Raw genomic sequence first — 288358 nt, forward strand, 5'->3', positions numbered from 1 at the left:
GACGTTACTTGGATCCTGGAAAGCAGGAAATACAACCAACTTCTAAGACTGAACTTTTGAGGTGTGAAAAAATATCCCTGCAGATTCCTTGAAAACTGAAAGCAAGTCCTCTGAAAAGAACGGAAACAGAAAGACTGAAAAATTTAATATTATATTTATTTGTTTCTTTGGTGTTATTTTCTGTTAAATATACATTTCTGCAGTTTTCTTGATGCTGAAAAATGAACAGCTTGGCCACTTTGACTGGAAATCAAATTGCACAGTGCTGTATACTCACAAACACACACAAGAAATGGCACAATACAGCTGAAAGTAGTTGTTAAGAAGGCCATAGCCAGGAGACACTTGCATCACTGTTTGTCATGTCTTTTTCATTTTGTTTTCACATGCAGCTAGTGCATACCCAGCTGTTTTCCTGTGGACAAAGTGTTAGTTTAGTTTAGCCTGTAAGTATGTATGCAGGAGTGGCACTTTACTCAAGCATCCAGAATTTGCCCAACATTACACTTTTAATTCATTACAGCCAGTTAAGCTAATGACTCTTTAAGCAGGTTTGCATGTGAACCATCTCATTTTCTTGTCCTCTAATGAAGTATGGCCAAATGTGGTGAATTTCCTTGTTACTTTGGTCCTTTTGCAGAGAAAATGTTTTCATTTTTTTGGTCAGCCAGTCCTGTGGTGCACTTTGTATTTAGACAAGCTTGTTTTCATTTGGGCCCGGCAACACTCTCGATGATGGTTTGATGTCAAGGAACCGGCTATGTTTCAAAATTGGTGATTTATGGATGAAGACGTGGCTGGCTAAATATTTGTGATTAGAATAGCTGGCCTAAATTCCTGTCCATTTTACTGGGATGCTTTTTTTTCTTTCATGGACTGGAATGGAAATGCAAGCGTGTGGGGGCTTTTCAAAGAGAACCGTTGGGTTAAAGAGCAGCACATTACACCGAACAGCTCCAGTAATTAGTGCTTAGCGCCCACCCTCACAGCCCCCAGCCGAAAATAATACAGAGCCTGGACTAAATCGCAACCGGGTGTGTGTGACAGAGCAGACTGAATTGCACTGAAAGTACAAGGGGAGCTAGCTAGCCTGTATGCTGCAGATCACATTCTGTTTACGCTAAATAAATAAATAAATAAACAGGCCCAACATTCGACAGTTACTTTCAACAGCAGCAACAACAACAACAAAAAAAAATAGCAATGTAATTTGTCTTTCTATGTCTCAAACAAGCTGGATGCCCTAAAGGCATGCCACTCCACCCCCTACCGTCTAACAATCAAAATGTTTGTTACCTATTTGAAGTGGAATTCCACTGATTACCTTCAAATGTCCTTATAATTCAAAAGTTGAGATGTAAATAAAGTCATTTGGAGTGGTTTGATGTGAAATGGTGTATAAATGGTGATATTTGCCAGTTTGTCCTATCCACTGAGAGGTCCTACTGTGCATTGCATATCATTAGCGGCCTGCTCGATCAATTGGGGAAAGAATATTTATAACAGTAAATATTTTAGATAATAAGTGTGGTCATTGTATTATGGCTAAACTAAATCTCCATCAGGCTTCCCCACCCTCCAGTCACAGCTTAGCAACTGTTGCCATTCACCATTGTCTCAAGCCTTCAGTTAGTTGTGTGTCATCTTTTGAAGCTGAAGGTCCTGTAGTGGTTATAAGAGGTAACTATGTGTGTTTCAAAGTAAGACACTGTCCCATAGGGTATGTCTTTTTCTATCCAAACCCAAAAACAAATCTCAAAAAAAATCACCTTTCTTACATGAGCTTTGTGACAATGTCAAAGCAAACAACCAATATGTCGTGCATAGAGTCATCAAAAGTAATATATAAATGGATCATAATCATGCCCACTGTGGCAATATGCTGTTGTATGCTGTCTGTTTTTTTACTCAGTCATGTCATCTTCTTTGAGTCTGCTCACAGTCTCAGTAAACTATAGTGTAGGATGGTTTGGTTTAGGTTTTTTAAGTTTCTTGTGTTGTCCCTCATCTTTCTACATCTCAGCTGTCTGAGTGTTGCAGTGTTTGATTTATGTGAATCCAGCATTCTGGTTGATTGTTATTGTTTTGTATCACCACAAGGGCAGAAGTGTTGAAATAATGTAGGGTAATGACGGTCAGGCTGTCAAAACTGTGGAACATTAACATATTTGGAAATGTGTCTACCAAAATGGCCTACCCAGTTTTCACAGGCCTACCCATAAATTATTGCTGCATATGCCACTGGTATAGTACTTTAGTTGTTTCTGACCTTTTATTGTGATCTCGCTGTTCATTCAGCCTTACCACACGTGTATATCAACTTAATATTATCAGTTACCCTTTTATAAAGGGATTTTAGTCCTTCAGCCCATACCCTGCCACTATATTTTTAAAAAAGCCCCCTACAACCAGCAATCTGGAAAAATATAATGGTGCAGGAATAATAAGCTATTGGATATTAACTGAGAATTCATATTTTTTTTTACATTACATTTTTAGGTCTAGCTTTTTTTTTTTTTTTGCTTTATGTCAGAGTTTAAGGGTGAGACGGCCTTCAAAGACCATGTGCATAGGGGCCTGATGAGACATGGAATTGTCCCTGGACTCTCTAGAACTCTCTAGATTTCTCTAGAACAGAGAATTTCATATCAACTCTTTCTGCACGACCTGGTTTACATCTTAAAGGTTTAATTAATCAGAAATTTGACAAGCAGAAAAATGATGAATATGATTTTGCAGGTGTCCTTACACTTCAATAGCAAGTAAATGTTGTTGGAAGAAAATCTTGTATTTCCAAAATCATAACTTTACAGGACAAGCAAAAAATATATACTTTGCTTTCAATGTGAGTCAATGTAACCAGACTTTTTTCCCAGTATTTTTCAGCCATTTCTTTTGTTCGGTTATCATGAAATTTACTCACAGTGGAAAAAAGCAACAGATACTTTCAAATTATGTGAAAAGCAGCAATACATTAGCTTTGTAGTTATAACCATTTGACTACAACACTGACACATTTCACAAGTCTGAGTCAAAACCAAGACTATATAGTAATCAAATCCAAGTCACAAATGGAACCAGATTTATTTCAGAATATAAAAATAATAATAATGTAAAATAAAATTAGTTTATAGTGTATTATACATTTGTTATCACTATTTATATGATATTTATAAATAAATAAAATTATATTTTATGACAGATATTATACAATCTAATATTTAATACTTAACAGTAAAAAAGGTTTTAGTAGCCCAAAGTATTATTATTATTAGTAGTAATAGTAGTAGTAGTAGTGGTAGTAGTGGTGGTAGTGGTGGTAGTAGTGGTGGTAGTAGTGGTGGTAGTTGTAGTAGTATTTATCATCATTATTAGTCAAACGTAGCAACTTAGAGAGCAAATGATAGTGGAGTTATTCTCAGTTCTTTCTTCTCTAAAACTTCACCACCATCTAAAGTCTACTAAATATAATCCAGACATCATACATCCACTTTTAATATTAAATGAAAACATAGTAATAATAATATTCCAATCTACTCTTGGGAGATGTTTGAATTTTGGTACCAGTGAAAATCAACAAACAAATGATACCCAGTAAAACCGTAATGGAAAAGATCGTTTGGATCCTCAAATGGCAGCGAACTCATTTATTAAACTTGTAGATAAAGGACTGTTTTACTCCATTTGAAGCCAAGAACCTTTTAAGAACCTTCATCTCTAAGACTGTAGGATAGCCGAAGCACAATGGTAGTGATGGACTGATCAACTGTATTGGTGTGCATTAATCTGTTCATACACTTTTCCATTTCATTAAAATTGAACCAAATGAAGCATCTCATGGGTTTGTTTTGTGTGCATTTTGAAAAACCTATTACTGTATTTGTCTATATTCTCTCTCTCTTGCTCTGACATACACGCCCCCTCTCTGTATGTGTTTGTAATATCTAAAAGCCTGCTTGGCAATCTGCCTAAAGACTACAATAAAAAGGGGTAGAGAGGCACTAAAAGCTCGCTTGAGTACAGCTCCTGCAGAGGAGGCACCCAAATGACAATGCCGGCTAGAGCAAAGGTGCTGCTAAAGAGGTGGATTAATGACTGACAACATGTGTGAGAGCCCAAGCGTGTGTATGTATATACAGTGGGCTCCGAAAGGCTGAGACCACTTGTGGAAATGCTTCTATTTTGAATTCTTTTCTAGTGTAATACATTTTCTTTGCTACAAAATCTATTGTCAGCCTAACAAATTGAGTGAAAAGTGAAATATTTACATACATTTCAGAGTCTCTTGGTAGTTGGAATGTCTACCTTTTGCTGTAGTAAAAGTGTGTGCTCCATTTGGACTCTACAGGTTTGTGCAAAAGGCTCTGATGAGTAGATCAAATCCTCCTGAAAGTCAGGGGTGTAGCTAGAACCTTTACAAATGGGGTGGCCAGATTAGATGCAGTATTTTTCATGGGGTGGCTGACTATTTGAAAAAAATTCAGTTAAACAGGAGGTAATAGTTTTTCTGTGTTTATATTATGCCTACATTATCCAAATGACTTATGAATTAACTGAGTAATCACACATTGAAATGTTGAAAGATATTGTACATTTATGTTACCTTTATCATTTCTAATGCTGAATTGGTTAGAATTATGAAATCCACAGCGCAATATATGACGAAGCAAAAAGACTGTACTAGGTTGATGTAGAACTTTTAGGTGCCTTACGTCTCCTTAAAATAAAAGTCCATTGTTAGCTGCTTGTTTCAGCAAAATGAACACTGTCATGGTGATGCCTTATTGATAAAAGCTGACTGTCTCACTTTGCATAAATGGAGTGTCCAGAGGCCTGGCTAGGCCCCTGCTGTAAGTTGTCTGAACCCAAGCTTCAGCTGGAAAGAGAAGACACAAAAAAACAATTCTGACCATAACAACATAAAGGCCTTAACATGGTCAGTGTTACACACCTGCCTGAATTTGAATAGTGACATAGAAATAGTGCAGAATCTGAATGTTTCTTTTTGATTTTACTTGTCATAACTTTGTTGTTTTAACGTTTCGTTTTTCACTGTGAGCTTGTGGACCCCACTGTATGCGGACAAATTATATATATATATATATATATACACACACATATATACACACACATATATACACACACACACACACACACACAGTATACAGTACTGAGAGGTACCCTTGAGGGAACTACTCCAGTGACAAGAGGGGTACTGTCCCAGTGATAACTTTGTGTCTTTTTTCTGAGAGTGTAGTTTGAATTTAATGGAATATTGATTAGATAAATTGTATTAAATGGTAACTGTACATACTGGACTTCGTCAAAGACAACTTGGGAAATGCTTAAATGGACACACTGACACACATCAAATCTCTGTATTGTTAATTCGTATCTGAGTGGTCTTTTTTGAACAAGTAAATGCTTATAGCCCAGATAATTCTCTTGTTCTGTCTAAGAATGTTTATTATAAATGCTTGAATATGGTGATTCCATACTTTTGAATGGTACCACGCATGTGTGAATAGCTTATTGTGCAGGTTTGATTTATTTCAGCACAGATAACATGGCTAACTGTGGGGTTGTGTAAAAGGAATAGATTTACACAGCACCAACAGAGCAGCAGTAGAGAAACCCTACAGACCAATAACCACCCAGTTCCTCTCATATATATCCAGTTACTCTCCAGCCAAGTCCAGCCCAGCCTCCTGCTGCGATCTGTTCAAAATCTACACCCCTCACACACACACAGAGACACACACACTCGAACCGACCACCCCGAAGCACACCGACCTCCAGTCTCCTCGGAGACCCCGAATTGCCGGCCAAGTTCCAGCCATGTTGTGACAGGACACAGGAAGCGCTTGCTGTCTCGGGAGGAAGTATCAAATCAAACGCCATCTTTTTCTACTTTGGGGCGAGATTCCGCTCTGGTCAGAGGCGCTTTTTTTTCTTTGCTCTTGACGTTTAAAACGATCCTGTCGGAAGGAGGGATAAGCAAGGGCCTCGGAAAACAAAAGGCCGCATTCATCTGGCCTACATGGGGAAACATAATGTTATTGCACTGGCTCACTTCTTCCCCCAGAGAGAAAGAGAGAAAGACATAGAGAGAGACACAGGAGGGAAAGAGTGGTCTTAAAGAAGAGCAATGTCATCATGTAAAGAACATTAACTAGACAACAAAATTCTTAGGCAACAGCAACAACAACAGAAACCCGTTGCCTCAGGATCATTCTGAAGCTGTGTGCAGAGTTGGTTGTAAGATTTTGGAAGACCCATCAAATGAAGTTTTAAGTTCTTCTCGTCATGACGGTGATTCGGAGCACCCCTAAGCAGAAAAGGATGTTAGAGGAATTATTTTGAACCAGTCACCTCAATAAGGCTTTATAAGGATAATGTTACAATTTTACAATGTAACTGTACTATAATTGGGGCGCTTTCTGGAACTTCAGAGAAGGCTTAATTTATTTAATATAATCAGAATGTTTACTGTATTTAAAACTCTACAAATATTGTAGTAATACTCAGATTTAATTATTAAATATTTATTAACACAAACACATTTTCTAAACCGCTTATCCTTCTGGGTCAAGGGGGTTCTGGAGCCTATCCCAGCTGTCAGGATAGGCAGGATACACTTTGGACAGGTCACCAGTCCATCACAGTACAGACAAACTGTTTGAACAGTCAATGAAAAATACCCTATCAGACGTTACAGCATCTAAGTATATACAGCAAAGATAGCTGTCCCATTGATTTGGCCATCAGCAGTGGAACTGAAGGCGTTAGATGTTAGATTAACTATTAATCGAGAGTGGAATCAATCATGTTTAGATTTACAGTGGGTGGACCCGATTTGTGAGAAAAAAAGTCAAACCAGGCCTTCTGGAAGTCCAAAATATGTCACTGACTGTACGTTTGAGTGGGGCTGACCAGTGCATTTGAGTTAGATGTTAGAAATAGAAAAGCTCTATGCCAGGAATCTTTACTGAAAGTACAGCATTTTAGTACAAACTAAACCTTGGAATGTTTTTACAAGCTTCAAATATCACGGTTTAATCTAAAAGAGCCAAAAAAATTGTGAATCACCATTTGCTTAGTGCAAGCATCCTACTAGAATCACATAGATTTGACATTCATGGCCCAAACTGAAGGCTCTAATAACCTAGCTCTAATGGCCACGGTTCTGCATTGTGTAACTGTAATGTTTGCAATGTTAAATTATTGTAGTGAGTTTGAATTCATATGAAATATTCTTGTTTTATCGTTTGTATTGGATGCTACTGTATTGTGTTATCCTTGCAGTTGAGTTGTTTGGAGACCAATAGGAGAACTTCAATCCTTTTGATGGACAATAAAGTGAATCAGTGTCATTTAAGAAAAGTAGGGAGATTTCATTCCTGTTTGATTTCATTTTCATTCAGTGAAAAATTGGTGGGTCAAAGAGAGGAAGGAGAAGCAAGAGGGATGATTCTGGTTTCAGAAACTCTGGGAAAATAACAGGGCTACAGTAACGATTGGTTATTGCAGAGAGATGAGGAGGAGTGGTGTGCGACCTGATTGGATCAGCTGGTCACAAGGAGACACAGCCACACACGATGCAGAGTGGAACTGTCCCAACACACACACACACACACACACACACACACACACACACACACAGAGGAAAACACAAAATTACAACGCTCTAGGCAAGTGAGTCAGCCTCTGACAATTCCACCTCGCTTGCTTTTTTTTATTACTGTGAATGAATCAGACTTGGCTGAATGAATGTGCTCACAGTTTGCAGCTGGATTCATCCCTCTTTTATTTTCACTCCTGACACAGTGGCCAAATTGGGTGGAACAATAAGAAATAAGAAGTCTACTTCTAGACTAAACACAACTTGACAGTACAAGCAAGTCCAAAACAAACCTTGATTTGTGTTCTGAAAACCAGTCACAGGTCTTTTAAATCAGATATTATATCAGTTCATGCTTTTTGGGTTTTCTTCTTCCTCCTTGCAAGCCAGCTGAAAAGCACGGATCAAAATGTTAGAAATCCCAGTGTCCCAATGTGGTTGATGACTGCAGATCTGGAATGTATTTTGCATCATGTTGGCGTCACCCAAAATCAGGTTTACTTATACTCTTCCAGCCTTAAATAAATGCCAATAGAAATCTACCACAAATTTATATTATGTACAAGCCTCCTAACTGAAACGTAAAGATATGGTTTATCTTCACAGTAAATGAGTATTCTTCTTAAGGGGGACATATGTCCTCATTTTCCCTTTATTATATGTTCTCATTTTATAGCCATGGGGCTTACGGGCTACTGTAAATGCAAAATTGTATGGTAAATAAGAACACATTAGTGAATTCTGTAACACAGTCAATGTTTCAATAGATCACTGTATTTAGTATACAACTTTTACATAATGTGCAAGTTCTACATATATTTTTAATGTTCTTCACATCTCATTTACAAAAAAAGGTTCTTTGATAAAAATAATATCCGTTGAAAAGTTCTTTAAGGAACCAAAAGTTGTTCTTCTAAGGGCATTATAAACTCATTAGCACCACCTTGTGGAAAACCAAGCAACATGCTAAATATGTGTGAGTGAGTGATTTATAAGCCAGGTCTGTAAGGTGCTTTGCATCCTTGATGGTTCTTGGCTTGATTTTAATTGGTGTAACACCTTAAGATTATGTACAGTTTTCTTCCACTTTCATCACTATTATACATCTCATTTACAATTGTTTTACAGGACCATCCACTGAAAGAGTCCTGAAGGAACCATAAGTGGTTCTTCTGTGGCATCATGTCAAAGAATCCTTTATGGCACCTTAACTTTTAGAGTGTATATCATCTATAGACCATCAGCGCTGTGCTCTGAGTTGCTCCCCCTCACCTCGAGCCATGCAACACCCTGAGAGTTCCTCGTTCCCTCAGCCCTGGAGTCTCATACGTACCCTGTGGCTTTTTATCACTTATCTTGCAGACTATCAAAGCCCTCAACTTCCAATGTGTTCCAGAGCCTGGTAGAGGTTTCCTTAGATGTGGCTGTCTTTCTGATGGGAGGGGGGATGAGAAGAGCTGAATGGAGCAAAGTGTGGAGCAGATGGGGCTCATGAGAATGGCCGCTGGTCTGGGACAGCGTGAATAAGGGATGAGGTTTCCGGGACTATGAAAAGAAGGGGTGCGAGAGGAGGACTCTAGCTTCTGGTTAGGCATCACCTTTCATGCCAAATGACTGTCAGGCTGAAATGAGTACGTCATGGCCATTTGGAGAGGCAAGGGGAGAAGGGGATTGAGGGAGAGAGAGAGAGAGAGAGAGAGAGAGAGAGAGAGAGAGCGAGAGCAGCAGCAGCAGAGACTGCCTATGTTCTGTTTGGGTTTTGCTGAATGACTGACAGGGGCGTCATGCAAATGCAAAGTTCTGAGAGTATAGACAGGAACTCTAAATGGCTGCTTTCCGTGGCCACCCACACACATGCAGACCACCACTCCAATCCTCCTGCCAAAAATACACTTATTCTTCTACAGATCTTTTTGTTGATGTTTATGTTGCTTATGTACCAAAAGCAGTCGTCATCAATTTTTACATGAGCATTTTTCAGCCTCTCTATATTCATTAGATTAGATAAACAGCATGTGCCTTTAAGACTGATATATGTTTTATATGCTGCCCTGTATTTTGCCTCATTTAGCAGTCCAGGCTGAAATATTCTTTTAAACATCAGCATGAATGGGCAAAGCTAAACTGCTGTAGACTGAATAGGGTGTATATACATATGTATGCATTTGTTTTTGTGACATCATGAAAACGGTGAATTCAAAATGGGCGATGTTTGCATGATACATTTTGAAGCTTGCACAGTGTTTATACACAACAATAATGTCTTTTATTTCAGAAATACACAGAAAATTTGGTTTTCCATGACCCAAGCTCTTTCCATGTGGTAGTACAGACAAGGCCTTATTATCAAAACTGTGCTGCCAATGCTGATTGTGGTGAAAGATGTCTCAGTAGTAGTCAAGCAGTCCAGAGATTTGTTGCCTGAAGTTTGTTTCTTCAGTTTGGTTTTCTTCAGTTTTGAGGTTCAGGGCTAATGTAGCTAAAAAGTAAAGCCTAAATATTCAGAAACATGTTTCAAACTAAACCTGTTTCAAACTACGTTGATTCGTCAAGTAATCTCAAATACACTTGCTTATGTAGTTGCTGACACATTGTTATCTACAAAAATGGACCAAAATATGTTGCATAGCTAAAAACAGTAGTAACAGCTGCTTTAAAGACTGTATTTTGCATTTTGTCTCTTTTTCTAATTAATTAAAAGGTTTGCTAACTAATGAGTATAAGCCTCCAAAGTTCTACAAACTTCAGATACTAAACAGCTGCAATTGCAGTAAGGGGAAAATTGTGTGAATTAGATTTTTTTCACCAAACTATCCCTCTAAACAGTTCAACATTGATGTGGTAATGAAAACACAGAGGGTTGCTTCTGTATATATTAGGTTTTCATACAATTTTCACACATTATGAAGAGAAGACATCAGTGGGTGCACACTGGGTGTGCAGGTAAAGCTGCAGGGTATTGTGGGTCCACAGCTTTAGTGTCTGTTTAACGTCCTGCGTGGCCTGTGGTGTGGATTACCAGCGGTGTCAGCATGATGAACGGGCCGGCTGGCTGTGCTGAAATGTTTATGCGCCGGTGGCGTTATTGCGTGTAACTGGCGTCCACAATCAAAGCTGTTTGGAGAAACCAGACTAGGTCAGCTGAGTAGTGCATGACAACAAAAGGCAGGGCCTGGGCTCACTGCTCATTATCCACTCAAATGAGGAATTTCTTTTAAAGTGATAGGTCAACAAATTTGCTTCTTACCCCAACTGTAGTCAATCAGCCAAGACATTTGGTGTTTCTTTAGCTTTGCACTGGAGCTACGAGGCTAATGTAGATAACAAGAAATGAGAAATGCAATACCCATATATTGGCAGCAAACATCAGACACTGAACATGCCTTGACCAATCTAATATATTTAGGCACTTAGTGGAACGTTGTGAAAGTTTGTTTGCTCACTGCACTATCACTTTAAGATCAGGTTATCATTGTCTCATCTGACTTGCTTATCACTCACTTTGGTTTGGAAGACATTAAGTGTAGAAACATGTTGTTGTCTTTGCGTGTGGTAGGACAAGATGATCTATATTGACCAATTCTGATGAAAACAAAAACAATTCCTTTAAAAATTTTAAATCAAGCATTTCACTTATGATTTCCCTTCATTTATTTGATTTCCAGTCAAAAGAGCTATTAAGTGCAGGTTTTTGTAAGAGATATTTCTGAAAGGATATTTCTGAAGGGGAAAGTGAAAGAATAAATTAAAAACATTTTTTCTCTTTCATCTTTGAGAGAGAGAAAATCAAGCTTCACTCTTGATTCAGATATGTGGAAATAATCCACAAGTGTTTCTGTCTGTCCTTCCACTGTGAGAAGACAACTCAGAGTCTAAAAGGATGTGCAGCAGTCAAGTCAAATTTATCTAGAAGAGTAGAAACTATAATGAAGGCAAAGGGTGGACATGCTAAATACCTTATACTTTGAAACCTCATATCTGTTTTTTGCCATTTGTCATTTTTATATATATATAATATATTAATATATTATATAATAAATATAATATATTTTACTATATATATATATATAAATTATATTATAAAAAATATATATATAATCATGGAAGAAAACCTTGTATCTCCATTTTTGACATTTCTTAGTTTTTGACATAATTTGAATTTGCCTGTTGCTCTTTAAATTGTGTGTAAATTTCACGACGAATGGACTAAAAGAAATGAACCAAAATCTCTTGGAAAAAAGTTTAGTTCCATTGACTTACATTAACAGTAAAGCATGTTTTCTCCTTGTTCTGTAAAGTTACCATTTTGGAGATATGAGTAAAACTCCACTTCTTTCCCAGTGGCTCCTGGCATCATCTTATTGCATATATATATATATATATATATATATATATATATATATATATTGTTTTACTTGTTTTACTCACTTCCATGAGTTCCTGAGTTGTCAATCCCCCAGCCTACCTTCCATTGTGTATGCATCCTTCTTATACTCCATGGTTAACTAACTAGCCACATTGTTGTTGGTTGTAAGTGTATTAGTACAGTAATGACTTGGTGAAACTGAACTTACAAATATTACCTTTATGCTCTATTTCCACTTTAATTAATGGAACATAATTGTATTCAATTGCATATTTTAGTAATACATAAAAATGACCAGCCGAGTTAAATAGAACTCATGTCTTTGCAATTTACTTGAATTCACTGAGTACATGTTACTCAGTCAAATTATCTTAGAAGGTATTTACAGTTACAGTTGTGTGGAACAACTTGACACTTGTCTTCATAAGTGGCTTAGAGTCAATGTAGAGCCTCACGAAACAGCAGTGTATGGGTGTGTGTGTGTGATCAAACTTTAACAGAGGACAGAAAAGCTCACACCGCTGTATTGGCTGGGATTAAGTGTGTAAATATGTGCTTACACCTCATTACTGATGCTATTTAGACTTTTTCTGTGCAGTATTGACAGGCTTTGAAAATGAGCATCAAATAGGCCTGTAGCAGAGCAGACCTGCTTGTCATATTTTCATAACCTCTCCAGAGGAATCCCCTTGGTACGCCCACCCTCAGCCACAGCCAGGCGCAGTCCTTTAGAGGGGACGCCATGATAAAAAAGGCACAGCGTTTCAGCATGGGAGTGAAATGAAGAAAGCTGAAAAGAGACAGAAAAGGAGGCAAAGACACCACCGTCCGAGGAAAACAGGAAAGAGACAAGAAAAAAGAGAAACGGAGAGAGGATAAAAGAGTGAAAGAAAGAGAAAGAGAAAAGAAGGAGCATGAAAGGAGAGAGAAGTAATTGACTGAAGTTGGGTGGTAGAGAGTGGTGTGCTAGTGGGCTCTCTAACTCTCTCTAATTGGTGCTGTATTCAGACCTGGCTTTAGTTCTGAAACTCGCTAATGGAGCGTAAAACACACACACACACACACACGCACACACACACACACACACACACACACACACAAAATTCATCAGTATACAGCGAGCTGCAGAGGATAAGTGTTGCTGGGCTACAATGTGAATAGATCAGAAAAGGATTCAGCACCCCCCATGGAGAGCATTCACTGCCTTTTTACTCTTCTTTTTCTTGTCGTTCCTCTGTCTTCCTCACATACGCCGTGACAGCTATCAAAGAGTTCTGTGAACGTACACCAAATGCAGAATCTAATCAGAGTACTAGTGCATGTGTGTATGTTCTACTGAATGCAGTTAGCTGCTGTTTGTTTATATGTTGACAGTCTCAGTATCAGCATAGTAATCATTGTCAGTGGTGCGTTCACTAACACCTGTTGGCCGAATGGTGTTTGGCATGGTCGAGTGGCAGGTTAGAAACTGGTTAGCCTTTGTGAAACCCAGTAAGTTCATTGTTTAAAAATAACGCTACCCATTTGAAGCTTAGCAAATCTGTCCGTGCCACAATATGGCAGTTTAACTTTTAATATATTTGAGACATTTCTTTTGTGTAATGACTTAAAATTGTGCCATTTACTGGTGACAAAGTATGTATTTACCACACAAATGTACTGAGACATGGTACAAATCACATCTTATTTTTTTAACAGATTTGTGATGCAAAACAAACTCTGCAGGTTCCTTTTTTATTCATCCAGGTATAAACAGTGTTAATATGCCGTCAAAGGCACAACAGTCGTTTTAAGGCCTAACTGTGCACCTTAAAGAAGTTTCTCAGGATAGGGTACGTATTTACACATTTTCATGACTTTATAACTGTTTTATAACTGAAGAATAAAATAAAAAGACAGAGTACTTGGAATCAATGCAACTTACAAAATAAATTTGCAATGGATTATGGTACATTTATGTTCTCTAACTAAAAGTACTATGGATGTACGTTTGATGGTACCACCCCGGTGGTGATAAAGGTTCTGTTTAGTACCTTTTTTGTCTGAGTGTGCATTCAATTCCTGACTAGGTGCTGTTTTGCTGTGTTTGTGAGTGTTTTAATTTGGTCTGTGTTTCATACCACTGTGCAAGAGGGGAAGATCGACAAATAGTCAGAAATGTGCCAAAACAGTTAATAGCCAACAACACCCATGGGATCAGGTGTATAACATGCAGTGCAGTTAACGTTGATGGATTAGCATTTTAGCTTGGAAAGTAAACATGCATCCAAAGATTCTATTATTCTGTGTAAGATATGAATACATTTTTAAACACATTAAACATTAATACATTTAAAATTTTACATTTGTATTATATATATATATATATATATATATATATGTGTGTGTGTATGTGTGTGTGTGAGAGAGAGAGAGAGAGAGAGAGAGAGAGAGGAAAAAAAAAAAAAAAAATATATATATATATATATATATATATATATATATATATATATATATATATACATATGATAAAAGATTACCGTAGCTCATCCTTTTGCCCCTTTATTAGTAGGATCTGGGATAGGGTAAATAAACTTCAGTACGCAGCTGGTCGGCTTTGTTCATTTCAAAATTGAAGCTGTAAAATTTACTTTTAAAATGCTTTGCTTTGCTCTTAATTTGTGGGAGAAACAAGCGTAACACATTAGTAGAAGTGGGTTTATTAGTTAATGTAGCCTTTCCCAGAATTTGCATGTCATGAAGTTAAAATATTTTTACCTTTACTGAGGTACAATTTCAGTTGAATTTGAATTGACTTATCAAAGTGTATCACCTACTAGTTGGAGCTCCAACAGTCCTCTCTGGGTCGACGGGGTTATATCAGTCACCATACATGCCTTAACTTCACGTCCCAGCTGTTGCACTTTGCAGTCAGTCTCCCAGACGTTCTTTCAGATTTAGGCTGTGTTTGCTGATCAGTAAGTGAACTCCAGTCATGTTCATAGCCAGTCATTCCAGTGTACCACAAAAAGTAGGCAAGCTTTTGGAGCTATGAAACTGAAGGAGTAACTGAAGGTGTCAATAAAGAGAGCTTTGTGTGCAGATAGTCTTGTAGGCAGTCAGTCAACCTGAAGAAAGTGTGTTTTTTAATGGCAACTGTTTGCTGTTAACAAGTAATTGATTTATAAAAATTAAAAAGTAGATTTTTGAATTTACTAATTCTCAAAATGTAGAAATTTCCATGAATTTAACTTAAGTTTGACTTAGGGTTTTTCCCTTTGGAGGATTATTTTCACTTCTAAATCACAAAAATTGCAGCTTGACCAGGGGTGTGCAAACCTTTGCCTGTGTGTGTGTGTGTGTGTGTGTGTGTGTGTGTGTGTGTGTGTGTGTGTGTGTGTGTGTGTGTGTGTGTGCGCTTGTTTGTATCTTTAAACAAATACACTGAAAAAAAATGTTCTTTGTAAAAGAAATCAACTTTCACTTGAGCAATTACCCAGAGCAGCTTTGCCTTCAGAGCTTGCAGGCAGCCACAGCCCGTCTGCCTGAGTGTATTTTTTACTCTTCTCTCCACAACTTTTGTGATCCGTATTGCCTAAGATCGCCTGGGAACTCTCCAACAATAGCTTCTGATTACATTAGCTTATTTTGTCTAGCATGGCCTTTAAAGTGTTCTTGTGTTCTTATCTCACATGCCATAATTACCCTCTTTGACTTATAGCATTTAGCCTTTAGCCACAATATTATGGATTTAGCCCTTATCCCAGTGAACTCTGACCCACAGCCTACTGGATAAACTAACTGGGGATTGTGGGTCACGCTGAGCCAGAAGGAGGCGAGGAACTTAAAGCAAAGGGGAAAAAAATATGTTTGACCACTTTTGGCAAACCCCAACCAGCCTGCCACTGAACTCTGTATTTAGACTGCTGCAGCATCATGAAAGTACCAACATGAGTTATGAGCCCCACTGTTTGGATGTTATTCTTTGGTGTGGAGAGTAGAGGCAGCTCGGTCCACTACTTCCTGAGCTGCACTGGGTGCATGGTGGGGACTGCGTGTGATATGTGGCCACTCAGATGTGCAGTTAAACAGGGATGGAGTGTGTGGACTGCAGGATTATGCACACTCAAACAGTTACAGCTGAAAAACAGGGTTTTAAATCAACATGGACTTCATTACAAATGAAAAGCAGCTTGGGGTGCAACTGCTGTACAGTGGTGCAACAACAACAACGATAATAATCATCATCATCATCATCATCATCATCATCATCATCATCATCATCATTTTAAAACGATCACTTGTCAGTGTAAATATTGTAAGACAAACATATTCAGCGCAGTACCAGCGCTGTTCATCACAATGTGTGAAAAACTAATGCGTGAATGTTTCAGCCTGAATTTTTTAGCATAAACTTCTTTAGCGTTTTATACTCCCCACTTATTCCGCCAGCGCGTCTGTCGTTTGTTTCAATTCTCAGCCTTCTTTAAACATCTGAAAGTTTTTGACTGTGAAGAAAAAACTACATTATTTGATTTTTAGATTGTTCATTATTTTGACACGAAGGATGATCGTTTTGTCTTATTTGGGAGGTGTATATATATTTAATATATTTATTTTTTATTCCATCTATTTAGATTACATTTAATATATTTTAAACACGTGACATGTTTTTTTTAATGGATGTATTTATTTATTTATTTATTTATTTATTTATTTGCATGCACATATTAAATTATGTTCCCCACAATTTACAGTTTTTGCTGGGAAAATGGGGGGAAAAAAACACCTATTCGTGATAACGGGGTACGTAATATTTCTTTCCATAGCATCTTATTATTAGAGCTTCTGTTTCCTTTTCACTGTTTTTTGCCCAGGATCTCTGGGCTGTTTCTGAACTACCTAGTTTTATGGCTAGAAAAGAATAAACTACATTTGCACGAGTTTTAATTTCATGTAGGGAAAAAGGTCCATTAAAAGTTTATTAAACGAGGCCAGTTTTGTGTCGTGTCTGTGCTCAGCTGTGGTTTATTAGACGCTCACGACCGCTTTAAATCAGCGAGGAGCGATTCTAAGTGAAATGAGAAAGCAGGCGGTGTGAGCGGAGCCCGGTCGCTCTGAGTGCATCGCCTTTCTATTAAACTACTGGATCGAAAGCCGAGTTATTACAGTGAAGCGCGCTGCCAGACTTTAAGGGCCCGGATCAGAAACTCTACACGCGGCTGTAGCTTGTATCTGCTGATGGTCGGAGGGGAATAAGGAACATGTAGAGTTGACCATTTTAATAGAGCAGTCAGACGAACACCATTAAACAGCCTAAACCCCCAAATAAAATACAAATAAAAAATTGTGCACAGGCATTGACCTAAAAATGACCACCAAGCCTCACCAGTCTATTTATACCTGCTGACCACGCTGTAAAAACAGATTAGACCTTAGATTAGTTGTTTTCACCTTAAGAACCATCATTTGAAAACCCACAAGTTTCAAAACACTCTGTCCACCCAGTCCGTTCAGTCCATAAACGGCAAAAGCCTGTTTATTATTATTATTATTGTTATTGTTATTGTTATTATTATTATTAATTGCTTTTGTGATGTTATGAAAACTTAAGCTTTTACATATATTCAGCCTAAAGCTGTTTAGCCCCGCCCACCCATACTGAGGTTATAAGGAGTGTTTCAGCCTGGACTCATATTTAAATGATACGTCACAATGAAGAGCAGCCAATCGAATGACTTTAAATTCACAGCTTCTAAGGGACTTAGAAGACTGGAAACAGCCATATAAGTGTAGATCATGTTTATGGTACATTAAAGGAGCTGAAAACGACATAACTTACACATTAGCGTCATAGCAGTTACTGAATTATTGTGTAGATACCAAATTATATTAGCTATATTAGTTACTGAATCTGAATAAAAGGGCTTAAGACTAAAAACTGAACAAAAATGGGTTAACTACTATAATAATAATAATAATAATAATAATAATAATAATAATAATAGCTTGTTGTGTTGTATTATGTTCGTTTTTTATTTGAAGTTCAGTCCATAGTTTACACTGAATATTGATTTCATTTCGTAGGCTGGACGGGGCAGGGTTATGTCGGGCTATAGCGTCCATGTTTGCTCTGTGTTGGCTCTGACTGGCTGGACGGAGGACGGGTCAAAATGGAGAGTTATGTTAAATGAATGAGGGAGTGTAGAGGATTGGTGCTGGGTGACTACAGTGTGACCCTATTCTCGTCCTCTCTATAGCAGCACTGCGGTTACATCATCACTATTACAGCCGCCGTGTGTGCGCGCGCGTGTGTGCGCGCGCACTGGCCTACTGAACTGTCTCCACTACTCTCCGCATTCTCTCCGCATCCACAGAGGCACGCGAGGTGCGCATCACTGCGCCTGCGCGCACTTACACACATACACGCACAGAGAGAGAGAGAGAGAGAGAGAGAGAGAGAGAGAGAGAGAGAGAGAGAGAGAGAGAGAGAGAGAGAGAGAGAGAGAGAGAGAGAGATACACGCACACAAAACTCGCAATTATTTATTCGTCCTTCATATTGCACGAGCCTGTCAGGGCGGTTTATTTTTTTGCATCTACGCGCTAAAAATGGTGCGTTTACGCTTTTTGTGCTGATGCTAGATCCTACGTTTCTCTTCTGTTTGTTTTCTCCTGAGAGTTTTTACCAAAACCCTTTTTATTCTTTTTTACGTGACCATTTTCCAACCTCTATTTTAGTCCCTTAGACGAAGCCCGTCGATACAACACTCCTTGTAACCTAGTGTGAGTGGGCGGGGCTAAACTGAACAGGCAGTTGTGTGAAAGTGCGCTGATTTCGCGACGCTGTAAAAAGGCTTAATGAGCTGCGCCGGTGTTTGCAGTTTAATTATGTGCTTTCAGTTCATTTAAAGTGTGGAAATTAGACGGACAGATCTGTGTCCACCCAAATCTCTGACAGGAGGTCGGGTGATTACATTTAGTGCTAAAAGCCTGCCTGGGTTGAGTAAGACGGCGCTGGGTGTGTTCAAAAGCGCTGTTTTCTTAACTCTGCACATTGTTCAGAAATGGCGCATCTACACAACGAACGTTCACAGGGCTATTTTCTTGGACACACGCCTCTGCCAACAACCTAGAACCTTTACCTGGAGGTTCTCTAAACTGTAAAAAGGTGCTGCACACTAACACAAGAACACGTCTTTAGGAACTGAAGGCGGCTGCGCTCTAAAAGAGCCCTTTTGGGTGCCTTTTATTTTTAAGGACGCAGATGCTGTTGTGTGTTTTTTACACATCTGTTTTGAGTGCGCACGTTTTGTCCGGATATTTTCAGTATTTCTGTGTCTTTGGCTTTTATAAGAACGTGTTTGTGAGGCGAGTAATGTGTCTGCATTTTCCACTACGAGTCCCAAATAAGTCGCTCACCCACAGACACCTGGAGACATGGCGCGATGGTCAACCCTCTGCCCAGCAGAGCAGCTGTTGGCTCTTTCCATCTACACAAAAGCAAAGATGCCAAAAAGGGCTCTTTGGAGCGATGCCGTAACCACTTTTGGTTCCTTGAAGAACCTCTCAGAGCGAAGTGCAATGAGAAATGCTCGTGTGAGGAACCTTTTTAGAGTTTAAGGAACCCCTGCACATCATGAGATTTCTGTAGAAATCAAATCTGTCCAAGAAGCCGAGATCAACGGCGGAATGTTTCATTTTACAGAGTTTCCACTGCAGTTAACGACAGTGGAGTCTCAGTGAGACCTTGAGGAAGCTCAGTTGGATCTCCGTCAGCCGTTTGTTGGGGGGTGTAAGAGGGGGGTCTCTCACCCCATCCTGACTCAGGGTTATGGGGATGGATGTGGGAAAGGCCACAGCAGTCTGCAGGACACGGCGAGATGGTGACCGAGCAGATCTCCTTATCTGCCGGGCTAAAGGGTCGGCATAGATCTTCTCGGAAAGTAAAAGTGCTTCAGCTCAGGCCAGCTCAGTGCGGATAAAAGCTTTTTCTGCGCCTTATTCTGAGGCTGTTGAGAAAAAGTAATGCCTGGATCCACTTGATTCAAAGCTAAACTTTAACACATTGTTTTCTCCCAGTTTCCTTCCTTTTACAGCAATACGTGTTTTGAATACGTACGTAGAATACACTGTACGATACGTTTTAGTCACGTAGAAATGAAGTAAATATCTCATTCATGCAAATTCAAGGTGTGGTCTTTTTCAGTGTAAGCGTCGCTGATCTCACTGGGCTGCTTTAGACATTTTGCTAGTTTAGGCCTTTTGCTGAAACGCTAATACAGCGTCAGCTCTAGTACCCGCACGTTGTAATAATGGCTTTGTGAGCCCATTATGACGTCGACAACGTCCGATCATCTGTAAACATTTGTTTATCTTCTGTTTTCAACCATTTACACGTCAACAGGGTCAACCAACGTGCCTTGCGTTAGCTTTCTTGCAGAAATAAAATAAAAGCGTTGGTCATCCTGATGGATTTCAGACCCCGGATGTTTCTTATATGCCTTCGACAATATAACTGATACAAAACTATAAAGCCATATGACGTTCAAACGTGCTTAAGCGTCGTTCTGTTCTATTACACGCACGAGGCTCAGAAAGCACAAATACACACCCTCGGACTCGTATAATGTCCTTGGAAAAACAAACCAGATGGCGTGAAATACTACTTGACCTCCTCAGTCTGAAAAAAAGAAACCGATGCTGTCACTGCAAAGTAGGCCTACATCATAGAGCATTATCTCACAACAGCATTAGAGTTCAACTGATGGTCCAGCAGCTTCTCCTCCTCACATACACACATACTAACACTCTCACACACATCCACAGACACACACACACTCTCTCTCTTTCCTCAAGCAATGCGTGACACTATGTGCCCTCACCAAATGCTACTGAAGCGAAAAGTGCAAACATCCACAGGCACTAACAGTAAAACATTATCCAGACCTATTTATGAGTGCATGGCAAACCACACTACTGTTATTGTTATTATTATTATTATTATTAATAATTATTATTATTATTGTTGTTGTTGTTGTTGTTGTTAACAGACACTTAGAGGCTTATGTAAACAAATCATACACACACGGCTCAGTAAAGGCAACGGTTACATATAGAACCGTGGCAACTCAAATAACCACCCGAATGGTTTAAATAGTTCTGCTCTGCAATGGAGAACCTGAAAAGAATATTTTGATGGTCCTGTGGTGCACCAAAAGGGTTCTGCTATTGTTACAGGCCCAACATTTTGGTACTATATAAAACCCTTCTATAGTATGATTTGAGAAAGATTATAATAGGTATTTTTATTGAGGATTGTAAGATGGCAAGTATTGACGTTTTGCAGTGGAATTCAAGCAAGTTAGCGCCGCTATTAATGAGTCGATTTCCACGCCACTTCTTTTTATCTGTAAAACAATATTTATTCTTGTTGTAAAACAAACCGTGTAAAAATATCACACTCCGAGTATACAACGTACCAAATAATGTACATTTTTTATTACTGATATAAGCACACATTGCATCAAAATTCTCGATGAAATGTTCTTTGTGAATTATCATTACAAAGCACAAATTAAAACAGAGAGAAAGAGAGAGGTGGGGCTGGGGGGTGGGGGGTACTTTAACTTCGCCAAGAGCAGAAAACAGCCGAGCTTCCTGCACACAAATCAGAGACTTCTTGAGAGAATTTGGACAGTTTTAACTTCGACTTTGTTTGAGAAACAGAGAGAGAGAGAGAGAGAGAGAGAGAGAGAGAGAACCCTCGCAGTTATCCTGAGATGCCCTGCACTTTATTAGAATCAAACTGGGGATGAAAAGTAGCTCGAACTAAAGTGTTAAAAACATAAATATATATCTTATATTTTCACAGCTTGAATATAGGCACGAGGCTTGTTAATGTCCATCATTCAGCTGCGTTTAACAAAACAAAATAATAAAAAACAAACAAAAGAAAATAAACAAAAACGATACAAAAATAATCCTACCTTAAACACATGGAGCGTTTGTGTGTGTCTCTGTCTCTGTTTGTTTCGTCTTTTTGTTTTTTGTAATAAAGAGTTTGCAATTTTAACAGCCGCTCGTGCCGCTGATCATCCGGCCGGCGAAGGCGTCCAGCACGGCGGCAGCACGGCTCGCGCCTCCGGGAGAATGCTGCGGAATAAGCGGCACTGGCGGTGCCGTGACCCCAGGGGAAGTCCGTTGTTGTTGCGGCTGCAAGCTGCTCCCTATCAGGCTCTCGATGGAGAACGGGGAAGACTTGGGGGCGGTGTGCACTGGCGGAACGGGCGACGAGAGACCCGGGCTCAAAGGCGGGTAGAAGCGGGAGCGCGCGAGCTCAGCCGTGGCGGGCATGAGGGAAGGCGCGGGGATGAGGGTGCCTCCGTGTCGTGTGGGCGCGGGATGCGGCGGGGCCTGCGCGGGATGCGGCGGCTGCTGTTGCTGCTGCTGCTGAAAGGCGAAGAGCGCGGAGTGCGCGTGGTACGGCGGCAGTGCGAGGCCGTAGCCGCCGCAAGCGCCGTAAGGTCCGTAGGCATAGGGCCCGTGCGCGTGGCCCGGGAGGAAGGCGGCAGCAGCGGCGGCGGCAGCTGCGGCGGCGGCGGCGTGCTCGCGCAGCAGCTCGGGCGGGTGCTGCCGTTTAAAGCGCTTGCGTCGCCGCAGGAAGCTGCCGTTGTCGAACATGTCGGCCGACTCCGGGTCCAGCGTCCAGTAGTTGCCCTTGCCCGGGTTGCCCGGTTCGCGCGGGATCTTCACGAAGCAGTCGTTAAGCGACAGGTTGTGGCGGATGGAGTTCTGCCACGCGGGGAACTTCTCGCGGTAGTACGGGAAGCGGCCGCTGATGAAGTCGCAGATCTCGCTGAGCGTGAGCCTCTTCTTGGGGCTCTGCAGGATGGCCATAGTGATGAGCGCGATGTACGAGTAGGGCGGCTTGACCAGCGCGCTCTTGCCCGTCGGTCGGCACGCCGATGAGGCTGACGCCACGGACGCCGCCGAGATGTCCGCGCACGGCGGCGAGCCGGTAAGCAGCGCGTGCTCGTCGTCGTCGTCCCCGCCGCTGCCGGCGCGCATGCGCGCCACCTCGCTGGCGTAGGCGCGCGCGCGCCCCTCGCACTCATCGCCCTCGCCCACCACGTCGATGTCCGTGTCCTCCGAGAGCGCGGACGCCTCCGACATGCCGGAGCTCAGAGTCATGGCCCCGGGACTGCGGGGCTGCGGGCGGGCGCGCGCTCCCAGCCCGCGACGATCACGGCTCACCTGCGGGGGGAGGAGCGCTCATACGACAAGGAGGATGAAGAGGAGGAGGAGGAGGAGGAGGAGGAAGAGGAAGAGGCGACGGGGCGCTCCCACGGGTCACCGCAGCCATAGACTTCAAATGGAGCGCCGAACGGCAGAACGGACGGCGCTGCGTCCCCGCGCCGATCTCCGAGCACAGAAAGCCTCCGACAGGTCCGAGCGGGAGTCCAAAGAGGGCGGACCTCACCGGGGACTTTATACGGGGCCGCTCGTCACGTGACGATCAAGCGTCACCATCGCGCTGAAGAGGGGGAGAAAAATAACACCGGGGAGAAAAGCCGCTCTGGAGGAAATAACTAAGAACCGGCGGTTGGCTGAAGTGCCTCTGTCCATATGGTGGTCATTCATTCGGCCGCGGAAAACCGTCCACGTCCATCTGAGTCGATTAGAAAGCGTTGCTCGCCGCCTGACCCTCCTGAGTGGAAGAGTGAAGAAGCCCGAGCACATGGTGACCGGTAGGACCCTCCCTCGCGCGCTCTCGCTCTGTTTACACCACAACGCAGCCTGCAGCCTCCACTGCGAGACTCACGACCCGCGTGTGCGTTAAGGTGGGCGTCAGAGACGGCGGCTCTGGTCTGATCGCTTACCGGAGCCCCTCACTGAAGGGGTTGCGCTTTTACACGCGAACTTTGCGTGACACGGAGGAGCAGATCAAGCTGCTGCTCAACTGTTCAGTCGCATCAGTCACGCGGAGGAGCGCGCGCGAGACAGAGAGGACCAGAATCACAGGCCTATTTATCTTCAGCAGTATTTATAGGACTTAACTGTGCAGAAACAGGATATATTCAGTTATATATCAAAATATGTAATGTACTATATATGTATATGTATATATATATATATATATATATATATATATATATATATATTTATATAATTATTGTTTATGCAATTAAATGTAGCCTTATGTTGAAGGTAATTAAACAAATTTTTATTATAAATATAAATCTTTATATATTTATCTTTATATAAATCTTTATATATATATATATATAATATAACTATTATATATATATATATATATATATATATATATATATATAACTATTATATATAACTACTAGCATATAACTATTAATGAATTAATATTCATTAATATTATTAGTACAAATATTTTAATCAATAAGATCACCATGTTATTATTATTATTATTATTATTATTATGCAATAGTTACTTGCAATAATATATATGTATGTGTGTGTGTGTGTGTGTGTGTATATACACACACACACACACACACACACACACACACACACATATATATATATAAAACTATAACGTCCAAGACGCTGAATGTGAGAAAGTCAAAACCTATTTTTTTAATAATAATCTAATAATGGCTTTCTTTGCATTTTAAATCAGAATGTTTGTAATGTCTTTTGTTCGTTTAGAAAAAAACACTTTTGCTACCATCGTCCCTCAGAACGGGTATAAAGACCGAACACCCCGGATCAGATTATTATCCTGTCTCAGTGAGTGATTTATCTCTCTGCTGTGTGCGCGAGGAGCTCTATCAGCTCTATCAGCGTGGTTTAGATGTGAAAGCATATGCGTGCAGACTAAACACCATTCGGCGCGTGCGATCACATGGCAAATGTAGTTCCTGAGTTTAATGTATAGACTGTTAGCATCTGGACTCGCAACTGCGGCACGACCTGCACTCTTTCTTTCTGTCTCTCTTTCTGTCTTTCTTTCTTTCTTTCTTTCTTTCTTTCTTTCTTTCTTTCTGTCTGTCTGTCTTTCTTTCTGTCTCTCTTTCTGTCTTTCTTTCTTTCTGTCTTTCTTTCTTTCTTTCTTTCTTTCTTTCTGTCTTTCTTTCTTTCTGTCTCTGTATCTTTCTTTTTCTTTCTTTCTTTCGTCCTTGCTATATTTACAAATGTTATATATATAGTGCGTGTGTGTGTGTAGAGAGAGAGAGACTACAGTATACTATACATACTGCATATTATATTTAAATATTAACTGACAGAAATTGAATGTTTATTAATTAACATGAATTTATATACTTTATTCTTGAGGCCTTAAATATAGAGGACTCTCTCTCTCTCTCTCCTTCTCTCTCTCTCTCCCTCTCTCTCTCTCTCTCTCTCTCTTATCTATTCTATTCCCATTTGTCTGAGAGCGCAGAATGAAACTGTTTGCGCGTTTATTTGAGCTGTTAAAGCTCCTAACCGATCATGTGCGGCTCCTGCTGCTGGTGTAAGAAGCGCTAAGGAGGCAGTGAAGAGATGAAGAGCCGCTCCAGTAAAGCAGATTATTAAGGACGGTTTGCGGCCGAAGTGATGAGCGGACAGTGGGCCGACAGACACAGCGCAGCTCCGTACAGCCGGACTGAGGGCGGACGGAGGGCAGAGAGAGAGAGAGAGAGAGAGAGGGAGAGAGAGAGAGGGAGAGAGAGAGAGAGAGAGAGAGAGAGAGAGAGAGAGAGATGAGTATAATTAGACCTTTTACTGCAGCGCTGTGTTAGTTCTGGAGGGAGCAGCAGGGATGAGAGGGCATTTCTGCAGGATGGAAAAAACATCTGGACGGTTTTATGGCACCTCGTGCGGTCAGACTTGTGTGTTTAGGCTCGGCTCGTTTTGTTCAGTGTTTGTTTCTCTGCTGCGTCTCTGAGGCGCAGATCGCCATCTAGCGGCCGGACTGCTACACCTTCACCCTCACTGCGCTCCTCTTCATTACGAGGGAGAGAGAGAGAGAGAGAGAGAGAGAGGGAGAGAGGGGGGGGGGGGGGGGGGGGGGGGAGAGAAAGCTCAGAGCTCAGCTCATTCTCTTAGTTGTCTTTTTGTTTGTTTGTTTTATTACGTATGTGTTTATTATGCTTTAACATTTATTATTTATTTATTTTACAATTCTGTTCGGTTTTCTTGCTTTCATATTTCTTTAATTTTCATTGGTCTTTAATGCATTTTAGCAATAATAATAATAATAATAATAATAATAATAATAATAATAATAACTTTCCTTTGATTGTTCATATATTTTGATTGCTTGTATATTTAACATTTCCTTAAGTTTATATTTATTTCAATATTTTCTTATTTATTTTATTTGTTTACTTTCTTGTTTATTTATTCATATTTATTTGCATATTTGTCTATTTCCATTTTTATGCTTATTTATTTATTTGTCTATAATTAATTTGCTTATTTATCATATTACTGCTTATTTATATATTTGTTGGTCTGCGTCCTTATTCGTACCTAGCCTATTTCTCTATTTCCTATTTATTTGCTTATTGGACTGTTTTATTTGTATTCATTGATTGATAATACCTTCCTTTTATACTTTAGTAAGGCTGTGTGTGACACACACACACACACACACACACACACACACACACACACACACACACACACACACACACACACACACACACAGAGAGCTCAGCAGTTTCGCTGCTTCCTATTTCAGTTTAAATCAGACGCTTCTCTGTCTGATCTGCTCCGCAGTTCACAGCACGTCTGATTACAGCGGTGCTTCACTATTGATTGACATACTTAGAGTTTTTATGCACTCAAGATACTTAAATCATTTCAACAACACCTTTCCATGGAATCAGACAGAGCAGAGTCAGATTACGACTTTATTACCTCACCATAATATTCCACTGAGACCCAATTAAAACATTTCAGTTGTCTCAGTTTCTCTGGAGGGGAATTCTCTTCGGCTCAACATCAAACATATTCATTCACTCAAATGCACTTTCATTGGTTTTTGTACATTTTATGCAAAAAAAACCTTAAATACAGCACAGTTTATATATTACTGTTAACATATTCTGAGTTTGTCAGTCGAGCAGCACTGCTGGCTTTTTAATTAAGAAACTTGAATAAAAAATAAATAATCTTTTGAATATGTCCACAGAAAAAAGATCTAATTACAGAAAAATAAGTGAACGTTTTTAATCAGGAGGCTTCACAGCTGTGGCGAGAACGTTTGCTTCAAAGAAAACAAAACAAAGAAAACAGCTGTTTTCTGCGCGCGACTAAACGGATCTATACACGCGCGTCAGGATACATAACACAGTGCAAATGCATAATTAACTTCAGTAATTAAATGATCTTCTAATCTATCAGATCACTGAAGGGAAGCGGGCGGCGCTGGAAGTGTGTCGGGTTCTCTGAATCGCTCCGTGGAGGAGGTGTTAGAAGTTTGGAGAACGTGAGACTTTGCGCTGGAGCTGATGATTAAACTGAGCCAGAACAGCTCGAGGAGCTCATTACACTTCGTCTGCTTTTTGCTGTGTTTTGTAGCGTTTAAGTTCTGTGTTTCGTTCTCAGCGGCTGGTGAGCTCGCTGTGGCCTGCTGTGTGTGAGGAGTGCGTGTCCGGCAAAGCTGAGTAACTCAAACCCCTAAACGGAGAGAGCTGAATATTCCAGACAGACAGTGTGTGATAGTGTAGCCTCCTAACGGTGTCTGGATTCTGACTGATCCTCTATGGGTGTAGAAACCGTTGCTAGGTAGTTTTTATAGTGGGAGCTTGAGAACTTGAGAGCTGCTGACTAAAGACGAAGATCATCCACTTTTCTAAATATCTGCATGATTCAACATTTGAGATGTAAACAAAGTGGTTTGAGGTGAAATGCTATGTTCTAGATAAACTTGCTGAGTCAGAATTGTTCACAGTGGTGGTGATGGGAACCAAATTTTATTCACTATCCAAAACAACCAGTGAACCTGCACTCCTAAAAAGATGGTTCTTCAAGGGTTCTTAAGTAAGATTAAAAAAATGTTATCTTGAGATCACAAGATAATTAACTTGTTATCTCAAGATAACAATGCAGACAATTATAGCAACAGCTCCTGGCCTCTCTGGACTTCCGTACTGTTGAGTGTGTGTAGATTCTGTTCTTACCTAAGAACATATCCTTGTATCAGTAGCAGAACCCTTTTGGTGTTGTATAGAGCCATTTTCAAAAAGGTTCAATATAGAACCATACACATTCTGTTTCTGAAGAAGAGTTTCACCATGCAAAGAACCATGCAGACCATTGTCTTTACTAAAGAACCCTTGGAGAGCCATCTTGTTTAAGAGTGTACATGTCTTCTAGATTTTTGTGTGTACTGTTGACGATGGAAACATTGAGGCACATCTTTTTCTTGGAGGACTGTTTTGCCCCACAGTGCTCTGCACGTGCCTCTGCTAAATGGATTTTAATAATGATGTTTAGGCCAAAACATCCTCTAAAAATCAGACGCCTGGTTCCGATCACCACCACTGTGAACAGTTCTGTCTCTAAGTTGCTCTAGAATTAAGCATTTCACATTGAACGACTATCAATGACTTAGTTTACATTTTAGAGTTTGAATCACACAGACATTTTGAAAATTTGGTGGAATTCCCCTTCAATCTGTGTCTCCACAGCCTGTGTGGGAGGAAACCACATCCAGGAGGTGAGCTGGAGCTTTCTGTGCCACATGGTACCAAGAAAGCATTGATTATTGCTCAGCACACTGGCACTGACTGAGAAACAGGCCACAACTCAAAGAGTTTGAATGGCAGAAGGCTTACAGGCAGGTAGAGCATGGCATGGGCATGCATTATGGGCATGGCCAATGGTGCCTTATGGGTGGGACATGAAGAGTATGGAAGAATTTAAAGGGAAATTCTACCAATTATTCAACATTTCTGCATCATTCAAACATTGAGGTGTAAACTAAGTCATTCAGAGTGGTTTGATGTGAAATGGTTCACTGTAAAGAAATTTACTGACTCTTTACAGTTACAGTGAGGAACCAGAGGTGCAAGCATAGCCAATTATTTACTATCCAAATACAGCAGTTAACCTACATGTGTCATCTGAGTTTTATAGACAACACTGATGGTTAAATAGTTGTCTTTGGGTGCCACCTTGCCATAAGTATCACTCCAGCATTAATGACTTTATAACACATTTTAGGCCAAATTCTCTTAAAACTATTAAAAATTATGTTTCCGATAGCAGGCTGTATTTTCATAACCATTTTGTGCAACATCATCCTGTGAGGTAGATCTCAGAGTTTTTAGAGGCACGTCTGGTTCTAATCACCACTGCTGTGAACAATTCAGACTAAGTGTTTTGGATTGGATGGTCACATCAAACCACACTGAATGAATAGATTAACTATTAAATTATGCAGAAAGTTTGGAAAAAATCACAAGTATTGAAAAATTCCTTAACGCTACGCAAATCTTAAGCAATATGACTACAAGTTGGGATGAACACTGTTCCACATTCACAAGACAAAGCTAGTTATTAAAACATATTTACGAGGGTTTTGTGCCTCCCTACAGAAAAGGTCCACCAAAATGGACATAATTTCCAAAATCATTCAGTTACTTATGGACAAATTGCAACCTTCAAGTCTTCTTTAATACTACTGTTGTTATTATTATTATTATTATTATTAATGTATTTTATTCCATACACATTTTTCATTATGGTTGTATATGAGCCAAAACATTCTGAACATCTGCCTAATATGTTGTTGGTCCTCTGTATGCCACTAAAACAACTGTGAACTGCCGAGGCCTGGACTCTACAAAACCTATGAGGGCAGCCCTGTGTTATCCGATACTAGAAGATCCTTTAAGCATCATAAGTTGTGAGGAAGAGCCGTTGCGGATCAGACTTGTTGTTCCGGCTCATCCCACAGATGCTCAATCAGATTGCGATCTGGAGGCCAGAGCAACGTCTTGCACTCTTCATCATGTTCTTCAAACCATTTCCGAACAATGTATGCAGTGTGGCAGGATGCATTATCCTGCTGAAAGAGCCCTCTGCCATTGGGGAACACAATTGCCATGAATTGCCCTCCCACAGTGCATTTGGGTGCCATCACCTCCCCAGGTAAACAGCTCATGTATCCAACCATCCACATGATGTAAAAATTTCTATGACGTGTGCCAATCGGCCTTCGTTGCCTTGCACATTGATGAGTCATGGGTGCCCAACACCCTGTTGCCGGTTCATGGTCCCTCCTTGGACCACTGTTGGTAGGTATTCACTGTTCCTGAGTGGGAGCGCCCAACAGGCTTACTGTTTCAGAGACCCAGTCATCTAGCCATAACAACTTGGCCTTTGTCAAAGTAGCTCAGGTTTTCATGGGGGCCCATCTCTCCCATTTCCAAGACATTGGCTACAAGAACTAAAGCTAATGACTTCATTAACCCTGCTATCTGGCTAGTTAGCGTGCTAAAGGCTACACAGCTAACGATAACAAAGGCACTTCACAGTTTTACACCAAGTCTACAGTCAGACAAAGCTGTTATTTTATGTACATTATGCAAAAACTTTTCAAAAACAGTTTTGCATTGCAGTGATTGCATGGCTAGCTGATTAGCACACTATGGCTAACTTGCTGAGGCTGTGCATGTTCTATCTCAACAATCTGCTCCTCTTCTGCCGCGAGTGGCTACTTGTGTAACCTGGATATGACAAACACCCGAAGGGTGAGTCAAATTGGCTGATGGCTTAAAAGTTAATAATATTGAAACAGGGCTCTTTAGAAGAGAGTGCTGTAGCAGATACCACATAGCAGTATAGCCCTGGCTACTCACACTGAAGTTATAAGGAGTGAAAGGAGGAGGATGAAAGCTAGCCCAAGTTACATTTATCTTTTTTTACTTTTCACTATTAATACAGTTTCACAGGACAGGTTAGCGCGATCGGACGAGAACACTAACTTCCAATTTTGTTATATCCTCTAACAGACATTTGCTAGCCTAGCATTGTGCTGAATGACAGGGAAGTTTTCATCCAGCCACGAATGGCAGTGACATCAGTGATCGCAGTGCTAACGGGAAGGTATAGTAATATAACAGAGGTTTTATGTCTGTGCATTCAACCTTTCTCATGCAGCATTGCTGACATGCTGTTGTGTGATGTAGCGTGTTTGGCGTAGCAGCACGCCTCACTGATCACATCATGCCGAATTAAATGAGATTGTTATCCTCTTATTTGTCTCACACATGAACCAACCCATATGCTGATTATCCAGACTCACTCATCACGTTATCTTTTAAAAGCTTACAAGCTTATATTTAACTCATTTGTGGCTTAGGGTCATTAGGGTCTTCTGTGGCTTCTCTGAATGATTTCTGGAAACTACAATATCAAGTCATCTGTTGCATTCCAGCTGTGCAAGTGTAGTAGTAGTTTCATTTAATTTTTAAGTTGTGATTGTAAATAAAAGGAATTAAATCTTGGAAAGCCCAATGGAAAACAATGTAATCAGGATTTGTTTCCTGTGGTATCTAAGCAGATATAGCCAAGCAGTCTCTCCCATTGGTTAGAACTTCAGGATCTGAACTTGTGCTTTAGATTAACTGTAACCATAACGAGGGAGTGACAGGAAACAACCAAGAACATTTTGCATTCTAATGAGTCATTTTTAGAGAAAAAAGTCGTTCTAGTCTAGGCCCTCTGGAAGCCTCGTCCAAGACCACATACAGGTGATGTCGTCAACATTAAAATTACACAACATGCATTTGGAAGAGGCTAGTGTGACAAGCAAGCTCTACAAATGTGCGAGATTATGTCGCTTACAATGTCACAATTCAGATTATAAACATAATGCAGCCTCATGTCAACACATCCACTCTGATTGGTACAGGCCTCTATCTTAAAGAATTTTATGTAAGAAGTTGCTGCCAATATAATCTAGAACGTCTAAAAAATGTTCAGGTGCATCAGCGCTAGCTTAACGATAACATACTGTTAGAAAGTTTGCATAAATTAGCATTTTGTAAAGGTATTGTCTATTTGGTTGTTTGTTTTAATTGAGCTTTGACATGTATTCACCGCTGAACAACCAGTTGAACCAACTGAAGGCATTAATAGTAACATAGTTTATGTTCAACCTGTAGGCCACATAAAATAAAATACCTGTTGTTGAATTAAATGGGAATTCCACTGAATTTATCAAAGATTCTGCATAATTAAATAGTTAAGTGTAAAATTATGTCAAAAGCTCCGTTTCAGAGAAGAGAGCCATAATCATTTGCAGTGGTGATGATGGGAACTGATTTTGAAAACTGGGTGAAATTCTCCTTTAACTCTCAACCCAGCTGGACTTACATGAACACTGTTGGTGTTATAAGTTTCGATGTAACAGTGTTGATCGTCTGTTTTTCACCACATTCGCTTCTCTTTCCCCAAGCAGGTCATGTGTTCACACAGGTACTCAGACCGAGTTGGACCCAGTCAGAGTTCTAAACTTTCTAATCTTTCTGATGACTCAGTGGAGTGATGATTCATGTGGGGTGATTACTTTTAGTCCTGGACACAATCAAGCCATTAATGGTGGTCCTCCTTGGGAAAGTTACGCTGCATACAACTGGAACAAAGTACCAAACCTTAAAGGCGCCCCAAATGTAGTGAATTTTAAATCCAGATTAAATACATTTCTCTTTTCATGTGCCTTTTATGTTTCATTAGTTTGCTTTTATGCACTTTGTGCATTATTTGAATTATTTTGTTTTATTTATTTAAGCTATTTGTTTCTTCTTAGCATTTCATTATTCCATTCCTTTTACATGGTATTTATATTGTTTTCCCTCTCTTTCCACATTGTCTTTATTTTTCTTTTTGCTTTATGTGTAAAGCAGATTGAACTGCCTTGGTACATAAAATGTGCTACATATATAAACTCGCAATGCCTTGTTTTAGTAATTGCTCCATTAATCACTCAATCAACCAATTAACCAACGTTAATTGATCATTTGGATCAATTAAACTAAACACACCCAGACTAGTGCCAGCCCTGTTGAATCTAAACATAACAAAACCTTTTCAGCCATGTGAAGTAAGCTAGCAGATCTCAATAAACAGCACACTGAGAAGAGATGAGATAGAAATGATTAAAATATATCAATCTGGAATGGGTTACGACCTGTGCAGGGTGTATCCTGCCTTCCGCCCGATGACAGCTAGGATAGGCCCCAGCACCCCCTGCAACCCTGAGGGAGAAGCAGCTTAGAAGACTCCTCTAAGAGCACAGCAATGATTCATTAGGGATGTCAGGGATTTCATAAATAAAGGAATCAGTATTTTCTTGATATAAAAACAGAACACCACAAACCAGCACTACATAAAAGCGGCTCTTCTATCTGTTTTTGAGGTTATACTTTCATTTATTTGTTATTGAGGCTCATTGCAGACATTTTCCACTGGCAGGCGAAGGTTCATCATTGAAGGTACTGAATTCTTAACCAGAGATAAGCAACACATGTTTCAATGTTTTAGTCAGAAATAACAAGTAGGTATTTTTTATAGAAAGTAAAGTAAAAGGAACTCATCACTAGAAGTATTTCAGAAACTGTCCTCAATGCTTATGTTCAGAAATGTCATATTAACAACACAAGGCACCCTCTGAAACTCGGATCTGTAGAAAACACTGATTACCAGTCTTAAAGGCACAGAAACAAGAAATAGTCTGTTCGATTCGATTCGAAGAAAATAAATGATGATCGTTTTGGTTCACAAATGTGTAAGTGGACCTCAAAAAACTACTAAAACAACACAAAAGTAATGTCAGCCCTTTATATGCGAGCCTGTGCGTCCTTTTTTCACACCGCCTTCTCTCCATACTGTTTTTATATGTTTTATAAGTTTTGTAAATTAATTATTAGAAAGTTTATTTTTTATTGCAACTGGCTGCATCACATTTCAACCCCCGCGTCACTTCCGTCCCCCTCTCTCGCGTCCATCTTGCTCTCCGCGTGTGTTCGCTGCTAGCGTGCAGGTCAGTGAGGAGCCTCTAAAACACTCTCTTTCCTGCACTGACACTCCAAACTCGGCGGCTCAAGGTAAATTAAGTGACCGGTGTGCTGGACCGGTGGTTATTTCTTACGGACCGTCCGCGGGAGCTCGCTGAGTTGAGGTCTCGGTCTTGGCGGAGCGGGCTAACGGCTAGCCTGCCGCCGCTGGGCGAGGCTGGAGCCAGGCTCCCCAGTGCTGCTTAACTCACTTTCTTTTACGAACATTAAAGTCGTAGAAGTGACATTAAACGCTGTCATCACCGCGAATGTGGGAGCGTTTCTCATAACCGTGGTCAACTTCAGTCCCAGGTAGCGTTAGCATTAGCGCAGCGCTGCGTCTCAGGCCAGGTTCACGCCGCGTCTGTCTTCTGTGGAAAGAACAATTACAGGCTTTGTCCCGCTAATTGTAGCCTTATCGACTTTACTGACCAACCAGATATGATATTGTGGCCGCGGTTTCGATCTTTTGCTGCAAAAATGCTCATTTGCTGTCATTCCCGGCAGAATGGCGAGGCGCCTCGGCCTGTAACGCTGCTCCCTGTTCAGTCAGATAAACATCGACCGCAAGGCAGCCGGGCTTGGTTTGCTGCTCTGAACGTTTTATGTCTACCGTTATTAGTTAAGAATCTCGCTGTTTCAAACATGATTAAGCCACACTAGCCGGTGCAGTCACTCCAGACCGCACCCCTGCGAGCTATTGAGCTGCAGCTAGTCGTTGGCTGTCTGTCCTGCGGACTCAGTGGCTCTGCGCGCCCCTCACATGTGCTCCGTTTCTTACAGATGAAAGAAACAATAATGAACCAGGAGAAATTAGCCAAGCTGCAGGCGCAAGTCCGCATCGGTGGGAAGGTAAGAAGAGATTTTTTAGACCACGTAGTTATGTAACGGACTACCTTTAATGTTTTCATGTCTGATTTCTGATGATTTGTATGTCTGTCGAACAGGGAACCGCACGCAGAAAGAAGAAGGTCGTACACAGAACGGCCACCGCCGATGACAAGAAACTTCAGTTCTCCCTGAAAAAGTTAGGCGTCAATAACATCTCCGGGATCGAGGAGGTGATGTCGCGTCTCGCTTGACTGTTTTATTAGATGTGGTCATGAGGGATAACGGCTGCTTTGAGCCGAACATTTATTCAGAGTGTCTGGCCTGATAGACGTAGGGTCAGTCATGTGGAAGGTTTGACATTCAGTGTAAATTCAATTCTTTCCCTTGGTTTTGGCTGATCAGTTCGCAACAGTCAGTTACTTGTGTCTCTACAATTGGATAACACCGTACTAAATAAAACCCAGTTAAATTATGTGTATAACTAACAAAGGTTGTGACCAAAACAGTCTGTAAATTCTGGTAGAGTCAGCAGTTGAGGTCTAAAATCAGTTTATCTGCTGCTGTATCAAAAAAGTAATTAACACTTGTCCGAAAAGCTTGTTTAATAGGGAACAGGATGACAGTGTGTAAAAGTCAATTAAAGTAAAAACTTTATCATCCATCTTGTTAGCTAATATGCTAACTTGACCCTTCCTTCCGTTTATAGAGTGCTTTGAAACAGCATGGACAAAAATGGCCTAAGGACCAAGTTCACTTTGGAAATGTAAACTGTTCTTGGCAGTTTAGCACTTTGTGTTTATAGACAAACATTGAATGTGATGTGTTGAGGCCTTATTGGCCTGCTGACCAAATTTTTTAGCACATAATGTTACTCTCTTGCGTTATAAGCCTGCCCTGAAATTTTATCATATATGAATGATTTGGCACACATCGGCATAAATGTGGCCCAGCCTGCTAAAGAATTTGGCCTGTCACACAACTTGCAGTGCACTGTATGACGAAGCCGTCACATTCACACAGACAAAAATATGAAAGGCCCAAATTAGAAATTAAATGTGTTGCACACAAACAAGTGGTCACTTTGCGAATATATAAACATTTCTTAGAAGTTTTGTCGCTTTAGTTCTTTTTGACAAAGTGGTTCAAATAACTTGGTGTTAGCATTACTAGTAAGTAGCCTAAAGTTAGTTTCACTCTTTACATTGTCCCTTTTAAAGGGGGGTGGGTGGGGGATCCTCTGATTTAGACCAGTCCAACCAGAAGCTGTGTCGCTGCAGTCTATTAACCCTTAAGTGTTTTGTGACACTGCAGGTGAACATGTTCACAAACCAGGGAACAGTGATCCACTTCAACAACCCCAAAGTGCAGGCTTCGCTGGCAGCCAACACCTTCACCATCACAGGCCATGCCGAGACCAAGCAGCTTACAGAGATGCTGCCCTCAATTCTCAATCAGCTCGGCGCGGACAGCTTGACCAGTCTGCGAAAACTCGCTGAGGCCCTGCCCAAACAAGGTATGCTAAGTTATTAGCTGCTTTTTTGCCCTCCATTTTATTCAGTTTGCTACATTGAAACAAGGAAAAGAACTGATCAGATAGAAAAAAGTGTACCCAGTGTTTGAACAGTAGCAGTTTCATTTTATAATCTAATTTGGATGACGATTCCATACACAGAGATGCTCGGGCGGTTGAGGGTGATATGTTTTTTGGCTGACTATAAACATTTTTCCTTGATAATTAAAAAAAAAAAAAAAAAAGCTGCATTTGTAATTGTGGCTGATGTAGTTGTTGTAAAGCATTGCAGGGATTTTTATTTCCCACATGGTGTTTGACATACTGATTTGTCAAATACAGTGAGTGTGCTGTCTTCAGAGGGAATTGTGAACAGGTGTGTGTGTGTGTGTGTAAGGGTTGGGGGCAGGGTGTGACATTTGTCAGAGTGCAGCTGATCTTCCGAATTTAATTCTAGACTAAAGAAGTCTAGATTCCCTTTTTTCTTTTCTCTGCATATTCTACATGCAAACTATCTTACTTCAGGCGCTTGATTAATCAGCATCCTTTTTAATCAGGTGCACCGTGGAGTGATTGTTTTGAGGGGTGTGATTCTTATAGCCATTTTACATTAACATGCATTAAAATAACATTTCATAAAATGTGCAATAATATTCCACCTAAATAAAGTTTAATTGGGTCTGAGGAGAAGGAAGATATGATTGGATATTGGGAGTGATTGAGTAAGCAGATCGCTATGCTATGGGATTGAGTTGATGGAGCTAGAGAGAACGGTTTAAAGGATGCTAAATAATATTGAACATCTGATGTTCAAATGTAAAGATGCAAAAAAACTAGGTGTTAAGTGACGCAAAGTCATGCGTCATTCTATAATCGATTTGATCGCACAGAAAAATGATCAGTCTTCAAAAATTGCCACCGAAATGTCCTGTGATCTAAATATGAATATTGCTACATACACGCTACAAGCAAGCTTGCTCTCTTGCTTATAGAAATGACATCCCATGTGAGTAATACTGTTAAACAGTAGTACTGCTAAAGCAATTTTACTACCACCCTGGACAAAGCATGATTATTTTGTGGGGTCTTTTGGTAAGGTTGCCAATCTTATATGAATTCAGTGCACAGTGGTGTTAGCTTTCATGTTACAATATTCATAGTTTGACTTAACTGGAAATTCAAGGGATCCAGAAACATTTGGAGGAATAATTTACATACAGCAGAATATTGACTTTGCACCATTTCAGTTTGCCAATGTGCATGACAACGGCATTCATTTATCTCTGAGAAAACCAGCACAGAAGCAGGCTTTCTAATATGGGCAAAATACTGACTTGGCCAGGTACAGAATAGGCACAAGCTTTAGAGGTATATAGATTCTCTACTTGCAGTTCAATACCGTCCTAAAGTAATTGGTGTGTTCATGGCGTATTTAAAGTAATTGTACCAAAACATCTAATTGTTACAATACTTGGACATTCTCACAATACGTGTAACTTTTTTTTTTTACCCATACAATGTCACTTAAACACCATCAAAGATAATGAATACAGTAATTCAACGTTCCATACAGTGCTACACTAAATCCAATTAAACAGGACTAATTAATTATACTCTCTTTGCAATAAAAGATAGGGTTGTTCAGTGTCCTTTACTCACTGTATCTACGGTATGCCCAGAAATTTAAATTGGTTATCACCAAATCTGTCGATGACAAGAAAAAGTGGTCATATTGTCCACCTCTGGTCATTAAATAACAAGAAATAACGAAACACTGCTTGACCGAGAATGGGAGTGATGTCAGGAAGCTGAGTTCTCTATATAGTTAAAAGTACACAATATTGTCGGATGGCAAACTGATGCATGTTGTGTAATAATTCTCATCAGAACAAAAACAAGTGTTGTGCGAAATCATTTGTTTGGAATCTAGACTAGGCTTTTGCTGTTCTTGTTTGAGTGGATGACTTGTGTTGCAGTTGGTACTAATCAGACATGGTAAGCATCATAACTGCTGCTAACTCTGCTCTGTCATTTATTGCAGCAGGAGAGGGAAAGGCACCAGTGGCAGGAGGAGAGGAAGATGATGATGAAGTTCCAGGTTAGTAGGGCCTTTTGACTTTCCCCTTGTTGAGCTTTATTACCCATCTCTTGGTCTTTGTAATCGCTCTCAAAGTCCTTACTCACAAGCTTCTCCCCCACACTATTCATCCACCTGTCTGTTTACCCACCCACTAACTCATAGTATATACTGTGTACATTTTATATTATTCCCTGTAGGTTGCATAGCTACAGAATGATTGCCATATGTGGTTTTCATGCAGTAACGTAAGCGCAGCGCAGCTTGCTTGCTTTCTTCAGCGCAGTCAGTTGGGTCATGACTTCAAAACGGTTTCTGGAGGCCGGGTTTAAGATTCATCTGACAGAGTGCAGTTTCAAACTCCGTATTGTTTATGAGCCCTGAAAGCAGGCTTTGCTTTCTTTTTGAAGAAAATGAAGTCAACACACAAGGTTGCCATTACGATTACCCTCTTGCTCTCACCTAGTCAGCTCCTTCCTGCAACCCAAACTCAGTCAACGTAACAAACGATTACATCTCCTGCTCTACCAAATGAACTTGCCGCACATGATGACAAGGGGTTAACGGCTCTTGCCGTCTCGCCGTTACTAAGCTTCGTCCTTTATATTTTTTTCCAGTCCCTTCTGAAAACAATCAGATCAGGGGGCCCCTTCTGTAAGTGATTTGAGTCTGACACCCTGGAGCAGAACAGTGGAAGTCTCATTTATCAGATTTCATCTCATAAAAGGCAACCTGCTTTTGATCCGCTGCACTTCCATTTTTACAGCTGCGGACTTTCCAGTCCCCCTGTGCTCGTTTTTAGGTCGCCCGGGAGCACGTTTGTGTGTGCGTGCAAGCTCGAGACAGTTGAGGTCCTCAAACAGACGGTGCAAAATAACCCGAATCATGTTTCATATAAACACTAGCAGTTCCAGCAAAGATTAGATGTAATTCCTGGCACACTTGATTGGATGGTCATGTAATGCTTCAAAGCTTCATGTCCATGGTCCCACAGTTCGCACCTTCTTTCGTCTTTCACTCAGATCTATTAATCCAACGAAGCTGAGTGTAACAAATGTTATTTGTAAATTAGGGCTATAACTATTCAGAAATGATAATATATGGTTTTATGCAAATGTTTGATACAGAAGTTTTAAATGTTTTGTGTTCTTTTTATATTTATATATTTGGACCAGAGTCCAATTTACAAACTATGACTGATTGGTAAAAGCAAATCATTTTAAATTTAGAAACAGTGTCATAATGAATGAACCAGCACAAGTGAAGACTGCTTCCACACCCTGTCAATGGAACTGTTGGAAATGGAAATCTGGGTTACTGCACCATGAGGATTCCAAATGAGCTTTTGTGGTACATTGCCAAGGTCGGCTACATTAATATTAGCAAGAGTGGTCATTTGTTGGAGTCGTGGTTAGGCTGGTTCGGTTTACCAAATCAGCTTGTATGATTCCATGTTCATTGCATGATTATTTTGGTTGGGGGGTGTAAACATGAGTTCTAGGTTTATATAGGTGTCCAGAGTACAAAGACTTTCAGTTAAAACTATCTTGTTTAGAAATAAGTTTACACCATTGTACAGGCTATGAAACCAAAGCATTGAATAAATTCTTGCTGATATAAAAAATGATCCTTTTATAATTTTAATGTTTAATTTAGTTTCTAAAATAGTTTTGCAACCCACCACTTAATATTAAACTATAAAGACCATTTCCCAGTGCCAGTGTTGTTTTTGTACTGTAAAAACTGTTTGGCTGACAGCATCTTGTCTCTAAATCTCCCATCAACTATATCATAACATCCTTGTTGTAAATTCTATCCTTTGCAGATCTTGTGGAGAATTTCGATGAGGCTTCAAAGGATGAGGCTAACTAACTTGAAGGGAGGGTCAGACGTTTGGAAGCTCCTGTCTCAGCTGGGTCATGTGGGACTCTTCTCTACCCCACCACTCCCCCAAACCTCTTTTTGGGCAATTGTTTTTTTTCTTTTATAAATATATTTCAACCCCATTCGTCCTGTTTGTCCTCTTGTGCACTGCTGTGTCCCCGTTGTGTCCAGGCTGAGGGTGTGAGATTGTGTTTACCGTGCAAAGCTTCACACAGTGAGGGGTGCGTGTGCGCGGTCTGTGGGGCGTCCTGCCCGTCTATCTCCCTGTTACTGAGGCTCAATCCTTTGTGGCCTAGCTCAAGCCAACATCTGGAAATAAACATTTGCTATTAAATGCTTATTAAATACATCACTGCCTTCTCTGCACTTTTGTTTTTATTATTTGGCTTATTTTTACTTCTTACAGCTAGCTGATATGTGGTGCTTTTATCCCACTGGAAAAAGGTTTAGTCACAATGGTTTCCATTTGAATGCTTTGAAAAGTTTGTAGTGTGTAGACTATGGAAACAAATCGGTGGTAATGTTCTCTAAATGTCAACAAAACTTGGTCCTTTTGAGGGGGAAAAAAGGTTAGATGTGTAGCTTCATTTATGGTACTTTGTCAAAAGTTTGTGTAAAACTGCTTAGTTTAGAAAAAAGTTGCGTTGCAGTAATTGTACTGATCGGTTTAACAGGTGCTTGGTTTTCTTTTTCTTAAATCAAGCATACACAGTGCAACTCAATTAGAGGAAGAAGTCATGCTTTTGAAAATAAAGTTTAGTTCCAGCTAGAATGTATGCATTTGTTACTTTGTTGTGAATTACGGTTGGGTTTAATACCTTTAGAATCTTTTAAGCATCAAGTCAAAACTCTTATTAGTTGGTATGTTTAGGATCAGTGAGCCAGTAAGTGGTGGTGTTCCAAACTTCAGCCTCCTGATTAGCTGTCTAGATAGTATTCCGTAAGTGTGTTAGTCAATGCTTCCTGAATATTTTTTTTTTATTTTGTTCGAACTATATAAAATTGCTCTTAATGTATGACAGAACAATGAATAAGGCTTTTGCCATTTGGACAAATATTGAACTTTTTAAAAATATATAAAATATAATGTGTAGATTAACGTATATGGATTTATTCTAATCTGTTGCCCAACAACAGTGAAAATGTGTGATATTGCCACAGTCAAAAAATCTTATACACCTGAAATTGTAACTTGCTCATGAAACACTTATTCCAGGTCATGTTAGACCATTTCTTTTTGCCAAGATAACATTTTCAAATGGAGTAAAGATTAAAAATAAAAGGTTACGGTTTTGATCTGATAGGGAGCAGTGACTTCCAAGCTATGTGTTATTTAGTTTTGTTGATTTATTTTTAGTTACCTTATTAGATATAATATTGCTTATTTTGCTCATGCATTAATTTAATTCAATTAAACAAATAGATCAGTGGATTGGCCAAGTGGTAAAAGAAACATATCTTTACTGTCTTTATTCTGAACAAACGGTTCATCAGGGCATTATTTTCCACAAACTAACTGCGTTATTGTCAGTATTTCAAAATGAGGCTTGCATATTTGCCTTTTCATCCTTTAGAAATCCTTGAAGAATCATTTCTAAAAAGACCTAATTAATTGAAATGAGGTACTGCTCTGTTATGTAATTTTATTGCAAAATTCAGTTAGCAGGTTCAAGTACGTAATGCAAATAGTTTTTTTTTATTATTTCATTTAAAAAAAAACCTATATGGAGTTCACACAGAACAGCTTCACAAAATCATAGTCCACAAATCTAAATAAATAGACACAATACATAAAACTTCATGGATGCCTTCACATTTTTTGCACACTGTCGTAAGAATTACCAAAAAAAAACAAAAAACATAACGGATGTAGAAACCACAGCCGAAGTGGCTTCCACATGAGTACTGTAAACATGCAAAGTGAATTGTCCAGTTCATCTGTTATGTCTAACAGACCTCCTCAGTGATTCAGTCATATTCATTTTCTTTCTCTCCTGTTCTTCTTCCTCAGTAACAGTTACTCTTTGATTCCTTGTAGCAGCTTCAGTAGATGTGCTTCCATGACCTGTTGAACTGGAAGGGAACATCACAAATGAAAACGGTACCATGTCTAAACAGGATGATCTGCAATTATGTTTTTAGATTAATTAAAGTGTTGCTATACTGGTGGGATATTTAATGCATTTGTCTGAACTGGTGAAATTGTAGTTACCATGTCTATGGCCCATTGCCACAGCCATGTCCATAGCATTGAAGCCTGAGTCAGACTCCATGGTTGGGTCAGCTCCATTCTCTGTTCAAAGAGTTCAATGTTATGTATTGCACAGTTAGAAATTTTATTATAGTGCACAAATCATTGTAAAACATTGTTTAATTTAGCACTCTTACCCAAGAGGATTTCCACACAACGGACATGATTACCATGGACAGCATAAAGTATAGGGGCTCCTCCGTTCTGTAAGCGCAAAAACATGCCTGTAGGTAGGACTCTACAAAACAAAGCAAGCTGTTTCACAAGTTCTAAATTTACGATATCTCAGTTGTCTGTGGGATACTTTAGTGAAATAAGTTACAGAGCACCGAATATTTGACTGTAAAATTATACTTTTAGGAATGAATAATAATATCAGAATCATATCGGCAGGTGACTGCTTTAAAAATGGTCATGACAGATGTTTAGATTTGGCCAATATGTGAAACTGATATCTGATCATCTGAATCTGTAACCCTACAGAAGTTATAGGGCTGTAAAGCTTATTCTGGCCATGTATTGGGAGTTATTGTATATGTGATTCTCAAAAAGTTGATTCTTACCCAGTCATACTCATTGACGTCCACGCCACAATCAATAAGCATTCTGACTATGTCTGTATAGCCTTTACTGCAGGCTAACGACAATGCACTTTCTCTTCCTTTTGCCAAGATGTGAGGGTCCGCACCCTAGAAAAAAAAGGGAGTGCACGTTGGGTGCTGTAAGTATACTAATTTGTACTTGGTTCTGTTTTATATTTCTATGTCTGTTAGAATCAATGTAGCTAGCAGTATGTGACTAAAAGCTTCTACAGTAGCAACAGTTCACACATTACAGTTCTCATGTTCAGAGTGAGGTTTTTGGTGTTTGTAGATTGTGTGTGTTGTACTCACACTCTGTAACAGGAATTCCACAACTGCGATCTGACCATGAGCTGCCGCCCACATGAGTGGAGTAAAGCCCTCTTCGTCCTGCAGGTTTATGACTGACTCTGATTGGTGGGAAAACAATTGGATGTCATTACAGGATTATGAAGAGGTAACTATCAATGAAAACTCATTTTTGTACATATAATTACATAAGCTTTACCTTGCTCTATTCGACTGGCTAGGAACACCATTTCACCTTGTGCTGCAAGTTGGTGAATTGAAAGAGCTGTAAAAAAAAAATCACAAGATGAAAGAATTATGAGAATTTTTAGTATGTACGGTATGAATAGAAAAGACTACAGTGGTGAAAGAAAAAAAAACTTCAGCTATATTTTGTATTTGAATTACAGAACTACAGAATTACAGTCTCCTGCTTATTATAGCAGTTGTAATACATGGATGGTAACATAGGAGACAAAATGGAAGGTGTTTGGCTTACAGTGAACAAGAAGTGGGGTTGACGAGACCTCATTGCCGCGATGTTTGTTGGTTAGCGTTGTTGACTGTTTTATTGGAGAGAAGTGCTTGGTGGTGGACGGTGTGTAAACATGCCTAACTTGAATTCCGGGAGAAGGAGAAGTCTGGATATTGCATTCCGCTGGAGATTTGGGGAAAAAGGAAAGAAAGATTCGACCTGTAAACAAAACAAAGTGACAGTATTATTTCCCAAACTGCTGCAATCAGCAGATTCTTTTTGCCTTACCTTTCGACAAGACTGAGGCCACTTCCAAGTCAGAGTTAACTTGGTCTTGGATGTTCTTGCTGTCTTCTTCATTCAGTGACTTCACGAAGCGGGAGCACACGTTCATGTCAAAGCGGTTGGGCAAGATGAATTTTATGCCCATGGCCACATTCTGTGAGCCAGCATCCTCCGTCGTGCCAATGCTTACGGAGGGCTCCACCTTGATGTTGTTCATCTCGGGCAGAGGACACATGCCTTCCATTTCTTCTGATGCCATTTGATTTTGAAAATTCAGAACGGCCACAGATAGGTGGCTTACAGCAGAGGTAGATCAGTCCTTCACGTATGCACTTACAATGTTTAACCCCCCATGAATAGTACAGATGTGCACCCTGAAAAAAGAAGAGAGAGGACTGTGAATACACATGATACATTATGCATTAGTATACACTCACTGGCCACTTTATTAGGTTCAGTTGCTTGTTAACAAAAATAGATACTCAGCCAATTACATGGCCACAACTCAATGAACTTAGGCATGTAGAGGTGGTGAAGACAACTTGCTGAAGTGCAAACTGAGCATCATAATGGGGAAGAAAGGTGATTTAAGTGACTTTGAACGTGGCGTGGTTGTTGGTGCCAGACGGGCTGGTCTGAGTATTTCAGAAACTGCTGATCTACTGGCATTTTCATGCACAACCATCTCTAGGCTTTACAGAGAATGGTCCGAAAAAGAGAAAATATCCAGTGAGCAGCAGTTGTGTGGACGAAAATGCCTTGTTGATGTGAGAGGTCAAGTGCTACAGGTGTAAACAGAAGACAGATAGCAGCTCTTAGACGATGAGATGTGCAGTTATCCAATGTATCGGCCATATAAAGATTTTCATGTTTTGGGAAATGAAGAGGAGCAGCAGGATGAACCTTGTAAGAATATTTTAGCATATAGGCTAAACTTGTAGCTAGCTTTAAGAAGCTAAGAGGGATTTGGTGTTTCAAACATCTTAATTACTCTGAAACCAAAAAGTTCAACATAAAAACGTGAACATATCGAGCATATAGCCAGTAAATGTTTTCCCTGCGTATCTGTAAGGAGGCTGAATTTGGCTTCTGAAGCGCCATCCACTTATTTGAATTTGCCTCTGCCGTTTCATTCTGGTGCACTATTTAAGGTGGTACAGGAAAATTCAAATAAGAAGCTGAATTCAGCTTCGGATATCTGTGAGTGTCTGGTTAGCTTGTTAGCTAAGTAAGCAAAGAAGCTAGCTATCTTACATACACATCAAGGTCTGTGTCAGTTAAAGTGGGTGTCTAAAATAATGAAAAGCGTTCGCCAAGACAATTGACTGGTTCATATCTAAACGACTGACACTCAGATTTCCAGGCATAACGTTACTGTACTTTTGTTTGCAACGTTAATGTTAGCTTACCACACCAAGAAAGCTAGCTAGCTAGCCTAGCTGGCTAGCTAACCTGACAGGTATCTGTGGTGGATCATTCTCGGCCGAAGATCACCACATTAAAGTTGCTTGCGCCTTGTATACTATGCTATAGTCACGACAATTCATATCTACTAAGAATACCAGAATTATAGTCCTATAATTCCACATAATAACAACAAGATAATATACCCGGTTAACGGGCGACGGTCAGCGAGCAGAGACGGTGGCGTTGTTTTGAAAGGACGGGTTGTTCCCTGAATTCAGACGGAATAAAGTTTTTCAAATGCTCATTGTCCCAGGGCTGTTTTGACCGCAGTACGGTCGGATAATTTGTCTGTTTATCCGTCTATTTGATATTTTATTTAAATAAACATGAATTAAATATGTATATTCAGAGATTTGCACCCGATGGCATGTATTCAGAATAGGATACATTTAATTGGAACAAGAAAAAAGTTAAAATTAGTCCTAGTAAAAAAAGCGATTAGTACCAGTATAAAAAGCTATTAGTACTAGTATAAAAAGCTATTAGTACCACTATAAAAGCTGTTAGTACTAGTATAAAGAGCTATTAGTACCACTATAAAAGCTGTTAGTACTAGTATAAAGAGCTATTAGTACCACTATAAAAAGCTTTTAGTACTAGTATAAAAAGCTATTAGTACTAGTACAAAAAGGTATTAGTACCAGTATAAAAAGCAATTAGTACTAGTATAAAAAGGTATTAGTACTAGTATAAAATGATATTAGTACTAGTATAAAGAGCTATTAGTACTAGTATAAAATGCTATTAGTACTAGTATAAAAAGCTATTAGCACTAGTATGTATAACTATTAGCACTAGTTCAAAAAGCTATTAGCACTAATATAAAAACTATTAGTACTAGTATAAACAGCTATTAGCACTAGTATAAAAAGCTATAAGTACTAGTATAAAGTGCTGTTAGTATTAGTATAAATTCTATTAGTACCATTGTAAGAAGCTGTTAGTACTAGTATAAAAAGCTATTAGTACTAGTATAAACAGCTATTAGCACTAGTATAAAAAGCTATAAGTACTAGTATAAAGTGCTGTTAGTATTAGTATAAATTCTATTAGTACCATTGTAAGAAGCTGTTAGTACTAGTATAAAAAGCTATTAGTACTAGTATAAATTCTATTAGTACTATTGTAAGAAGCTGTTAGTACTAGTATAAAAAGCTATTAGTACTAATATAAATTCTATTAGTACTATTGTAAGAAGCTGTTAGTACTAGTATAAAAAGCTATTAGTACCAGTACAAAAAGCTATTAGTACTAGTATAAAAAGCTATTAGTACCAGTATAAAATGATATTAGTACCAGTATAATGTGCTATTAGTACTACTATAAAGAGCTGTTAGTACTAGTATAAAAAGCTATTAGTACCAGTATAAAGTGCTATTAGTACCAGTATACAAAGCTATTAGTACTAGTATAAAAAGCTATTAGTAGTAGTATAAAAAGCTATTAGCACTAATATAAAAAGCTATTAGTACTAGTATAAAAAGCTATTACTACTGGTATGAAATGCTATTGGTACTGGTATAAAATGCTATTAGTACTAGTATAAAACCTGTTGGTACTAGTATAAAATGCTATTAGTACTAGTATAAAAAGCTATAAGTACTAGTATAAAGTACTATTAGTACTAGTATAAAGAGCTATTAGTACTGGTATAAAATGCTATTAGTACTAGCATAAAATGCTATTAGTACTAGTATAAAATGCTATTAGTACTAGTATAAAAGCTATTAGTACTAGTAAAATGTGGTATTGGTACTAGTATAAAGAGCTATTAGTACTAGTATAAAAAGCTATTAGTACTAGTATAAAAAGCTATTAGTCCTGGAATAAAAAGCTATTGGCAGAAGTCTAAATAGCTATTAGTACTAGTACAAAAAGCTATTAGCACTAATATAAAAAGCTATTAGTACTAGTATAAAAAGCTATTAGTACTGGTATAAAATGCTATTAGTATTGGTATAAAATGCTATTAGTACTAGTATAAGAAGCTATAAGTACTAGTATAAAGTATTATTAGTACTAGTATAAAGAGCTATTAGTACTAGTATAAATAGCTATTAGCACTAGTATAAATAGTTATTAGCACTAGTACAAAAAGCTATTAGCATAATAGCTATTAACATAGCTTAGTATAATTATTAGCATAATTATACTAGGATAAAAAGCTATAAGTACTAGTATAAAGTGCTGTTAGTACTAGTATAAAAAGCTATTAGTGCTGGTATAAAATGCTATTAGTACTAGTATAAAAAGCTTTTAGTACTAGTATGAATTCTATTAGTACTATTGTAAGAATCTGTTAGCACTAGTATAAAATGCTATTAGTGCTAGTATAAAATGCTATGAGTACTAGTATGACTACTTCTGAAAAGAATACAATGTTTACTCAAATCAAACACTGTTTCCTCTGTCAATTTGCCCTATTTGACTCTTCTGCTCATATATTTTGGAATGCTAGAAGTTTGATTGCCTTTTTTTGCTACTGCATAAATCATTATGGCAGCTGAATGACATCTCTGAGAGATCTGAAAATGAGGGTATAAAGGCATAGGCTACTGTCAAGTCACTGAAGCTTACACCTATTAAAATAATAATAAAAATAAAGTAAAATGATAATAACAATAATAGTACATTACAATTCATCTTGACATGTTGTTACAGGTTTAAAGTGATTTCTTACTAGTAAAAACTAGAAAACTCCACCATTTTTTTCATTAAGAAATCTATATAATATGCCATTCAGAGGGGTTTGGCATGTAATGTTCTGTTCTAGAGAAACTTTGATGAAGTTTTGGCTTAAAATGAATCTGTTCATTTTAATCCATTCATGGTTGGGGGTACACAAAGGGCATTATAGAGCAAAACAGTCCCCCAAAAACGTATTTATTCAGATCATTTTACCATCATCAACATTATATATAAAAATTTAGAAAGTACATGTAGGTTTACTGGTTTTGAATTGTGAATATAATTACTGTATCTGTGTTGTAGACATCATGACCCTTGGTTCCTATCACCACCACTGCAAAGAAATCTGAGTCTATACGTTTCTCTACAGTGAACCACTTCACATCAAACCACTCTGGATGACTGACTCTGTTTGTATCTCAAGTAGTGAATTATGCAGACATTTAGAAAAAATGGTGGAATTTCAATAAAAGGTAAATATTTTGAAAATTATTTTTCACATTTAAGAATAGAAATTGTACATGTTAGAACTGCACATGCTAGAACTAAAATTGTACAACCTAAAAAAACGATAAAACAGACAAAATTTCTACATTGGCTTTGTGGACCTTGTTACTCCTGGTTCCTGTTGCCACTGCTGAAAAAGTCTGTCATTTGCTCTACAAGGCACCACTTTACAAGATGATTAACTTGTGCAGAAATTCTGAAATATCAGTGGTATTGAAAACAACTTTGCCTGAGAACACATTACCCAGCGTACACTGATATGTGAAATTGTTCACTCTTTTGCCTCAAAAAGAGGTACAAAAGTATCCAGACACCCTTTTCCAGTCAGTAAACTGAACCACTTTAAGGTCCACGCTTTGCTGCCACAGGCATTCACAGTAGAACCAATAGTATGGGAGCGCCCATACATGCAATTCCCAGCATCAGCTGTAGGGATATAAAGCCCCCCACCATTGAGATGATACAACTGGGACGAGTTGGAATGTAGGTTATGATCCAAAACTATCCATCCATCCATCCATCCATCCATTTTCTAAGCCGCTTCTCCGTCAGGGTCGCGGGGGGTGCTGGAGCCTATCCCAGCAGTCATCGGGCGGAAGGCAGGATACACCCTGGATGGGTCGCCAGTCCATCGCAGGGCATGATCCAAAACTAGTAATCCAATATCAAGATCTGACCTCTCTAGTGCTTTTGTAGCTGAATGCAATCAAACCCCAACAACATTGCTATAACATCTAGTGTAAAGCCTTCCAGGTAGAGCAGAGGCTGTTACTGCCATAAAGGGGGTTAATAATAACCTTAGTTTGAGAAGAAATATTGGTCAAGCAGGTGTTCACAAAGCTTTTAGACATCCCATCCATCCATCCATTATCTTCCGCTTCTCCGGGGTTCGGGTCGCAGGGGCAGCATCCTAAGCAATGAGGCCCAGACCTCCCTTTCCCCAGCCACTTCCACTAGATCTCCAAGGGGGATTCCGAGGCGCTCCCTGGCCAGCTGGGCGATATAGTCACGCCAGCGTGTCCTGGGTCTTCCCCGGGGTCTCCTCCGAGGTGGACTTGCCTGTGCCACCTCCCGAGGGAGGCGTCCAGGAGGCATCCTAACCAGATGCCCGAACCACCTCAGCTGGCTCCTCTCAACATGAAGAAGCAGCGTCTCTACTCCTCCTGGATCCGAGGTTCGACTATAAGTCGGACTCTCTTCTCCAGTACCCCTGCATAGACCTTACCAGGGAGGCTGAGGAGTGTGATTCCCCTGTAGTTGGAACACACCCTCCGGTCCCCTTTTTTAAAAAGAGGCACCACCACCCCAATCCAGTGGCACCACCCCCGATGTCCACGCAATGTTTAAAAGGCGTGTCAGCCAAGACAGCTCCAAAACATCCAGAGCCTTGAGGAACTCAGGGCGGATCTCATCCAACCCTGGAGCCTTGCCACCAACGAGCTTCTTAACTACCTTAGCGACTTCGGCCTCAGTAATGGACAAGCCTATTCCCATGTCCCCAGACTCTGCCTCATCACTGGAGAACGTGTCGGTGGGATTGAGAAGGTCCTCAAAGTATTCCTTCCACTGCCCAATGACGTCTTCAGTCAAAGTCAGCAGCACACCATCTCCACTATATACAGTGCTAGTGGCACACTGCTTTCCCCTTCTGAGTCGCCTGACAGTTTGCCAGAATCTTTTCAGAGCCGAGTTAAAGTCACTTTCCAAGGCCTCACCAAACTCCTCCCACACATGGGTTTACCTGCCAGCTGCCTCTGGTGTCCCACAGGCCAACCATGCCCGGTAGGACTCCTTCTTCAGCTTGACGGCATCTCTCACCTGGGGTGTCCACCACCGGGTTCGAGGATTACCGCCCCGACAGGTACCAACTACCTTACGGCCACAGCTACAGTCAGCCGCTTCAACAATAGAGGAGCGGAACATCGCCCATTCTGAGTCAATGTCCCCCACCTCCCCCGATATCTGGTCAAAGTTCTGACGGAGGTGTGAGTTGAAGATCAATCTGACAGGTTCTTGTTGTATTTGTAGGTAGCGAATGTAATAAGAATGAAAATAAGCACGCAACACACTGTAGTACTGGCGCGGTTCTTTACTTCACTTCTTCTACTCTGAACATTGAGCTCTCTTTTTACTCACACAGCGACACCTGCAGGCAGGAGTGTACTACACAACAGTTCTTCTGCCAGACGTTCCCAGCAAACCTTCACTATACGTTTGGGCTTGCCTGGTCTGACCGGCATCTTCCCCCACCACCTGATCCAACTCACCATCAGGTGGTGATCAGTTGACAGCTCAGCTCCTCTCTTTACCCGAGTGTCCAAAACACATGGCCGCAAGTCCGATGACACGACTACAAAGTCAATCATTGAACTGCGGCGTAGGGTGTCCTGGTGCCATGCGCACTTATGGACATCCTTGTGTTCAAACATGTTGTTCGTGATGGACAAACTGTGGTTTGCACAGAAGTCCAAAAACTGAACACCACTCGGGTTCAGATCAGAGAGGCCATTCCTCCCAATCACACCCCTCCAGGTCTCACTGTCATTGACCAAGTGAGCGTTAAAGTTGGACAATAGAGTCTCCAGGAGGAGCACTTTCAAGCACCCCTCCCAAGGACTCTAAGAAGGCTGGGTACTCTGAACTGCTGTTCGCTGCATAAGCACAGACAGCAGTCAGGACCCATTCCCCAACCCGAAGGCGTAGGGAAGCTACCCTCTCGTCCACCGGAGAAAACCCCAACATACAGGCACCAAGTCGAGGGGCTATGAGAAAGCCCACACATGCCCGCCGCCTCTCACCATGGGCAACTCCAGAAAAGAAGTCCAGCCCCTCTCAAGGAGATTGGACCCAGAGCCCAAGCTGTGTGTTGCGGTGAGCCCAACTATATCTAGCCGGTATCTTTCAACCTCGCGCACCAACTCAGGCTCCTTCCCCTCCAGTGAGGTAACGTTCCAAGTTCCAAAAGCCAGTTTCAGCAACCGAGGATCAGAACGCCAAGGCCCACGCCTTCGGACACTGCCCGATCCACAAAGCACCGAATCCCTACTACTGCCCCTCCCATTGGTGGTGGGTCGATGGGAGGGGGGACTCATGTAACTCCTTCGGGCTGGGCCCGGCCGGGCACCATGAGTAAATGCCCTGTTTTCGTCTTTTCATAGGGGTTACTATGGATCACACTTTGTCTGACCTGTCACCTAGGACCAGTTTGCCATGGGAGACCCTACCAGGAGCTTTTGCTCCAGACAACATAGCTCCTAGGATCATTCAAGCATGCAATCCCCTCCAACACGATAAGGTGGTGATCCATGGAGAGGAGCTTTTAGACATAATTCTGTATAATTACACAACTGAATATTATTCCTTCATATCAAGAATAGGTTCTTTTTTTTAAACGCTGCTTTATTCTTGAGTAAAGGAAGAAATGGGCAACACGTAGTTCTGTAATTATACAGATTTCATTGTGTTAATACAAACAATGTCACCCTCACAAAAACAGAGGATTATAGGTTCAAGGGGTCGCTAAAATATCCTGCAAGATGAAGTCGTAGGGACGCTTGCCAGTCTTTAACTCGGAGAAAGGGCTTATGGTATTTTTCCCGCTGCATGACCATTCCGTGGCTGCTTCTTCTGCTTGACTGAATGTGTAATCATGAATCCATCCAGTTTGCAGTTTTACCCCTTCATGGTCAAAGTTGCACCATGCTAATCTGATTAGCAGGGATATGCCAAATATTTCTACATAAGTCTTGCTTTGGGGTCTAAGCACCTCTATTCACTTTTGTGTTCTCTGCCTGCTTCCTTGTGAACTGTTTTCACAGACCCCTGTCTAGATTAGGAATTTGTGGCAGTCCTTGAAACAGCCAATCTGCCCTGCTGAATCCTGTTACTGTCACAGCTTCCAACCCCCCCAGTCCCACCCCTTCCAGTGAAAAGAAGTCACGCAACAGTGTCAGTGGTTGTCAAAATCTCCAACATGGCATAGTAATTTAATACAGATATAGTGTGTACAGGCTAGTGTGTAGTGGGTGTTATGTTTTATTTGTTATATCAGTGCTGTGCTAATAAACTCCTTCAACCCCTTCATCAAGTATTATTACTCAGTAAGAACTATGAGTTCTTCAGTAATTTTAAGGACACTGGCATGTATGTAGTTGTCTGTGCGATGAATCAAATTGTGGGTCCATTTTTGGATCCTTGCTGTTTAACCCTTTAAACCATAGGATCATAAATCAGTTATTAACCTCAGGGCTAACTATCCAGTTTCCTTTTTTTACTGTGTGCACTCTTTGCCTTTATTACAGCTTCTGATCTATTCTTGCTTAAAGATTTTCAAAGAAATCTGCAGGAATATTTTTCCATACCTCCAAAGTTCAGTCTTGGAGGTCGGTTGCATTGTTAAATTACAAATTTAATTTAAAGTGAACAGTGATAAGGAATCAGTCCATATAACCTCCACATCTGATATTTCAGTTTCTGTGTTTTACTGCAAACTCTCTTCTATTTCGTCGATTTTTTCTCAGTAACAGCATCTTGACGGCTATGCATCCTTTTCAGAACTGTCGTTCTTATCAGATGTGGACAATAATTACTTACATGTAATCTTTTTACAGTAGTTGAGTACATTTATAGTAGAATTAAATCATAGGACTTTCACTTTGTATTTGACTTTTGATAAGCTTTACACAGTCAAAATAAATGTGTGTTGTAGCTCATAAGTCAATTAGAAGAAAAAAGGTCATTTTGAAGGATTCAGTTCTGAAAGCCAATCAAAACAGAACTTCTCCCAAAAACACTTTAGCCAAGTGTAGAGGAAAAAAAATCTCCTCACGTTAGAAAAGAACCAAGACATTAGAGGGTCGCTTGCCAGAATTGGGAAAAAAATTAATCAGATCATTGTTCAGTCGGATTATCGTTCAATCCAAAAAAATAGCAACTTCACTTAAAAATGCATTAACAAAGATTAATTTACTCCGCAGTCTCACCTTACAGATAACAATAGATCATCAGAGACTTTTTGTTTTGTCAGTTCATCATAGAGGACAGCCTGATTCTTCTCACTCACTCACTCACTCACTCACTCACTCACTCACTCACTCTCATTCTGTCTCTCTAGGACTGTCTTTCTGGTTTTATATGTCTTATATATATGTCTAATTACATGAAGGGGAACATAGGTGTAGGCACAAAGTGGATAAATTATGCTGAAAGAATAGATATACCCAGTGTGGGAGGATTGTGTGTTACTTGATAAATATGTTCCCTTTTGTCTGACTTTCTTGAATTACTTGTGGCAGTTTCGGCTAAAATTTGAAAGATACGTGTGCTCTATGGCTGATTACCTCAAACAGTAATTCTATTGTACTTTAAGAACATAAGCGCATGCTGTCCTTGAAGCACAAGAGTTCATCAAGATTCTCATTTTCAATCAAGCTGTTATGCTGATAGTGTATTTCATAATGAAATACTGAATTAAATCTGAAAAGATATCAAATGGAAGTAGTTTCACCAATGTTCTCAGAACTTTGGTCCCCATTATAACATGTAGTAACTAGATGTAGTTAAGTTTGAAAAAGGTATGAAGTAGTTAGAACACTTGAGTGAGCAGCGACTCTCTATGGTCAGAAATAGCATTACACTGCTTAGCAGCATTTCCTCTTTCTCTCTAGAAGATTACCACTGTTGAGGCCTGCACATCTAATTCATTCAAACAAATACAGATTAGAGTAATGAGAAGAGTTTTATAAACAGACAATTGAAAACTGATCAATTCATTTCTAGAGCAAGGATCTGTGTGAGTGGCTGTTTTGGTCAGTAGCCTCTGGCCACTCGTGTTCCTTGGCATTAGGTGTTTGTTTGTTTAGAGGTGACTGTGCAAGGCTAATCAACACACATGCTTCCAAAAGCTGCAAAGTGGAGATTTCCTAACTCTCTGCTTATAGACTTTGCAGGATGAGAAAGTGTTTCAAGCCTTTGTTTTGTATTTAGCCAGCTCATAAATCCAATAATCTCTGTCTTTGGCAGCAAGAGGCCTGCCTTAGCCAAAAGGACCTTTCCCTCCCTCCATGCTTGAACCAACACATGAACATCATAATGAATCACATCATCTTTCAAATTAAAGTCCAACTTTGTAACACTGCATTAAGTTGACATGGTAAAAAAAGCACTCGGCGATCTCTACTTTGAAGTTGCCTCCTTCCATTTGAGTTTCATACAAAGTGACCTAAAGTGTAACCATAAAAGGAAACTTTACCCAGCTGTAAAGGAACTGAGACTGTGCTGCTAGATAAAGAATTTATATAAATGCATATAATAACTAATCTGAGCCAATCAGTCATTTACTCTACAAACTCCAAGACAATCCCAAAGGTTATGAATTTGGAGAAGTGAGCTTGCACTGCTTGAGAATAATCAGTGCCAGGAGGAATTAGTGGAGATTCAAGGAACTGGATTTACCCAAGTAAAAATAACAGTTAATAATCTGCTCCAGTCAGACTTGAATTCAGCATTTTATTCCTGATATTTTGTTTTTTTTTCCTCAATAATTTGTCTATAAAGAAATAAATAAAATGGCCAACTTCAACACCAAAATGTTATGATAGTATGTCAAATACTAAATAAATAAATAGACAAAAATATAAAGCAGTCATTTGTAAATCCACTTTCATAGGTATTTAAACTGAAATAGAAGACATTTAGTGTTGCATGTTATGAGTTGCCTTACATGCAAATTGACAGGTATCTGAAGCAAATGAAACAGTTGCTTGCAACACCTTCACTTACTCCAATATAGAATCCAAGCCAAATTTGCAGCTTGCGTTTATCACTACATAAAGTCATCTGCTAGGTGTAATTTGAATATTTGCAGAATTTAATCTATTTTGCCTATTTTTCCAGCTGCCATTGCCCATTTTGTTCTATACCTATATATACATTTAGGGTTCTTTACTACATATTTCAGTATATTTTTCACATTATGTGTTGTGTCTATGCTAAGCCAATGAAAATGATTGTTAAGTAGGTATTACGGTTAGTACATCATGGACCTTGTCTCTGATTCTTCTTCTGTCATGCTTCTAAACAGCTGCTTGTTAGCACAGCTGGTTACAGAAACATTACCTTTAAGGAACTCAGATTTGTTGTCATGACTCAAGCTATGTATTAATGGCTATGTATTATTATGTTATTATTATTATTAACCCCAAAATATTAACTGTGGCAAGTGCCACCTTCTTTTGCAGACACCACAGCTTGCAAACAAATATTCTAGCCAGCTTAGAGTCTTTGTGTTCTGTTTTAAAGAATTTTCACAATCTTCCTTGCAGGACGCTTCTATCTCTGCAACATCCGTCTGGGATGCCATTGCAAAAGCTTTGGCCTACATTTCTTCAAGTAGTTCATGGTGGATTTTCAGGTATGTTTTGGCTCATTGTCCTGTTGAAGAAGCCAGCCTCTTTTCAGCTTGTTTTCAACCTTTAGAGCTTGGTTGCTTTTGATATTTGCAGATAAATAGTGGAATCAATTTTTCCACCAACTTGTGCATTGTTTCTTGTATCACTGGGTGCCACACTGCACCTTACCTACACTGTACTGCTGCTGTTAGAACAATGCTGTTTACACCTATTACTTGCACAGAACAATATTGTTTACATCTGTTACTTGATGTACTTTATGAACAGCTGCTCTACATATTTGCACATACGCACGTGTAACTTTAATTTTATTTCAACTTTTTTGATTTTTACTTGTACTTTTACTTTTTTACTACTGTTTTTAGAGTTATTCTTATGTTCTTTTTTTTAATCTCTTAAGATTATATTCGGTGAATGGAGGAACAGCAAAGTAAGAATTTCATTGTACAGTTCTGCTGTGCACATGACAATAAAACTCTTGAAAAGCATACTAAAAGCGTAATAGATCCACTCCCATACTTAACAGTTGGCATATATTTGTGTGTGTGTGTGTGTGTGTGTGTGTGTGTGTGTGTGTGTATATATATATCACTGACTTCCACATATTGGCTGAAATAGTCATAACATGCAAACATCTACTTTTTTCATTCACATGTTTTTCATTGTGAATGGTAATGGCTACTAAAATAGTCATCATTTCTCATTAGAAATGTTGCCCTGACAAGCAGTACCATGGCAACTCTCCTGTTTGAAAACTTTGTGGCTGTCCTTTTGTATGTCCTGCCAGTGCAGCTCTGTAGGAAGTTACACCCTTGGGAGTGAATCAAACAATGCAGAGACACACTGACTCACTGCTTTTTACTAAAGAAATTGCACCAGATCCATTCAATTCATGTAGATCTCACTATTGCTAGGACTTGTTGTGTAGCTGCTGCAGTAGCATCATATATTGCATCAGAGCAGACTTAAATAGGCCACACGCTGTGTGGTTTGGTGTCTGTGTCAACAGCATTTACTGTTGTTTGTTCTTGAGGAAACCAATGTTACACACTCGTTAAGTAAGGAGTGACACTCTACATTTGGAGAAAATTATCATTTATAAACAGTAGCAGTTTATGCCTTGTACTTTATACTTTACGGATTGTAGCAAAGGAAGCTAGATAGATAGCCATAGCAGGTCATAAGAGTTAACTGCCCTCTGATCTGAGCAGTAGGTTGATTTCATCCATGGTGTCACAATACCATAGTGCTATGTGGCCAGCAAATTCACCAAGAACAGAACATCGTTCAAACTTCCATTTTGCAGGAAGAAATAAACAAAATAAAATCTCAGCAAGAAAAATGCTCATATTTGGTTTCCCCAGATTGTTCTTGAAAAGGTTTGAGACTGTATTAGTGTCATAAAATGAGCTCTAAAACAAAAATGAACTTATGTCTTTTGCTAAGATGGAAACTGCTTTGTACTTTGTTACTGTGCTTAAGCATTTTTTGGAAGATTTGTATTTTCCTTCAGTATTACTGAAATGTAATGCTTGTGCTCTTACACAATTATATTTCCAAAAAGAAAAATATATGCTATATCGCCGAAAGTATTTGCTCGTCTGGCTTCACACACATATAGACTTGAGCGACATCCCATTCTTAATACATAGGGTTTAATATGATGTCAGCCCACCCTTTGCATCTATAACAGCTTCAACTCTTCTGGGTAGGCTTTCCACAAGGTTAGGAGTGTGTTTATGGGAATTTTTGACCATTCTTGCAGAAGTGCATTTGTGAGGTCAGACACTGATGTTGAACGAGAAGGCCTGGCTCCCATCCCCAAACTGTTCCCACAAAGTTGGGAGCATGAAATTTTCCAAAATCTTTTGGTCTGCTGAAGCATTAAGGGTTCCTTTCACTTGAACTAAGGGGCCAAGTCCAACTCCTGAAAAACAACCCCACACCATAATCCCCCCTCCACCAAACTTTGCACTTGGCACAGTGCAGTCATACAAGTACCGTTCTCCTGGCAACCGCCAAACCCAGAGTCATCCATCGGATTGCAATACGAAGAAACAGGATTTGTCATTCCAGAGAACACATCTCCACAGCTCTAGAGTCCAGTGGGGGCGCGCTTTACAATCTGAAGGCCACATGAAGTTTGGAGGTCTGTAGTGACTGACTCTGCAGAAAGTCGGCAACCTCTGCGCACAGTGCTGCTCAGCATCTGCTGACCCTGCTCTGTCATTTATGTGGCCTGCCACTTGGTGGCTGAGTTGCTGTCATTCCCAATCGCTTCCACTTTGTTAGAATACCACTGATAGTTGACTGTGGAATATTTAGCAGTGAGGAAATTTCATGACTGGACTTGCTGCACATGTGGCATCCTATAATGGTACCACGCTGTAATTCACTGAGCTCCTAAGAGCGACCCATTCTTTCAATAATGTTTGTAAAAGCAGTCTGCAGGCCTAGGCACTTGTTTTTATACACATGTGGCCATGGAAGTGATTGGAACACCTGAATTCAATGATTCAGATGGGTGAGTGAATAAATTTGGAAATATAGTGTACTTTTCACTCCTCATTTTCATTGAGACACTTTAGATCATTTGTTACAAATTGTTTGATTATCATTCTAGGCTTCCTAAAAGCTTTAATATTGCTCCTGCCATAAAAACACACTTGAAAAAAAACTGTTATCTTGTTCTTTAATGTAAGTTAATGTAACAAGATTTTATTCCAAGTAATTTTATCATTTCTATTGGTCAGTTTGTCAGTATTCCCAAGGACAACAGTTTTCAAATTATCTAAAAAAAAAAAAAAAATTCCCCTTCCTGGATCGGGGCCTTGTCGTGGCGGAAGGGCTTGTGTGGTCTAGGGATCTTCAGAGCTAAGTCGTCGGGGGCAATATGCTCCTGGTAGGGTCTCCCAGGGCGAACAGGTCTGGAGTGAAGACCCAGACTAACACGATCCAAAGTTCTCCATGCACATCGGGCACAAGAAATCGTGTACCCTGCCGGGAAAGGGTCACCGGGACCTACCCCTGGAGCCAGGCCTGGGGGTAGTGTTCCACGGCGCCTGGTGGTCGGACAGCCCACGTAATCCGGCCGGGCTCAGCCCGAAGAGGCAACGTGGGGAGGCCATGTGGGCCCACCACCCGCAAGGTCCAGCATGGGGGAGCGGTGCAGTATCATATTGGCAGTGGGAGATTGCGGGGAGGCCCTAGTTGGCCTAGGCCCCTGCAGCAGAAACTAGCTCTTGGTACATGGAATATAACCTCACTGGGGGGGCAAGGAGCCAGAACTTGTGCAGGAGGTTGAGAGGTACCAACTAGATATAGTTGGGCTCACCTCCACCCACAGTGTCGGCTCTGGAACCAAACTCCTGAATAGGGGTTGGTCTCTCTCCTACTCAGGGGTTGCACAGGGTGAGAGGCGCCGGGCGGTGGGGATACTCACAAGTGGGGATACTCACAAGTCCCCGGCTGGTGACCAGGCAGTTGGAATTTGTCCCGGTGGACGAGAGGGTCGCCTCAATGCGAATTAAAATTGCAGAGAGGAAAACTTTGACTGTTGTCTGTGCGTATGCACCAAACAACAGGTCAGAGTATTCGGCCTTCCTGGAGCTAGTGGGCGGGGTTCTGGAAAGGGTCCCGCAAACAGACTCCATAGTCCTACTGGGAGACTTCAATGCTCACGTTGGCAATGACTGGGAGACCTGGGGAGGCGTGATTGGGAAGAACGGCCTGCCCGATCTAAACCCGAATGGTGAGTTGTTATTGGACTTCTGTGCCAGGCATGGATTGTCCATAACGAACACCAAGCTCGAACACAAGGATGTTCATAAGTGTACATGGTACCAGAGCTCCTTGGGTCAAAGGTCAATGATCGACTTTGTTGTCGTTTCATCTGACTTGGGACCATATGTTCTGGACACTAGGGTGAAGAGAGGTGCTGAGCTGTCAACTGATCACCATCTGGTGGTGAGTTGGATCAGATGGCAGGGAAGACTGATGGTCAGACCCGGTAGGCCCAAGCGAATAGTGAGGGTGTGCTGGGAACGACTTTCAGAGGCCCCTGTTCGGAATGATTTCAACTCCCACCTCCGGGAGAGCTTTTCTCACGTCCCGGAGGAGGTAGGGGGCATGGAGTCTGAATGGACCCTGTTCAAAACCTCCATTGTGGAAGCTGCCAGGCGTAGCTGTGGCCAAAAGCTTGTGGGTGCCTGTCGGGGCGGTAACCCAAGAACCTCCTGGTGGACACCGGTGGTGAGGGAAGCCGTCAAGCTGAAGAAAGAGGCCTTTAGGGACTGGTTGGCCCGAAGGACTCCCGATTCAGCAGATAGGTACCAACAGGCAAAAAAGGTGGCAGCTGCAACGGTGGCAGAAGCAAAATCCAGGGCATGGGAGGAGTTTGGTGAGGCCTTGGAAAAAGACTTTCGTTCGGCCTCAAAGAGGTTCTGGACAACTGTACGGCGACTCAGGAGGGGTCGGGGTGGCTGCGCCCAAGCTGTATTCAGCAAGGGTGGAGAAACTCTGACTTCGAATGAGGATATTTTCGGTCGGTGGAAGGAGCACTTTGAGGAACTTCTTAATTAAGACATGCCTCCCTCACGGGAGAGGGCCAGAGGCTTCTGGGGTGTCAAGTTCCATTTCCCTGGTGGAGGTCACTGAGGTAGTTGGTAAGCTCCTCAGTGGTAAGGCACCGGGGGAGGATGAGATTCGTCCAGAAATGCTTAAGGCTCTGGATATTGTGGGGCTGTCGTGGCTAACACGCCTTTGCAATATTGCATGGACCTGGAAGGAGACTCCGACCGATAGTTGAACCTCAGATTGAGGAGGAACAATGTGGATTCCGTCCCAGCCGTGGAACAATGGATCAGCTTTTCACCCTCTCACAGATTGTTGAGGGGGCATGGGAGTTTGCCAACCCAGTCTACATGTGTTTTGTGGACTTGGAGAAGACTTATGACCGTGTTCCTCGAGATATCTTGTGGGAGGTCCTCTGGGAGTATGGGGTGCCGGGGCTACTACTCCGGGCTATCCAATCTCTGTACTCCTGGAGTGAGAGCTGTGTCCGTATACTCGGCATTAAGTCAGACTCCTTCAGGGTTAGCGTTGGACTTCGCCAGGGTTGTGCTCTGTCTCCACTCTTGTTCGTGATATTCATGGACAGAGTGTCAGGGTGTAGCCGGGGTCAGGAGGGCATTATGTGTGGAGGCCGGAGGGTGGCGTCTCTGCTATTTGCAGATGATGTTGTTCTTTTGGCGGAATCACATGGATGCCTCCAACGCTGGAGCGGTTGGCAGCTGAGTGTGAAGCGGTTGGTATGCGGATCAGCACCTCCAAGTCTGAGTCCATGGTCTTGGCACGGAAAAGGATGGCATGCCCACTCCAGGTAAGGGGAAAGGACCTGCCCCAGGTGGAGGAGTTTAAGTATCTTGGGGTCTTGTTCACGAGTGATGGGAAGAGGGATCGTGAGATCGGCCGTAGGCTGGGACAAGCGGCAGCAGTAATGCGGTCACTGTACCGGACTGTAGTGGTGAAGAGGGAGTTGAGCCAAAAGGCGAAGCTCTCTGTTTACCGGTCGATCTACATCCCAACCCTCACCTATGGTCATGAGCTGTGGGTAATGACCGAAAGAACGAGATTGCGAATACAAGCGGTGGAAATGAGCTTTCTTCGTCGGGTGGCGGGCTACACGCTCTGCGATAGAGTGAGGAGCTCGGTCATCCAGAAGGAGCTCAGAGTAGAGCCGCTACTCCTCCGCATTGAGAGGAGCCAGCTGAGGTGGTTTGGGCATCTGATCCGGATGCCCCCTGGACACCTCCCAGTGGGGGTGTTCCAGGCACGGCCTACCGGGACAAGACCCCGGGGTCACCCTAGGACCCGTTGGAGGGATTATGTCTCCAAGTTGGCCTGGGAGCGGCTTGGGGTCCCCGGGAATGAGCTGGAGGAAGTTGCGGGGGACAGGGTCATCTGGGATTCTCTGCTCTCCCAACTGCTACCGCGACCCTGTTTGGACTAGCAGGCAAACGACGATGATGATGATGATAAAAAAATATTCACTGTTGTCACAATTGGCCCCTCCCAGTCCTGTCCATGTCCGTTTGTTTTGTTTTTGTAACTCCGCCCCTGAATGTTTGCACTCATTTTCCCGGTGTATTTAAGACCTGTGTTTGCCCCTTGTGTTTGCCGGTCTTTATTTGAATCTGTGTTGTTTGCTCTCTCTGTGTTTATTCTGGTTTATGTTATGTCTGCCCCTCGATCCATCCGTGTTGGCTCTATGACCCTGGACTGTCTCGACCCTGATGTTGGATTTGCCCTTAATAAATCTCGCTTATCTCAGCACATGCGTCCACTACTTCCCTCCCCGTTACAGAAAGACCGGCCACCACAGGACGCAGCAGGTAAGCATGCAACTGGCATGTGGTTGTTCTGTTGGGACGAAACTCCGGCTGTTTCTAAACAGCCCGAGTTCGACGTGTCCCAATGCCACCAAGCCGGAGACAGCAGATCCCCTGGCGCTGAGGGAACATGAGCATCTCGTCGGGCTCGTAAGAAGGCGAAGGACCTTCCCGCCTTGTGTCCGAGTGACGAGACCTCAGGTAAGCACCTTGGGTCTGCCTGTCTTGAGCGCCGCTTGCAGGGAGGAGTGACCTGCAGTGCAAGACATGGTCAGACGGTTGTAACATACAGAAAACCCGTATGTAGGTACTCGGCTCGTTCGCAAGCGCCACTGCGAGCTGCGTATAGCTCGAGTGAGCCTTGGGAACGGCCGAGTGGGTCCCGTGTCTGTGTGTTCCTCCAGGTTGGAGCCGCTGTACCCAGCCGGAGTTCCAGATCCCGTGGCCGCACCCCGCGGCAAGCCTGATCCCGTGGCCGCGCCTCCGGACCCGCCGCCAGTAGCCGCGCCTCCGGACCCTCCGCCAGTCTCTATGGACGTCGTAGCAGGACTTTACAGCTCCTTTGCTCCCGCCCATCCCACCCTCGCCTGTCTCTGTTCCGCGTGGGCCTCCCGTTCCCCCTGTCTCTGTTCCCCATGGTTCTTCTGTGCCTCCTGTGTCTGCTGTTCCCTGTGGTCCTTCTGTTCCTCCTTTTGTGCCTACTGTTTCTGTTCCTGTGTTTTTGCCTTCCGCTGTTCCTGGTGTTGTCTTGTTTCCTACTGTTGTGTCTGTGTCGGTTCCTGTTCCTGTCATTGTTCCTGTTTCTGTTCCCGTTTCTGTTCCTGTGTCTGTTTTGGTGCCTGTTCCCCTGTCTTTTGCGTGGTCTGTCATTCGTTCCTGTTCCTTGTCCTGTTTCTCCTGTCGTCTCTCGTTTGGCGTCGTTTTGTGTCGTGATTCCTCGTCCTCCCTCCGTTTTTCGTCCTCGTTTTGTTTCGTCTGTTCCTGTGTCTGGTGTTGTGTCTCCATCTGTTCCTGTTTCGCGTTCTCCGTCTGTGCCCATTTCTGCCTCTGTGCCCGTTTCTGCCTCTGTTTCTGTGCCTGTGGTTCCTGCTCCGGCTTCTGTTTGTGTGCCTGTTCATGTTCCGTGTTCTCCTGTTTCTGCTTCTGTGTCTGTGCCTGGCTCTGTCTAGTTTGGTTCTGTCCTTGTTTTTGGTCCCTTGTGTCTGTTTGTTTTGTTCTGTTTTTGGTTGGCGCGCCTCGGTGTGCGCGCCTTTGGGGGGGGGGGTACTGTCACGATTGGCCCCTCCCAGTCCTGTCCATGTGCGCTTGTTTTTGTAACTCCGCCCCTGATTGTTTGCACCTGTCCCTCGTTTTCCCGGTGTATTTAAGCCCTGTGTTTGCCCCTTGTGTTTGCCGGTCTTTGTTTGAATCTGTGTTGTTTGATGTCTTGGTGTTTATTCTGGTTTGTTATGTCTGCCCCTCAATCTATCCGTGTTGGCTGTATGACCCTGGACTGTCTCGACTCTGATGTTGGATTTGCCCTCAATAAATCTCGCTTATCTCACCACATACATCCGCTACTTCACTCCTTACAGTTACAACTGTTTAGATATGACAATATGGCTGTATTACGTATGGCAGAGCAGGTCAGAGCAAGACCTTTCACTCTTCATCATGTTCCTCAAATGATACCCTACCAATGCATGCAGTTTAGCAAAGTGCATTATCCCGCTAAAGAGGCCATTATATGAAGGGGTGTACCTCGTCTGCAAAAATCTTGTGAAGTATCAAATTGACACCAGTCTGAATGCCCAGACCCAAGGTTTCTCTGCAGAACATTGCCCAGAGCATCACATCTCCCCCACTGGCTTGGCGCGAGTGAAGCACTGAAGACATCGGATAAATGTGTAATGGAAAAGATGGGACCCCTCAGACCAGGTAACCTTCCATTGCTCCAAGGACAAAGCATAGCCTTTGTTGCCCTTGAGCATTGGTAAGGCCTGAGGACTCGACATCCTGTTGATGTTTTATGGTTTGTCCCTCCTTAGACCACTTTCGATGCTAATGGGAACACCTCACAAGCCTTGATGCAGTGTTGCTCAGGTTTTACCTGCCCATTTCCACCAAAGCCAACACATCAACTTTGAGAATCAACTGTTCAATTACAATCTAATATATCCCAGACTTTGACATGTGTTGTTGTTGTTGTTGCAAGATAATCAATGTTATTCATTTCATCTTTGATAATATTTTGGCTCAGTGGTGTAAGACATCCATCACAAAATTCCTTAAATGATAGTTTTGTCATGCAAATAAGCAATAGGCTGATGCAAGATTCGGGAACTGTTAATTAGGTCAGTGAAAGAGGGGAACTGACTAGCACAGGCTGCACAGGCCAGTGTTTGGCGGTCAGGGCTGAAGGTTGGTGGGCATAATGTGAGACTCCACTGGATGCTGCTACCAGTTCTTCCGGTCGATGAGATCTCCTCAAGAGCAGACCGGCCATTCGTGTCGGAGCTTTTGTGCTGAGTACGTGTCTGCTTGGCCTCCCTGCTGTTCCACCCCACAGAGACCTGAACCATGACGTGATTTCATCTCACAAGCATAAACTCTCACCAAGAGACAGAAAGACATTGTAGTAGTCAGAGAGAGGAAAGAAAAAAGATAAAGGAAATGAGAAGATGGGAATTTGATGCATGGGAATGTGCGAATGGATGAATTTGGCAGGGAAGAAAATAGGTGAGAGCAAGCAGGGTGGTGGAATTAGTATTTGCACTGAAAGGGAGGGGCGGGGTTTCACTCAGTGCCTGCTTTGTTATTCTCTTGTGTTTGTTTGTTTGTTAATTTTGCTTGTTTGATTGTTGGGCTTAATGAGAGCGGTCAGAGGGTTAAAGACAGTTTTTGGGTCACAGACAACTCCCACTTCATTACAAGAGCTCAAGTTAACTCAGGAGTCCCTCCCGCGCACCTCACGCAAAACGTCACCCGTATATGTGATGATAAATGAATTTCTGTATAGATTTCTGTATATAAGATAAGTCCACCATCATTTCCCTTTCCCCAAAGATTTACATTCTTTATTTTTATTTTTCCTGTCTGTCCTTTTCTGAAAAAAAGCCGTAGTAAATCTCTGAGGACTTGTTGTCATTTTGTAGTACATCATTAGCATCCTGAAAAGCCCTGGCTCTAAGCCATTTCAGTCTATGGGAAAAATGAATGGCATTTTTGAAAATTCTCTCATATTGCAGGCATACGTGAAAAGCATACGTTTTGTCCTACATATGTCCACCCCAAGAATATCACTGTTATTTGAATTATGAGGTCACTGAGTAGTTGAAAATAGGAATTTTGTTTGTTGATATCATATGCTATTGGCATTGTAAGACTTGAAAACTTACTGCAATGCCACATAGCAAGCTTTGTCAAGGGTGGTATCAAGTCACAAGCAGTAGAATGTCCAATTTGACTCCCTAGCATTGTTATTTAAATCTGTTGAAATAGCGTGTAGTTTTAGTAGTAATGTATTTTAACATTGTGATGTTAGTTACATGTTCAGAAGTTTTAAAGTTATCCCGTTTGTGCTATAGCTCAGTCTAAACAGCTGCATGTGATTCTAATATTCTTGCACTTCATGAACTGCACTGTGTCTGCGATGTAAGTATTTAGTGGACAGTGCAAGCTCTCATTCACAGCCTTGGTCCACTGTGACCAAACAGCAGGGCCAGAACACAGTGCTGTCTGCTCTTTTGAAAGGTTTCATTCAAATCTTGTTAAAATGCAATGACATGGAAACTTTTGACTCTTGGCTGCAGGAGAAAATATGTTCTCTGTTTAATGTGGCAGGAAGGACAGATATAATAGGGCAGCTGCTGTTTATAGGCTGTTACCCATTGAAACTGAGAATACTGGGGTGTTGAAATGTCAGGAGAAAGAGAAAACACTGCGATATGAACAGTTACATTTTACGGTTACAAATCTGATGAGGGTCATACTCAGGTTTGTTTAGTTTCAGCTTGCAGATTGTTGCTCTGAGGAGCTTTTCATTTATTAAGGGAGTGCATAATAAACATAGCTATAAAGTGTTGTTAATTGGTTATAAATTTATTAATTATGAATGCATTATAACAGGTTATGAATATGTGTATAGATGCTCATAGACATGGTATAGAAAGAGTTACAAAAAATATATTTACTCGTTGAAGTGCTTGTGTAATTTTCTGTATATTATGTCTGATTTCTGCTTTTGTCTGGCACTGAAAAAGTGAATAACGTTTACTTAATAGCCTTTATGACTGAAAATTAAATAAATGGAAACAGAACTGTATATTATACATACCTAGTTTCCAAGCCTCAATGACCGTAGTTTGGCTTCAGCCTCCACTACTATAAACGGTTCAAAAAGTCAAACGGGAAAAATACGTTAATGTCATTTATATTTTGTATGTTATTAATTCATTAACATGGACAGTTATATTCTGTATATAGGGTCTTCTCTTTAAAACCAACTTTCATTGAACACTGAATTTGCATGATTGAAATGTGAATGTCATTTTTAACATTGATCACCTGTTTAATATATATATTACACAAGCACAGTTATAGCCAAAATTCAGGAAACTGAAGGCCACAACACATAAATGGATTCATGTAGTACAGTTTATTAATATGGGAATGTTGCTTCACGTTTGATTTGGCTAAATTTAATGCTTAACTCTTTTCAGCATATAATTTCTCTTCTCTTTAGACTAGTGGCATCCTAACACAAACACAGTGGCCAGTAGATGGAGACTGTGCACCTTTCTCTTGTGAACATGAAGAACCGGAGCTGGCTACTGTCTAAAATGAAAGTTAGGTAGGCTCCTTAATGTCATCCATATAATAATACAAAACACAGAGATGATGGTTCTTCAAGGGTTATTAAGTAAAGAAAATGGTTCTATATAGAGCCATGAACACTCAAAGAACCCTTTGCATGATTAAAGGGTTCTTGTATCATGAAAGAGTTCTTCAGAATGCTATAACAACAAAAAGGCATTCTTCTATTATTACAAGCTTGACACTGTAACAGTAGAAGAACCCTTTTTGGTGCCATATATATGGAACCATCAACAGCACATTCTCTATCAATCTGAAGACCACTTTCACGATGCAAAGAGCCTGTTAATCATGTAAATGGTTTTGAGTGTCCATGGTTCTATATAGAGCCATTTTCTTTACAAAAGAATCCTTGCAGAACCATCATTTTAGGAGTGTAGTTTCATAGTTGGTACTCACATGCATTTGTTCAGAGCATGTCCAGTGTGAATTTATTTTTGACTTATGTTCAACCTATCCTTTCTAGTGTTCTGGTGAAGTTTTGAAATAAGGATCCAATGTTTTTTTTTGTTTTCTGGCCAAAAGTATGTGGACACCTGGCCATCACACTTATATGAGCTTATTGGACATCATATTCCAAAACCATGGGCATTAATATGGAATTTTCAGAGGCTGTTTGGGACTCCATGGCTGAGCTGTGGCTTCTAGACCAGGGGTGCCCAATTCTTGTCCTGGAGCTCCACCATCCTGGAGAGTTCTGATCCAAAACACCTGGCTCTAATGTTGACACACTTGTTCTGAACTCAATAATTAGAAGAGTGTCCTGATACCATATAATGTATAATTGAAAGATTCTAAGCTTTCAAACAGTATACCACAAGAAAATTAGATTTAAATTATTTTTTTAAATACTGCATTTCTCTCTAGTTATAGTGCCCCCTGTGGTTGCGGGCCTTTCAGACTCTTAGGCATGAAAGGGTGTGGTGTCACCAGAATTCATACTCATGAGCTCCTGTTGACTATACAGTTAGAATGCTGTGCCACTCAATGTTACTTATGTTTTTGTCTCCAAGAAAGACTGAAAATGTAAATTGCACTTTCAGGGCTCCTGAGTGGAGCAGCTGTCTAACTACATGATCATCTAGAGCAGTGGTTCCCAACACTGGTCCTTTTAGTGTTTTCTCTTCTCCCAGCACACCTGATCCTACTAATCAGTTCATTAGCAAGCCATTCCTGAGCAGAAGTGGGTGGAAAACACAAAAAACTGTACTCCAGCACCAGGGCGACGAGCCTATGACCTCGAGATCATGAGGTCAAATCCCAGTGATATCACATCCCTCTGTGGTTGGAAGCCTTAGAAGAGGAAGCACTGACCCATCTCTGACACATGTGATTGCAGGAGTTCTACAACCCCAATTCCAATGAAGTTGGGATGTTGCGTAAAACATAAATAAAAACAGAATATGATGATTTGCAAATCCTTTTCAACCTATATTCAATTGAATACACTACAAAGACAATATATTTAATGTTCAAACGGATAAACTTTATTGTTTTTTGCAAATATTCACTCATTTTGAAATCATTGGAAAGTTGAGGAATGCTCAAAAAACACCTGTTTGGAACATTCCACAGGTGAACAGGTTAATTGGAAACAGGTGAGTGTCATGATTGGGTATTAAGGGAGGATCCCTGAAAGCCTCAGTCATTCACAAGCAAGGATGAGGCAAGGTTCACCACTTTATGAACAACTGTGTGAGCAAATAGTCCAACAGTTTAAGAACATTTCTCAATGTGCAATTGCAAGGAATTTAGGGATTTCATCATCTACAGTCCATAATATCATCAAAAGATTCAGAGAATCTGGAGAAATCTGTGCAAGTAAGCGGCAAAGGCAGAAAATCAACATTGAATGCCCACGACCTTTGATCCCTCAGGCGGCAGTGCATTAAAAACGACATCATTCTGTAACAGATGTTACCACATGGGCTCAGGAACACTTCAGAAAACCACTGTCAGTGAACACAGTTCATCGCTCCATCTACAAGTGCAAGTTAAAACTCTGCCATGCAAAGCGAAAGCCATATATCAACAACACCCAGAAACGCTGCCGGCTTCTCTGGGCCCGAGCTCATCTGAGATGGACTGACGCAAAGTGGAAAAGTGTCCTGTGTGTAGATTATTTGGCTATTTGGCTGGTTCATCTTGTTTGTTCACTATGGGCCACCGTACATGTGTGTTTTGTGTCTAGGCCAATCAGTGTGCTTGGGTCCCTTCTGTGAAGTTTAGTCACGGTAGTAGAGCTGTGGGATGTCAGCCTCGGTAACTGGACTCCACATGTTTCTCGCTTTCTGAATAAACCTACAGGTTGTTCCAAGTCTGCGTGATGCTTGACTCACACGAATGAACCAGTTTCTACACTGTGGTCTGACGAGTCCACATTTCAAATTGTTTTTGGAAATCATGGACGTCGTGTCCTCCGGGCCAAAGAGGAAAAGGATTGTCCAGATTGATATCAGTGCAAAGTTCAAAAGCCAGCATCTCTGATGGTATGGGGGTGTGTTAGTGCCTATGGCACGGGTAACTTGCATATCTGTGAAGGCGCCATTAATGCTGAAAGGTACATACAGGTTTTGGAGCAACATATGCTGCCATCCAAGCAACGTCTTTTTCAGGGATGTCCCTGCTTATTTCAGCAAGACAATGCCAAGCCACATTCTGCACGTGTTACAACAGCGTGGTTTCGTAGTAAAAGAGTGCAGGTACTAGACTGGCTGTCCTGTCTCTCATTGAAAATGTGTGGCACATTATGAAGTGCAAAATAGGACAACGGAGACCCCGGACTGTTGAGCAACTGAAGTTGTACATCAAGCAAGAATGGGAAAGAATTCCACCTACAAAGTTTCAACAATTAGTGTCCTCAGTTCCGAAACGCTTATTGAGTGAGGCGGACGCATATGCGGAGATAAGCAAGATTTATTAAGGGCAAATCCAGGATCATAACGGTCAAACGGTCCAGGTTCAAGTAACCAGTACGGAGAGATCGGGGGGCAGATATGACACAAACCAGACTACAACAGAACAAACAAAACTTCCAACATGGCATATAACAGCAAACAAAGATTCAAACAACAGAGACAAAGATCAGCACAAAGACCAGCGAACACTAAGGACAAACACAGGGCTTAAATACACACCAGAAAGACGATGGAATGACCCAAGACACATGGAAGACCAAAACAAAAAAGCACATGGAGCCAATCGTGACACATATGACTAAATTGAGGGAGCGGAATAAAAATCTCACAAAGATCGAAGCAATTTCAGCTCATAAAACTACATTCATTCTATTGTTTTTATTTTATAGAAAGATCAACTTTGAGCACACTCTTTTAAAAAGTTCCATGAATGTGTCCTTGAGCATTCCCATAGAATAACCACTTTTGTTATATATAATATAAATAATATGTACCAATTTAAGGGTGCTTCCTAGAGCCTTTCCATTATGCTTTGATTCTTTAAATTTCAAAAGGTTCCTCATACACAACTTATTTACAAAGAACTGTTTGTACAAAAAATATCCATTGAAAGATTCTCCACACACACACACACACACACATACATTTTCTAAGTCACTTGTACTTCTGAGTCATGGAGCTGGAGCCTATCCCAGCAGTCATTGGGCAGAAGGCAAGATGCACCCTGGACAGGTCACTCATCCATTGCAGGGCAGTCTTCTTCACACATATCTGGATATTTTTAAAAATACCTTTTTCCCCCTCCATTTCCAAATAAATCTTCATCCACACCAAAAACACTTTTTTAAAAATCTCTGTCCGAACAATAAAGCAAAAATTATTCAAAATGCTCACATTAGCATTCTAGCCCAGTGGAGGTGATAAAACCTCAAGTTGATGCTGTACAGCAACCCCCTATTCTCAGTGACTGAAAACACCATTTTCATGTAGAAAGGAGGCCAAAATGCAGTAAAACTATCTGGATATGTGTGCACAGGGCCTAAGACTGAAAAGTAAGTCTGCATGAAGTTGCAAATTGCTCAGCACTCAAACAGTCTAATATCTAATCCAAATACCCTGCCTTATGTATGTAGAGCACCATTTGAACTTTGGCCTTTAATGAAGATCATAAACCTTGTGTTACAATGCTCAACAAGAATCACATATTATAGTCCAGCTTCAGGGCTGTAGACCTGATTTTAAAATGTTCCAGCATATGTTTTCCAGCGAAAGTCCAGCGAAAATGTCCATCCCTCTCTTCCCTGATGTCAGTTGCATTCCCTCATTTCAGTGGCATCTTAACACATACCTCTTCATCATTAGATTAAAACTGTGCACCCTTCCCTGTGCTGTCAATACACAAAAAAACAGACATGGATACAGCCCCAAGAAACCTGATGAGACTTCCATGGAAATGTTTTGTAATAATATTGAATAGATCTCGACTGACCTGTTTTATTGATGCTGTTCAAAAAATTCCAACCACTGTAATCTGATCATGCACTCCATTATACTCTGGGTTGCTAAAGAGTCACTGCCACTCAAGATAGGGAAGGGATTGCTTCTTTAATGCTATGATGGTGAAAAGGTAGGAAAGAACATCTATTTCTAAATGTATGATTGTATTAAGGTACACTATATTTGTACTCAGTCATATAGTTTTTTTACAGTATCTGTTTTGGTTTGTCACACCTGAGAGTGAAACTAAAAACAGCATAGTCAGCTTTGTTAGGAAACCCTACCGTGTGAACAAGGAAGATTTCTGCGGTTTTATGCTGTTTTACAACACATCCTTATCTCTCATTATGAGTTAGTATCAGAGCACTTCTGTTTCTGGATGTGCTAGAATTCAAGTAGCACAAACTGTGAAATGCAAGCAGCATTTTATCAGCGCACGATTCAAACTTGAGTTCCGATTTGAGGAAAACTGAAAGATTGAGGATCTTCTTAGAAAGTATGAACAGATAATCAGTTTCAAACAACAGCAGTTTCGTAAACAATGTCCATTCCTTCTGACCACCCCAAACTTTTGGGTTCTCCTTTGACCACTTGCTGTTTTTTCAGTTAAACAGAAAATATGCAATGGTATAAAAAAACAAAAAACAAACAAACAAACAAAAAAACTTGGACTTGCATCCAGTGATAGCGTTCATGGGGAAAATGAAGCAGAATAAATCAATTCATTTAATTTTCACAATAGTTAGCATTTCACTGAGCTCTGTTTGCCAAGTTTGGACCCTTGTACAGCAAATTAGGGGATGTGCTGACAATATAATAAAACAAAACATCTCCCTAACACAAGAGATGCAACCTCTTGTAAAAGAAGTTAGGGTAAGCACTGTTAAGACTGAAACACAAGCGCCTCCTAAATAACCAGTGCAAAAAAAAACAGTAGCTAAACAGTAACAGTACTCCTGCCTTCCGCCCGAAGACTGCTGGGATAGGCTCCAGCACCCCCCCCCCGCAACCCTTGCGGAGAAGCGGCTTAGAAAATGGATGGATGGAGTAACAGTACTCAGTCATTAGGTTCAGCCATCTTGTCTTTGAAGGATGTAAGCTCCTCCCATGATTACACCAGCAGGATCTCGATTGGTCAGACAGGTACACCAGTGAAGGGTGAGACAGGGAGAGAGAAACAGAGACGCACACAAACAAAACAGACTACAAGCCTGCATGTTATAATATTTGACCTGCAGCCTGTTCAGGTTCTGAAGAACTCAAATTCCCAACCTTTTGTTGCCCCTAAGGTTTCTCAGCAGGTGTTGCAGCAGAACAACAAAACAAACTGGAATTAGCCAGAAACGAACTGAACACAATTCAGCAACAGACGGACTATGAATGGCTTAACTGACTGGTTGGAACAAAACCGCATTCAGCTTAATTAGGCAAGTATTGGATTGATTTTATTTGCTATAGCACACTCTTGTGTAACATTTGTGTTCTATTTCTAATCAAAGAGATAAGCAATTGCTTCCCAACTGCTTACTAAATGATTTAAGCTGACATGAATCAAATATTTAGCTCAATTTGAAAGATTAATATTTCTTGTCACTTGCAAAAAGACTAATTCCCTTTGAAATACACAGTCTGTCAGGACTGCTTACTAGCTAGTAGTTCTAGTTGTCTACGCTTGTATGTCCTTTAATCCTAAGAATGTCACCTTTGGATTCGTCTATGAAGTATACTTCATTATCAGCTGGCCACTCACAGCCTTAAGTACACACCTATATGATATGACTTGATATGACTATTAAGTTGTTTGACGACAATGTTTTTAACACGATTTTAGTACAATAATGGGAGCTGTCGGGTAGAAGGAGAAGAGGTAGACCTCAGAGAAGGTTTATGGATGTAGTGAAGGTGGACATGGAGATGGTTGGTGTGAAAGTAGAGGAGGCAGTAGATAGGGCAAGATGGAGGCAGATGATCCACTGTGGCGACCCCTAAAGGGAGCAGCCAAAAGAAGAAGTAGAAGAAGAAGTCTACTAGGGAAAAATATATGTACATGCAAGTACATGAACTGTCATTTTCAAAGATTTACATATATACCAATATACCATCTCTGTAATATACCATCTAAAAACATGTATCTACAGTTTTTCCAATTTCTATTTTCCTACTTAATTTGAACAAAGTTACTGTCTTTTACACTATGTGAAAAAGAAAATGTTCCAAAATCACTTTTTTTATTTTTAAATGTTCTTTTTTTATTTATTTATTATTTATTTATTTTTTTTGTTTGTTTGTTTTGTTCTGTTTGGGATTTTATGGACAGCAATGATATGCGCAAATAGGCCAATATGTTTGAGTACACTATATGGACATTTATCAATCATTTAATTTGAGTGTTTAATTCAGTCCCATTGCCACAGGTGAATAAAATCAAGCACTAGCCATGCAGTCTACCTTTACAAAAATTTGTGAAAGAACGAGTCATTGAAAGAGACTGTGGTGCTCAACTCAACCCCATGGATCACCTTTGAGATGAACTAGAACAAAGATTGCAAACAAGACCCTCTCATCCAAAATCAGTATCTGACCTCACACATTCTCTTCTGGATGAATGGGCAATAATTCACACAGATACGCTCCAAAATCGTGTAGAAATCTTCCCAGAAGAGTGGAAGCTGTTACAGCTGCAAAGGGGGTATCAACCCCATTGTAATGTCTATGGATTTAGAAAGGGAACATCATAAAAGTTGCTGCGTGTGTAATGTATAAGTGGCCTAATACTTTTTGTCCATATAGTATGTATATTGAAATATTTACATATTCATTTAAAAACATGCAAATATGTTACGAACTTGACACACATTTAAAAAAAATATATGTAAATTTATTTAGTACGTTGTACTTCTTTTATGAAAAAAGAAAACTTACTATATAGACCAGGAGCATAGCCACAGGATTGATAACAGGCCCACCGAGTCAAATGGGGGAAGAACATTTGATGTTTTATGATAATTAAATTTGTTTTCTGTCATTGTTTTATGACCAATCAAATAATTATGCTATCTTCGGCTCTCTAATCATTGCTTAGCAACTGTTGCTATCCACCATTGCCTTAAGCCTTTAGTTCATTATAGGCATGCCAGTATTTGAGGCTGAAGCACCTTTTGTGGTTGAAAGATTGACTTTTTTTGTCTTGCGGTGTTAATGATCTGATGTAATGTGCATTTTTTAGAGTGTTTTTTGAGCACTGTATTTTTGCACACAAAAAATGGGACACTTTACAGAAAGCAAATATCAGTACAGAAATCCACAAATGTGAATTTTGGGACAGGCTGATAGCTCTTTATACTACTGGACCCCACTCTATTTTAGCCATGAACACTCAACTCAAACAAATGAGACAACAGCTAGTTAGTTATCACACACACACACACACACACACACACACACACACACACACACACACACACACACACACACACACACTTTAAACACAGTGTTGCTGGCCATAAACAAACAAACAATGGCTTTTTTCAACATCTGATAGTTCTTTTCCAGCTCGATCATTATGACAAAGCAAAATGTATACTTTTTTATGCACAGTTTGGCATACTTAGGTAATAATCAGATATTAGTGAATTACAAAAGTTAGTGATGGTGATTGTATACTGATAGCCATCCATGCTGGTGAGAGACTGTTTTTTGTTTGTTTCATACATAGGCATGTGCACTTAAACAGAAAGAAATCAATCCTCCTGAGACCCAGGGAAAAAAAAGTTTTAATTTATTATTTTTTTTAATATAAATTAAGTGTTGTGGTGATAAAAAATACATTGCAAAGAAAAAAATGTTAAAACTTATTTTTATTAAAATTTTACAACATGTCCACTGTAGTGGACAATGGGATTTCATGGTTCTCAAGTGTTAAACTTTTAAAAGCCGAGTATGTATATGGAAATATCTACTGAAATCATCTAGGAAAATAGAATACCATGTACAAAAACAATAGCAAATGTAATTAACCCAGAATAATGGAACATCTACAACATTTCACCTAAAATTCTTTATAATTTGATTAGATATTTGACTCTAGATGGTATTTCATGAAACAATCTGACTGTTTGGAGACACAGAGGAACATGCAGCATTTTATGCATCTCACAAAGGTTTTGCGTTTGCATCCAGGCATTCTGCATCTGGAAGCATTTGGGACAAATGAATTGCACCATATTTCCTTATTCTTGTATCTGGATGGGGCTTCCTTTTCTTGATTTCCAGAAAGAATTCTTGATCACTTGAGTCAGTGTCATCTCGTTGACCTACTTGGGCCTGGGATATCAGTTCTTCAGCCAAGAGAAGTTTGAACTCCAGGTACTGGGAGGTTTTCTTTGCAGGTCGTTGCAAGGTCTGACTGTCTTGTCTGTATTGAATCCAGGAGTTGGTGATGGCCAAATCAGTGAAGTGCCCAGTACATTTTCTTTCTTGGATATCCGAGGCATGCCATGTACACTGAGATTCCTAAAAAGGTGTTGATCTCTTCTGGTGTTGTGTTCAAGCTACAGCCTGAATCCTGTACCACGTGCTGGTTGGTGAAGAAAGACAGATCCCGAATTAACTGATCATCAATGTACTGCTGGAAGTACTGCAGTGGGCTCCAGTCTCTTCGGTATAGGGAATAATCAGCTGATGTAATTCCACATTCCTCCAACATGGGCATGAACCTTAGAAGAAAGACAAAACATGCTTGATAATTTAGCATAATTAACATGCCGTAAAAATGTTAAAGGGATAGTTCACTTGAACACTTTTGTGTTTTCAACACATTCATTCATCCTTATGTATTGGGATATATATCATGACATAACCCTAACCCTGCAGATTATCCTCTCATTTTTGCATTGATTAAAAACCTCAGATCCCTACGTGCTGGTTTTTGCCCATAGAGGACGACGGGATGCTTCATCCAGCTTGGTCCACCTAATCTGGGTCCTCCTCATCTGTGTCATCTGAGCGTTCACTCTCTCCTGTCTCATGCTCTCTCAATGGACTGTCATCCTCAGAAAGATCTATGCCTGAATCTCCCTCAATGATTCTGTTAAGAATCCTCTCTGCCTCTGTCATTGAGCTGTCTACTAAAAATTGTGAAACAAATATAAGCACGAGGTCCTGGCGTCCACTACAGAGTACATTTATAAATTAGCTGTTTTTCCTATGAAAATACTTAAGCTCAGCTCTGAAAACTCACTCAAATATTCCTGAGATGTTTACATCCTTGAAACAATCAACTTAGTAGAGTAAAAAAACTCGTTAATTATGAAAATCATGCTTATCTTTCTTTTTTCCATAAAATCTGCTTGTTGTGATGGCAGCCATTTTGAAAAGACAGCAACAAGAACCTGGCAAAGTCACACCCCTGAAATGTGATATCATTTTAAAGCCACAGTGGTCCTCTTTAATGAACAACAGGACTAAGTAGAGTGAAAAGTATAGTATGGAAGATATGAGAAAAAACATAATGTCCACTACAGTGGACAAAATTGAATTGCTGGGTCTCAGCTTCACAGGTTAAAGGAATTGTTCAAAGCTAATATTCAAGGGTAATGCTAATGTAATATGGTAAACCTAACTGGTGTTCATATTTCATAATAAAATTTACTTTGCAACAAGACGACAGTATGACCACAACAAACAAACCAACAGTGCACTGAAAAAGGAAAATGGGAGACTGAACACCAGTGACAGATAACAAGGGGGTGGAGCTAGGGATACAAGGAGATGATATGGTTGGACACTGTAAGGGGTGGAGTCCAATAAGAGAAACTGACACAGCACCAGTTTTAACAAATTAATCTGAATCAAAAATAATAAAAAAACAAAAGGCTGCTTCTTGGCCTTTTGGCTAAGACCAAGTGTAGTATCTGTTCTTATCAGTTTAATATCTGATACGTCCTCTATATGAGGACCACATATTAAATTGATTTTTAGAACAGGGAGACGGAAGAGGGGCTTGCTCCATCCGCTCCACACATCAATCCTGGTATTGCAGTACCTCCGGGAATGGTGCACCTCCTTTTCTGTACTGAATCAGTGCCCCCACTATATCATCCCTACACATGTCACTTTATACATTACCAGTGTTAAGATGTACACCTTCTACCTCGTACTCATGCTGCTGTGGTCCATGCTGCTGTTATTTGCACCTTCTATTTATTGTTTATGTTACTTTGGGAGTTGACTGGACCGTGAGTACAATGTTTTGTTCCACCTCATGTACCACATGTGATGTGAATGACAATAAAGCCTTATCTTATCTTAAAACTCCCACACAGTTGCATGACAGCAGCTATGATGGAATAAAGCAGTTGATGTCTCAGGGTGGCAAAGGCTGGCCAGCAGATAAACTCATCTAACAAATCATCATGTGGTCAAGTTCTTTTCTCAAACTGAGAGATGAAAACATAACATATTTTCTACTTTCCCAAACTCTTTAGTAAACTTAAATTGATCTTTTTTCTTCAATTTCAGCAACACAATATGGCATACATAAAAGAAGAGTTGCTGCATACTCTTGAAAACTTGGTGGAGGAGGACTTGAAACTTTTCCAGTGGCATCTAATCAACACTATAGAAGGTTCCACTCAGATTCCAAAAGTTCACCTCAAGAATGCAAAGAGACATGAGACTGTGGACAAGATGGTGGCGAGACTGGGTGACCATGAAGCTGTGGAGGTCACACTGGATGTCCTGAAAAAGATCAACCAGAACCAACTGGCTGAGGAACTGAGGACCAAATACAGAGCAGGTAATGCTGTTGATACCTTATTCACTTTTTTGAGCTCATAATTAATAAAAGTGGTGGTCATATATACTTTCTCATATATATATATATATATATATATATATATATATATATATATATATATATATATATATATATATATATTACTATGTGGAAGGAAATCAGGAAGAAATTTTGTATCATGGGATTTATTTATTTTCTTATCATTGTTTTTCCAACAGCTATTATCTGGGCAAATCCAAGGTTAAAGGAAAACTTAAAAAAGTATTTTCTGGACAAATTTGCATGGTTGTCTGACAGAACTTCACTAGAAGATGACTCTTTGCTTTTAAAAGACATCTACACTGAAATCTATGTGACTGAAGGCTGCACAGGAGGAGTGAACACTGAGCATGAAATAAGACAAATAGAGGCCATTTACCCCAAATCAAAAGAAACGCCAGTCAGATTCAGTGACCTTTTCAAAGTACAGTCTGATCAAAGCATTCATGGTACAAAGGTACTTACAGTGGGAATAGGTGGAGTTGGAAAAACAGCCACTGTACATAAGTTTATTCTTGATTGGGCTGAGAACAAATCCAACCAGGATTTAGATTTAGTTTTTTTCCTTCCTTTTCGAGAACTGAATGTGATTAAAGGTGAAGAATACAGCCTTTTGGATCTTCTGAATTACTTCCATTGTGAACTCTGTGACGAAGACGAAATGAAGATGCTGAAATTTAATGCTAATATGATTATTATATTAGATGGATTGGATGAAAATAAAATTCAACTAGATTTTAATCAGAAGAAAGTATCTAGTGTCACACAGAAGACCACTCCTGATAAGCTAATAACAAACCTCATTAAAGGAGAGCTGCTTCCCTCTGCTCTTATCTGGATAACCTCTCGACCAGCAGCAGCCAGTCAGATCCCGTGCGGGTACTTTCATTTTATTACAGAAATACGTGGATTTGATGATTCACAGAAGGAGGAGTACTTCAAGAAGAGAATGAATAATGACCATCAAGCCAGCAGAATCATTTCACACATTAAGTCAGTGAGAAGTCTTTACATCTTGTGTGACATTCCTGTCTTCTGTAAAATTGCAGCCACTGTGCTTCAGAAAGGGTTGGATGGCACAGCCATGGAAAATGCTCCTACAACTATGACAGAAATGTATACTCATTTCTTGCTGTTTCAGACAAGGCAGAAGAGTGAGAAATACAGCAGAAAGGAAAATGAGGACAGTCCAGTTCCACCAGTTGAGAGAGGCAGTCTAAAAGAGTCAGATATACTGAAGCTTGGAAAACTAGCCTTTCTTCAGTTACAAAAGGGGAAACAAATTTTTTTTGAGAGTGATCTGAAAAAATGTGGCATTGATGTCAATGAGGCTGCAGTGTACTCTGGAGTTTGCACACCGTTTTTCAAGAGGGAGGGGAAGTTATTCAGCTTTGTGCATTTGAGTTTCCAGGAGTTTCTTGCAGCCGTATTTGTATTCCTTACGTTTGCCAGTTGTACACACAACAAACTTCTTCAAACCATACTGGAGAAAATCAAATGGATGTTTAGACATAAACTGGATGATCTCCTGAAGACAGCCGTAAAAAAAGCCATGGAGAGTAGAAAAGGACACCTGGACCTTTTTGTCCGCTTCCTTCTTGGGCTCTCACTGCAGTCCAATCAAAGGCTTCTCAAGGCTCTACATCCAGAACTGGAAATCAAAGAGGAGAGTTTAAAGGACACCACAGATTACATTAAGAAAAAGATCAAGAAGACTAAATCTTCTGAAAAGATCATCAATCTGTTCCACTGCCTGAGTGAACTGAAAGACAGCTCCCTGACAAGTGAAATCCAGGATTACTTGAACTCTGTAGATTTCACAGCAGAGGAATTCTCACCTACACAGTGGTCAGCTCTGGTGTTTGTGTTGCTGATGTCAGAGGACGCTCAACAGAGATTTGAACTAAAGATATACAGACCGTCAGATGAAGGACTAAGGAGACTACTGCCAGTGGTGAAAAACACAAGACAAGCGCTGCAAGTATCATTTTCATTAATATTACAAACTTTTAATATTTCAAAAGGTTGTTGGTATCTTATAGAAACTCGTATAGAAGAACTAGGCCTTTCCTTGATGCTTCTTTTATATTTATTGTCAATACAAAAGCACGATATAAGCCCCAACTTGTTCCAGGCATAAATGTCAGAATGAATGTATATTTACAAAAGAAATGAAGTTGACAAAATGTCTTTGTGCTGTTTTAATTCAAACATAGGTCAGTGCAGGTCACATTTATAAATCACTGCTTTCTGTTCTTGTATGCTTTTCACCCACTGTCCCAACCTTTTTGAATTTGGGTTGGTAAGTTTAGAGACTAATTCCCTTTGTGCTTTTGAAAGAAGATTTACAAGAATTTTAATATTTATTGTCAAGGTTGGATCATTGTAACCTCACTGAGGATAGCTGTAAAACCCTGGCATCAGGTTTCAGCTCAACACTGAAAGAGTTGGACCTGAGTAATAACAACATGTGGGATTCAGGCGTGAAGGAGCTCTGTGTAGGACTGAAGGGTGCAGACTGTAAACTGGAGAAGCTCAGGTCAGTATCTCTGATTGACCACAATATTTCTAAATGTAACCCTGATACAAGTACTTGGTGTTACTAGCAGTTTTGCCCAGTTTTGCATGCAGTTTTAAATTGTGGTTTAAGTTGTTGTACTTTTACATATATTCTAATATGAGCCTTGCTTATGATCTAGTTTCCTAGTTTTCCCTATTTTCCCTTGTTGTTGTGTTTGATGCATTTTGCTTTGTCTTACATTAGCATGCCTAGCTGTTTAATCCATGATTATACTAATTACTAGTATATATACTATAGTATATATAGATCATACTAATATACTAGTATAACTCTTTAGTAAATGAAGAGCTGTGCACATATAGCCTGCGTACTTCTTGTTGTTTTCCGTGTTTCACTTTTCAAATGATCCTGTTTGTTATATATGTTTAGGGCCCAACAGATATGATTTTAAGAGCTTACTATTTCCAATAACCCATAATATTCGCTAGTATTCTTTCATAATTACAATTTATATTTTAATTTTATGCTCCAATAGTTTAGTTAAACAGTGCTTTACTGTAATATGATTGACAGTTATCTATTGTTATACATCTTAAAACAGCTGACATACATATCATAACATAAATATCATAACACTGTGGAGTGAGGATAAACATAACTTTTTATGGTTTTGGTGTCTGTAAATTACTTTTTTTTCCTTGGTTTCCATTAGTTTTCTTCATTCAAACATTCAAAGACTTGGGCAAAGTCATTAAGCTTGTTAACTCACTAACTTGGCATTGGGCTTTGCACTGTCCACTTTGGCCACAGTTAAATGTATCAAGGTGTGGAAGTGTAGATTTCTATGTTTTAGTATGTTTCTATTATTATATAAAAGCATATTGCTGCCTTTATTGTCTGATGCACTGTGATAGTTTCTTAGTAAGTATGCACACGTTCAGAATAGAGTTCTGCTATGGATGTATTATTGATTTGTTTGAAATCATATCCTTTATATATCAAAACATACAAAATAGCATTAAAAAGTCACATTATTAAAGGAGAAGAGTAGACTAAAATGTGGAACTCCCTCTTTTAATGGCCGGGGCTACAGAGTTAATGCCAATCGTAGCTTTCTTGCTTCCAGAAATGACAGATGGTGGTAAACATAAAATTGCATCAAAGCTCAGGTTCTACTGTTCTTAGAAATGCCATGTGAGCAGGCACATGATTCATTAAGCCTATTTCTTTCTGTATATAGAATCTCATAGATGATGAAGATGAGCATTGTTGTGCAAATCTCTTCCTTTTACCCAGTGGAAGATGATGATTTGATCTACAGAGAGAATCAAAGTAAACTACTTACTTGCATACTCAGTGACGTCTGATCTAGATGTTGTTTTCTAACATACTTTTTGCATTAAGTAAAAAGCAAGCCTCCAGAATAAAGTGGATACAAATTGTATGCCTTTATTGAAGATTGATAACTTTGAAAACTTGCTGCAGACCAGGAATAAATCTGAATAACTACATATTTGTTGAGCACAACAAATACATAAGGGGCCTACAAGCAAAAACATATTGGCAATACATTATGGTGGGGACAGGGATAAATAGTACTTATATATTTTAGAATGCAACTCAAGATTGCTTTGTGGAGCTTGTTTCGGAGTGCTTATACATGAGTGCATTCTAGTAATGAAATTGATCATCATATCACACATTATGTAAGTTCCAGGCCATAAATTATGTATTAAGTGACCCTTATTAGTCCCACAATGGGGAATTGTCATCTCCACATTTAACCCATCCGTGAAGTGAAACACCACATACACACTAGTAAGCACACACACACTAGGGGGCAGTGAGCACACTTGCCCGGTGCAGTGGGCAGCCCAATCCGCAGCGCCAAGGGAGCAGTTGGGGGTTAGGTGTCTTGCTCAAGGACACCTCAGTCATGTGCTGTTGGCTCTGGGGATCGAACCGGTGACCTTCCGGTCACAAGGCTGGATCCCTAACCTCCAGCCCACGACTGCCCCACACAATAACTTTTTATTTTCTTCACTTACTGTTTTCAGCTCTCATTTGTGCTCCCTCTCTGCAGATTGTCTGGCTGTTTGATAACAGAAAAAGGCTGTTGTTTCCTTGCTTCAGTACTGGCATCAGTTTTCAGTTCAACGCTGAAAGAGTTGGACCTCAGTAACAATGACCTGAAAGATTCAGGTGTGCAAGAACTCTGCAAAGGATTGGAGAATTCCCACTGCAAACTGGAGATACTCAGGTCAGTTTTTCTTCGTGACTCAATATGTCCACAGTTTTGACACAGCGCTACTAGTCTTTACTTGTTATGGTGTTTAAGTCTTCCTCATCTACTTGTGTTACCTTTGAGTAATTCTACAGAATCTTACAATTATGAGCCTAGATATCTCCTAGGTTTACCTGTTTTGCTTTTCACATGGCCAGGTTTTAGGGAGGAACCCTGCTCTGTTTGATGATAAAATCATTTGCCTTATGATGGCTAGATTAAACTACAAAGGAAACTTTTGCTTAAGTCTCCTGCTACTTAGATATTTCTCCTGAGAAAAAAGAGCCCAATAATCTCACGTCCTCTCTTGAATTTTAGTAGAGAAGTCACTCATTCTGCTCAAATTTTCCAAGGTATTAACAATCATCTCTCAGGTCTTTTTATTCTAATGACATTTCTCCTAAGGAGTTTTAGGAGAATAACCATTTTGTCTCCTGAGCCATTAAATAGCAGCACTTGAATACAATTTTCCTCTGGGGCATCACATAATGTTATTAAATATGATGGCTAAAATTATGTTAATTTCGTTTTGGTAATCAGATTAAATCATTCATTGAGTGTTGTTAAAAGGAACGGTGATGTAACACAGTGGTAAACATGCCCCTGTCCCAACTTCTTTGGAACATATTGCAGGCATCAAATTCAAAATGAGTGAATATTTGCAAAAAACAATAAAGTTTATCCGTTTGAACATTAAATATCTTGTCTTGTAGTGTATTCAATTGAATATAGGTTGAAAAGGATTTGCAAATCATCGTATTCTGTTTTTATTTATGTTTTACACAACGTCCCAACTTCTTTGGAATTGGGATTGTAAATCAGGTGATTGTTTTGCATCAATTCTATTTTATTTAACCCCTCTCTCTGTCTAATTGCTGTAAAAGAAAGATAGATATTCTAAAAGTCTGTCTTAAACCTCAGGTAACAGGCCAACTCCTACAGTTAATGAGATATAATACAGCCATATGTACAGTCATTTCTTAATTATATCACATAACACTTTGCCATCAATATGCTAGTTATAAGTGAACTTTCTCTTACTCATTGTAGTATGAATAGGTAACACAAAACAATATAATTACTTGGCTATTCGCTAGTATTTTCAACTAAGAAGCTTGTAGCCTAAACAGAAACTAAACCTGATCTAAGCATCTTTTCACCTCACTTTTGTCTTGCCACTCTGCAGATTGTCTGGTTGTTTGGTCACAGAGAAAGGCTGTTCTTATTTGGCTTCAGCTCTAAGTTCAAACCCCTCACACTTGAAAGAACTAGATCTGACCTACAATCACCCAGGAGATTCAGGAATGGAGCTGCTCTCTGCTAGGCAGAAGGATCCGCATTGCAGACTGGAGACATTCGGGTAGGTAGAAATCTGGCTGTGTGAATTTGTGTTACAGAAATTCTTTAGTGTTATGGTAGAGTTCCATCTGTACTTCAGACAAAGCTCTCAGGTCAACTTACTTTATACTGTATGTGTGCAGAAAAGCACTTCAAAAGTACGAACTGTGTTACTTGAAAAAGAAATCGGTTAAAGAATGACTAATTATGATTTTCATTGTCATGTTAGCTCCAAGGTAACAGTGGTGTACATTCATTTTCCTACATTGCGTTTAACACTATACAGCTCTAAATTTAACACTGTTTTTTTTGGAGCTTGTAAGACGTGTATATCATTATTCCTTTGTATATTGCAGTTTTTCAGTAAATAATTTAATAAATACTTCAGCTTAAAGCCTAACTGAGTATTATTAGATGGTACTGCTAGCCTTTTAGCTTTTGAAAGAATGGTTGTTTCAATTTTTGAAAAACTGAAATTAAACAATTGATTCTTTTGTTAGGATTTTTTAATATTAAGATGCCAAATTATTGTTATTATTATTAAGATACTAAATTATTGTGCACTAAAATTCATTTTAATTAATTATTATTGTGTGTGTGTGTGTGTGTGTGTGTGTGTGTGTGTGTGTGTGTGTGTGTGTGTGTGTGTGTTTTCTTTAGGGTGGAACATGCTGGAGAGAACAGAATTAAACCAGGCCTAAGAAAGTGTAAGTTAAGTGTAGTGTTCAGTGTAGTGTTCTCAAAAATGTTCTCCCATAATTTTCAGGCATGCCCACCAAAAAACATTACCCACCAACCCAAATAATATTTACAATATTTTTTTTATATTTCATATTTTAGCATTTTTATATTTCTTCATATGAAAGTGGACTTTATCAGCTTAATAACATATGAAGCTGTTATTGGTCATGGAGCTAGTCAAAAGTGTGGTGTCCGTTCTAGCTGCATGAAAGTCATACAATGTGCGCTGGCCCAATACAGTGGTAATAGACTCATACTTGTAAAAAATGCATTGATCCCTATGTAAGATTTCACTTGATACCATGAGGCTAAAGAACTGCATAAATTAACAGACAACTCAAGCTGTGAGCAATCAAGGGTCTGTTTGCATAGTGAAGTGTTGCTGACACTGTGACAGTTGGACACAAAGCTTTTGGCCTATCTAGACTTAACTTTGGTAATGCAGCAACAAACTTTTTTCTTTCCTCTGTCTTTCACCATGTCCTAACAACAAGCTATGCCATTGAGCGACAACAACAAAACGAAAACTCTCACAATATAGCTGAAAAAATTAAGCTGTATACCAGCTGTGAGCAGCATAACACAATATATATATATATATAAAAAAGAACATTTCTAAAATCGCACAGTGTATGTCTGGCCTTAGAGGACATTCAACTACAGCTTAACTAACCAATCAAACAAAAGACTCAAACAAGATGTAAAACTAGATGATCGAGCTGTTAGGATGCATTAGCCTCAGATATGATTCCTGCAGTCATTTTGCTACAGAGACTGTTATTTAAAGAGACAAATGAGGAGGGGGGATCAAAACTGTGTAATGTACTTCACTTAAACCTGTACAGAAGTACTTTTTTGGTGTGGAACAAAACCTGCTCATCTCCACTGCAGCAATACTCAATCCAAGGTAAATAACATAGTGTAGCTAGCTAATGCATGCCATTAAAAATCAGCTTGATTTATATTATTTAACTGTTAATGTACAATAAGCAACAGCTACTTACTTCTAAGTAGGTTGCTCAGTATGGTATCGTATTCAGTGTCAGCAAGTACCAAAGAACATACACACATGCTGCTACATGGTCTGGAAAAAATAGTACCAATGCATTCCTAGTGTGCACAACACAGGTGCAAATCAGAAAGGAAAGAACATGGAAATGAGACAAAAAATGGAATGAATGAATAATAAAAATATTATTGGTATTTTTTGGTCATGTAAAATATCTGAAAAAGACAGTAAGTAAGGAAAGTAAGTTTTCAGACTATTTTTTTTATTTGATATACTTTCAGTGCATATATATTCACATAAAATACACACCTTTGTACTTATAAATATACAACAAATAGTAAAACTGTTAATACAAAAACATTGTTTTGAGAATTATAGATCTGAATAGCAAGAAATGAAAACATTACCTCTCAAAAATGGATGTAGACTTTTCTGGAGCAGTATAAGGATTATTTTGGAAATCCAGTGCTTTTCTATTTGCAGTTTTACTGTTTCATTTTTACTGTGCCTCTTTAAAAGTCCTTAAATAATGAACATAGCATGTCTGTATTTTATTATGTTAATCAGACATAACTGTCCACATGCTGGAAAGAGGTTTGAAGTACGTAAGATTAATCCTTTTTGATAACATAAAGGGTCAAAAAGGCCTTAAAATTTTTATGTAGGTTTAAGTAAAATTAATCATTCAATAGTTTGATAGAATTTTATCAGAGCTTCATCAAAACTAGCTGGCTAACAGCAAATCTGACAGAGTACTTTGTTAATGTTAAGCAAAATAAAATCATTTGCGGTAAGCTCTCTAATTAATAATTTACTTTATCAAATTCAAGACCCCTCCTCCAAAAATAGTACTGATCCATGCCACGCCACCACAGTGAGAAAATAACAGTCATTAAGTGTTGTCCCCTGTTGTAATGTTTCTTTTTGTATGCAGATGCCTTCAAAATCACACTGGACCCAAACACATCACACACACAGCTCACTGTGTCTGAGGGTAACAGAAAGGTGGTGTATGTGCGAGAGCATCAATCTTATCCTGACCATCCAGACAGATTTGATGACCTTGAGCAGGTGCTGTCTAAAGAGAGTCTGAATGGACGGTGTTACTGGGAGGCAGACTGGAGTAATGAGGCTGAAATAGCAGTGACATATAAAGGAATTCACAGGAAAGGCAGTAGTGACGACTGCATGTTCGGGCTGAATGAACAATCCTGGAGTCTGATCTTCTCTAATAACAGTTACTCTGTCTGGCACAATCAGAAAAGAACGAACATACCTAACCCCACCTCTCCCTCCAGTAGAGCAGGAGTGTATGTGGACTGGCCAGCCGGCACTCTGTCCTTCTACAGTGTCTCCTCTGACACACAGGCCCTGACCCACTTATACACATTCCACTCCAAATTCACTGAGCCCCTCTATGCAGGGTTCAGAATTGGTCCTGACTCCTCAGTATGTGTGTGTGAGATATAATTGCCTCCTGTGTCCTAGAAGAAAGCCTGAATCACTCACTGCCTCACACATAACTACGAAGCCTTGGTGACATGCCATATACACTCACCGGCCACTTTATTAGGTTCAGTTGCTTGTTAACACAAATAGCTAATCAGCCAATCACATGGCCGCAACTCAGTGCATTTAGGCATGGTTGTTGGTGCCAGACGGGCTGGTCTGAGTATTTCAGAAACTGCTGATCTACTGGGATTTTCATGCGCAACCACCTCTAGGGTTTACAGAGAATGGTCAGAAAAAGAGAAAATATCCAGTGAGCGGTCAGTTGTGTGGACAAAAATGCCTTTTGATCTGAGAGGTCAGAGGAGAATGGGCAGACTGGTTTGAGATGATAGAAAGGCAACAGTAACTCAAATAACCAACCAAAATCTGAGGAATGTTTCCAACACCTTGTTGAAAGTATGGCACAAAGAACTAAGGCAGTTCTGAAGGCAAAAGGGGCTCCAACCTTTTACTAGCATGTACCTAATAAAGTGGCCGGTGAGTGTAAATAAAAATAATGCGTGGCCACGCCTTATTAACGCATGGAAACAAGATCCTAATGTGTGGGGACACATTATTTTTATTTATATAGGATGTCACCAGCAGGGATCCGTACAAAACTAAAGGTAAGCAATATGTGAAAAAACAAGATATAGTACAGTGCAAAAGTTAGAGACCACCCTTTGTTTATTTCCCATGTATCAAACACAAGATCAGGCCCGCCGAACAATCCTGTCCGGCCCGCAAAAGTATTATAATTTCCTGTTAATATTAGCGCGCTTCATAATGTGCTGTACTACTGTCCCCAGCATGCACTGCAACGTAATGTGCGCTGACTCTACATGCCAACAGCAATCTATGAGACAGCAGTTACGCATTAATTCTACACATTTCATATTTCTACACATTAATTCTACGCATTAATTCCACACCATTTATGTCACCGAAATGCATTTCAGCTGCAGTTGAATAGAAACACTTAACACTTGGGCTCAGCAGCTTGGAAACTGAGCCCAAGTCATAATGAACTTGCAGCAAATAAAAGATGCCAGGTGTCTAGTTCATGCAAATAGGTAGGTTTAAAAGACTGAGAACCTGGGGACATTTAAATTTTGAAAAATGTAATATTTCAAGGTCTGTTACAAGTGTCTGTATTTTACTGTTGAATTTTTTGTATAGCACAACATTAATTAAAAATCTAAAAATTAAAAGTTTTCTCTGGCCCACAGATTTGATGAGATTTTTTTAATATGGCCCTTTTATTGGTTGGGTTTGACAACCTTTGTTTATTTCATTTCTAGTCAAAATGGCCAATAAGTACAAGTTGTTTCCTTTTCAACCACCTTAAGCAAAAAACATGTTTGACAAAATGTTACACAAGTCTCAACTTGACATGTAACATCAAATGTTCTAGTATGTAGTGTGTTTGCTCTCAGTTTCTCAAAGAAATCTGCAGGGATATTTTTGCATATACCAAGTTCAGTCTTACAAGTTGGTTGCATTTCCTGCTTCTCACAACCTAAGCAATCCCAAACATATAATGTTGAGGTGTGGACTTGAGATAGTGCTGTTACCTTCAGTGTAAGACAAATATAGGACACCCAGTTGCCATCCATCCAATGAATTCATATGGCCTAATTCTACCTAATTACTTTATTAATGGTTCTCTATCCTACCACTTAAAAATATTCAGGAAAGCATTCATAATTCAATCAAATATCTAATTAGAATATCACATAACTTAAAACATTGCTTAAACAACAATGTACCATACCTGCCTCAGAGGAAGTCTGGGCTTAAAAGAAAAGAGTTAATCCATTCTGTATCTTCTGCTTTGTAGCAATTTTTTTTTCTTTTCTATTTTCCCATCTTCAATAGCAGGCATATTTGCTATTAGTAGAATTAATCCCCGAATCTTCTGTCTTTGGTAACACGCAGCCAAAGCTAACATCTATCTATCTCTCTGTCTGTCTGTCTGTTTGTCCGTCCATCCATGCAACTGTCTATTGTTCTCCAAGTTGTGTTATTTCCTCAGGAGGCTTCATTGAACATATGCTTATAAAATCTAATAATGTGTCATAATAATGCCTGGTTAGTTATTTTTTTAAAAATCCAGGTGTTGTTTATGCAGTTCTAAACTTTCTTTTAGTGGGAGAATTGTTGAAAAACTGTTGCTGTGTTTTACTGCTGTTCACTCAAAATTAAAATGATGTGAGACTCTAAATTAAAAGAAGTACCTGCCGTGTCGGGTTTAAGAAAACTCAGACACACATTTGCATTGTTTTTGAATACAAACACAAAAAGAAATATTGAGTTCAAATCGAATAGGGTGGGTTCGGTGTCTTACACAGTGAAACCCACTTCTGAGACCGAGCACACAGAGCTACAACATGTGTGAGTTTAAATGCAGACTTTAAGTGCTTCACAGATCATCTAGTTCATCTACAAACTGATACGCTGTGTCATGTCTCTGTCTGTGCATTTTGCATTTGTGCTTTTGTTGCATGCAGCATTATTGTACATGCTTAGCATTGCAGCATATTTGTTATTAATGTTAGCATCTTTCACATGCTGTTTTATGTTTCATTTCAACATTTCAGTTATCAAAAAAAATCCCATGCCAATGGGAGCCACCCCATAGCAAAAATTACAGCACCCCAGAATAGGTACTCAGCTCAGATGATATAAAAAATTGAATAGATAGGAGAATATTCAGTTGAGGATGCTCTAGACGCTGTGCGGCCAGATAAATGCTTGTTCACCATTGACCTCACTCACTTGTAGTTACTGGCAAGAAAAAAGATTGTTTTCAGCAGTCCTAAGGGGTTGTATGAGGCAAATCGCATGCCAGTTGGACGGCAAAATGCACAATCTTTTAAAGGCTGATGACATTATTTTGGTGATCTAAACTTTGTGATCTTGCTCATCTATCTAGGGTTTGCAAGTAGTCTTCAATGTGCTATGTGAGTATGGCCTAAAGGCAAAGCCACGGAAACGTCAGTCGTAGTTTCTCTGGGCATTATCACTTGTTCACAGATGGATATGCCTCTATTGCAGCACCCCTGTACCATTTTACAGCTGGAGGTATAAGGAGGAAAAAAACAAGGAGATCATCTTATGGTTGTTGTGCTTGTCCAGCAGACTAATAACTGTCAAACTGCTTTCCAAACCCAGAATAACAAACTCATCACAGCTCCTGTACGAGGATATCCTGATTACAATTGATCTTTCTTGCTACAGGTTGATGCCTCAGGAGGAAGACTGTGGGCTGTGTTATTCAAGTCATATCTTATGCAAATAGCCTCTTGCCTCAGCTGACTCATGCTATCCAACCCACAAATTAGAGTTCTAGTGCTGACATGGACAATCAAGAATGAGCTTTTTGTATACTTATACAGCAATTAGTGCACCTACTGACAGGGTTGGGGTGTAACAGAGAACAAGTATTGAGAATACATATTCAGGATACAGAAATATCCTGAACTATATGTATTCAGTCCAAGTTGCATTTTGTAAAATCAGTACACAGTTGCTTTTTATGTTTTAGAAAATAATTATAGAACACTTACCCACTACATTAAGCAAAATATACAATTTTACAAAGGAAACACCATCAATGCTTGTTTATTACCTATTTTAGAATTAGTGCATGGCATGTAGCACATGTATCTGTTACATGAATTCTAAAGAGGACCTCATTTAATGTTTTCTTTACACCAAAGTTAGTACTAAAGCTTCAGTAGACTGATAAATCAAAGTGATGGCCTGCGTAGACTGATAAATCAACATGATGATCAGTTATTAATCTCAGTGTTACTGAGCTCTGCTAAAGCCTGAGTAGACTGATAAATCAATGTGATGATCAGTTATTAATCTCAGTGTTACTGAACTCTGCTAAAGCCTGAGTAGACTGATAAATCAATGTGATGATCAGTTATTAATCTCAGTGTTACTGAGCTCTGCTAAAGCCTGAGTAGACTGATAAATCAATGTGATGATTAGTTATTAATCTCAGTGTTACTGAGCTCTGCTAAAGCCTGAGTAGACTAATAAATCAATGTGATGATCAGTTATTAATCTCAGTGTTACTGAGCTCTGCTAAAGCCTGAGTAGACTGATAAATCAATGTGATGATCAGTTATTAATCTCAGTGTTACTGAGCTCTGCTAAAGCCTGAGTAGACTGATAAATCAACATGATGATCAGTTATTAATCTCAGTGTTACTGAGCTCTGCTAAAGCCTGAGTGGACTGATAAATCAATGTGATGATCAGTTATTAATCTCAGTGTTACTGAGCTCTGCTAAAGCCTGAGTGGACTGATAAATCAATGTGATGATCAGTTATTAATCTCAGTGTTACTGAGCTCTGCTAAAGCCTGAGTGGACTGATAAATCAGTGTGATGATCAGTTATTAATCTCAGTGTTACTGAGCTCTGCTAAAGTCTGAGTAGACTGATAAATCAATGTCATGATCAGTTATTAATCTCAGTGTTACTGAGCTCTGCTAAAGCCTGAGTAGACTGATAAATCAATGTGATGATCAGTTATTAATCTCAGTGTTACTGAGCTCTGCTAAAGCCTGAGTAGACTGATAAATCAATGTGATGATCAGTTATTAATCTCAGTGTTACTGAGCTCTGCTAAAGCCTGAGTAGACTGATAAATCAACGTGATGATCAGTTATTAATCTCAGTGTTACTGAGCTCTGCTAAAGCCTGAGTGGACTGATAAATCAATGTGATGATCAGTTATTAATCTCAGTGTTACTGAGCTCTGCTAAAGTCTGAGTAGACTGATAAATCAATGTGATGATCAGTTATTAATCTCAGTGTTACTGAACTCTGCTAAAGCCTGAGTAGACTGATAAATCAATGTGATGATCAGTTATTAATCTCAGTGTTACTGAGCTCTGCTAAAGTCTGGGTGGACTGATAAATCAATGTGATGATCAGTTATTAATCTCAGTGTTACTGAGCTCTGCTAAAGCCTGAGTAGACTGATAAATCAATGTGATGATCAGTTATTAATCTCAGTGTTACTGAGCTCTGCTAAAGCCTGAGTAGACTGATAAATCAATGTGATGATCAGTTATTAATCTCAGTGTTACTGAACTCTGCTAAAGTCTGAGTAGACTGATAAATCAACATGATGATCAGTTATTAATCTCAGTGTTACTGAGCTCTGCTAAAGCCTGAGTAGACTGATAAATCAACATGATGATCAGTTATTAATCTGTGTTACTGAGCTCTGCTAAAGCCTGAGTAGACTGATAAATCAATGTGATGATCAGTTATTAATCTCAGTGTTACTGAGCTCTGCTAAAGCCTGAGTAGACTGATAAATCAAGATGATGATTAGTTATTAATCTCAGTGTTACTGAGCTCTGCTAAAGCCTGAGTAGACTGATAAATCAATGTGATGATTAGTTATTAATCTCAGTGTTACTGAACTTTGCTAAAGCCTGAATAGACTGATAAATCAATGTGATGATCAGTTATTAATCTCAGTGTTACTGAGCTCTGCTAAAGCCTGAGTAGACTGATAAATCAATGTGATGATCAGTTATTAATCTCAGTGTTACTGAGCTCTGCTAAAGCCTGAGTAGACTGATAAATCAATGTGATGATCAGTTATTAATCTCAGTGTTACTGAGCTCTGCTAAAGCCTGAGTAGACTGATAAATCAACGTGATGATCAGTTATTAATCTCAGTGTTACTGAGCTCTGCTAAAGCCTGAGTAGACTGATAAACCAATGTGATCAGTTAGTAATCTCAGTGTTGCTGAGCTCTGCTAAAGCCTGAGTAGACTGATAAATCAATGTGATGATCAGTTATTAATCTCAGTGTTACTGAGCTCTGCTAAAGCCTGAGTAGACTGATAAATCAATGTGATGATCAGTTATTAATCTCAGTGTTACTGAGCTCTGCTAAAGCCTGAATAGACTGATAAATCAGCAGGATGATCAACTATTAATTTCAGTGCTCCAAATCTCTGCTAAAGAGTATTCTGATAAATCAAGGTAATGAGGCAGTTATTAATCTCAGTGTTACTGAACTATTTTGGCAGTCAATTAAACAAATAATTTCCTCAGTAGTGGGCATGTGAGTAATAAGTTTAGCATTGGTGTCATACTGGACTCCTGCTTGGAAGACTGTGGGAGCAGCAATGAAGCAGGCGATAAAAGAGAAAAAAGTTGAGTTTACTTAAGTTAAATGATAAGCAATTTTTTATGAAACATATTAACAGAATAATTTGTGGTGCCTGGCGATGAGTTCTTAGAGTGAGGACTACACTGCAGAAAAAGCTTTTTTTTAAGGTGTGGAGGTCAGTAACATAATTAGTAACATAATTCTCTGAAATGTACAATATATATATACTGTATGTTTCTAGGGGTGAATTGTTGTGCACATTCAAATGCATATTTAATTTAAAAAAATACTGCATGCTTTCTTAATATGAAAATTAGGGTGATTTACCCCCCAATCACTCTCTTTCACCTTTTCTCTTACAGATTAATCTCTCCAGCTGAGTGTAAATCTTATTGCACACCTAGGCATCATTATACACATATGTATGTATATATGTATTGTGATGCATAGTCTGCTCTGTGATAACATTATTTCTAGAGTCACACAAGGCTGTGTTCGTAAAGAGACTTTAAAAAAGATGAAGAGCTTCTGGCTCTCTGATAATCACTGAGTGCAATTTGCATCACTGCCCACAAAGGGGCAGCATAGACTTTCAATTCAATGTGAGCACTAACAATAAGACTAATAAGAAATCAAAAATACAAATGACCGGATTTTAAAATTGTCTCACTGATATGACAGGCAGCTGTGTGCCTCTGAAATGATGCTGCCCTTGCATTGCCAGCTTCACCCTAAAAGATCACTGTATAATGTGAATTCACTTTACATGCAAGATTTCAACACAGTTTGCATAATTTACATTACAAAATACTTTTTTCAAAATAATTGTGCACTAGGAAAAATAAAGCTTGCTTAGTCATGATGTCATTCAAACAATTATTATAATGTCATTTTGAAAAAGACATCTAATACATAGTGCTACAACTCGGTCTGTCACTATTGATTATATTAGTAATCAAATAATTATGTTTTATTTTTGAGGGCAAACTATAAAATGGCTTTTTTAGAGCATTTAAAAGAAACTAAAACAATTTCCTGACAAAAAGATATAAAGGAAGCCCTTGTTATGAAGAAAAGCACTGTGACAAATATGAACAACATCCAGAAACACTGCCGCTTTCTCTGGGTTAAAGCTCATCGGAAATGGACTGACGCAGAATGGTAGCATGTGCTGGGCCCCACTTTTTGAATTGTTTTTGGAAATAATGGACAATGTGTTCTTGCACCAAAGAGGAAAAGGACCATCCTGATTGTTACTAATGTATGTTAGTGCCATTGGCATGGGGAACTTGCATATCTGTGAAGACACCGTTAATGCTGAGGGGTACATGTGCATTTTGCAACAACATATGCCATCTAGACAATATCTTATTTTCAAAGACATCCCTGCTTCTTTCCAATGGAATATAAAGACATAAACTAAACAAATCTCTTCACATTGACTTACTATTTACTTTAAAAAAGTAAATACTGTTGTTGTCTTTCCTTCAAGTTAACATTTTGATGATCATTGTTTAAAGAACAATCATTGTTTGAGCACCTGGTGAACCCAGTAACCTAGCACTGAACTCAGTGTATTATTATACTCCTTACACAGGATAAGGGAGAACCTTTACTTACATCATAATAAATGCTTCATTACCAAATATTATGGACCTGTCACTTTGCAAAGCAGTTACAATGTGACCGTCAGAACACACTTTACGGTCATTCCCAGAGTGACCTACGTCATTAATGATCTAACATATCATTCTTAATCATGTCTCTTCTTCACTAGCTGGGCTTCCAGTAGATTCTTGCTTGTGATCCAGACTCTTTGGAATTGGCCCAGGCCTCTCAGGAGCAGACAGGAAGGGTGGGCACTCTGATTGCCTTCTCTACAGTTTCCTGTTCATTTGGCCAGGGGCCGTTTCAGCAGCCTGACCCTGGGTGACTTCAGGTGTGCTTCTGCTTTGTAACAGTGTAAACCGGCCACCACACCAGCCTTTTGTAGACAGCGTTGAGTTGAGTTGATTTGTAGGGCTAGGGTTAGTGATTTAGGGAGATATCAGTTCATTTTTAGATTTGGTGGAATGTTTGGTACAGAGAGGATTCATACGTGCAGTATGTCTAGGCAACACTTTCAACCAGATGCTTTTTTGGATAATAGCGCACTATATCACGTTGTCTGCTTCATTGTGCTTGATGTAGATGCATGGATCTTTTCTTTGCAGCAAGTTATTTCGTTCTTGGCATCAATATCTGAGCTGCTGAGCATTTATAGTGTTCATAAGGGTTGAACTGTGGCTGAAACGCAGCTATTGTGTTTGGTAATATCACTGGCGTGGAATTGTGATGTAACTGCTGTACTACAGATTGTTTTTGGGGGAGGGGGGTGGTAGCGCACATTACGTTGCAGTGCATGTTGGGGATTGTAGTGAATTTAATTGTGAAACAGGCTATAATAATAGAAAATCAGATTAATCTTGTGGATTGGGTAGGATTGTACCCGTGGGCCATTTGTAATATGAGAGACTTAAGATCATGTAACATTTAATGGAATCTCTGTACAAAGAATTGATTATTATGACATATAAACAGTAAAACACCCCAAAACAGACAAACAAACAAAGAAAAAAAAACCTGAAAATCCAATATTTACAAATCTGGTTCAAAAAGCAAATGTAAAAATTGGAATCTTTGTTTAGTCTGAACAGATTATAAACTTTATTTATTTACTTATTTATTTAGCTTTTTTTGTCACTATTTGACAGCCCAGTCTAATGGCTTATAGTGAAGGTCACACTTGTGAATTTGTGTTCTTGTTTCTAAAATATGAAGAGAAACTCTGGGGACATCCAGGACATTTTGGACTGAATGTGGGTGGGAATGTAGGCTTACTAGCATGTGAACAAACTGAGAGTGAATTTTTTAAACCAGTGGTGGTGCTTAACATAGGGTTAAGAATAAATGAATGTGGTGCTCAAAACAGGAGGCGATATTGTGCTAATCAATATTGTCCAATGGACAACACGACTGTATTGATGTAGCAAATGATGTAACATGGCTACCTCCAACTAAGAGCATAGATGTGTATTGCAAAACATCACCTCTTGCAAGGAAAAGCAGTTCTGTTAGCTAAAGATTGCGTTTCTCTAGCTAGTGCCTTTTGCTTGCGGTATTGATTGTTCTCTGGATGGTGAAAGAGGACAGACTAGAGGGCTGGGTTATAAAGGGGTCCACCCTTGTGTGCAGCAGATTTTGTTGCAAATGCAGCGTCTGACAACAAAGTGCGCCTGTTTGGTAAATGGAGTTGATCAAATGTACAATGAGTGTAAATACAAGGGGGTGGTTCCAATGTTTTGGTTGATCTGTGTATATCCTGCATTTTAACAAGTTAGTGATGTTCTAAGTTGTTACAGAAGCATTGGGAAATTGCATTTACATCCGAAAACTGTCTGTCCCACAAGGATATGATAAATTACAATGCACTTGCGTTCTTAACAACTGCACAGACTTAATAAATACACATCACTCTATTGTGCACTTTAGCACAATCACAGACTGGTATTGTGAGCTTGGAACAGGGTCTATCTCTCTGGCCTTCTTCAGACTGGCAGGCATGTGGACTTAATGTGCTGCATTACCAAGAAAGTCCACAGGCCTGGAGGGGGCTAGTTTTTGCTGACTTTTAGAGGGTCTGCTTGGGATGCGGACTTTAGCAGGAATTGTGTTTGTAAGCACTCATAATGAAAAGAACGTGACAACAAACAAAGGCAAAGCATTAAAAAATAAATAAATACATTTTACAGACAGACATAAGTTCTTTCAGAGGACATAAACTGATTACATCAATATACAGTTGCAGCCATTGACTCGATGTGAAGATGCTCAACTGAGCAGCAGCTGTACCCCACCTGTAGGCCAGCACTTGAGTGTTGGAGACAGAAGCTTTAATGACAGCATCAATGTCCATCAGGAACAGGACTGCTTGCATAAAACATCTTAACTTTTTGTCTTAAGTTAAATGTATAACATGTTAAAAATGCAAATTTGAGTGCAGTTTTTGCAACTGCCAGTAACTGAAATTTAGGGCCTAAACCATTTTTTAACTTTTCATTTAGAGGGAAGTTCAACCAGTTCAGAATAAAATTGGTTGAATTTCTCTTTAAACATTTCAGTTAAGAGATTCTACGCAGCTCATTTAAGGTGGAGGGGAAATTTTAATCTACCAGTGGTGAAGGTGCAGGTCTTTAATCACGTGACTCGGTGTCCTTGTTTGTTGTTGGTCTCCGCTCTCCGCAGCGCGGCCGTTGCTGGGGGCGTGGCCATCACACCCGGCGTCGAAACGGAGACGCTGGCTGGCTACGTCCGACTCGTGAACCTTTCATATGAACCGATTCTTTTCAATAACTCAATCGAAATGATTCCCGGTTGATACAGATCAAAACCTTTTTAATAATCTACGTGATTTTTCAAAATTTATCCTCGAGTATATCATAAAACTGCAGACTGCAACACATAAAAACATATTTTTATTCATTTTCGGAGCTGGTTTCTTTTATCAGTGGTGCATCGCGACCCCGTTCGTGAGTAGACGCCGTGGACATCAGACTCGATCGCAAAATCCAACGTTATCCAATGAAACAGACGAGATAATGACTTCTGAATCAATGAACCGTTGCTCGATTTACTGAATCAGTCAGTCTGGAAGAACCGGCTCTGTGAACCGAACTGAACGTCTCATCATTAGACGCTGCCAGTCGCCCGCAGTTTCACATCCACGACGCGGCGCCGTGAACACCGGCCGGCAGGGTGTGAGAGCAGAAACTGTGGCGGACAGAACAGACTGCTGGTTCAACGTTTTTCAACAACAGCCCGGCCCACTCTCTTTTACTGAAGCTGGATTTTCCACAACGGCTAATTTCACTGGTGCAGGTTTGAAAACTTTCCCGGCGTGTGTGTTGAGGTGAGTGACTTCTCTGTCTGCTCCGCTCCTCTGACGAGCTGTGCTCAGGTGCTCTCACGGTAGGCTAGCTCCGTGAAGTAGCATCTTCTCATATTACTGCTAAAGTGTCCTAAAACTCTTCGAGGCTGATGCTGTATGCCGAGTGTTGAACGTGGTCGGCTAACGTGATGCAGAAGCGCGGTTGTAGGTAATGAAATGAAGCCGTTCACTCAAACGCCACTGAAAGCTGCTTGGTGGCTGACAAGTGGCAGCCATGGGAACTGTGGTACTCGTGTTTACCTTTCTCCTTGTTTGTGTTTTTTGCCTTTCATTCATGTTCAGTCAGTTGTTACAGAATAATTTAAACATTTGTCCCCTGTCATTGTAACTTTACAAGCCTATTTTTACTCGTTTGTTTAGCTGAGTTGAATTTCAAACCGTATTGTTGGAAGATAAGATCGGTTGGTTAACGTTACCGTAACCCGTTAACGTCTGTATTTGAAATGTTAAAGGGTCAATATCTTACATTTTTTTCTTGTATTTTATTTGCTTCCCATTTAGATCCACTTCTAACGTTATTGGTATTTTTATGTACCGAAACCAGCACAGTTCATTTTTTACATGGCCATTTTCCGCCTCTCTTTGTCTCTTAATAACTAAACAGGCTGTTTTTGTTACTGTAACTTTAAGACTGCGGTATAATATATAAATATAAATATAAATGATCTGTTCTGTTTGGCTTCTGTCTCATTCAGACAGCAGCCAGGGCTGTAACACCCCTTATAACTTCAGTGTGAGTAGGCGGGGCTAAACTGCTGTAGACTGAAAAGGTGGATTTATATAAATGTATTGATTTTGAAATGGCAGAAATGATGCATTCAAAATTGGCTACTTTGCAGCTTAGTTTCCATTTCAGGGCAGAGGGATTAAGTGCTACATTTCGAAGCTTCAGCAGTTTTTATGTCGAATAAATGAAACACTTTCATAAAAAAGGTTGGAAAATGACCTTTTGCGTGATGTAGGCCCTTTAAATTTCCTTTGGTCTATAGGCCTATGTTGTCAGCAATTGTCTGAGCACGAATCAGAAATTTTAAAGGGTGGGCAAGATAACAATATTGATAAATTACAACACTGTTTGCTTTCCTGAGGATAGAGGTCAGTAAAGAATGCTGACCAATTACATGTTTCATTACAAAGAGAGCATAATCAGTTCTTTTTAATTGGATTTGGTGTAGCTCAGTATCTAAAGCACAATCAAAATCATTGCGCTCATTGTTTTGGACAGTGTATTTTAAATGCGGCACAGCTTGTGAATTCTGTCTGTTCCAGCATATCAAACCTCAGAAACGATTTCTTTAAGTATTGTGATACTGCATTTTGTCCGTCTCACCAACCTTTCAGATTGATCAAAGCATATCGTATGGCTAAACATATGACTGTTATGTGATTTTAATATGATTTTTTTCACCTCTCATATTAAATGTAGTTTTCCATTACATAGGGCTACTGATTTTTAAGCAAGGTCAGCTCATATATAATGTTTGGGTTTATGTGCCAGAAATAGTAATAAGTAATTTATACATGACCATTTCTCCAACATTTCATTTCTCCATTATGTTGCTGTATCTTTAAGACTGATGTATGTAAATGCTCTGTTCTGATTGGCTGCCCTTTATTGTGTCCCATTCTAAAAGCAGTGTGGGCTTAAGCACTCCTTATAACATCAGTATGAATAGCTGGGACTTAACAGCTGTAGACTGAATAGGAGGATGTATGTCAATGAGTTGGTTTTCATAACATCACGAAAAGACTAAATTCAAACTATCAGCCATCAAATGTCCAGATTTAAAAACCTCTGATATAAATTACATCACTGTAGACCCATCAGAACAAGTTCAGTGACTTTTCTTTGTTCTTAACATACTAAATGTAACTGTTGGAAAAGAATGGGCTTAGGACCAATACCAGCCAGTGCCACTGTTATATGGTCAGGAGAGTCATATGTTTTGAAACCTTCCGTTTTCTTAACACCTCTCTCTGAATGGGTTCAGTGGAATTTCAGCTAATCAGTGACATTATTACAGGAACCCCACATGTTATGGAGGCTGATATTCATTCTTTACTAGCGAATAGAGATGCAGTGCCTGGTGATATTCTTTTGATGAGTTTAAGAGGATTTTCTCTGAAGCTCAGCTCACTTGGACTCACTGTTCATCTGGCAAATCTCACTTTGATGTGAGTGATATTAAGAAAAAGGATTATATCAGATGCTATGGATTGCAGAATTAGATCATTGCTTGGTTACTCTAGTTTGCAAAAGGCCATGCATGACTCGCCTTTCAGATTCTTTGAATTATATTTTAAGCTAGAGCTCTTAGGGGCACATTTACTAGGAGAGGCGGTATTTACTGACTCTCTACCAACACTTTGCCTTGGTGCAGGTGGCCAGTTTAGTGCGCCATCTACTAAGAATGTCCATAGAAACAAACATGGGTGCGACTTCATAATTAACATGTGACCAGTGCAATACAACCATGTGTTCAACTCGCATGCTTTTTGTGTGAAAGCCTGTTTCTACCGTATATGAGGGAGAAAAGTTGTTTCAGGTTCAAACGTTGACTCATTAGGTGAAAATAATGATTTCCTCAATAATAGTGGTTACTACAACATTGTGTGTAATTATTCTGAGAAAATAAGACATTAGTTTATTAGAAATTTGAGCTATTGTTTTTCTTTCTGTTATGGAAGGAATACATTTTTGCCAGGAGTGATGAGCTAAACTTGTTCTGTTTGAAAACTGTGTGAAATTGTAAAATGCCTCATGAATTTCACTCAGGTTTTTTGGGAATTGTATAGTTTTAAATGTAACATCGTAGCTTTGTGCTGTACCTAAAACATATACACAAAATATTAGGAAATAGTCTTTTTAAAACTATTTGGCTTGTTTTTTTTTTATTTCCTTCATCAAATTAAGAATATTGTGCCATGCATTTGTAAGGTTTTTGACTCAAAAATAAGTAAATGTTTTAGAAGAGGTCTCTGCTTTCTCTCTGAACGCAAACAGTAGCAGCCGTGTCAGTGGAAAAAGTAACACAAGCTTTTCTCAGACGTCAAACAGTGCCCCGTCAGTATCTTCTACCAGTCTTGATAAATTGGAGTATGTGCTGTATTATAATAAACTCCTCCCAGTATCCTGCGCTTTTGAGAGGGAAACTACAAATACATATGCAGTGGAACAAAAGACCAGTGACCACCTCTTAGTCTCATTATAGGCGCTAAAGTGCCATAAGCAAGGAACAGTATGTAAAAGAAAAATAAGAAAAAAATCAATCGGAATGAATTTGCCTTTGAATCGGGTCAGTTTCTGTATTGCAGACTAACTGGAGCGTGCCAGAGAAGGAGACGAGGGCAAAACACAGGGCACTGTGTCCTGATTATCAGGAGAGATTTCACTTCCTCCTTCCTTGTGGCTGTATCCCATACAGCCTGTGTGGCCTGAGGAAAGGTCCAGAAGCTTGGGAGTATGCCGTTTTCTTTCCTTACTCAGTTTAGTGAAGATAGAGATTGAAGTTAGGTCTGTGTCCAGTGACAGTTTCTGAACCAACAGTCCACCCAGTGACCATAAAAGCATTTACATATCAAGACACCACTATTGCCTTGCATGAACATAGTTATTTAAAACACAGTTACTTTTAAACGTTGTTGGATTGATGTCCTACATTAATAGCACATTTATTCATATAGTCATACATCAAAATGTGTTCTGAAGTTCTAAGTGAAAACAGGTACATACCTGCTACAGAGAACATACCTCTGCACATTTTAATGCACCATTGCTGTTATAGGTTTTGCTGAATTTACCACACGAGAAAAAAGAGAGCATAAAATATGTCCAGTACAAAAGCTGTGGCACAGTTTATATTGTATGTTTTTATGCGCTGTCATTTCGCAATGATTAAGCTTTAACTTCCATTTCTCCTGTGTCTTTTGTTGTTATGGAAGCTTTCAAAATTGCCAGCTGAAAGTGTTGCTGTTATTTATGTCACAATTATTTATTTGGATGTTGTTCTTTTTATTGCTTTGCATGTAAAATAACACTTGCAGAAATAAAAGATAAAACAAAGGAAGAAATCAAGTTCTCCGCGCCACACGATTTAACTGTTTACCATGGGTTTTTTCCACATAGTAGCATGAATAAGAGGACTCTTAAAGGTGTAGCCCGATTTCCGACCTAATCTTTGTCTGCTGCGTGAGTAGTAGGGGCTGGAATCACTAGAGGCACTACATGATGAAATTGCAATACTAGAGCCACAACACAATTCTGTTCTATTTTAAAGACTCATGATATCCTGCAGTATGTCATACGCTTAGCATATCCCAGTTTATTACTTTTGACTTATTTTTATAAATGTAGCTTTTACTTTGTTCATCAGATTATAATTATTGTGAGCAAGTCTTTTATGTGGAAGGTTGTCCATTTTAAATGACTGTGCTCAAGTTTGGCAATATTCCTGTTGAAAATGGACCACTGATGTATCTTGTATATTTATAATGCTATTTTAAATAGAAATTAACAGCCTAATATTATCAATATTACTGATAGCCGTATTACTGATAATGATGGAGTACTTCAGTCAGTATCAGTACATGACCGCACAGTAATAAATGACTAAAGGGGGAAAAGGTTAGGTCTGTAAAGCATCTTCCTTGTTTGCATGGTTTCGTTTATCAGTGAAACCGTAACCGTAAACGGTCTAGACTTTGTCTTCTGTCATCTGTCATCTGAGGAAATTTGGTCAGAACGCAGTGTGATTTCACTGAACATACCTTGTTCGTAGAATGAGGAGGCAGTGCTGTTAGTACTTAGCAAGTCAAATTCAAAGTGACTGCTAGGTATTTCAAAGTCTGGTTGGAATGGCTTTGTTTGTGTATGTGTTGTACCTATTTGACATTTTCTTGGCAAGTGTGTTGCTTTTTTATTTTCTCTTTTCCCTGTTATATCACATGGACATACTCACCCACACTCAAACGGCCTTTTAGTTGTAGATGAAAGACATGTGGAGAGAAGACCCACTGAGGAAGACTGGACAAGGATATAATTGTCAGCATGTATTTTGTAACCTCAAATGCAAAATAAACTAATTATAGTCAGAGATGGCCACTGAAATATTAATCGTTTCTGTCTTAAAATCACAATTTGAAAGAGTGCATTGTCAAATCACAAGAGCTGCAATTTTAATTAAAGCCTATGTTATCAACAATGTTGTCCTTGGTCGTAATTGAACCTCATTAAATAGCTTGTGGACTGCCTGTAGATGAGTTGGACCAATCAAAAGCAACCAAATTCCCACATGATGTATACAGGACAACACACGCAGACAGTTTGACCGTGCCATCTCTAGTCATGATCCATTATGTTTGACCATAACGTGAAAGATATAGTCACAAATATCAATGCATTATGTCTTCATATATTCTGGTATGCATCTTAATATCAAACTTGCAATTTTGAGTATCCTTGTTTTATATTGTAATAGTAGTAATTATTGCAATATGACGTTTCTGTGATTGACGCTTCATTTACTTGTCTGATTACCTCGACTATCGAAAACCACCAGTGAACCTACCCATGCCTTCTGAGTTCATCCATGCATTCATTCATTTATTCATTCATTCATCATCTTAACCCACTTATCCTCCTGGTTGCAGGGGGTGCTGAAGCCTATCCCAGCAGTCATATGCTAGAAGCACCCTGGACAAGTCACCAGTCCGTCATAGCACATCTTCTGAGTTTGTAATTGTAATGTTGATGATGATAAAATAGCCGTAAATCTGAAAAGAAAAAAAAAGTTTTCCTTTCACAGCACCCTGCATGTACCCCTCTGCCATGAATGGATTCAAATAAATGGATTAAAATACATAAGCCAAAACTTTATCATAAAACAGTGTGTCAGACATCAGGCATTATATATATGTGTATATATATATATATATATATATATATATATATATACATACACACACACACACACACACACACACACACATATATGTGTGTGTGTGTATATATATATATATATATATATATATATATATACGTGTGTGTGTGTGTGTGTGTGTGTATATATATATATATACACACACACACACACACACACACACACACAGACGATATAACTTCAGGTAGTAACTTTATGTGTGTCAATTTAGAACCAGTATTTCCTGTATTCTGTATTTTAATGAATCAGTAATTTTCTTTGGTCATTATTGTCTCCCCTGTAGAGGAGAATGAGTGGTATGCACTGGTTTAAGTAGACCAGTGGAGGATATTTAAGGGCTCATTCCAGTTAAAGGAGGAGACTGCTTGGTAGTTGAGCCAATGTGCACTGGTGGAAAAAAATGTTGTTTTCCTGGAGTTGTAAATAGATTTTGTTTGTTTGTTTGTTAATTTGTTGTTTTCTAACTTTTTTGGACTTTTCCTCACCTTCACCGAATAAACACCCTTGCACTGAATGTGCTATTGTGGTTTTGCCATCATTTTTATTTTAACTCACAACCTTCGCGGAGCACATCTACCCTCACCTGCAAGCGAGGTGTGACAGATGGTGGCAGTTTTGGCAGTTTTCTATAGAAGAGCATTTCACACCAAACCACCCTGAATGACTCTGTGTACATCTCAACCGTTTAATTATTTAGATTTTTTTCTTTGAAAATCTGTTTTCCCCTTATAGTTCATTGTAAGTGTTTTATAAAGGCTTTCATTACCTGGATCAGGTAAGTTTGATTAGGGTTGGACCTGTGCAGAGTGGTAAAAATAAGCACTCAAATGAGCAATCAAAACGGTCTTTTTCTGCTTTCTTAGTTATTGTCCTTAAACACAATCCATTTTGTCCTGTTGTTCAAAAGACAAAATTCTTGTTTCTCTTGTATTCCTTGTTCTTGTTAACACGAGTGAGTTAGTTCAAATATCTGACATTATTTGTGTTGATAATGGCGTGATATGTACAGACACACACGCACACAGTCCATCTGGGTCTCACATAGTTATACTCATGTAGTTACATTCTTTCACAGGTTTATTATAGCAATAATCTGATATTTGATTCCTGAAGTCTTTTCTCTTGCTTTTAATGTGAAAGTGTAAGATGTTTTGAGGATGTTTGCAGGTTCTACATATGCAGATCACAGTATGCTTAATTTTCGACAAAATCTCTATTTTTTTTCCTACTAACTTTTTCTTTTGGAATGCTTGCTTTTCACAGTCCTGCCAAATCCTAAAGAATAAAATATTGTCCTCACATGAAATATGTTACATTAAAGAAGAATGATGTGTTTGGGTTTCCAATTCATTCAGACTTTAAGGTTAAGGCTTAACTGTAGTCATACTGCATTATATATGATATAATATTAAACTATGGTATACCTAGACACATACAGTACTACATTAGGACAGGAATTATTCGTGTAGCCTAATGTAATAAGACAGTCTGGTCAGTTTTTCTGTTCTGTTCTTTTGTACCCAATGTCCGTGTGCCATTATGTTTTAATAGCATGTGGAATTTGAAAGTCTGGCCAAAGTCAGGTCAGTTTCATTGAAGTCAGCATGGATTCCTCAGTTTGCCCCTTTCTTTGTGTCAGCTTTTTGCCTCTTTCCTCTCTGTCTCTCTGTCTCTCTGTCTCTCTGTCTCTCTCTCTCTCTCTCTCTCTCTCTCTCTCTCTCTCTCTCTCATGCATTATACCTACACCAGATTTAACCTAACCTCTCTCTGCTACATCTGTTAACAAATGACTGAATACCAAGGACAGTAGTTTTGCTTTGAATACCTCTTGACTTAAAACCAGTGGTGGTCAGTACCAAAGTAAATGTAATTCATTACTGTACTTAAGTAGATTTTTGTGTATCTGTACTTTACTGAAGTCTTTCCATTTTGGGCGACTTTTTACTTTCCCTCCACTACATTTCAAAGTCAGATATCTTACTTTTACTCCACTTTATGCTAAATCTGTTGTTCCTTTTGGCTTATGTGTGTATAAAAAAGCAACATTTCAGAAACTAAAGAAACGTGAAGTAAGAACATCAATCGAGGATCAGCACGCACTTTGTTTTGAGCTTGTTTTGACCTGTTGGACAAACCTACCCAGTGCAAGCGCACGGTTCAACGTCAGCGCAGCAGCGTAAAATTTTGGGAGTGTCTATTCCAACATAAATGATGGACCTAACCTAACTTTGTGTAAATACACCACAATATAGAAATATATTCATGTGCAGTTGTGACTGTCATGTGTCTTTTTTCTGAATATATACAAACACTTTCATTTTATAGTAAATTTGCTTTGGCTAGTTTATGTTTATGAACAGAGACCTAAAGATGTAATATAGTAAAGAAAACTCATCTGTGAACCTGTTAAAGCAAGTTTTTATTAAACTTAAACTTGTAGCTAAGTTGCAAATAATCTTAAACTGAAACTTGGCTTATTCACAAAAAGTTATTTCAAGGCCAGTTGGTTCTACCTAATGAACATTTTTTGCCTTCAGTGTTTTATGCTTATGATAGACATCAGTGTCAGACTAATTAATGACATTCTATTACAAGATTGATTTACCAAGAGTGACACTGAATATTTTCACCTAAAAATAGTTTATGAAGCAAAAGTCTTGTTACAAAAATGATAACAGGACATTAAAGTCATAATTTATCTTTTAGTACCTTTACTTTCGATACTTACATTTGAAGGCAAATACTTTTGTACTTTTACTCAACTGGATGTCTAAAGGGAGGAACTTCTACTTTTACCTTGAGTATCTCGACTTTAACTCAAGTACATGATTTGTGTATTTCATCCACCACTGCTTAAAACACACTGTAGAAGCCAATGGGCAGGTGCTATGATAGGTTTCTGTTCTTTTATTAAGTATAAGGAAATGTGTTGAGACTGTCTATGGTAATTTGTTGTATTACAAATAATTACAGAGGCAGCAGATACAGATTAAGCTAAAAAGTATTGACGTCTGAGTTGCCGGGATGGTGAAAACTCTGGGACCTGGCCTGTTTTCATTTTGAAACAGAAGTGTAGCATTGGATTTATGGCAGGTACATCGTAAAAGCTCCTATAACAACCCCTAAATCATTCTAATACCATCCAGGTGAGACAGAATTTGTGTGCAGATTGTGTTTGCGTGCCATATAATGTTGTATTGACTCTCAGAACTGTGAGAAAGACTGACAAAGCCTCAGCAAGTCCCTCATATTCTCACATACTTCTTGAGCAGTTCTTGGAATATCAGTGTAGGTTATCCTCTAGATCCTTGAGCTGAAAGCACAGCATATTTTCTTTTTCTTTTTTTTTTTGACAGATGATTTGAAGTGGTTTTCATTTAATTGTTTTGACTCTATAGCAGTGCTCAACCGTCTTATCTGAAGATATATTTAAGTATTTTTTCCGCTAAGCTTTATCCTAAATGTTGTACTAAAGAGGCACAGGTGCTTTCTTTCACTCTCAGTGTGTTAGATTTCTCCACCTGTGGTGTTGATATCTGTCTCAGTTGGCATCACCATGCAGTAATAATGAGATGGTTGGGTGATGGCGCGTGTGTTAGTGTGGATGGTCACGTGACTGGTCGAGTTACAGGTGTCAAGAGAATGTCACAAAGTAACAATACAAGTTAAAATAAAAGGAAATTGCATTGTTGGGCGATTCCATAATTGGATGCCATTTACCCTTAAACTCTTAAACCTAAGATTACACTCTTAAAAATGAAACTTTATTTTTAATTTTACTTTGATCATTAAATTATTAAATTAGTGATACACCAATCTAACAATACCAATACTGATTGATACGGATCAGCCAGACTTAATAGACCCACTATCACTTTTCTTAGATACACACACACACACACACACACACACACACACACACACACACACACACACACACACACCTATATATATCTGAGATCCTTGGAGATTCTTTGGCCACTATACCATCCCCTTCACAGTGCATTGGGTCAATATAGTTCTCTTCCTGGCATATTGTCATATAACATTTGCTGTATTCTGTAGTATTTCTCATTGTAAAGGTTGACTTGGGGAATTTGGCCTGTGTGTCACCTCATAGGTCTACCTCAGTGAAACAGGAAGTCATGGCTGACCGTTTGTTCCTAGTTGCTCAACTGAACTTTACATAAGCATAAAATATGAACATCAATATACTTAGTTAAATTTCACTCATTAGCATCTCCAGGGGTGTCAATGATTTTGACACACATAGACACTTTGTATTTCAGAAAAGGTTAGTATTTTGAATTAAAGACAAAAGGATGAGCTGTAAAGGCAAATGTTTTTACAGTCCAGTTGGCTCATGTTTACCAAAGATGCCAGTGTAGACAAAGTTTGCCTGCAGTCATAAAAAGAAACTGGATTGATATTGGATTGGATTGCGTTCAATCATAAATAAACTGTCAGTTTGATACCGGTAACCATATGGTTGGTGTTTCTCTAGAATATCTTATCTTATGTTTGGATCTTCAGGCTGAATGTCGAGTTTATGATTCCTGTAATTGTATTTATCCATCTCGTAGCTGGTCATCCACTTCTTCTTTTACCTTCAGCTCATCTAAGTATAATGGTCTTTTCCAAAGAATTGGTTCTATTCAAAACATGTCCAAAATAAGATTCAGTTTGATTGTCTTGTCTTTGAGTGAGTTGCTAGGCTTGATTTTTGCAAGGATCAATTCATGTGTTTTCTTTGCTGTTCACATTGCTATTTAAAGTCTTTGCCCAACTTCAAAACATCACCATTTTTTCCATCTTGCTTGTTTATTGTCCAACTTTCATTTCTTTGAAGAGTCACAGAGAAAATCATTGCATGGACCTTGGGTCTTCAAGCTCCAGTCTTCGCTTATAGAGCTATTTTTCTTTGTTCTGCTGAGTGCCAGTCTGTGTCGTATTTCTTGAATGCTGTGAACTTTGATTTTATTGTTTAGACCATATGTAAATACAGCTTTCCCCCTGTTTATTATTTTCATTATTTAATGATTTGTTTGCTTAGCCAGCTGGTACAGAACTCAATAATAATCTCAAATGAACAGAAATCTGTGTGTGTATTAATTTGTCCTGAACGCTGCGCGTAGTTGTATAAGCTTGCAGTTTGTATGAAGCATTATGTATCATCAAACACTCTGCGACACTTTACATAATGCGTTGTTCCTCTGGATTTGACTTCATAATGTTTTAGGCTTAATGGCACATTCAGGTGAGTTTCTATTGCATATGCTTTAGATGCTGGATGATTCTGCTTAGCATCCGTTTTGATGGGCTGTTTAAATTAGTACTTTGGTGTAATGTAAAGTGGCTGTATTGGTCAATAATGCTGGACGGTGTAATGCAACAAAAAAAGGATGAGTCTCATTTGAGGTGTTATTGCAGTGACTTTAGTTTTTTACGCAAATTATTCTGAGAATGTGAAAACTTGTGCGATTTGCATCCATGGTTGCGAGACTGTGGCAAAAATATGTCTCGTGGGTAAAACTTCACCCTTACAAGTAGTTAGAAAACATTGGACAAACTCAGCTGTGCTCTGCTTGGAATGAGAGCACTGACTTGGATAAAAATACAATGGACAAAATAAATCATGACGTTACATGTTGCTATCAGGACATTTTATCAGATGGTCAGTGATTATGGCTAGCCTGCTCAATTATGTGACGCAAATAATATTAGTTTTCGTTCTACCACTGGCAAGCTTGAAACTAATTCTCCTAACTGCATTTTTGTTTGTTTTGGCAACCATTTTAGTTACGCCGCGCTTCGCTGTCTGACAGTGAATCCGCACTGGGGATTTGGCCTAATTAAAGGGAATGCCAGATGACCCTATGAGTCAGCAAATAATATTGAAAGAGAGCAAAGTTGTAGTGTTGTATTAGATTCTTAATTGCAAATGCCGTTTGTCTGGAACTGGGCTTAAAGTAGACAAAACGTGTTTTGTGAGTTTTCTTTCCAGTGCGCCTATGACAAATTAAAGGCCTGCTGTCTGCTGTGGCCTTTTTGTTCTTTTGTGTACTATTTGCATTCTCTCTCTCTCTCTCTCTCTCTCTCTCTCTCTCTCTCTCTCTCTCTCTCTCTCTCTCTCTCTCTCTCTCTCTGTGTGTGTGCCCAGTTGAATGTCACATTATGTTTTAAGTGAATAGACGTTTGTCCTCGCTGTGTTTTCCTACCCAGCCTCCATCTTTGGTTCATGTGGCTAAGCTTTGTGTATGTGGCGTAGGCCGAGTTTAACTAACACTGTTTTTCTGCAGATGCATCTGGTTGAGCAGGGGTGTGTGTGTGTGTGTGTGTCTGTGTGTGTGCACATGATGGCTGTTCTGATTACTCAATCACACTGTATTACTTGGTTATGAAGCATTGATTCAAATCTTATCGTCCTGCTGAATCAGCAGGGATTAGTTGGCAGTTGTTATGATGATGCATGTTTTCAGTTCTCTGACTACTCTAGAAACAGAGCCTGATGGACACACCCACTCATATAGATTGTCTTTCACATAGCTTTTCTGTTCATTTAACATTACTTCATTAGAAAAAAATCTTTTAAATATCTCATTTAAATATGCGTTTGAAAGGCTCTACATGGGTTGTTATTGTTCAGATAAGTCCATTTGTGTTGTTTGTTGTCTAAACAAGGTCTCTTGGTTGATTCGTGAGACAGGGACAACTTTAGTACATGTATAATTCCAACCCCGGTCATGGCCTAGACTGAGCTGAGAGTGTGTTGTCTTTGCAGATGACTGTATGATGATCTGATGGAGCTGAACAGAGAAGAGGTGCCTCTTTATGTAAGTATCAGGAACTTCTTTACTCTCACTTCAATTCCATTTAAACTTAGGGCTTGATGGAAGGCTAATAAGATATATATATATATATATATATATATAAAAATGAAAACAGTGAAAATCAGTAAATAAATTCACGTGACTTCATTAATTTCACCATTCATGGATTTGTACAACTGTTTACTTATATATTTTCTGGATGTTTATTCTCTCATGCTCTCTCTTCTTCTCTCTCTGTGTCTCGCTCTCTCGCTCTCTAATGTGAAATTCTACCCTTTTCAGTCTTTTGTTTCTTTGTTCTCCTGGGATCTGTCCTTTCATTCCGTCTGCTTGCCAAATGACAGCACTCATTTATTTGAGGCTTTTACCTGTGTGTGTGTGTGTGTGTGTGTGTGTGTGTGTGTGTGTGTGTGTGTGTGTGTGTGTGTTATAAGGACAGAAAGGCAAATTTTGATGAATAATATAATTGTTGTTTCATAAATTAATGAAGTAGAAAAGTGATAGATGTATACTGACAGTACACCCTTGAAATTGCACTGGAACAGGCTAATATGTCACAATACCAGGTCTTTAATTTTGAAATAGTGCTGGGCAATATTTTGTCTGTACCAGTAGACTGTGATTTTGCTTTTCAGTTTTGTTTTGCAGTATATTGAACATATAATTATAATTACATCAATGATATAATGGCCATTATAAGTGGCGTCCCTGTTGCTAAGCAGGTTATTTTTAATCGTTTCATTTTATTTTGTGAACTATGCTCATGTTATCCATGATCTCACTGCCACTGAGTGTTTCAGATTGGTTTGAAAGAATGAAATCTAAGGCTGGCCTAAGTAATATGAGTAATCTAAGTAATTTGAAAACTCAAGTATCCATTTGTTACATTGGGGTTTGTTGCCTTGTTTGGAGTTTGGAGCTCTGTCTTTAATGTCAGAATTCTGAACACATGTGAAATAATAACAATTCAGAGTTAGAGGGTTCAGCAGTAGAGGCTTATTTATTTTAAATGAAACATTTTATGATAAATCTGAAGAAAACGGCACTTACATACTCACATATACGTCACATATTACGCTATAAAAGTCATGTCATACTCAGTTAAAGCTTAGCCACAGTTTCAGCCACAGCCATACTCCCCCTACAGTTTTATAGTGTCACCCTTCTTCTTTGAAAGAATGAAGCAAGTTAGTGAAAGATGTTAGAATGGTGATGTTTAAAGAGTGAGAAATAGCCAAATACATGTAAATTTAATAAAGCTTGGTTATATATGACTGATGAATGAATGACATTCAACTGAAGAAGCATCCTCAGTGACTAGCTTATCCACTGTGAAGCTGGGAGTTAGAGTCTAGCTAATCAGTTATGGTGATTTCTGTAATAAACAGACAGTTTTAAATCAACAAATTTAGTAAAAAACACTGTGCACTTGGTGAGTTATCTCATTTCTGAATGAGATTTATGTCTGCCTATCAATGTTGTTTCACTCGCGAGTGAACTAGCCTTGCATCTCTAAGTTAGCAGTCAAATATGAATTCAGTAAGTCAGCTAAAATAACTATGAATATATGTCACTAAACAATGATTTAAAAAGATTTATCTATTGAACTTCTGCATTGTTGCTGCCATCAAGGTAATGGAAAATCCAGTCAGATTTATCTGACATGTTACAGCACCTCTGTCTGTTGGCCTCTTTGGGATGTCCATTGCAAATATGGATGTTTAAATGTGTTACAGTTTGTTATAAATAAAAAAACTGGAATATTTTCATAAAAAAAATAATGAACATGCTTCAAATTATGGTTAATTAATAAATAGAAATATTGGTTTAATAGTAGTACTCAGGTCCTCGTTCAGAAGCACCAATGAGTATTTAAAGATTGCAAAATGCTGTGCAGGCCAGCCCTAACCAAATATATTAAAAAGTAAGTTTTCTTTCTGGAAATGCATAATGAGAGATTAAGATAGTCCAAAAATATCATCCACAGATGTATAAGCCTCCATACCTGTATCTAGAGAAGTGTTGAATAGATTAACAATAAGAAGAACCCTGATGAAACACATGCTAGGGTCAACAGGAATAGAAGCTGTCTAAAGTACAAAACTAGAAGTTTCTAGAAACTTAGTGGACAAGCCTGAACAGTTCTGCATGTCTTCTGGTTGGATGAGTCCAAAAACCCTTTGGGCACAGCAAGAGCACCAATGTTTGGTGTAGAGCTAACACAGTCTACCACCAGCAAAGCCCAATTCTTGCTGTAAAGAATGGTGGTGGCAGTGTCCTAGATTGGGGCTGTTGTTTTTAACTCTGGCCCTATACAATATGACATCTGGAAATGTGCTTTTAGCCTGGTTACCATTTACAGTACTCTGTAAGCTTCCATTTGTAATTTTAAGAGAAGAAAATAGAGCAAAATTGTCTGTTGTGGTTTCTTTTAACATTCAGTAGCAGCGCTCAGGAAGCACTCCTTCATCCCACAACACCCAGCTGTATTAACAGTTCATTGTACCAAAATAATACTATGGCACAGAAAAATATTTTTAGCTAACTTACTCAGCTAATAGTTGATAGTTGACTTTTTCAGCTCTTTGTAGAACGGAAAAGTTCAAGATGATGTCAGCAAAGTTGGTGTTGCCTGCTTTGTAGTGGTGGAACTTTTTACATGCTGCTTTTATTGTATAATTTGGCTGCCATGCCATTACAGCTGGATATGTTGTTCAGTAATACCCAGGCATTTAGGCTTGAACTAAAAGTTCTACATCAGATACCAGGTATGATGTGGAGAAACTTTTTAACATCTTTACCATGCTTCCACATCTCATTTACCTAATGGGTTTTAAAGAATCATGCATTGGAAGACTGTTTAGAGAACTGAAAGTGCTTTTTTTTGCATCAAAGAACCCTTTTATGTACTTTTAAGAGTCATATCAGGACTTATTCAGTTACATACTGTAAATGATAAATGTTTATGTATCTACATTTATAAAAGTGGTGAATATAGACATTGCAGACCCTTTCCATTGTGTTCTATATATTAGCTTAATAGGAGGCTTTCTTAAGCGATTTAAATTGATTGTTTGCTCAATCCTTGAAAACTCCCATCTGTAATCAGCCGATAGCTGAACAATAGAAAGCTTCAGTCCAGCTTTGTGGGCTCGGTGCAGAAGAACAGCAGTGGGCAAGGTGTCTGGTTGGTCTATTAGTCTGTGTGGAAGAATGTGTTATTGCAACTGGATATGTTCAGAGTTTATGGCAGACACGCGTAATGTCAACTCACAACTCATGGCTCAATAGACAAATAACCTCATTCACTGGAGTACTTTGTGTGTGTGAGGGTATGTGTGTGCATGTCAGTGTGAAAAATGGTCAGTCTATGCTGCTTTAAATGCTTTCAGGTGTCCTTGAGTTTTCAGTAGGTCAAGTGTTTCCTTCTTTTTTTCCCTTATGCATTAAGCCTGTGTGGTAAGGTTGAGCTGTTCTGTGTTCATTGAAGGGAAGGACTTGTTCTTTAGTTGGAGTATCTACCTGTTAAATTTGCATAGGTTAATGATTGCTGGATGGCTTACCTCATACATGTTGTGGGCCAACTGGTCTACATCCTTATGTGACTCAATTTTTGGCTGGGTATCATAATTAAAAGTTTATTTTTGCTGGAAGCCTCAGACTTTTGACTCCCATGTAGGACTGAATGATTTGAGGAGAGCATCTAATTTGCGATTTTTGTCTGTGCTTTAAATAGTGATTATTTTTAATTGTTATTTTGGCCAAGAGCACCAGCAGGTCACAATGAGAATAATAAGAGATGAGAGGTAGTCCAACAATAATCTACAGATCTACAAGCCTCTGTAGCTGTATCTAGAGTAGTGTTGCATAGTTCAACAATAACTCTAATGAAGCACATGCAAGGGTCACCAGGAAGAGAAGCTGTCAAAAGTACACCACTTGTCTGAGGTTTTCCAGAAATGTTCTGGACAAGCCTTGGATGAGTCCAAAAGCTCTTTGGGCACAACAAGAACACCCATGTTTGGTGAAGAGCTAACACAGCCTACCACCAACAAAGCCTGATTCTTGCTGTCAAGCGTGGTGGTGGCAGTGTCCTGGATTGGTGCTGTTGTTCTTACTCTGACCCTGGATGACATGACATGACACTGAAAGTATCATGACTTCTGAGCGATTGAGAAATGTCAGGTCATCAGTTTGGAAACTCAGGACAGGCAAAGAGTGAGCGTTTCAACAGGACCGTGATCCTAACTCGCCTAACATTAGAGAATGGCTTTGGAAGGTTCTATGTAATGGATTGTCAAGCCAGAGCCCTGACCTGAATCCTGTTGAGATTTCAGTGGCAAGAGCTGAAGAGGGCTTTTCACGCAAGACAACCTTAAAACCTCAGAGAAGAGTGGGAGAAAATCCCTCCAGAAAGGCGCCGTACTGATTTGGGGTACTGGTTATAAGAGGAAATGTGTGAAGTTGTTGCTGCTGGAAGTGATAATCATATGTTACTGAATATAAAGGGTTCAAGTATTTTTGCACAGTCTGGTTAAATATCACAGTGTAAAAACCTACTACAAATCACTTTTTATGTATTGGGACATCCTTGTTTAGGATATTCCTTCTATCATTAAGATTTCAAGTTCACGTTGAAAACTTCAAACCCTCCACAAATCAGGAGGCTGAACATCGGGCCATCCCATCTGTATAGGCTGGCTGATGCCAAAATGAATGGCCACGTTGAAGTGTAGTGATAACAGTATATGGAACAATCGATGGCTATGAGAAAAATCACCTATACATGAGGGGTTTGCATTCTGACTAATTTTGTTATTTGTGTGTACCTAAGAGTCAAGTATTTTATATTTAGTTACTGCAGAAATAAACAGTGCGAAAAAAAAACTGATCTTTTATTCTCTGTAGACGATGTGCCAACATGGTAGTTTGGCAGAGAAATAACAAAAAGTGAACAAAAATAAAAATGCAGTGCTTGAGCAGTTTGCTTAAAAAATACAGGATGTGATGAAAATCCTGGTTGGATAAGCTTTACAAGATGTTTTTTAAAAATTGTAAATTGTATCACCCGATTTTAGCGTTTTTGTGAAAATACCTACATTTTGAGAGCATTATTCATTTAAAATTGTATTTATTTTATATTGAGGTAAAATTTAAATGTAGGCATTCTGTGCTCCAATTTCTTTTTGTGTTTAACAGGATTTTTGCCAATGCTTAGTAAAGCTTACCTAGCAACAGTTGCTGCACAAGGAAGCAGACTGTGGACAGATGAGTTAAGGTTCACCTCACAGCAAAAAGAATAGATTTTTAGATTTAAATTTTTAAAATTTTGTTGTGCAGTGAACATTAACTGGTCTCATGGAGTTGCATTTGTTTCCTCAGGATCTATGCAACACTACTCTAGATACAGCTACAGAGGCTTATAGATCTCTTTGTAGATCAGAGGCTTGTAAAACATTTCATTTCTGGAGTTCTTCTTATCTCGTTATTATTCTCCTTGTGACCCTATGCTGGTGTTCTTGGCCAAAAAAAAAAAATAGATAATTGCAATTCAAATCACAGACTAAACCTCAATCAGATATTTTACTCAAGTTATTCAGGAGTCAAAAGTCTAAGCCTTCCAGCAAACTTTTAATTGTGCTTCCCTGCCAAAAATCGAGTCACATAAGGATGTAGACCGGTTGGCTCACAACTGTATGAGGTAAGCCATCCAGCACTCATTAAACTATGCAAATTTAATAGGTAGATAAAAATAGAGACATTTCAACTAAACAAGTCCTTCGCTACAATGAACACAGAGAACAGCTCAGCATTACCACACAGGCTTAAAGCATAAGGAAAAGGAAACACTAGACTTACTGCAAACTCAAGGACACCGGAAAGCATTTAATGTTGCACAGACTGACCATTAGCTTTGCCTAGATGAGTAACTCTGAACTAGTAATTTGTAACTAACAAACAACCTAGGACAATTTTATATTATATGTTGATCATTTCTTTGAAATTGCAATTCACATTCTATACAATCTATACATTATATATATATATATATATATATATATATATATATATATATATATATATTGTATTTGCAATGTTCCAGAGTAGTGGGAGACAATATTAGGGTTGGACTGGCTTGAAGATGCGACTAAACATACGAAAATGTAGAGTTGTTCGCCTTAAAAGAAATTTGAGTTGAGGTACTGCTGTAAAGCAGTCCACAGTGCACTGTGTAAATGTCTTTGACTGTGAATGCAGGAAGTGTTAAACAGTAGTCATGATAAGGGCAAATGGACTTTGCATGTAAGCATTTGGAGATTTGGACAGATAAGAATTTAAAAGTTCTAGTGCTTTTAAGTGCGTGAGATGGCTGATACAGAAGTCTAATGTCTTTTGGAGTCTTTTATTTCATTGAACCATCCATTATTTGCCTGGTGCTAGATTACAAACTGGTACAGTGCCTTTCCTGTTTCAATATTGGATAAATATCCCTTATGCCAGCAATCAGTCACTGTAGTGAGTCATACTTGCTCTGAGAAAAAGTTGTTTATAAATGCAATACTTAATGTACTTCAGAACAGGGTTTCCCAACCGCTTCACCACGGACCACAAGTGGGCTGCAAAGCACCCTTTGGTTGTCCTTAGGGCTGCAGATGGTGCTTCGTAATCAGAAATAATAAAAAAAATGTATTGACAATGTTTTATGTATTTTTATTGTCATCACATGTCAAACAATATTGTTATAATCCCTGCAACACCCGTACACAAAGGCAGCTTCATCACTTTTGTGCCCTTTTCCTCTAGAAACAAAACTGACACTCTCTAGATGTAACGCGGAGTGAGGAGGCGGACGCATATGCTGAGATAAGCGAGATTTATCAGGGGCAAATCCAGGGTCATAGTCAAAACGGTCCAGGTGCACATAGCCAACACGGATAGATAGGGGTTCAGACATGACACAAACCGGGGACTAAGAACAAACAGAGTTCAATGACAAACCAAAACAAAAAGGCACATGGAGTGGGAGGGGCCAATCGTGACAGTGACACGGGCACAGAATATATATATATATATATATATATATATATATATATATAAGAAGACTGATCTAACTGCACTTAACACCATGACTGTAAATTTAGCCTTGTTTCACAGATAGTATTTTTTTTTTAATACCAGCCAGTCTGTGTGATTCCTAGAAACAGTATGTCCTGAAGTGCACTGCGATCAAAGAAATTTAATGAGCCATTTTCTCTAATAAGGGACATTGATGGCAGCTCTGTTTCAGATTCTTAAGAAGATTATGCCTCAGTCCTACAATCTCAAAGATTTAATTTGGCTCTGGAAGGCAGCAGTTGCTCTTTTTCTGCTCTCACTTTACCTTGAGATTGTGCTGCTGAGTCATGTGGCTTATTCTTTGAACAACATGAAATCCAAATGTGAAAATCAATTTATTTTAAAATTAAAATTTTAAAAGTAGTTCTCAAAGTCAAACAGCACTTGTGAACAGCAAATCCTAAAATAATAGAAAGTTGTACTTGAATTTAGACAAATAAATTAACTTGAACCTCTGGCAAGTTAATGAGATTTAGATTGTATGCTTTTGTATGGAGCCCTTTGGTAGATCTGCCCAAAACTGAGGCCCAGAGACCAAAGTTGTCCAGCACTGAATGACCTAGGAATAGAGAAGGCACAGAACTACTTCCAGGATTTGTATTGGGCTGATATCATCAGAAAATGCTGAATCTGATATTGGAGTCTGATCTAATCTCGCCTTAAATAGCACTGACTTATATTTTGTGATGTGATGTTAGTTGTGTTTTTCTTGTGTGGGGTAGTAAAGTGTTTGAGCATAATTTGAAACTCCTAAGTGAAGTGCTTCAATTAAAACTTAAAAAAAAAAATTATAAAGTTTAATAGCTTAGGAATTTCCTTTAGCTTGTAAATGGGAATTCCTATGTAATGTAATATAACATACAGCTGACTTCATCGTGTTCTACCTTAACCCTTAGAAACCTAAATATTTGTGAAACTGTTTTGGTATTTTCTGGGGCAATTACAATTACAATTGCTATTATAAAGTACTTACATATGACAGTGACACATGCCATACGTTATTATTTTCAGTAGACCCTGCGGTACTCAGATATGCTGTTGTTTGACATGTAAATATTAAAAGAAAATTGATATCTTTATGAATTTGGGCCATTTCTGATCAAAAAATGACCTAGCGCCAGCTACATTTTAGTATTTTTAAATTATTTAGATCTTGAAAACAAGTGCAAAAGTAGTTAATCTTTTCAGAAATTGTTAGTCTGGAGTGTTTGTGCGCTGAAAGTGCAATAATTTTGATGGTGATTGATTCTATTTGTTATTATGAGCAAAAAATAAACAATTAGCATAAGGAGGACATTTTTTTTATTGATTTATTTTTTATTTTTTATTTTCTGTTCTCTTGGATTAATGCTCAGTACCAAAATTCTGATACACAGCAAGAAGACAGGCTTTATTTTTAATTACAAATTGAGTTATATACATATTTAATATCAGATATTTTTAATACTCAGAATCAATGTAAACCGAAAGCCCTCTGTTTATAATATGAAGGCTAATAGCAGAGATTTAATATAACAGTGGAGAGTGGAGTTTGGGTGATTTTGGAGCTGGATTGCTGGCTGATGGATGATCAGAGGTGGATGAATTCACTCGGGATGGTGAGGGCAGAGTCTGCTGAATGATCTGATGTTTAAATCATGTTGCTGTTTTGATCCTTTGTTGGAATATGAAGGTCAAACAACAGAGCAATAATATCAGGAATTTAGGTGATTTTCCAAGCCAAATTACTCACTGATGCTGACATCACAGCTAGTTAGGGGTGGGTCTGCTGAATGTCCTGATATGTGGATCATGTTTGTATCTTGTACCGTTTTGAAGTTATGATGGCTAGAAGTGTCCTACTGTTTTTCCAGCAATATGTCTCTGGGTCCTAAGGGTTAAACATGGACAATTTATTTTTTTTTGGTTTTACTATATTCCAGTACTTGCTGTCCATAGTGACTAGCCAATGATGTCAGATAGTGCCCAAGCCCAGATTATGTTTTAGGACACAAAAATTTGATCTTGCTCTAGCCGCAAATCAAACATTAATATTTATTGTTCCTAGCTACTACCTGAACACAAGATACATGCTAAGTAATTAGTTTTGCATTTCAGGAATCTCTGAATATTGTGATGCTTTAGAACATGACGCATTTAACCCCAGTGCTTTTGATGCACATCCTCTCATATATGTCGCTGCTGTCTCTCCAAAATAGTAACTTTACAGGAAAAGGAAGAAACATACTTCACTCTTAAAGTCATTTTGGGCCTTTTCTTTTGGTTCATTCATCATGAAGTTTATACACAATGTTAAGGACAACAGGTATTTTCAAATTATGTCAAAAACTGATAAACGACAAAAATGGTGAGGTTTTGTTCCGACTGCAGCGATATATGCACGTAAGTGGCAATCCAAATTCAATGATAAATGTAATGTAAACAAAATGGTCCTATGTATTGTATGTATTGTTTTCACCTTGGGTGGCCTGGAGCCTTCCTGCCTAAGAAGATGGAGTGCGTCTCACATATTTTCCTTTCTCATAGTAAAAGAAGTGACATTTGTGTGAGAGGATGCCACTATATGTTGACAAGTGGTGTAATCAATATGTGAATACGTCTGAAAGTTTTGTTTCAGTGCACTATAAGGGTTATCTCTTTGTTCATATTCTCTCATCTCCCTGTAACGCATAGAAATGTTTGGAATAAATTTTCCTGTCAATGAGTGTTGGCTAATCAGAAAACTAAAGCAAGCAGAGCATTTGCCACTGGTGATGAATTAAAGGAATAGTTTGATGGGAAAAAATGTAGTCAAGACATGTTTGAAGTGTGCTTTTTTAGATTCGCACTGGAGCTACAAAGCTAATGAGTAACTAGCTACCAAGTAATAGAAGCTGCCAATTAGCATTGTTTCAAGCAAGTTGCATGAATTAGAATATTTTTAAGGTAAATGTGATGTTAATAAATTGCAGATAGACCAACTAATGTGGTTTCTGGCACTGGCTTCTTTAGATAAGGAACTATGAGGCAAAAGAAACAATTAGGAATATATCAGTATTTTGGCCTATCAATATTTAGGTGGATAGGAAGGTAGGGAGGTAGGTGGATAGGAAGGTAGGGAGGTAGGTGGTTAGGTAGGTAGGTGGATAGGAAGGTAGGGAGGTTGCTGGATAGGGAGGTAGGCGGATAGGTATGTGGATAGGAAGGTAGGGAAGTACATGGATGGGTAGGGAGGTAGGTGGATATGAAGGTAGGGAGGTAGGTGGATAGCTAAGTAGTTAGGTAGGTGGATAGGAAGGTAGGGAGGTAGATGGATAGGTAAGTAGGTAGGTGCATAGGAAGGAAGGGAGGTAGGTGGATAGATAGGTAGGTAGAGCGGTGGATAGGAAGGCAGGAAGGTAGTTGGATAGTTAGGTTGATTAGGTGGATAGGAAGGTAGGGAGGTAGGTGGATAGGTAAGTAGGGAGGTAGGTGGATAGGAAGGTAGGGAGTTAGGTGGATAGGTAAGTAGGTAGGTAGGTGGATAGGAAGGTAGGGAGGTAGGTGGATATGAAGGTAGGGAGGTAGGTGGATAGCTAAGTAGTTAGGTAGGTGGATAGGAAGGTAGGGAGGTAGATGGATAGGTAAGTAGGTAGGTGCATAGGAAGGCAGGGAGGTAGGTGGATAGATAGGTAGGTAGAGCGGTGGATAGGAAGGCAGGAAGGTAGTTGGATAGTTAGGTTGATTAGGTGGATAGGAAGGTAGGGAGGTAGGTGGATAGGTAAGTAGGGAGGTAGGTGGATAGGAAGGTAGGGAGTTAGGTGGATAGGTAAGTAGGTAGGTAGGTGGATAGGAAGGTAGGGAGGTAGATGGATAGGTAAGTAGGTAGGTAGGTAGGTAGGTGGGTAGGAAGATAGGGAGGTAGGTGGATAGGAAGGTAGGGATGTAGGTGGTTAGATAGGTAGGTGGACAGGTGGATAGGAAGGCAGGGAGGTAGGTGGATAGTTAGGTTGGTTAGGTAGATAGGGAGGTAGGTGGATAGGTAGGTGGAGCAATAGGTAGGGTGATGGATAAGTGGATAGGTAGGTAGGTAGGTAGATGGATAGATGACGAAGTGTCAAATTCTAAGACTTTACAAGTTACTCTAATGGTAATGAAAATGAGAAACTAGAGATTGACAGTGAGATAGAAAATGCTGTTTCAGCATTTATCAGCAGTGATAAAAACAGTCAGCCACGTGAAACTATTTCAGTTTGTACAAGGAATATTAGACAAGCTACTCATCTCTGCTCATCTGTTCCGTAATGTCTGTTGTCAAGACGCATACGCATATGGCAGACTGCATACTGTAATCATTTTAGTAAGCTTATTTAATGTACCTTTTTTTGTTGTCAGCTCAACTTTTGGTCTATTGAAAGTAGATTATATCTGTAATAAAAATATATTTTTTATGTATGATTTGTTTAAAAGCAAAAATAAAATGTTTGCTAACACTTTATTGTGGGGTACTGTTCATAAGGCTACATGACACCTACATAAGCTTGTCATGACAACTGACATACTCCTCTATAAATGTTCATACATGCATATTCCAATAGTCGTCATCTGTCATAAGGCTATTTTAGCTAACTTTGATCAAAATTGGCAAATGTAAACTTCATAGCACATGATGCCTATTGGAATAAGTACTTATGAACATTTATATAAGGTTATGTTAATTGTCATGAAAAGCTTATGTAGGTAGACATGAACAATATCCTACACTAAAGTGTTACCACATGCTCTTTTAGTTTTGCTAAGTCTGTCTTGAATTCCAGTTTTGGTTTTGGCTAGGACTTTTCATTTTGGTGCATCACTTGAAGTAATGTAATGAAGTGTTGAACTTACATTTGTAACATAATATATCATCAATCTGAAATCACATAAGCATGTCTATGAGCTTTCTTAACAGTTTGACTTTGTTTGAGGTGTGTAATGATTTAGGTTAATTAATCAGATATCATTTAATATTACTTGTAAGCTATATTAGCCTAATAGCTGCTCAGGCTGTGCACAGTTCTTGACACTAATGAAACTCCATCAGTTGCACATATCCCTTTTTCTTAATCTTTGTCTAATGGTTCCAGCTTCCCTGCTGTTTACCCTCTGCTGTTCAAACATTCAAGTCATTTTCTATTCCATTTTATTTTGCGACAAAAATAATGACACATTTATAACACACTTCTATAACCTGCAGAACATAGCAGTCCATGGCAGTTAATGAATAATAAGCTTTATGGTGTAATAAACTTGGAACTTTTAAGATTTTAAACTTCAAAAATGTTCTTCACACTCCTAGATTTACAAGAGTGTTTATTTAAAGAACCATCTGCTGGAAAGTTCTGTTGAGAACCAAAAGTGGCTCTACTATGACCACTCCAGGGAACATTTTTTGGCACCTTTGCTTTTAAATTTTGAAGGCATGTTTTAGCCAGTATGTCTGGAAAAGAAAGCATTGATATTTTGATGACTGACTGGCTGCAAATGTGTGGAAAACCTTACGGAGGCATAAGGTGACAGCAGGAGAAAAAGAGCAGGAAACTTGAGGAACGTTATGAATGAAGTGGGTGAAAAACGACAGCAGTGAGAAGCAGTGAGCAAAGAAGAATCCCAGGCTTGTCATTCGTCTTCATGTGAAGCACTGAGCTGCAGAAAGAGAAGAGTCCTCACTTTTCATCCATTCCCATACCTAACAAGGTTCTTTACCCTGTCTACTCACCATTCACCATTATAACACAAGGGCCCCTTCAACAGGAAGTGAGGGAGACGGCTGGAGAAGTAGTTAAAAAAAATCAAAAGAGGGTTTTATGTAGGACCTGGGGAAAGTGAAAAGAACCTTGTCTTGCAGAAGCCCCTACTAGACTGCAGTAATGTTCACCTCCCTCTTTTACAAGGTGTGTCTTTTGAACCAAGGCACTAATAAATGAAATCAGAGGTCTGTATTATGTGTTATTTTCCACTTTGTGCATGTTTAGAATGCCTGCATTGATGAGTGTTCTGTATGTTAAGCCTACCCACCAGCCTGTATTTATTATATTAGTGTGTTCATTGAACCTACAATGTGCAAGCTTTGGGTAAAGAGCAAAGAAGCAATGGTATTTTCTTTTTTTGTCCATGGCTGGTTTAAGTGAACATCGGCCAAAAGAACATATTGTCTAACTTGGTTGTAAAGAAATCTGTATAAGAATCAGTCGTAAAAAGTAAGCAAGGGCCAAATTTCAGTCTTGGAAACAATTCTGCTGAAAATAGTTAAAAAAAAAACTGTAAGCAACTGTAATCTGAATATAAAACACATGTTAATGCAAGATGGAAACAGCCTTATGGAGATCACAGAGATTTTTTTTCCTTCCAAATAAGAACTTGACAATATGAATCCCATTGATAAAAGCAATATGCCTCTGAGAAATTTTTAGTCATTTTCACTCAGATAGCTGATCTTTCTCTTAAAGGTATTTTCCAGTTTTCTGTTTTTACTCAATGCAGGCAAGCATTAAAATCATTGCCTGTGTTACAAATATACCATAGGCAACTAATGTTGTAGAAATCGTTCTTAAAGGATCATTCATTGAAAAGTTCTTTGGGGAACCAAAAGTGTTTCCTCAGTGGCAAAGAATGCTTTTTGGCAGTTTTTAAGACTGCAGTAAAAGAAGACGGATGCACTCCTTTCCGTCAGCTGTTTCAGAAGTTCAAAATGTATTGCATCATTCTTACTGTATGTGGTCCTGGTGGGCATTTTAATTTTTCTCAAAACGGTTAGAATTTTAGAAAGTGAAATTTCCTCATTTTCCTCAAATTTCCTCATTTCTGGACGTAGGATTGACCTTAATTGTAGCTTTTACTCTTACTCCTAACATAACCAGTCCAACTGATGAAGACCGTCAACCTGACAGTAAAACTGATCATTTTTCACTGTAATATTGTCTCTGGTCATTTTCCGTACTGTTCATCATTTGCTTTTGTGTAGCATACACATTTACATGTTATGCCAGTGTTATTGAGGAAAGAAGTGGGCCTGTGAGCCTCCAAAACAGCTGACAGTTGCATTTTATGGTTACTGTTGGGGGAAAAAAAAGTAAAAAAGGCACAATACAATTGTATTACACACTTGTAAATGTGCGTCATGGTATGAAGGAATTTATGCTGACTTACGCTATATTGCCGAAAGCATTCACTCGTCTGCCATCACACTCATATGAACTTGAATGACATCCTGTTCATCCTGACGAGAAGACCGGGCTCATAGTTTCCGCTGTAATTCATCCCAAATGTGTTCTATCAGGTTGAGGTCAATACTCTGTATTCTTCCACACCAAACTCGCTAATACATGTCTGTATGGACCTTGTTTTGTGCACTGGTGGTCAACAAAGTTGAGAGCATGAAATTGTCCAAAATCTCTTGGTCTGCTGAAGCATTAAGAGTTCCTTTCACTGGAACTAGGGGGCTGAGCCCAACTCCTGAAAAACAAGCCCAGACCATAATCCCCCCTCCACCAAACTTTACACTTGGCATAATGCATTCAGACAAGTGCTGTTCTCCTGGCAACCGCCAAACCCAGACCATCGGAGTGCCAGATCACTCCAGAGAACACGTGTCCACTGCTCTAGAGTCCATTGGCGCTTTACACCACTGCATTCCACGCTTTGCATTGCACTTGGTGTTGTAAGGCTTGGATGCATCTGCTCGGCCATATAAACCCATTCCATGAAGTTCTCTATGCACTGTCCTTGAGCTAATCTGAAGACCACATGAAGTTTGGAGGTCTGTAGTGATTGATCAGCATCCGCTAACCCCGCTCTGTCATTTTACGTGGCCTACAACTTCGTGGCTGAGCTTCTGTCATTCCCAATCGCTTCCACTTTGTTATAATACCACTAACAGTTGACTGTGAAATATTTAATAGCAAGGAAATTTCACAACTGGACTTGTTGCACAGGTGCCATCCTATCACAGTACCACGCTGGAATTCACAGAGCTCCTGAGAGCGACGTATTCTTTCACAAATATTTGTAGAACATGCTTAAGTGCTTGGTTTTATACAACTGTGGCCATGGAGGTGACAGGAACACCTGAATTCAGTGATTTGGATGAGTGAGTGAATACTTTAGGTCTGTTAGAGTTGGCAAACACTGACCTATTAATGCTTTTTAAAAAAGAGATATAAAGTTAAAAGTCAATGAGAGGTAAAGGAAGTTTTAGGAAAATAGAGGACTGGATTAATTAATGATGTTTATTGCTAATATGCAGTTTGTCTTAAATATATAGACACCTGACTTTCACACCTAAATAAGCTTATTGGACATTCCTATTCCAAAACCAGGGGCATTTAAATGGAAATGCTGCCTCAAAGTAAGAAGTATATTGTCCAAAATGTCTCTGTATGGTGTAGAATTAATAACATTACCCATCATTTTAACTAAGCTCCTGAGCCCAATCATTGAAAAACAGCCGCAGACCATTATCTGTCCTCCACCAAACGTTACTGTTGGCACTATGCATTCTGGTAGGTGGCACACTCCTGGCATTCCCCAAACCATGAATCCCCAAGATTCATCCATCAGACTGCCATGTAGGGAAGTCTAATTCACCACTCCAGAGAACATGTTTCCGTTACTGTAGAGTCTGTTGGTGCTATGCTTTACTCCAGCCAATGGTAAAATGCATGAAGCTCCAGATCTAGTAGGGCAGAAATTTCACAAACTGACTTATGGGGCAAAGGTGGCATCCTATGACATGCTGAGTTTAAAGGCATTGAGCTGTTCAGTAAGAGCCATTCTACTCTGGCTATGTGCTTGGTTTTATACAACTGTTAGCAATCAGTGTGGCTGAAACACTTGAACTCAGTAATTAGGACGGACATATACTGTATTTACTGGCTTCATTTGTTTCCTTTATGTGATCAGCTGATATCCTCTATTTTCAGTGTCTCATAATTTTTTCCTCCCTCTCGCTCACTCTTAGGGTCAGGTGGAAGCCTGTGTGATGCTGCAGGTTTCTCAGTCTGCTCAGGAGAACACTGAATACTATGTGTTGTTAGAAGGCTCATCTTACTACCATGTCACCACAGCTCAGAAGAAACACAATGGCCGTTTACTGAGCTTTACTGTACCCGGTGAGTCTTACAGATCAATCAGATGTATGCATGCCTTATAGACAGTCCATTGCTCATTCTATCTGCAAGATTCTTATTGACATTTTATTGAGTGACCTGTACCTTTACTTGTATCTCTTGAGACTCAGAATCTAGGGCAAGGTAAGTTTGGAACCTTATCAAGAAGCAAAAAAAATAATAATACATTTCAGCTACTTCTCGTGGCTGCTTTATGAATTCTAAATGCACAATGAAGTATTGTAAGCAAATCAAAATTATTGGTGCTGAATACTCAGCCTTTTTAGACATGAAAATGAAACAAACGCTTGTGATTGTTATTTTTTTCCTGACTTTTGTCATTCTTAGTTGCCTTCGTAGTCCCTCTGCCAGTTTTGCATGCCGTTTTATTTTGCAGAAATCATTTTATAGTAAACAGGCATATGGTTTGGCTTCCCTCCAACCAGTCCAGGCTTTGGTAGATGAGGTAGTATGCTTTTTCTGTAGCAATGTAAAGCTGGTGCTTTATCATGATATAAAAATGTATAGCAAATTTGTCTGCTAAACATGCAGTGGTTCACTCCTTTCATGGTTTTATTCTATCTTCAGTTTCTTTGCCACATTTTTTAAACATATGTTTGGTGAAAGATGTGCAAGTATAAACCAGACATCTTTTCATACAGAGAATTAAATAAATTACTTTTCAGATTTTCTATTTTACAAAATTGTTGCAAAGCAAAGTGCAAAAGCAGGTAAAATAATATAAACAGCAAGTAGAACAAAACATCAGCTGAAATAAAACATTAAGAGGTAGAGCAATGACACCAATCAGTGATAAAAACTAAAGTAGGCAAATTACATATAACAATCAGATGAAAAATCTAACCACGACTCTATTTTTGAGCTCTCGTTTTATCACGAAAGTAGCTAATTTAATTTCTTAATGTCCAGCTATCTGTAATAATTGCAATGAATTGTGCCTCAACCAGCTCTTCACGCAATTCTTCATTTGTTTCTGTGTACATCTTTGGCACCACTTGTGTGCTGAAAAGTGCCTGCTTGGAATTTCATATTAGGGCTCAAGCACATTTAACAGTGATCGGAATCCCTCTTCTGCTAATTTCAAAAAAGGAACGTAGAGTCTGCTGAATTTCCTGAATTAGTTCAAACTGCAGTCCCACAGAAAAAGTATTCACACTTTAGAAATGTACAAGTTATGATCTGTTTAATCCCAAGTCATTAATTTAAATTCTAATGAGATAAATATGTAGAATTTATAGGGTACTTTCAGTTGAGAGGTAGCTGTCCTGTAGTTCCCAAATCCTGTTTTGTTTTTGATTTCCTTTTAAAGTGTAGCGGAAAGTTACACTTTTGGAAAAATTGAATAAATAAATTGAAAAATTCTCTCCCGCATTTTAATGTCACTGCTGAAACAGTTTTAGTCCATAAGAAGAGCCTCATGGCTACATGTTGAGCAGTTAAATTTCATTGTTTTGAAGTAAATGTGTCCCAAAGTCTGAAAAACAGAGTGTAACATCTAAGACTGGTCACTACTGAGACACATTGTCTGCATTCAAATGAACTTTTTTGTTTTATTGAGAAATGTGTTGACAATATATATGTACAATGTTCAAAGCTGTGTTTACCACTTCTGTGTCAGCTAAACCTTCCTGCAGGGCCTTTGTCATCATATAAAGTACATTAATCGTTAATCAAAATTATTTGAGTACTGTCACAGTCCAGTTCTGTACAAAGAATGTAACATAATACAAAATACAAAATAATAGACATGCACAGTTGTTTAACTTGTATGTACAATTTCCTATTGTAGATTGATCTTGCGTCCTTTTTTATCTCCAAGGTCACAATGCCCCAGAGAAAGTCTTGCTGCAGGTGTATCGCTGGGAGGACAGCAGCAACCAGGTGACCCCTCTGTCCGAGGCACAGGAGCTCTCTCTAGATTACAAACGAGACAATGTACAGGAGGTGGCTGATTTGCTCATTTCCAACCCTGACCTCCTGACCTCCATCAATTACCAGGATATCCAGAGGAAGTTTTGCCTTGGAGAGAGTTTCCGATCTGGGCAGAAAAGTTCAGATATAACTACTCAGCCTGCGTCGTCCAGCCAAGAGCAGCTGGAGGAAACTTTAGGATTTGACAAAAGCCTAGATGAGCCCAAAGAAAGGCTACCTGGTGAGGAGAAGGACGACAGCCCAAGTGACAGGTCTGCATGCTGGGAGCTTGGTCCAGAGCATGGATGCACACCTGAACCATGCAGTACTGTCGATGTGAAAATCACACAGGCACTTGCAAATTGTCAATCTTATTTAGAGTGGACAGGCCAAAAGACACAAGAGTCTCAAGGTAAGAACATAACACTAAGCTTGGCTTTATTTACTTTTTACTATGTAAACATATATTAGATAATATTATCATTTATATTATGTAATTTATAGAAACATTTCATGTAGTTATACTGCAGTTTATTGTGTGAATATTAAGCAGTATAGCTTAATGGAGTTGCCCTATAAAAGTAGTTAGACGACTGAGGGTCTGAGGGTGAGTTACATAGACAAGCAACTTCAAAAGGCGTGATCAGGTTTACTCCCTGTTTAGCTTCATTTGATAAGAGATTTTGATTAGCTGGGTTTAATGTCTGTTCAGTTCAGTACTATACTGAATAATGTATTAAGTAGTTATTAGTAAGTGCAGTGTACCTTAGCAGAAAAATGTTTACAAGTAAGTAAAGAATGTTTCATAGTTTTGATCACTGCACTTATTTCTTGTGGTGACAGTCTCAGTAGCATAGTGAAAGCAGGAATCCCTGGCTAATCTGAGGAGCTCACTTGTCGAGTTTTGTTTAGTTGGAATCTTTTGTTTGGCTGTTTAAGCTATAGTGCAATGTCCTCTAAAGCCTGGCATACACTGTGTGATTTTAGAAATCTTGTTCTTTGGTGAGTCACACTGTACATTTGAATAGACCATAGTGTAAGGTCTATTCAAGGAGCCTATGATTTAAGTCCTCTTCATGAAACGCAGCTCCTACAGACAGCCCTGTCTACAGACAGTAATCAATAAAGCTGTTTTATTTCAAAATAACATGCCTCAGAGTACTGAACAAACAAGCAGAGAAACAGCAGCTTTTAGCTTACAGCATTTCTACAGCATATCTGCAAAGACTATTTTTAAAAATTAGTGTACTAATGTTTACCTTGCACTTCAGTTTGGTCAAACAGGCTTTGGTCACAAAAACTTTTTGCCTCCACTTGTATTGAGGAAGTGGTTGTGATTGCGTTTGTGTGTTTAAAAATAGGTTTAAAGTAGTCACATTGTATTCCTCGCAGAAATATTCCAAAACATCTGACTGCTGCAAATTCAATAACTTATTGCTAGCAGACTCGTTCACTGCCAGCTTGAGTCATTGTTCGTTAGCATGGCAGCGTAAATTAGGTTTCCTCACATGGTATCAGGTGCTATCAGATGTTGGTATTGGTGCCTCTTATGAGGTCAAGTACGAGTAACTAGTATTGGGCTGATACAGGATACCAGTGTGTTTGCTATTTTTAGTCATTTTATTATTCAGTGATGTATGGGGTGGGCAAATTTAGGTTTTGCACTAGGGCCCTACAGGTTCTAATCATGCCACTGTGTCTGCTATTTAACAATGAATTAATTATGTAAATAAACTTATAATTTGCAATTAAGCAAATGATAAATATGTTGCATACATCTTTAAATTTGATGTTTTAATATGGTTTTCCATAAATTTGCAATGAACTGTTGGACTACTGTTAATTGTAATGTTTCAGTTGCAAGCGTACTTGCAATGCCCTCATATAATATGTTAATCAGGGAGTATGAACAGGTAATAATTATTGGACCAAATATGTTACATTTTCACAAATATATAAGATCACAAGTGCTATGCATGTGTTTATCTCCCTTTAACCAGTACTCATAAAACATGTAATAACTAATTTCACTATGATTAGTATACCACTGCATTTGATGGTGAAATTACTATTATAAATGCTTGTACACTGTAATTTTAACATAATTTCTGATAACATTCATATCTTAATATTACCATATCATTACCTACTTATTACGAATCTGCAATGTAAAGGTTCTTCTGTTTCCTGCATGGGACATTATTGGATGTCTAAAGAGTGATCTGAGGGAAAGGATTTAAAGAATGTCTCTAGTCGTGGCTGTGGAGTTCACATGGGACCTCTTACATAATGCCAGTGATTGTTAGTTCTAAATTGTGTGACAGAATTAGTGCTCGTCTCTTTAATTTGTCTGTGCAGTGGAGCGTCAGCTCGGATTAATGGCTAGACTTTTCACAGAATTCTCACTTTTGAGAGGGGAGAGAAAAACATTCCCGCTGAATAACTACCACTGTTTTTGTAACACACACTATGCTGTGGCTACTGTGGAAAGGGCTCACCCAGGGAAACAGCCACTTTACCTCAGTTTGACCCTGGAAATCGAAGACTATCAGTCTTTCTAACATTGTTTTAAGTGATTGTACTCCACGGTCAGGGGTGGATGCCTGACCATATGCAGGGTACATGTTTGTCTATGTTTTACCTGTAATAAAGATGGTTTATATTTTTAGACTGATTTTATAGTTTTGTTATTTGTTTGTTTTCCTTGTAAGCTGTCTGACTTTAGGCTGTTACACACTGAACATGGTATAAGTAGAGTTTATGCTAGGAATGTGCACAGGTACACAGGTAATCAAGCTGTAAAATGTGGCGAGTTCACTCATATCTTTGAGTAAGTTAGTATGTTTAGTCACGCTTTAATCACGCTACTATCAAACAAAAAGGTCTTAACATGAGCGCCTTGCCAAGGACGTGTTATTAAGGGCGTGAAAGAGAAGTCTGGGTGCAGGTTTTCTCTAACTAGGCCAGGGATCAGTGTTGGCAACTCTTCAGTAAGGAAAGTCGCTATTGGCTGTCCGAAAAGTCGCTAGAAGTCGCTAAATGACGCCATCGCCTAATTTGCATAAAATATGTTTTTGAAGCTGTAAAGGAAAAAACGATGTGGGAGAGAAAAAAACACCCGAGATATGTTAGAACTACAAATGAACTCAGAACAAATTAACAACTTCTGTTGCCTTTGAAATAGGCAGCCACTTCTCAAAACACGCTCATGACTTTAATGCTGTGTATAAATCATTTTTATGTAAATTACATAAATCAGTTTTTTACTGTGTTGTTAAATGTTAGCATAAGAGTAGCAGTTAGCAGAACTGCTGTTCTACGTTCAACCCTCCTCCTTTATCCGTGCTTGGGACCGGCAAAGTGACCTTAAAAGAGACACATTGGCAGAGTTACTTAGTTTTTTAATTTATTTTTAGTTTTTTATTTATTTATTTTATTTTTTAAAAGTTTTCTTAAGTTTTCTTTAGTTTCAAACCTATTATTCACAAACTGTTCTGGCTCACTGAAAGAGTAGGTCATCTTCATTTTGGTCTCCTACGCCAGGTTTAGCTGAGGGAGCCGACTTATATGAATAAGCAGCTGATGTGCCAAAAAGCTGCAAAACATCATCAGGCAGCTTGAGCTCATAGCAAGCCTCACCAGACAACCTGAGACCATGTCGGGTATACAGGATTGAGTTAAGGGTCTCCAAGGACATTCGATTTCTATGTACATCTCGCTCTGTAAATACGGGGCGGGGTCAGTCAGCGGCGGCGCATGCGCAGTGTGGACGTGGACTGCACTGTGAATGCTGTGGGACGGCGACAGTAACTGAAGTGCATGAGGGTTCATCTCAGAGTCTCCAAAAGTCTCCAACAACACCACAAAAAGTCGCTAGATTTGTCGCTAGTCGCTTTTAAAAAAAATAAAGTTCTGAAAAGTCGCTAAATCTAGCGACAAAGTCGCTAAGTTGGCAACAGTGCCAGGGATCGGCATCACAAATGTTAGGCGGAGCCATTTTGTATTTTCAACAAAAAATTAAACCACCTTGGGAGCCCCAGTGTTTTATGTCCACTTTAACATCTTGGCTGTGAACTTGACTCTGTGTGTGCTAATGTGCTAGTGTAGGTTAAATAATATAACCAAAAATGCAGACTTAATTTTCTCTGCTTTAAGCTTTTCTTGGATCTCAAGCAGGAAACTTTTCCCTAAAACTTAGAATAATTTCTTGTAAAATGTCTTTTAACATTGGACTTTTCATCGGGCTGAAGTCAGCTTCTTGTTCTCCAGCTTCTTTTTTCCATTCCACCTCTAATGACGCCTGGTGCACCAGAATGTAACTGCTTTGCAACTTTTTATTGTTTGACAGTGTCTCTCTGCAGATTGAACGTATCAGGAAACCAGCTGGAGTGCTTATAAATGCAAAAAAGTCCATTTGCCTCCAAATTATCGATGCTCATCTTAAATCTTTCTCTTTGCCTTTTTATTAGCTATTAGCTAGGTTAGCGTTGCTTTGTGTCCCGCAGTCTGTGCGCCAGCCTTCAGGGTTAAAGGTTGGTGAATTAGCAGTTTTAGGCTACATTAACTCCAGTGTTAAGACCATTTATTGTTAGAACCGTGTATATAAAGATTAGCAGATCATTATATAATTCAGGTGATTCATTTTTACCTAAAAATCTAATTCTGCTGTGGAGCCGCAACAGGGCAGTAAAAAAGCTGCATGCAGCTCCAGAACTGCATGTTGCCGACCCCTGAACTAGGCCAACTATAGCTGGTGTCGGCTAGGTCCAGAAACAGTGGAAATTTTTAGTCTGTTCATGAACCCTTACTCATGCTTGAATATCAAAAAACTCAAACCTTCGTTGCTGGCAAAGGTTTGCAAAATAGTTTGATGTGCAACGTCGTCAGTTATGCTTTTGTAATGCACAAAGAAATCAAGCTTGGTGTGAAAAGGCCTTTAACCCAGATCCACAAAAATGCAGTTTTTGACTACTTTCAATATTTTCAGAAAGTCTCCTGCATGTATGCCAGCCCAGGAGGATTTGATGTGTCATAAACTGGCATCAAATGCCTTTATAAGAACAATACAAGCATGTTTATAACACAAAATATGGAACACAGTTGCAAGTTGCAACATGTTGCAAATGCAGCAGTACTGTTTCTGTGTTCAGATTTGGCAGATTAGGTTCAGTTAATGTGGTTTGTAAGTGAGAATGCTGCAATCCGAACTCTGGTGTGCACGAAATAAGTAAACTGAGTGCTCTAAACAGGGCCATCTTGGTTCGCTTCATAACAAACTGAAGTATGAACAAAACAGGCTAAATACGTCTAATCAAATCAAAGACGGAACGAACCGTTGCATCTTCTCTGCAGAACTTCTTTAGTTCATGGAAAAGATGAGTTGCTGATGCTGTTTTGACACACACATTTGTTTTATCATCTCTTCATCAGCTCTGATTTTGAACTATTTACATTTTAAAACAAGGCTGATTTGAAGTCTTTATAAAATATTCAGTATACACATTTGACGGCACACAAATGATCTTATGCATTAAGGTGCCAAAGTTTCTCTGTTTCGTAAAAACAACAAACCACTTAAGGCTGTTACAGGGATTTTGCATCGTACAAATCATGGTAACGCAGGGAGTCTTGTCTTGTGACCTGTTGCTGTATCACAAAACACATGAAACAAGACATACATAAAACTGAAAATAGTATGATTTAGAAAGTTCTGTGGATGTTATTATATTGTACGCCTTAAAATCTGCCCAGTTCTCAGTTCTGATCTTTTACTCATATGACTTTTGTTTAAATGCAACAGTATAACATTTTCTGCTTTGGTTCGAACCAAACTAAAAGTATAAACATGGCCTAGGAAAACCGACGATAACAAACCTAAGGGGATGCAAGTGTGTTGACTGACAGTGTAATAGTGAAGTAAAGCTGAATAAAATATGTAATATGTTAGTAATATGTAATCCAAACCGATGTTTTTTTTCACCACACAGAAACAACTCTGTATTTAACTATGACAGATACGCATCATGAGGCCTTACGCAAGTTGAAACAGCAGACTGATGTAACATTAGAAATTCTCAGTTTGCTTAACAGTGACTATAAATGCCATTGTTGTCTGGACAGGAGGCCAAAATGCAGAGAAAAAGCAACCTTTACAGAAATATCTGTGTATGTGTGGATTGGGCCTTAGAGAATATACGCTGCTCAAAAAAATAAAGGGAACACTCAAACAACACATCCTAGATCTGAATGAATGAAATATTCTCATTGAATACTTTGTTCTGTACAAAGTTGAATGTGCTGATAACAAAATCACACAAAAATCATCAATGGAAATCAAATTTATTAACCAATGGAGGCCTGGATTTGGAGTCACACACAAAATTAAAGTGGAAAAACACTACAGGCTGATCCAAGTTTGATGTAATGTCCTTAAAACAAGTCAAAATGAGGCTCAGTATTGTGTGTGGCCTCCATGTGCCTGTATGACCTCCCTACAATGCCTGGGCATGCTCCTGATGAGGTGGTGGATGGTCTCCTGAGGGATCTCCTCCCAGACCTGGACTAAAGCATCCGCCAACTCCTGGACAGTCTGTGATGCAACGTGGCGTTGGTGGATGGAGCGAGACATGATGTCCCATATGTGCTCAATCGGATTCAGGTCTGGGGAATGGGCGGGCCAGTCCATAGCTTGCAGGAACTGCTGACACACTCCAGCCACATGAGGTCTAGCATTGTCCTGCATTGGGAGGAACCCAGGGCCAACCGCACCAGCATATGGTCTCACAAGGGGTCTGAGGATCTCATCTTGGTACCTAATGGCAGTCAGGCTACCTCTGGCGAGCACGTGGAGGGCTGTGCGGCCCTCCTACTGTTCCTCCTTGCACAAAGGCGGAGATAGCGGTCCTGCTGCTGGGTTGTTGCCATCCTCCACGTCTCCTGGTGTACTGGCCTGTCTCCTGGTAGCGCCTCCAGCCTCTGGACACTACGCTGACCGACACAGCAAACCTTCTTGCCACAGCTCACATTGATGTGCCGTCCTGGATGAGCTGTACTACCTGAGCCACTTGTGTGGGTTGTAGAGTCCGTCTCATGCTACCACGAGTGTGAAAGCACCACCAACATTCAAAAGTGACCAAAACATCAGCCAGAAAGCAGAAAGGTACTGAGAAGTGGTCTGTGGTCCCCACCTGCAGAACCACTCCTTTATTGAGTGTGTCTTCCTAATTGCCATAATTTCCATCTGTTGTCTATTCCATTTGCACAACAGCTGTGAAATTGATTGTCAATCGGTGTTGCTTCCTTAGTGGACAGTTTGATTTCACAGAAGTTTGATTTACTTGGAATTATATTGTTGTTTAAGTGTTCCCTTTATTTTTCTGAGCAGTGTATATTACAAAGGCCTTGTGATGTTGCTGTGGTAACACTGTTATTCCTGTATCTCTTATAACAGTCCAACCTTTTTCAAAACAATTAACACTGTGCCGCCTTTGCCACAGGGGACAATATGAGCAGCATCAACACTACACCTTCTCATTCTATGTGGGTGTGTTTGTGTTCAGTTTACAAAGTCACTAAGCCGGTTTTCAAATGTGCTCTGTATTTGTCATACAGGTGCTGTGTAAGTAATTTGTATGAACCTGTGAATGATTAATGATCTTTAGAGAGAGAGGGAGAGATTGAGAGAGAGAGAGAGAGAGAGAGACAGATTTTATTGATCCCGAAGGGAATGCAGCAACCAACACAGGCAGCTATAATAATAAGGGGGATACAATATAAAAACAAGAATATATACATATATACAAAACATGTTATCATGATAAACAAATTAATATCATTTGATGTCAATACATATCGCAATAAATGTCAAATCATTATTTCTTTCAAGTTTGAAGGCTGATTTTGGCTCTTGGGGGGTTAATTGCTGTTTTAAGCTATCCTTTATGGTCAGAACATGACAAACACTCGCCAGACAGTGGTATATTTCTGACATGGGAGAGTGGGAGAAAGTGTCTGGTTAGCTGTTTTTAATAGGCTGAAAAAAGCACGGCCTCAGTTTTTGTAATAGTCATAATTTAAGAAAGATTATTTTTAGCTGTCTGGTGACGAGTGCTCGGATATCCCGTTACAAATGCTAAACAAGTGGCCAACAACAGTGCTAAACTGTTCAGTTTCTCAACAACATCAACAGTACGAACATCAATTGTTAGCTGGCCCAGAACGATGTGATGGATCACACCGCCTTACTGCCATCACTCCCACCACATCCATGTCAGAACATATCACAGTATTCAAACGCTAGCTAGTAGACGATTGGATTTCTCAATTGTGGTAATTTAAGGGGTGAACTGCAATATATCTAACACCAGACACCAGACAGAGTTCTCCTTTTAGGTATGTTTAAACTGAAAGCGGTGCTTTTGTGTTTTGTTTGATCTACAGTATCACCAGTTTGCCATGTTGTGCGAGTGATGGAGCGCTGCTTCAAGTTAGCCAGCTGCTAAAAACAGCTAGTGTTCTCCCGCATTCCAACGCCTCACACTTTTCTCAGTTTACTTTTGTTTAAATCAGGGCTGTAACTGACATGAACTCACTTTTTTCTTTCACTTTAGTTGCTTGGGAATGCATTTATACTTAAATATGACTGTCCGAGCACTGTAACAGTGCTTTAGCTGTGAGGAGCAGATGTGATTTAATGCTGCTAAAGCTTGTTAGGATGTACAGAAAGAGGTGAGTTCACTGTGGTAGGACAATAGAGTTACACCACTTATCTCGTCACTCACACAGGAGCTCACAGGAGGACAGATCGCTGGTCGCTCCACTCAAACAGGGAATGTATAACTCCATGTTTTAGCTGTTGCTAAAGACTTATTTCACTCGTTGCCCCCTCCCTCTCTTATCATGTGGATCTTGGAAGTGCGCCCTCTCCAGCAGAGAAGTGTCACTTTCCTTGCAGTAGAAAACACCACCAGGGCTTTTGCTACAACATATAAGTGTGAATGGTGTATTATATTGAAAATTATCAAACGTTTCTTATAGCTCTATCGAGGAAGGTTATATCGTGGTAATTATTATCGCTTTATCACCCAGCCTGCATAGAAATATACAAAAATATGCGGTAAGATCTATAACCTGAGAGAGCAAAGGCAGTGCAATATTGAATGTACAAGGAGGCGCAGGCAACAGCATATAATGGCAATACTGAATAAATATGTGCATATATTGGTACTGAAATAAAGTGACTAGGTGTGGAGTAGTATCCAGATGTGCCAGATGTGCAATAAGGTTTTGCTGAAATGTACAGAATATGTACAGTAAGGTGTCCATATGTACAGATAAATGAAACAAAACTGTAATTTGGCATGAGAGAGTCAGTCCTCATCTATTCTCTTCCCTCTTCTCTCTTCTCTTCTGGCCCCACAGAGAAGAGTTGAAGAGCCTAATGGCTCTAGGGACAAAAGATTTCCTGAGTCTGTGGGTTGAGCAGCGCTGTGACAGCAACATGCCACTAAACATGCTCTTCTTGTCCATGATGATGGCGAGCAGAGGGTGGCCATGATCATCCGTAATGGAGAGCAGTTTGTGAAACGTTAAATTAAAGCAGTTTGTTGCTATATCTTGTAAACAGCTTTGTCAGATGTTATTTATGGATTTGAAAAGAGAAATGTGTCAGGTCACAATGATTTCTGGGCAAGTTTTTTTGCTGAAGTTGACAGTTGTGTTCACTCAATCCTTCGCCCCTCCAAGGTCTTTTCAAACACCGTTCAGTTGATGTAACAAAATAATGGAATGGATCTTAAGATGGCTATAAAGTTGGTGTAAAGTCATGGTGTTGTGCATTTTTTGTGCATTTTTTGGCCCAGCAGATCAAATGTTATGGTTTGGAATTGTTAATCATCTAGGCACTTTCTATAAGAGTACAGTGGTTGAGGAGGAGGAGGGGCTTATGTTACACAGATATCTATTTTCAAATGACTGGGCTTTTTATACATTTATTCTAAATTCTAGGGGTGTGATATTTGAGGTATATTTTGTTAGATGGTGGTGCAGCAGATGTTTAAAAACAAGTTCTGTTTGAGAACGTTTACTTATCTAAGCTAAGCCAATCTCTGTAGTATGTAATTAGATTAGAATTTTGATATTTAAAATATTGAAAATCTAAGTGAATCTTGACCTCATAATTCTGCATTGTTATGCCCCTAAGGGGCGCTACTAAAACAAGCTAACTCTTCCAAAAATTTGGCATAATGCAACTTTTGGACTTGTGAGAGGGTTTTTACAGATGACCTGGTTATTGGGAAACTGTGGCAGCCATCGGCCATTTGGCTTTTAGCAGGCACTTTGACTAATTGTCATGAAACTTGAATGGTATGTTTGTGTAGAGACTCTCAGTTGCCTATGATGTTTCAAAAGGATTCACCACTGTGGGACATTACTCAGTTTTTTAGTATTTTAATTAAGTATATCTCATACTTGATTTCAGCTGAGGACAAGAAATGAGATTAAAATAATACAATTTAATGAGCCTAATAGCTTTGAAATTACAGGTGCTTTCAGGAAATGTATTGTCTTCCTTTTATCAGTTGTTTGAAAACAGCACTTTTTGATCCAGTCCAATTCAATAATTTCAATTGGTCTTGAAATTATCTGTGGCATCTGCAGGGTAAATAATTATAAAAAAATGGTCAAGGTCTGTACAAAACCTGAAAAGTATTTTCATCAAATCCCCTGATTTATCATCATGACACAAAGGCCTTTTGATGAACTTTGTCTCCCTATTATGTAGCCTATGTCTGCAAGAAAGCCCCAGTCAGATGCATTAGACCTCACTGAGCTGATGAGTGCTTGGACCAAGCATATTGTTGCTGGTGGCTATATGTTTGTTTGCAAATATTACGTCATTTGAAAACACTGTCACTGTTTACATCATGTGAACATGTTGTTACAAATGGCTCAGCAGAAAACTTCCAGAATTACTTCGTTTTTTTTCTTTCTCCTATAAAGTTAGAAGATTTTGTTACAAAAGCAGTGATATTTAGAATATGGATGCCTACTAAAAATATTGTTGATGCCATTTTTGACCCATCTGTTTCTTTTTCAGGTGTCCATCACAGAGAAACACCTCTCCAGATAGCTATGAATTTGGGTCTATGCCACGTCACCCTCTTCTACCTTCAAAAGTCTGAAGATCAGAAGATGACAGTAATGCCCAATGGGGGAGGCCACAGTCCTGTAGAACTGACGCAAAATAGAGATGATGTAGCAACTGTTTCAAGTTCATCAACCAAGTGAGTTACTTAATAATATGATGTCTACACTGGTGTCCACACTTTAGGTTAAATTTTTGTAAATATCTCTTTGGGTTTGTTGAAGTTCACCCAAAAAAGTTACATTTTCAACTCCCTCATTAAGATCTGCACCGTGTTAGATTTTTGTTGGCTAATGTAAAGCTTGACAGCAGTATAGCCTCATCATTATTATTTATTAAGTCTTAAATAATGCAAACATTATATGTCCAAGAGCAGAGATTCCAGAATTTTCACTCTTATTGTTTTTCAGCAACTCTTTTCATAGAAGGTTTAAAATATCTTATTGGAATGAAAACAGAAGATTTTCCCTTTCTCTAACCAGTTTATGCTTTGTTCAGGCCTTCAGCTTGTACAGAATCTAGACCAATGTGGATGTCTGAAGTGTGGAGTGATGACTTTCACCTACTCCGATTCTGCCCCCTAACAAGCTCCCTCATCCTGACAGTTAAACACAGTGCGCACATTGACGCACAGCACAGCATACAGCTCTATCGAGAAAAAATGAAGGAATCAAAAAGGCTTACACAGGTGAGTATATAATGGGATGACCATATACACACATACATCAATACAAACACAGTCCCCCAGTTTAACATCTTCACTGTCTTTGTTAAGATATGCAAGAGACGATTAACAGAAATTCAAAGGAAATGAAGTTCAATAATATTCTGGGCATACATGCAGAGACGAGTGCAGCTTTTCTCTGTGCTCTGTTTTGTTTAAATAAATAAATTTAAGGGCTCACTTCTTACTGCACTTGATTTCAGTTATAAATATAATTGCTGTTAATACGCTATTATGCAATTACAACCTGGTATTTCATGTCGGGGCTTATTTACATATATCTGTAAGTGATAAATGTTCACTTAAATAAATTAGAAAAAACTCAAAGTACTGGGTAGTTGTATTGCAGGAAAAAAGTGATCCAAAGACTTATATAATATGTGAACACTCTGTCCTACTCTGGTGCACACCAAACAAATGTGTGGTCTGTCAAAAATCACGGGTCTCTACTGCTTTTCCAAGTCAATCCTGGTTCAGTTCACAGCGGGTGGGAATGCCTTTTTGTTATGGTCCACACCAAACAAGGGAAATCAGCATCAAAGCATGCTTTCCTCTTCTTCTAGCAACACGTCAGGGCTGTACTGTTTTAACACCTAACTCTTCACAGATGTTCATATCATTCCTGCAGCACGATCTTCTACTAATAACGGCAGAGCAAAAATAAATAAATAAATGAATAGCACAGCAATGCATTTAAGTTTGGTGCTTGGATCATAGAGTGTATTCCATCAGTGGCCAGGTTGGTTACATTAAGATTTAGTATAATTGCCTTAACTGTGATACGAATGTTAAACATCTCTTGTATTCATGCAAAGTTGCAGTTTTTGGCTCAAATTGCTGCAAATTTCCGGCCAGTAAACAAGCACTTGCATGTAATTTGGTGCTTAATTTTACAGTGCAATCTTTTTCTTTCTTTACACAATTCAAAAAACAAAACTGATCCAGGGGTGGCCCTTTATGATATCCATGTTGTTTTCTAGGTAACAAAGCTCAGTGAGTCCAGTGAGAAGAATAGAAAGAGCCAGACAGATGACACAAGTGATGGAGGTAAGTTGTCAGAGCCATACTCCACGATGTCATCACACGTAGTACATTTAGATTTGCCTTTAAAGTCTGAAGTGGTTTAATTGCAGTCCCGTAAGACCCATAATACATAAATTAGAGACAAAATTTATTCAACAGTGCAGCAGACAGTATCAATTTTCCTGTTTGAATAGCAATAATTGCTTTTTTTCATGACTATTGAGCAACATCTCTTCATCTCTTCGAACAAACAAACTGTTACTATATTTAAGACTAATGCATACCATATAGCAGAATAAAAGTAAGTGGATATCTGACCATCCCACCTGTATGAGCTTGTTGGACATCCTATTCCAAAACCATGGGCATTAATAGAGCTTGCCCCCTCTTTGCTTCTGCAATAGCATCTGGTCATTTTGGAAGGCTTTCCACAAGATTGTGGAGTGTGAGCATTTTAGAGCATTTGTGAGTTCCGGCGCCTATATTGAATGGGAAGGCCTAGCTTGCAATCAATGTTTCAGTTCATCCCAAAAGTGTTCAGTGAAACTGAAGCACCTGAATTTCGAAATTAGGTGTGGTGGTCACATACTTTTGGCCATTTAGTGTATGTAAATAATCTCTGCTCTGACGGTTTGGTTCCAGAAGTCTTCTGATTGGCTCAGAAAACCCCAAGCCACTAGTTTTGGATTTCTGTCACCCAGAAACAGCAAAGTGTCCTTCGACATCTTTTGCTGTGGATCACCTGCAGTAACAACACATATCACTTCAGTGTGAATAGGCTGGCTAAACTGCTGTAGGCTGAATGGCAGTCATATATAGATGTGTTCATGGTTGATTATGTATGATGACTTTTGAACAGGCTGTTTTTGCAGAAGGGCTGTATGTACTGTGGAGTGAACAGTATGTTTTCATAGTACTTCGAACTCCTAGAAGAAATTAAAGTTCAGTTTTTACTTAAATGACCCCTCAAAGTCAGAATCCTTCTTAATTACTAAAGCCTTCTTTTTGTGGTAACATCAGTCATGGCAGCAGAAAAAAGAATTGTGTGCATTAGAATTGTGGTTCCTGGCCATAATAAGGAATGTACCAAAAAACAAATGTAATTAAAAGATTAGGCCAGAAGAGGATTTTTGTGAGGGCAATCTCGTGGCATGCATCCAGTGACCTGCTTGTACTCTTTATCTGTAGATATCTGAGGCTTCATTGAAATTGTTCTATTCTGAGTTGAAACTAAGGACACAGGACAAGGGGAAGCAAACATTAAATCCAAAACAAATTAAATCTGGCTAGGACACAGCGTTTGCTAACACAGAGTGTAAAGTGTGAGTGTGAGTGTGTGAGTGTGTATGTGTGTGTGTGTGTAACAATCATTGTCAAAAGATTTGTTAAAGGCAAAGACAAGATATTTAATGTTCAAACAGATACATTTTATTGTTTTTTGCAAATATTCACTCGTTTTGAATTTGATGCCTGCAACACGTTCCAAAGAAGTTGGGACAGGGGGATTTTTACCACTGTGTTACATCACCTTTCCTTTTAACAACACTCAATAAGCGTTTGGGAACTGAGGACACTAATTGTTGAAGCTGGAATTCTTTTCCATTCTTGCTTGATGAACAGCTTCATTTGCTCAACAGCCTGGGGTCTCCGTTGTCGTATTTTGCGCTTCATAATGCGCCACACATTTTCAATGGGAGACAGGTCTGGACTGCAGGCAGGCCCGTCTAGTACCCACACTCTTTTACTACCAAGCCACGCTGTTGTAACACGTGCAGAATGTGACTTGGCATTGTCTTGTTGAAATAAGCAGGACATCCCTGAAAAAGACGTTGCTTGGATGGCAGCATATGTTGCTCCAAAACCTGTATGTACCTTTCAGCATTAATGGTGCCTTCACAGATGTGCAAGTTACCCATGACATGGGCACTAACACACCCCCATACCATCAGAGATGCTGGCTTTTGAACTTTGCGCTGATAACAATCAAAACAGTCCTTTCCCTCTTTGGCCCGGAGGACACGACATCCATGATTTCCAGAAACAATTTGAAATGTGGACTCATCAGACCACAGGACACTTTTCCACTTTGCGTCAGTCCATCTCAGATGAGCTCGGGCCCAGAGAAGCCGGCAGCGTTTCTGGGTATTGTTGATATATGGCTTTCGCTTTGCATGGCAGAGTTTTAACTTGCACTTATAGATGGAGCAACAAACTGTGTTCACTGACAGTGGTTTTCTGAAGTGTTCCTGAGCCCATGTGGTAATATCTGTTACAGAATGATGTCGGTTTTTAATGCAGTGCCACCTGAGGGATCGAAGGTCACGGGCATTCAGTGTTGATTTTCTTACTTGCAGAGATTTCTCCAGATACTCTGAATCTTTTGATGATATTATGGACTGTAGATGATGAAATCCCTAAATTCCTTGCAATTGCACATTGAGAAACGTTGTTCTTAAACTGTTGGACTATTTGCCCATGGCGTTGTTCACAAAGTGGTGAAACTCGCCCCATCCTTGCTTGTGAATGACTGAGCCTTTCAGGGATGCTCCCTTTATACCCAATCATGACACTCACCTGTTTCCAATTAACCTGTTCACCTGTGGAATGTTCCAAACAGGTGTTTTTTGAGCATTCCTCAATTTTTCCAGTCTTTTGTTGCCCCTTTCCCAACCTTTTTGGAGCGTGTTGCAGGCATCAAATTCAAAATGAGTGAATATTTGCAAAAAACAATAAAGTTTATCCGTTTGAACATTAAATATCTTGTCTTTGTAGTGTATTCAATTGAATATAGGTTGAAAAGGATTTGCAAATCATCGTATTCTGTTTTTATTTATGTTTTACACAACGTCCCAACGTCATTGGAATTGGAGTTATATTGGTAATGACAAAAAAGAATAAGAGTTGTGCTCAAGTTTAAGTCAGTTAAAAGTTTAAATGTGTTCTCAACTCTGACTTTAAATGAGATCAGTAGAATAAACCATATATACACCCACAGTACTGGGCAAAATGTGTAGCCACATGAAAAATCTTTTAAAAGCTGTGTAAATGGACAATGAGAATTCATTTGCTCTGGAAATTCACTCATGTCTTTATACTGTTTCTCATTTAAATACAGGCTAAAATGAATCAAACCATTGTTTTCTTTTTGGCTTGTTTATTTTTCTTACTGTAACTTTTTTGGAATTAGGTTTGTATTTGTTTCCAATAGACGTTTTTCAACTTCAGGAGGTTTCCTGGTTTCTCTTTTTTTCTTTGAAGTCTTTTGTAATATTTGAAAGATTGTGCGCAGTTTATTATTGTTCTGTTATTATTTTTATTGCTTGGCCTGTTTTAAAACTCGGTAGTATGATCAGTAGTTACAGACCTAATATTCACACTTTCTGTCTGTTTTCCTTTGCTTTCTTTTTCAGTTTGTGTCCCTGTTTTACTTTCTGTGTCTCTTTTGTTTTATCCTTTTGCTCTTCCTCACTGTTTCTCTTGCTGCACCCCTCTTGACCCCTCTTTACTTCTCTCTCTTGTTCTCGTACACTCAACCCTTTTTCTCTGTCACTGTGAGTTAAGTCTGACAGGATTGTTGGAGTACATTGGGTGAATTTGGCTCACTCAAGAGGACAGTGTAGCTGGCTGGGGATGGCGATTTTTACACACACACACACACACACACACACACACACACACACACACACACACACACACACACACACAGAAAAGCCTTTGTAAAAGTCTGAGGCTTCCCAAACATGTCCAGTATGAGGGCAGATGCATTCTTTCTGGGTGGGCTGAGCAAGAGGGAGACTGTACATTGTTAATGATGAAAAACAAGGGAACTCTCTGGGTGGATTTCTTGTCTTTGCAGGCTAGTAACTGAAAGTAGTGATGGAAATAAATATGAAAAAGTTTGGATACCCCTAGTCAAATGATGTTTTGTTGTTTTTTTTTTGTTGATAATAAAAAGTTAACACATCATCTACAGGAAACTTAAATATGGCATTTTTCTCCAAAATTTTAATGCACATTTTCTGTTTATTTGTTGGGTTCAACATATTGAGAATAAAACATGTATGTAAGTATAAAATGTGCACTTTCGGGTTCTCACAGTCTGCCTTTCACTTTTAATATAGATGTTACCCAGCATTTCCCACTGATTTTGTTTTCAACTTCATTCTTCACTACTTTCACTAAAAATCATGAGTCTTTTAAAATCTGGTATGCTGGAGTCACCCACACAGCACAGAGCCATTTTCATGAGATAATGGAACAGAAATGTAAATTGATTCACAAAAGTACTTGTTAGTGCAGCGTGTTCTATGTAATGTGTTCTGTGTGCAGAAATTATTTTTAAAGAGGTGATAGCAACACTGCACAGCATGAGAACAGTGCAGTTCAAAAGCATTATTTAAAACATATTTAAATTGTTAAAGCTACATTTTGCACAGCTGATGAGTAAAGCATGTTATAATACGGGTGGTTCCTGTCCAAAAATCTTATTGGCTGAGCCACATTCAAAGCCGTTGTAAAATCCACAATAATACCCACACTTATGAGTGCATCATAACAACTGAACTCTGTATTACTGTGCCACAGCACAAAAAAACCCTTGTGCTGTAAATTGAATGATGTTTGGCTATCATGCTGCTCTCATGGACCACAGAGTATATTGATGAAGTAAGAACCTGTTTGTTTAAACTCAGCGGCGGGCAACTTCAGTTATTAACTAGAACTAAGCTGGTCAGCTAGCTCTCAGGCTAAACAACTCCATCCTTACAATCACACTTTGCAGGGAGCAGGGAGCCATTTAAGATTTAGCCCCAGCACGAGAAGAGGGCACCGCTGGGTTGGTGCGAAATAAGACTCGTGGTGGCCAAAAGTACTTATAAAGCGAAGGTTTTTGTATTGAACTGTGCTGTATTATCTTATGTTCATTGTTAAATGACAAAAAGCTTAAAGATTCATGAACTGACCGCTATATACAGAGATGGGAGAACGAACACTCTCCTCATTCAGCGGTCCGTGGTTGCTTGGTAACAATACCATATTCTAAAGGAACTACATTTACAATAGTTGTTTATGCTGATTAGCTAAAATTATTTTCTGAACAATTGTATGTTTTATCATATTTCATGTTGGCCACCGTTTTATAAAAGCAGTGAGCCACTTGATACCATATGTTACTTAGATTTTATCACAGGCAAGGGAGTTTTAGGCACTCCGCGAGGAACACCTTTCCCATGATAAAATCGCAGTAACCCACTGCCTCTCGTGACTTATTATTTATTATTATTATTTTACTATTTTATGTTGTTTTATTTTATTAATCTGTGATCTAATGACTCTGTACAGTCATGGTACAATGGTACATGGTAACCGGCACTAGTCTGTCAGTTTAGTTTCAGACAGAATTTAGTGATACTCTTGTCAGTTTCAGGCTTGAAGTATGATATGGTTTGGGTCAGTTTTAAATAGAATTTTGCTGTACTAGGATCAAAACATGAAGATGTGGTTTGAGTCAGTTTCGGGTAGAATTTTGTTGTATTCATGTCGGTTTTGGAATCAAAACATGTGGATTGTGTTTGGTCAGGTTTGGGCTCAAAACATGATGTCCAGGTCAGTTTCTGGCAGAATTTTGTGGTACTCAGTTTTGTGATGTTGTTCAGGTCAGTTTTAGATGGAATTATGTTGACTTAAAACATAACCTGGGTCAGGTTCAGACAGAATGTTGTTGGGCTCAGGGGTCCTTTTCAGACAGAGTTTTGTTGGGCTCAGCTTGGGCTCAGACTCAAAACAAGATGCTATGTGTCAGTTTGGGCTCGGTCAGAAAACGTTCGGGTTGTATTTCGGTTCGTACCAAAATTTCAGGCCCAATTAAAGCTCCACTCCACAGGTGGTGTTAAAGGTACTGAAAATAGGATGAGTGAAAAACAGCAGTGGACAAAGGAGAGCGAGCCGTGTTGCCAGCTAAAGCAGATTTAGCCCCTGAGACCTCCTGCACTTAATGCACACAAGCTTCCTGTCATTGGTAACCATAGTGATTGCTGCTTTACTGCTCTGGCTTCGATCCAGAAGGTGTTTTTGTGTGTTTGTGTGACTTTACTTCCTGTCTGGATCAGTATCCTTTCTATTCTCAACTGATGCACAGGGATATAGTCTTCAGTGAGCACAGATATTTTTGTGTTAGCTGTAGGATGTAAATGACATGATGAGGTATCAAGTGTATTCATGTTTTTTGTTGTTGTTTATGTTCAATTTGAGAAGCTTATTGATTGAGTTATTTTCTTGTGAATGTGTGCAGATTTAACCAATCAGACGAGCACAGAGGATTCTGCTCTGGTGGACAGCGTAAGTGTCTCTGTATGTCTGACTGAACATGTGTGTGAATGAGCTGATCTTATCTGTTAGGATTAAAATTGTACCAGGTGTGAAAAAAGGATTTAAAAGTCTTTGATTGGAGATTGATTGGCATTGTTCATGATTGTGATCTCCAGCTGCCTTCTTTAAACAGTCAGAAATGGAGGTAGATGGACAAATTTATAGGCATTGTGTGTGTGTATTTATATATTCATTATAGTGACACTATTAAAAACTAATTTCCTAATATTTAACCAATATATTTGTTAATAGTCTAATCCTTATGTAAAGCTTTACATGACTTTTCTTTTTTTTTAACTTTAAGTATTGGATTTTTTTCATTTGAATTGCCAACATAACTGGGAAATTACGTGATTATTTATTTATTTAATAGGGACAGTCCTAATATATTAAATTGTAGCTACATTTATACATGTAATTTACATATTTACAGCTGTGTATGTATGTTGTTATTTTTCCAGGTTTTTGAAGAACAACTCGTTCTTTCTCTGGATGAAGATGAAGAGACTCCTGCCACATGTAACTCAGGTATGTATTCTACCGCATTCGTCTTTACACATAATGGAAAATAAACCCATTAGGTGATCACTGCTCTTTACCATTCATTGGATTACTTTCATTACATTATAATCCATGTGAAGAAGTGCAAAGTCTTCTCCAGATGCCTCTAGTTTCTTTTTACTGGTCATCATTCATTACAGCATGATTTACTAGTTTTCCATTGGAAGTCAAGAGTTATTAATTTGGTCTGATATTTAAATCGAATTACTTAGTGTATTATTCTACTTACAAACATAAATGTAGCATTGATTGAAAGGTTAGAATGTGCACATTTAGTGGAATTTCTCAGCGATTTTGTTATTGCCATTGAACTATAACATGTAAAGTGTTTACTCAGGTAACTCTGCAATCAGAATGCATATTTGTTAAGAAGAAAATGCTTCAAATCTATTATGGCATTTTCTTTGACAGCACAGAACTAATTCTGTGACTAAGTCAGTAAAAAAAAGTGGGTCTTGAATATGTCATTTAATACTGATAATTAATGTTGTGCTATACTGACCAATATGGCACCGTCACTGACCTTATTAAATGGCTCAGATTTAAACCTGACCAGTCCACATTTGAGTCCTTTGTTACATCATGACCATAAGAAAATTGTTGCCGTATCATTTTTTTAAACCTCTAAATACAGTTCAGTTTGCAGATATTGCTGTATGACTGTCCCCACTATGATACTTTTACCTTCAACTGTATATTTGTTTTCTGCTAATATGAAACATGATTATGGGTATGACATCAGTACCCTATATGTTGGAATTGGTATTAGGGGAAATAAACATCTAGATCAGTGCATCCCTATTTATAATATTGGCCAGTGTTAATGTCTGACTAATTTCAGTATTACATTCATTCATAATGGACTAGTTTTATATTGTAATAAACACGTTTGTGTAAAATAAAGAGAATAGCTCATTTGTAACTCTTCCTAGTTATAACACAGAGTGCTACGCTGTCAATAACCAAATGCTAACCTTTATTACAGTAATGCAGGCAAAAAAGCAAAAAGCATGTAAGTGCACCCAAACCTAACTTTTAGCATGCATAGAAGCATATCAGCAGCCAAAGTCAAATGCAAATAAATTTAAATTGAAATTCACATGCATGCAAATTTAGTATACTGGTATAGACCAGCTGAAAAGGCTCAATCTGAAACATGGCTGCTAGTCTTATTTTAGCAGCTGAGGTGAAATAACTTCCCATCAAAACAAACATTAAGTGCAAGGCATTAATTTTTCTGTTTTAATGTGCCTTTAAAAAAAAAGAAGACTAAAGTAGATATTTCTGAGGAGATTGGGTAGGAAATAATCCACTTGCATAAGGAAGTTTTCAAAGCTGCAATAAAAAAGACGATTAAAAGTCATAGAGAAAATGGAGCTCCTGTAAGCTGTACAAGACCAGGTAGACCACCAAAACTATCGCATAAACTGTACCTAAAGCTTTTATCTTTGAGAGAGAGGAGGAAATTAGGCTCTTTTCTGTTCTATGCATCCTTCCACTGTGAGAGGAAAGCTCAGCTCTGTGGGTCTGACAGGATGTGTACCTTTTAAGAAGCTGTTAATGAGAAAAAAAAATCCATACAAATAAGAAAGTTTGCAATACTGGACATCTGAGACTGATGAGTCAAAATTTTTAGTTGGGGTTTCTTGGAATGTAAAAAGCAGAACATGTAACCAACTTCTAAAAAGTTCTGAAAGCAGGTTTCCTGAAAAGAATGAAAGCTGTTACAAAAGGGTAGGCCCATTAAGTACTGATTTTATTGATTTTTTATTTTCTATTTAGTTGTTGAGAGTTCTGTGTAACTGTATATCCACTTATGACACAACCCCAATTCCAATGAAGTTGGGACGTTGTGTAAAACATAAATAAAAACAGAATACGATGATTTGCAAATCCTTTTCTACCTATATTCAATTGAATACACTACAAAGACAATATATTTAATGTTCAAACGAATAAACTTTATTGTTTTTTGCAAATATTCACTCGTTTTGAATGTGATGCCTGCAACACGTTCCAAAAAAGTTGGGACAGCATTTTTACCACTGTGTTACATCACCTTTCCTTTTAACAACACTCAATAAGTGTTTGGGAACTGAGGACACTAATTGTTGAAGCTTTGTAGGTGGAATTCTTTCCCATTCTTGCTTGATTTACCATTTCAGTTGCTCAACAGTCCGGGGTCTCCGTTGTCATGTTTTACGCTTCATAATGCACCACACATTTTCAATGGGAGACAGGTCTGGACTGCAGGCAGGCCAGTCTAGTACCCGCACTCTTTTACTACGAAGCCACGCTGTTGTAACACGTGCAGAATGTGACTTGGCATTGTCTTGCTGAAATAAGCAGGGCGTCCCTGAAAAAGACGTTGCTTGGATGGCAGCATATGTTGCTCCAAAACCTTTCAGCATTAATGGTGCCTTCACAGATGTGCAAGTTCCCTGACAATGGTTCTCTGAAGTGTTCCTGAGCCCATGTGGTAATATCCATTACAGAATGATGTCGGTTTTTAATACAGTGCCGCCTAAGTGTTGGTTTTCTGCCTTGCCGCTTACTTGCAGAGATTGTAGAGAGAGTGTATCTTTAAATTGATCCTCATTTGACTCCTTCAACGACAGTGACTGTAGCACAGTGACAGCAGGAATCACATTCAAGGCTAATGCAGCTGAGGAGCTTTTTATACTTTATATAGACCATCGTGTATGGACAGTGCCTGTGATTCATATGAACACTGTATGAATGTGGTTGTTCCATGCTACATGAAACCCTACAGACAGCTCAAAAACTGTTCCATTCACAATATCAAGCTTTTCTGAAAACACTGAGCACACATGCTGAGAAACTGACACAAAACACAGGCAGTGATGTATATGGTAGGACAATATGGTATCTCTACAGCCTATTTTAAAAAGACATGTTTTATGAGCATATTAATGTTGCAATTATAGTGCTGTGAAAAACAAAAATTGCCCCTTCTCAATTACTTCTCTTTTTGCATATTTGTCACAGATGTGTTTCAGTTTATCAAACTACTTCTATTTGTGCATGTTTGTCACAGATGTGTTTCAATTTATCAAACTACTTTTAATATTAGATAAGGATAAGAAAACTAAAACTCTGTTTAGTTCTAAAAATTTATTTTTTATTTAGTTTTTTAATGATGACTTAATTTATAGGAAAAAAATCTGTTTAGGCCTATATGGTCCTTTGGGAGTTGCTTCCTCAAAATCAACCAGTTAGCCAAATTCATTTCACTGCTGGGTTCAATTTCACAAGCCACACCAAGCCATGATTACTGCCAGACCTGCTGAATCTGAACCTCACTTAAATAGAACCTGTCTGGGAATGTGAAGCAGACTAGAAGGTCTCAAAAAGCAGCACATGATGCCATGTTCTAGAGATTCAAATACAGATGCAAAACAAACTCATTAAAATCTACTGGTCTGGAAAGGCTCTGGGACTCCCAGCAAACCACAGTGGTGAATCATCCTAGGAATGGCCAGCCTACCAAAATTTCACCAAGAGCACATCAGTGACTCATCCAGGAGGTCACAAAAGACATAGACTTTTGGGATAGTAATCTATGGATGGATCAGTCAAAGGTGGATATTTTTGGAAGACATGGGTCCCATTACATCTGGTGTAAAGCTAACACAGCATTCCACCAACTGCCTGCACATCAGTTTGTGACCTAAAGCTCAAGAACAGTTGTGTTATGCAAACTTAAGGTTTTGGAGCATGTTAAGTCCTGACTTATTCCTTTGAGATGCTGTGGCAAGACCTTAAACGGCTCATGCTCGAAAACTCTCCAATGTCGCCACTTAAAATTAATCTTTAAACAAAGAAGAGAGCCAGAATTCCTCCACGGTGATGTAGAACACTCATCACAAGTTATCGCAAATGTGTGTTTGCAGTTGTTGTTGTCAAGGGTGGCACAAGCAGCTGTTAGGTTTAGGGGTGAATTACTTTTTCACACAGGTGATATAGGTTTTAAATAAATGTTTATCTTTAATAAATGGAATTGTCCATTGAAAGCTGCATTTTGTGTTTATTCATATTGTTTTTATTTTGTATTAAATTAGTTGGATGATCTGAAACATTAAAATGTGAATTTTATTAAATTCTTTTTCACAGCACTGTACACAGCAGTTTTGTTCATTCAAACAAAGTAAATGCAGCGCATACAGACTTTGTTTCAGTAAATATCAACCTTTTTACCTCCCTTTTGTTAGCCTACATTTCTCCATCAATATTGAAGTCATTGGGTGTGTTTATGTTTAATGTTTATGTTTATGTTTCTTTGTGGGTGGAATGTTTAAAGTGATTAGTGACTTTGTCTTCAACCTCAACACTGTCAATGACACATCTGTGAGAGAGCAGACCCTTGTTCGGTGCCAGCTTGAGTCTTTTGTTCATTAGCTGTGTTATCAGATGTTGGTATTGTTGCTTTTTTGTGGGGTTGAGTTTGCGCAAATGAGCACAGTATATTGTATCGTTACAATAGCCGATACCAGTACCTGTATTGTATCCCATCTGTAAAGTGTCACAGAATATGCTGAGTTAAATATTTAAATGCATTGAGCCATCTTTTTAACTAATTCATCTTGTATTCACTCTGCTTCATATATGGATTGTAGAGCGAAATCTTGCAATAGAAACAAGTTGAAATTTTGGTTCTCATATCAGTAAAAGACCAGTCACACTAGCTTATGTTAGTGAAATTTCATAAGTCAAGTTATGTTCATTTCAAAAGATTTGCTATGATGAGCGATTTTATATTGCTGACTTTTTGTGCAAAATTTTGTGTCAGGTGAAATTTGACACACGAATATATACCCTCGACCAGTAGTGCTACTGATTTGACTGTGCTAGCCATGCGTAAAGCACCAAAATGTAAGCAACACAAGTTTCCAATGTCTAAGCATTTAACGTCCCACCCTCAAGCTGTAAAAACACATAGAAGACAAACTGTGTTACAAGATAGATTTACCATCTAACACAGTGTCCCAACCAGTCGGTTGGGACACTGTGTTAGATGGTAAATCTATCTTTGTGATTTTACTGTTAATAATAAGCAAGTTAGCTAGCTTGCTAACTGCTGCTTAGCTGCTGGGCTAAGCAAAGCTAAAAACACCACTACGGCCAACCTCTCCAGTTATGTACGCATTTTTTAGAAGTGTACAGGATTATGCCATTCCACAGTTGTTTTTACTTTTTATGTTTAACAAGTTTAGCAAGCTAGCTTTCTAAGTGCACCAAAACTGACAATGTTTTCCCTGCCAATCTTCAAGTTCAAGCTTGGTCATGCACACTTCTCAAGGCAGCGTGATCTGCACGTGTAGTGTGACTGCAATTTAGTGTGTTAATTTACAGTTGTGGTTATTGGCACACAAATTCCACATCAGTGCATCTGTAATGGATAATTCATAGAAGTTACTGAATAAAAAGCCTTTAGTTTAAGGGGTTAAACATGTGGGTGGGCTTCTTCCTTGCATGAACTCTGCAGGAGCACAGACAGTGAGTTTACTTAACCACAAGCATAAGGGCGCACACACATGGACTCAACCCCAGTCTCACACACAGGGCACAGAAGAGAGTGGAAGGATGCTGAGTTGGAGAGGGTTAGTTGCTGTGGCAATGTAGAATGCTAATTTCCCTCAAGTTGTCAGGGGTGACGGCTGTAAGAATAGAAGTTCTGTTGTTAAAAGAAAAAAAAAGACTGCTGGAGTGTTGTTACTGAGAACAGAGGCTGTAATTTTGCCAGTTTTCCATACACACACACACACACACACACACACAAACGCACCACATATTAACCACAGACGCCAACTTTTTATTATTATAACTCCCCCACTTATTCATTCATTTACTCATGCTCATAGGCACATGCATTCCATAGACTTCTGTATTACTGTAGACATAGACTGCTATGGCTACAACTAAACCCAGCCTTACTTTGACCTCAGTATAGCACTTTGTGTTTTTCCCTAAAAACTGATTTATAAAATAACTACATTTTTGGATCTACTCTTAAATACTCAGTAAACATGATCAAATCATAATGCATCACATTTTTAACAAACAAGATACATAAAGAATCATGTTACTTGGCAACCAAAGCTTCCTGCTAACAAACTATGTTGTTTGCTGTAAGAAGTGTTAGGTTTCTTGGCAACCACATCTTAATCTTATTAACAATTTGCATTGTTGGGTTGAAGGATGTTGCATGGCACCCATAGCCTACTATTAAAGTTAGTTATGGTTACCAAGTAACATAATGATTCTTCTACCAAACAATGTAATTTGTTTATAAACTACATTGTTTAGTGGAACAATTGTCATGTTGCTTGATAACCATAATCTACTGTTAACGAACTATGATTTTCTGGGGCCATGGTGGTGTGTTCATACCTTTTTTGTTTGACAAATGAATTATGTTACTTGGCAACCTAGTCTACTGTTAATAAACTACATTGTTTGGTGAAAGCATCGGTATGTTGCTTGCCAACCATAGCGCTAACAGCCTGTATTGTTCAGTGGACAAATCATGACATTACCTGGCAACTGTAGGCTTGTTAACAGCCTTCATTGTTTAATAAAAGAATAGTTATGTTACTTGACAATCATAGGATATGGATAACAAACTACATTGGTTGGCAGAAAAAAGTGTTTGTTGCAGTTAGTATTATTAATAAATTCAGTTACCTATAAAATGGTGACATTACATTTTACAGTTTTGTGCTGTGACTAACTTAACTGTGATAAAATCACACTAACACATGGCCTCTGGCTTATTGCTTTATTTAATACTATGATAAGACATTAAGTACATGTCCTAGGGACCAGCAAATTGCTCCTATAGTGCCAAATTTTCCTATTGTGGGGCCATTATCTTTATAAAGATAGTAATACCAGCACTCTCTCTCACACACACACACACACACAAGGAGTGAGGGAGGGAGAGCGAGCTAGAAGACAGTTTGGAAGGAGATGGCTGAGGGAGGAGATAGTTGAGGCTGGAGGCCAGTATGTGAAAGCGATTAAAACAGTCGCGAATTCAGCCAAGCAGCAAACGTGGACTGAAGGCGAGCTCCACTGGACGTTTTCTGTGTTAAATGTGTATCTTTTTAGATTCTCTCTATATAAGTACTAAAAGTTTACGACTACATTTCACTGAAGCTCCCCACTTTGCTTAGCGGAAGAAGAGGACACGTACCAAAGAGAAGATGGAATAAAGACCCCAGAGCGACAGAAGCATAAGAAAGAGGGCTGGAAATGAAGTTGTAAACTTGGGACTCAGCCGGGGAGCCTGGAACCTTTCTCTTTTTTTGTCTGGCTCCGGGAGAAAATTGGTCTCGTGGAAGATTTTGCCAGCACACACGGCCAGACACTCTTAGCACAATTGCTAGCATTTCAGACACTCAGGGTCTGTCTTTTCTCAAGAGAGGTTTTCAGTCTGGTGGGCTGAGGCAGCGCTGGCCTGCTAAATTGGTTTGGATTGCTGTTGTATTACATAAACTGCCATTCAGAAGTTTGGAATCACTTGTCATGCTGATCTGTTTGGTTTAATAGATATAGTTCTTGTTTAATTATACATGATACATCATATGTTATTATAAAGTAGATTTTAATATTATTTTCAGATTTTCATTGTTATTCAGTGTTTCTTGTGTGAGAAAAAGAATGTTATTCAATCTATTTATAGTCATTACTTGTCATGTTATCTACCTCAATTTGATCACCATTTTTCAAATATGAGAGTCTTTCTGGGTGAACATTCTCAGTGTTGTATGACTTTCTCAGTTGTTAATAATCTGTTACTCTGTCCATGATTCTGGACATCTTATTGGAGTCAAATTAGAATCATTGTATACCTGTATCTGCAATAACATTGTTCATGTTGTTGAGAACAGTGATTCTAAACATTTGAATGATGATTCCAAACTTTTGAACGGTCACGTTTAACCACATTTAACCGCTGGGTGGTCAGCTCAAACAAGCGTCCACTACATAGACGGGATGTCCAGGTTCAGAGCCTGGGTAAACTCATGCATATGAATGGTGGAGCGTGTGGCTTTCCAGAAAATACAGGAAGTCCACCACATGCAGAGAAGAATTTAGACAAACACACGCCTGTAATCTACTTTCAGCATGGTCGACCCTGGCGAATGGAGACTGGGTCTGCTTGAGTTATCAGCTTGTTGATTTTGAGCCATCAGGAGGCCTCGTATAGGGCTGAGTTTGTGGAGAGCATACCGACACACACAAACGTTGAGGCATATTAAGTTACTGTATAATCACTAGGGCTGTCACAATTGATTATATTTTAAATCAGGCAATCAAATGATTATTTCAGCAGTTAATGGAGTCATTGAGTTTTTTTTTTTATAAAGACTAGACAAAAATGGACTTAATGCCAGTAACAAACATATAGAGTATTTTAAGTATTATAAAATATTAGGAATGCTATTAGAACAACTTCATTAAAAACAAACTTAAGGGGTTAAGTTTGTTAAGTTTTAATAAAACTTAAAGGGTTTAAAATCTAAAGGTTCAGTTGTAAAATTTCAAATATGCTTTTTCGTTCAAATTAATTATTACTGATTTATTTAGAGAGTACATATTAGACTCCAGAGGAGTTGTGTGATGTGCACGTTGGCAACACAGGGAGAAATCATGTAATCAGTTTCAGCTTGTAGAACCAGGGCTAACGTGTTTTCATTCACTGTAAAAAAAAAAAAAAAAGATGCACAAAGCTACCTTCATTATTGTTTTTCTCAGTGAGCGCACTGAGAACAGAATGCAGATCAGTAAGCACCTATTATTGAGCTATTTATTCAGAGTAATGATAAAGCGAGATTAAAACGACTTCTATTTCTATTTGTTTTCTTTGTTTAAAAATTCTAATTTGTCACACAAACTGCATACAAATCTCTGAATTTTTTACTTTTTAATTTGATCATGTACTTTACATATTAAAATGAACACAACAGAATTCCAAAATGATTATTAACAGAAAAGAGTCAATACATCAGCAGAAATAGACACTTTTTGGCATCAACCATGAAGGGTTGATTGATTTTTTATCTGTTTTATTGAGTAATTGTGACACTTCTGTAATCAAAGACTTTTCAGGATTCTCCAACTTTACTTATGCAAAGATTAATGAGCTGGAATTTGACTCTACTTTCGGTCTCCATGGAGATTTTTGTGGACGTGTTATTTTAACGGTCCAGTTTGGATCACTTTAGTAGTTATAGTGGTCTGAATGAATAGGATAGTGATCTGAATGGGTCAGGTCATCTATGGCTCTGGACTATTTCAGTGTTGTGTCTTTTTAGGTAATTTTGAATAACTTCTGAAAGTGAATTTCATTCTTCTCCCTAAAGGGGATGATGTTTCTTACCACTGCTGTGTATTTAATAGAGCAGAATGTGACCTGTGTTGACCTGTGTTGTGTTGTGTTATTTGCATATAAGATATGTGTTAGGTATGTGCGTTGGTATGCGAGTCCTCTTGCCCCCCTGCATGTCCAGGGACCCTCCTGGGGCTTCATTAGCATTGGCCAGTTAATGATTCCTAAACCTTGGCTGACCTTCCTGGATTCTTCCAGACACCTTGTGTAAAAAAACTCCTTTTTCTCTGCTGTGCCAGGAGAAGGGGATTTGAAGTCTTAACTTTCCCCAGTATAAAAAAAGAGGGAGTACGGTGTGTCGAAATAATCTACCTTCAAACACACTCACAGTCATCAGTGACTACCTCTTCCCATCACCTCAGTCTTGTGCTATCTCAGGAGTCATTTTCAGGAGTGGGTCAATTATTCATTTTTTTGTCCGTTTTTTTTCCATTTTTGTGGCATTGAGATTACTTTTTACCAGTTTTCCTAAAAGAAGGATTGCTTTTACCTGTTCTTTTTGAACGAGAAGTTTCATAAAACAAACACAAACAAAAGAAAAGAACATGGACTCAGACTCAGATTCTCCTTTTAATTACTCCTGGCCCTCCTTTCCCAGAATGAGGATTCGGAAACGGACGCCAAAACCAGGTAATGAGGGAGGGGAAAGTAAGAAGAGTGAGAGGGAGGATGAGACTAAGTGAAAATAAAGGGCTTGTTGGAGGAGCATATATGCATAGTTTTCAATATTAATTGAAGGATATTAACAGTCGATAATACCAGTTGGTGAAGGGGGGGGGGGTAGAATGGTCTTTTTTTAGGCCAGGTTAGTGGGTAAATTTGTATTAGTGCTCAAAATAAATGGTTATACATGAGAATTTGTTGACAAACCTTGTTTTGAAACCATGACATTTGTGACAGCATTTGTTAATGGAAGTAGACAGTGTCAAATGTTTTGGCCATATTTTCTTTCATAAGAGCAGCTGTTAAAATGCTGATGGCCTGTGTAAATGCTGAAATGCTGCTATTTGCACAGGAAATGTTAGCAAACCTTACTCTGACAGTTTTTACCAATGCCTGTAGCATTTTATGTATGAAAATCAGAAATCAGCACATTTGCGTTCAAACGTGCTTCTTTAGTTTTGTACTACATCTATATTACTGCTATGTTTTGGTTATGTATGTTTGTCCATGTTTTGTAGACTGATGTGTACAGGTATCCGTGTACTCAGAGCTGCCATTGTCCAAATACTGAAATCATTATTCAGGTATTTGTTTTATCGTGGAATCATCTACAGATCAGCGATTCAGGGAAATGTTAACTTGGTTTCAACTGGGCTGTAAAATGTGTCAGTGTTGCGAGTGTATTATATATTGCTACTTTAAAAACACGATCATAGTGTTTGATCCTGTTCGAGAACTCCTTGCCAAGAACATTGTTAAGGACATGACTGAGAAGGAAGATGTAGCACATCCATCTCTGTCGTGGCCTTTTCGTGTACAAGGCTAACTACTCTAATTTGTTGTGTAGAAACAGTGAAAATATAAACTCACTGGCCACTTCATTCAGGGCACTTTGTTGTATCTACAATCTTTGTCCATTTTATCAGCTCCAATTACGATTTAAGTGCACATTGTAGTTCTACAATTACAGACTGGAGTCCATCTGTTACTCTGCTTACTTTGTTAGCCCCCATTTACCCTGCTTTTTAATGATCAGGACCCCCACAGAGAAGGTATTATTTGGGTGGATCATTCTCAGCACTGCAGTAATGCTGACATTATGGTGGCTTGTTAGTGTGTGTTGTGCTGGTACGAGTGGATCAGACACAGCAGTGCTGCTAGAATTTTAAACAGTGTCCACTCACTGTCCACTTTATTAGACCCACCTACTTTGCTGCTCCACCTTGTAGATAGAAAGTCAGAGATAATAGCCCATCTGTAGCTTCACATTTTTGTGAATCATGATCTAGTCCAGTGGTCACAGGATGCTGTTCACTGTTTCTGGTTGGTGGTCTATTCTCAGTCCAGCACTGACACTGAAGTGTTTAAAAACTCCAACACTGCTGTGTCTGATCCACTCATACAGCACAACACACGACTAACACACCATCTCCAGGTCAGTGTCACTGCCCTGCTGAGAATGATCGACCGCCCCAATAATACCTGCTTTATGGTGCTCCTGTGGAGATCCTCGCTATTCAAGAACAGGGTAAAAGGGGGCGAAAAGAAAAAGACGGATTACAGACTGTAATTGTAGAGCTACAAAGTGCACCTGTTACTGAGTGGAGTTGATAAACGAAAATGAGTTCAGAAACAAGGAAGTGTCCTTAACTGACTAGTCGATGTATTTCTCTGACAAAGCAAGATGGAACTGAAGGGAAAATACCTTGTGTAGAAGAACAGTCCAACACAATCCAGCACTGTACCTGTTAATGCTGACTCATTAGTTTATCTAAAGAGGCAGCTTCTGTGACTCATTCAGCAACATGAAAATCTGCCGGTTTCTACCAATATCAGAGTAATAAATCACATTTTCAGATTGTAACCTCCAGTAGTGTAGAAAAGAGGTGAAGAAGAGGGTGCAGGCAGGATGGAGTGGGTGGAGACGGGTGTCAGGGCTGATGTGTGACAGAAGGATAGCAGCAAGCGTGAAAGGGAAGATTTACAAGACAGTAGTGTGTCCTGCTATGATGTATGGTTTGGAGACTGTGGCTCTGTCTAAACGACAGGAGGCTGAGCTGGAGGTGGCGGAGATGAAGATGCTGAGGTTTTCGTTGGGAGTGACAAGGATGGACAAGATTAGAAATGAGCAGATCAGAGGGACAGTGAAGGTGGAGCAGTTTGGAGATAAAGCCAGAGAGGCCAGGTTGAGATGGTTTGGTCATGTGTTGAGGAGGAATAGTGGATATATTGGTCAAAGAATGTTGGAGATGGAGCTGCTGGGTAGAAGGAGAAGAGGTAGACCTCAGAGAAGGATTATGGATGTAATGAAGGTGGACATGGAGATGGTTGGTGCAAAAGTACAGGAGGCAGTGGATAGGGCAAGATGGAGGCAGATGATCCGCTGTGGCGACCCCTAAAGGGAGCAGCCGAAAGAAGAAGAAGAAGATTGTAACCTCCAGTGCTATAAAGTAAGCCTACAGGCCAATGCTAATTGTTCCGTTTTGTTGATGCTTTTCCTTGCGTGAGGTTAGACAGATGTCTGTTCATTATGTAATCTTGCAGATTCCCAGTTACAGTCAGTCAGAACACACATCCCTAAACATTGTTATACAGTGTATGAAACCACTTGCACAAGTCTAAGTCTGTTTATATATATATATATATATATATATATATATATATATATATATATATATATATAAAATGACAGTGAACATTATTTGGATATCATCCATTCGTTTTTAATAGAGTCGTTTTTGTCACCCGACATGGAGCAACCTAGATATAGGCAGCCAAGGATTGTAGGCTATTTCTCGTAATCCTGACACTGTAGATTAAAAAATGTAGTATGTATTTCAAATAATCTGTAAAAAAAAAAAAACAACAACAACAACATGATTTTGAGAAGGTGCTTACCCACTTTGAGTGATGAAGATGCCAGTTTTTTCCATTGTACTGTGAGGTGGGCAGGGTGTATTTGCAATGATAGTTATTGTACATTCAATTATTTGTTGGTAAGCCTAAGCATCTGCTGTTTAGCTCTTGTATATTTTGGGTAAGGGGAACATTTTTGTAAATAAAAAAAAAATTGCTGGACTGTTCATTGTATGTAGTTGTATTAGTGTGTATGTTTTGACTACATTGTGATAAAATATCAGTGTAACTGAAATCTTCAGTTAGTTTTGAGTGGTGTGTGTGTGTGTGTGTGTGTGTGTGTGTGTGTGTGTGTGTGTGTGTGTGTGTGTGTATGCGTGTGCGGTGGGGGATCAATTTCACTGACGTCAAGATCAGATCGTTCCGTTGTTCTTGGAAGGAGCTCACACCCATTCATCATGCACACAAACAAGAACTTCCAAACCGTCTGCAAACACACATTCACTCATTAGCTGCCTGTCTTTTCTAAAGCCTCACCAGTAAATCTGTTCTGAACATTACTTTTGTTTCAACTGATGCTGTGCATTTGCGGCAAGTAGATCGTAGACAGTGTAATGTGCATATATGTTGATTATATTGATGTAAATTTAGATTAGATTAAAAATTAGATTGATGTATAAATCATATAACATGACTGATTAAACATTAGCATCTGGCATTAACCCCAGGGATTTAAGTCCCATTTATAGTGGGGTGGTATAAAATAAATTATGAAAAAGCTATTTGTTTTATTTATTTATTTATAGGGAACACTGAGACCTAAGATGTCATTTTCAGGGTGCCCTAATACAATTAAAACTGCACATGATGCAATAAAGAGGAGAGTGGGGACTTAAATAAATAAATAAATAAATGAACGAACGAACTATTGAATTGAATAGAAAAAACATGCTTGTTTTATTGGCTTTTATGGTTTTTTGTCACGATTGACTCCTCCCACTCCATGTTCCTTTTTGTTTTGGTTTGTCCATGTGCGTTTGTTTTGGTTTAAGTCCTGCCCCCTGTTTGGTTGCTCCGCCCCTGATTGTGTTTACCTGTCCCTGGTTACCCTTTGTTATTTAATCCCTGTGTCTGCCCTTAGTGTTTGCCGGTCTTTGTATGAATGTATCGGTCTTTGTCTATAGTTTGTCATGTCTGAACCCTGAGCTGTCCGTATTGGCTCTTTGACCCTGGACCGTTTTGACCACGACCCTGGATTTGCCCTTAATAAAAGTCGCTTACCTCCGTACGTGCGTCCGCCTCATCGCTCCGCGTTACATTTTTATGTTTATTTATATATTTTCTAAGCCAGCAGAAGCAGTGCGCTGTTTAACACTGCATTTTGATTACAGCAAGCTGAATCACTTCCCTCAGCAACTCCTGGCAGCTTTTAGGATGTCACTAAAACACAAGCAGGTTGAGGTGCAAAAGGGGAACATCTATGCAGAATTATAGACTGGTTTTGAGCTCCAGAGGAGCCTACTATTGTTTTCAAATGAAAAGTAAGAACATCTAACTTAATAAAGACTTTATTATAAACCATTGTGTCCTGCTCGATGTGCATTCCAGTGTTGAATCTCACCATGTGACTGCAGGCATGACAAAAGCCTTGTTCATGTCACCAATGTGCTGCTTAAAATTAATTTAGGAACCCCAACTTAAAACACCCTCCCGCATCCCTGGCTGCTATACGTATTGTGTTAGCACGAGTGTCCTTGCTGCACAATCTTGGAAATTTCCCTCTTACAGACAGGATTTCCTTTACATTAGCTCTCCAGAGAACTGCCCAGACTTCAAACAGTGTTTGGTGTGTGAGTGTGTCACTTGTAACTGGACTGTGTTAATATCAGGATGCACATGTTAACTGTTTATCCCGGCCATAAACCCCCGCCTCAGCTCTTTAGTAATTGCTGTATTTCCGTAGTCACAGTGATGATTTGCACATGGAAGTGCATTCTTCCTTTATGAGATTTTATTATTTATGGTCCTTTTTTTGGAACGTTTTCCACAAATCTGCTTGAGCTGTCTGTCAGCCTTATTTATACTGTTGAAAACAACATTTATACTGATGTTATATTGTTACTTCAGTAAAAACGTAGTTCCAACAGTTTGGAATTGGGGTCTTACTGAAATATCAGTTATATCAGCAGTAAAGCACTGATATTGTAGTAACACTTTATTTGAACCCTGCTAGCATTGACATAATCATGGAATAAACATGATTTGTCATGATAGATTTTGTCCAGTATCATAACAGCATCATACCACTATTACCAACGATTGTCTGTTTCCATCCTGTTTGACTCACAATCATAATTTCCATTTCAACTTCCAACTTCAGCATGAATTGAGACTTTTGAGCGTGTATGTTTTGTTTTGACAGAGAAGCCGTGCTCCTCTCCTGGCTCCTGCTCTCCATTCCAGCTTCATTCCACACACACTGCTGCTGCCAGACTCACTGCCATGCTCAGCCGCTCCGGAAAGGTCCCGCTGCCTCTCTGCGTATGTGTCTGTGTGTTAGGGCTGCACGATATGGACAAAATACCAGTATCACAATGACGTATACATGTGATCTGCTTTGCAGTGTGTTAAAAATACATTGGTCAGTCAATATGTGAAATATAACGTGGTTAACCTTTTAAGGTCTTAGCCTAAAAGTGGCCGTCTTGTTATTTTTAACTGTAATGATCATATATATCATTATAATATATAGATGTTTTATATCACCAGCACATATTCAGCCTTTCAGTAATACCATTTATTGATCATTAAATATTGAAGATTTTTGTTTCTGTTTTCTGAAAAGTTATAATTATAGTTAGTTTTATTTTACGTTTAGTTGTAGTTTTTAGTATGATGAACACTCTGATAGTAATTATTTAATAGAATAACATGAATACAATAAAAAAGACCGAGCTCAGCTCAGCTTTTCCTCCTTTTCTTGCACTAAAAAAAAAGCAAAAAAGGATTTTAATAATTCCACTTTGTTTTAATTTTGCTAAGTCGTTTCGTGTTTAGCGTTTGTATTTTTGAAATTTATATTTTTAGTACAGTTAACAAGCACATTTTTTCACTGCTTAGTTTTCATTGCAGTTCCCTGGTGCATTGCTATCTAACTGTACAGAGCCATATAACATGACTGACATTTCTCAACTGTCTCTAGGCTCCTCATTGTTTCCCTCAAAAACATTAGTAGTTTTGCAGATATTGAAGAAAATCTTGTTTTTTGGAAGTCTGAAGTCAAATGTCTAAAGTCTTTCATTAGTTACACCTGCTAGCACATGGCAGCACACTAATGCCATATCAGTGGTCACGCATGCATTTGACCTGATTTAATTTTCACAGACTTTCCAATCTGTCAATCATCCCATCAGAGTTTATAGGTACTTATGCATGAGCAGATGAGGTGAAGAGAAATACACAAGAAAGCTGGGCTTCATCTTATCAACTTTTTACGAGATTCTTTGGACTACCTAGAGCAGTGCCACAGTTCTATTCTGGTGCCTCAGTGCACACAAATGTTACAGCAGAACTATTTAAAATAATAGAAAATAATAATTAAAAAAAAGTTAACTTCAGTCTTATTTCAAAAGCTGTGAACAGTGGCTGAAAGTGAGGTTGGACTCAGAGGTTCCAGTAGTACAGCTGCAGAATTTAGCTAGCTAAAAGCCATTGTTAATGCTAGCTAATGGTACATTTCCAAACAAGGCCTCCATTTGCTGTTTTTACCAACTGACTAACATGATCCAGTTGGATTTCTACAATTCAAAATAATTACTGATTATTCATATGTAACCAAGTTAAATGATTAATAGGTTAAGTTTACCATTTATTACAGCATATGTAACTATTACATAACGTATAACAACCATTAACGGATTTGTTGTCTTGGTTGCTTTATTTACTAAGACGTTCCCAGCATGTTTTTCCAATAAACTCTTTCCGTTTAGGTTGCTAGACAGTGTTAGAAAGGCTGAAGAATTTTTTGGTAGTTTCTATAATATGACTTTTTTTTTTTTTTTTCCATGTGTATCAATGTGCTTTCTTTCTTTGTCTGGCTTTCCTTGCCACAGGATGATGACCTCAACAAGAAGTACAGCATCGCTGGAGTGACAGGAGACAGTTCAAGGACAGACAGTGGGGTATGGCTTGGGTCGGGGACAGAGACCTCTTCACCAGGTGCAATGGACTCACCCCTGCCTGTTAAAGAGGAGGAGGGGCCTAAGGAAAAGCCTCCCTTCTCTCGCCCTTTCTCTCCATCGTTCACTCACTTCTCCCCCACTTCCCCAGCAGGACTGGTGCTAGACAGATTTCTTCGCAGCACACGTCCCTCTGAACTGACCTACAACAGCGCAGGTTCGCCTCCAGAGTCATACGAACTTAGGTAACTCTGGCCCTTGAATTGGTGCCCATGTGTGTCATTTAAATGATGATTCAAAAAAGCAAGAAAAAGAGTCAGAAAATGAATCATATAAATAAAAGTAGCAGTCTGTAAAATTAAAAGGAATTGCATTACAAAAAAACAGTCTAAAATATGGTGTGCGTGTGCTGCAGCGAGTCACCCTGTAAAGCCTCATTTTAAAAGTCAGAGGCATCAGGTCTGATTTCACCTGAATTTTTGGACTGTGTCATAAAGCTTTTCGTATTAACGTGACGCACAGATTTAAAAAGAAGGTCCGATTCAGTGTTTAGGTCTCAAATGCAAAGTCAGCTGATGAACATATGACATTAGTAGATCATTCACTTACATCCTCCGACGACATGTCCTTCACTAAGTTTTGACTGAGAGCTCTTTGAATGCTCTTTCACTGCTCACATTCATCAGATTTAGCTGCTCGTGGCATTCAAAAGCACAATGAATGTTACAAAATGTTTGTCCACGAGCTATGTTGCAATTATGTGCAATTATACATTTCTCCCAGAGAGGGCTCCAGATCCCCAAAACTTACATGGTGCAGCTTTAAAGCAATAGTCCTGAAATAAATCATCAGTATTTCATTTTTACCTCCAGTGTGCACATTGGGTGTCCCAAGTTGTTCATCTTTTAGTTTTGTCCTGGAGCTATGAGGACAGTGTAGCTGACACTGTAGCTGGCCTTAAAAGGCCAGATCCATGAGGTGCTTCACCTCTAAATGTGAACAGCTTGGTGCTGTCCAGCATGCTTTTTTATTTTTCTTCCATTATTTGTTGGTTGTAGTGGTAGTAACAAAAACAAAAGAAACTTGTCTTCGTTGATCAGCTACATTTAGGGTAAGGTAAAAATTGTAAAAGGAGAGTTACTGATAACTAAATTGGTTACAGCAGAACATAGTTTTTCTGGCAGTTGTTTTGTTTCTTTGTTTTTGTTGCTAATTATTAAAGTAAATTCATGGACTTACCTTCATATTTAATTCAGAAATGTTTCTTGGGTAATACTTTTTATGGATATCTAGACTTATTAACATATATTTTCTGCTTTTACAAGCCCGAGTCTTGTGGCCTTGGAAATGGACAGTGAAGAAGAAGATGATGATTTCCTCATGAAGAAGCCCCTTCCCCAGATATCCTCTGACCTTAAAACCAATGGAGAGGAAAGGGACAGCTTTAATCCCACCCCTGACCTCACATGCATCCGCTCTCACTCTGCCTCTTCAGCCTGTAACCCTGCGTCTTCAAAGGTATCAACACGACCTCTTTTAATTTATGAAAACCACAGAAATATTGAGTCACAGCACTGACTAGAGATTTCCTGATGTGAAAGATTGATATTTGGAGCTAATCATGCCCTATTTTAATGATTTAGTATTGTGAAGTTGCATACTTGGTTATTTCACACAAAGAGTCCCCCAAAAATCCCAGTTTATGGAAGAACTATTTTTTGTAGGAAAACAATTTCATCTTTTGACAAAAATGTCTCTTCAAAATGTGTTTATTTTTAGTAATGTAATGATTGATTTTTAGTCTAAGATTTAGTCAGCAAAAATAAAAATTGAAAAAATGTGATCATTTGTTTAACTGTAACAGAACAAACCAATGAACCAACAGTTTCAAATTTTTGAGAACTCAGCATGAATTTCAGTTCTTCAACTCTTTGAGACCACAGGTGGTTCCAAAACACACTTTGTCATATTCTTCATAACTTTCATATTTCATAAGCCTCATTCAAAAAGTGGATGTAATTCCTTATAATAAAAGAAGCTGAATTCATAATTTTTTTTGTCTACTGAAAGTTATAGCCCACAAATCTGGGCTATAAACAGATGGCGTCTCTTCAGTGATCTGCTCTGTAAAAATGAGTTTTATAATAAAATACAAAGCGTGTTTTTGCCATTCAGAAATAAATTGTAAGCATATAGCAATGTATGATCATAAAACATATTTTATGATAACTTGAGGAGTGTCACGATTGGCCCCTCCCAGTCCTGTCCATGTGCTCCTTTGTTTTGGTTTTAGTCCTGCCCCCTGTTTGGTTACTCCGCCCCTGATTGTGTTCACCTGTCCCTCATTGTTCCGAGTATTTAAGCCCTGTGTTTGCCCCTTGTGCTTGCCAGTCTTTGTATCTTTGTATCTGGTCTTTGTTTGATGTGTTGGTTCTGGTTTTTGTCGTGTCTTACCCTCGATCTGTCCGTGTTGGCTATATGAACCTGGACTGTTTTGACCACGACCCTGGATTTGCCCATAATAAATCTCGCTTATCTCAGCGTGTGCGTCCGCCTCCTCGCTCCCCCTTACAAGGAGCTTTTGCAAAAAAAAATACAAAATTTAAAATTTAAAAAATTAATACTGAATTTGGTCAGATGAATTGAGATAACAAACCAAAATATACCCTGGTCAATAAGAGGTTAACAAATTAATAGTAGAAGGCTACTCCTAAATAGTATAATCTATCTAACACTTTATTTGAACAAGTTGTTGTCTGAGTCAGTCGGCTAACAGACACGCTGGCTCAGGTCTGCAGTTCAGTATTTTGCTGAAAGGATTATTGTAAAATTACAACATATAAAGTAAAGAATGTTAATTGAGTGGCTATTACAAGCTTAAAATGTCTTTTTAAATTGGATATGGCATACATAGCACTTAACTCAGTGTGGCAGTGCGATCATACAAGCCTAGAATGATTATAACATAACATTACAAACCGTATAATGGCTCTAATACTAAAGTAGCATTATCAGCATATCGTTCCTTTGATGAGCTTTCTGGCAGGTGCTATTCTTGATACAGGTTATGTCCATAATTAGATCCTTTTGAATAAAGCAGAAATAAGAAAAAAAAATGTAATAGTTAAATAATGCTCACTCTGATCTTTGCAGATTTGTTGTTTTTTTTTTTGTTTTTTTTTTTGTTTATTTTTTGCTTTGCCTTTTGTATTTTGAGGCAATAAAAACTCCTTTTGCTTTTTTTCAGGAGTCTGTTGATCAAGGAGGTCGTCTTCGTTCATATTCTTACTCATCCCCCAAAATCAGCCTGCTGCCCCCTCGTTTTAGCCGTGATGTCCAGCCCCCATCTGCTGACCTCAGCCAAGGTTAGCATTCTCTTTTAACTCTGGGTGCTTTTAATTGTTAATAAAAATGACACTACAGCCCAATAGATATCCTTTTTTGTATTCTTTTTGCCATTGTGTTTACTCTGCAAAATGTAAGCAATTATCAGTTAATGCTTGATTTAAGTGTCATTTTTTGGGGTTTTTTTACATTTTTTTATTATTAAAATGAAATGCATAAAATCAATTTTACCTGCGAATGGAGACTTGGGAGGAAGTTGTGGGCTGGAGGTTAGGGAACCAGCCTTGCAACCAGAAGGTCGCTGGTTTGATCCCCTGAGCTGACAGGATGTGACTGAGGTGCCCTTGAGCAAGGCATCTAACCCCCAACTGCTCCCTGGGTTGCTGCGGATAGGACTGCCCACTGCTCTGGGCAAGTGTGCTCACTGCCCCCTAGTGTATGTGTTCACTAGTGTGTATGTGGTGTTTCATTGCATGGATGGGTTAGATTGCAGAGGTGAAATTTCCCCATTGTGGGACTAATAAGGGTCACTTGATCTTAAATCTGATCTTAATTAGAAATAGATTTATGTTACACCAGCCTGACTAACTTTGTGCTGTATGTCTAAGCAGAACGCATCATTAACACTCCTGCATTTTATTGCCTTTATGTGAGTTGTTCAGCAGTGATGATGGAATACTGGGTCAGTTCAAGGCGCTGAAACAGGCACAGACAGACAATGTGCAGCCAGGAATAGATGGACAGGAATAGACACAGAATATCAAGAGACCAGTGTAATCTTTACTTGACAGGATTGGGGCTGTTGTTAAGCTAAAAAGAATTTCACCTTCAAAAAATAATAACAAAAAATACATTTTATTTGTTATACAGTGTTGAAGAGATTTTGACAGATGATTTTGATATTTGGTCTGTATTACTATAAAACTATCATTTAGGCCTCTCATACACTTTTTCATAATAATATTTAGGTGCTTCCAGATATACCCTTGTGAGTGCACGTTAGCTTTTGAAAATGGATATGTATATGTATATCCCATACTAAGTTACTTTACCTATTTGTTTAATCGTTTGTTTTGGAGACCATTAAAAACCTGGTTACCTTAACATCTTAATATATTGCCATTGTGGCCCATTTTCCCCAAGAGTGTGTGCATTAGATGTGAGCAATACAGCAAACATATAATATTGTGATGCGTCGAGAATTTTTTATGTTAAATGATATGCCAAAATATTGAGTTTTTCAGACATCTGATCAGTTTGAACAGAGAAAAAAGAACCAATAGTGCTACATTTTAAAAGTGCTATCAAAAACTGGGAATACAGTATTCTTGCTCCATATGTAGTATATTAAATCCATGGACTAATTTTGCTTTCTTTATAATGAAACATCGGCATCTGGCTGGTCAGTGCTCTACAAGTGCTGACAATATGCATGATATGTTCAGAAAAGCATCTTGTACTGTATTGTGACATCATTTATCATGATAATGATATATATATATATATATATATATATATATATATATATATATATATATATATATATATAAAAATAAATAGTGATTTTATGGATGTTAGTGTGTTTTCAAACCCAGCCCAGTGTTATATGTAGTTAAAAAGCAACTCTTGGTTTGACCAATCAGTGCTTCATTAAATTGTGCTCATGGTATAATTGATGATATTAACAAGTCTCTGTGGCGGCTGTGAAGGTATCAAGGAAAAATATGGACCCAAGAAATTCTTGTTACTTTTTATTGTTTTTATGTTTATTTGAAATATGTATATGACTTTATTCTAATGTACATTATGATAAACTCACTGCTGGGTTTTTTGTTTTATTATTTGCTTAAATGCCTGAAACCTTCGCACAGTACTATATATATACATACATCACAATACATATCGTTATCATGATAAATGATGTCACACACACACACACACACACACACACACACATATATATATGTGTGTGTCTTTGTATATATACATATACATACATACAAAGTGTAAAAAATATAAAAATTTAAAAATGACATAAAAGGGCCAAAAAGAACAATACTTTAAAGAAATAATGTAGCAGATGCTAAACCTGTCTTGCTAAGGAACAGTAATAAACTATCACTTTGTTAATTGTCACTTAAAGATTAAAGCAACTTAACAACATGCAGTGCAGTTTTTCCATGTTTAATCAGTTGGTCAGTGTTGTGAAGGTACTAAAAATTGCATTTTCTCAATGGATCAAAAAGTGATCACCACATTATTGATCATGATGTTAATATCGTCATCATACTGTCCAGCTTTACTCTGGATGTGTAGAGTAGTGCTGGCCTGTACTGCAGTGTAATATCCACTGTGTCCTGTAGATGGTGCCCTCTCCAGCAGCAGTGGCAGCAGATCTCTCCTACAGGCTCTGTCTCTGTCTAAATCTCTGTCTCTGCTCAATCCTGTTAGTAAGTACTGCCAAAACACGCCCATGAGCCAGCTTTGCTGCACAAAGCCAATAACACGCACAATGCTTCTGGGGGTGCTTACTCTGAGCGGGGGTATTTATTTGTGTGTGTTGTGTGTTGGATATGGTTTTGGGGTGCTTCACGGTAGCTGTTGGGGGTATAAAAAGGAATGGATGTAAGAGTCAATTAGTTACTTGTGCAACATTGTGCCTAATTTGGGTGTTTGAATGATGTGTTGATCCTAATAAACAGATGTGTATGTGTGAGTGAGTGAAGTCTCTGTATTCGTCTGAATGTGTGCTGACCCCTCGTGACTTGCTGAGCTTGCACTTACGCTAGTGATGGCACCCATTTCTGTCATCGTGTTATAATTCTCATGTTCTGTTTCACTAGTGTTTCATGCTAATGTAAAAGGGCCTGACCGATATGAATAATTTATCACGGATACCAGCTTTAAAGAGCTAAAAATTATAGATGACACTTTACTGGAACTCTGCTATATAACCTTGACACCCATTCCATAAACATGTCATGGCAGATATAAGCAGTATAACAGTGTTGTTGGCTTTACTGTTCATTGTCATGTCATGTCATGTCATATGCTGCAGTGTTTGATATTATGACAGTCAACTAGAGTGCCCTGCAAAAAATAATGTGACATGTTTTACCAACTGCCAAAAACCCATCTAGTTTCTACATGGTCTAATTAACCTCTTATGCTTCAGAGTATATTTTGGTTTTTCCATCTGAATTCACATGACCAAATCTTAAGGCAAATTAGTCACTAACTGCATGAAATAAATGCAAATTGTAATTTTTATTTATTTATTTTTATTGTAAAAGGTCCTGTATGGTCAGGCAAGGCACCTGGCTTTGGTTTTCCAAGTATGCATCACTATCCTGAGTGTGGTTTTTCACATAATAATTATCAGTCATTTCAGAATTATGACACTGCATAAAATATTGCTTTATCAATGGGATTTTCACCAGTGCTGATAAATCCATTGAACCTTAATTGTGACCAAACAATATATCGGTCAAGCCCAGTGTGTAATTTGCTTTCCAGCATTTTCCTTGAGTAACTTTTATTTAAGCCAAAGAAAAACACTTTAAAGGACCCATTTCGTACATTTTTCTTTCCACTTATGTAATTTCTGTGGTTTTATATGCTAAAAATATCATTTGTCTTTGCAGGATTATTTTCCAGCCTCTCTTAATGTCTTAGAATTAACCAGGCTCTTTTTCTTACTTTGCTTTTGAAACTACTATATGTAAATAAGCTCTGTTTTAATTGGCTGCCCTGTACCATGCCTCATTCAAAAAGCAGTCCAGAGTGAAACATTCTTTATAACTTCAGCATGAATGGGCAGGGCCAAACTGCTGTAAGCTGAATAGTCAGATAAATGTAAATACAGTAGTTTTCTAGAGGTCAGAAAAGTATTGAATCCAAAACAGACTGTTGAAGTTTAATAGATGGTCTGAAAGAAATCACATGGGCCCTTTAAAGGTTTTTTTTTTTTTTTTTGCTATTTTGCTATTACAAAATCTAATGTTTGTGGGATACGCATTGACTGCAAGTTATGTTGCCAAGGGGCTTCTACAAATATGTAGAAAGAACCCTAAATCTTTGGTTGTTTTCTTAACCCTTAAAATTTTTAGCTGCTTCAACAGGTGACTCTGAGGACACAGTCGTAGAACTTTAAAGTACTCTATGTTTTAAAGCATTGTACATTTATTTTTATTTCTATTAATACATCATTTCTTTTTCTCAACAGAACAGCGTGCATTCAGCTTAACAGAACAGCCACAAGAAAAGAGGTAATGTTCTAGATCCAGAGTGTCTTCTCACTTTCTGTTTGTGGTATCGAGCAGGATTATAGGATTCTCAGATGTCAGAGTGACGACACTGTTGCCTGGAGACAGAGTGCTTCCTGTTGTAGTTTCGAAGGTCATGGCTTTTTCCTTTTTTTGAAAATGGCCTTGACCTTTTCGAAAGGGACAGGAGCAGTGAGCACGTGTGAGTGAATGTGTTGATGGAAGACACCAGACCTAGTGTTTTGTTTTGAGTTGCCAGCTTATTAGGTTTATTGAACACAAATAGCTGCATACACATGCATTCAAATGTTCAAAACTCAAAACATTTTGTTATCATTCAGCTTCTCTTAGGATAAGTACTTTATTTCCGTAGGATATAATTTCAAGCTGGACTTTTTCAGTATATGGTAGCATTGCATTTGAGTACACTTGGAATAGCTGTCTACGAGCTTCTAACAATATTTTATTGGAATTGTTCCTCATGCCTGTTGCCAAAACTGGTGTAACTCAGTGAGGTTTCTGAGCCTCCTTGCTCTGATGTGTGTTTTTCAGTTCAGTACACAGATTTTCTATAGGACTCCAAACAGGGCTTTGTGATGGCCACTCCAGCACTTCTATTTTCTCAACTTTAAGCCAGAGGTAGTGAACGGCAGTTCTGGAGGACTGTAACAGATTAATGATGTTCCTGCTCAAACACACCTGTTTTATCAGCTAATTACAAGGTAGGTGAGTGTGTCAACAGCAGGATAATCACCAAACTGTGTATGACACCAGCCCTCCAGGACAACAGTTCACCACACCTGCTTTAAGCTATTTTGTGACAGCTTTGGAAACGTGCTTAGGGTCATTGTCCTGCTGGAAGACCTAGTTGTTACCTTGGTATTGCTGCAGTATTCCTAGATCAGGGATTCTTAAGCTTTTTCACAGAGTAATCCTTCTTTGGAGTTAAAAATATGTCACCACCCCCCTCATTTTATATTTGCATAAAATTGTTTATGCTCCCCTGACGGAGAAGCGGCTTAGAAAATGGATGGATGGATGGATGATGCTCCTTTTAAAGTTCAGTTTGGAAATTGCTCCTAAGAAGGTCTTGGCTGAGACATTTGAATTTTGCCATATTTCAAGGGCAAAAAAGTTCTGGAAGTATGGTAGGCCCTTAAATACAGCCATATGTGCATTCCTAATTGTTCCTAATTGGCCAGTCATATACTTCTAACCATCACTATGTCGATTTCTGCAATCTTTCAGACTGCTTAAAGAGACAGTATGGTGTATGTAAACATTTGATCCACTGGAAATTTGATATAGTGAACTCATGCAGTGATGGGCTGGAGGTTAGGGAACCAGCCCTGTGACCGGAAGGTCGCCGGTTCGATCCCCAGAGCCAACAGCACATGACTGAGGTGTCCTTGAGCAAGACACCAAACCCCCAACTGCTCCCCGGGCGCTGCGGATTGGGCTGCCCACCGCTCCGGGCAAGTGTGCTCACTGCCCCCTAGTGTGTGTGTGTTCACTAGTGTGTATGTGGTGTTTCACTTCACGGATGGGTTAAATGTGGAGGTGAAATCTCCCCATTGTGGGACGAATAAGGGTCACTTAATCTTAATCTTAATCAAGCTGGAAAAAAATGTTTCTGTTTAATTGTTTTAAAATTACCTCTAAAGCGAGCAAAGTATGTACCCTAATTGACTTGCCAAATAGAAATGCATATAAGATGAAATGAGTTAGTTTAAAAGTCTCTAGCCTAGGTGTGTGTAAATTTTTGGTCTCAACTATACATCCTCATTTTACTTATATCATCAGGCATTTTATCAGAAACACCTACGGATCGCCATGGGACCACCACTGACCAGATTTACATTTACGACATTTAGAAGACACTCTTACCCAGAACTGCTTACAGTTTCATCATTTTTACACAGGTAGGCGAAGGTAGTGTTAGGAGCTTTGCCCAAGAACTCTTATTGGTATAGTGTACTGTGCTTACCCAGGCAGGGAATTGAACCCCAGTCTACAGCGTAGAAGGCATTCATGTTACTCACTACAATGAGCTTGTATATATTGGTTATATTGGTAGGAGTGTATCGGGCTCAGGTGTGTTGCTAGGTGTTTACAGAATAACTGACATTCATTGTGCATGGAAAAACTGTGAGGCCAACCAGCATACCAGTTGAAATTCTTGCTCAGGTATGATTTTTGTCAAAACCATTATACCGGTATGCCACACAAACTCAGGTAACAGGGTATACCAGTAGTACAAACCACACTAACGTTACTCTATGTAAAAGAAAGCAAGAAAGCAGTATAGACGTTTGGTAGGTTTGTCTATATTTTGTTCGGATTTGTTTTATTTTTATGTTGGCACAATAAGCTTTTCAGATACTTCAGTTGGTAAAAATGTTTCTTAAAAAGGGAAGGGACATGTACCAGAATAATAAGCCACTGTAAACCTAAAAACAGGTTTATTTAAGTATCTGAAATGGTTTCATTTATATACCATAAGCTTTACTGGAACCATCTTATACATTTTAATTGTACTGTGATGTACACTTTTGGCCATACTACCCACTGCTACTGTAGTCTCTAACTGTACAAGGTACTAACAAGGTACGTGCGTCTAATAGAGAGGACCGTATGTGTACAGTGTTTAAAACCTCCAGTATTTCTGCCGTGCCTGATCCACTTGTACCAGCAACACTGTCATATGTAGTGCTGAGAATGGTCCACCCGCAGTGCCTGCTCAGTGGTAGGATAATCACGATAGTAGAAGTTTCATATTAATGCAAAGTTTAATATCTCAGCTCAATGCCAAACTACTTTGGCATTATACTTTGATAAAAAATGTCACTAAATGTTTACTTCATTGAACTTTTTTAATTGAAATTTTAATTTAAAACTTAATCAACATGTCTAATTATATTTGCATGTCATTAACAAATGTTTTTCTTCAAAAGCTTGTTCTTCTGTGGCACCACTTTGAATAATGCTTTTTGTCATGCCTATAAAAATACACTGTATTTTGTTGAATTGTCTTCTGAAAAAGAATAACCCTCTGTACATTGTATCTAAAATTATGTTTATTAACATTCTCAAAGTATGAATACTGATCTGGGCAGTTTATGCTTTTTTACGGTGCACTCTATAGGACTACATTGACTAATGAGACCTGACTTTAGATTATTTCAGATCAATTCAGTGTTTTCAGGTGTCTCCAGGAAGTCTTTTCATGTATGGTTGGGGTAGAGGGGGGGCTGATAAATTGGCTTAAGAGTGTAGGTACAACATAAGTATATATCTAATAAACTGGCATCTCAGTGTAAAACAGTATTTAGAGCGGACCAGGTCTGATGGCTTCCATTCAAAGTGCAACTTTGTGTGCAATTGTCTTTCTGTGGCTCTCCCTCACTGTTCACTCTCTCTTCCTTGCACAATACCTCCATCTGGTGGAAGGTTTGAATTGTGTTAGTGTGTTTGTTCTGTGTCAGAGAGTAAACTCTCAGATCTGCGTTTAAACCTCTGTAGGGAGTTAAAGTTCCGTAGACGTGCTCAGTCAGCCGACGATGAGTCCAGCGTCGAGCTGGAAGACTCCCTCCAGCACCTCACGCTCTCCGAATTCCTCAAAGAGTACGTCACATCGTTCTTAGCTTCAGTCCGTCACCAGCTTGACCCACTTGAGCTTCTAACCTTTGTTGTTTGAACCGCAACATCTAACTACAATACCCAGAATGCACCCTCTGGCATGAAGTCACTTGTGTATCTGACCTTTAATTGTCTTAAACTTACTAAGTTGTCCTAATACATGTGTAACTCTGTGTTTACAAGCAGTATGAACTAACTACACTACTGTTCAAAAGTTTGGAATCACTAGCAGTATTGGTCATTTTTGTTCATTTATTTACAGTAACAGATATGATGTACATTTAAATAGGAAGGTACTTTTTTTGTAATTCAAGTTTTGGGAACATCAAGAAGTTATTAAAGGAGAAGCAATATGCTGTTATTCTAATATACAGGGTGATTTAAAAAGATTAATCTGATTTTCAAAATGATATTTCACTTATAAATCATCACAGAACAATGCAGTAAATTGTAAATGGTTTCAATGAGCATGAAGTTCATTATATAGTTTTACAAGCGCTCAATATGAGCCTCCTCTAGGTGTACGGACATCAACGCAATAGTCAAATTCATCCCATACTCAATTGAGCATGTCGGATGTGATGGTACTCACAGCTCTTTCAGTGCGATTTCGGAGATCATCCAGTGTTGTGAAACCAACGATGAACACTCTGAGCTGTTGGAGGTTCACTGCCGATGAAAATCACATTGCACAGTTATGACAGATTCGCTTTTATTGAAGTGGAGAACACAGAACACTTTCTGCTCAGGGGTCTCCATCTCCTCACTGAAGGGAGCCATCTTCTGGTGACAGTCAGAAACTTTTTGACCCCTTCTTTCAGTTGGTATGTGATTGGTTCCTAGGTGCCTCACGGCTGTAAAAATATGGCCCTTTGACATTGGATCAATCTTTTTGAACCACCCTGTATCAGGATGTTGTGTACTATATTGTCTAGTATTCTATTACTGTAAGTAATAGTGTGTTTGTCTTCATCACTACCTTTGAAATCTGAGGAATTTTGGATGTTCATGTGATTATAATGTTCTCAGTTTTCACAGATTATTGTAGAATCATTAGGTTGATCCATCATCATTTTTTCATGTTTATTCTTATTTAAAAGCAGTTGTAAGCAAAGGTTCGTGCACCCCTGGTCAAATGGCATACTTTGTTGGTTTTCTAAGTGAAGGTAAGTTAACACATCCTGTACAGAGAACATGCTTCTGCACAGCTTAATGTACAATTACTGTTTATTTATGAATTTAACATATTGAAAATAAATAGATGAGAGATGGCCTGTGCAAAGATATATAGCTATAACTCAGTAGATAAATAGAAACCATGCACTAAACTTTGCAGAAAAAGTTCTGTTTAAGTATGTTCTCTGTGGATGTGTTAACTTATGGTCACTTAGAAATTCTCCAAATTTTTTTTTTTGACCAGGTGTGTTTCAAAGTTTGTATACTATTAGGCATCACAGTATTTATTTAATAAGATAGAACAGATAGAATTCACCAACATTTGAAAAATGCTGTGAAAACTCTTAAGTACAATGATTTTTATTCAAAGTTTTACATGCTGCACTGAATCTAATTAAACAAAGCTAATCATGCTTCTTTTTAATGAAACATGCAGTTGGTCAGAGTTTTTAATAACTGCTGATTTCCATGATATACTCAGAAAAGTATATTATGACAAAATGTATCATGATATGGTAAAATATTGTCACAGTGCCCACCCCTAAATATCACTACCAGTAGTTAATATATGTATCTACAACCAAATGAAGTTTAAGAACATTGAAAACATTGATTCCAAACTTTTGAAGAATAGTGTACATAACTTTTGACTTAGACTATTATGAAACATTCTTTGTAGTGAATGCTGAGAATGTTCCCACAGCCTAAGCAGAATGCTTTTGTTATTACACTGAAAGAGCAATGACTAATTTTTAATTGAACGCATAGCCAGGAAATGAATGCTTGATTTACCCCGAGACGCTTTCGCTGACAAAACCAAACTAACCTGTGCATTACAAACTGCTGAAGAATGTGTTCTTTAAACCACAACAACATGAGTGTTTTTGTGATTAAGATGAGCAGATGAGGAAGTGGGAAAAGGAGAATGTATGGGTTAGGGAGCTAACCTTGAGTTCTTAAAGGTACCAGCTTAACAGTGAGCTGGATCAGGTAAGTAGGTGGGAGAGAACTCAAAGGTAGGGCCGTCACTATCAAACAGATTAGCAAACAGTTTAGTAAATATTTTAACAATTAATTGAATAAATTATGATTTTGAGATTTTATAAATGGCCAAACAAATGATCATTTCAAAGATTCCAAAATATTTCAGTAATTTTAGAAGACTATATAACAATCATGGCATGGATCATTCTACTAAATTGGAAGAATGTCAGAGTTAAAAATACATGTCAGACTTTTTAGACGTTTTATGATTCTATAGCTTAATTATGTTTATTTATTAATACAAATGATTGAACATTCTATTTTGTCACCACTAAAACAATCATAACTGCTGAAACTTTACCAAATTTGTTGGTAGTGACTAATTTTAGATAATTATTTTAATAAACTTGAGTAGAACTCAAAAATGGCGGCCAGCAAAAACAGATTTGAACAGTTGTACACACATCACAATATTTTCATTAAAACATTAGTTTTTGCTAGTCAAAATTGTTAATGTTACATACTGATTTTCAGCCTTTCGGACACATTTCCTTCAAAACAATGGGGTCTAGCTGCTCACTATATGGCCATGATGGACAGGGATGCAGTCTCACTTCCTGCTCTACAATGCAGAGATGCGGCTAAAATAAGGCTCCACCTATGGACTAAAACTCTTTGTGTTTGAGTAGTGACATGAAAACATGGGACAGCATTTATTGAATAAATCTAAATCTATGAATTTCACTTTAAAAGAAAAAAAAGACATTGAAAGTTTTCCTTAGAAGTTGAAATTTAAGCATCCTATAAACAATGTTTTGTAGATATTTAGCTTATTACTATCTCAATTAGAGCGTAATAGAATATTTGTGAGTATCTTCCTTGTTTTATTTATTTATTTACTTACTATAGTTTGGACTTGGTTCATATAAATGGGGTGTAGGTGGATATCTAACTGTATAAGATCAGTAGGAGAATTTAAAATATGCAGTACCATGTAAACTGCCAAACATAAAAAAAAATCAAGTTTAATTAATTTAATTGGGATAGCAGCCCTAATTTAAACTGTGTAGAACAGTGGGTCCTTTCTACAGGCAGTTTGTCAGTCTTTGGCACTTTACACTTCTGCTGTCTGTGCCTCAATAATGGACCTTCTCTCAAGTCTTATGAAATCTTTTTATTTATTATTTTTCCCCTCTTGCCATCTTGATCTACTCTCAAGGTCAGCTGGGCCTGTTCTCTGGACATGCCACAGAGACATTTTAATTGTATCATGTATTACACCTGTCTGGCTGTCTAGAAGCATCCATACTCACTGTGTTTCTCCCCTCCTTTATTCAGATTTTTTCTTTTGATTGTCACCTGTCTATATCAACGATGGATGTTTTTATATGATATAGTTGCTGTCAGAGCAAAATCTTCTATCTCCATTTTTATCATGCTTATTATTTTTTATTTTTACATAACTTGAAAACAGCAGCTGCTGTTGATGTCTTATCATAAGTGGACCAACAGCACAAGTCTAATTGCTTGTTGTTAAATTGCCAGTATTAAAACATAGTATTTACTGTTAAAAGAAGTATATATGCATAAAATAGTGTCTCTTAATTTGCTGTAGGCCAAGAGTCATCAACTGCAGTTTTGGGGGCCCACTTACCTGCACAATTTGATGTATTTCCTATATGTATAAGGTTGAAGACTACCTTAAATTGACCAAAAACCCAGCTTAGCAGTCTAACCACAGGTCTATAAAGACCGCTTGTTCTTGTTAACTCATTTTTTGAATCATGAAGTTGTGTTTTCAGAATCGAAGAGGAAGAATGGGACCGGTATATTATCCCTTCTAAGACAGAGTCTGAGAAATACAAAGTCAGCCGCACCTTCAGTTTCATCAAGAGCCGAATGTATAGCACACGCAAGAATAAGGTAATCACACATCACCCACATCTGTTTTACAGCTGGCTGAACAATTTCAGCCCGGTCTTCCAAACCTGTCATTTCAGAACCCAAAAAGGCAATCACTAACCATAGGCCAAGCAGCTATCCCAAAAACAAACATGTAGTCCCAAGTCCTAGCTGTTGCAGCCTCTTCTAATTTTAATCATTAATCCCTGTGCACGCCTAACCAGTTCCTGAACCCAAAACTGCCAAAATTTGCCGTCACAGCAGCTTTGGTTTCTCTACCGCATTACAAATCTAAAGGGACAGATGGAAACGGTGGACAGTTATGGCCGTTGCTGTATGCGCTACTAATGCTGTCATGGCTCTTTCTTGGTTTTCAAAGGGGAAAGCAAAAGAGAGGGAAGCCAAAGAAAAACAGGGGAACGGCCACCAGTTTACAGCAGGACCTGGCCAAGGGTCTTCAGTGTGTGAGGTGTGCGACAAGCCTGCTGCTGGGAAAGAAACCCTACACTGCACTAGTAAGTGAGATTTCTCTGTATGTGTCCTTACCATTAGCCAGATTAGACACCCTGTATGATGTAGGTTTCCTTATTCGTTTAAGCATAAAATGTTAAGCTGCCTATAGAGAATAGAAAGTGATCAGTTTTGCTGGACATTGACTTACAGCTTTCATTGTTGATATTTGTTAATCAGCATCTGAGCAGTGAGTCTGCTGGAACCCTTTGTGTTTATGCTGATTTCTGTCCCTGTTTTTCTGCTTCGACTGGGTGTCAGAAACTATAAGGTGCATAGACAGCAAACTTGGTAGGTAGGTCCCAAATCCCACTACGGCCCCTCAACTGGAAAGCCTTTACTCTAGATTTTGAAACTTTTGCTTTGAGGATTTGATTGCATCTAACCATTAAGAACATTACAATTCACAGTTCCATTGTTCACATACCAGTGGTGGAGGGCTTTATAACCATCTAGCTGACATTTGGCACTGGGCATGATGACCTTGAGCTCATCTGTGTCCCATTCTATTTCTGTGGAGATTAAACAGGCTGTGTGAGTGCAAAAACACCTGGATCAGCAATGGGTGCACATTAAACTAACTGAATTCGTTCATTAGAAGAGTTGTCTGGATATTTTTGGGGCAGATAGTCTTAGGCCTGGATGATATCTTAACAATGAAATTCCCATTATGCTCACCCCTGATTAAATGAAAATAACGCAGTATATTATTGAGTAACGACATCTGTTGCTAATTTTGTGATGTTTATTTGTGTTTTCTCATGGCTGTTTTTTTTTCTTTAAATGATACGACTTGCAACTTGCATTCTAATAACTCCCCAGCCTGGACACTTTAGACTGCTAAACTTGTGCGCTCATGTTGTCTCATGTTTTACATCTTAAAAAAAAAAAACACACACACTAAGTGTTTTCAGTTGTTATAGTGGAAATGCAGCTATAGTTTCCTTTGGGGAAACTACGAAATATCATATTTTCACAGTTTGACAACTCATCTGAGCTATCGGGACCTGGAAGCTGTACAGAAAATGCATAGAAAGTTCTTCAGACAGTGTATCTGAGAACAGTCTGTAATACTCTATGGATATCCAGAGTTTTACCAGTAAAAATGAATAAAACATTACATGATCATGTACATGTTCTCTTTCCCAAACATGCTAGTTATCACCTGTGAAGCATCATGATCAGGGTACTTGGTAATCAGTACTGATATTCAGTTACTTTGCCCTGTTACCTAGGCCTACACTACAAAGTGTATCTCAACAAGCCCATGGGCTAGAGTCCAAACAGCCTTCATATTTCAATTCTATTACATTTTCTTCACAAAATTTTACACCAATTTCAGTTGAATCTTCTTCGGTCTGATTTTGGACAGTTGAAATTTGGTGTGCTGTTTCTTGGATGCATGTTTCATAGCCACAAAACATGGTACATATGTCTCATATCTCATCCACTACTTATGAAACTGCACTGACTCTTGCAAGCTGCTAGCTATTTTGTTTCCTTGAAATGAATGTGTGTTTTGTTCGTGTTTCATGTATTGATATGTGGTTTGGTTTGTTTCCATGTGATTTTAGACTGTGCTGTGATCATCCACAAAGGCTGTAAAGATTCTGCAACACAGTGTCTTAAGGTATGTCACTCTGTGTAATTGTGTACTTGAGCTCAACTCAGACTTCACAGCCTGAGTTTAATGGTTAAGCTTAAAGCAGTAACACATTTGCCCATTCTTGGACATGAGTGCAGGGGGTCTGTGTGTGTTTCACTTGTACTGTAAGTAATGTCCTTACATTGTGCACTAAGGGAAAAGGGGGAATTGGAGGAAAGGCTTCACACATCTCATTTTCCTTCACAGAAAGTTCAGGATAAATACGCTGTTTCCATGGCGAAGACCAGAGCAGCCACCCTCCCTCAGAGTGAGTCCATCCACTATACTACCCGAATGTTCCAGAGAAGGGGTTACATTGGGGTTGTATAATTTCTAATACAATCTTAATGAAATCTGCTTCCAAATGAAATGAAATGAAACTGGTTCAGTTTGCTGCTTGTTCAAGTTCATTTTTATGATGGTCCACACCAAATAAGGGAAAGCAACCTCAAATCATGCTTTTCTCTACTTCCAGCAATGCTGTGCACAGTCAAACAATGCCATGCTTTCTGCAAAAATGCCCATTTTCAAAATTCTCTTGTGACAGTTGCTAATATCATTCTTGCTAATAATTCCAGATAAGCAGTAAAATAATACAAAAGCACTGCATTTGATTTTGACCACAGAACATAGGTAGGTGGTGTCAGGCATCAGCGACCTGATAGGTTAAATTACAATTGAAGCCTCATTAAATCAGTCGTAAAGAAGCAGATTTTTTTTGACATTGTTTTGTAATGTGATGCATGTAGATGTTCTGTTTTCTTGCAGTATAACAGGAAGGATAATATATTTAAATTAAAAGTATACTATATTAATTAGATTACTATTATTATTATACTATATATAATTATATATTATACTATATTTGGGGGCAGTCGTGGGCTGGAGGTTAGGGATCTGGCCCTGTGACCGGAAGGTTGCCGGTTCGATCCCCAGGGCTGACACTCCATGACTGAGGTGTCCTTGAGCAAGACACCTAACCCCGAACTGCTCCCTGGGCGCCGTGGATAGGGCTGCCCACCGCTCCGGGCAAGTGTGCTCACTGCCCCCTAGTGTGTGTGTTCACTAGTGTGTATGTGGTGTTTCACTTCATGGATGGGTTAAATGGGTTAAAAATCTTATACATATATGATACACATTTGCAAGGGCCAGTACAAGTAAACTTCTTGAGTTTTGACACTCATAGCCCAAGCCGAAGGCCTAACTGTAATACTCACAGTCCGCCATTAATAAATACCAGTGCAACCTGTGGTCAGGAGATGGAACTGGGAATTGTTATCTGTGAAATGGAACAGAGACATGTTTTCCATTTCAGTCTTACCCTCTGATTCACCCTATATTTATATTTCCTCCTCTTTCTCTCTTTCTCTCTTTCTCTCTCTCTCTCTCTCACTCTCTTTCTTTCGTTCTCACTCACACAGACTTCACAGTGCGAGAAACTGCCTCATCTTCACCAATGGCCACTTCAGCCTCCCTCCCAGTGCCCCCATGGGACAGGAAAGACATGACCCCTCTGCCCTGCCCGCTCTCCAGGAGTGTTCCTTTAGTCCCGGAGAGGTTAGAAAACCTCAGACTCTAATCTCAAATTATTGATATAAATTTGGCCTCTGGGTCATTCTGCGATTACAGGGGTAGTACAGTGGCACAACTTTGAAGCCATAAAAAGGAGCTGAAAGTAAGAGTTAACCATAGAAAATTCACGTATGTGTATTGTTTGTTCTGTTCCTTAATTAACAAAAAAAATATATATATATATTTTAAGCCATTTTGTACACGAAAAACAGCAATGACTTCACATATGCTGAAGTATTATTTATATTTATCTGTCTCTCTCTCTTTCTCTCTCTTTATCTCTAATATATATATAATTTATTGCTTTTTTTTCTCCCCAGTTTAGACACTACTTAGGACTCCCCCGATCAGACAGTGCCCCCTGCGCTAGGCAGGAGAAAGCTAGCATAGGCTTTTCCCTGAGACCTGTGAAGCAAGCAACCACAATTTGAACCGCTAACCCAGTGTCATTGAATAGGTGAACTGCCCCTTCTGTAACGTCAGCTTACAAATGCCTGTGCTAACTAGCATTACACTGACATTTCTGATGAATTTGACAGCTTCATGTGTTGCAAAAAGACTGTGTCAGTGGTATTAGTCATGGTGCAGGATTTTGAAAATAAACCACATGACTGCAATATAGTTTTCTACATGCAATGTACAGCCAGTGGCCTTACACTTGAATCAACTTACACACCCTGTTTGCTACTGCAGTTGCAGAATGACCTTTCTTTAACCTGGTGCTATTTTTTTGCTGACCTGTTATAATTTAGGCATGTGGTTTGAACAGTGCTGAGTGGTGGAGCATACACGTCCATTTCTTGTTAATTACATTAGCCTCTTAGCTGTAATGCAAAACTAAAGAATCAAACTTTGAACACCAGACACTTGCTGACCGACTACATTTATGTATGGGGCATTTCTGTTCAGGCTTGCTGAGAGTCCAGAGGGAGACAATGACTCCTCCTCATGGAGGACTCCTCTCCAGTCAGAAGAGCTGCAGACAGTGGAATCCTCCACGTCCACAGAGTCCTCACTCGTGGAAGGTAAAGACAGTGGCACTCTTTCTGCTGACAGTGAATGTAGAGCATTGATTAAGTATCTTCTCCGTTTGTCCCTTCATTCTTTGCACAGACACAGTGGACGCTCCTTTACAGAATGAGTTGGAGGCAGATGCTCAGGATTTGGAGGCAGAGTCTTGGAGTCTGGCAATGGAGCCTCAGTTCTGTCAGAGGCAGGACAAACACACTATCAAGAGACAGGATGTAATCTACGGTAAGTAGACTTGTGCAGCCCAGCCTGCTTACATGACACTGAATTTATTATTACATTAAATGAGGAAGCAGAGCCGCTAAAATGCAGCTGTTTTTGTTAAGTATTCACACAAAGTGCACAGACCAACTTAGTACAAACCTCTATAACAAGACATGTTTCTGCATCTATCCATGTTAGCCAAAAGAAATCAAATGCTGTGATCTAATAGGTAAAAATGCTGTGCTTTAAAACTTTTCACACGACAGGTCAGCAAAAAAATAAAAATAACAACAAACAGAACACGGATGAGTGTGTTTTCATCAGTTGGTCTGAGGCAAATGCATGGAAAACGCCACAGATCTTATGAAAATATTTCTGACTGGTGCTGTAGCACCTTTAGGAACCAGAAGTGAGTAACGTTTGTTTACCATAAGCAGCTTCTGTCCTTGATTGGAAGCTACTAATTATCAACAGCTAGGAAACAAGATAGCTGTTCAGCTAATGTGGCCACTCCAGGCTTGTACTTTAATAGTTGCATATCATAAATAAAAAATACAAATAAATTGCTCATTGTAGCTACTGCAAGGAGTATCTTATTGTAGCCGTGTAATTGTAGTAACTGACTTCAAACCATCATTACAATAGAACGAGTGGATGTTTCTCAAACAAAAGCAAATGAATCATCAGATGAGGAGGACAAGCTAAAAACTGATTAGCTTGATAACTGGTAGCTCCAAGGCTATCTACAAACCCTAGTTCAGTTTGACTTCCTTTGTGTGTAAAGTGGGTTAAGTGTAAAAGTGTGTCTATGGTGTTGAATGTTGTGTCTATGGTGTTCTCCTTTAGAGCTCATGCAGACCGAGTTGCACCACCTGCAGACGCTGACTGTCATGGCGGAGGTGTTTAGGCGGGGCATGCGGGATGAAGTAGGGCTGGATGCAGACACCATTGGTCGGATTTTTCCCTGCTTGGATGAACTTCTCCTCCTGCACAGAGACTTCCTGTCCGCTATGAGGGAGCGACGCTATGGCTCTGCTCAGCCTGACAGTGACAGGAACTACCTCATCCACCGTGTGGGTGACATCCTCCTGCAACAGGTGAGCAATTTGCACCAAAAACAACACACAGTTCCCTACACCATGTTTCATTTGAATTACCAACTGTCCATGCTAGGACTTTACGTTACAGTGTTGGTGAATGATTATCATACTGTAAGTGTGAGATATCCCCTTCAACTAGCCAATCATCAAAGGTTTTATTGTGTATCACATCTTGATCAGTCATAACTGTTTTGTATGTATGTTCTGTTTGGATGAATAATGCCGCTTGCATTGAACGCAAACAATAAATCACTGTAGACCCGTTTTAACCACATCGGTTCCAGGGTTTATTAAGGTAGTTTAATACACTGTAAGGTTTATTGCATAACGCAACAATAACAGTATGGTATTTTGTCCATATTGTTCAGCTGTAACTACATGTTTTAAACTATTACCATCTAAATTCCCTCTCTAAATGCATCCTTTCTATTGTTAGAATAAAAATGAGGTCCAGAGTTTATCTGAATACATTTTTGTTTCTAAAATATTGCATGTCAAGAAATCAGTGGATATGTTATTGTTGACCCTGTTAAGCATAAGAAAACAACAATTTATCAGAGTTAAGTAAAACATAGAAGCTTTTCAACTCCGCTGGTCTGAAGACTTAAATGATGCACATACTTTTTATCATGTAACTTTTTATGCTGGTACATTATTTTTTATTGATAAATGTGTTTATAGGTTTGTTTTTTGCTTTTTTTACAGTGACCATATGTGCTAAAATATGGAAAGTTTGAGTGTGACAAAGGTGTGATGTTAATACAGTGGACTTGGGCTGGAATTGGAATTGACAGTCCATTAAGGCATGTAAAAATGCCTCCATTCCTAAAATATATTTAAAAACCTAAAACCCACTGTTAACAGTGAACTTTCAGTTAATCTTGAAAAACACTTTATAGCAGATTTCAGTCTGTACTAGAATACTGTGGACATGAGTAATTAGTTGCAGTTTGTGGACATTATGGTCATCTGTGTATCCACTTGGGTGCTTGCACTGCACAAAGAAGGTATGTCTTGGTGTTGTCATTATTTTGAATGGTGTGTGTGTGTGTGTGCAGTTCTCTCAGGAGAATGCTGAGACCATGAAGCAAGTGTACGGGGAGTTCTGCAGCCACCACACTGATGCCGTCAGCTTCTTCAAAGAGCTCCAGCAGCAGAATAAGAGATTTCAGCTCTTTATTAAAGTAAGAGATTTATTAAAGCCGTCTGTCAGAGCCAAAGATTGTTTTTAATATCAACTCAGCAGAAGTCCTTCATGCTGTCCAGGTCTACAGAACAGCTTGTGAAATGGTTGTTATAATATGATGTTATGATGTTATAGCTGAGCATGTGTAGATGACCACTACAGTTATTATAGTTTCCATCTGTTCATGTGGCAATATATGTGTGTGAAAAAATATTAAAAATAGGAACTGTCCCTGTTGTCTTCATAGCAACAGAGCAGCAACTCACTGGTGAAGAGGCGGGAAATCCCAGAGTGCATTTTGTTAGTGACGCAGCGAATCACAAAATACCCTGTGCTTATAGAGAGGATACTACAGTACAGTGAAGGTGGGTCTGTCTACACCAAGATTTTTACACACTCTCTCTGACACACAAGTTATCAGAACACTCTTTAACACACAAGTGGTCTCTAAATGAACTAAATGATGTAAAGTGTGTTCTCTTTGGCTTCATCAAAATTACATGACAGAAGATCACATTTTTTTAAAGCATCAGTGGAGTAAAGTGATTTAATACTCAAATTGTACTTGAACTTTTTATCTGAACCTGCATTGCCTGAGCACATTTAGTCTGACTTCACAAAATATCCCAACAAAAATCTGTCTAAACTAAAGTGTAGCCCAACAAAATTCTGTCTGAACCTGACTGTAGCCTGATTAAATTCAATATGAACTCAACTGTAGCCCAACAAAATTCTGTCTGAACCTCACTGTAGTCTGATCAAATTCTGTCTAAACTCGAATGTAGCCCAACGAAATTCTATCTGAACCAGACACTAGTCTCATGAAATTCTGTCTGAACTCAACTATACCTTGATGTAATTCACTCTGTACTTGTCTGTAGCTGGATGAAATACTCTGGACTGTAGCCCAACATAACTCTGACCCCGACCCCCACAAACTGAACAAAATGGAATAGAGAGTTGCCATGTAACAACAACAGCCTTCAAGAATTGTCCAGCTTTAAACTAACCTGCAAGATCCTTGAAAATAATAAACATGAAAGTCAAAGAGCAATTTGCATTCATATTTCTCTCACTCTCAGAGGGCACAGAGGAGCACGCTGACCTGTCTGCTGCTCTGGCTCATATCCGTGATTTGATCTCGGCGGTGGATTTGCGAGTGAGCCAGCAGGAGCAGAGCCAGTGGTTGAGTGAAGTTCTGAGCCGCATGGAGAACAAAAGTTCAGCTAAGCTGAAGGACGGCCACACCTTCCGTAAGCAGGACATGGCCAGCGGCAGAGCACTCCTGCATCACGGCCCACTTCTCTGGAAGACTGCCACAGGGAGACTGAAAGGTGAAAGAAACGGACGTAGAGAGAAGGAGAGCACTTTACTTCAGGAGAATTCCACTGATATTCAGAGTTTCATCTAGGCGTGCTGCAGTCATATTATCCAACAAATAATTGGCATATAAATAATTGTAATTAACAGTTAATTGGCCTTTCAGAAATAAACATTGCTCAGTGTTGCCCTCTAATGGTGATATAGCACCAGTGTCTAGTCAAGTTCAATTCATGTCATACATCATTATCTATTGGAGTAATTTACTAAAAAGCAAAGATCTTGCACTGCAGCAAGCTCAAAACAGCAGTGCAGCAAAACCTCTAGCACTTTCTGTTTTTGGCCAAAAGAGGAATGATTAATACTACTACTACTAGTACTACTACTACTAATAATAATAATAATAATAATAAAGTCAAATTTGCCCAGAACACAACCTGAGCTCTTCACAGTACTGTAAAACCAAATGTAATATATTTGCAATAATGTAATTATGTATATCATTATCAGTAAAAGTTGTATTGCATTGTCAGTTATAATGTTGTATCACATCATTGAGCAAGTTGTTACATTACATTGGGTTTTATTGCATTAGTGGGCCCTAGATGGAAGAGAATGTTTCAATCTACATAGACTCTACTTAACACCTCCATCTAAATCCATCAGAATGCAGGCTTTCATCTTCCTGCAGTTTTCATGTTCTCAGTCTGTGTTTTTACCACTGTCACATAATCTGCTACAAGAATCTAATCTTTTTGGCTATTTTGACCGACCTGAGGTTTTTTTAAGTATCACTGAAGGTTGTCAGATGTCTCAACACTATTATTACATGTTTGTTCCTTGTCTTTATGCTCACTCGTAGATGTGCTGGCACTTCTGCTGACTGATCTGCTGGTATTCCTCCAGGAGAAGGACCAGAAGTACTTCTTTGCTGCTGTTGTATGTCTTCATTGTTTCGCTTAATATAAGAACTACTGAAGAAACCTTCTCTTTAGAAAGACATAATCCATAAGCGTTAGAGTTGGAGTCGTTTTTATGAACCATGAACTTTTTTCTGTCTTTTGTGTTCAATTACTGAGCTGCTCAGATTTGCTCAGTCTAAGCTGCTCAATCTGAGTGAGATCAGTGCTTGTTGGCAAGTGGAGATTCATGGCTTAATTTTGTTTAAAGCTCCTTCTAAGCACTTTGACTCTAATCGTTCTCAAGCCCTCTCTTTCTTGCAGGACCAGAAGCCCCCAGTGATTTCCCTGCAGAAGCTGATAGTGAGGGAAGTGGCTAATGAGGAGAGAGGAATGTTCCTCATCAGTGCCTCCTCAGTTGGCCCTGAGATGTACGAGGTGCACACGGCCTCGAAAGACGAACGCAACGCCTGGATGAGGCTCATCCGAGAGGCTGTGGTAATGTGGGTAGCAACTTTGGACAAATTTACATGCACGTAAAGGTATTTCTGTTAGGGGTAATTCAGTGATTAAAATAATTAGTCACGATTAATCACATTAGTTTGTGTAGTAAATTGCAATGAATCATTTTTGTTTCATTTGCAGTAATTTGACCCTATTGATTGTTCTATTAAAAAGTGCATTTTGTTGTAGCTATAACAGTAAACAAAATAAGCTTCATCAGAATGTATTTATTACATGCAATTTTATTAATTCAGCTTGAACCTGAATGTAAAAAGGAAATGCATTTTTTTACAGTCACTGAAGTTGTAGGTATTGTGCTGGTAAGTGTAAGGTTTAAACTCCAAAGCATAATTATATTTAGAGGAATGATTACCAAGTACCAAGGCAGTCTAAATTACACTGAAAATATTAGCTTGTTTTAGATATTAAACTGATAAAGGACATATCTCGTAATTATTTGGAGTAACAAGGTTGCAAATATAAACATAAACTATGTCTCAAAGTAATATTCCAATGTTTAAGCAAGAAAGTAAATCAGAAACACCTCCAAGTACTAGGCAGTTATATTATACCAGAAAATGCCCATATCCAGTAAAACTGCTGTAAGAATCATTGCTTTCTTTTACAGCCTAAAGTCTGCTTTGTTTGTAGGTAAAAGACAGGTACATACTGTATGAAATGAGTGCAATATTTGTGAGCATTCTTTCTTTATTAGTTAGCCAGGATGTTTACACAGAATAATTACACACTGCTGTGGAATTTGTACAACATACCCAGTTAATGCATAGAACCTGTTGAGCATTTTAGTGTAAATCATTAAGACTGCCTAGGATCTCTCCATCATGTTACCCAAAATAGTCATCTAGTATTTTGGAGTTTGTGCCTCACACTAACCTGATTAATACCATAACCTCAAGGAGTATAAAAGGAAGTCTTACTCATAAAATCACATTAATTCAGGGAGAACATGAAAATAAGGTGAACACAGATTCCAGTTTCAATTTCGAAATTTAGTGAGAGCATCAGAGCCTGCATGTTCCCACTCCTCGGCAGTTGTGGCATCACGCTCTTGTAGCACAACCTGACATCTTGTTTAGAAGAGACCTGGAGCTTTCCACTTTGCTGTTGTTTTTGGTAGTTTGCTGTTCATTGATTTATCCATAGTTCTCCCACAAGAACTATCCAAAGTATTTTACTAAAGGCATCCTCAAGAGCTAACATTACTTATGTTAATGATATAGCAGAAACTACAGTGTGTTTGCTTGTAAATGATACTGCTTCAGTGATAAATTAATGGCATAGCAGTAACTGAAATGACCTTTAACAACGAGCCACCAATGGACTTTAAAAGCCCTGTCTAAATAAATTGGTTCTAGCCACAGAGTCATAGCAGCAGTGCGCAGCCAGATGGGCTACAATGTGGAACTATGGATAGTTTGAACGATCACACTAGGAAAATGTGTGAATGGTCTCCAGATTTCCTTACAAGAAATGAGAGGGTAAAAAAGTTTGATCCATAGAACACCAGCTTCTGGCACTGGCATAGATCACCCCCCCCCCCCCCCCTCCCTCCAGTTCAAATACCAATGTTTTGACCACTGAACAGATACAGTTATGCTGCCTTTTCTTTATCAGTTGCCATGAAAAGGAAGATGATACTGCATGTGAATCAGAAGAAGAGAGAAAAGTGGCAGAAGCAAAGATCCAGAGAATTCACAAACTACAAGGTGAACTGCTCCACATCTCATTTACTGGCAGATGACTGTATGTTTTTTGCTGGAATGATTTTTGATGAGACGTTCCATTTGACAATAATTGTACCATGTACAAAAATCAACAAATAAATACTTGTTTTTGAGTGTAAAAATGTAATTGGGCAGAATCACTGTTCACATCAATTAAATTCTCACTTTTTTGGAACTTTTAAGGGCCTTTGCATTTATTTTGCTGTTGAAATTCATTAAGCATGTCACAATTACTTGCTTAAAAATTGATTCATCTCAATTACTTTGCTTAATGACCAAGTTGCAAGTTCAACAGTATATCTTCAGGTCATTATAACGGTGTATTTATCTCCACAAGAGAGTGCTATAAGCACTGAGATTTTGACATTTTTGTATCACTGAAAGAGAGGAAACCCACCACTGCCAGGATTTTATAAATGCACATACAATAGTAGTAATATATTGCATGTATATGAAGTGAAAGGTTTTGTTTAACTAGATGTAAGCTGCATAACTTGTAAGTCAGCTAACTAACAGACAACTCTCTTACTTACTTACTTAGTTACTATTACTACTCTAGTAATATTCAGAGTTAGGCTTTACTGTGAACCTACAACATACTAAATAAAGAACATTCTTCTTAATGATCTGTTACAAGCTTCAAATGTCCATGTTTAAGGGGGGCTAGTTTCAGTGGTGTTAAATGACATGAGGGGATGTGAATGCTTGCTCAATAAATTGTCAAAATAATCACTAGATTACTTGTTTATACAAATATTTAATTGTGATAGTGCTATAGTCTTTTCACAGCCAGATCCAATAATATTTTTTCTTATATAATAAGCTTTCAAGTTGCAAATTTGCGTGCATGTATATTTACCATGCGCTGGTCTCCATCTGTTTGACAGAGTGTCTGTGTGGTCAGGATCAGCTGATCTGCTCCAATCTGGAGGAGAAGCTGCAGATCTACGCAGAGCTCTCAGCTATGGCGGGCCACAGAAACGTGGGGCTGGAGCCCAGGCTGCTGGTACGGCCCGGAACTGATGAGCTTCCGCATGCTGCTGTTCTGCTCAGCGCTGCACTCAAAGAGGGTGAGACACACACATTTATGCTGTAGTGCAGTGTGGTCAGGGTTGGGTCCTGAGGGTCACAGCTCTATAGGGTTTACTGTTTCCTTGCTCTAAAGCCAGAGGTACACATGCACAGGTAGAACCTTGAGAGGGTTTGAGCCCCTGACCACAGATGGTACAAGTGCCTTCTTTGTTGGTGTGTGTATAATAATGGGTTGACTTTGGTTCTGTGAGATTCATCACTCTTGGGCACCCTATCTGGGGCAGTACCGACCGAGAAAGAGGCAGTTGCGTCTTAAACGATCCTTATAACTCTTGTTGGAATGGGTGGGGCTAAACTGTTATAGGGTACATATAGGGTAGGTATGTTAGTGATGTACATGGGAACTCTGCTAACTGCTCGAGTTGCCAGTATTGCAATAGGGAAACCACTATTCAGGGAATTTATAATGCTTCATCACTGGAAAATAGAGAAAGTATAGAGGCCAACAGTTCATGAAACACCTATTTTTATTTCATTTAACAGGACTATGGGTTTTCTGAGTAAGTATATACTTACTTAGTACAAGACATGGATGCCTGAGTGTGAGTGTTAAGTTGTGACTTTGAAGGCGCCTGGCTCTGGCATGGCTTTTTTGATAACACGGCTAGTTGATGTTTGCAGAAGCAGTGAAAATAAATTGGCTCAACAAAGTAACATGTTGCTATATCGTCCACTGTGGAGAAAAGACCTCAGTGAAATATGTTTTTTAGTAAATGCTATGACTGTCTGTAAAGCACTTGGAGTTTTTACCATCTTCTTGTGATGAAACATAACAAGTACCCGAATAGTGATTTCAGTATTGGAGTGCTGATATCTCAAATGATTAGCAGAGTACTTGAGTACCCATGCACATCTGTAGTCTGAGAAACAGTTTCTAATTTATTGAATCCTGATGTAGTTTAAGGCCATTTCGTATGTGGCTCCATTTAAAATGGCCATACAGCGTGTGTCCAATACATAAAATATACCTGGATGACCTACTTCTCAAGGCCAAATATTTCACCATGCAAACAGAACTGTGTTCTCAGCACTACACTCAGTATGAGTACTATGCTGTTTGCTACTGTGTGAAGTAGTATGCAGTATACAGTATGTTCAGTATTCTATTTTCAACACAGCATATCACCGCTGTCTGAAAAAATACAAATCTCTACATTTAAGCACAGAGGCTGCCCCTTTACATTGTGTGAAAATTTCATGATGAATAGACCCACAGAGATGCTCCAAAATTGCTTAGGTTTTTAGACAGCAATGATATGAGACGTTTGTTTTTTTTTCTCTCTGTAATCTATTAGTAGTAGTAGTTTAGTAGTTAATTAGAAGCAGTTTAGTAGTAATAGAAGTTCAAGTCATAAAATGTCTTATTTTGTACTGTTAGAAGTGTTAAATATAGGGAAGTCGGATCCTGCCATATTTTAATGGATCAGATATTTACTAAAATAAGCTTGATCCATTTTCAATCCTGTTTCTTTTTTGTGCTCTGTGTACTCCGCTGTCATAAAATTGTCGCAGAGGTGCCATAAACGAGCATTATTCACAGTCTACAGCAGTGAGAAACATTTTCAGAACATAACAGATGCCTGCCTGCAATCTGGAACTGCTTTAAAGTGGAAAATGAGTGCCTGTGTTTATGCTGTCTTTTAGAACATATAATAGCAACAAAAAAAAACAGTATTCTAGTCATTTGTCACAGGTGTGTCGTGCTCGGATCCAGCCTCGCAAGACAGGTCTCCAATTCCCAGAGTCCTTTGGAGTCTCACGTGACTTCATACTCCCCACCCCACTCCTGGCGGAGATCTAATTCTCCTGATTATTAAAGACTTCCACCTGCATTAAATTAGATGGGACTCTAAGGTTGGGCTATTTAAGCCCAGACATAGCACTGCTACAATGCGAAGTATTGTTCCGCTGAACCTTACTGAGCGTTTTCATTGTACCGTTTGTTTTCTAGTATTTGAACTTTCATATTGCTCTGCTGACTTTCGTTTTTTGCCTCGCCCCTTTTTGGATACCTGTCTTCATCGTTTTGGATATATACCTTTTTGACCTTGGCTCGGACTGGGATTACGATTTTGTTTTGTTCTATTGTCGATCGATAATCTTGCCGTATATTAAAACCACGCTGATTTCCGATCTGCGTGCGTCTGTGACTCTCTCACCCTTACAAGGTGTCATGCTGCCAACCATGTACAAAAAAAGGAGTGGCTACTGCTTGAGTATTACAGCATTATGAAATCATAGTAAATTCATGACATTATGAAATGGTAATTGCATATGAATAGTTCACAAAAAGCAATATTTCTAATTTGAGTGTACCACCATGCAGATATCAAAGATTTTACTGCATTTTAATGTAACCAGTGAACTGGTTGATTAGGTCAATGAACAGGATCATATTAAACAATAAGCAAAAACGTAAGCTACAACGTAACCTAAGTCATGTTAATGTGTCACTCCAGCACTTCACATAATGCATATACTAAAAAATGAAGAAATATTTACTGTATTGTTTTTTATCAGCCTAGCATATTTTACCTAATCTGTGCAGCTGTATTGTGTGTGAAAACCGGTGCTCTTAAAGATATTAAAAGCATTGCTTTTAATCTTGAAGACTTATGCAGCAACCCTTTTATACACAAAGGGCTGGTGTGGTTGCAGGTCTTCATTATGACAAAGTGGAAGAACAACCTGATCAGTTATTAAAATACTGAGACCAACTGATTAAACAAACAGAATAACGCGTGCTGCTGTTTGGTTGGAATGAAACCCTGCAGCCACACCAGCATTTGCAGGACACTGTTGCTTTATGGCCTTCCAAGGTTGTCCTGGTTTTTACCAAAGCTCGCAGTAAAATATAAAGGTGTAAAATATAAATCTGATGATGGCAATCTTCAATCTCCCTCTTTTTTTTCTGTTTTCCAGCGGAGAATCTGAGAGCAGCTCTATCATCTCGCTGTGCCTCTCCATCCTCTCCAGCCAACCTTCCCACACTGCAGGAGCAGACAGCACCTGACACCTCCAGCAAGGACTCACTTGCTGCTGCTCTTTCTCCTCCTCCTTCACCTGCTGAAGGAGAATCCCCATTAGTGGACACACCAAGAACTGAGGAGGAGGAGGTGGGAGGAGAGGAAGGCCTGGAACTCCAACTTCAGAATCACAGCACAGTGACTGACAATCATAATATGCATATTCAGGTAAGGGAACGGTTCCCGTTTATGCGTTTTTCAATTCAGTTAGAATTTATATTACATTATAGTGCTTCTTATAGCAGATGTCTCATCGCTAGTAGACACCTAATGAACAAGCAAAAACTCTAAAGCTCATGAAGAACAAACACTGAGAGGAATCAAGAGAAGTCCTACTTTGGTTGACCTTGGAAAGCAAAATTATAGTAATAAATCACAGGTAAAAACTTTGATTAAACAGACATTCAGGATAGACAGTAGAGAGATGTATCAAATGATAATAAATAATATTAAAGACATAAAAAGGCTGTCAGAAATAGAACTGATGGATTAAGTGTGTTAAATGGATGAAGGGCCGATTTCCCAGATGGGGATTTAGCCTGGTGTTGGACTTCACAGCATTCTGAATGCTGATTTTTCCACTAAAATGACAATAAAATGCATGACTGAACTTAATCCCTGTCCTCTAAACCAGCCTTAACAGTGTTAAATAAGAGCATGTTGTTGTGAGGAAATCATTACTGATGTGGACCAGCAAGACAAGTAAGTTTACTTATTTTGAGGATATTTCATTCTCAGAAGTACATAGACTCATAGACATTGCCTTAGGAATACTGTACATGAAATCTGACATTGCCGTAGAAGTACGTGGACCCACAGACTGTACCTTTGAAAGACATGGACTCTCAGGCATCGTCTTAGAAATAAATGGACTCACATTGCCCTGGAGAGCCACGGGATATTGTATATAAAAAAATGTAATCATAGACAGTACCAGAGAAACATATGGAAACGCGTGCAGTGCACACATTGTTTCATACACACTGTCATAGAAACACATGGATACAGAGACATTGCCATAGAAACACCAGGATTCACAGACATTGTCAGAGAAACACAAGGACTCACAGACACTGCCATAGAAACACATGTGCTCATAAATATTGCCATAGGAACACATGTAGTCACCTACATTGCCATAGAAACACAAGGATTCAGACACTGCCTTCCTGTTTAGATTACATTACAGTTGCGGGTTATTAAAACAAAAATTCTGTAGCATTGGGAATTATTTGGAATAAGAAACAGAAAATTAGTCATATTTAGTCCACACATACCAGCTTGTTTTAAGCAACAGTGTTGTTAATAGTGCATAAGCATGTAGCGCATGGTAGTAGAAAGTTGAAAGTAGATGTTTTAAGTAGTACTCCTATACAAATAGCCCCCTTCACTGTTAGAAATATGGTTATTAGTCCCACACAGTAGCATTAATAATTTAGAATCTTCTACTAAAATCACATCCCAGTCCTTAATATTATGAAACATTAATGAGCTCAAAATAAGGAGAGAGTCCATTTCACTGCCTCTAGGGCACCATTTCATTAAAAATGAACAGTGATAATTAGGCCTTCATTTCCTTCAGCTCCTTCCTTTTCTGCCTCTGTTGGCGCCTTGGATGATGCAGTGCCATATATTACACTGATAAGGCACAGTGCTGACCCAGGCATAAGCTAAAAGACAGCTTATTCTTACATTTTGGGAAATAATTCTAATTTTTTCTGCCCTTTTGCAAAAATAACATGTGAAGGTAGCATTATTGGGCATTTTTATTACCATAATTGGAAATATTGGACTAAACTACCAGAAATTCAGTTGCTAGGTAACTGTATGTGTACTGAACCTAGTGATTTCTGACATCACATAAAGTTGCCAAAACAAGTTTAAGATGACTTAATCAAGTTACAGAAGTTACAGGCTCTCAGTAATTGAATTAATTTGTCACATTAGTCCAAAATAGCACACTCGGGCATAGTAATGGGGCCTGGTTGTGTAATGCAGCTTTCTGATCGACCACAATACAGCTCACCTTTTAGTTTCCCCTCTTGGCGGTTCTAATTGGTTCTGATTGACTTTTAAATGTCTCTGTTTAATTTGATGCAAAGCAGCTGAAGGTCTATCAGCACCCCTTCACAGATGTGAATTTGTGAACATCTAAAAAGTGATAGTGTGCAGAAAATCAATGTTAAGATATATTAATCACTTACCATGGGTTTCATCACCAGTCATGCAAGCCAGTGGAGGTTCACTGGCCCTGGAAAAAGCCATTAGTATTAGCGGCTGTTCATGTCAATGGCGTTTGCTTAGCAGTCCATGCATCCCTGGAAGCACATGTCTTGGATACTGCCATCTTTTGCAGTGACCGCATTTGAAATATAGAAAATTGTTGTTAAGAAAAGGTGCCAGTGTATAGCCTATGTGTGGGAAACAGTAATGCAAATCTCTGGCGTACAGTTCAAGTAACCTTAGGGAGCATAACAAAACAAAACAGCTCAGGCCATTTAGCACACTTTCACCACAGAGTGAATTTTAGTTACTGTTTGTTTAAAATATATTGTAGAATAAGATCATTTTGATTGTATTGTTGCATCAATACATTATTTATCATAATCAGTGTGTAAAGTATGATGACTGTGTTTAAAGAGTATTCAAAGATGACTGTAAGGATGTAAGTGAATAATCTACTATTCTTGTTGACACCTTAACATCGAGACAGACCTTGTTTTTGAGCCTGTGTGACGTTAATACATAAAGTCATGGCCCAAAAATCTCCAACCCAACATGTTGCAGGGGGACTCGCAGCAGCGAATACACCATATTTTAGTATGTTTTTTTTTTTTTCATGACTTTTTCAATACTGGTACTCTCAATATTAACAAAAAAATCTTATATAGTGCTGCTTTAACATCCTTTTTTTGTTTACTTATAAGTATTATCAACAATAAGCAGTAATTGTCATGATTTTATGAAGATTATATATATAAAAACTAAATATAAATAAAAATGATACACAAACAATTTGGAAATGTATTACTTTTATTTGTAATGTATTCTTAATAATAATGAATAATTATCCTCATTGTATTAACATAATGCACATAATGTTCAAATTACAATATGGAGGTTTAAATGGCAAATTGCAGAAACATACAGTCAGCAAAGAAATAAATGTAAGGAGAATTTGATAATAAATGTGTACTATTATTTAATTCAATAATAAATTAATACATTAAAGAGCATAAACTGAATTCATTAAATTTGTAATAAATGTTATTTAATACTAAAAGCCCAGTAAATTACAAATTAGCAAATACAAAAACACTGAATTCATTCATTCATAAAAACGAAGGCTATAAAATTGTCTATAGCTGTTGTCTAAATTGATAAATTGTGATTTCTTCTCTGTTTCATGCAAAAAACATAACAGCAAACAAAATTGACATTATTATTATTATTATTATTATTGTTATCATACACAAAACCCACGCTATGTTCTATATTATTGAGGAGCTTCTGCTTCAGCATTACAGTGCAGTCTTTTGAGCCACAGCTTCATCTAATCATTTCCTATTCTGTTGTAGATAAAGGCATATTTTGAAGATGTAAAGCGATTGTGACAACTGTGGATCAAATGACAGGAGGTCTGGTCTCTGTAAAGACAGCAGGGGTCATATGGTAATCTACTAGAGCTCAGAGTGGAAGTAAATGATAGTTTCCCGCGTGTTTCAGCAGCTCATTACCGGTGGCACCCTTAAATGCTGATCTGTTTAACTTCACATTACATGGTGGATCACGTGATATTATAAGGCAGCAAAGTAGGACACAACTTAAAATGACAACAGAACAGACTTATACTACTGCTTATAGCAATGCTTTAAAATATTTTGTTGTCAATAAAGTCAATGCAGCCATTCAACAACAATTGAATTCTTTTAATGTACTCTTCTTATTCTCTGCTGGGTCACTGTCGCCAGTTATATCAGCAAATCAAAGACCACCAGATGGCACTGTATACTAGGAATAGACAAGTAGCCAATGTGCATATATATCCTCAAGAGGGCAATCTGTTTTCACCTTGGCTTGTAAACAAAGAATATTCATTGCCAGTCTCTTTTCCTGATACATTGTGTTCTGTAGGCTTGGATGAGGTTTGGTCTTGTATTGGTGATTTTCGTTAAGGGTGACGTTTAATTTGTCTTTGAAAATATGGCCACTATATAGAAGGAAGTTGATAGATTTATTAGTAGAAGGCTGCATAAAATCACCTAACCTCTTAGTAATTTTTCATTATATATATATATATAGACTCAGCCTTAACGGAATAAAAATGTATGGCACAATTAAATTGTGTTTGACTGCAGAAATGAAAAATTACTAAGAGATTAGGTGATTTTATGCAGCCTTCACTGTTTTATATATATATATATATATATACCTTTGTTACCTTATCATAAATTGTAAGTGCAGTTCATAATTACACTTTGCTTTTATTTTATACCACTGACACAGCCCACAACGCAAACAATACAAAACAAGGCTAGTTGCAGTAATACAGCATTTAAATCTGTTATCTCAGGAAAATAAGTACGGTACACAATCACATCATTCTACTGCCACTTTATTCTTACCAGTTGTCATAGTTTCTCGGCCTTAGACTCCGCCAACAAACACAACCGTTGACTCCAGAGCCACTGAATTGTCATTTTATTGACCAAACTTGCATGAATTAGGATGTGCTTCATGTAAAGGATATGTAAATAATATTCTGATTGCTGGCGCTTGATTTCACGCGCTGAAGGTGATTCGCCATTTACGCTGAAATCTCTGCTTGTTTCCACATCATAAGTTTCATGAGACACAGAGTAGTTTTTACACCATTAAACATGGTCAAATCTGTGCTCTTTTTTACACAACTTTGAAGAATAAGGGCCACTGTCTGCTGTTTAGCAGTGTTTATGATTAGGCTGATAAAGACTATTGCTAATTTTGTGTCCTGATGAGTACATGGACAGCAGTCATTACCACTGTTGACCAGCAGGTGGTCTATTTTGTTCCTTACCCATTGTCAACTGTCTGGTCTCTACAGTAATTAATGGTTGCATTGTTTATTATATATTGTGTATTATTGTTTATTATTTAGTGTTACATATAGCTCCTTGTACTGTTGTAGCTTGTATTGCTTTTCTGACTCCTCACGTCTGTGGTGAAAAGGACAATGAAGCTCATTTTGACTTTATCAAATGTAAATATGCTTTAAGATTGTATTATAAAAAGTTGTTTATAACACAATTTTACTATCATAAATAGTCCACATTCATCAGAATAAATGTGGTCATCAAAATAAATTAGGTCATCATGGACGTATGTCATCATGCTCTTTTTTAAGCCCTTAGTCATTGTTTTTATTTGTGTGTTTTTGTCCAGGTGTGCCAGAGTGTCCAGAGTTTGACCCAGTTGCTTTACAGTCTGCAGGTGAGCTCATTTTACTGTCTTCTTCGCACATACACAAACACAGAGTAATTACAATGAATCATAGTTTGTCTCTCTTAATTATGTCATTAAAACATATTACTCCCCCCACAAGCACACACACACACACATACACCTACACACACACACACACACACACACACACACACACATACAAATACTTAAAATCCTTTCAGGACATACACACTGCATGACTCACTTTCCATGTATGACAACCATTTTGTGAAGGCATTGCCTTTCAGCAAAAGCTCAGCTCAGTTTGAGTTCAGTATCAAATATGACATTGAATTACACGAATCATGTAGATTTGACAGAATGGTAGGTGACAAAAAATAAATGAGTCAAGACATCCCTAATTAAATTGAAAGATAATGCCTAAAGACCGTTTTTAAAAATAGTGGTTGTAAATGTTGTGTATGGTTCTATATAGAACCTTTTTGAAAAGGTTCTGTATAGCATCACAAAGGGTTATTCTGTTTTTAGAGTGTTGAGCACAATGAAGAAACCTTTTGCAATGCAAAGAACCCTTTAATCATGCAAATGGTACTTTGTTTGTGTTCAACTGGATAGGGCTACTTACTGCCCCCTAGAGTGTGTGTTCACTAGTGTGCATGTATATGGGCACGGATGGGTTAAATGCGGGGGTCTGATTTCTGTGTGCGCAAGCACAGTTGGCTAGTGGTTCCAAATTTGAATATTACAGAAACTTCTTATCTTTAGTCCTAAGTTAAGACAAGGTCAAGATAAGATTTTTCACAAATTGGTGTACAGATCTTCTTAAGTCAGGAAATCCTAAACTACTCAAAGTCAGTATTTGATTATGTCTGCAAATATCGCAGACAAATATCGCAAACGGTGATAAGTGCAGTTGTGAAACGTAATCAGAATCATGTTAAAAATGATAGTTAGCTAGACATCTACCAATGTACAAAAATAAGACAAAGCTAAAGTGTAATAAACTGAAAGATAAGAATATTTTCACAGTCCCCTGCTGTTTAACAGGGCATCACCATTCTGAAGTTTCAGTTGCCATTTCCCAAAGCTTTAAGCGTCCATTATTCCTCTTAAATAACAGCCACACATTCAACTCTGCCTAATCACTATTGAACACCATTGCTGCAATATTTTATTTACTTTAACACGCTGAGAGAGAACGGAGGAGAATGTGTCTGGAGTGTCTGGGATTTTAAACTGCAGAGTTAGGGGGAAAAAACATCACTCTCAAAAGCGAAACCACCCCTTTGCAATATAAATAATGTACCCTCATTATGCTAGTTGTAAACATTGAGCTAGTAATGATGTTGCCTAAAAACTAACATTCTCTTTTTTGACAAAGCAGCTAAAGGAAATTAGGATACCATTGGGGTTTATCTTGTTATGTTAAGACTGTATTTAGGAAAGTTTGTCAGGTTAGGATGCTTCCATAATAATGCTTTCTTATCTGGAGGTCATGAATTTTAGGAACATTTGTTCTGTAATAACTACTGTCCTAAATTCAGTGTTGACTAAAGTTGTTTAACAAACTAAACAGATAATTCAAAAATTCTAAGTCATTATGTTTTTGTGTAGTGCAGCCCCAGGCTTGAAAAACACTGGAGGACTCCTTTAAGGACAGTCTGTATACATTGTATTTATTAGGTATTTCTTTTTGGAGGCTAAGATCTAAAATTCCTTTTGAAGTTAACCTTTATAGAGTCACAGAGAAGCCACAAAAAAGTTCCAGAAGAGAGTTTTAGAAACAAATAGCACATCCACTGAAAGGCTGATGAGTAAGTTTTCCAGTGCCCCTCTGACACTTGGCAAATAAAGCCACTTAAATCTTTTAATCTGTGCTGCCTGACGGTTGCTCAAGTGAAGAGGCGTGAAGTGATCGTTGAAGAGTACTAATTTAGGGATGAGCAATCCAGTTAAATTTGCATGAGTCTATTGCACTTGTCCTCAAGTAGTGAGTCAGCCAGCATGTTATTTCTGTGGAAAAAGTAACAAGTTTGTTTGGATGGTCCACTGCAGATGCTTTGTATATGCTCACCTTGTCCTTATGTGACATTCTAATATGTGTTAAATTGGACTTTAGCAACACAGCCCCCTTTTCCCTTTAAGTGTTTATAAAGCACCTCCGTCATGGAAAAACAAAATCTCCTCGCTTTTTTAAATTGAAGTTTAATTAACTGCTTAAATCCTGTTACGGAATTTTAAAAAATGCGTTCACTCTCCAGTTTTGCACAGTCTTATTGACAAAAAGAGGTTATTTTAATTTATTGGTGATGCACTATATTGCCAAAAGTATTTACTCACCCATAAAAATCATTGAATTCAGGTGGTCCAATCATTTCGATGGCCACAAGTGTATAAAGCCAAGTGCCTAGGCCTGCAGACTGCTTCTACAAACATTGGTGAAAGAATGGGTCGCTCTCAGGAGTTCAGTGAATTCCAGTGTGGTACCGTGATAGGATGCCACCTGTGCAACAAGTCGAGTTGTGAAATTTCCTCACTACTAAATATTCCACAGCCAACTGTCAGTGGTATTATAACAAAGTAGGAGTGATTGGGAATGACAGCAGCTCAGCCACAAAGTGGTAGACCACGTAAAATGACAGAGTGTGGTCAGCAGATGCTGAGGCGTGTAGTGCGCAGAGGTCGCCAACTTTCTGCAGAGTCGATCACTACAGACCTTCAAACTTCATGTGGCCTTCAGATTAGCTCAAGAACTGCATAGAGAGCTTCATGGAATTCCATTGCCGAGCAGCTGCATCCAAGCCTTACATCACCAAGCGCAATGCAAAGCGTGGAACGCAGTGGTGTAAAGCGCCACCACTAGACTCTAGAGCAGTGGAGACGTGTTCTCTGGAGTGATGAATCACTATCTCCACCTGGCAATCCAATGGATTACTCTGGGTTTGGTGGTTGCCAGGAGAAACATACTTCTCTGACTGCATGTGTACATTTTGGTGGAGGGGGGGATTATGGTGTGGGGTTGCTTTTCAGGAGTTGGGCTCGGCTTCTCAGTTCCAGAGAGTTTCAAGTTTCAGCCTTTCAATAATTTAATTATATAGTCAAATTACTCCAAATTGGCACTCAGTAATTAGCACATTTAGTAATGTGCCCTGCTGAGGTCATGCATAGTGCTTTTTTTTCCTTTCTAGGCGGCCGTCACTATCCAGGATAGCTACTACGAAGTCCAGCGGCTACTTCTCCTTCTCTTGTCAAACCACGCCCCACACAACACTCAGCCCCGCCCTTCAGTCGGTCTGCAGGAGCAGGAACGGCAGCGGGAGGCAGAACGTCGCCGGGAGGAGGCGGCGGGCGTGGCCCGCCTTCGCAGCACCTTGGCCCGGGAACGGCAGCAGTGGGAGCGCGAGTGCCATGCCCGGCAGTTTCGGCACAGCCAGCAGGAGAGCGTGCTGGAACAGAGGGAGCAACAGTGCCATCTGGAGGCGCAGAGGCTTCAGCATGAGCGCGAGGAGCTGCAGGAGCAACTGCAGGACTACCAGCAGAGCCTGGAGCGACTGCGTGAGGGCCAACGCAGTGTGGAGAGAGAGAGGGAGCGGTTGGAGACCCAACGCAGACTGCTGGACAGCTGGAGACATGGACGGCAACGAAGTCTGCCTGCCATGGTCATACCACTGGACGGTCAGCAGGTGAGTGACATCATGGTGCATGTATTGGAGTGTGCTTGTGTCAGGGCCTAAATGACATGTAACATTTAGTCACCAAGTTTGAAATAGTCAAAAAAATCTGCTAACTGGTAATATTGGTTAATATACTATTATACAGTCAGAACTCCCCAGACAAATTATGTTATGTTGATTTTCTAAGTGAAGCTAAGTTAACGCATCCTCTGTAGAGAATACACTTAAATATGGCATTTTCAGCAAACTTTTATGCTCAAATCTATTTTTGTATGAATAGAGATCTATGTATTGTGCATAATATTTATTTATTTATTTGCAGAGTTTGGAAAACAATAACACACAAAATATTAATTGGATGGTAGCTTTTGCACAGACCAGAATGAACTTTCATACAATAGCAAAGTTAAAGCAAGTTCTACTTTAAATACTTATACTATACAGAAACAGAAATTAACAGTGTTCACACATAAAAATCCATAAGTTTCATGTGGTATAATACAGTATTTACAGCCTGACATTATGCTTGACTAAGGTTCAATTAAGCACCACATTCCCAAATGTGATTTTCTTATATAACAATAAAGGATCAGCCCATTAATGGTGGGGTTGATTTTATCGCCTAGTTGGTTGGGGCCCTGGTTTGACGTGTCTACAAAAGGTTCAGTTTTTAAGCAGCACTAAAAAACTAATTTTGAGATTAATGTGGGAGCAAATGTAGACTTAATAGGTTGGGTGTGTAAGCCAGCCCAACACCTTGTGAAGGTGGGGTTCAAAGTAGGAGGTAATGGTCAACATTGTTCAAAGGACTACAAGCCTGTCATTAGTAGGGATGTGCACAGGTGCTCGAGAACTCTGTTAACCATTCGAGGTGCCAGTATTCAAATATTAAAATTGCAGTTCAGAAACCCGTTCCATTTTATCACAGAGAGACAAAGAAAATATAAACATAAAAAAAAGGTCTCAACCAATTAGAATATGCCACCAGAACTTGGGCTATGTTCACTTTACCAGGCTGAGGTGGCACAAATCCAATTGTTTGCCCTAATGTGACTCAGATCTGGTGTTTTCAGGGCTGCGTGGAAACACAAGTCTGATTTTGTCAAATCTGACCTGAGTCACTTTCTTGTGTGGTCCTAGATCGGATACGTATACAGTTCGTGGCCATGAGACCTCAGATTGGAATTCATGTGGTTTCATGCGGGTCATTTCAGGTCGCCGGTTTGTTCACATTAATGACAGATTTGAATCATTTACCTAAACAAGTGTGAACCCTCTGGTCAGATTGGATTAGAGCAAAAAATCAGATTTGAGCCATGAGGCTCATAATGTGAACTTAGCTTTACTGTCATGTGATCCCTTATAATACTTTAGCGTAAGAGTACTCTGCAAACTTAAGTCTTTGCTTAAATTACATGTCAGTAAACATGTTGTGTTGGTTGTTGGCAAACCTGGCACACTTTGAATCACTGCTTACTTCCATAGTATTGGCCTCTAGTGTCCCCTCTTTCAGCTACTGGTCTTTGCTCTGTGTGCTGCTGGCCTGTGTGGACGAGACCCTTTTCTGTCTGTTTGTGTATGTTTAAAGTAGTTCTGTTGCCTGTAGCTAGAAGTTTCAAGTCATAAAAGGTTTTGCACTCAGCGTGAGACTTGAGATGCAGCTGTCTTCTAAAAGATGAAATTCCTTCTTTCCTCCCTTTCTTTCCTCATTCCCTCCTTTCTTGTTGCCAAAACTCCCAACTGGTGATGTCAGACGAAATCTCGCCCAAACCTTCTCTCATCTTGCTTTGAAGATGGTATAAAACTGTCACTCAAATATTCAGCACAGAGAAGCTCTCACTGTTTCTGCTTCACACAGTCTTTTCTGACTTACGTTTTAAGTATTGCTAGTGGGGTTCACAGTATATTGTTTGCTGATTTTTGAGATGTTAGCCTGTGAAATACTGATAACGCAGAAGGCTGCAGTATACACTGGCAGGATAAAAGAACTGCTCATACACATCCATTATGCAGTGCTCAAAAGTAGAGTCCATTGAGACAAATTGATGTCTTGTTTATTTTATCACTTTCCAAGCTAAAATCAGCATCTATTCTTATCCATCAGAAAAGTCATAACAACTAGAGACATTAAAAAATCCCAATGATTATTTGAGAACTTAAGGTAAGCAAAAGTGCTCAAACTATTTATGTGTTTTAGTATTCAGTGTTTTATTTGGGCTAGTATTTTATTTAGAATGGTATTTAGAATGTCTTGTTTTGGAGGACAGCTTAAAGTATTTTAGTTTGCGACTAATGTTCAGCCAAGCTTTTTGGAGGTTTTCTTCTAAGTGGCTCATTATAATTTATTAGTCCAACTCGATATTCTCAGTATACATTTTTAAGCATTATTTCTCTGCATATTAATGAAAATGTATGATAATTAATTCAATGAGAATTAATGAATAATTTGCTACAGCTGGGTTCAATGGCGGCTTCCCAGGATTAATGCTGGAGATCTTTGGTTACAGCATATTTGTCCCATCTTCCTAATTTGCTACTGTGCAGTCGGACCTTTAAGTCAAGTTATAATTTGGCTGGAATTATGTACTTTTGAAGTTTTACAGTAAAACACAATTGACCCCATAAGATGCCACACTGTTCATTAAGTGAAATTCAGGCACAATTGTTAACTCCTCTGTCTCTCAAAGAAGAAAGATTTAAGAACTGTTTATCTGATTGTGACTGTTTTGGTGGCCTTGCAGGTCTTGCACAGGTGTTAGGGGATCTATTCTCTCTGTATCCTTCAGAATGTTTTTTTAAAGTGCATTTTTTGAAGCACCATTTTCTTTTGACCTTCTCCTTATGCAAGTGGATTATGTTCCAACTAATCTTTTCAGAAATATATCTTGGAAAATCAATAACTTGGACTTATTGTAGGCTTTGACTGTAAATTAAATAAATAAAGGGTGGATTTGCACAGTACAGTACATGCATGTGAGCAGTTATTTTTGCCTGCCAGTTTATCCATCTATATTCATCAATCCACTGCATATGGCTAATCTTCCTTGTTCGTCTTGCTCTTGTGGAATGGCTTTAGGTCTTTGTTATTTATTTATTTGTTTTTTTCTTTTGACTGGACCAAGGCCTTCTAACACGCACCGTAACAAACCTGTCAAAACGGATGATAAAACCAGCAGCCTGAACGCAGAAGTACTCATTACTTCCAGTCCTGTTGCGTTTCCTTTCAAGTTCAGTCAAATCAGGTGTGCAAGAGCCGCTGGGCAGGAAATCATTTCTTCCCTCAGCCTAAAGTACACAGAAGAGGCTAGACTGCAGTCAAACGTCTGGCTCTCGCTCTGTCTGACTCACTCTTCTCTCACACTTAACACACACATGTGCATGGGGTGCAGTCTCGGATTCATTATCTGAGGTAATGAGAGCAATTCGTGGCTCATCGGTCTTGGCGTCTGCCTCTTGACTGTGCACTAATAAACAAGTTAATGATTGATGATAATGAAAGTGCCCCAAATAAAAGGCTAGACAAAATAATTAAACCAGTTCTGTGTACATTGCCATCTCTGACCAATCAATGCAAACTGAGGCAGTTCAATAATTCATTTGGGCACTTGGGTTGAAAGGTAGGCTTAAGGCTAGCCAGAGGCTGGAGAGGAGTGATGGTGGGATGTAGGGTAAATGCATGAGTGTGATTGTTAACCTCTTAAGTTGTTTTTGTGTAAACACTTTGATGAGATCCCTTTGAGTCCATTGACAAAATAGCAATCCTGCTTTATATAGAACCTGAGTACTGACCATTGTGGCTAAAACAATTATTCAATGTTATTGAGAATGCCGACCAAAAAAAAAAAAAAAAAGTTGACAAAATGTTTGTGTTGTAGTTGGGCAAGTAGAAATCCTCCAGCATTGCTCTGAGTAAAATCTCTTGAGTAAAATTCTTTCTCCTGTAAAGTTACCATTTTGGAGATACTTGTTTGGACAGCGACGATATACAAGTCTGATGTAGCTTTCCTCCTGTGTTCACTGACAATGGTTCTCGAAAGTGTTCCTGAGCCCATGTGGTAATATCCGTTACAGAATGATGTCGGTTTTTAATGCAGTGCTGCCTGAGGGATCGAAGGTCACGGGCATTCATTGTTGGTTTTCTGCCTTTGCCGCTTACTCGCAGAGATTTCTCCAGATTCTCTGAATCTTGTGATGATATAATGGACTGTAGATGATGAAATCCCTAAATTCCTTGCCATTGCACGTAGAGAAACGCTGTTCTTCTGTTGGACTATTTGCTCACGCAGTTGTTCACAAAGTGGTGAACCTCACACCATCCTTGCTTGTGAACTACTGAGCCTTTCAGGGATGCTCCCTTTATACCAATCATGACACTCACCTGTTTCCAATTAACCTGTTCACCTGTGGAATGTTCCAAACAGGTGTTTTTAGAGCATTCCTCAACTTTCCCAGTCGTGTTGCAGGCATCAAATTCAAAATGAGTGAATATTTGCAAAAAACAATAAAGTTGATCTGTTTGAACATTAAATATCTTGTCTTTGTAGTGTATTCAATTGAATGTAGGTTGAAAAGGATTTGCAAATCATCGTATTCTGTTTTTATTTGTGTTTTACACAACGTCCCAACTTCATTGGAATTGGGGTTGTACATCATGTAGATACTACTTAAGCAATAGAACACGAGAGGGCCTTGATGTTGTGTATGATAACACACAGCTTTGAGTGTTCTATTGCTTTTATACAACAGTTAAATAAATAAAGTAGGAAATTAATAAATTGGTGAAAATGTCGTTTAATATGTTTTAATGTTTACAGTTCCTTCTGCCAAATTATAGTTCAAGCAGCTTGTTGCTACATCACAGTAACAAGCTCTGCTAACTTGCTGCACAGCCAGCAGTTTGTTCTCCAGCTCCTTACACTAAATTCCCAAACTGTCATCACCACTGAGCAGTTTTTTTGTTCTTTTGTTGCAGCAGTTTTATGGCTCAGTTCGATTTGGACCGAATGGTATTCGGTTCATTTCAGGCTGATTCCAGGTTGTTTAGGTGTTCTGTTACAGCTGCTGACTGAAAAGCTTCCTCAGCGTTAATGACAGTTGGGGAATTTAGTGTAGTCTCATCTTCAGAGTCTGACCAAATCGGCTGTTGGTCAAATGTCATTTTAAAAGTATCCATTTTCTGTTTGTGTGCAAAGTAAGTAGTATAAACCTTCAAACGGCTTGAGCGTCTCCTACACCTGTCAAACTTGTTGCTTAGCAATGGTGTCTGAGCTTGGCCAGGCTTGGCCGTGGTTATAGCACCCCTTTCTGTAGCGCTCAGAATGCAGCTCACACTTATGTTGCATTTTGAATTGTGTCATGTCACATTTTTGAATGCAACAACTTTTGCAGCCCTAGTTTTGATATTAAACCTTAGTTAAAAGAATCATTAATCACAGTTTTTATTTGTCACATCCGTATCTAATGGTCAAATATCAAAAACAATAATTTCAAAGCATCTTTCTGTACTTAGAAAGATCTGAAAGGCTGTTGATTCAAAATGCATTCAAAATAAACTTTTAGCATTGTTTGTAGCTTAGGGCATTAAAATATACCTGTATATTTTTTCATTGTTCATGGTGACAGATAGACATTAGGCTAAAAAAACAGGGGAGTATTTCTTTGTCAGTTAAATTTCAAAAGTAGCTACTTCCACTTTTAATCCTTACAAGTCGTAGTTGTCACTAGTGATATCAAAAGCATGGTGTAATATCCTATTAACTAGTTAAAACTAGTGCCTTACTGTGACAAGCAGAGATCTTGTCCGTAGTGCTGATACGACATTTTCAACCAATGCCGTATTTGTGTTTGTAAGTGTAAGAGGAGATATTATATTATGATTTGAATTTTAAAAATGGTTGAATTGAAAAAGTTATTTGACAGAAAGAAAATGCCTGTTTTTGTGTTGACATCCAGATGCAGAAAAAAAATGCAGATCTGAACTTTTGGTGCAAAATGTAAATGTATTTGTCTATACATTAATACATAAAAATCATTTTGGCTTTACTTTATTTTCTGTAAACTGTTTTTATTTGTCAGATTTTTTAGGTTTTCATCCCAGGTTTTCAGTCCTGGATTTCTGTTTTGCCCAAGAATTTTCATTTCAGTGCATCACTAAAAACATTAGTAATAACTCTGACCTTCTAAGGGTTAAATGTTCCTCCAAACATTAGAATTGCATTCTGATGATATGAAAAGGGCATGATGTGAGAGCTGAAAATTCTTGTCATGCTAGCGTATGGCACAGCATGAGGAAACAAACTAATTCAAAGGCATAGACTTCATGTATAGCTGTATAGCCTGAACAGACATTTCAGTGGATTCTGGAGAAAGGAGACATGTTTCAAATGCCTTTTCCTAGTCATTTTCATCCAGCGAATCAAAGAAGCACTCAGACATGACGAAGGATTCGCCGTCTTGTTTTTCGTGCAGCCTTTTTAGGCCAAGGTCTGGTTTGATTAGCATCTTGGACGCTAGCCCAAGATGTTGAGCAATGCTGAAATTTGTGATATTCTCAGATGTTTGTCACAGTGAGGTGCAATCTTCTCAGTGTTATATGTGTGTGCGCAGACACACACAGTTGTTTTAATACAGTGTCAGGACATGGCATCATGCTTAAGGATGTATGTATGGATGGATGGATGGATGGATGGATGGATGGATGGATTTGCTGGGCCTAGTCATTAGCAGTGTTTCTGTGAGATTGTGTGTGGTTTGTTGCAGCTCATGTTAAAGATCTCACTTCTATGAGTCAGTTTGACCTTTAGCAAACAGACACTGAAGTAGCTGTTTGCCAAGTTTCGGACATGCGAGTAAGATGAGAGGAAGGAGGACAGATGGAGAGATGGAGTGAGAACAAAGCCACTGTAATCAGATCAGATAGATGTTCTATTGTGGGCCTGAGATTGCAGCATGAATTTGGTTTGTTCTGCTGTTTCGTGTGCTTGAGCGTGCTGGGGAATGTTATCTTACTTAATGTCTGGTCAGCGAAATGTTCAGAGACTTTTGCTTCATCTCCTTTAACTCTTGAAATCTGCCTCTGCAGTAGATGGCCCGCATGCATGTGAAACTGGAGCTTTCTATGTGCTAGCATGTTTTATGTCACTATATAAAAGAAGTATGATGCTGCTATTATTGCCTTGGGATCTGAGTGACTGTGTGCACACATTCAGAACAGATCTCAATTCAAAAATAATGCATTTGAGCTCCATTATGTTCCTTTCCCTTATCTAATGTTAACAGTAAAAATTTGGGGCTTTGACCTACTTTTGTTCACTCAGCAGAGATGTACATCATTTACTTACTAGTTGGGAAGAGATAAGACGTCTAGCCATTCACCCACAACAGCACAAACCAGTGGGACAGTAAGCAGTTACATAGCTAGCTACACTATATGTCCAAAAGTATCCAGACACCCCTTCTAATTAGTGAATTCAGCTGCTTTAAGGTACACCATTGCTGACAGTTGCGCACAAAGCTTGTATAATCTCCTTTGAAAAGCATTGCCAATAGAACGGGATGCTCTGGAGCAGCCACGCCACTCAGCCTAAGCCTAAGGAGCCTAAGAGTACCATGCTGAATGCCAAGCATTGGTGAGTGAATTGTAAAGCCTCGTAGTGTTGAGCAGTGCAGCAGTGGAACTGCATTCTCTGGAGTGATAGAGCTCCATCAAATAACTTTGGCATGTGCAGTTTGTGATCCATGGCCTGACCCCGCTAATGGTCTTGTGACTGAATGCAAATCCTTAGCAGTGTTCCAACATCTAGTGTAAAGCCTTTTCAAAAGACTAGAGGCTGTTACTGCAGCAGGGGGGAGTAAACACCACATTAATACCTTTGATATATGCGTGTTTAAGGACTAATTCAGAACTCAGACCACTAAGAGCTTAAAATGATTCGTATCATTTATCATATATTCCAATTCATATGTTTGTTTGTTTAAACATGGTACTTTGGCACACTAAATACAGATCCTGAGCTTTACTACACCCTGTTCTTTACATTAAAATTACAATAAGGAATTCCCGTATTAATGAAGAAGAGCAGATTAATACACAGAAATTGTCACTTTTTCGTTCGGCATTAAAGGGTTAACTGATCTTTTTTCCCTGTGTTTGTATTGAAATATGACATTTCCTTGTGGTTTGACCAAAAACGTGCTTTGTAATTTTGGGGCAAAGGCTTTGTAAACCAGCGTTCATTGTTTTGATAGTTGATAGTTGTATTTACATGCTCTCTCTTTCTTACAGGGCTTCCATCATGGTCAGTTTGGCGGCCAGAATGAGGACAGTTCCATATTTGTGAACGAAGCAGCATTCCTGACTCCCTCCATGAATAACAGGCAACTTCATGATCACCAGCATCAGTATCATCACAACCCCGACCTGCGTCCTGGACTGCTGGGATATACAGATTCCCCCAGTGCTCAGAATAGTCTGAACTCTCTCCTGGCCTGGTCCAGTCATAGACATCCCACCATTGGCATGCCAAACGCTTCCACAACACAAGAGGGATGGGTGGGAAGCCAAGGTACACAGAACACAAATAATGGTAAAAACTGGATTATTGATCATGACATCTGCTAACTGTTGGTATCTCATTACATAGAAAATATAATATATGGACGCTCGTTTGACAAACATAGTTATGTACAATAGTCTGAATACCCCAGTCAAATGAAAAATGTTACCACATCCTTTACAGGAGACAAATTAAATATGGCACTTATTCTGCATATTTAAGTGCACAATTTCTATTGGCTGATTTTGGCACATCATAAAATATAAAATGTAGAATATTCTGTAACTTGTGCTTAAAAATGTGCAGACGTTTGTTTTGTATGGATGTGTTAACTTATTTTCCCTTAGAAACAAAGCAAAACATATCATTTGTCCAGCGATGTTCAAAAGTGTTTCATATGACAAGGTTTTGAGACCAGTGTAAATATCTACTGCCTGTGGGTGAGAGAGAGAGACAAAGGGAGAGCGAGAAAGAAAGTAAATGTTTAGAAATCATCTGAGGCATTTGTAAACAGTGTAGGCTCACCTTTGCCAAAATGTCTCCCTGGCCCCCTTTTAACAGAGGCCAAGTCTCAAGTGTCCTCTTTTTGCTATTAATCCATCTGCTAACATAAAAACACCCTCCCATCCCTCTTCACACGCACACACACATTCACTTACAGAGACACACATCTGTCACGGAAATCAATCGGCCCTCCATCTATCGATCGGCCATGGCGGGCGGTGGCATGTGAATCAAGGCGAGTGGGCGATGGAAGACTGATTGGAACATTGATCTAAAAAATCTTTACCAAACTCATTACAGGGCAACCTGTCATCTCTCTCTCTCTCCCTCTCTTTCTGTCAAGGTGCACAAACATATTCATCTAATATTTCCTTGCCACGTGTCAGGGATGTCTATTTAGCACCATGTTGTAATTTACACACAAATCCATGTTCTTAGCTTTACAGCTTTTTTGGCAAAGGTCTTGGTAAAATGTACTCAGTAGTGAAATACACACTAATACTGTAGTTTATACAGGTCCCCTGGTAATGCAGACGCCAGTTCCTTTTAAGAGTCTTTAAAGAAAAGGTTAAAAAAGTGCTTTGGGGGGTGGGGTGGGGGGCTAAATTACACAGTTTTCAACTTATCCCAGATCGATCTGCCAGGATATGTAGAGCCCGATTCATGAAATGCAGCACCAGATTTACCGTAATGAGTGCAAATAGCATGGTAGTAACAACTTTGCTCATTCATAAAGGATTACCCGCATGTTTTAACACTTGTGTGATGAGATGTTTCCACATGTTTCTTTCATTTAAAAATGGTGGGAGTGATTTATACGACACAATCCTGCAAAAAAATAACGCCTGAACACCGTGACTGTAATTTCCCCTGTAAGAAGCTGAAGTAGACTTAAACTGTTTCTTCAGTGTTTCCAAGCCGGTTGTCCAATATGTTTAAAAGAGACATCTTGATCTGTTTGAATGGAACTGCATGACAAATCTTCTAACTGCTGCTGTGGGAGAATAGAGGGGAAAACACATGAGACAGGCTCTTCTTTCTGCATTAAGTTCCATGGTTGTTTCTTGAATAAAATTAGACATCTTTACTGGACAATTCATCATTATTTGCCAGTGAGGCTACGTCAGAGTGAGGGCATTCCTTTCCTAAAAATTCATAGTTTTGTTTTTGAGACTTTTGGTTGTCTTGGTTTCTTGGCATGGGTCTTTTATGTGTGTGACCTCATTTCAAGAAGAAACTGGTGAAAATACTGCAACGTTAAAAAGACACCGGCACACAAATTACAGCCACTAACTTTAGCTCTTATTTACGATGAGTAGCTCTTATTTACTGTTTAGCACATTTAGCATGGCTTAGTACTGTTACCACTGTGTTTTATGAATCTGCATCCCAAATTTGGAGCTATAAGGCTAATGTAGCTAACAAACATTAGAAGTCATTACATCTTTTTTGTAAATATATCCTGTAAATTTTTCTCAACTCACTCAGCCATGTCCAGTTATAAAACTGAACAAAACTTCACGATGTAGCTGAACGCTGTGGGCAGCCTCTTTAGACAACAGTTGGTCTCAGCACTCTGCATTTTAAATTCAATTCCCCACAGAATCAGACTGAATCAGACTGCATGTCCAAACACATTCCACAGGCATAAGGATGCTAGAGTCACAATTACTGTTGTTTATGTTAATAAACCTATTTCATCCTTTTTTATGAAAAACAAAAGAAGCTGCCAGCATAATTTGCAGTTTCATGTACTTGCGTGGGATAGTCTCAGTCAAAGGGGAGTTGGAATTTCACACAACTGCTGTCTAAAATGGCCCCCAGCATTCAGCTACACCGTGAAGCTTTGTTCATATTTATAGTTCATAATGTGCTCTAAACCTCATCAACCTTAATGAAGATGTGGATGCTGTTTGAGCAGCTTGAGAATTTTTGGGGATGTATTTACAAAAGAAAGAAATTGGGTGACTACTGACTTCTAATGTTTGTTAGCAATGTTAGCCTCATAGCTCTAACACTAAACTAAAGAAACAAAATTGAACAAAGCCGAACACTTTGGCTGATTAGCTGTATATGTGGTAAGTGGAAGGTAGAGGTAATGCTCCCACAGCTTGCTGTCAATCATTATTGTGAAGCAGTTTCTAAAGATGCACTAAAGTTAATTCTGACCAGAATTTAAAACCATTAACAGCTATTTTTTTTAGATGTTGGAGACATTTGTTCAATTCGAGTAATGATGAATTGTCACTGGAGTCTGAAATATGTTACAGCAAATAACTTTGCTTTCTCACATTATTTATGACAAAAATCAACAAATTTACAGTTCGACAGAACTCAACATTTTATGTTTTCTGATATAGATCATCATTTTTCTCTCACTACAATATCCAGCAGGCATTACACAAATGTGTTGACTGCTGATGTAGAGACTAATACAAACGGACATGATATTTGACTTCTTAGCAGTAACGTTGGCTATCTGGATTTCTTCTGCAACAGCCCACTCTTTAATATCTGCCCCAGAACCCTTCAAGTTTTTCATAAGTTCTTCCCACATTCAAAATACCTCAGAAGGAGGTGTTTTTCCTAGTCGTTAAACTGCATAATCACACTATGGAGACTACTGTACCACCACTGTAGAATGTTTACAACAAATGTAGCAACGATGGCTTTTTTGATTTTGGTGGGAGTGTCCCTTTAATAAGTTCATAACAAATGAAAAGTCAAAATGAACCCCCCCCCGTAAGTCTTGCTTTCCGTAAACATTACCTGTCAGTGTTAAGTCACTCTCAGCATTGCCTCCAAATATTGATAGCCTGATTACCCTTCACTACTTATTGACAGGCTGTCATGGCTTAGTACACTCAAGTCTGTTTTAACAAGTCCAAAGCCATTGAACGCGCCGCTCTACTTCTGTTCCATATGTAACATGACATCTATTCATAATGTGCTGCCACAACTCATTAATATCTACATTTATTTTGAGGTTTATTTTAAAAAACACTATATAATTACCTTTTATTTTAGTTGTGTTTCATAGTTCTTGAGGGTTCTCGATTTAAAGTGGTAGTTTGGGACTTTTATTTACTTTTTCCCTCCCCTGTAAAGTCAGACTTGACATATTTGGTGTCTGATGTTTACTTCTTTAGTTTTTCACTGGAGCTATGGGCTATTGTACCAAACATGTAATGAAAGCACATGGAAAGCACATACATTAGCATTGTGTAAACTGCATGTCTGTGCAAACAACTCAATACACACTCAAACTGCTCTCAAACAGATGCTATCTATAAAAATGGTTCAAAGTCAGGCTTCAGCAGACGTCTGTGGGATTACTTATTCCTGCCTAAAACTAGTAGCATTCTGTAGTGCTGCATTGTAACCTTCAGCCTTGAATTAAATTGAATTGACAGATATTGACAGTTATCCTTAAGCAGTGTTCACAATCATGACAGTACACAACATGCAGTATACAAATACTTCATAGAAGCATTGACAGTTGAGAATCCCTGTGGTGTCACCCAACCATGACTGCTTGCCACCGAGCTATAGGCTAATAAATACAACCAAGCTATAATTGACACTTTTATCTCAGTCATCGAACAACAGTGTAAACAGTAATTCAGTCCTGAGGTAAGGTATCTAGATAGGTAGCTGACTTGTTCTCCTCATCTAATGGGTCAATTGACATTTGGTTATGTGTCATTTGAGTGGCCATTTACCAGCTAACAAATATAAAATGTTTCAAACCGGTCCAGCTTTAGTTCAAAGACGTTTCTCCCACCTTTGAGATACGTCATCAGAAGGAGGTTTTCTTAGACTTTAAACCAAAAATCTCACTCTAACGTCAGCACTGCAGTAGGATACAATACAGTAGGATTTGGTCGTGTTGTGAAGAGTCAGGGTCACTGTGTCAGTAAAGTATCTGCGAGAGAGGACGTCTGCAACACAGCGCGAAAGCCCCGTTTCTTAACAAGACTGCAGGTCACTTAGCAACACAGTCTCTCCTGGCTAGTAGCGAATGAGAAGGCAGAGAGAGATTTAGCTAAGACGAACGTTTGGAAACTCATTCGCATTTATAAGCAGCACAGTTGGTTGCCTGGATCATAAAATCTGAAGCGAGAGACTGTCAAACACTAAAAAGTGTGTATATTTTTTAGCCTATACTAGGTCATTATCACACCCTGAGACATACTGGACATTAAATGTTGTGGCACAAGGTAGTCGTGATTTTTGTTGAAAGGACGAAAGGGCTCTTCTTAACATTTGGGGTTGTGACTCCTGATCTAACTCAGCTTTTAATGCAGAGCTGGTCGGATTTCTCACTCATCCAGTTGTTGCGTTTCGTCGATATTACATTATAAATAAAAATTTAGAAAATCGGTTTTTGACATTTGTGAATCGATTTAGCATCAGTCACATACGCATCGTGATGCATCTAAGAACCTGCACCCCTAGTATTGCTGTAAGGAATTGTGTGAAATAAGTATGCAAACTTGAATGTTAACACTGAACAGATGCAGTGACTCACACTTAGACTCACACGCTTATACTGATTAAAGAGGTAAAAATATGTTCCTCTTAAGCTGCTAAGAATGGCTTCACAATTGGAGTCCCAAAAACCAATGTAAAGGGCGTCTCCCATGCCTTGAACTTACATTATTCAACATCACTGAAGAATGCAGCTGAAACTTATGTGAATGCTTTAGCAGCTCATTAATGAAGTCCTTTGGTCATTTATCTGTAGTTCTTAGGTTACTACTCAGGTGTCAAAGCCACTGACACATTTTTCCTGAGCGTTGGTGGTATAGTGGTTAGCACAGCTGCCTTCCAAGCAGCTGACCCGGGTTTGTTTCCCAGTTGTTTGGGGCAGTTGTGGGGTGATGGTCACCGGTTTAATCCTCTAAGTTGACAGTCTGTGACTGAGGTGACCTTGAGCGAGGCACCTATCCCCCTACTGCTCCTTGGGCACTGCGGATAGGGCTGCCCACTGCTCCAGGCAAGTGTGCTCGCTGCCCCTAGTGTGTGTGTTCACTAGTGTGTATGAGATGTTTCACTGCATGGATGGGTTAGATTGCGGAGGTGAAATTTCCCTGTTGTGGGTCTAATAAGGGTCACTTAATCTTAATCTTTAATCTTAAAGGCACTGAGCTTTCACAGAGGCAATAAAGCGGTAATGTCTGCTTTGTTTTTTTTGTTTTTTTTTCTTACAACAATGAATAAGTGCAGTGGAGGAAATGTATTGGAAATCCGTGCAATCCCACTTAGCTCCCTAATATCTGTATAAAAAAATATGGCCAGTTTTCTCAGACAGCTGATGTATTGATTAGACTTTATTGAGAGTAAAATTGCAAGTACTGCCTCAAACTGGTTTTCTTTTTCACAGATGCGGGTTCTCCCAGCCATGCAGGAGTGGCCTGGACAGCAGGGGTAGCAGGGGTTGGACTTTACCAAGGTGACGCCCTCTCCATGCCTCCGGCTTATGTTTCCATGGAAACGGAGAACCGGGATGCGGAGGCAGAGGAGAACATTGTGTATCTTTGAACTGACATCTGTTTAGACTTGGTCTGAAGTGAAACTGTTGAAGAACAAACACAAACAGAAATCTAGTTATGGTCAGGAAATTGCAGTGACTCAAATAATCAGTAGAGGCTGAACTCACACATCAGAGCTAGGTCCATGTTTATCATCGGGGATGTGGGTTTTCGGACCATTTTTTTCTTTCATATCCTGATCAAGAGCTCTTAGTCTGATCAACAGTCACAAGTAAACATTAAACAAACTCTAACCTGACTGTACTATTAACTAGTTCCATTTTTCACTGCAGCTACCAAACCATTCCTAATCTTTAACCCTTTTACAAGTATGGTCTCAATGGTGGGATTTGCAGTGGCTGGACCCTAGAGAGTACAATTCCACCGGCGTGATTCAAACACAGCGGTTAGAATGTTTAGCTTCAAATAGTGACAAAACAGTCATTTTTCATTCTGTTTGTTCATCAGATCTGGCTGCTGATTTGTCTTCACACAACATACAGAGTACCACAAAAATGCAGCCAAAACATTGTGACATTTTCAGCACAAATCTTTGTTAAACTTGTCCTTTTATGCTCAGCAGGGTTGTAACAAACTTTCCCTCAGGCCTCCCTTAATCTGAGATAAAAATCCAGTGAAAATGCAAGTCTGTGTCCAAACAAAATCCACATAGAACCATAACATGGGTAAAAAACACAGACAGCCTGCACAATTGGCTGTTTTTGCATTATTTATCAGCAAAGCCGTTAGTTTTTAGTATTAAGAAGTAGTGGAGAGCTGTCAGCACAGGCTGTTAACAAAAAAACAGTGAAGTAGCGTACAGTTAGCTGTGGGCAGTATGGCAGAAATATTATATCACAAGTTGGAATAGACAAAATAAAATCTGTAGTGCCACAGTATGTGACGCCGGGGAGTGATGAGGCGGACGCATGCGCGTAGAAAAGCAAGATTTATTTGGGGCAAATCCAGGGACGTGGTCATAACAGTCCAGGTTTAATAAGCCAACACAGAGAAATGGAGGGAAAAAAAATAATGAGATAAACACAGAATACAGAAATCCAAATACGTCAAACAAAACAAACATCAAACAAAGACCAACAAGAAACTCAGGAAAACACAGGGCTTAAATACAATGGTTAACGAGGGACAGACAGAAACACAGGTGAGAACAATAAGGGGCGGAGTCACAAAACAAGGGGCCGGACTAAAAACCAAAACAAAGAAGCACATGGACAGGACTGGGAAGTAAACACAACAGGAGTACATGGACAGGACTGGGAGGCCAATCGTGACACAGTACTATAATAATCATAATAATAATAAGAAGAAGAATAAAACTACAACTACAGTGATTTTTCTTATTTGTTTTATAAAGCCCACTCTACTAAATGTAATAAAACAGGCATAATTATGCTTACTTTACAAAAAAATGTGGTTCTTTTTGCATACTGACGATATCCATGATACGCTAAGAAAAGCAGGCTGGGACATAATTTATCACGATAACCATAAAAACCATATTGCCCACCTCTACATGCAATATAAAAAAAAATTTACCTTATAGCAACCTTATAACTTCAATGGAGCTATGAAATTGCCTGCTTATATTAATAAACTGTTAAAAAGCAGACCTTAAAATAGTATTACCCACTTTGTCAGTTCCAATGAATGGAAAAATAGGAAGTTATGAAATGTCACCACTTTATTAAAACAATGCAAAAAACAGCTTATAAAAACTTACCACAAAATCCACAATATGATCATGTTGCATGTAACCTGATGATTCCTTCTATTGTTCTTTATATAACGTGGAGACAATTCTGCCGAACTGCAGCTACACATGAGCTAAAAGAATTCACTCTGGAGTGAACTTAGTTGGAGACAGAGTTTGCTTGTGAAAGGGTTAAGAATCACATTACACACATATAGCTTTAAATTCATAGTCTTCAATGCTGCCAAATTATAAGCTTGGTGATGAACTGAAATCTCGTAGCTTTTTTTTTTAGTTACTTACAGTTTTTCCAGCATTTTTCCTGTTTCTAATTTCACCATATTTCTCCAACTTTTCATAGCTGTGTGTGTGATCTAAGCATGTTCTGTGGGGTCAGTGTTATGTCGCCACGCCTGGAGTCTGCAGAGACAGAATTAGGTTACTCAGTTTCAACTTGCTTACCAACCCATGCGTGCAGACAGACAGACACACACACACACACACATTTCTTTTGGCCTGCACCACATTCCATTCCAAACTAGACGCTTAATAATGACCTCTTTTTCTTGCACTGGATGGGAAATGAAGTACTTAACATTATCTGTAGGCGTTGAATTACCCAATTTATGAAAGCGTGCACTGCCTGGGTCTCTGCATGCAAGTTGAAATATGGCATTAGATTAAAACCAGTTTCTTCTCTCACACACAGATGCCACTCATCCATATGGGAGAGAATGATTATTTATATCATTTTGAGCTCATCACATCCTTTCCAAATATAGAAGTAAAGACTATGCTGGCATATGCAGGCTTTCAGTTATGCTTACTAGTAGGGTTGCGATTATATTGCTGCAGATTGTGATTAGGAATGGGCATTTCTGTCTAATTTGATATTTGAATTTGTGAGGGAGCATTTGAAAATGTAGCAGTCGCAACCTTTTACACTACGCAAGTGGATACCCTTCCTTATTATTGACAAACATAGACAAACATTGGCAGTAGAATGAGTCATACTGAAGACCTCATTGACTTTAAACACGGCATTTTCATAGCATGCCACCTTTGTTACAAAACAGTTCTTGAAGTTTCTGACATGCTAGATCTTGTCATTTTATATACTTTGAAAAGTTACCCAGTTACCCTTTCACTTGTCTTTAAAAATATAATAACATAACTGGTCCAAAATACTTCCATAACAAATTAAGATTGTAACTTTTTCGGAGAAGGAAAAAACAATTTGTATTTTCAGTTTTTTACACTCACACATATCTAAAGTCTTGAAATCCTAACCTTAGTCTGTTGTCTCGCTAATGTTTCTAGCCTATTTGCCGCTTCTCACCCGGTGTGCGGTAGCCTTTAACCAGCTACGGTAAAATTTCTATGCTTACTTGAAAAATAAGAAACTCTGAGCAGAACATCAGACACAGATCCTACACTGCCCTTCAGCAGAGTAAATAGCTAAGGCATCTTTATTTTTTTAAAACTTTCATTAGTATTCGAATATTGTAAATAATTATGACTCCTCCTTAATATGCCTTGCAATATGCTAAAATACATGGATGAATTAGTAGTATGATATGGTTAAAGACTGAACTGCCTTATTTTGACAAATATGATTCTCTTTTGTTGGAATGTATGAATACATCGAAACCCACAGAAACACTCATCTATGACTGTGTGTTGAAGTGAAAACACTATGATAAGTTAGAGGGTGGTTAACTTGCATATTGTAGCCTTTTATGGTGTCAGGCCAATTTTGTACAGCCCTAGAAACCAATGACCAGCATCACACCTGCTCTGATTGAAAAACATTTCAGTGCATACAGGCTAGGTTTGACACTTCAGCTTCTACGAAACTCACATACTGTGAGTGGGAGGAAGGCTGGTGTGTAGCAGTCGACACAGGTAAAAGGAAATCTAGTGAATGTATCACATTACACTAAAATACCATATCACATAACCACTGTTAGGTAAGAATTACAGAAACCTTCCATAACTGAAGGTGCCCATCCCTGCTTTAAATATACAAGAATGTTCCGGCATTTTTCAGCCTAATTTCCTTCTGCTGAATCTGTACAGTACTGTCAGTTAAAACAGACAACAAGTTTGGTACATGTCCCTGTACTTGGCGTGAAATGTAAATCCATTTGACTCCAAAGTTGCTTGGAGTAGAAACCAGTTGCTGAATTTAATGATAAATGGTTAAAATGTCACTATATTATATTGCAGCTTAATTTACAAACATTTGTGAAGAATTCATGAACATGTACACCGTTGTGTTATTCATAAACACTTCAGAAACTGCCTTAAGAACTTTTTGAGATTAGGTTGAAAAAAAAGGTAATATTATTTTACTAAATCAGAAAGCTCTCTTTAAATGTTTTCAATCTGATTTCCAAAGTCAAGTATGATTAGCATTCTTTTACTGAAATTCATACACAAGAACAGGAACAGTCCTCGGTGTTGGTCTGTATCAACCACAATTTTGGTGTGTTTGTTAATGAAAAAAAGCACAGATATACTAGTTTGTTTCTGTTGTCCATTATGCATATGCTTTATTTATTGTCAGTGCATACTGTGTAGTACTCTTTATGATGTACATATGAACTGTTTTGTACAGTTATTGTATTTACACATTGCATCATGTAAAACTTCTTTGCATTATCATATGCTGCATGTATTTAACATATTGAAACTTGCATCTTATAGTCCAGCATGGTTTTGTCTTTTTGAAGTTTATTTCAGGTGATCTATTCAAATTGTTGTAAAATAGGTCACTACAGTCCATTAAAAGCCATGTTGCGTATGCGAATTTGCAAATTATCTGAGGAAATGGACACGGACATGCAACGTAATTAGGTCACTTTTCACAAGATCATTCTTTACAGCGATACCACATTATTTGCATCTACTTTCAATTCTTTTTGTTTGAGTGGGCCTTTCTCTTCCTTATACAAACTCCCCAAAAGTCAGGACTGCAAGTAAAATGCAAATAAAAACAGAAAGAAGTGATTTGTAAACTGTCTTTCACAAGCGTCTAATTGAAAACAGCACAACAAAGATTATTGAATATTAAATATTATACCGTATTAACTTTACAGATTTTTGTAAAAGATTCTAACTTTGATGCTTGCAACTCTTTTCAACAACATTGGGACAGCAATGTAATACTGGAAATGATGATCAAAAATGTTTCACAACTTTCCACAGGTAAACAAGTGCATAGGTAAGAGATGATGCTATCATGTTAGAGTATGAAAGGAGCAGTCACATAATGCTCAATTGCCAGTTTGTGAAAAAACTGCATGAGCAAATAATCCAAGAGTTTGACAACAATGTTTCTAAATGCATGATTACAAAGAATTTGGGGATTTCATCATCTATAGGCCATAACATTAAAAAGTACATATAGTGCAAAGCCAAGACCCAATATTGAATGCCAGTAACCTTCGATCCCTCAGACAACATTGCATTAAAAAGCAACATGCTTCTGTATTGACTACAATCTCAAAGCTCAAAAATAAACATTGTCATTGTGTACAAAGTTTTTTGCTACATCTGCAAATGCAAGTTAAGACTCTTCTACACAAAGTGGAAGCCATATATCAGCAGGATACAGAAACGCTGCTGACTTCTCTGGGCTAAAGCTTGTCAGAGATTGACTAATGCAAAGTGGAAATGTGTTTTGGCCTGCCAAGTCCACCTTTTAAATTGTTTTTAGAAATAATGGATGTCCTGTTCTCCAGGCCAAAAATGATAAGGACCACCCCAGTTATTAGCACCGTTCAAAAGCCAGCATCGGTCATGGTATGGGGGGTTGCGTTAGTGTGTTGGGTGACTTACTCATCTGTGAAGGCGTCATTAATACTGAGGGGTACATACTCATTTTGGAGCAACATATGCTGCCATCTAAACAACATCTCTTGCAGAGGCGTCCCTGTTTGTTTCAACAAGACAATGCTAATCCACGTTCTGCATGTGTTACAACTACATCGATTTGTAGCAAGAGAATGCAGCCTGATGGCAGTCCAGACCTGTCTCCCACTAAAAACATGTAGCGCATTATACAACACCAGAGACTCCAGACTGTTGAAGTGTTATATCAAGCAAGAAAGGGTAAAAATTTCACTTTCACAGCTACAACAAATGTCCTCAGTTCCCAAACGATTAGTAAGCAGTAAATAAATGAAAGGTGATGTAACACAGTGGTAAACATGCTCCTACCCAACCTTTTGTGTATGTGTGTGTGTGTGTGTGTGTGTGTGTGTGTGTGTGTGTGTGTGTGTGTGTGTGTGTGTGTGTGTGTGTGTGTGTGTGTGTTTCCCCCAGCTGTTTTATTCCAAACAATGGAAAAGAAAACATCTCTCCTTTGCCACAGGCAATGCTGATTGCTCTGCAGTTAGTGTAACCATGTCATCAGCAGTGCATGATGATAATGCCAGTCAAGGCCTGTGTGCTGAACCTTCATTTTATCAGGTATAATATTTAGCCATTATGTAAGGATAAAGTGAATGCCTGTGAAAAGAAAGCATTTTTTCTGAATTAGCAACATTAAGAAAGGACAACACAAATTGTGAATATGGTTTAGAAACAAGGGAACCTATATTTTTGTGGACCCCAAAAGAGTTTCCAGTGCTTCCAAGACTTCAAATGCCTGTTCCTGTTGCATATATACATTGAAATATTCAGTTGTATACCAAACAAATTGTTGTTGAACCATTTATGTGGACAATGAGTGTTTATGCTTCTAAAAACTAAATGCAAACCAAAAAATGCAGTAAAAAGTAACAGGACTTTTTTATTTAGTATTTGTAATTTTCTTCTAGTTTGAAGAGCACATGTCTGCTTCTGAATTTCTCCTCAATGCCCCTAACTGTTGCAAAGATTTAGAATCTCTGTTTTTTTTTTCAGTTTTTAGAGTCCATCCTTCATCTTTATTACAGCCTCAGTTCTTTTTGGAAGACTTGCTTTCTTTGTTTTTTTTTTTCTCTACAGGGATATTTTTCCACACCTCCAAAGTTCAGTGTTAGAAGTTAGTTGCATTTTCTGCTTCTCAGAATCCAAGTGATCCCAAACACATTTACTGATCTTGAGGTCTGGGCTTCAGTTGGCTTCTCACAGTGGAAGGATGGACAGAAACGTCTGTGGATTTTTTTCAGATGTGAAGAGCTTGATTGTGTCCATGGTGCCAATGTTAAGCCATATTTTGGCTTGTATTTGGACAATGAGAAGTAATGGATCTGGGCTCTAGGTAATAAGGCAGGTACAACTTGTAAGGTTTTCTGACTAAGATTCAGCTTCATAAAACCCACCAGCAAGGTTAGCTCTAACTTAGAGTTAGCTGGGTAAGCAAGACTGTAATTATGCTGAGAAAGTAGTAAATGAAAATGTAAATGAAAACAGTTACACTTTATTTAGATGGTCCCCTACAGATGCTCTACAGATACCTAAATCACCAACAAATGTTCTAGTGATATTCAGTTGATTATCAACAAAATTATGGTTAGGCTTAGAAATAGGTGTAGGTTTTGCCTTGTGGTTAGGGTTAGGTTTAGGATTAGAAATAGATTAAATAAAATCTTTCATACTAAACTTGAAGTTCAGTTTCATTTAATATATATTTAGTTGAATGTTACTTAAAGACAGACTGAACATTTAGAAAGCATCTACAGTGGACCATGCAAATAAAGTGTTACTATGAAAACTAAATTATTAGAACCCCGTATAAGCATCCATCATGAGCAATGCACAGGCATACTTTGGCTAGAAAGATGAATGGCCCCCAACAAGTTCTGTATACCACTTCCATAAGGCTAAAGCAGGCCCTATGAATTAATAATGAAATAATAATCTTAGAGTTTAATGACTATTTCAGCATTTTCAACTTAATCTCTTTTATATTTTATAACGCTTTAACTGAACACATACATTTATAACTGACTAATTTTATAAGTGTGTTAAGTCACCAGGTGTTCTTTTATGCGATACAGAGAAATGCATCAAAGCTATCTGTGGTATTTGACTGTACAGGACAGGCGCAGCGCATTAGAGATCAAGTTGAAAAATGCTTTAGTATTCCTTTAAAATATTTGTTTTCTCCTGATTTTGTTTCCAGTATATTAGGCCTCTTTCCCGTACACATCATTCAGGGAGAGTGAAGGCTCACACCTGCTCCCTGTGAAGCATGCTGCCATAGCTTTTTACGCTACTGCTTTGTGCATTGCCAAATGCCTTGAGGCATTCAGGAGAGAACGCCAACAGCTTGACACTGTCACCTGACCACACAGATGCTTGGCTAGTGTGCTGTGTAGTGACAGTGGAGAAACACACTTATGGCCCAATCTGAATGCAGCCAAATGTGTCCTTAGGGACCCCTGGATGCTCATTCTAATGAGGGCGCATTGTGAGTAAGTATTGTGTAACAGCACAATGGCATCAAAAAAAAGGTATATATATATATATATATATATATATATATATATATATATATATATATATATATATATATGTGTGTGTGTGTGTGTATATATATATATATGCATGTATGTATGTATATAAATAAATATGTACTAACTAACATAACATTGTGATCCTGTACAATACAGACAACACCATGATACTCTACAACAGAATGTTCATCCTGTTATGTTGTTGGAGGTTTGTGAACAAGTTGGACTGTAATTATTTTCACTTTAAAAACAAAGAAAGTGTTTGTTTTTGTTTGACCGGGGTGCCCAGACTTTTGCATACAACTGCATATTATTCTAATCACTCTTTTACTGGCACCGTTTGTAATGTAGCACCATTTTGAAGCATGTAAACAAATCATAGCGAGAGCTAGCCAGGCTAAAATGCAGCCTCCACATGGTGGGGTTAGTTTTTTTTATATCAGTATGTGCTTTCTGAGTGCAAGTTAACCAGAACTGCTGTAGTATGGATGGCCAGTTTGTCTTTATTTGGAGCTAAAAGGTGAATCATCATTGCGGTATTGATATGAATCAAAAGAAAATAAATAAGTACTTTTCGGACTCAGGTAAGTGTTGTCTTGATAAGTAAGGGCATAATGATGGGCAACTAAAATGTTGTAGAAGAGATTGTGTAGTTTAATAACATGCTCTGAAAATACTTGATTCTTGTGTAATAGTGCTTTTTCAAAATTCAGTAGTTAAGATGTAAAGAAAGTCATTTAGAGTGTTTTGATACGAAGTGTGTCATTCTAGAGAAAATCACCAAGCCAAAATTTACAATGGTGGTGATGTCCAAATGTCCAAATACTTTTAATGCCTTTAAAAACCACCAGACAGAAACAAATGTTGTTTTATGATGAAATGTTTATGTTTAGGACAAAGATTTGGCCTAAAATGTAGATTTTCTTTAAACACATTCATGGCAGATAGGTACATTGACCACTATTTCACCATAATTAAAATTGCATATAAATCCTCAGACCATATATATATAGGTTCACTGGTAATTTTGGATAGTAAAACAGCTATACTTGCATTGTTGATGCTACAATCCCAGCATCAACAATCACCACCACTGTAAAGAAATCAGTAAGTTTACTGCAATGCAGTATTTCAAATCAATGCACTCTGAATGACTCAGGCTTTGTCCAAAACCACATAGTACTATACTATGCATGTTAGACTAATTAATGAACCTCCAATGATGGGATACTATTTAGTATTGTAGTGTGCGGTTTTGGACAAAGCCGATGTTTACATCTCAAGGAATGAAATATCCAAGCTTTCTGAAAAGATGAGTGGATTTCCCCTTTGAGTACACAATACTGGCTTAATAAGAGTATTACAAGGGCATCATGATGTCCTGCCTCACTGAAGTGTTATCATATACTCATACTGTCCTCTAAAGAAAAAGTATCATGATGTAATTTTGCATGATAATGATAGCACATCATCATATTGCCTGTCCCTGCTCACACAATACACTGTGCATGCCTTTACTACAAAGAAAGGGCGTGTCTCTGTTTACCAAATACATAGTAATTACATACACAGGTTAGCACTCTTTGATGCAGGGAAAGGCCTCGCTGTAATCACACGCAAGCGGGTACTTACCGTTCATACACTCTTTCATTTCTGACATATCCCTTCCATCCCTCTCGTCTTCTCTTAATTAGATGTCATCCCTTTCTCATGCCCTCATTCACTTGACAGAGTAGAATAATCCTCGGCTTGTCATACTGTAAATGCTTACGCACACACGCCTACACCCCCACACTTTGTACTTCTTTACACTCTGCCAGTTTCAGTAATTAGGGGATTTGGTTGTGACTGAAGGGCAGGAATGTTTGTCTTTATGCAGTTGTTACAAGTCATAAGACAAAGCTATGTCACTTTGAAGCCTTTCCCTTGAACCATGCAGAGTCAAACAATCACAGCACTCATTTCAAAACTTAAGTGGTGAAGTCATGGAGGAAAAAGAGAAGAAAAAGAGAACAAAACATGCATTTTTAATGATATCAACTCTATAAGTGGTACATTCAGAAGCCTTGGCCTTTATTGGGAGATAAATCTGAAATCATCTTAAGTCTAGTCAAAATATTTACAGATTTCATGATATGTTTCAAATATCAGAATAGTATGTGAAATGTGAGAAAAACAATCAGAAAGTTTGTTTTATGTTGAAAATGGTGCAAAAACACATTGGAGGTACGTTTCCAAGGCAACAACAAAAAAAAAATATTCATGCTTGTTCCAATAAAAACCTAATGGTGTCTGGTGCTGACTTGATAGTATCTGGTATGCACCTAATAGTATCGGTTTCTCACCACATTGTATCTTGTGCACTTTTTTGCCTGGAAAAAAAAAACATGTTCCTTCAAGGGCTTTCTATTTGCAAGGTTTTGTACTGATGTCATACATTCAATGGTTCCTGGTAATTCATGATTTTAGCCCCTTGTTCATATAGTTTTTGTTACAGTAGAATGGTTATTGTTTTCTGAAATAAGCAAGGACTTCCTTGAAAAAGATGTCGTCTGGATGGCAGCATACATTAGAAAACCTGTATATATCATTCAGGATTAATGGTGCCTTAAGAGATGTTCAACTGATCCATGCCACGTGCACTAATGTATTCTCCATACCATCATGAATGCTGGCTTTTGAAATGTGTGCTGTTAACAAGCCAGATGTTCCCTCATCTCTTTAGTTCGGAAGACACAGCATCCATGATTTCCAAATTTAAGAATTTAATATTTTGATTCATTGGGCCATAGGGCACTTTTCCACTTTGCCTCAGTCCATGTAAAATGAGCTCGGGCCCAGAGAAGGCGGCAGTGTTTCTGGATCCTGTTTATATATGGTTTCTTTTTTACATGGTAGAGTTTTAACTTCCATTTGTGGATGAACTGTGTTCACAGACAGCGGGTTTTGCAGCAATTCTCACTACAGAATCATGTCTGTTTTTAATGCAGTGCTGCCCAATGTCCCCAAGATTACAGCCAGCTAATATTGGCTTTTGACTTTGTCTCTTGCATACAGTGATTCTCCACATTCTCGGGATCTTTTAATGATAATATGTACAGTAGATTAGGTTTTTGCTATTTTGTGACGAGAAACATTATAGCTGAATTTACAAATGCATTCTTTTCCAGAATGATGAACCTCTCTTTATCTCTACTACTTCTAAGAGACTCAGCCTCTTTGGGATGCTCTTTTTATAACCAGTCATGTTACTGACTTGTTGACAGTTTATCTAATTAGTTGTGAGATGTTCCACCAGTTTTTTTTTTTTTTTGGCCCTCCATTCTACACAACTTTACAAGTCTTTCGTTGCCCTGTCCCAACTTTTTTGAAATGTGTTGCTGGCATCAAATTCAAAATGGACATGGATATTAAAAAAAAAAACAATCAAATAATCAAACATGTTGGGAGACTGGGCAAAATGTACATAAAAACAGAATGCAAAGATGTGGGCACATGTTTTATGTACCTTGCCATTTCAATGCTTTGTTTGAACAAGAGGGCTACATTTGCAAAGTCTTAGCAATAGCACGTGAACAGATGAACTACTATGGATAGTTTGAAGGGTTAAAATAAAAAAATAAAAAAGACATTTTTGCAATGCTTTATTACTTAACATTGAGGGCACTTGTAAAAACCTTTTAAAGCAGGAAAATCTACAGAATATGGTTATCCTAACGGAATTCACAGAGTTACGTCTTACACATTTGTGCTCTCTCATAGAAATGACACACACTTCTTGGGAATGTTATCTCCACAAACAGCCCATGCACTTAAGTTATTATGAGTTCACCTTAGTGAAAGAGAGAGAATAAGAGGGGGAGTGCCCACCTGCTTGATTAAAGGACTTAAGGAGTCTTAAGTATGGATGGGTCTGTGTGCTTCTAAGCTTTGAAGTCTGTCCAGGTTCATGTCTTGTGGGCCTCTATTTTGCATAACACAGTTCTCCTCAAATGCAACTTTTTCAACCTTACAGAACAACAAACAGAAATGCATGACACATGAGTTGTGCTGGCCATTCACACATACAGCATTTGCAAAGCTCTACAACTAGATACTTGATTATAACTGCTATAATGTTATAACATTCCTTACCCTGAGAACAGTTTTCATTACAGACTGTTTTATATTCAGTCATATCTAATTTGAATACAATCACTATGAAAACTTAGCCTGTTCAAACACTCCTGTCAGTCGAGGCATTTATTGAGATAGTGATAAGCTAAATATATAATCTTCATGCATAGCGCACTTTCTATTGGAAGGTGCTGTCCCAAAGTTTAACCTCTAAATTTCAACTTGTGACTATAGCATTTACGTTTATGTGTTTTAAAGTGAAGTTGAAAGATTTAGACTTAATATGGGTTAAAAATTTCAATCAAAAAATGCTGTCCCATGTTTTCATGTCACTACCGAAACAGAGTTTTAGTTTATTTTAGCCACAGCCCTGCATTTTAGAGCAGGAAGTGAGACCTGATGGACAGGTGGATCCATCAGGTGTGTAACATAACAAACTGAAACACATATTCAAGTAAGTAAACTTTTTTGTTTTAATGAAAAATATGATTGTTATGATTCCTAGTCATATACTGACTAGCGTTTTTCAATTTTGGTCAGAACTTACAAAGAAGGTCACTACATAAACAGTGACTACTAAAACATTTTGTAAAGTGTTGGCAGTGTTATGATTGTTTTGGTTGTGAGAAAATGCAGTATTGAATAGAAAAAAAGGCTTATATTTATATTTGTGTAAACAAGAAGCAAATAAAATCAGTAAAAGCAGAGAAGGACAAAATATACAGCTTTAAAAAGTGAGTGGATATAATGGTTGCTACACCCTTGAATGTACATTAAGATAAAGTAATTACATTTCTAGCAATTTTGCTCCATTTCTGTTGTTACATAAAACAGTTGCATGCAAAAAAGTGTCATCTATCAGATTAAACGTTGTTGATCTGCAACAAAATAAGTTAACACATCCTCTACACATACAAATATGTCTTTTTTTAGCTAATTTTAGTACACAATTCTGTTTATTTGCTGAGTTTAACATATTACAATATTATGTTAATGTGTGTACTTGATGACATTTCAAAATCAACAGCACTGATCATTTTTACACAGAGATCCCCAAAGTTTTGTAGACAACTGTGTGTTATTTTAATCACTCTTTGGTTGGCTGTAATATAGCACTATTGAAGCATATAAATAACTCACAGTGAGAGCTAGCCAAAAAAGAGGGCTAAAGTACAGCCTCTGCATGGTGGGGTTAGTTTAACACTGTTACAGCCTCCCAAAATATATAATAAGAGAATAGTGATATTGCAGGGATTGTGCCCAAACTTTTGCATTTTCAAACGATGGGGAAAATGGAATTATGAGGTTTTGCTATGACAGCAATGTTATATACTTGTGCTCAGTTCAGGCTTGGTTTGTGGAAAATGTCAGTCTACAGTAACGAGGACATTTGACTTGGTCTCTCTGCTGAAAGATTGATGGAGTGAGTGACCACATAGCAGCTGTAAATGTGTAAGCTCCTCAATAAAGCTTCTTTCATAACATGTTGATTAGCCTCACACATGAGGCTCAGTGTTTCTGCCTGTAATTTAACACTTCTGACCTCTGGCCTCTGACAGCATGTGTGTGTGTGTGTGTGTATACACACACATATGAGGGACATGCACACACCTGTCACCATCAATGTGTGAGTAGATCATAGCTCACTGTAGCTCAGAAGCAGCTGTTAGTGAGTGGGGTGGCTGGTAACAGTACCATTATCGTTAGGCACACAGTCATTCTGAGATCATGCAGACTTCAGAGCTAATTCACAGAGTTATGAGACGGTACTAATTTGCTATTCCGATATCCATACTGAAACACTGACTACTGATTCGGATCTTTTTTTTCTTTAAAAACTGTTGAACTGTTTAGAAATATTATAAATAAGCTGTTTTATTGAAGCACTTAACTTAATATGGCCATCTAAAATGAGCAGGCCAAAACTGCCCAAACATCATACTACCCCACACGCAGAAACACAGGTAACAACATTACTTAAACCACAGCTTTTTTCCATTCGGCTACGGTTGTATTCAAAAGTTTGTCACCCCTGAGCAAATTACACAATTTATGTGAAGTCACTACTAACTCTGCATGGAACAAACTTATATACAACAGAGATTCTTTTCACACATCTCCAACTTTTTTTATTTCGTTGAAAACAGTGATCTCAAACTTAAATTGCTAGCGTTTATGGATCATTCTACTGAACCAGTTCAAAGTTGAAAACACATTTTGGACTTTTAACTGACCATTGACAATTATCAGGAACAATTGTATCTAACCACCTTTCAAAAATATATATTTTGTCCCCCTCTACTTTTATTGATTCTCTTTGTTGGTTGTTGGGGAAAAAAAACCGACAATGCATTTTGTCACTTCCGAAACTTTACCAAATATTTTATTAGTGACAATTTTGGCTCATTTTGAGTGTCACGATTGGCTCCTCCCAGTCCTGTCCATGTGCTTTTTGTTTACTTTTTTCCTCCAAGTGCTTCTTAGTCAAGCCCCTTGTTTCGTGACTCCGCCCCTGATTGTTGCCACCTGTTTTCCACCTGTCCCTCATTATCCCTGTGTTTTATAAGCCCAGTGTTTTCCCTGGTCTTTGTTTGTCTTGCTAGTCTTTGTTTGCTGGCTGTTTGTTTGATTGTATGCTTGTGCTGTTTGATTTGTTTGTTGTGTTTATCCTGTGTTTTTCGTCGTGTCTGCCTATCGATCTCTCCGTGTTGGATATATGAACCTGGACTGTCATGACCATGACCCTGGATTTGCCCTCAATAAAAGTCGCTTTTCTCAGCGTATGCATCTCCCTTATCTCTCCCCACCGTTACATTGATCATAAATAAAAACAATAGAAACAATTGTACACACATAAAATCATGATATTTTTCATTAGAACACAAAAAAGTTTACTTAACTGCAGAAAATGTATGTTTACGATAGTGACAATTCTTGATGTTAGTGATTTTCAGAATTTGAGACATGCTTACTTCAAAACAGTAAGTTCAAACTGCTCACCATGTGACTACTTCCTGCTCTAAAATACAGGGGTGTAGCTAAACTAAGGCTCCACCTATGGATCAAACTTGTTTTGGTAGTGACATGAAACATTGAAAAAAGACAAAATATATGTAATTATTATTTTCCCAAATTGTAATTTAAGGGTTAAGTTTGGACATAGACACCTCTTAATGGAAAGTACCATATGAAGAGTGTTCCACCAACCAATCAATACCTGCTCTATGATGGTCCTGTGGGGTCCTGACCACTGAAGAGGAGGGTGAAAGGGGGGTAACTAATTATACAGAGGAACAGATGGACTGCAGTCTGTAATTGAACAACAAAGTGCACCTATATGATGAGCGTAGCTGATAAAATGGACAAAGTGTAGAAACAAGGAGGTGAACGTAATGAAGTGGCCAATTGGTATATATTTATAATTATTTATTTGATAAACCTAGTATACGTTTCTGAAGAAGGCAGGGTACTACAATAGTCCTAATAGGCCTCTATTTTATGATTCTTCTAATCCAAGCAGTTATCATTTGGTTACTTCACATACTTTGTGTATCCATGCAGTAATGTTAAAAAATAATTTTCTACAGGCCTCCAAAGTACAGTGATAATTTTATTAATTTATAATTGAATTATAATTGAATATTTGAATTTATTCATTTTACCTTTTATATTTTATCTTCCACCAATTTTATCATTTTGTTACTGCTGGTGATCTTAACACATTTTGACAATCCCAAGGGCAATTTTGCTTAGGAACTCTGTGCGATATTGGACTATTTTGGACTCTCTCAGCATGTGACCGGGAGCACACACTGTCATGGTCACACTCTGGATGTGGTTATCTCAAAGGGTCTCAACATATCAGCCACTGTTAGTGATGTTGCTTTGTCAGATTATTGCTAGAAATGTGGACCTCACTAGATATCAAGACCAGACACATTTGCTTTAAGAAAAGGTTTATTAAGACAACACAGCTACAGTTTTTATAAGCAAAATGTGCTCTGCGCCCATGAGCCATCTGACTCTGTTGATGCTTTGCTGGATAGATTCAACTCAAAATTTATCAGTGTTATGAATGAGATTGCACCAGTTAAAGTTTAAACCATGTCATGCACACAGAAAGCAGCATGGAAGAATTCTACTGCAGTTCAAACCTCAAAAAGAGAGAATGTAGGAAGGCTGAAAAATGGTGCAAACCAAGCTTCAGATCCAAAGAAGTCTTCAAACATAGGTTGTTTGTTTACAATACAATAATGTGTAAAGCTAAGTAATCCTTGTTCTCCAGCATTATCAACAATAACATTAACAATAGCAAAATACTCTCCTCTTTGTTTAATAAACATAAAAAGTCACCTACATATCTGGCCCATGATTTAGTATCAACGGAGATGTAATGAATTTGCAAACTGTTTTAACACTAAAATCTATAACCACCAATAAGCCAGTGTCTTTTCTATCACCACGTAGAGATGTTGTGATATCACCACCAAGATGTTGTGGTTAAAATGTTCCAGTTTAGTTCTATTGACAGTTTAATTTTAGTCTATACATTTGAGTCATCTCAATTCAGAACTTTCAAATGTACCTTTTACTGGAAAAAACATTGAACTTATTGTCTTCAAGCAATGTACGATTTTGGCCTAATTATAGCACTGAGCCTGTGTTAATTAAGGTTATTAATGACATTTGTTTAAATCCTGACTCTGGAAAACTATCTATTCTTCTACTTCTTAATCTCACTGCTACTTTTGATTATATTAATCATAAAATTCTCATAGACAGACTTCACAACTGGGTTGGGCTGTTAGGAACTGTCCTAAAATGGTTCAGTTCATACCTGTAAGGCAGGAAATTCTTTGTTGAAATAGAAAATAATGTTTCTGAGAGCGTGCCATTGACCTGTGGTGTCCCCTAGGGTTCAATTCTTGGGCCACTCTTATTTAATTTTTACATGCCTCCTCTTGGCTAAATCCTAGAAGACTACAGGATATTTTTCCACAGCTATGCAGACGATACTCAGGTTTTCTTGACCCTGTCCCCAAATAACTATGGTCCCCTTGACTCACTTTGTAAGTGCTTTGATCACATCACCAACTGGATGGGACAAAAGGTTTCTGCAGTTGAATAAAGATAAATATAAAGATAAAAGATTATTTTATTTAGGCATAGCAAAGTGTGGAACTAAATGGCTGCCTATCTTGCGGCCTAAAATCTAAAAGAACTAGAATGTAACCTTGGTGTACTAATGGATTATGATCTTAGTTTTAGCAGTCATGTAGGCTGGAGGTTAGGGAACCCGCCTCATGACCGGAAGGTTGCTGGTTCGATCCCGAGCCGATAGCACATGACTGAGGGGTCCTTGAGCAAGACACCTAACCCCCACCTGCTCCCTGGGCGCTATGGATTGGGCTAGTGTGCTCACTGCCCCCTAGTGTGTGTGGGTGCTCACTAGAGTGTATGTGGTGTTTCACTTCACGGATGGGTTAAATGCGGAGGTGAAATTTCACCATTGTGGGACTAACAAGGGTCACTTAATCTTAATCTCAACCTGGACTCCCGAAAAGTCTAACAGCTTCAGTTGATTCAGAGTTCTCACTAAGAGTAAAAGAAGGGAACACATCACATTTATTCCACCCTTACACTGGTTACCAGTATGTTACTTAATAGATGTTAAGGTACTACTACTGGTCTATAAATCGCTTAACAGAGTAGGTCCAGTATACTCATCTGATATGCTGCAGCAATATAAGCCAAGCAGAACTCTCAGATCATTAGGAATTAGTCCTGCCTATGATAAAGACTAAACATGGAGAAGCACCGTTTAGCTACTATGCTGCTCAGAAATGGAGCCAGTTGACAGAAAGGATTAGAAGAGCCCAGACGCTGCTCACTTTATATGCAGGCTGAAAGCATTTTTATTTGAGCTGCTTTCAGCTCAGCTTAAAACACTGTTGGCTCTACTGTACTTCTCAGTTGTAACAGCACTTTATTATTTTAATTTAACTTTTAATTACATTTTATAATATATTTTTTTATTTTCTCTCTTTCAAATGTATTATCTTTCTATCATGTTTTAATTTCTCTTCTCCTGAGGTTTGTGGGGCAAGATTGAACAGAGCTTATCATCATTTTGCTCACATTGGTTACTTTACTAGCTAGCTAAGAGGCTACTGTTGCATGGCAAAGTACGAAATTGTGAGTTTACAAGCTAAACTTCATAATGTCTTATAAAGACCTACACTATCTGGCCTTCTAATTGTTCAATCCAGGTTCAGGTGTCTCAGCCACACCCATTCCTAGAAGCTGTATAAAATCAAGCAAATGCAATCTCCATAGACAAACACTGGCAGTACAATGGGTCTTACTGAAGAGCTGAGTGACTTTGAACACTGTCGTAGGATGCTGCCTTAGTCTGTTTTTTAAATTTCTTCCTCGGTAGATCCTGTCCTGGTCAACCGTAAGGGCTGGTGTTATGAAAGGGAAGCATCTAGGAACAACATCAGCTCAGCCATGAAGTGGTAGACCACGCAAACTCACTGAGTGCTGAAGCGTCTGGCACATAAAAATCACCTATCTTCTGTTGCATCACTCACTACAGAGTTGCTTTCTGTACTACAGTACTCCAAACTGCCTCTGGAAGCAACACTAGCACTAGAACTGTGCATCAGCAGCTGCATGAAATGGGTTTACACAGCCAAGCACACAAGCCTAAAATTACTGAACACTTATGGGATGAACTGGAACACTGATTAAGAACCAAGCCTTTTCATCCAACATCAATGCCTGACTTCACAAATGCTTTTTTGACTGAATGGGTACAAATTCCTGCAGACACACTTCTAAATCTTATGGAAAGCCTTCCCAGAACAGTGGAGCTCTGCTGTTAGAGCCACAAACCTCATTTTTAATGCCCATGGCTTTGGAATGTCCAACAAGCTCTCATAGGTGTAGTGGTCAAGTGTCCATATACTTTTGGCCATGTAGTGTATCTAAGATGGTCTGTATTCCAGGAAATCAAGTTTTTTTAGGGTTCTGTGAAGGCTAGGACCAGCATTACACCAGCTAATGAAAGAGTGTTTGTGAGCAGGGCAGTTGGTGTGTGTGCGTGTTTGTACTAAAAGAATTGGTTGGGGGTCTTTTTGAAAGGCCCTAATAACGTGTGAGTGGAGGGGGAGGGTTAAAAGTGGGCTTCTAGCACTTACAAGGCTGATTAAGTAAGAGAGTTGTACGCTCTTTGGTGAGGTTGTGTGTGTTATGCATTGAAGCAGTGTGATGTGCTGAAAGGGGGAGTGAGAGAGAGAGAAAAGGCTCCTTGCTAAAGAGGTTGAATGTTCATTCAGTTCAAGCAGCCACAGTCATTATCAACCCACCTGCTCTCAAGAGTGAGCTTTTTGACAAGGCTTTGTTCACCGTAATTACTCTGTTCTGGCTACGTGTGTCTTTGAGTCTGGGGCTGTGAAATAAAAAACTTGTGGCTCTATATTTCACTCGGGAAGCAGCAGGGGCAGGAGCTAATACCTGCTTTGACTGGCCTTTGAGCTGGATGCTGTGTATATTATTAGCGATAACATCCTACCTCCATTAAGCCTTGATTCCAATCCAGAAAAAAAGCAGTTTTCTTTCATTTACAGAATGAATTTTGACTACTAGATCTAGGCCTTCAGTTCGAGGTATAAATGTCGAAACATTTCTATGCTAATGCTAACTCTTGCTAACATCCCTACGAGATTCTAGATTTACATTTCTGCTAAGTTTACAGGGATTCGCATGAATATTTTTTAACAGTTCTAGACTACAGTTTCATAGTGACTCTTTCAGTGGTGTCAGGGTGTGACCAAAAGCAAAGGAGCACAACAAGGAGTCAATTTGAACATTTATTACCCCTCACAAGGTTCTGGCCAGGCAAAAACCACCGTTTTTTCCCAAAACAGGGCAACATGGCCACTTTTAACAACCTTCTCCACCAACAGTAACTAAAAGATTACATTTAGCTTAATAACGCTGTTTCCCATTTCACAGCACATTCCCAACACCCAGCACACTCCAATACCCAACACACACAACCAATGTTGATGTTACATGTGGAGACCTTAGTGGGCCATCACAAGAGGTGAAGCCTAAAAGCTGCTACCACTGTTTTCCATTTCTAACAATCCACTGATTAGACTGTTACTCATATTCAGTCACATATTGGACGACTACATAGCTTAGATTGACGTTTTATTTTGTGAAATCAATCCCACTTTTTGTTTACGTGTCAGTGTGCTTTCGTTTATCTTCCCAGTCCGGCCCCCTTGTTTTTCAGACTCCACCCCTGATTGTTACCACCTGTGTTTTCCACCTGTGTCCTGTTATCCCTGTTGTATTTAAGCCCAGTGTTTTTCCTAGTTGTTTGTTGGTCTTTGTATTGTTTGTGCTGATGGTATTGTTTGTTGTTTACCCTGTGTTCATTTTTCGTCATGTCTTTTCCCCGTTCGATGTGTGTTGGCTCTATGACCCTGAACTGTGTTGAGTTTGGATTTCCCCTTAATAAATCTCGCTTGTCTTCGCATTTACATCCGCCTCCTCATCACTCCACAACATTACACAAACGTAACAACAAAGCAGGAGTAATACTATAATACAAACATGATTAGTTTGAATCACAATTAACCAAAAAAGGTATGTATTTTTTCATTTCACAGAAATCATTAGGCCATCTCTGAAGGCTGTGAAGTCCCTGAGGCGTCTCTTTCTGCTTTAAAGATTAAGTCTATCAAACACGCTTACTTGGCTAGAAATAAATGGAAGCTAAGAGCCACCTATTAGCACCAATTAGCTAACTGGCAGCTCTTTGCTTTCATTCCATGTTCTAATTACACTCAGACTTTCAGGGGATCATTTCAAGACGTGCCCTCTTTTGGTCTGTTACAGTCTACACACTCAAATTTACAGCACAGTTTTGGAGTGGGGATGGTCCAGACTTTAGCAATGCTTTCAAATTTTAGCTGGAAACATATTGAGCATTGCTAATGATGGCATTCCTGCCGACAGATTTCTTCTGTAGCTTGTTGTGTACACTGAAACTGATGTATACAGTTTTGCTGACTATATGTTCATAGTGATGGCAGAATACTGAATAAGCTACTGTATCTTGAATTTATATAGTGATTTATTCTGTCACAGCACATAAGAATACATATTCAGAATACATGTACAATGCATTTAACAAAGGAGAGCCCTCACAGCCTTCTAGGCCTTTAGAGGGGGCCTAATGATTTCTGTAAAATAAAAAATAAAAAAATACATGTCTGGAATTTTTCATTAATTTCTATTTGATAGAATCATGATCATAAGTTTTGGATGGAAGCAAAAGGGTTCCACCCACCCATCCACTAAGCCGCTTCTCCCTCAGGGTTGAGGAGTGGTGCTGGAGCCTATTCCAGTGGTCATCGGAGGGTAGGCAGGATACACCCCAGACAGGTCACCAGTCCATCGCAGGGCAGACAGACACTCACACAGCACGTCCAATTGGACAGACTGCACGTCTTTGGACCATGGGAGGAAACCAACACAGACACAGGGAGAACATGCAAACTCCAAACAGAGAGGACCCCAGTCACCTGGCCGGAGAATCGAACCCAGGCCCTCCTCGCTGTGAGGTGACATTTAAAATGTTACAACTTTGCTCTTGTAATGTTTAAGAGGCTTTGTTGTCATTTCAGCTATATACAGTGAAACGAAACAACATTCCTCCAGGTCCATGGTGCAACACAGGAACAATACAATAGAGCAATAAATATACACAGTGCAGACAATACAGTGCAATAAATACAAGAGCATATGTACAATAAATACAATACAAAACACAGGCAGTACACAGTACTGAGAGTATGTGGAGTTGTGCAAAAGAGGATGTAATGTACTATGATGCATTAGCAGATAGCCTAGCATATATGAGCATAGCAGTCACTGAGGTAGCAGCAAGAACAGCAATGGAATACAGTATTTGATTGTATTGTATTGCTGTTCTGGCTGCTACCTCCGTGAATGCTATGCTCATATATGCTAGGCTATCTGCAAATTCACACACTTCCTCACTGTTAGCGTTTGGCAGTTTTCCTAATATAAAAAGACTATTTGATTTGTTATGTCCCTGAGCAGGACTACCAACAGTTTCATGCACTACAAAAGAGTGGGACACTTTTTAGTAAATACTCCAGGGGGCATTGTTAGTGATATATTCTTATGTCTTCTGTTTGTGTTTTTTCATTTAGTTATTATAATCGCTGGACCACAGTAATGCACTATGTTTTAGGTGAAATGGGACAGTTTGTGTACTAAAGTTTGCCAGTCCTTTAAGCTTATAAAAAACCCCTTTGCTTAGCTTACCAGCAGTTAATGTTTAAGTCAGGACTTCTAGAGCAGAGTCCGAGTCAAGGTTGAGAATTTTAGTAGTTGAATCTGAGACCAGGAGTGGCCGAGACAGAGACTAAAAAATCGTAATTTTTTTGTTCTATGTATGTGTATAGATGTCCTGCATCCATCTTTATTATTAAATGAAAACATACTAATATTAAAATAATATTAATAATACATTTGATTTATTTTTTGTTAATCATGGTGTCCCTAAATGTATCTGAGTATCTTTAACCTATTAGTTGTGAGTAGTAAAATGTTCAGTACACTGTGTCAAATCATGAAAACATCTAGCTTTCATATCAATTTAGAATCCATAACAGAAGCATTCCTTGTACCTTAAGCCACCGTCTGAGAGAGAGGACATATGAATACTTAAGAATGACTCATTGCAGTAGGAATAAAAAAATGCTGCAAAAATAAACTCAATTTCCAGGCTTAGCCCAGTCAACACCGCATAATGATAAACACTCACTGACCACTTAATTAGAAGCACCTACACTACGTTGCCAAAAGTGTTCACCCGTGTGCTTCACATGCATATGAATTTGAGTGAAATCCCATTCTTAATCCATAGGGTTTAATATGATGTTGGCCCACCCTTTACAGCTATAACGGCTTCAACTCTTCTGCGAAGGCTTTCCACAAGGGTTAGGTGTGTTATGGGGATTTTTGACCATTCTTCCAGAAACGCATTTGCAAGGTCAGACACTGATGTTGGACGAGAAGGCCTGGCTCACAGTCTCCTCTCTAATTCATCCCAAAGGTGTTCTATTCTGTTGAGGTCAGGAGTCGGTGCAGGCCAGTCAAGTTCTTCCACACCAAACTTGCTCATCCATGTCTTTATGGACCTTCCTTTGTGCACTGGTGCGCAGTCATGTTGGAACAGGAAGGGGCCGTCCACGAACTGTTCCTAGAAAGTTGGGAGCATGAAATCGTCTAATATCTCTTGGTCTGCTGAAGCATTAAGAGTTCCTTTCACTGGAACTAAGGAACCCAACTCCTGAAAAACAACCCCACACCATAATCCCCCCTCCACCAAAATGTACACTTGGCACAATGCAGTCAGACAATTACCGTTCTCCTGGCAACTGCCAAACCCAGACCATTGTCCATTGGATTGCCAGACGGAGAAGCGTGATTAATCACTCCAGAGAACCCGTCTCCACTGTTCTAGAGTCCAGTGGTGCCGCTTTACACCACTGCATTCCATGGTTTTCATTGTGCTTGGTGATGTAAGGCTTGGATGCAGCTGCTTGGCCATGGAAACGTATTCCATGAAGCTCTCTACGCTGTTCTTGAGCTAATTTGAAGGCCACATGAAGTTTGGAGGTCTGTAGCGATTGACTGTGCAGAAAGTTGGTGCACCTCAGTCATTTGCAGTGGTCTACCACATCGTGGCTGAGTTGATGTCGTTCCCAATCGTTTCCACTTTGTTATAATACCATTTCATGATGGGACTTGTTGCACAGGTGGCATCCTATCACTGGAATTTACTGAGCTACTGAGAGCGACCCATTATTTCACAAATGTTTGTAGAAGTAGTCTGCATACCTAGGTGCTTAATTTTATATATCTGTGGCCATGGAAGTGATTGGAACACCTGAATTCAATGATTTGGATGAGTGAGTGAATACTTTTCGGAAATATAGTTTACCTTATACTCCCACATTTCATACACATGGGCAATTTATCTGCCACTCTTTACACCATATTTCATTGGTCAGCCTCTTACTGCAGGACCGCTGTTGACCAGATATTGTCTGGGTAGTGGATCATTCTCAACGCAGGAGACACTGAAATGGGTGTGTATGTGTGTGTGTGATGCTGGTGCGAGTGTATCATGCACAGTGGAGTTGCTGGGGTTTTTGTACAAGTCTGTCTCATAGCTAGGTTGAGAGTGGTCCACCACCCAAAAATCCAGTCGAGAGTTGTTCTGTGATCAGAAACTGATCACGTATGAAGAGCTTGAGGATAACCAACCCAAAACAATGCTTTTAATCATAATGTTAAGCCAGCCCATTATAATTACTTTAGTTACTGATAAAGAAATACTGTCTTTAGAATTGACCTTTTTTCTTGAGGCAGTCAGCAATGATGTCTTGATGAAGAAAGCTCATGATTAATGCTCATGATGGCAAGTCGCTCAAACACTCTTGCAATAAAGATAATCTGAAATGGGTCTTTTATAAGTGGCTATGTTAACTAAATTCAGTGAATAGCAACCAGTGACCACAATGTGAAGTGTAGCTTGTAAACTTGCAAGTTTTAACTGCCAACAATTCAACAGTAAACTAGCTAGCTATACAAATGAGCATTAACAAAGTGATGAGGTCTGTTTGAATAAGCAATACAACTGTAGCTACCTGTATCTTGCTGTCTCATCTCACTGTGAGCAGCTTATTATATATTTTTTTGTTTTTCAGCACCCACTAGGTAGTGGTGCTTTAAAACCACCCTGTCACATTTGCCACTACTGTGTCTGTATTAATGGCAGAAAAGTAATGCAGTTTGTTTGATACATGGTTCTAGTCCCACTTTGACTGAACAGCACAAACTGCTCAGACCTATTGGAGTACACTGCATTCTTTATACCTGCATAATAGCCTTATCTAACAAAAAATGATAAAATACATGTTATTCTTGCAATGGGGGCCTCCCTCAGCAGGTCGTGGGGTATTTTTTGTGTAGGAAGAACCGACACTGTTTTAAGGGTGAAAAGTCAGAGCTTATTATATAATGCCTCTAAGAAGGTTTGAAAAGAGTTGACTTTCTGCTGAACAAATGTTGTAGAGAACAAATTTTCCCTGAAATAGTTGTAATATTTCACAGGAGGAAAAGGCAAGGTCATGGTCTGTAGAAATTTGTGCTGTGTGTGGGAAAAGGTCACCTCTTCATCTCTTATAAAAATCTTATTGTTGGGAGGGATCAGGCTGGGTTAGGGGTAAATCTGTTTTAACAGTGTAAAAGTGTGTGTGTGTGTGTGTGTGTGTGTGTGTGTGTGTGTGTGTGTGTGTGTGTGTGTGTGTGAGTGCACTTGTTTGTATGTGGGTGTATCTGTCCTTCACACCTATCTCCCATAATTCATAAGACTAGCCTCCCACAAAGGTCACCATTGTAATAACGGTCTTCACCCCTCTCAGACACAGCGAGCCAGAGCCTGTGTTTATTAACCAGTGTTTCTAAATTCTGTTTATTTCACTGTTTAAAGTTGCTCTCACTTTATTTGGATAGTCCACAAAAGTCCCCAATAGATTATCTACAAATGTTCAAATTGTTAACAAACTGTCTGTTGAAACTTATTGATTCTAAACAGTGGTGGGTTTAGGTTTGGGATTTGGACCAGGATTAGGGCTTGGAGCAGGGTGAGGGTTGAGTTTTTAGTTTTCAGAGTTCAAGAAAATTATAGTGAATTTAGTAGATATTTAATTGAATGTAACTTTAAAAGTAAATTACGTATCTACAAAGCATCTAAAGTGTACTATCCAAATAAAGTGTTACCTTAATGTTATATTGTGATAAGATCGTCAGATTTAGTCACTCTTGCCCTCCTGCCCCACTGCATTTATAGCCAAATATGTTTTAAGATTTTAGTCATTACTGTAAGTATTGAGAGAAAGATGTAAAGACAAAGAGAAAACGGGACTCTTAACAACTGTGTAAGAGCTGGTAGACCACCAAAACTCACCATCAGATAAACAGCACTTAAAGCTTTCATCTTTGAGAGAGAGGAAAACATCAAGCTCCACTATTAATTCAGTTCTCAAAAAAAATCCACAGGGGTTTCTGTCCATCCTTCCGCTGTGAGAAGACAACTCAGCACTATGAGTCTGAAAGGATGTGTAGCTGTCAAGAAGCTGATGCTGAGTAAAGAAAATGGACAAGGAGTAGAATATTTGCAGATCAAAAAGCTGCTGGGGTTCTCAGAACAATGGACTCACCACCATAGAGTCCAGACCTTAACAACCCTGAACTCTTTTTGGATTACTTGGATCATGAGAAGGAGAAAATAGTAGCAGAAATAGCAGAAATAGTATATGTAAGACGGTAAGACTACATGAGAAAAACTACACCCAGGTAATCAAGCTAAGGTTAGTGTGGCAACATCTTTGGCATTTCCAACCTTTTGGCCAATTTTGATTAGCTGCAACCACATAACCACATTCCACTTGGTAGTGTAGCATTTTAAACTAGAAACTCAATCAATGTGTCCACTTTTTGTCCAGTTCAGAACTGTTTGTCTATGAAAACCTCAGACCGTAAACTTGAAATATGAATTTCACTTCAGGCCTTCCAATATATCCACCCACGCACACTCACATACACTTTTTTCATACTTGGCTTTAACGTCTGCCCAGGGCACCCAAGACATTTATCATTGCTTAATTCATAATAGACTATAACCAATGAACAACGAATGAGGCGTCATTTATCACCTATGCAGATCAATACTTGCAATTCTCTCCCCTTGCGCATGCACATATGAGCGAATAAAAAAAGCGAGGGAGAGAAGCGGTACTGTAACATCTCATTGATTTCTTGTTAGTAAAGTGTGAGCGGTGACACGGGCCAAATCAACATGAATCTGTATTTATGAGCACATTATTTATATCTGAACTGAACTGTACAAGTAATTCCATCTGCGAAACAAAATAGCAGTGAAGTATAAATGTTAATTCTTTAATTTTATTCTTCTTCTGTTTACACAGCCAGAAGGCAAGTTAGAGTGAGTTAGTTTAACTTTTAACAGAGAGAGAGAAAGCAAAGCTCACTCTGTGTCAATGTTCCCTGCTGTTGTTGAAACACTAACAGGCGCTTCACTGGTGGAACAAAAGATTAATAGACGGAAACGGAAACATTTGTCAAAGTGGAAGTGTGCAGCTATGTATTTAGCTCTTTACAGAGACCAAACACCTGGTGGTGACACCTTATAGACATTAAGGACATTTTCACATTGAGTGAAACATTTGCTTTTGTTCCCACAATTTAAAAAATGTAGCCTTTTAAAATAAAGGTATTTGAGAAAGAGCCAAATGATTTCTATTAGATTTATCAATTAAACTCCTAAAGAGCACATATAATGGAAAACCAAATTTCCCTGGCTTTTTACTTCTCAAATAATGCAATAATTGTCAAGGTTTCCAAACATACCATTCACTCCCCAATCCATACATGGAGATAAGCTGCTAAACCAACTCATTTCCCCTTATCCACCTATTCAGCCTACAGGATATTTGCTTCACCCATTTATATAGAAGTCATAAAGAGTGTTTCAGCCCTGAGTGTTGTTTGAATGAGATACAACACAAGATAGCCAATGAGAGCAGAGCTCATTTACCTTATATCAGTCATTAAAGGTTAAATGAGCTCTGTTCTGAATGGCTGCACAGTATTGTTCCTCATAGAAACAGCTTAGTTCTAAGGGATAAAGAGAGGCTGGCAAATGATCATATACATTCAGACCAGTTTTGTACATAAAACCCACACCAATAATATGAGTGGGCCACAAGGGGAAAAATAAAAATATCAGATATATGCTGTTCAAAGTCTAAGCACCTGTATGCGGGACTATGTAACATTACTTTTAAGGTAGTTACTAATGAATTCTCCATAGTGAAATGACAAATGTACGCTAAACAGTTAAGAAATGTTTGGTGTCTGAACTTTGCTTTAGTTTTGCGTAGCAAGCGAGTAATAGAAGTTTATACACACCACTTACCGCTGTTTTTTTTCTAACCAAACGCTGAATTATTGTGATAGGTTATTTCCAATTTAAGATGTTTTAGATGGCATGTTATTGTCTATCACTGTAACAGTGCAGCAAATGGTTCATTTTTCCCACTCAAAGCATATCAGGATGTCAGTTAGAAGAGAAATGATTAAATTACGTTTTATTAGGTAAGAGAACAGACGCAGAGCTGAGAGGAATTCATCGTTTAAAAGCCACTATATATATATCTCTATAACATCAGCCAGGTGTTTCTATGGTAGGTGTGACTAAATGTATGATATTTGTTTGTCTAGTTGAAAGTTAGACACCTTTTAAATGTACATTAACTTTTGCTGTGAAATAAATCAATTGCAGTTGGCTGATGTCCAGCCTGTTTTTAGCTATGCTAAATATTCATCCATCTTTTAAAGATGTCACACAGTGACAGAAACCACATAAGCAAGTTTATTTGAGATGAGTTAACAATGAGGTTTGAGTGTGTGATGATTTAGGCATGTAGTTTTCATAATGAGGGGCTGTAGCAGGGCTTGTTAGCAAAATTAACCTCGCAATGAATGAAAATCAGAATGCTTCATTGATCCCAGAGAGAAACTGCAGAGTTGATTTTTTTTTTTTTTTTTTTGTTTTGTTTTTTTTTTAACCTAGAAAAACCCAGAAAAACGCAGGGCCAAAGCTTGGACCACTCCCGTCTCTATGGAGTTGAACATTTGTACGATTTGGAGCAGCAGTTATTGAGTGCCTTAAAAAACTCTTGGAAAAACCTACAGACAAAAGCAGCAATCACTGGCAGCCAGGAAAGTGTTTACTGAAGCCTCTGAATCAATACAGCAGTATGAGAGAGAGAGAAAGAAATGAAAGGGAGAGAGAACTGGGACAGTGAAATGCCACAGAAGGCCCAAGGCAAGCACTGGCCATGTGCTGTCTGGATAATTTCCGTGGCCAGCCGTCAGTTTGAGGAAAGGCTAGGATAGTCTTTCCATAGATAGCAGAAGAATTGTGCTTAGGGCGCATTTATAATGTGTATATATATGTGTGTGTCTGTGTGTGTGTGTGTCTGTGCTGTGTGTGGCCGGTACTTCTAGATCCTACAATGCCAGACACACCTATTAATATACCTATTCATATATATATATGTATGTATATAAATGTTCACATTTGAGGATAATAGTGAAGACATCAAATATATGTAGCAACATGTACACAAGGAAACATTGGCCTTCTACCAAACAGAGCTGTTTACAAACCCCATTTCTAATAAGGTTGAAACCGTATAAGAGAGAGCAATGATTTGTAAATGCTACTTGACCACTACATCATTGAAAGCAATACAAAGATGAGAGATTTAGCATATACTTTGTGTTCAAAAACATCTCAAACAGGTAATGGAATCATTCTATGTGCACAGGAGCATCCAAGAATAGGTCGTCATGGACATGGATGTGTTGAGGATCACCACTCTGCCAAAAAATACATCAGCAAGTAACCCCAAAAAATGCCCCAAAAAAGTTTCTCAATGAGCAACTGCAAGGAATTTAGGTATTTCATCCTCTTTCTTAGAATCCAGAGAAATTGTTAATATATGGGCTCAGGATTACTTTAACAAACCATTGTCAATAAAGACTGTTGCTCTCGCTGCATCCACAAATGCAATTTAAAACTGTATCATACCCAGTGGAAACCATGTGTCAACAATGTCCTCAAATGCCGCCGACTTCCATCCATCCATCCATCCATTTTCTAAGCCGCTTCTCCGTCAGGGTCGCGGGGGGATGCTGGAGCCTATCCCAGCAGTCATCGGGCGGAAGGCAGGATACACCCTGGACAGGTCGCCAGTCCATCGCAGGGCAGACAGACACAGACAGTCACTCACACACTCACACTTAGGGGCAATATAGCATGTCCAATTGGCCTGACTGCATGTCTTTGGACTGTGGGAGGAAACCGGAGAACCCGGAGGAAACCCACGCAGACACGGGGAGAACATGCAAACTCCACACAGAGAGGACCCTGGCCGCCTGGCCGGGGAATCGAACCCAGGCCCTCCTCGCTGTGAGGCGACAGCGCTACCCACCACGCCACCGTGCTGCGCTGCCGACTTCTTTGGGCTCAAATTGAACAGCAGAAATGTGTATTGTGGTTTGATGAGTTAGTCTTTGAGATTGAAATATTGGATGTTCATTGGACCGAAGAAAAAGAAAATCCAGCTTGTTGCTAGTGTAAAGTTCAAAAGCCAGCATCTGTTATAGTAGAGGGCTGTATTAAACATGCTCCTGTCCCAGCTTCTTGGGAACATGTTGCAGGCATTACATTTGGAATGAGCATATATTTAACTGTATATTTACAACTGGATATAAAAAATTGTATACTTTCATAATTGGCCTCATATTCTCTGTTAGTAAGTAGGAAGGCCATTCCTCTTCCCATTTATCAGCATGATGTGAGCCAACGTGGGTGTCTGTTAGCTGATGTCACGGAGTTGAAAGTTAGCATTCTGCTCCAAGCATGTCGATCTGTTTTGTTAGCTGCAGTGTGAAAAGATGTGGTGGAGCTTTGTGCGTCTTGAACAATGTACTAGGCTTCACCCACCCAGCTTGGGAGCACATGTTGCTAATATTTGGAGTTTGAAATAATAAATATGGAATTATGTGATGTATTAAAAGCATTAAATCCACATCATCTTGTAATTATTTTCTTCAGAGCAGCCTTGATGCAGTACATTCTTTAGAGCAGCCTCATGAGGAGCTGCCTAAGCTTTTCAAATGGGCTTAAGAGTTCCAGATGTGCTGAGACCTAGGGGCAAATGACACAATTGGCAGGGGGAAGGGGATGATGGTGTATGATTATGTAAAAGGGGCGTTTAATGAGATGTTTCCAAACTTTTGACAGTTACTGTAAATGTCACTCATTAAAACAGTCCACATTGTATTCACATAAAACGATACTTGATCACAAATCATGTCATCACCCTTTGAAGTTCACCATCTACCTGCTGTAAACACAAAACAGCTGGTGCTCAGCAAAGTCTCTTCCAGACATTGTTTTCACTGTTTAAACTGGTGACTCTACAGTACATGCAGGTCATCTCTTTGACAGATGTTGTTTTTTTTAATTAAGTATATTGCATTGTTTTCACAGACGGACCTTTTTAAACTGGAATAGCTGCTGTTTTCCCTGCTAAATTTAGTTATCTGAGACATGACTCCATTCATTGTGACTAAAGGAAATTTTAATATGGAGATTTTACAGCAGTGTTGAGACATGAGGTTTCATGTTTTATCTTGAGCAGCAGCTGATGTGGTAGTTTGGCCTAAAACACCCCAAAAACAGTCCAGTCTTGTCCACAACAATGTGTGGTGTCCAGTATTTGCTTTTTAAAAGTGGGAAAAGTTCAAAATTCAGGCCTCAAGCTTGCTGATACTTTAGCTATGCAAAGCAATTTTGTCCATGTTTATAGCAAACAGCATGTGAAATGGCATCAGAAATCATGTGCTCAAGTCTACTTGAGACTGCTTAACAAACATAACGCATGAAATATTCCATAACGTTTGCACAGGCAGCATTTTCCATTAATTTTTTTCCTCCAATATATTAAATTCAGCAAATAAACCGTAATTGAACACTAAAATGTGCAGTGTGTTCTCTGTAGAGGATGTGTGCATTTAAAATCAACAAAGCATTATATCAACAGGGGTGCCCAAACTTTTGCATACGACTGTACTGTACTTTCTTTGTGCTGGGTATTTATTAGTCTTTTATAAAAAAAAAAAATAACTCAAACATAACGCATACAAATACATCACTGTTGTCAGAAGAAAATCTTGTATCTCTATTTTTGACATTTCAGTTTTTGACAGTTTAAAAAAAGCTTGTTGCCCTTTATTTTGTGTGTAAAGTTCATGGTGACTAGACAAAAACAAATGAGAGAAAATTCTCGTTCCATTGACTTACATTAGAAGTAAGGTATGTTTTCTCCTTCTCCTGTAAAGCTACCATTTTGAAGATACGATGTTTTGTTCTGACAACAGTGATATTTATGTATTTTTCATTCATTTTTGTCTTCTGTTGTCTTTAGATGATGATATCTATGTCAAAGGTTAAGATGTGGAAAATATTATGAAAGTCACCCACACCTCTGGTTCTGCTTGGCTCTTAATGCAAGACTTTTCTGTACTGTACGGTACTGAGTAGGAGCCTCTACAAATGTCTGTTGTGTGTCGTAAGACTTGCTGAGATTTATAGTTTTATATGTGAATGTGTTTGGCTGTAAGTGTGCGTAGGCCTGAAGCAGACATTGAATAACTGCTGAGTATCTGGTTCCTGATGTTGCAGTGAGGTTTGCCGTGTATCATTTACAAAGTAAAGACCTTCAGCTTATTGTAAATTAACAATGCGTTGGTATATCAGGGGTCCCTAGCCTTTTATATATTTTACAAAAAGGTACCAAAAAACATGACACATTGTCATTGAAGAATCACATTTGTTTCCCTAATGAACCTTGCATCTGTATTAGGGCTGTCAAGCGCTTGAGCAGAGTTATTTAATAAATGAACTGAAAGCTTGGTTAGGTAAACAAATGTGGTTCTCTGATGGTATTGCTGCAAAAACAACAAAAAAGCAGTTACTGGGTTTTGATTTTAGGACGAGGACAACATACAGTACTATGCTAAAGTCAGAGACCACTGTTTCTGTCCATCTCTCCGCTGTGAGAAGACAATGCTATGAGTCTGAAAGGATGTGCAGCTAAACAAAGAAGCTGCTGGACTGCAGAACAATGGAGTCCAGACCTCATCATTCAATGTGTTCAGGATTACTTGGATCACGAGAAGCACAAAATGCGACCAACTCCTAAGACTGAACTTTGGTTTCTTTGAAAAACTGACATAAAGCTATAAAAAAGGCAAAGAGTCAACACACTAAATACAAAAAAAGACATTTATTTGAGCCTTTAATATTCTGTTTTCATCTGGACACTAAACAATGAATAACTTGTACATAAAGACCTTTTGACTGCAAATTAAATAGAGGGTGGTCTCAGAACTGTACACTTACATTACACATTTATATGAAGCTAATTTTAGCTTTAGGTTTTGGTTTTAGCAGCTTATGGCATTCAGTGCTCAAGCAGTAAACAGGAGATTAGAAAATGTGTGTGTGCATGTGTTTGTGCACGTTTGGGTGGTTTTATTGTGGAAAGAGGCCGTGAGGTGCTGGAAACTCAATAGAGCCTCTATATAGTATGAGTCATTACTTCTGTAACAAGAGGAAAAACAGTTAAGAGCTGTTTTCTAACAGCTTTATGCAATACAGGTGGCTGCTAAAACTTTTCTTCTGCGCTGTTGTTGAATTCATGGAGAGCATGGTCAAAGTGTGCAAATTATCAACACTGCAGTCGGAAGAATTGGCAACAGTCATGAGAGCCTTTATTCTGATCACCTGCTTGTAATTCAAATCATACGCAGATACAAATGTTTACTTTTCGTCATCCTTTGCTCTGTTTCGCGGCCAAAAATGCATCACTGCACTGAGATGAGCTGATCTGAAGGTGGCAATTCAGCTGCATTGATTTTAGACTGTTAGTATAGCTTTTAATCGATTATTTGGTATTTCACTATTGCGTAAATGGAGACAGGTGACAAAGGAAAAATCCTCAAGTGTCTTAAGTCACTTTCTATTGTAAATCTAGGCAGTAGAACAGTTTTTTGTGACTGAAGCTTGTGCCAAGTATTTGTGTTTATATGTGTGTGCTGTGATACTATGAGAGAAATGTCACTCAAGCCAATGCTTGAGTAATTGGAGTTTGAATGAGCTGCCAGAAGTGAAGTTCAGTATTGAACCAGAGTTGCAAAAGACTGTCTGTTAGAACTGATTACAAGTGTAATTCTATTGGCAGCTGCGTGTCCATGATGACCAAGGTGATTAAGTGGTCTGTCCCTTTCTCTCTCTCATCTCTGAATATAATTGCAGGTCCTACTTGATGTCAAATAATGTTACAGGCAATATCTATGCTGTCCTTGTGGCTGGAGGACTAAGTTTCTCACAGAGAGGTAAGAAAAATAGCTGCAAATATATTTTGTTAACGTAAAACAGCCATGTCCTTATACTTTGTGTATTTTTTACGTTACTTAGTTTGATGGTCATCAAAGTATCTTCTTTGGTATGAAGAGCAAGTATTGTTGGTCAAACAATGAATAACTGATTTCAATTAGTTTTCTTTTTAATATTATTGCTATAAGGCATGGGTTTCTGCGTGGGTTTCCTCCGGGTTCTCCGGTTTCCTCCCACAGTCCAAAGACATGCAGTCAGGCCAATTGGACATGTTACATTGCCCCTAGGTGTGAGTGTCTGTCTGTCTGCCCTGTGATGGTCTGGCAACCTGCCCCCCCCACCCCCCCCCCCCCACACACACTGAGGGAAATGCGGCTTAGAAAATGTGTATATGTGTGTGTGGTGTATATGTGTGTGTGTTATCAGACACATATTGAAAGCCTTTGGCCTGAAGGGTTTCAAAACAAGTTGCTAAAATGTGTGACAGTATTCCATAGTACATGTGGTGATTTCTTCACAATAAGTTTGCTAAGACTTCAATACATTGATTTATTTCAGACCAACAAAGAAAACATGCCCAGTTTTCATTAAGTAGCCTAAAAAATGAATACCAATGGTTAATGCTGGCCTATGTAAGCTTTCTATAGTTGAAAGACACAGCTTTATTACTTTATTTTCAATGTTCTACTACTGTGCTATGTATATAAAATGTTCAGCGCGTACCTTAGAATCATATCTCTCCATGACCGTCAAAGCATGTGAATGCAGTTTCAACTGTTCACTGACATAATGGACTGTAACCTTGAGGTAGCTTTGATTTCCCCGGTTCCCCAGATTACCCGAGGTAGCTATGATAGTCAAATGTGACCGTCACTGAAAGCTCCAACTCTTTAACTAGTTATGCTCTCTCCGTTTCATACAGCTCATGTATCCTAGTGATTACTGGCTCTCGAGTAACTCGTAAGTTGAGTCATTGGATGTGATCTGAATAAAGTCACCTACACCTTCGTCCTCCACTATGTAAATTGACCTGCATGGTGTGGTTAGCCATGTAGTGTTAATTTGCTTGAGGTTTATGCATCTATTGTTTTCTGCCAAACACCATCAGGAGTTGTCTGTTGCATATTAACAGGGCTAGCACTGTTGGTGTTAGATGTGTGCTTGACTTGCATGTGATAACCAAACTCCACCTGACAGTAAATCAACACAGCCTTAGTTTTGTCAAGTGAGCTGCCTGGCAGAATGGGACATCCTATTTAAGAGGCCTTTCTCCCCATTTGATTCATGTGAAGGCTAGCAGCTTAAATTATGGGTCATTCATAGGGCCAGAAAGAACTTGCATTAACAACACTAATTTTGTTTAAAGTGAAATTGCATGAATGCATTATTATAATTTTTATTATTATTATTATTATTATTATTATTATTATTGCATTAGCTTTGACAGCCCTACTCTTTATGTATTAGTATCTCTCTCTCTCTCATACATACATACATACATACATACATACATACATACATGCATACACACACAAACAAACAAAGGCTTAGGTCTCAAATTCAAAATCAACATTGTATTGATGAAGATATGATGGCAGTAGTATACAATGTACATCCTTACATCCTGGGAAGATATGTCCTTCATGTTTTGATAGTTTTCTTTTCTTTCGTTCTGTGTACTCACGGTTATTGGATTCATCCACTGGGGGAAGGGAAGCAAATCTGGCATTATGCAGTTTCTTCCACCTGTTACATGCAATTACACTTTCCCACCAGATAGGTGTCCAAATCTTCACTTACATAATGTGGTTTAAATGAGTTAATGCTTTTTGAGGACACTAGATTGAGATGTGATGGTCTGTGTAGGGACAACAAAACAAACAGTACAAAGAGTACCAAAGCGCATATGCATATGTGCGTGGAATGCGGGTAGGATGACAGGATTGCATAATGTGCTGCCATTTTTCCCTTCATGTTGGTCTCTCTCTCTCACACTCTCTCTCTCTCACACACACACACACACACACACACACACACACACACACATTTCTTCTGTTATTAGTGGAGCCTCTGGTGTTTTTCAGGCTGCCCTGTCACCTCATCAGTCAGACACAGGCACAAACATGCATGACCCTCCAGAACAGTCACATAAACTCACATATTCAAGATATTAAAATAAACCTCAGGTAACAGACATCATGAACCTGATGGGACTTCTCTGGTGACATTTGACTTCTTTGGTCATTTTCAGCTTCTCATTTCATTTGTTAAAGGCCTGAGCAGTGACTACTCACCCTATGCTTACTACTCCATATCTACTTACTATTCTGTCCTCTACTGTTCTTATTCTTCCTCTTTTCTTTTTTTGACTTCTACATTCTACAATTCTTCTACAATCAATAATTAATAATGCCTTACAATATGACTACGTATCAAGAGTTGTGAATGAATTAAATATGAATGATTTAAGTTTTTAAACACGGTGTCCACTCCTACCTTGTCAGTCCACCTTGTAGATGTAAACTCAGAGGCAAGAGCTCATCTGCTGCTGTACAGTTTGTGTTGGTCATCCTCTAGTTCTTCATCAGTGGTCACAGGATACTGTTGGCTGGATATTTTTGGTTGGTGGACTATTCAGTCCAGCAGTGACACTGAGGTGTTTAAAAACTTCAGCAGCACTGCTCTGTGAGGGTCCATGGGGGTCCTGACCACTGAAGAACAGGGTAAAAGGGGCATAGCAAAGTATGCAGAGAAACAGATGGACTACAGTCTGTAACTGTAGAACTACAAAGTGTGCCTATGTAGTAGTGGAGCTGATAAAATGGACAATGAACGTAGAAACAAGGAGGTGGTCATAATGTTTGCCTGATCGGTGTTGATAGTTCACTCGGTTTTACTTCTAAAAAGTGTTTGTAAAATAATCACTTTAAAGCTTTATAGTTCCCTGTGTCATCTGGATTGCCTATGTTAATGTCAATCAAGGATAAAACTATTTCCTTATACATGATGCATCATTGCTTTTTGTGCGCTGGTGAGGATCCATGTCTTGCAACAGATACTCATTTTATATTTCACTTCTGCACTTCAAACAACCTGAATTTCCACCACCGCCCCCTTTCAGTAATTCATTTACATTTTCATCATGCCATATTTTCATGTGATTGCAGGATTCAAATGAATCTGAACATGAATGCAGGATGAGCATCAAACAAAATAGGGTGAACATAGTCTCCGTTTTACCTACTCTTCTTGGAAGCCTTTCTACAAGGTCTTTATGGACCTCTCTTTCTGTACATTCTGTCCATTGTATTGGTTTGCATAGTCTACTTTGTGGCAGAGCAATTGTTGCTCCTGGATGCATGCATTTCACAATAATAACACTTACAGTTGACTAGGGCAGATCTAGCAGGGGAGAAATTTCAAACTGACTTGTGCTAAAGGTGGCTTCCTATGACAGTGATATATACATACATATTTATTTTAACAATTGAAAGTCATTTTTAGACACAGTTCTTTTTTCTTTTTTAAGATATGAGACTTTATGCCACTAAACTAATATTTATTCTTATATTTTTCATACTCTGCTTCATGTTCTTTAAAGCAAATAAGAGTAGGATTTGCCTGAAATTACTACACTCTTAAAAACAAAGGCACCATAGAAAAACCACTTTTGAATACCTAAAAAACATTTCTTTAAAACATCATTTTTTGTAAATGAGATAGGAATCTAAAGAACTTTTTTTGAAGTTTGAAGAGCAACAACATAATATTGGTTCCCTATCACTTAGAGACTTTTCCCTGAAATATATGTCCAACTTTTCAGAAGCCTTTATTTTTGAGAGTCTGGCTTGTCCATCATTTTGACTGACGACTTACTGCTTATCTTGGATGTCCTTACCTTTTTCTTATCTGTCTTTTTCTCTGTTCTCTACTCTCCTGACTATTGATCTTTTTCTTTTTTCACTTTTTCTGTCTTCTTCTCTCCTCTGTCACTCCTACAATCAATCATTATATAATTGGGAATTCCACAATGGTTCCATGAAGTGCCAGTTGAAGGATCTTCTGGTTTTCTCACCTGAACGTTTTATCATTACCGCAACCTGATTCAACCCCCCACCCCAACCCTTTTCTCTCTTTCTCTCATCACTGGAAGACTCCTCCATTTCTCTCATCCAAGATGCTTTAGGGTCTTTCTGCAGCTCCATAAATCTCTGGGCCTCGCAGGCCCGGCAGAGCAGAGCAGTAGATCACCTCTGGGCCTGTCACACCAACGCGGCTTAATGAGGCCATCCCAGCCTGCAGGAGAGAAGAGAGGGCGGCACACATGGCCTGTTAGTCAGAGGAGTGTCAATCACTCGCACACATGCACACGTGCAGGACGGAGCCATTATCAGCCTAGACATAGAGTGAGTCCTCTGAAGGCGGGATAAGAGAGTAATACTATTCCATTAAGCCAAAAGTGCATTTGAGGGACAGTGCTGCTTCACACACACACACACACAGACACACACAGACACACACAGACACACACAGACACACACAGACACACACAGACACACACACACACACATACATACTCTTAGCCATGAACAGTCATGTCATCTTTAAAAGTTTGAGGACACTTGGCTCTTCAAACTGTTATAAATACAAATGAGCATGTTTTCTTTGTCAATTTTCAGTAAGTTAACATATTAAATAATTGGGTACTTTTGAGGAAAATATCATGTATTAGTGGTGTAACAAGGAAAACATCATGATACAACATGTATTGATTTTTTTGCATTGCTTGTGATGGACTGGCGGCCTATCCTGGGTGTTTCCTGTCTGGACAGAGTTGTTAGCACTGTAACAGTTAGCTAAACACAGTTTGCATTATTAGGACAATGTAAATTGAGATTTGAATACTAAAATACCAATCATGTTTGCCTGTGATTAATGCAAACTAGTTTATTTTGCAGATGTTAATTACTGTGCTTGCTGTTACTACACAGCTGCAATATTACAATGTTAATAATAGATAATTACATATCATTCTGATACATAACCAGCCTCTTTTTCAGACTCAAAGATTGTATTTCCTTAATGTTGCCATTTTGTAATACCATAATACATCAAAGGGATATTAGCATTAGCATAACCAGGGGAGTAAGGGGGGAAAGGGGTGTGGTTGGAAAGCAGAGGCTTTGATTTGCATATTTATAGGTCTCTGTAATCTGAATGAAGATAAAAGTGTAGCTACAGGCTATTTTAAGTAGATCCTTAGTCATAAAATTATCCAACAGTGATTTAGAGTATTTCTAACATGTGCATTTCTTGAAAACATTTTTGAAAATCTAGTTGTCAGTACCATTGACAGTGTATGCACTGGCTGTCTGAATGAGGACATCCTTCCAGTCCATTCTCCAGTCTGTTGTCATTTATGATCATATTACAAAACTTGTATCTCTAACTTACTCCAACACCGGACAGAATACTGTATCATTTTTCATATTTTGGCACCTCTCTACTTGAGGGTTGGGTGACATGAACCACAAGTAATAACCAATTAAAATTTGTACTACTGGGAATTATTTCATACAATGTAGTTCACTGATGGATCAGACTGATTCACTCCAGAACAGGAGTGAATCAGGAGAACAATGTCGAACACGCATCTCTTTAAGATGATGGTTCAAAATTAAAACCAAAATTCAAATTTATACAATTTACACAAAGCAGTCAATCACCAAGACATGTTTAGTGAGTGGAGTTTGCTTCTTTTAGCTTGGCATTAGAGCCCAGAGTTCCATGATGCATGCAGCTTTACTTTTTTCCATAATAACTTTTTGAAAAATGTTTCATCTTCATTCCTTATTATTATTTAATATTTATGATACATTAGCTATTGATAAAACAGCTAGTTAATCATAACTTCCTGGATGGGGGCCTTGTTGTGGTGGAAGGGCTTGTGTGGTCTAGGGATCTTCAGAGCTAAGTCATTTGGAGCAATATGCTCCTGGTAGGGTCTCCCAGGGCAAACAGGTCTGGTTGGTCCCTCTCCTACTCGGGGGTTGCACAGGGGGAGAGGCGCCGGGTGGGAGTGGGGATACTCACGAGTACCTGGCTGGTGGCCATGCAGTTGGAGTTTGTCGCAGTGGACAAGAGGGTCGCCACAATGTGAATTAAAATCGCAGAGAGGAAAACTGTGTGCCTATGTACCAAACAACAGGTCGGAATATTTGGCCTTCTTAGTGCGAGTGAGTGGGGTTCTGGAAAGAGTCCTGCCTACAGACTCCATCGTCTTACCTGGGGGACTTCAATTCTCATGTTGGCAAGGACTGGGAGACCTGGAGAAGCGTGATTGGGAAGAACCTGCCCGATCTAAACCCGAATGGTGAACTGTTACTGGACTTCTGTGCCAGGCATGAATTGTCAATAATGGACACAAAGTTTGAACACAAGGATGTTCAATGGTACCAAAGAAGTGTACATGGTACCAGAGCTCCTTGGGTCAGCGCTCAATGATCGACTTTGTTGTCGTTTCATCTGACTTGGGACCATATGTTCTGGACACTCGGGTAAAGAGAGGTGCTGAGCTGTCAACTGATCACCATCTGGTGGTGAGTTGGATCAGATGGCAAGGAAAACTGATGGTCAGACCCGGTAGGCCTAAGTGAATAGTGAGGGTGTGCTGGGAATGACTGTCGGAGGCCCCTGTTCGGTATGATTTCAACGGGAGGCCGTCAAGCTGAAGAAAGAGGCCTTTAGGGACTGGATGGCCCGAAGGACTCCCAACTCAGCAGAGAGGTACTGACAGGCAAAAAAGGTGGCAGCCGCAACGGTGGCAGAAGCAAAATCCAGAGCGAGGATTTGTCAGAGCCATGGAAAAAAGACTTTCGGTTGGCTTCAAGGAGGTTCTGGACAACTGTCTGGCAACTCAGGAGTGGTTGGGGTGGCTGCGCCCAAGCTGTATTCAGCAAGGGTGAAAACTCTGACTTCAAATGAGGATATTGTCAGTCTGTGGAAGGAACACTTTGAAGAACTCCTTAATCCAGGAGACATGCCTCTCTCACAGGAGTCAGGCCTCTGACGTGTCAAGCTCCATTTGCCTGGTGGAGGTCACTGAGGTAGTTGGCAAGCTCTTCAGTGGCAAGGCACCGGGAGTGGATGAGATTCATCTGGAGACGCTTAAGGCTCTGGATATTGTGGGGCTGTTGACACGCCTCTGCAATATCGCATGGACCTCGGGAACAGTACCCTTGTACTGGCGGACCTGGATGGTGGTCCCCATTTTTAAAAAAGGGGACGAGAGAGTGTGTGCCAACAATTGGGGTATCACACTGCTCAGCCTCCCTGGGAAAGTCTATGCCAAGGTGCTGGAAAGGAGACTCCGACCAATAGTTGAACCTCAGATTGAGGAGGAACAATGCAGATTCTGTCCTGGCCGTGGAACAGTGGACCAGCTTTTTACCCTCTCATTGATTGTTGAGGGGGCATGGGAGTTTGCCAACCCAGTCTACATGTGTTTTGTGGATTTGGAGAAGACTTATGACCGTGTTCCCCGAGATATTTGTGGGAGGTCCTCCGGGAGTATGGGGTACCGGGGCTACTACTCTGGGCCATTCAACCTCTGTACTCCCAGAGTGAGAGCTGTGTTCATATACTCAGCATTAAGTCAGACCCTTTCAGTGTTAGCGTTGGGCTTTGGCAGGGTTGTGCCCTGTCTCCAGTCCTGTTCATGATATTCATGGACAGGGTGTCGAGGTGTAACCAAGGTCAGGAGGGCATTATGTGTGGAGGACAGAGGGTGGCGTCTCTGCTATTTGCAGATGATGTTCTTTTGGCTGAATCACATGGATGCCTCCAGCACTCGCTGGAGCGGTTTGCAGCTGAGTGTGAAGTGGTTGGTATGCCGATCAGCACCTCCAAATCTGAGTCCATGGTCTTAGCCCGGAAAAGGATGCCCACTCCAGGTAAGGGGAAAGGACTTGCCCCAGGTGGAGAAGTTTAAGTATCTCAGGGTCTTGTTCACAAGTGATGGGAAGAGGGATTGTGAGATCAGCTGCAGGCTGGGACAGTAATGTGGTCACTGTACCAGACTGTAGTGGTGAATAGGGAGCTAAGCCATAATGCAAAGCTCTCTGTTTACCGGTCGGTCTATATCCCTACCCTCACCTATGGTCATGAGCTGTGGGTAATGAACAAAAGAATGAGATCACAAATACAAGTGGCGGAAATGAGCTTTCTTTGCAGGATGGCGGGCTACACTCTATTTGATAGGGTGAGGAGCTCGGCCACCCGGGTGGAGCTCGGAGTAGAGCATTGAGAGGAGCCAGCTGAGGTGGTTCGGGCATCTGATTCAGGCATTGAGAGGATGCCCCCTGGATGCCTCCCGGTGGGGGTGAACCAGGCACAGCCTACCGAAATAAGGCCCCGGGGTCGTCCTAGGACCCGCTGGAGGGATTACTTCTCCAAGTTGGCCTGGGAGCGGCTTGGGGTCCCTGGGAATGAGCTGGAGGAAGTTGCAGGGGACAGGGTCATCTGGGATTCTCTGCTCTCCCAACTACCGTGACCCTATCTGGATTAAGCAGTTAACGATGACGATGATGATGATGATAAAATAAAAATTAAAAAAAGCTTTTATCTTATGTGACACAATTGTGCAAGGCTATATGACACAACTAACACTCTGTGTCACCTTAGGTATTTGCAGTTCCTGCCAATTCTATATGAAAATTGCCTCATGGGTAATGCAAAAAGAAAACAAAAAGTAATGAACTCTGTAGACTACTGCCTTTTGTGTCACCAAGTGCCAGATTCACACAGTCTTGCTAAATGTGATGTGCTAATCTCTAAAGCCTGATGTTAGCTTCTTATTTAAATTTCTGTTCAGCCTTAAATTGTGCCTGAATAGGCATTTTAACGTAACTGCTACATCGTTTAAGATGGAACAGGGACTGAGAAGAAGCAGCAAAATCAACTTCAGCTTAATCTAATCTTTGTCACCTATGCGAGAAGCAAAGCATGGTTGTACCACTGGAGGTGTGTGCCACTGTTTCAACCTCTAAATTAATACATATATACACTTCATATAGATAGATAGATAGATAGATAGATAGAGAATAATACATATTATATATATATATATATATATATATATATATATATATATATATATATATATATATATATATATATATATATATATATATATATAATATGTATTATTCTCTATCTATCTAAAATATGTATTATTCTATAGATATGTAATTATATATCATAAATTCTCCCTACTCTCCTCATTACCCACACCAGCATTGATGCAGGCTTATAACCTGATGTGTTTGCATGGTGTAAAGTGCATACCTAATCACATATCAAGTAGTTAACTTAATTTTCAACAGACTTCATTTGTGTGGTTTTTAACATTGTGATGGCAAATGTTATTTATACCAGGAGAAAATGTACTTTACACAAGCAGGATTTAATGATCATAGTAACATGGTATTTGTATGATGATATTTTCACATAATTAATTGTACATATAATTATATGCTATTTTACATGTTTTTCCATAGTCATTCAGCAGTATTAGCCTGTTTTCCAAAGTTGATGATTTAGGCATGTAGTTTACACAATGCTAACTAGTGGCTTTAAACTTTTTAGCTGCAGTGGCATCATAGCTCCAGTGCAAAGCTAAAGAAGCACATGTTTTTAGCTGATTGATTAAATTCTGGGTAAGAAAAGGTATACATTCGATTTTTTTCCCCAACACAACATTTTCACTAGTTCTGTATTGCATAGTTATTGCATCAGTGAAAGAATCTTTATTTCTGCATATAGTACACCACCAGTGTCCCTGCAGGAATGATAGGTTTCCACTGGGGACTGAAAATGGTTTTTATTGGCTCCCCTCTGGGTTCCAGAAAACATAGCTCTAATCAGACCAGATTGGTGTAAGTGCCCTCTATCACCTCAGCCATAAAATTGGGTACTAAATGAAGCTGGATACAGATGGCAGGAACATAAAATGCTTTACCTACAAGCTATTACAATTACTGCTGCCTGTGCATGTAGGGGCCATCTGAGGCCCTTTATGTTCATGATTTAATGTAAAGTGGCTGTCAAATTCCCCTTCAAGGACGCAACTCTGGAACATCTTGATTTGTAGAACTGAATGATTCTATGCATAGCAATGATATCACAAAGAATTTCAAAAATTTGTTGGCCATAAATGAGCATGTTTGCAGTAACTTGGCATAAGAAACTGTGTTCATCAAAAAGCCTTCTGTTGAAACTAGAAATGATGCATGACTTGCTTCATATGTAATTTAATATAATTTAATTGGATTTGCCTGTGAGTGCTGTCATTGTATTACGCCCAGTCAATTCATTATGCACCCTGCCAAGCTTCACTTTTTTTCTCAGCCCTCCAATCACTGCTATCCACCATTACTTCAAGCCTTCTGTTGGTTATCACAAGTTTTCAAGCTTCAGTTGTGGTTAAAAGATGTGACTGTGCATGTTTAGAGGTGAGACTCTGTCCTATAGAGTATACTGTTTTCTACTCATTTAAAGCCAAAAACAATATAAAAAAATTGATAGTTTTTTATAAATCTGGTGTTTACCGTGTTCTTCTACTATAAAAGCTGAAATGAGCTTTGTAATGTCAAAATAAACATCTAACATTACTTCATTGCAACTTTTGCAAAGACATCATCATAGGTAAGATGTAAAGGGATCAAATACATTTTTCTTGCCCACAATAACAGTATGTGTTTGTATTTGTGTATTTTAAAGATGATTTTCCTTGTTTTTGCATATCTTGCGTGTCTGATTTTAACCTAGTTATGTTGTATTCATTGAGCAAATGTGCCTGTGTTGGATGCACTATTTCACTGTTTGACAGTGAAATATGCTTCTGTGTTATTGGTTGTTTTTTGTGAACATACCATATACCAGATGGCGCCCACCCTGGCAGATGTCTGTGTGTTCCTCCTGCAACCAACGCTATTTATTATTTATTTTAACTTTAGTGTTTATTTTAAATGTACATTATACCTACGGAACAGTTAGTTACAGTAGAGAGGCACGCCTGGAGATCGGTAAAGTTAGTCATGAACTTACCTTTAGCTTTTCAGACTTCAACTTTCTTTTACGCTTGTACTCCACCTGCACCACCCAGCAAGGCACAGCAGTACCGGCCATGGGTGAGCTGCAGAGCCGATGAACAGAGTAGCCAAAGCGGAAGTGGGGCAAAAGAGGTGGGCTACATGCCAGGCTAAAGGCTAGGGCTACACGGCCACCACCACCAAGCCTGTTGCTAGCTGATGTTCGCTCCCTCTTTAACAAGCTGGATGAGCTGAGAACCAGAATAACAACTCGGCGTGAGATCAGAGAGTGCTGTGCTCTTATTCTCACAGAAACCTGGCTCTTGGACAGCACACCAGTCTCAGTGATCCAGTTAGAAAGTCCACCACAGGGACCACATAGCAGCGTCAGGGAAGAACAAAGGCGGCGGTGACTGCATCTACGTGAACAACAGGGGGTGTTCCGATGTAAAGACTGTTGAAAAACATTGCTCAGCTGACTTAGAGCTGCTGATGGTTAAGATCCTTCTATCTGCTGAGAGAGTCCAGCACTGTGTTTATTCTGCCTGTTTACATCCCGCCACGCGCAAAATCAGCCACGGTGCTGGGGCTGATGCATGACGCCATTAGTAAACAAGAGACCGTGCACCTGGATGCCACTGCAACCTGAGAACTGTCCTCCCCAAGTATCATCAGCACGTGAGCTTTCCGATGAGGGAGAGCAACATACTCAACCAAGTCTACAGCAGTGTAAGGGAGGCCTACAGGGCTGTGCCTTGGCTGCATCGGACAGTCTGACCACATCTCCATGTTCCTCTACCCAGCATACATGCAACTCATCAAGCACTTCCAGTGAGTAAAACTATCAAAGTGAGGAATGAAGAAACTGACCTAGTGCTTCAGGACTGCTTTGACAGTACAGACTGGGATGTGTTCAAACTGCTGCTTTGAGAGAGGACTGTACTGTTGATCTAGAAGACTATGCTTCTGGGGTAATGGGCTACATCAGCAGCATTGTTCCTACAAAGCGCTGCAGAAAAAACCCCAACCAGAACCCTGAATAAACAGTGAAGTTTGGTCCATGCTACGTGCTCGCCATGCTGCATTTCTTTCAGGCAACACTGAAGATTACAAAAGGTCCAGATATGACCTGCGTAGATCTATCAGAGAGGCAAAAAGAGAGTACAGGCTGAAGCTGGAGGGCTACTACACCACCGCAGACTCGTGGCTGTAATGATGCAAGGTACCCCTTAGCACATTACCACTATGAATGACTGTATGCATACTTACCTGTTTTAACATGCACTGCTCATACTCACCTTCAGGTCCTAAAAGAGTACTGATTGTGACTCCTGGGCTTTTACTTACCTGGGCGAGTCCACCCTCTGTAGTAGACGAGGGTAGCGAGAACCTGTAAATACAAAGAGAAATGTGAATTGTGTGAACATTGTAAATAATGGTGATTGATTACTGTTTCTATGGCCTTGTATTTTGACTGCCACGTACAATATTGTGCCATATTCATTTCAGCGTGTAAATAGGAAATGTATGGCTTATTTTCCTACCTGTGGGGGGAATGGAATAGCTTGGGGGAGGGGCTACCTGTATATATACGGCTCTGTAACGACAGTTTGGGGTTCTTCCCTTATGGTAGCAGTGCTAGGCTACACCTGTTTTGTAAGGGTTATTTGCGTGACTAGACTTATGTGACTTTGCAGTCACAGTCTACTTACCTCTGTTGATTGAGGTCGTGTTTGGTGTTTTTTTTTTTGGTCGTTTTAAAAGCGCGCTTGTAAATACACTGTTGTGGCAAAATAAAAGGTGGCGGGTCAAAAAGAGCTTCTCTACTCCTGCTTTTTTTTCAGCGTCTAGCTGCTTGTCCTACACTACCCATAAGGCGTACCATTTTTATTCTTTTGGGGTAATTGTGGCCACGCTTTATCGCAGTGGCGCATGTAGCAAAGATGGCAGCACATCACCAACTACCAGCAGATGAGCAGGGTGGTCACAACCAGCCAAACTACACTGCCTGATGAGCTGAATGAGTTCTATGCTCACTTCGAGGCCCTCAACCCTGGCCGACTGAGAGATATTATGGCCACACAGAACACATCACTTACTGTGACATCAGTGGATGTGTGCAGGACCTTGAAGAGAATAAATCCACAGAGAGCAACAAGCCAGTCAACATCCCTGGGCATGCACTCAGGTTTTCCTCATCAGAACTGGCTGATGTGTTTGTGGACATATTCAATCTGTCCCTTGTGCAAGCTTTAGTGCCATCCTGCTTCATGACTACCACCCTTGTGCCCCTCCCAAAGAAAAGCATTGTGACCTGCCTAAATGACTATTGCCCTGTTGAATTCACCCCAATCGTGATGAAGTGCTTCGAAAGAATAGTCATGACTCACACCAAGGAGACCATTCCAAACACTATAGACCCTCTCCAGTTTGCATACCATCGGAACCAGTCCACAGATGATGCAGTAAACACTGCTCTTCACGCAGTCCTCACACACTTGGAGGGAAAGGACACATATGTCAGAATGCTCTTCATTGTCTACAGCTCAGCATTTAACATTGTCATCCCATGTAAACTAAGCTCCTCACCCTCAGACTGACACCCGCCGTCTGCAGCTGGGCGCTGAACTTTCTAACAGACAGACCCCAGTCAGTCAGAGTCGGCAGCCGCACATCCAATACAAGAAGAGTTAGCACAGGGGTCCCCCAGGGCTGTGTGCTGAGCCCCCTTCTGTACACACTTTTCGCTTATGACTGTGTGGCCTCTCAGAACAACACCAGCATCATCAAGGTAGCTGATGATACTACAGTCATTGCATTGATCACTGGTTGGGGACGAGACAGCGTACAGGAAGGAGGTGGTTGAGCTGGTGGCCTGGTGTCATGACAACAATCTTTCCTTGAATGCACCATAGGGTAGAAGTGGAGGGATAGATGCCCATTGTAATGGCATGTGCAGGTCAATTTAGACATTTGTATACAAAGATGACCTAACCACTTTTTCACAGGTCTACCCAATAATTTATTTCTGCCCACTGATTAAAACAGTCTGTTTTCCCTGAGAGGTCTAAGTGGAAAAATTAATCAGGAGAGTTTGTGAGCCCAATATTTAATATAAAAAAGTATATAACGTGTTTTAGACCTGAGCATATGCTGCATGTAAATTGAACATTATATGTCCAAACATATCCAAACAGCCCTTGTAGTCGGTACATTTCAGTTAATTTTAGGTGCACTTATTGTGAATGCAGGTGTTCATTTGCACAAACACAGCGTAGTCTTCATAGAAAGCACTGGTAAGTTCACCAACATTGGACTGTAGAGCAGTGGAACTGTGGTTGGAACAATGAAGCTTCATTCATTAATAAATATTCGTTTCTTAATCTTGAGACTTATTACTCAATAACTACTATTAATTATTCACTAACTACAACGAAAATAATATATGCGTTAGGTAGTTATGAAAGTGTGAGGTTAAACACAATATTTTTTTCTATAAAATTAGAGTAGTTTTGTCATAATGACACTTAAAAGGAATGTAAATTAATCACTTAAATATCAATAAACATATTTAAATGGTTAGCATTTCAAATTTGAAATTGACTGTGCTGTGACTTTACACGTGCCTGTGGCTGCCCTTGCCAGCTGAAAACATCCTAACAAAGCCCGCTGTGTGTTTTCACCTTCATACATGGCTGAGATGACATGTGGAAAAGGGCAGTAATTGCGCATGCTTTATATTGGGCGAGAAATATGAGCCGTCTGGCTTCAAAAGGCCCTCAGACGCACTGGAACCTAATTAGAGCTGTCATCATGGCACTCATATAGACCCTCTCCCTCCCTCTCTTGCTCACACACATACACTCACACTGAGACACACAAACAGGGAAACACCTGATCTATACAGAGGACTGTATGACACGTATTCAGTCAATTTTCAGTCTGGCTCATTCTATATTGCTTCTAACTCCCAGTTTCCTCTCTTTATTTTCACCACCTCCTGTGCTTGTAATTGTGTCAGTCATACAGAATGTCTTACCTTTATGCTCCGATAACTTTTCTATTATTCAGAGACAGTGTTGTCTTTTCTCTTCCTCAATACCAATAATATAGTATATTATATTTATATTGCTGTACATGTAATATTTATGTCGTCGCCAGAAAACAATGTCGTTTCAGGCGTTTGATGCTGTGAGTGGAATGTGTCCCATAAATAGCACCATATTGTTTCATTGTACAGTAAATAAATTAAATTAAAGAATCAAAGTTGGTGAGTAATTGAATGAATGCACACTGTTTTTCTCCTGGACATAATATATCATGACACCTCATGGCAGCATATGACATCTGCAGGGGCATGTAATGGCATAGTTATGTCAATGTTATATACTAGCAGGGGTGTCTCAAGGCCTGGGCTTCTGGGGCTAGAGCCCTGAATGGTTTTTAACCAGCCTCAAATCTTATCCCTTGTTTCATTCAAGGGCATATTCACCCACTCCTCAAACTCAAAAGATATTCCGAATGCAGCTACAGAGCATATTTTATGAAAGAGAGAGTGCAGCAGAGAGTGTGTGACACACAGAGCTCAAGAGAGCGTAAAGTGAGAGTGAGGGCAATGCATAAGTGCACAACATTTCTCTAAAAAAAAAAGCAAATATTCTACATAGAAAATCACTCATTAGAAAACAACCACAAATCAAGCCAGAGAAAATTATTGTGTGTGTGTGAGAGAATTTGTATTTCTGTCTGTCTGCCCTGCGATGGACTGGCAACCTGTCCAGGGTGTATCAAGCCCTCTATCCAATGACCATTGGGATAGGCTCCAGCTCCCCCATGACCCAGAAGGATAAGCAGTTTAGAAGGTGTATGTGTGTGGTGTGTGTGTGTGTGTGTGTGTGTGTGTGTGTGTGTGTGTGTGTGTGTGTGTATGGACACAGCTGTAAATTTATTCCAAAAGGTTCAAAGTTCAGTGGAGTCATCTTTGGTTCATGGAAGGACATACTCACTCTCAATCTCACTCTCTCACTCTCACTCTCACTCTCACTCTCTCTCTCTCTCTCTCTCTCACTCTCTCACTCTCTCTCTCTCTCTCTGTGTTCTGTTATGAGTCAGAGGCAGCTTTTACGCCCTACGTCTTGCTCTGTCACAGTAGGAAAGATATAGAAATATATCATATCAAATCGTATCATGTCTGCATGAGCTCACCCCTCAAGCTTTTAGTCCTGTCTGGATGGAGAGATAAAGCCATAAATTCACTCTTTTTTTTCGACAGCCCAGAGCTAAAGGCGTGAAGCGAGCCCCATCTGCTTCTAATCTTTTCCTTTAATGCAGAGTATAATCAAACAAAGCTTAATACTTTTCTTCAAGAATCAATAGAATAGTAATTATGATGAATAATTGTGGTTCTATGAATTCTTCTGCTTGAGCATACTGAATGGAGTTCAGTACAAACTAAATTGATGTTAGCTGTTAGTAACTAGTCTACTGTTTTCTCTTTTTTGTTTTTTGGTCCATGTGACCTTACAAATGTTCTTTTGATGGTGCGTGCATGCATTTTCACAGACACACTCCAAAGTCTTGTGGAAAGGCTTCCCAAAAGAGTTGGAAAACCTGAAGACTCACCCTATTTTCATATTCATCTTGCATTAATGTTCAGATTTATGTGAAACCTGTGTTCAGACAATTAAAAAATGGCATGATGAAAATGAACTGTAAATGAATTGCTGGAAGTAGTACATGTTTTCTGATTTTGTTCACAGCTGTAACAAAGCTGCACTTTTACACAAATGAATGTGCTCAAATTATGTTTAGTTGATTTGCTAAGTGAAAATAAGTTAACACATCCTCTATAGAGAACAAAGTTCTGCATATGTTGCATATTTAACATATTGGTGAAAAGGAATGAAACAAAGTGCGGCATGTACAAAGATTATGGCATTTAATACATCACATTTTTTGGTGAATTTTGACTGGTTCTTTTAGACTAAACAAACTCTCAATGGACTCTCAGTAACATGTCAAACATTTGAGGGTTAGGTTTTGGCTTGAGGTTAAGGTTAGGGCTAGGATCAGGGTCAGGATAAGGTTTTGGGTTAAGGTTAGGGTTAGGATTAGAGCCTGGGTTAGAGTTATGATTTGGGTAAGATTGGGTAATGTTAGGTTTTGCATAATGGAAGTAACATTAACAACACACTTACTTAATGTACGTAATGCATCAACAGTACATCTACAAAGTACATCTACAAGATATTTGCTCAAGTGTACTCAGCTGCTTCACTACCGCTACTTCACTGATATGTTGTTGATGATAACCTGCGAAGTTTATTAATCATTTACAAAGAACCACTCCAAATAGTGTTTTTTTTTTCCTCAATATGTTACATTCAGCAAAAAAATAAACGTGCTGTAAAATTTGCACAAAAAATTACATTATTTTGACAGCTTATTTCTACTTAGAAAATTGATGCAACCTCCAGTGGCATCCAAACCTTTGTATATGACTGTGCAATCAGCCTATATGGGGGCATGTGTGTGACCCCATGTCCTGACGAGGTATAAAAATAAACACGTGTGTAAAAGTAAACGGTTATTGTGAAGCTACTGCATTTTCAGTGGCCACAGATGAGTCAGCTCAGACTATGAGCGTTTGATGTAAAGATAAATCTATTTCATTCTCTATATCTGGATGGCATGAATATTATCTGCTTCTTCGCTTCCTCTGCTTGGAATGCACAATTCAGGAGTACCAAATCAAAAGCACAGGCGACAGAAATTGCAGCATAAAATCAGATAGTGCAGTGCCTGGCAGTCCTTGGCTAACCTTTGCTATGAAAGCGTGTGTATCGTTGTGGGTATACACAAACCTTATCGTTGTTTTGTGTTGTGTTTGTGTCAGGCTGTTTTGGAGCCCTTTTGTTCTCTGGGATTTTGTATGCATACCTCTTCCTTCTTGCCTACATCGTTAATCTTGTTTTGTGTGTGTGTGTGTGTGTGTGTGTGTGTTAGCGTTTCTGCAACCAGGTAACGGCGTGTGTGGGTGGGTGCATGCAAGCATAAGATTGTTATTTATGGCCCTGTTGGATTGCCCTCCAGTTCACTATTAATGCGGCTACAGTGCTGCACAAGGTAACAATAAAATCAGCCAATTCTTTCCATAAACACCCACTGATAATAGTCTGAATCTTGTCTGATCTAGAACGCTGCAGTTCAGTTCATTTTACACAACTGAGAATTCAGTTTTACCTGTACCATTGGCTTATGAATTATCTGGTGTTGTCAAATTAGCATAGTCATGTGCAAAAACTTTAACACCACCAATCAGACTACATTTCCAAGATATTGTCGGACTCCTTGGCCATAACTTTTTCACAGGCCACGTTTTATTTGTATTATATTCAGCAAATAAGCAGTAATTGTGCATTTGACAAAAAGCCAAACATATTTCTTATTTTTTGATAAATTGGATATATAGTAACATGTCGTCTCAAACTTTAATCATAGTAATGGCAAAAATCAACATAAATGTATTTACTTCAGAATGTTTAGTCCATTCATGTCTACTTATGCATAACTGTATTTCTAAAAATGAGCTATTTTAATGAAGGCTTCTCTCTGCCACAATTTGCAATCTTAAATAGATTCCTAAACATAGTTCGAATAACATTACAGAAGGATTTATGCCGGATATTATAAAAATCAATTTACAGTGCATAGTGATTTCTTGATTGGACAGTAGTCTAATTTCAAACGTCCAGACTACTTTTTTAATTTTAAAAATATGCGTGCATATTTTCAGTAGACATCTCATTTCCATTTAAAATGTATTAAATTAATTTAAATGTATGTTTTTTCCCTAAAACTACCAAAAAATAAGCAAGATTGATGGTGATATCTGTTTTTATGCCGCTCACCTGTAGTGTTCTTCTTTAAGTTATTAATGTTTTTTATTCATTCTATATACATTCTATTTTACTAATGTATTCATTATTCATCGTAAGTCGTTTAATGAACATACATTATTCATAAATGATTAAACAATAAATAGTAAAATTGTATAATACACAATCTATAAAATTTAATAGAATGTTATTTTTTCAGGATTTGGAGTCTCCACCCTTTGTTTTTACTACAGCTTCCATTCTTTTAAGTAGACTTGCTTTCAGCTTTTCAAAGAAATCTGCAGAGAGGTTTTTCCCACATCTCCAAAGTTCATTCAGTGATGATGAGGCCTGGACTCTGGTGTGGTCATTCCATTGTTCAGAGAACACCAGCTTGCAAATGTTCTTGTTTTTTGTCTAATTTCTTTTCTAAGTAGGAGCTTCTTGACAGCTACACATCCTTTCAGACTCCTAGTGCTGAGTTGTCTTCTCACAGTGGAAGAAGAAACACCTGTGGATTTTTTTCAGATCTGAAGCAACAGTGAAACTTTATTTTCTTCTCTCTCTCAAAGTTAAAGCTTTAAGTGCTGTTTATCTGATGAGGACAGTTTTGGTGGTCTACCAGTTCTTGTATGTCTGTTTAATTCCATTTTCTCTGTTTCTTTTAATTGTTGTCTTGAACTGGAAACTTCTTTTGTTCACTTATTTTTCTTTGACTTGTTTTTTTTTTTTTTTTTTTTTTTTGACTTGTAAATAATGAAATATTAATAACTTGTACTTATAGTTTAAGAAGTTAACTGATGATTATCACACAGAGACAGTACCTATGTATGCTTGTTAGTATGCTTATTACCTGGAGCAAAAACTACCTCTGACCTTTGCCTAACCCCATAAAAGGTGAGTGGGCCTAAAGTTTTATTATAGACATCTTTAACCTATGAATAGTTTGACCAGTTTGCACTGAAGTCCTGGTAGTTACAGAATAATGAGTCCTAGTATGTAGTAAGCGTTGGATTTTAAGGGGTTAAAAGGCCAAACATTCCTCAGTTTTCAGGACAGGTGCAATTCCGACTCAGTACCATTGTAGCCCTCCTGTCATCACACGCTATATAACCTGTAATGCAGACTCCAGGGCAGCACACTTCCCTAGTATGCATCTGTCATTACTGTTATTATTAAATGAAGTATAATAACAGCACATTAACAGCTATGTATATTATGAAAACTGTAGGAGAACCTACTTCTGATACTCAAGCTCAAATGCTGTTTCATCAAGAAAGATGATTACAAAACAGCCATGCATGGAAATGAAAAAGCAGGTATGCTGACCACCTGCATCCTGCTTTGCTAGTAACATTTTAGAAATAGCTTTTAAAAGTTCAAATGACCTTGAATGTACAACCCCAATTCCAATGAAGTTGGGACGTTGTGTAAGATATAAATAAAAACAGAATACGATGATTTGCAAATATTTTTCAACTAATATTTAATTGTATACACTACAAAGACAAGATATTTAATGTTCAAATGGACAGGGGCAACAAAAGACTGGTTAAGTTGAGGAATGCTCAAAAAACACCTGTTTGGAACATTCAACAGGTAAACAGGTTAATTGGAAACAGGTGAGTGTCATGATTGGGTATAAAGGGAGCATCCCTGAAAGGCAACAAGCAAGGATGGGGCGAGGTTCACCACTTTGTGAACAACTGCGTGAGCAATTAGTCCAACAGTTTAAGAACAGCGTTTCTCTACGTGCAGTTGCAAGGAATTTAGGGATTTCATCATCTACAGTCCATAATATCATCAAAAGATTCAGAGAATCTGGGGAAATCTCTGCAAGTAAGCAGCAAGGCAGAAAACCAACATTGAATCCCCGTGACCTTCGATCCCTCCGGCAGCACTGCATTAAAAACCGACATCATTCTGTAATGGATATTACCACATGGGCTCAGGAACACTTCAGAAAACCACTGTCAGTGAACACAGTTCGTCGCTCCATCTACAAGTGCAAGTTAAAACTCTGCCATGCAAAGCGAAAACCATATATCAACAACACCCAGAAACGCCGCCGGCTTCTCTGGGCCCGAGCTCATCTGAGATGGACTGTGTCCTGTGGTCTAAGGAACCCACATTTTAAACTGTTTTTGGAAATAATGGATGTTGTGTCCTCCGGGCCAAAGAGGAAAAGGACTGTCTGGATTGTTTTCAGCGCAAAGTTCAAAAGCCAGCATCTCTGATGGTTTGGGGGTGTGTTAGTGCCCATGCGCATTATGAAGCACAAAATATGACATCAAAGACCCTGGACTGTTGAGTAACTGAAGTTGTACATCAAGCAAGAATGGGAAAGAATTCCACCTACAAAGCTTCAACAATTAGTGTCCTCAGTTCCCAAACACTCATTGAGTGTTGCTAAAAGGAAAGGTGATGTAACACAGTGGTAAACATGCCCCTGTCCCAACCTCTGTGGAACGTGTTGCAAGCATCAAATTCAAAATGAGTGAATATTTGCAAAAAACAATAAAGTTTATCCGTTTGAACATTAAATATCTTGTCATTTTAGTGTATTCAATTGATTATAAGTTGAAAAAGATTTGCAAATCATCGTATTCTGTTTTTCTATATGTTTTACACAATGTCCCAACTTCATTGGAATTGGGGTTGTAATAGAATTTTTTCAGGACTGTATGTAAATAAGAAACAGCATAAACAAAAATCTTTCCTGTTTGCACGTTAATTAGCGTTCCTTTAGCTGGAGGAGAGGTTGCTCATTATCGTTTTAACCATTGTGCCTCTGTAATTTTATATGGCCTAATTACATAGAGCAGGAGGGGTCAAAGTTCAAGAAAATTATGCGCATGGACTACCACCCAATACACATACTTTGAACTCTTCATCCCGCAACTTTCTTCTCCAATCCTACTTACCTAAAACATACACTCATGTAAGATCTTCACCACGTAAACACCTTTTGGTTCCAATTTCTACTGCTGTTATAGCCCCCAACAACATAAAGAGCCACAGGGAGGTTCCATTAAATGCATGGAAACTCAAAATGCGCAATGCAAACCGTAAACAGTAATTGGCAACTCCAAAACTTCAAACCACAGGCATGTTTCTGTAAAACACCAAAGCACATGGCAGAATGCTAGGCATTCGGCCATACTAATTAGCAAGGCTTTATAGAAACTTACTAGTAAGAGAGAGACCTGCATCTCAGAGGGAGGAACCCCATGACCTTCACTTGTATAAGAGGTCAAGAACAGCTTTCTGCTTTTACTGGAGATCCCCTGTAGTATAATAAAAGTGAACCAGAGTTTCCTAAATGTTATGACTTGTCCTGCTTTAAGGAGCTTTCCAGCTGGCATATATGTTTAAAGCTAAAAAAACAAGATCATTTTAAAAGATCAGCATAGATATTATGACAGAGCCAAAGTGGGACTTGTTTTCAGACTGGGAGTTACATGATGCAGACCAGAAAACCCCAAAGTCTGTCTTTCTCCTTCTACACACATACAGCACTGGCTTTGTGCAAGATAACTTTTTCTAAAATCAGTGCATTTTCTTCTTCTTTATTTCTTTCTCATTTATTTTTATGCTATACTGAGTTAGCTTGCTATTAATAAAATGAAAACTAGCAAGAGCTTAAATGTGACAATCATGATGATGAATATGCTGCAGAATAATGCTATTTAATTAAGGCAGTTCCCGCTTTCCACCTGCTTGGATATGTCCTCATCTTCCTTAAAATAGCTTCATCTTTCTTGTCTTCTCTGTGCCACCTTGGTGTGTTTTTGCAGTTTTTTTCCACATCTTCACAGGTTTCATGTGTAAAAATGTCAATACTGGTAATGCAAAAAAAAAATGATGAACTCTGTAGAGCTCTGCCTGTTGTATAAGCCAGTACCAGATTCAAGTCCCTGTTCCACCTTAAATAATCAAATTGGTAATATTACTTCTACGCATTTTAATGCACCATTATTTATTATTTGATTTTGGCTGTGTAAAATTTATGCCACATTTTATATTGTGTGTTCATTTTTTTCCCAATATGTTAAACAAAATAGAAACTGTGCATAAACAATTGCATAGTAATGCAGCATTTAAATTTGTTCCATGTAGAGCATATGTTTTTATTTATATTATTATCTCAAAAAACCTGTCATTTGACTGTGGTTGTTTTTGCATATGACTACAACAGCAGTTTAATATGTCAGTTACAGTATGGACATGACTCTCAAGAGGATTTTGACTTTTCGGCCTAACAGGCATCTCTCCGTCTCAGTCTGTTAAATGAACATACCTCAGATTAATGCCCTGAAAGTTACAGACCACCTCCCTGAACGACTTCCAGCCTCCACTTGGCATCCACTCCACTTACCCCTATCATCATGGAGTGCGTTGAGTGGTTAGACATGGCTCACATCGTCATGTATTGCCATAACAGATCATCAGAGGATTCTCAGCTCTCTATCTGGCTTTGCCCACCTGGAGAAGAACATCCACTTGAGGACAATGTTGATACTGTCCGGTTGAAACCCGAACGTCCTGAAGGATCGACGTCCCGAGTTGATGTCAGACCTGGGACATTTCACATGCTATTCTAGAGCACCTCAGAGTGCTCAGCCTCCCATTCTGTATTCCCTCTACTTAAATACATGAAGTTATTAAATGTAAATATTCATCTCAACATTTTTCATGCCTGCTTCTGGGATGATAGTCTGATGTTATGATACTGCAAAATGTTTGGAAATTGTATCAAACAAGTTGGCCTAGCCATTTTTCTTCACTGGCCTACTCAAAAATTATTGCCCATGCCACCAAATAACAAATATTAATACGACAAGTAAGGCTATTAAATGATTAAGAGATTTATTTGTGACTGGCTTAAGTTGTGCAGTTAATCTTGATTAATTGCATTTGCTTATTTGCTTAAAGCCTGGACTGTCAACACGAAATCAAGATTCATCAGACCAGGCTAGGGTTTTTGGTTTTGATGTAAAATGCATTATTCTAGAGAAACGTATACAGTCAGAATTATTCACATTGGTGCTGGAAGGAACCAGATGTCTAAAGCATTAATGCCTCTTTAAGATCCCTCACAGAAAGTTGTTACATGAAATGATAATGATGATGCTCCCAGATGCCTGAGACATTGCATCTCAGAAGTCACATGTAGGTTCACTGGTGGTTTTAGTGAATAAAATGGTTTTATTTATGTTGTATACATTGCAACACCTGGTTCCCTTCACCACCATTGTAAACGTTTCCTTACAATGCACTCTCAACAACTTTGTTTACATCTCAGTGATTGATAACAGCTGATAACAAATGATTCCAGACCTTTGAATGGCAGTGTATATCTCTGTACTACCAGACTACATTTCTAGTGAAGAAAGAACAACACTTCCTAAGCAGATTTTCCAGAGACATTCCAGAGACGATCTCCTGTAAGCAGCATCCAGGTCTGGTACGGCAGCTAGGGGAGGCATATGGTGCAGCATTATCAGCGCCCTCACACATTCCACCAAGATCTCTTCAAATTGCTCTCATGTGGCAAATAGTACCAGAACATATGGACCAATACGTGTACTGGACAGTTCCTGCCACAAAGCCACCTCTCTTCCTCAATGAACTGCCTAATCACCCCCCCCCACCCTCATCTCCATTCATTTAACTTTAACCCTTTAATGCTGAGGTAAAAAGGGACTATTTTGGTATTTTGATCTACTCTCTTTTCTCTGTGATTTCTCAGTGCTGAGGATCAGTTTATGATATCTAAAGTAAATAAGCCAAAATTCATAGATTTTCATTTTGTCAAAAAATGCCATTTATAACAAGCAAACATTTGAATAGGTATGTACTTCCCAATTAACTGCCTTTTATTACTACTTTGAAAAAAAGAAAGCCCTTAATGATGTGAGCTTCTGTGAGCACACACTGGCTTAGAAATGATCACAGTGCATCCAACAATAAAGACAGCATCATGGTTCATTTTTGCAGATATATTTTTAAATGTCCATTGTAGGCATGCTCATGTTATAATTACTCTAGGGCCAGCTTTTGCTAAGTTAAAGGGGACAAAGCCAAAGCCTCTGACTGCATCACTAACAATGTGTTAGTTAAGTAATAATAAGCCATTTCCACTGTCCTGTGTAAGTCTATATCATATCCATTTGTCATGTGCAAGATATGGAAAAAAATGCAATTTACCTGGATACACTAAAGAGATTCATTGTCAATTTCACACTGATGAAAAGCTAAGCATGACACCATCTTTTCCAGTATGATAAGCATGATACAGTACAGAAGCAGAAACTATATTGTGATTTATGTTAATTCTTCTGATATTTTTGGTGATGTTTTCTTGAAAAAATATCTCAAAACTCAGTGTAAAACTGTCAGCTATGGCCAAAACATATTTTGGTCATTAAACCTTTTTCACTCTTGACCCAAAAGAATCACATTTTGGTCATGAGCACCCAATCCAGAAAAACATGCCCAGTACACATCTTAGACTTGTCTGCTTCTAATGGTGAACATGCCTAAGGTTACCATAGCTATGTGGTATGCACCCTCAGGGCTGATTAGATAGGAATGCCCTGGCAAGTTGTAACTTTATATCTTGGGAGACAACCTTGTTTGTTTAAAAAATACAGTTTTCATTACAGATGTTATATATGAAATGATGAATAAAGTGTATTTGTCCTTACAGTAATCTAGATGCTATACATTATGCATTGCATGCTGTCAGTGTTGATGCACTCACTGGAAACATTGAAACCTTTTGTTACTGTGGCATGTTTACTACTAACGATAGTAGTAGTTGTCTACTTGAATGTCTGTATTGAGGTTTATGATATCAATCAATGCTTAAACATATTTACTAAAGAAATGTTATTTAGGCATGTGAAGTTGGTGTTCAGCTTTAAAACCAACAACAAAAACATACAAAACAAAAATTTAATTACTTCAGGCTAGTTTACATGCTGATTCCTCATAATCCCTTCCGAGTTATCGCAAACATTGAGCCTTATTCAGCAATATGTTCCTAAGTTATTCCCTAAATATGTTCTAAAGATCCTAAAGTGTGGCCATAGCTTAGTAAGTTTTGGGAATGAGAATTCCCATGTGATCCCATTCGCACTTGTTAATGTGGCATGGCCACGCCTTATTTTTAGTCAAGCAGGATGTCAACAGCAGGGCTCCGTACATGAATGAGGCCCAGTGTCCCATATTAAGTAATCTTTTCAGGTTATCCTGTGGCCTGCAGTGTGGATGATCCAGTCTTTACACCTATAATTTCATAAAGTCATAGCTGCCACAATTTTGAATTGTTAACCTGTTCAGTATTTTGGATTCAACATTCTGCAGTTTGGGATGTTATTTTGTATGAAACAGAATGTCATGAGTGAAAGACCTCTAATCAGTGAGAACCTAGAAGAATAAACGTCATTTTATCCTAATCAACATTCAAAGCCAATTCCAAAACTTGGACAGTATGTGAAATACCAATAAAAATGGAAAGCAGTGATTAGTACATTCTGTTTGACCTGCATAAAATTGAAAACAGTCCAACATATTTTGTGCTAGTTCATGAACTTTACTGTTCTTTGTATGTCTATATGCATATTTACCACTGCGTTACATCATCTGTCCTTTTAACAACACTTAATAAATGAGACTGAAGACACTAATTGATGCCATTTTTAGTGATACAAGTCTTCTGTTCATCCATACAGCCTTTGTTGCTGTATTTTGAGCTTTTTTTTTTTTTTTTTAAATGAAAGACAGGTCTGGACTGCAGGTAGGCCAGTCGAGCACCCACACCCTCTGATTATAGCCATGCTGTTGTAACACATGCAGAAAGTGGCTTGATGTCGTCATGCTGAAATAAGCATGGGTGTCCCTGAAAGAGACAGTATCTATAAGGCAGCATATGTTGCTCCAAAATTTGTTCAGCATTAATACTGCAAGTTACTGTGACAGATGCTTTTGAAATTTCCACAAGTAATAATCTGGATGGCTCTTTTCTTCTCTGGCCCAGACAACAAGACATCTATTATTTCTATAAGCAATCTGAAAGATGGACTCAGTAGACCAGATACAGATACATTTTCCTCTGTGCATCAGTCCATTTCAGATGAGCTTCAGTTCAGAGAAGTCAGGAATCTATTTAATATGTTTTATAAACATTTTAAAAAGTTCCTAGTTTTAATTTGCTCATGTCCCAACTTTTTTGGGATGTGTTCAGGCATCAATTTCAGTGTATATATTGCATATATTCACAAACACAATGAAGCTGAGAAGGTAAAATATGAAATTTTGTATTTTATTGATTTAGAAATCACTGCTGTCCATTTTTATTTACATTTTAGCTGCTCTCTCTCAACTTTTTTGGAATGAAGTTTGTATTAAAAAACAAAAAATTGATTTTCTTTCAATTTTATGCTACTAAATACACACACAGTGCAGACGGGGCCACGGGTCAGAAGTCAGGTTTATGAGCATAATCTGAAAGTGTGTGGTGTTTTGTTCTGTCGTGTGGGGGCGTTGATGACTTAAGTATGACTGAAGACAAAGATTCTGTTGAATCTGTCTTTTTGTGCAGGCTCTCTCACATTTTCAACATCACGTAACAGCTCAGAAATCCCACAGTGTGGGCCAAGCATTACTACACAACTAAATTACGATAAGGCAACAAGGTAAATATTTTTTCTTTTCATTCAAGTGGCCAAAAATAACTGCCAGAGATGATTATCTTTCCTAAGAAGAAACTGTCACATGACACAGTTGATGAATGTTAATGATAAATGCTTGAACATTACAAAAGAAACACTACCAAACAAACATCACTGTCTAACTAACAATGGTCTCAGATCGGGATCAATTGTTTCAAAAACAAAAAATTGTTACAAAATTTTGTTTCTGTACATAATGTAAGTTGGACTTTATCTCGTTTTGGCTTTTTGGAAAAGCATTTAAGAGAAAGCACCACATGACTGAAACTTCTTGAAAACTTACTAGCATATCTTTCATCATCTTCATGGGAATTAGCAGCTAGTCATCTCCAAGATGTTGCTGTAGACTCATCGTCTGTCATCCTATTTTACTGTTTCTGTCTGTCATCGATCACAATTAAACTCTATGAAATGCTATGAAATTAACACCCTTGAAAAGCTTCTCAGCCTTTTCTGTCTTTAAAAAAAAGGTGTCGTTAGGGAGAAAACAGGATGACAGTTCATGTGAGATGCAGTAACACCAGTGAAACAATGCACATACCTGATGTTATGCAATGCAAAGAAATGCCCTGTAAAGTGGAAATACAGGGACTTGTGAAGTAAAACAAATTATTCCGGTAAGGAACCAGGATACTTTTTGATTAATAACAACAAGCCACGTGAGGACATGTCCAGGCATTGATTTGTTTCATACTGTGTAGTGCTGAGATCCATATTTCCATCTAGGCCTCAAATGTGCAGGTGAATTATGGAAATGAATGTAAACTGGCTGTTGTTGCCATGGTTTCATATCTGCTTCTGCTCTCTGATTTAATATTTATATGAAATATTCAAAACAGTGTTGTTGAGTTACTTGAGAGAGACAAAAATCACCCAGAGTGTGAGCTACATTAAACTGTAATACCCACGCACATGCTGAAGTAATGCAGCAACAGTGTATGTATGCAAAGGCAGTAGGCTGGCCATTAATGGCCCATATTATATATGGAAAGTACAGAAAATATAATAATCCTTTCTTTTTGAAATACAAAAGTTTTGATGTAGATTTTGAAATGCTGTTAAGATGGCCATTGTTTTTGTGATTCAGCCTACAGCAGTTAAGCCCCCACCCCCCTTCATATTAAAGGAGTGTTTCAGGACATTAATGCATTTTCCTAGTTGGACCCTTTAAATTAATATCAGTAGTGCAGACTGAAACCCTGTTCATGTTCCTATGATTCTGCAACTGTAGCTAGAGTGGATACGGATAAAGGTTAAATTCCACTGATGTCCACTTGTGATAAAACCAAAACTATTTCCAGCTACTGCAGTGCCATGAATTTGTTTAGCACTAGAGTACATCAAATCTGAACTATCATTTACAAGCAAAACATGCCACTGATGCTATCAAAATCAGTAATTGTGGACACTGTGTTGGTTAGTGCTTGTAGGAGAGGAACTAACAAAAGCAGTAGTGAAGTGAAAAGGTCCCGTTTCTCTCAAAACAAGACATAACTGACCAGTATAAGGCTGAAAGATGCTACAGTAGCACAGGAGAGGAAACATGCAACCACTGTTGCTCTCACTGGATGTCAATAATGAAAATTAAACTGCACTAACTCTGGAAATCCCATGAACTTCATATTCGTATTTACATGTTACTGAATTATGTAAATTAATAAATACATTCTGGTGAAGCATATTTTGTCCACTTGTGTAGCTACAACCAAATTTACTTCTTTTTAAATAGGGAAAAATGATTAACAACACAACATAACAGCCTAATAAAAATGTATTCTCTTAGTTACAGATCTGTTCTGGGTTTACTTTATGGGGGGCCCTAAGCAGGATGTTTTGGGGCCTCCCATCTTGCTGATGTATTCTGAAATTAGAGGCTTACTAATAAGAATGCCACAAGCCATGCAAGTTGTATATATTTATAACTGCCTAATTTGTGTATTGCTGATGATGGATGTTCATTTGGGGTTCTATTAAGTTACAATTTAAATTGCAGATTACCTGCTCAGCATTCTGGATCCAGTGCTACACTAGATCACGCAATGCAGTATTTTTTACCTATCCAGTGAACTGTAAGCTTAATTGCCTCTGACCCTGGTGGCAGCATTGCTTCTATAACCATTATAAATGATTTATTTCTTTATATTAAAGTAGTATGTTTTTTTTTTCCTTCTTTGGCCTTTCTTGGCGGTCTGTGTGCCTTAAGCAGCTGCTCTTGTCATTTATTATGTAGAGCTGGTACTGAATGTGTTATTGTGAACATCACAATAACACAACCTTGAATGTTCTGTCTTGAGAGGTTTTATACAATTGTTTTGCTAAAATAACATCAATACATTTTTTTTAATTGGCAAAGCCTTTGAATAAAAACAGTGGATCCATCATCTTTGAGTAAAGCAGCTATTGTTGTTAGGAACTAGTCATCAGTGGTGCCCAGTCTTATATACAAAGGGTCAGTGTGTCTGCTGTCTTTCATTTCAATCAAGCAGGAGCATACCAGTTTAATGAGTTGGTCTCAGGAACTGATGAATAAGTGTAATTATAAGAGCTTGCAGTCATATGTCATTGAAATGTACATGAAAACATGGTAACAGAGAACCCCTCCTCCACCAAACTTTACAGTTGAAGAGTTACATTACTATATATAATATATATATATATATATTTAGTTATTATTAATAATTTTTTGCTTTGCTTGAAATGGAATGAATAGATGGAGATTTTCTGCAATATATGCGCTTGCAAATATTTCTTGTCTAAACATATAAATAAATGACATGCATTTGTGTGCTAAGAGTCGTTGTGTTTTAGGGATTGTTTTTGCTAAATAAATTCCTAAAAACCAGTATTTTTCTGTTTTTTCCTACAAAATCTGTTTAGGATAAGGATAGTGATGCAGGGTGAGTAAAAATAATCTATATTCAATATAAATCTAAAGGATGCTTTGTCAGTTTCTGCTCTCACTGTAATCAGGGTGTGTGTGTGTGTGTGTGTGTGTGTGTGTGTGTGTGTGTTTGGATGTGTGCGCCGCCACTAAGTCCACTAGACACATATTAAACATGGCTAATGAACCCAGCATGTATTCATTGTTTGATCTGTGGCTGAACACAGCCGAACATTAAGCACAATGAAATTTCAAGCTGCAATGCCTTTTATGTTGCCACAGCAACACCTTCCATACAAGCATAACAGTCTGGCACATTTACTGAAGAAGAGACAAATTGTGATGACCAAGATCTACTCTGTCAGATTATTCATTGCTAAAACGTCACAAATCTTAACTGTCTTAACTACATAACTACTTTGTTTTCAACTTGATAGGTTTAACATTTATGAAATGGATAATTCTGATTCTAATATCTGATTGGCTTAGCAACACCTGAAGCTGTTGTAAAATGCTCTATAAATAACACACAGGACCGTACAAATAAACTGAACTCTATACATGTGCTATGTATTTTTTTAGCAATTTTCTAGAAGATAGAAAAATAACTTAAGACTGTCACAAAACTTTAGCATACGCTTAGCACAAATGATTCTATATAGTATAAAAAAGATTTGACTTTGACCTTATTTGGTGCTACATAGAACCATTTTAAAAAGGTTTCCATCAATCTAAAGAATAATTTTACTATGTAAAGTATCATTTATGGATGCAAATGGCTTTATATAGAACTTATGGTTTTAAATAGAAACCTTACCTTTACTAACAAACCCCTAAAAATATTTTAAGGGTGTAGCTGGCATTTTCAAATTATGTAAATAATAAAATAAACAAAAGTTGTTTATGCTGCTGGGCAACCATGGCCTAATTAAGTACATCATCTGGCAGAAGCAACTAAGTACATAAACTTTCAACTGTATCCCAGGTGGTTGCTAAGGTAAATGTGTTGCTTTATCAAGCCAACTTAATAAGAAAATAACAAAGAAACACAAATTTCAATAAAATTAGCTTTTAGGCACATTACATATATCGCTGTTGTCAGAAGAAAATCTTGTATATCCAAAATGGTAACTTTACAGGAGAAGGAAAAAACCTACTGTACTTTACTTGTAATGTAAGTCAATGGAATCAGAGATTTTTCCAAGTCATTTTGGGTTGTTTCTTTTAATCTATTCATCATGCAATTTACACACAATGTAAAGGACAACAGACATTTTCCATGTCAAAAACAACAAAAATGGAGATAAGAGGTTTTCTTCCAGCAGCAGCGATATGTATGCAACAAATGT

The 288358-nt window shown here is 38.8% G+C and overlaps 5 protein-coding genes, 1 long non-coding RNA gene and 1 other non-coding gene across 15 annotated transcripts; 4 read left to right on the plus strand and 3 right to left on the minus strand.

Annotated features, from left to right (window-relative positions):
* Window positions 1–21371: 21371 nt before the first annotated feature.
* Window positions 21372–23544, minus strand: foxd1 (forkhead box D1). The gene has a single exon (XM_017697217.2). The coding sequence runs from the start codon at window positions 23156–23158 to the stop codon at window positions 22037–22039; it is 1122 nt and encodes a 373-aa protein (XP_017552706.1). The 5' UTR covers window positions 23159–23544; the 3' UTR covers window positions 21372–22036.
* A 10361-nt stretch (window positions 23545–33905) lies between these two features.
* Window positions 33906–40667, plus strand: btf3 (basic transcription factor 3). Of its 2 annotated transcripts, none has more exons than XM_017698627.1 (6): window positions 33906–33986; window positions 34783–34851; window positions 34947–35060; window positions 36142–36343; window positions 38382–38438; window positions 40243–40667. In XM_017698627.1, exons 2-6 carry the CDS (start codon window positions 34783–34785, stop codon window positions 40287–40289), a joined length of 489 nt encoding a protein of 162 aa, XP_017554116.1. In that variant the 5' UTR covers window positions 33906–33986; the 3' UTR covers window positions 40290–40667. The 2 variants fall into 2 exon arrangements, with proteins under 2 accessions (XP_017554116.1, XP_017554108.1); XM_017698619.2 differs by lacking the exon at window positions 33906–33986 and adding an exon at window positions 34031–34050.
* A 1307-nt stretch (window positions 40668–41974) lies between these two features.
* Window positions 41975–45862, minus strand: ankra2 (ankyrin repeat, family A (RFXANK-like), 2). Of its 2 annotated transcripts, none has more exons than XM_017697229.2 (9): window positions 45792–45862; window positions 44185–44555; window positions 43921–44079; window positions 43642–43707; window positions 43446–43543; window positions 43116–43241; window positions 42690–42756; window positions 42514–42594; window positions 41975–42374 (listed from the first exon to the last, which is right to left on the minus strand). In XM_017697229.2, exons 2-9 carry the CDS (start codon window positions 44438–44440, stop codon window positions 42319–42321), a joined length of 909 nt encoding a protein of 302 aa, XP_017552718.1. In that variant the 5' UTR covers window positions 44441–44555; window positions 45792–45862; the 3' UTR covers window positions 41975–42318. The 2 variants fall into 2 exon arrangements, with proteins under 2 accessions (XP_017552718.1, XP_037389491.1); XM_037533594.1 differs by having other exon boundaries at window positions 43921–44115.
* Window positions 45863–71987: 26125 nt separating this feature from the next.
* On the plus strand, window positions 71988–88277 carry LOC108426989 (NACHT, LRR and PYD domains-containing protein 3-like). Of its 2 annotated transcripts, XM_037533231.1 has the most exons (9): window positions 71988–72040; window positions 73200–73337; window positions 78430–78706; window positions 78925–80722; window positions 81120–81284; window positions 83350–83526; window positions 84737–84910; window positions 85549–85595; window positions 87573–88277. In XM_037533231.1, exons 3-9 carry the CDS (start codon window positions 78439–78441, stop codon window positions 88106–88108), a joined length of 3165 nt encoding a protein of 1054 aa, XP_037389128.1. In that variant the 5' UTR covers window positions 71988–72040; window positions 73200–73337; window positions 78430–78438; the 3' UTR covers window positions 88109–88277. The 2 variants fall into 2 exon arrangements, with proteins under 2 accessions (XP_037389128.1, XP_037389127.1); XM_037533230.1 differs by lacking the exon at window positions 71988–72040 and having other exon boundaries at window positions 73118–73337.
* Window positions 75749–77258, minus strand: LOC119262216. Its single transcript, XR_005129486.1, has 2 exons — window positions 76828–77258; window positions 75749–76625 (listed from the first exon to the last, which is right to left on the minus strand). It is a non-coding gene; the product is annotated as an uncharacterized LOC119262216 (long non-coding RNA).
* Window positions 77784–77975, plus strand: LOC119262321. The gene has a single exon (XR_005129551.1). It is a non-coding gene; the product is annotated as a U2 spliceosomal RNA (small nuclear RNA).
* A 10761-nt stretch (window positions 88278–99038) lies between the features above and the next one.
* Window positions 99039–223009, plus strand: arhgef28a (Rho guanine nucleotide exchange factor (GEF) 28a). Of its 6 annotated transcripts, none has more exons than XM_017698641.2 (36): window positions 99039–99229; window positions 111989–112040; window positions 128110–128260; window positions 130098–130601; window positions 141288–141474; window positions 141834–142023; window positions 143040–143106; window positions 149372–149418; window positions 149910–149976; window positions 165366–165484; window positions 167056–167366; window positions 168447–168639; window positions 170369–170486; window positions 172830–172916; window positions 174692–174734; window positions 178254–178355; window positions 182333–182453; window positions 182812–182947; window positions 184517–184572; window positions 184795–184855; window positions 186009–186144; window positions 187069–187184; window positions 187273–187413; window positions 188239–188489; window positions 189551–189676; window positions 189926–190043; window positions 190761–191012; window positions 191861–191937; window positions 192222–192400; window positions 194037–194128; window positions 195034–195216; window positions 198161–198432; window positions 203686–203733; window positions 206895–207389; window positions 215665–215965; window positions 221826–223009. In XM_017698641.2, the coding sequence occupies exons 2-36, from the start codon at window positions 112008–112010 to the stop codon at window positions 221981–221983; spliced, it is 5538 nt and encodes a 1845-aa protein (XP_017554130.1). In that variant the 5' UTR covers window positions 99039–99229; window positions 111989–112007; the 3' UTR covers window positions 221984–223009. The 6 variants fall into 6 exon arrangements, with proteins under 6 accessions (XP_017554130.1, XP_017554139.1, XP_017554157.1 ...); XM_017698650.2 differs by having other exon boundaries at window positions 215665–215944; XM_017698668.2 differs by lacking the exon at window positions 178254–178355.
* Window positions 223010–288358: the final 65349 nt, after the last annotated feature.

Source organism: Pygocentrus nattereri, chromosome 23 (assembly GCF_015220715.1).
Source record: "Pygocentrus nattereri isolate fPygNat1 chromosome 23, fPygNat1.pri, whole genome shotgun sequence".
In the NCBI taxonomy this organism is placed as follows: Eukaryota; Metazoa; Chordata; class Actinopteri; order Characiformes; family Serrasalmidae; genus Pygocentrus; species Pygocentrus nattereri.

Bases quoted from the DNA above. Each gene is read 5' to 3' on its own strand.
- ankra2 (XM_037533594.1), bottom strand. From the start codon at position 44,440: ATGGCATCAGAAGAAATGGAAGGCATGTGTCCTCTGCCCGAGATGAAC. The intron at 42,757-43,115 runs GTAAGAATCAAC...TTGCGCTTACAG, and splicing joins ACGTCAATGAGTATGACTGG to AACGGAGGAGCCCCTATACT. The intron at 42,375-42,513 runs GTAACTACAATT...GTTCCCTTCCAG, and splicing joins GGCAATGGGCCATAGACATG to TTCAACAGGTCATGGAAGCA.
- foxd1 (XM_017697217.2), bottom strand. From the start codon at position 23,158: ATGACTCTGAGCTCCGGCATGTCGGAGGCGTCCGCGCTCTCGGAGGAC.
- LOC108426989 (XM_037533231.1), top strand. From the start codon at position 78,439: ATGGCATACATAAAAGAAGAGTTGCTGCATACTCTTGAAAACTTGGTG. The intron at 78,707-78,924 runs GTAATGCTGTTG...TTTTTCCAACAG, and splicing joins GAGGACCAAATACAGAGCAG to CTATTATCTGGGCAAATCCA. The intron at 85,596-87,572 runs GTAAGTTAAGTG...TTTTGTATGCAG, and splicing joins TAAACCAGGCCTAAGAAAGT to ATGCCTTCAAAATCACACTG.
- btf3 (XM_017698627.1), top strand. From the start codon at position 34,783: ATGAAAGAAACAATAATGAACCAGGAGAAATTAGCCAAGCTGCAGGCG. The intron at 35,061-36,141 runs GTGATGTCGCGT...GTGACACTGCAG, and splicing joins ACATCTCCGGGATCGAGGAG to GTGAACATGTTCACAAACCA. The intron at 36,344-38,381 runs GTATGCTAAGTT...CATTTATTGCAG, and splicing joins TGAGGCCCTGCCCAAACAAG to CAGGAGAGGGAAAGGCACCA.
- arhgef28a (XM_017698641.2), top strand. From the start codon at position 112,008: ATGGAGCTGAACAGAGAAGAGGTGCCTCTTTAT. The intron at 142,024-143,039 runs GTGAGTATATAA...GTTGTTTTCTAG, and splicing joins AATCAAAAAGGCTTACACAG to GTAACAAAGCTCAGTGAGTC. The intron at 178,356-182,332 runs GTACGTCACATC...TTGTGTTTTCAG, and splicing joins CTCTCCGAATTCCTCAAAGA to AATCGAAGAGGAAGAATGGG.